This window comes from Spea bombifrons, chromosome 2 (assembly GCF_027358695.1).
Source record: "Spea bombifrons isolate aSpeBom1 chromosome 2, aSpeBom1.2.pri, whole genome shotgun sequence".
NCBI classification, from domain to species: Eukaryota; Metazoa; Chordata; class Amphibia; order Anura; family Pelobatidae; genus Spea; species Spea bombifrons.
Genome location: NC_071088.1, coordinates 133,664,039 through 133,908,629, shown reverse-complemented (window position 1 = coordinate 133,908,629; position 244,591 = coordinate 133,664,039). Strand labels below are relative to the sequence as shown.

Sequence of the window (244,591 nt, the reverse complement as noted above, 5' to 3'; positions counted from 1 at the left end):
TCTTGAAGGGTCAAGCCTTCTCATGGGAACAACCTGTGTAGCGTTACAACACCCGGAGCATATGTATTTCAGAAAGCACAGGTAGGCACTGCCGGATATGACAACTGTTACAATTATGATCACGGTCGCTCCGAAAGCAGGGGAAACCGTGTCATCCAATATGGAATGGAGTCCTCCATGTGTTGTTAATGGCGGCCTCTCTGTGTTGCCATCTAAAACAAAACAAAAGAAAAACAAGTTTATTGTGTTAACCTGTGTTAAGTTTTATGCAGACTTTCATCTGCTGGTTTATGGAACCTCTACGGACAAAAAAAAAAGGGAGCGTGTGATTGGTTGATCTGAGATGTAGACTGATAAAGGCTTCAGGTTACTAATGCCGGTGTCAAATATGCAAAGAAATTAAATAGATTTACTTAGGAGGGGAACAAATCAGGTGAATTAGGATGAAGTTAAACAAAGGAGGGACTGGCCAGAAATGATCGGCATTAGATGAAGCCAAGGACAAAAAGATGGACAAAAAATGTTTTGGACTTCTCCATGAACATTTCTGCGGACGCCATGTATACAGGGGTCTTGTTTCTACAACCTTTTCTTCAGCTACAATAATTACTCCTGAACATAAGGAAAGGCCAAGGACCGAGTATGGTTTGTTATGTAGACTATATAGGTCTGTTGCGTAGAATATTTGTAGCCCAGATGATTGCTCACTTCTATCAAATTCCATGTTTCTGAATGTCGTACTGCGTAAAAGAAAATGTTACGGAGTAATTATCAGGAAAAATTCCATCAACTGGAAAATGTGAGCCGCAGCTATAAACAAATAGAAGAGTATACTGTCTGAGGGCCATTACCATCAGCAAGCGTTAACAAACATTGTAATGAATCACAAACGTCAAGACAAATGAAAAGCTGGCTAATTCACTATTGTTCGGATTCTGAGGGAAAGTGGTGCATTATCGCAGCTCCACAAAGAAGAAGGAATCCTTTCTGTACTGTGACTCTTGACCTGTGACTTAACATTAACCTAGGAAGCTATGCCATTTGCCCAGCTTTTCACCATTATCCAAGGAGCAGGTGGAGTCCGAAAACGGCCCATGGCACACACAGTGCTATTATATCATCTGTCTGATACGTTTCTTTCTTGTTGAGAGAATTTTAATGGATTTTCTTATAATTCAGAGAGTTTTGGCCTCTGGGAATATTTTCGACGTGTGTTGTGTGCATTGGAGGCGGTCTTCAACAACAAGGAACCGAAGAACAACATCTAGCCATTGGGCTTTTTTCTATAATCATACTGGGGAGCTTTTCTGGTTTGACCCGGAGTCTCTGGTGGAAGCCCTGCTTCCCTGGGTCTCCAGGTCCGTTTATATTGTTTTTAGTGGTGGAAAGTGGTGTTTGGCCACACCCACTCCTTATTCACTTCCTGTCAACACCCACCGACTTCCCTCGCACTCTACGTCCACTAAAGGCCCTGCCCCTACGTTCTGTAACATGGCGGTAAGAAACAATTGGTACGACCTAGGGATGAGGACGCGAAAAAGGGCAAAGGGGGCTTGATTTTTTAAGAGACTAAAGTTGATGGAACTTCGGTTTATTTCTTTAAAAATGAGACTCAAACTTTTTAATCTCTTCATATTTTGAGCCCTTTTATCTCATAAGTACTGATAAAAATACAGTTCATTTAAACATACTTCTTTAAGGTTAAGCTTTGAACAATGATACTGATGGTAAATTGAACATTTCATAAGGGCTTTCTACATATCATAATATCATGTTTCTTCTCATTAAAATATTCTAATACTCTATTACCCAAAGCTTCTTTTTTAAATATAATATCTTCGTGTATTCTATAAAAATGACCCAGATCGTTTTTTTTTTCTCTGCAAAGTATAATCCAATTTAGATAATAAATCAGTCGTACCAATTGAATTTTATGGCAGATTTCCAGCCAAGCTCTTCAGAAAGCAGAACAAATACTGCGATAAAGGTTTCATTAAATGTTCCGTCCTCATTGGTTGGCCTGGAATCGTGTTTGATTAGGAATTGCTGTACTTTACAGCCGATGTTGTCTAATAATGTAGAGTGATTGGTATTAATTTAGACTAGTGGTTCTTAAAGGGACAGTCATACCCATTTTCATTCAGGGATTAGTGAAGAAAAGACTACTGTGGTTACCTGGCAGGTATATTCTCTACCCTGTGTCTTGTTGCTGTGCTCCATCTTGCCATGGTGTATGACTTTTGAAATTAAGTTGTCTCGCCAACCTCAACCTTCGTTAGTGAGTTTGGCTTCTCCTCACCCAGTTTTATTCCTCCCACAGTCTAATGATAGAGTGTAACTAGAAGAACTGATTCTGCATTGAAGGCATAGGGAGGCCATCCCAAATATTGATTTGATTTAGATTTTTTCTTCTATTCACTCACTTTGTATTTGCATGTCTCATGTGTGGGTGTATGTTGTATGCATGTGTGTGGGTAATACTGTATGGAATGAGAGTTTGTGCGTTAGTGTAAGAAAAACTCGGTCTTTTTACTAAGACGTGCATTTAAGGGTTAACTGGACTGATCAGACTTGACTCAAGTTCCATGTTAACACTTGAGAAACAACTTGCTGATTTATTAATCTGCAAGTTGTTTGCAAGGGCACGCAAGTGACTGTGACTTTAGATGTTGTGATTTACAGGTGAGGGCATGCAAGTTCTACGTGAACTTGCATACATCCTCCACTGTTACTGGCAAAATAGCCGTCCCTACATGATTAAAAAATGTATATTATGAACGAAACTCGGGTCCTCATTAACTAAGTGGGGCTAACACTCACTTCTCCTCCACGCGCGATGTTGGTGGGAGGTAAAGCTTAAAAGCCCTATGGAGTTGGGAGGTGGCATTTGTGAGTTGAAACTAAAACTCTAACTTGTGTTTAAAGTTGTAGACAGTTGCTTGTTTTTTCCAACTTGCATGGACTACGCTCATTATTTATACAAAATGACCAAACATGTATGACGCTCCACATCTCTCAAGTGGCAAATTGTTGCTGGCATGGTTGTCCATACCATATAGGTAACCTATATTTTCTCAAATATCTTGCAATCCTAAAGATAATTGTAAGCTATTGTAAGGCCATGGGTATCCAAAGGGTCCGCTCGCTTTCCCACACACATCACATACCCCATTACTATCTCTAGGAACTCTCTGGATAACTCAAGATTCTGAAATAATTTATTTAAAAATAAAGTATTTTAAAATAAATGAATAAAAAAAAGACATTTTTAACTCTGGGTCCACAAATCTCCTTTCCGTGTGATCTATTCGGACCTTGTCGAATTAGGTATTTATTTCCTATAAAAAAAACTAAAGAAAATAAAACAAGGTCTCTTTTTTTTATAACTGAACCTTCTTTATTATACACATTTATTTATTTTTAATGTATATTCATTATAATATAACCCCATAAACCTTGAATAAAATGTTAAAACTGACCTGTCAAATAAAAAAAACACGTACAGTTAACTACATTGTTCACTAAACTAAAAAAGTAAGCTTGAGGTGATATTTAAAATTTAAAAAATCATTAAAAGTAATCAAGAGTGCACCCCAAAAACTTAAACCTCCAAGAGACCCAAAGTTCTGTATAAGGTAAGCTAACTCTTCCAGTAATGTCTCACCCCCTCCCTGCCTTCAAACTTACCCTTCTGCCTCCGACCCCACTCCATCCCACCCCTGACCCCACTCCATCCCACCCCTGACCCCACTCCATTCCACCTCCTACCCAACTCCATCCCACCTCCGACCCTTCTTCATGACTTTTCAGATGTTGTTATATTATACCTCCCAACAAGGCTGACCGACTCCGAAGAGTAAGGTTACACCATCACCCTTTTTTTTTTTTTAACTTCCACATGTTCCTGACCAGCATTTGGAAAGCATTTTCTGACAGTATTCATGTTATATTATATTGATTTCTCAGTACCATTTGTCTTCCTCCCTGTAGATTCTTTATTCTTGGTTTTTTAGTCTGGAGGCATACCTGAGATACGCTAAATGTCACGAGCACGAGGACAGAAAGAAGAATCAATACTTAGAGAGAACATGGAGATTTGACAAATACAATCGCCACTTTTTATGATTGCTGAAAAAGCTAAGAAAACTATGTTTGTGGATGCGGGATTTCAGCATCTTTCATGTTCTTCTGACTCCTATCAAAATGACAACTTCTTAATTAATTATGAAATATTAGATGTTGTTTTTAATTAAATGAGAGCAGTGCTTTAAAGTGACACTACTGCCAACTCTCCCGAGACAGGTAGTTCTAACTGCCCTTAAAAATGTGACTGTTCCATTACATTCTCTACTGAAATGAAAAGATTTGGTTCACGGTTTGTATATATGAAATACCAAAACTTTTGGATTTCACGGTGATTACAGCAAAGAGCTGGTGCACAAAGCCTGGATTTGCTATATATTTAATGACAAGTTGGACCAGGCCCAGCCTGGCCATCTGGCACACCGAGCAAATGTCTGGTAGGCCGCTAGCCGACAGCACCGCCGTTCCAACAGCAGATCGGCTGGATGTGCCTGGCCGCACTTATGTCATCAGGCGGCCGCTGGCCTTAAAGTACCAGGGCCCCCTCGGTACCGCCAGTCTGGCCCTGAAGGAAACAGAAGATATCGAGATTTGCCAAAGAAATACATTCATTGACTGCAAATGATGTACAAGGTAAAAATGATGCAGTACTTTTAGAGAAAAAAATCCCTTTGAGCTATTGAGCGGTCCCTTTAATTTGGTTATAAGATAGCTATGAGATATAGTGATACATTGGTTTTTACAAAGGGTTAATCTCTCATTTCTAAATTCCCATAGTCATTATGGCTCTGGTTCTAGGAAGCCGCCATAATCTCATTAGGCCCCAAATCCCGCTTGATTAAATTCTCACTCTAATTCGCTTGCCGCACGGAGACCCTGCTGAGTTCCTTTCCGTGTCTCATCCATTCGCTACCCAGAAATATTAATAATTACAGCCAATCGCTCATACTCTGCCAGCGGGTTTGAATCCGCCATCGGCACCATCCTTCCCTATCATCTCCATATCTTATGTTTCTCCTCACACCATTCCCTCTAGATTGTAAGCTTGCGAGCCAGGCCCTCTCTACCTAATGTAATTGTCTTAGTCTGTCAAGCCTACTTTTGTCGTACCCCTTAAATATATGTATTGTATGAAGCGCTGCGTAAATTGTTGGTGTTATTAAAATAAAAGATAATAATAATAATGTTATTTTCCATTACAATAAGTGTTATGTAAGTGAAATGCATTATTAAAACACTGTGCATATCGGTGAGAAAGTATGTTATTTCATGTTGATGATGTAATCAATCAATGTCTTACTGAGAGGCAAAGAAATATAAATGTTCTTAGTTGAAGTCTTAGAACATTAGTGATAATGCTCTGAATGCCATACGGTACACAAAACATGTGACAGGATATACCGCTCAGAAAGCTCACAATTCTTTACGTACATGACACAGCATGGCCGTTTGCATGGTAACGCCCAGTCTAAGTCTCATCTGTGCAGTTTCTAGCATTTGGATCATTATTCGGTCAGTATTACCCTTACGAAAAATTACTGCAGTTTTTTCTGACATAATACTGCAGTTTTTTGGACATGAAAAAACTGCAATACTGCACTTTTACTGCAGTATTACTGCACATTTACTGCACTTTTTTTACATTGCAAACCTACAGTTGTACTTCAAAGTACTGCAGCTTTATTGCATTTGTACTTCCGTACAAAAATAACAGCAGTACAACTGCAGTACAGTGAAGTACAAATGCAGTAAAAGTGCAGTAAATGTGCAGTAATACTGCAGTAAATGTGCAGTATTGCAGTTTTTTCATGTCCAAAAAACTGCAGTATTACTTCAGAAAAACTGCAGTATTTTTTTTGTAAGGGTAGGGTGGTGGGGCATAGTCTTCTTGGAGTTACTTAACCTAAACTTAAACTAACAAAAAATAATCAGATTAACGGAAAAAAACAACAGAAGAATTAGACAATTTAACATCTGTTTGGGTGTAGAACTCAGGGAATTTATTACGTTGGCAGTTACTGATATCTCAGATATGTCCCAAGAATCATAAGATGGACTCAGGACCATGACACCCATCCATTACCGGTCGTCTTGATTCTGTGGATGTCGGGGAAATGGTGGAAATGAGTAACTGGCTTCTGTTATGACAAAACTTCCACTTGAACAAGCGATGTCTCAGCTGGGTCATGCTCCCGTCTGGCTATTATAAGTGGTCTGGTATTTTAAGTGGACTTACCATAACAAAAGAGACAATCTACGCGTCAACACCTCGCCATTGAGCTGTGATTTAGCTTGTCGGAGGGGGATAAGAAAACACTTTTTTGTGCCTAACAAAAGGGGGATATTGGAGTTGGGCAACTAACTTAGTTTATTCCTGGTAAATAAAAAAAGAATTTAGAATATTTCCAAAATGACACGGTTACTTTTTTGGGCACTTCAAACAAAAAGCACATGGTTTTGTCTTACATATATTTATTTTTTAATTATTTTTTATTTGTATTTATTTTGAAGGTTACCGACCCGGCAGCACAACACATAGCCAAAGGCACGTGTACCTTATTTTCTAAGACATTTTTAGATATATATCCACCTTAAACCTGGCCAAGAGCCATACAAAAGAAAAACAAAATCCACCAAATCATAAATAATGGATAATTGCCAAAAAAAACAAAAAATAATAATAATTTTTATTCTGTCATTTTAATTTTTACATTGATTATCCGCCCAAAAGGTATCATTAGCACCTTGGTTTCAGTTATTTTCCAAAATCGTTGTTCAATTATTAAAAAAAATATAAAAAGGTAAACATGGGCAAAAGAAACTGATGGTATAAAATGGACATGGGATTTATTACATATATAATCATTATAAGCCAAATGAAATATCATAGTAAAACCAACTATGATGCAGAAAACTGGTTGTTTCTTACACATTATTCTATATCTCATGGGTGATTAAATGCCTGCAACTGTATTTTATTTTTATGTATATTTTTTATGTATTTCAACACAGTCATTAGCGTGTTTAGGATATACCTTGGTACTTAAAGTGAAACTTGTTGGGTTTTTTTTTGAGCTGTGTTCCTTTAAAAAAAAAAAAACATCTGTTTGCTTTTTGGTGAGTTTTCTTTAACAGAGGTTTTTTTAAATCTCTTTTTTTGGAATGTTTCATTAAAAAGGATAAGCATGCGTCATTACAGGAATAAGTATTAGAAAAGCAATATTATTAATGGGGCATCTTTTGACAATTAAGGGTGTCAGTTAGGCAACAATATGTCTCATTCTTGTCTGTCGGCTCCTCATTATAGTCTAGTTACTTCAACCTTGATTTAAAATACAATAGAATGCCCTTCGTATTCCGTGTCAGTGACTAAACACAATTACAGATATAGCAAATAGTATAATTGTTTCTGTTGCCAACAAAAGTAAAAAAAAAAAAAAAAAAAAAAAAAAGAAATCACACAAAACTCAAACTAATGTGTCACTAGATACATGGTCTCCTCGTATTCATGTATCTCTGTTGAGGTCCTTGGCCTTCTGGCATACCACACATATAGTGGCTCCTGCTATGTATTAGGAAATGTTCAGTCATAATGTTTTATCACCTCCTAAGAGGGCATGGCATGCCTTGGAGTCGAGGGGCACTTTGCCGCCCCAAGCCCTTTTTTTTTAAAGCGGAAGAGAGAGAGAGGGGCGCCGAGTGGTTTTCGCTTACCAAGTTACCAGTACCCGCTCGGCGCCAATCTCTCCTCTGCGGCGAGTCTCCCTGTTCGGTCTCGGTGCCGGAAGTTGAGCGCCGGAAGATGACGTCATTTCCGGCGCTCAGCATTACAAGCCGGCACCTAGACCGAACAGGGAGACTCGCCGCAGGACTGCTGAAAGGTAAGTACAAGGGGGGGGGTAGAGTAAGGGTAGATAATAGGGAGGGGGGAGGGAGAGTAAGGGTAGATAATAGGGGGAAGTAAGGGTAGATAATAGGGAGGGGGAGTAAGGGTAGATAATGGGGGGTGGCAGGGAAGGAAGGAGAGGAAGGGTAGATAATGGGGGAGGCAGCATTTTAAACTTCGGCCCAGGCGGCATTTTGTCTTGGGCCGGCCCTGCTTGGAGTTGTGGAGTTGAGTTGTGTAACGAGAACTGTATGATCTTATATATCATCTCTTAATAGGGGGAGGCTGATAACTACTTAGGGCACCTGTTTTTTGGTGGCATAGCTATTTTTTGTAGCATAGGCATAGTTATTTTTTGTAGCATACTTTCCGTGTTCAGACGATCTACAGGAGGCTTTCAGGTCACATGGGCAAGGTTCACGAGCACAAGTGGATCATGAGTAGGTATTTACCTACTCATTATCAGGATCATTCACCTATTTTGCACACTAGGTAAGCGGAAATGTAATAATTATGGGGGCAGGTTAGCTAAAGCATTGTACATAGCTTATTTACATGATTAGTGCTTTATTAAAAAAAACATCTTGAACAAGAGGGTAGGAGTTACTCTTGTCTTAATTTGAGGCACAAATCTGTAATTGAAGGTATGGAAACCAAGGAATTAGTATAGTCGGGAATTCTGACCTGCTTTGTTGATACATTAATAGGTTTTTACTGGGACATCAAGAAGGTGAATCAGTGACGTTATCCCCGCATGGACCAATACAGAGAGCCAATGTCCTTCCCTCCCATATTGGAAGTTGGTATTGTTCAGGAGGGATGGAAATAATATACAACATAGATCATGTTTAGATTGAGCTTAGCTACCTTCCATGTTTCTGGTAGCTCTGTTAAGTGGTCTATGTAGTCCTTTCTACGAGATCCACTTGAGGCCGGATCCAATCCACTACTGGGTATCTATTAGCTCATTATCATTCGTTTACTATACAACCGGGAGTGTTTGATGAGGATATAACAGCCTGGGATGAACAATCGTTTGTAAAAGACATATCCTCCGTAAAAAGGTCGAGCGGAGAGAATTCTAATTTTTCATTTCTTAAATAAAATATTGTGGTTGCTTTGTTGACATATCAAACCAAATGCAGGTACTTCTGTGCGGGCCGAGATATAATGCTGTAGACTTTTCCAAACTAATCCCAAAACCTGTAAGGCTCTATCATAAAAAAAGCATGTCAGTGGACCTTTAAGTTCAGATATATAAATTAAAACATTATCTACAAATGTTCAAACTCATTGTTATTTCCCTAAGGCCAAAGCGAATCCCCCTAAAACAGGGGAGGTTATGCCAAGGTCTAAGGAGTGGGACCGGGGCAGATCAAACAGGAGTGGTTGACTGCGGACATCCCTGGCATTGTATTGAAGACGTTGAAGGCTTGCAAAACAGGGAAAACCCCCAAATGAGCAGGGACTGGGGAGAAAAAAGTGCCCCTGGCCCCACATTGAATCACCGGGCTACAGAAATGGTAGTTGTGTAGCTCTCTTGGCCACCAGAGAACTGAGCATTTGCCTGGAGTGCCACATGGTTGTAGGAGGTCTATGCAAGCAAAGGCACAGCATAGATCTCCGCTGTCACATAGACAAGCCAGGATTGTGGAGCCCCCTTCTGAGGGGTTAATGCATTGGAAGAAGTGTGAAAGAGGAGCCTCACAGATCACACAAACAACGTAAAGGGCTTTGTTTCTGACCGGCTTTCATTCTTTGTCTTCTCCAGAAGAAGTAGCAGAGAATCGATATAGTGACAGAATTGAAACATACCCGGGATAGGCATAAGACCTTCCTAAATATAAGACAAGGCCAAGAAACGAAAAAAGGTCCGAAATCTTTACAGAAGAAAAGGCAGGCCAGATGGGCCAAATGGCTCGTCATCAAATGCATCACCCCTACTAAATCACCGAAGTCATAATGCATTAACAATGAGAGAATGATTGAAAGGGGTAAAAACATAATTCCGTATTAACCTGAAAAGAATATTTTTACATTTCCATATTGAAACCTTTATAATTACTGTTATTCTTTTTTTTATAAAGCGCTTTTATATCTTCCTCAACACTGTACAATTGAAATAAAATGCAGTATGCGGGATTTATTCTAAAGCATAAATAATTCTAAAGCATAAGCAAAATAATTATATTATTCAGAAAACTGGAACTCATTAAGGAACAGTCATGTACACGAGTATCATAGCAACAATTAGAAATGTTGTATTCAAATATTTGAATATGAATTCCATTTCTAATAGAAGTTTTCTTTTTATTTTACCGAAACTAGTGGTTTTTAAACATAAACCTATTTTAGAATACGTATATTCATCATATTATAAGATATATAATACGTACTTAAAATACTTCTATTTTAACTTTACTGTGGGAAATACTTTGAGTTGAGGATTATTATTCTTGACGTGTTAATAGTGTAATTCCTGTTCCTGGAGAGGCACAGCATTTGCCTTATAATACCTAAAAGCGCTGCGATTTAGACTAATCTAATAGTCATTATTTTGAGCTTTAATTGACTTATCAGCATGTTCTCACTGGCAGGACTGCTCGCTCCCCCAAATCCTGATGAAGATGAAACCCATACTGTAGATTTTTTTTTTTTAAAGGAAAAAGATGCTGATTTAATTTTTTATTATTATTATTATTGGAAATAAATTAAATGTAAGAAGTACCCTTTTGATCAAAGGGTACATAGAGGATGTCTTGGGCTGCTCCCCCCCCATAAATACACCCCTGATAAGGACTTCTTAGGTTCTGAATACTTCTGGGTCAGTTGGGTTACCGGTAGACTCCTGGTGTCAGTACGAATGAGTGGAGGAAGAAGGGAATAGATGGACGCAATTTCATACCAGGGGAAATGCGATCATAGCAGACCCATGCGATCATGGGACAGATCCATTAAATAAAGTGCATTTATGACGAGTAGAGAGTCACCGTGAAGGACACCTATATCAGCGCTACAATATATACAATCTATATGATGAAAAAGAAGGGAAGACTGAGAAAAAGCAATCATTTCAAATAAAGGAAGCAAATGGCATCTGTACAAAGCAGGGATCATTAATGTCAAGGACATCTTGCCATACGACGCAAACCTTGTCTATTTTAAAGCAAAGAGCAGTCGTACCGGGGGAAGATATAAGGAGAAATCTAAACATAACAAGAAAGGGATATCTGCAGTAAGGAAATATTAGCGTGAAAGCAAAATAAAATCTTAATATGAAGAGGAATTTGTGTGTAGGAAAAATATATATATATACACCGGTATATACAGAGAATGTTACTTTGTATCGGCTCACGATATGCGTCACATCTCTAAGTGTCCCGAAATAGGGAGAAAAAGGTGTTGAGCGTGTGATTTGTACAGTAATGAGCAGAGCATTGTGTTTGGCGTCTCGTAATTCGAAATAATAATGCAAAATGTCATGATACAAAATGCTTTTTTTTTTTTGTGACAGATCTTTTTGAATAATGTCACTTTACGTGCCTGATGTGACACAGTGTGGGGGCTTCAGAGCTTAAAGTGTAGGATGTTTTGTAAAATGAAACGTTCTTGAAATTTGCTGTTAAAATATCATTTATATATATATATATATATACATACATACAGAATATAAGTATATTTATATATATATATATATATATACGGTATATACTTAGATTCCGATACATTTACATTTATATATATATATATATTTATAGTGGAAGTTGTTGCAGTCATTGGCACAATGTATAAAAAAGTCATACTGGGACAGAGATTAAAAACAGATTGAATAGTGGTTTTATAGCCGTAATAACCAATAGAATATTTCAATCAGGTGGAACACTCAATTGGTTGCTATGGTGATAAGACCACTTTAAAATTTCTGCACCATAGTCATTGTCCCCAATAGGTGCTAATGACTTTAACAATAATAAATAATGCACATTCTGTGTATTCGCTGCATTTTCTTAAACTAGCCAGCTGGATTTTTTGCTTGACTGTTAACAATTTTTCTCATACCTCCCAACAGTCCTGTTTCGTGGAATAGTCCCAATTTTGGGCGCTGTTCCACCGTCCTGGGTAACTGACCCAATGTCCCCTTCTACTACTCAGGGAGATCCTCTGATCACCCCCGGCCGGCCCAGGGAGCTGTAAAATCAGTGGACCTCCAATGGCGTCCCCCCTTTTGCTAATGACATGTGATGCAATTTTGGGCACTAGATCTAAACCATAGGTAGCAATAAAGAGGCAAAAATGATTGCCTTTGACAACTCTGTTACTATGGCAATACCAGAAACTTTACTACACACTTTAATTTACATTACAAAGCTACTTGACCTTATAAAAAAACATGTGAAAATCACGTGCCTTCTTTCTTCATGGCACACTTTCTACATGGTGCCATCTGAATGTCGCGGCTGGAATCGATGCTCATCAGACCGGGCAACGTTCTTCCAGTCTTCCATTCTCCAATTTTGGTGATTCTGTGCGAATTAAAGCCTCAGGTTCCTGTTCTTAGCTGACAGGAGCGGCACCCGGTGGGGTCTTCTGCTCACGTAGCCCATCTGCTTCTGCAGCCCATCCGGTTCAACGTTTAGTGCGTTCAGAGATGGCATTCTGCATACCTTGGTTGTAACGAGAGGTTATTTGAGTTACTGTTGCCTTTCTGTCATCTCGAACCAGTCTGCCCATTCTCCTCTGACCTCAACAACAAGGCATTTTCATCACACAGCTGCCACTCACTGGATATTTTCTCTTTTTCGGACCATTCTCTGTAAACCCTAGAGATGGTTTGGGTGAAAATCCCAGCAGATCAGCAGTTTCTCAAATACTCAGACCAGCCCGTCCGGCACCAACAACCAACATGCCACATTCAAAGCCACTTAAATCCCCTTTCTTCCCCATTCTGATGCTCGGTTTGAAGTTTAGCAAGTTGTCTTGACCTCGTCTACATGCCTAAATGCATTGAGTTGCTGCCATGTGATTGGCTGATTAGCTATTTGTGTTAACAAGCAATTCAACAGGTGTCCTATATAGCTATTTGTGTTAGACTGTTCTGTAATTAGCTGCAATCTGACTTGAAACACTAGGTGGCAGTATTGTGACCTTAAAAAGTAGAAAGAATATACGGTATGTAGAAAGAAATAATATGGCAGTCATCATAAAATAAACATTTAACCACATTTCTCATAAACTTATTAGTGTAAGGTTTGGAAACAATAAATGCGAGTTTAAAATGTAATAACTAGGATGATTTATAAAATTGCAAACAGCATTATGAACAATCTAATTCCGCCTCGTGGGCGTTGTGATATGCATTATTTAGATCAGCTAGCACATAAATGAATTGGAACAATAAATGCTACAATTTAAATGGCTTGTGGACATGATAGGTATAGTCAACAATTCTTTCATTGTAAACTGACGAGGTATTAAAGTATGACGATATTTATAATAATTGTATGCCTCTCTGATGCCTCATGATTTAATTTTATGCTTACTGGAAATAAAGAAGTTTTACAAAAAAAAACTATAATTCACCTTTACATGAGCAAAAATATCTATTTTTTATACTATTTTTGATGTGTGTCACTGAAAATATATAAATATTTGGATGCTGGTTTCACCTCGTGTGCTAAGCGGACTATAAAAGAATAGGTACCTCAAAGCGCCACGTAACTGCTTACCGAGCATCCACGGCAGACATTTCAGCTCTGGGTAAAAATATTTAGGACCCTGTCCTGTTCTACCCACTTTCTATTGGTTTTGCCCCTTTTTCCCCCAAATGTGATTAGCCATGCCTCTATTTACACAGCCTCTCCATTGGCTTCCATGTGAAGAGTGAGATGGTGACCTCTAGGAAACATTTAAAGGTCCACCTAGGACAGGGAATGGGATTTAGTTGTGTTCTTTTGGGTCCATCAGACTTTTTGTGAATAACCAAGTTGTTGATTGGCTTTTAGTTGAGAGCTCCTGCATTAGGTCAGTCAAATCAACTCTGTAACTTGACCAATAATTCGAGCTTTATTGATTAGAACTTGAACATGTATCTGTCTACCGGCCGAATATCAAGTGGTGGTCGAGTTTAACATTTTTGGTCTTCCATCGAGTTCTGACATTCAATCACTGTTGAGTTAAACTGGATAGCTTTCAAATTTGAAGTTGAGTTGGAAGTCATATTGCTAGGTCTGTTTGATGCATTGAGAGTTTCAGTTGGGTCAAAGGACTTTATCCCAAGGAGTCAAGTAGGCTATTGAGTTGGAGTGCTTCTTTCACTTGAACTCGTCTTCCTTTCCATAGCTGCGTGAAATTGCATAGAAGTTGGGTCAATTCTAAAATGTGTTGGTGATGATCTGCTGCTGCTATTGTTGGCAGTCATGTGATATTTTCAGGGAACCTTCCAGCTAAAACACCACACTGAGCTGATGCTTTATGGCAATGCTAATGAAGTCCGTTCCGCCATAGACTTTTATTAGTCAGAGTGCCTAGGCTGGGTGATTTAGACAGTATGATAAGGAGTCAGGGTGTTTATTTAGTAGATTGGACTCAAATAACAGAGCGAGAACTCATACAAATGGCAGATATGCAGCCATTACATTATACATAAACTACAATTGTTTTAACTGTTGATTTTTAAAACTTACGGGCTTTGTCATTAAGGGGTTAAAAATATTAGTAAAGAAGCAGATAATAGGTAAAACGCTTATATACAAAAGCTCAATCCCAATAAACAGCCATTTTTACTATTTCTACTTATGCTATATTTTCCCCGAATGCTAATGGCCGTGCTCCGATAAAAAAAAAATCCAAAGCGCGTGGTTTAGCGTTAGGGGTGAAAGTGCCGAATTTGCGGATTATGTCTTTTGTGTAAGAACACTAATCATTACTTCGCAGTGACGGTTTCGTTCAGTTGACACAGAGTTAATGATTTGAAACCACTAAATGTAATCGTTAGGCGTCACCAAAGATCGGGATGTAAGTAAATGGTGAGTAAGTAAATGAATGGCTGGATGTGTCAATTTCACTGATTGCTGCATAAATCAGTGGGAGCCAATTATGTTCTTCATTCCATGAACGGGTTAAGGAGAATGAAAGATCTAATTTGTGATCCATCATGAATAGCATCTTTTTTAAAAAAAATGTGGTCGGTGATTGCATTTCACACAATTAATAATACCCATTATATTATACAAGTTTTTAAACAAAAGATTCAAAGAAGAGAAATCTGACGTGTGATTTTTGTACACGGGATTTTCATCGATCACAAGGCAATTAGTAATTAACATGTTAATTTAGTAAAATTAAGTAAAAAGAGAGAAGTTTATTTCCAAGGAGGAAAAATGTTGGAACAAAAGGCCATAATCTAGGCCAATGGTTTTTACCCGCCATCAAAAACCATGTTCTTATTATGAACGTCTATGAGCAGTGTCTGTTTCGATCAAGTCTTATAAATCTAACAAAGAAATTATAGATTTTTTTTTAACCCTTACATGTTATACGTGCTTTTCTGACAGCCGAAGTCTGAATTATGGAGAGAGCAGAACATTTTGCTGTTGCCTGACAATCCCCAAAGAAAACAACGTTGATGAACCATAGAGTTCCAAGAAGCTATAAAGCAACTCCGAGTGCTCTGTATTTTATGTTAGTAATTATGTCTGACTCCGTGAGAAATGGCAGCACCGGAGAACGGTTAGTTATTTTAACTCTAGCCGCATGGACACTAAGGAAAGTGTGATATACATACGTACAATAACATACATACAATAACATACATACAATAACAAGGCAAGGCCATTTGGATATAGGTCCTGAACTTAGCTGAGAGAAAAAAAAGAGAGTTTGCCCCCGAGTCTCAGGGTTTTTGATCCAATCTCAGGGTGAAGGGGTAGATTCTCAAGGTCACATAGTCTGGAGCTGAATCCTTCCTGTGGTACACTGTTGTGATCATATATAAGACTGCTAAATGGTACTTTTGCTACCAGTATGTTATGTTTGATATCCCTGCTTTGATGCAGGTGACTCAATAAAGTGTATTTTAAATAATGACAAGTCACGGTTTCCATGAGGACCAGTAATAGAGACATTGGGTTAACACATTTGGCGTGTCACTGCATAGAATGCTTAGTATGGGCTATGTGAGTGCCTTTACCCCAAACAGCTTATCAGTGTCATCCTAACCCCCAAACAGTCTTGTTTGTGCCATCTTTGCCTCTTGCCCCTTCCTTCAAGCATACACTCTGGCACAATAAATTACACTTACTCATTTTCACTAACACACACGTACACGTTAATTGTAACAGACAGCCATGCTCACACACTTAGACATACATACATACAGTCTATATAAACAAACATACATACATACATACATACGCCCCGCTTACCTTTTCCTTCTCCTGCAGCTTTCTGTCTGTATGAGCAGCCTCTGTTTCACTTCAGGGTCATGTGATGTAACGTGACCCCGATACGCTCCAGTCTCCCCGTGCCAGTTCAAAATAGTTTAGAAAGGACCCTTAGACCTGGAGTGGTCGGAAAGGCCCTTTCTAAAGGGGAAACTAAGCCTAGACAGAACTAAAACTTAACTCTGCAGCTTGTGTATTCAACTCACATCAACTTCACTCTCCTGCAGTTGAATGTCCGCAGTTTGAATGCAAATTCGACATGTTTCCACCGAGTACGCAGGCTCAACTGTAGTGCAAAACTTTTTGATTTTTAATTCTATAAATTGTGTGTACTTGCGGCTTAGCGAACAGACCTCAATGTGTTAAACTCCTATGTGTATGTCGGAAAGGTCCCCCCAGCCATCTTGTAAATATTGCGGACATAGGGACCAGGCTTATAGTGGTCAGGGCTGGAAATTAGTGGATAAAAAGGCAGGTTTAGAAGAAAAATTAGATAGGAGTGACCAAACTTGGGGTACTTTGATGTATATATATATGGCCATGTGGTGTGACGGACTCCCCAGTATTTATGCTTTATGTTTTTTGAATGGTATTCGCTGTGTACTTATCAGTCATTATTATTCTAGCAGCAACCCAGGAATCTGAATGTGTATGCCTTTTTACGCAGTTTAGTTCATGCTCCCCTTTCCGTATATGTTTGAGCTGTTCCTTAAAAGCGAGGGTACTAGTGTGTTTGATGACAATCTGACTGTGTTGTACATGTTAATGACTTACTGCTGTCTTACTTAGCAATCTGTAGGAGTCTAAATCGTGGTTTGTTAATCATGCAAACCTCAAACCAGCTGATGGCGGGAGTCTGGATGTTTGTATGCATCCTCAAAGCAAAGTCAATGAACAAGAATAACACGAAATCAAAGCTAAACTGAGCTGTCAATCAAGTGGAATCAACTGTAAGGGAGACAGACGATCTAATTCTAGTTCTAAGAACATGTCCTTATTGGAAAATTCAAATTATACATCTATGATTATATACAAGAAAAAAAAAATTATATTCCTAATTAGGTTCTTGTTCAGTGACCCGCGGAATCTTATTTACAAGTTTTGCATTTTCTATTGTTTGTAAAGAAGTAGAAAAATCCGGTCTCAAGGGAAATTCTCAGACTCGAGACACATCCATAATTGGCTGCAGCATTGAAACTATTATTAATTTCATTAATTAATATATGATTTTTTTCTGATTAATATGTTGCAGGTCCGACAACCACGAAAGACGTACTGTAGTACAAGTGATTTCTACCGATATCGTTAGGCAAGGAAGCCGTTTAAAACGTGTTGTGCCACTAAGATGACAGATCTCGTCTACAGCACCACAGAAAATAACTTTTTTAACACTAATACTTAAGTGAAAAGTACAAGAAAGCAGATATAGGTTTAAGAATTATCAGGACTATGAGTTCCCCATGAAGTACTGTGATAAAATATGCTTTAAAGGACAAGATCTGTCGGAGAGCCGTAATTTATTTTCCTTGGGTGAAAAAAAGCACATGGCTGATCCAATTCAAGCTAAAGTCTGTATATTTTATTAAAAAAACAACAGCAATCAACCCCCCCCAAAAAAAAATATAAAAAAATGTTCATCTGAACATTAACAAAAAAACATTAGTTTTGCTCTGGATGGTTGGGGTGGCTTCTCCACTCCCCAACGTCAACACTGTACCCAAAGAACCCAGCAGTTGGCTGTCACCCACCCATAAAACCCAACAGTTGGCTATCACCCACCCAAAGAACCCAGCAGTTGGCTATCACCCACCCAGAGAACCCAGCAGTTGGCTGTCACCCAGCAAAGAACCCTGCAGTTTGCTATCACCCACCTAGAGAACCCAACAGTTGGCTATCACCCACCTAGAGAACCCAACAGTTGGCTATCACCCACCCAGAGAACCCAGCAGTTTGCTATCACCCACCCAGAGAACCCAGCAGTTGGCTATCGCCCACATATCCTTCTCTATTTCGCTTCTACAGTTTAGCATTAGGTGTTTGTCTATCTTGCATGACCGGCTTCCATGCCAGTGCATGATAGTGTATAGTGTAGAGGGTGTTAGATCTCCCCTTTTGGGATTGACTAAAAGATTCAGTGACAAAGGATACAATGAAGCCACAGATTTGGTAAAAGATAGTATTAGTAGGACTGTGCTTCTTGGATGGAAGAGAGACCTCACCATGCCTGAATTTTTATACACTCGGTAATATGAAATAGTTTAAAACTACTCCTATATACATCATTATTAGACTTGTGCACCAACATGAAGGGTGCGTTTTCGTTGTTCAGCCCGAATACCAAAGAAACCAACATGGCGGTGGCAGAACGTACAAGAAGATGAAGACGCACAACACGAAGAATCTTCATCTTCATTAATATCTCCAAACTAATCTCCCTGGCCCCCCCCCATAATAGACATAATATTGTCTACGCAGCATCGCAGGGGTTAATGGGAGCGGGAATCCGTAGGATCGCGCAGCTGCCCTTCATTGGTTGATGCCAGAGGAGCCCCCTGCCGGCGACCAATAGAGTCGCTCGCATGGACCTTTAACTCCTGGTCGCTCGTACTGACCTCTAACTTTGCTCTCCCAAAATGTAATTTCAATACCTTTTTTAATAGTAGCTCTGAAAAATGTCTAACTAATCGTAACAAGCTCTTACTAAAGAAAAGGTTGGAGACCCCTGCTATATAATCTCGCATGCGTGGTAATTTGTACGGGTGCACTTTTTATTTTACCAAACGCAAGCGGGAGTATAATTAAAGAAACAAAAAAACGATAACAATGTGATGGCATCTGGTGAACCTCCACACGGAATAATCTATGCAGCGATGACAAAAAGAAGCTCTTTTTCCACGTCTTTCTGAGGATGTTATTAACCTAATCACTAGATGTTAAACCATCACTCAATCATCACCGTCCTCCCACCAGAACGTGGTCACAATTGTAGGTCAGGAGATGTTGACTACGTGACTCATTCCGGTAACCATTCTGCGAAGCGTTTAACGCACATTGTCTTTCTACGAGGACACTCACAGAGACATCGTGTAGCTTGTATTAATCTCTTAAAATATAATGTTCAAGATACACTTAAAATAAGTGGTCATCCGGAGTGGTCATCTGGCCACACTTACTTCATCAGGCCCTGGCCTGTTCATCGCCAGTCTGAGGAGTATCATGTCTACAGAGAGATACTTAATTTTGAGATATTGACAGACAGGGTTTAATTTTCAAGGGATTTCACAAATTAAATTAGAATTTTGTTCCTCACGGGTATCTTAAACATGAATTGCAAGCTTTCTATCATTTCATTTGGGAGTTTGCCCAACAAAATGAGCTAAGCAAAGCCAGGTTCGTTTTATACGTTTGTGGATTATACACCGACACTCGCCTTAATTACCCATTAACTTAGAGGTTTGAAAGCCAATTTAGATGTAATCTGTTTTGCTTTCCCCCCCCCCCGTTTAAAGGTTCAGGATCCATAGAATAGTTCGGAATTCTGGTGAGCTGTCATAACAAGCCGAGCCGAAGCATAAACGATTTGGTAATTGAATGATTAATTACCGTTTATCGGGGAAAATGATACAGAAGAAGAAAACAAACATATTCTGAAACGCGTCAGACATTTGCCACCTTGTTATTTCGCAATAATCTGAGAATGTACAGACTACAAGCTGTCGTCGTTTAGTTATTTACAGTACTAACTGTACTAAAAGCTGCCCGCTATTTAAAAGCATTTTCAGGGCCCTTGTCGAACGGTTGTGTAAAGTTTGTATGTTTTTTAAATAGCTCCGTCGTCTTCGAAACTACTTAGTGGAGCATAAATATGTCTGGTATTTTTTTTTAAAACACCATATGGACGTTTTTAAGATTTTTACAATAAAAGTGAGACGCGCAAACAACCAAGCATTGCCGATAGCTGGAGTAGAGGAGCATGTTGCAGGTAACGGTAGCTATCTACTTTTAGAACAACGGCGGTAGAACCTCCGGCCCAAGGGAACCAGGTCGGCAGGAATCCAGCAGGATCGGGAGAAAGAGCGGAGACAGGAGTTCAGAAGATCTCAACATGAGCGGCCTAGGGTTGGAGACCCATTGGTGAAGCCAACAGCAGACTGGGAGCATGTCCGGAACAAAAATGTAAAGCCAGCGGTCAATCGAGAACCCAGTCTCGATTGAAGACAAATGTCCCATTGTACAGTGCCACGTAATATGATGGCGCTAAATAAAACAATAAATAATAATGTAAACCAAAAACCTAAATTGAACATTACAAGAAAATTTTAAGTATTGTTGTTGCCAGGATATAATAGCTTTTCATCTTGATTTTTATGCCCCATTCTTCAATCTGCAGCCTTCCTATCATCCATAGATTTAAAGCCACTCCAAAGAATAAGGTAGGCTACAAACCCCCTCACTTCTGACTTTACAAGGAGACCGGTTGTGAAGCAATTGGTAGGTATACAAAGATGTGTATTTTTAAAAAGTTATGGAACTATACTTGTAAAGACTGGTCTATACTGCCAAAGTATTTGGAACGATACTTGGCAAAGTCTTTTGTAATACTAATGACATGTATTGACCTTGTTTGGGTGTGTTGTATAGTGGAGATGCAGGGTAGGGTCCTTGCTTCCCCAAGTTGTTTGCAACTTGGCACTTAGTTACTTAAACCCAAAGATATTGACGTTCAGAAGCTAAATGTGGCCTTTGCCTCAACATTGGAGGGTGAAAAGACGAACACCTTCTGAAGTTAACCCTCAACTTTTGTAGATTCTCAAAACGGAGAAACTTACAGCATAGACACTCAAGAAGACCTGTCTGTCTGTCTGCGGTTTAAATGTTTCTCCGTAGTGTAAGTTTACATTTTGGTGACAGGTCTGCTTTGCATTTATTACTCTATGTTTTACGTGAATCGTGGTTAAATGAATGGCTGCACAATAATATGATATTATCTCGATAAATACAGCCTGAGGCCTGCCTAGCATTATTGCTTTCCAGCCAAACTTGGGTAAACCAGATTGGAAAAGTGTGACGGGCTCAGCTGTTGGGATTGCGAACCTCATAATGACTTGGAAGGAAAAGCAATTAATTTGAGGGATTTGCTCATTAATTTTTGTGCAGAAAACAAAACTTGTAAGCGACTTTCTATAACTCTGCAGTATGATATCTGTGTCTGCATTGGGTAGGCATATGACTCCAGCATCTAAGGACCAAGACCAAGGTAATGGTCATGGTTGCTCTCTTGGCTCTTGGGTAGGCTACCTGGAGCTTGCCCTCTTCTGGAAGTGGTTTTGTGCAGGGGCGAGGCTAGCCCTTTAGTGGGTGGGGAAGGGGTGGGGAGTGGGCAGGAACAAACACCACTCCCCTGTCTGGAGAAACAAGAAACTAACCCCGGGATACATAGCTTCATCAGGAGACTCCAGGTCCAACCCAGACATTTCCCAATTATCCATGTTTACACGTACAGCAGGATCAAATAGAAATGACATCATAGAATGGGAAGAAAGGCAAAATAGTATTAGAAATAGTTCAACATAATACAGGCTCAGTCCAAAGATGCTAATGTTTTATTTTATGGAAATGCCCAGTGTTTCAAAGTCATGGACCGTTGGATTAAAATGAACGGTATATGGTTTGCTTTGTCAGTGTGTTCTCTGCGGAATACATGGAGCGCTTCTGCACAGGCATAATAATTGGTAAACTGTTCTACTTTTAAACATTTTTCCCGTGTTCTAGGACTCCACGGAGCTCTAATCCGCCTCTGAAGATGGCAGACAGGAGTGTTGTCTGGATACACTCCAGGCAATTCATGGGATGCCAAGTCACCGCTGTAAATACTCCGTTGAGAGGCGAATGTTTGACATTGTGCATACACCTGCGCAACACAACAAAGGTCTTTGTTTTATTCGTCTCGGAATATTGTACTTTTTAATGGATTACTTGATCTCCATCCCAAGCTTGACACTGAGTAACGCAGCTGCACTCTGTTATTGATGTTCCGGGCAGCAGGAACCAAGCAATTTATATGTTTCAATGCAACAAATAACCATTTTTTTTTATTTGCACAACAAATGTTCTGGATTCTCTACCTTTTTCTTTTAGAAAACATGATATTTTTTTTTGTAATTTTCAAAACAATCAATTACAGACAGAATTCTTTCAGCTCTAATTCACTATATCAGAATTTCAGTGGGTCGAAGGTTGACATACACTTTGTTAGTATTTGACTTCGAATGCCTTTAGCCTAGGTCTATGTGAACTTTCAGCCTCAGCTTTAATAATACAGCAGGGCCAGACCGTCTATGAAGAGGCGTTCCTACCACCTTGTCCCTGAACATGAATTATTTTATTTTCTATGCTCACACAGTGTGCTGGCGGCCATCCGCTGTGCGCACACTACACTAGATCAGGTGTGCAGCTGGAGTGGCATTTCGGGTGAGTGCGTGGCGCTGTTGGCTAGTGGCCCACTGGTCAAAGGCAGATGGCCAGTCCGCTCCCGTAGTAGAGCGGCGAGTCCACCAGGCCACAAACCGCTTTATTTTAAGCAATTACCGTAATCCGGAATAGACGTTCTTTGCAGCCGCTTCGCTACGCTTCCTCCTAGAGGTCTGCACATCATAGGCTGTTGGCGAGCGACATGATATGTCATATGCCAAACCACAAACGAAGCGTTAGCGTGCCCTATGGTTTCCCATGGGCCCAATTTTGAAAAGGAAGACATTTAGATTTCTGGTTTCCTTTCCACTCTAATTACTATAAAAATCTCCTATAGTCTAATAATCATCTCAAAAGTCCCTCTGCTGTCCCACTAAAAGTATTTATTACAAAGTATTACACTGTGTAAAGCAGCAGCAGAAAATGTGTTTATACATTAACCCGTCTAATAAAAATACATTCTTCTTCTTCTAAATGCTTTACATAGCTACCTAACCCATAGGTCACGGTTACATATAGTCTCCGTATACCGTAGTTCCATATAGTAAAGCCATGCTTCCAACCCACCTGCTAGAAAGTGTGAGAAGTTTGGGAATGTTGAGAACGTATGACTTCAGTTAGATATATTTCAGCAAAATCCTAAATTTTAAATTTTTCACATGCTTCAAGAAACTTGACAAGTTGAGTTTCACAAATATTGTCTTATTATGTAAAAAAAACATGGATTACTATATGTTTTATGCAGCAAGGAGGATATTAATTATTGGCTTGCCTGGAATAGTTGAGAAACGTATCCAGTCGCAACAACTTCGTTTTCTATCCATCTAATGAGATCTTTTCGTTTGTGTTCTAGTCTGGCATCCTTCCTTTCATTTTTTTAAGCAATTTTCCAGCAAAATAAAAAAAAAAAAGATTTGGAAAGTATTGATGAAACTTACAAGCAAGGTAAAGGAGAAAATGTATAAACCGTAATTAGCATTTAATTAAAGCTAGTCTTTGTACAAAAAGATGACTACATGCAGAGGCGTTGGAGATTGAGGTGTCTGCGTTTAATATTTGCTAGTCAGAGAATGTTAATAATTGGTTCAGAAGGCAAATGTTTAACGTTTTCCATACACCTCTGTAACCCCATGAATAAAGTGATATGTTCGAAAGGGATGTGCCTATTGTAATGAACTTAAACTTTAGTTGTTTGTGTTTTACTTTAGAAAGTGTAAAAAGCACTTACCTTGGGGAGAAGCCGCAGATCCAGGACAGCAGCAGAGCGCTTTCTCGGTGGTCTGCCGATTCGCGACGAAGCGGCGGTGGCAGGAAAGCGCTCCCATTGAAATAAGGTTCTGCAGAATCTCCTCCTGCATTTCCAAGGGGGATCACATGAAAACTTAAAGGGTCCTCTCACCTACCGTATGCATTAACGTGCATATGATAGCTGGAGTGTCCCTTGTATGATAGCTGGAGTGTCCCTCGTCTCATGGAACTGGCCCTAATGTATATTGGGGGGCCGGTACAGACCCAACAGGAGACATTAAGGCAACAATTTAAAATGTTGATTTAACATTATTGTTAAAGTTGTCTTTATGTGTGTTTTATACGATTCCATCATTATTTCTGTTTACTGTGACCATCCCAGCCGGGGTATATACCGTAACAACACCAACAATACCAACTCAGGAATGTATCAGGAACATTAATAATAACTAAGTATAGCGTCCTCACTCACTCAACTGCATTAGAACAAGAGACATCTCACAAAGCCAAACTCCTTCCTGTCTGCTTACACTCCAAACAGGAAGTGCCCATGGAACAAACCACCTTCCTGTCTGGTTACACTCCAAACAGGAAGTGCCCATGGAACAAACCACCTTCCTGTCTGCTTACACTCCAAACAGGAAGTGCCCATGGAACAAAGCACCTTCCTGTCTGCTTACACTCCAGACAGGAAGTGCCCATGGAACAAACCGCTTTCCTGTCTGCTTACACTCAGACAGGAAGTGCCCATGGAATCAACTACTTTCCTGTCTGCTTACACTCCAGACAGGAAGTGCCTACGGAACCAACCACTTTCCTGTTTGCTTACACTCCAGACAGGAAGTGCCCATGGAACAAACCACTTTCAATGCCAGAAGCTTTTATCTTTAACTTAAACTATCTCTGGTTATTGAATATGAGCTCTCTAGATTCCAATAGAAAATTCTGAGATGCAAATCAGTGGTAGGCTTGATCTCATATCACTAAATCTAGCCATTTACTGTATCAATGAGCCTTGTTTCTTTCTTCTTGGCATTGTAATAAAAGCAATTTGTTAATACAACACTTTAAACAAAAAACTCATTTATTGATACTATACTAAATTAAGTTGTGATTTGCCTTCTTACATCACCTGCGTAACAGAAATGCAGTTTGCTTTATTGCCCATTATACATACTAACCATCTCTAACATTAAACAGTAAGGTGTGACTCATCTGTAGCAGATAACCGTGCTTTAGGAAATTAATATATTCTATATAATGGATTTATTATTGAGGCTTTGCTGTGTGGCATGGCCTCCTGTGAAATCAGCTCTTGTGAAAACATTTATTAAAAAGAAATGTGTGTAACTTTACCTTTTGCTGGTCATTGTTTCAGAAGTTAACAGTCAAGCATTATACGTAATCATCTCTTGGATGTGATAAAAGCAGACAAGCAGCGGTTTGTTGATATGAAGTAAATCATTTATTGAAGCTCAGGAATCCTTGTCCCTTTTTTTATTATTATAAAAAGACACAAACTTTGGTTTGATGACATTACCTGGTATCGTATCTACTTGTGTAACCATCTACTCTTTCTAGATACAATTATGACTGTAGGGGACAACCATTACTGGCGCTTCTTGGACAATTTCCTACAATTCCCATTGGACAGTGTTTATTTTAGCGGCAATGTAAGAGTAAAGCAAACATCATAACTAATGAAATAGCCTAAACTTCTTGAAAAAAAAAGTTTAGATGTTATAGACCCAAATGTATAATATTTACTCTTTTTCTAGGTAGGTTTTGGCTTTAAAATTAGAATGTTCTTTCATTATCATACCTTAATCCTGCTGCTAGAAACACAATGCAAAATGTATTTTAATTACAGTCATTAGAATTCAGTTTAATGGCTTTTTGTTAACAGTGCTATGATATCATACTTTATAATTTATTTATACTTTGTGGATATTATACATATTAGTGATATAAAGTGTTCGAGGAAAACCGATTATAGAATGAGTTTGAGAATAGTCATTCTCTAGGCTTTAACTCAAGTGCATTCTTTGTGAATAAATATATATATATATATATAAAAATGCATGTATGTTAGTATGGTGAATGTGTGTATGTATATAAGTGTAAATGTATTTTGTTAGAGTACCTGTGTATGTATGTAAGTGTATGGTTTTAGATTGTGTGTGCATGTATGTTTAAGCATATGGTGTTAGAGTGTGCGTGAGCTCTTCAACCCATTCTACTGCCAATGTTTGTCTATAGAGATGGCAGCCTATGGGCTTGATTTTATACACTTGTTAGCAAAGGGTGCAGCAAAAATTATTGAATGTCTAGTATTTAAAAATAAGCCTTAGTCTACAAATAGTACCCATATAAAACTAAATTGCTGAGTGTGGGGGAGGGGAGTACACAATTGGTGTAAGGTTCCAAATGTGACCAGATTCATAGATTTTAACCGGAAAATAATTGTACCTCATCCCAAAGTGTTATCCATACGGCTAAAAATCAGAAATGCTACAGCTGCATATTTTCCGTACTGTGTAATTATATGCACAAAACCCCACAATTATTCCCGGAGACATGATCGTTTTGGATACCAGATGCAAAATTGGAGGGCATTGATTTGCTGATGATTAGAGGAACCGCTGAAGGTTCAGATACTGGCAAAAAAACAATTACACATAACAATTCTGTCAATGAGTGTGAAAAGGTGAATCATGTAATTTAAGCACCGTTATGTCTTGTTGCTGAGGATCAGTGTATAGATTGTTGCGTTCTACCTATCCTGCCTGTCTTACAAAAGTATACACTTACTTTTCTCGATTGTCGCTTGCATTTGAAGTTAGTGACGTTTAATTAAAGTGTTGTATCCGACCCAAATACAGTGTCTTTGACGAGGTTTGTATGGGGTTAAGGAGCATCTGTAACTTTTGCCCAGAATTTTCTAGCTTTGGTCAAGAACTTCAAAGACTAACCTATATAAAGACAGCATCTATCCAAAACTCTCTCAATGCGTCATTTGCCGGTAAAGCTTAAAACTCCAGATTGAGCAGATGGCCAGAAATCTACAGATCTCAGCCGCTATGGTTCATCCTTTCTCTCCATTCTAGGAGACCTACAGGTTGAATAAGTCCACCCAAGGCCCTTGAATGGAAGCATGGATGTTGGGTGCATCCAGAGCTCCCATATCTCATGCTAAGACTGTTGGGATAATCCCTCCATCAATTAGGTGGATCAAAAATGTTTGCCTTATTTTACCTTCAGAATTAAATCGTCAAATGGGAATGGAGTCTTCCTGCAAAATTTTGGTGGGATTTGGTTAGTACTTAGTTGGGAAGGAAGGCATAACACACTGTGTTATATACTGCCAATACGATGCAACATTCAAATGTCTGCTCCTCTGGGAAGATTGGCCCCAAATGATGGTGCAAATTGTTTGCTGTTGCTTTTGGCACGCAGGATCCAGTTGGTTTGTTTGTAATGGCATGTTTGTTCCCAATGGTGTAAAATTCAATATGAACTTTGTTTTGTGTGAAACTGTTTGTTTTCAGCCTATTTCTCGTAGGACACACAGATACTGGGTCCAACCTCTGCATTGTAACTGTGGAAAAAAACGCCATGAAAAACGCCAAGGCAAAACCCACATGGCTTTTTCATGGCGTTTTTTCTCTCCCATAGACTTCTATTGGAGAAAAACGCCAAGATTTCCTTGCAAAAAACGCCAGAGTGTCAACATGCTGCAATTTTGAAAAACTGCCACAGAGCCCAAAAAAGCAGAAAAACGTCAAAGAGGACTGAAAAAACGCCAGACAGAAAAACGCCAAGTGGAAATGGCATTGTGCGATTTCCTATTGAAGAACAGCTAACATCTGGCTGCAGCCGTTTTTCACAAACAAAAACGCTGTGTGGCTGAATTGGCGTTTTTATGGGCGTTTTTAGCAAAAAAAAAACAAGTGGAAACCTAGCCTCATACAGATCTTGCCTTTGTAGTAAGTGGAGCTTACTGAAGAATTATACACAACTCACCTTCTAATAAATAAATCATTTCCACAGGATGTTTTAGTGACAGAAATAATTTTACGGCACACAATAATTATTTGGCATAAATAGTATACCAATTTTTCTTACTTTAAATGAAGGATTTAGATTAAACTCCCTCGCTGGGTTCAGCAATTAGTTTTTTATTCATATTTTAATAATCCAAAATGGAATTTTAATGTAAGCAAGAACAGAAATCAAGAAATGTGTATATTACAAAGCACATGGGTTTTTTTCTGATTAGGTTGAAATAAAAATGTATCATTCTATTTAACTTTACACATAGTGTATGTCATCTGTCTAAAAAATTAAACAGCTTCTTAGTCTTTAAAAATCTGATATTTGGATAAAGTTCTTTTACCATAATAATTAAGCAATGAGGCATTTTATCTGTGTGCTGGAGACTGTAGATATTTTGGATATAGGGACACAGAAGGTATTAATGTTCTACAGCCTGTCTGAAGAACCATAAAATGATATCATTCTATGATCTTTAGCTGAGGGGAAGTGGAGTCGTATCCTATGATGAGTCAAAGGGAAAGTCTTTCGACAATGTATACTATAAAAAGGAATATGACAGATCATCCATTTCCCTTTATTATCTATAAGAAGGGTTTATTATGTATGAGTAGGACCCATGTTAAGTATTATTAGATTCTGGTGTAAAGAAGAAGACTTGCTAAAGAAAAAAAACAACCCAAAAAACATAACATTTAACATTTATAACCCTTAGTATTCTATTCTGAGCTATGCTATGTGTAAATGCGTACTCCTAGGTGGACTTCATCTTTGACGTTCGGCATGTCCGTACCAGGATGATGCTCAGCATTACCCCCCCGTAGGCTGACCTCTAGGAGGATCTCCTCTTTGTCACATTGTGTATTCTCTGTGCTAAGCACCAGGACATGACATCATATCCCGATGCTTTGCCTCAGCATGTATGGAAGATGGTATGGCGGCTGTACCCGCTAAGCCAACTCACCAATTTCCCAATAGGATGGTTTGTCTTTGGTAACGTGGCACATGGGATACATATGTATCTAGACACAGGGCAAAACCTATGATGGACATGCTTTTGATAGGACAAAGTGGTAGTGCTACAATTTACATTTCAAAAGCTACAAAGCTAAATCTTTTTCACTCTTAATTCACTATTCTAAGAAACATAAAATTGCTAATTGCAAAATAACATCAAACTATAATTGCTATTATTACAACAACAAAAAATGTAAGTACCAAAATGTAATTATATTAAAATGTTCTTTTATGATATCTTTTTAAGTTTCGGAGACACTGGAAGATCAACCAAATAAAAATCTAAATAATTCATATTTATTAAATATATAATAGGATCTATATTATATATATATATAAAATGATAAGAACGGTCATAAGAAAGAAACACACAAGATAAAAAGCGCTTGTCTATGCTGATGATAATGATGAGGACCGCAGGCATGGCCTACATGCAATGTAATTAGCTGAAAATAGCTAAAATAACAGCACACTATAAATTACATACTATAAAAAATCATTCCCTCACGCTATTTTTATGGATATAATAAAAATTTCTTACCGAGCACGCAAGCAAAAATTGGAGACAGGATAATTTGTAGTTTTCAACACATTTCAAGACAAAAACTGAGCATAAATGCAACAAAAATAAGCTCATATATACCGTATTTGCTCGATTATAAGACGACCCCCCAAAATCTGAATATTAACTTAGGAAAAAAAGAAAAAGCCTGAATATAAGACGACCCTAAAGGAAAAAAGTTTTACCAGTAAATGTTAATTTATGTAAACTATTTTTTTTAATAAAAGCTATGATTGAGAAAAATATTTTTTTTATTTTTATTTCCTTGTATTTTCCAACCTGTCCCCCAGTAACGCACATCTGCCCCCAGGCTTGCCACACCAATATGGCCATGATATGCCTTTTAACCCTCTATATGCCACTGTGCCCCATGGTATGCCTTTTGACCCCCTATGTGCCACTCTGCCTCCAGAAATGCCTTATACCCCTATATCCCATTCTGGCATTTAGGGGGTTAAAATGCATATTATGGGGCAGAGTGGCATATAGGGAGGTATAAGGCATTCCAGGAGGCAGAGTGGCATTAAGGGAGTTAAAAGGCATTTTTACCCCCCTTAGAAATGCCTTATACTCCTATATGCCACTCTGGCATTTAGGGGGTTAAAAGGCATATTATGGGGCAGAGTGAAATAGGGAGGTGAAATGCGTTATACCTCCCTATATGCCACTCTGCCCCATAATATGCTTTTTAACCCCCTAAGTGCCAGAGTGGCAAATAGGGGTATAAGGCATTCCAGAAATGCCCTATGCCCCCATTTAACACACTAACACACACACACACACACACACACACACTTACCGGTGCTTCCAATTTCATGCTGTTTTGCCGGGGCAGCGGGTTAACATCTCCTTCTGCTGCAGCCGGAAGGAGGTGGAGTTGGCAGCGGGGGGAAGGTATACGCGACGGACGCAGACAAACCCCCGCTGCCAACTCCACCTCCTTCCGGCTGCGCGGATCGCTGCCCCGGCAATACAGCACGAAGCACCGGTAAGTGTGTGTGTATGGGGGGGGGGGAGACAGGAGGATCCAGGTCCCCTGCAGCGGTGCGGGGGATCTGGATCTTAGTCTCCTAATCAGACCTCTATTTGAGGTCTGATTAGAAGACGACCCCGATTAGAAGACGAGGGGTATTTTTCAGAGCATTTGCTCTGAAAAAAACCTCGTCTTATAATCGAGCAAATACGGTAATATACCTTTTTTATTTTTGACATTCACAAATTGGAAAATAGTTAGGCACCCCAAACAGACATTTTGGACAACACTGCATACTAAGCACTGGATACTAAAATGCCCCATCAATAAATTAGAAGAAATCCACCAGAGTATTTACATCCATAAAGCAGAAGCACGGAACCCTCACTATGCGGGTGAGTGAATTGTGACATCATAGAGTCTGTGACATCACAACACTGTAAAGCCAGAGCGCGCTCCTCTGCTTGCTCAGTGTAGTTGGGCGCTCGCACTTGTAAGCAGCTATTCATAGCGGACTTGAAGTGTTGTTACCAACGGCATCAGAGATTGAGGAGATTTAAAGGAGAACCTTTTAAAAAGGAGAGCTATGGGGGACTGCTGTCTACTCCATGGACTGAGGTGGGTTGGAAGGAGTTGCTGCCCCAGAAAAGTCAGGAAGTTTTTCAAAAGAGTGAAAACAGCTTTCACCAAAACCGCTAAAAAGACTGAGGACCTGGCCGGTGGAGACCGGGTCCTGAAAAGGAAGAGAGAGAGCAGCAGTACAGAGGAAGAAAGAGGCAGAGCGAGGAAGAGGATCAAGCGTACTGCTAATGAGAGGGAGGAGAGCAGCCTGTGTCTGAGGGCAAAGCAGGCAACAAGATGCCCAAGAACCAGCACAGGTTTCTCCGAACGGCGTAGATCCAACGACAAAAACATCCAGATTCTGGGGCAGCAGGAGAAAGAAGGAGCGGAGGAACATCTGGAGGAGTGCAGAAGGGGAAAGGTTCCCATTAAAAGACGCAGGAGTGAGATAGAAAGTGGTGTTATTGCGAAAAGATATCGGAGCCTCCTCCCCATGACGCTCTCTGGCTTCCTCTTCCATTCAGTGCTGGGTGAAGGGTCATTCGGAAAAGTCATGTTGGCTTCTGTACCTAGAAGAGACTCTATGGTAGCGGTCAAAATCATCCGCAAGAAAGCCGCTAAGCCCCGGTCCCTACTGAAGGAGAGGAGAATCCTGGAGATGGCTCGGGACAGCCCGTTCCTGTGCCACGGATATGCAGGCTTCAAAACAGAGACCTGTGTGTTATTCACGATGGAGTATATGGCTGGTGGAAGTCTCCTGTCGTATATGAAGAGGGTGGGCTGCCTCCCCGAGACCACAGCTGCATTTTATTCGGCTGAATTAATCTGCGGCATCCAGTTCCTCCATGCTCGGGGAGTTATACATCGGGACCTGAAGCCGGCCAACATCTTGCTTGACGGAGAGGGCCACGCCAAGATCTGCGATTTCGGTCTTGTCGCAGAAGACATTTTTGGAGCAGCAGAGACAACAGGACACCACGGAACATTCATGTACATGGCCCCCGAAATACATCTAAACCAAGCATACGGTGTTGCCGTGGACTGGTGGTCCTTCGGGGTGATTCTATTCCGCATGCTGAACGGAAGGTTACCGTTCTATCACGGTAACTGCAAGAAGGTAGCGATGAGTAACATTGTAAATGGAAGCCCTCGGTACGTCAAAGACATCTCCGAAGACGCTGCGGACATCCTAAAGCATCTTCTGATGAAAGATCCTCAGCATCGCCTCTGGATCACGGGGGGTATCAGGCGGCATCCGTTCTTTCAGGACATTAATTGGGAGGATATAGAGAGCCGCCGTTCAACCCCCCCGTACCGGCCGACATCAGCATCAGATCTCCGCTTGCAGACACTTCAGGAGATTCCATCAGTCTTGTTGAGCACAAAGGACTCGTCCTCTTCATCTTCATCTTCATCGTCCTCTTCCTCGTCATCGAGCAGCCAGACTCTTTCTGGCTTTTCCTTTGTGACTCCAGACTGGATGGTCTGAAGGATGGACTAAGCCCCGGCCAAAAGCTGAAAACATAATATTCAAGAAGGAATTTTTTCCCTAGTTTGTGGCAAAATTGGAAAAAGACACAAACTAGGGTTTTTTTTTCCTTCTTTCCAAATAACATCATAACATCATAATAAATTCGAGAAACACCTACATTTTTTGTGATCGTTTCCTTCGTGTTGTATAACTACAGCTGCCATTGTCCACAGATAATTCTACAGAACTATGACCTCACAAGAGAGATAGTATAGTGTGATTTATGGAGATAAGAATGGCCCAAATAAAAGTGAATTTTAAGTATTTCAGTTAATGTGGCCCCAAATCACCTGATATCACGTAATAGTGACCTATTGATCTTTGTACACAGAAAACATTTTAAAGGAGGATTATGTTTTTCATTTACATTTTATTGTAACCGGATCTGAAAGGGGGGCTGTCCCTTTAATACCGTTCAAAAGTTTGGGGTCACTGAGCTGTTTTCATGGAAAATAAGGACATTTCTGACTGTAACATAATTGAAAAAGGGGTTTCTAACCATCAATTAACCTTTTAAACTTAAACTTGGATCAGCGGGACAGAGTCCAAAAACCGAGACTATGCCGCCCAAATTGTGACAGTTGGGGGGCATGCGTTCAGAGAGCTCCCAGGTATGACTATGAAGTAGCCAATCGGTGGCAGGAAAATTCTCCCATTGAAATCAGCGATTTAATAAAATATATATTTGTGGAATAATGTGAAGAGAAGCAGCCTTAGAGTTCATGTTTATTATATTAGTTAAAGCGCAGAGGTGATTGTAACCTGCGGTATACATGAGTAATAAGCATGGGGGCTTTTTGAGCTGTAAAACCCCGTTATACCCTCATACCCAGCAAACATTCTGAGGTCCTAGAAAAGGGGGACTGGCAAACGCGAACAGGGGCACTTGAGTGATATGATATATAGAAACTACCATCACGGTCACATCTGCATGTTGGAGCGTCTAGAACAATCTCTCTAACGTAAAAAGATGAGGTTAAAGATAGCTTAAGAGTGTTCCAGGGTATTAGTGACCGGTTGGGTTATTTTGCTATGTGGAGATTATTACATACAAACTGTGCAGCAAATTAAATAGTACCTGACGTCACAGCGCTTAACTACACTTGGTTGCTAGGCCGCCACTCGTCTCCTACGCGGACTCTATGGTGGGGATGGGCTGTCCACAGACTCTGCTTCTCTTGACATTTGAGACCCTCACTAAATATTTCATGCAAAATCCATATTGGAGTCCATATTGCCTGGACTCCAATGCATTTGAATGCATGCAAATTGGAGCAAGCATTCATTAGATACTGGTGTTAGAAAAGAGACATCTTCCTCATTAAGCTCCTCCCTCAGCTGTGTCTGCTGAAACCAGGAAGCATTCATCAGTACACCTTTAGCACATGCTCAGTAGCGTTCCCAACCTGTAGCAGAGTTCCATGCAAAATGGACACCAACATGTGTTGAAAATAAAAACAATTTTTTTTAGGGACTAGACTGTTTCTTTAGCTGCTTCCTTAACATCCACCTTAAAATGATTATGCAGTATTCTAAAATGTACTCTGATTCATCAATCCGTCTTGGAATCTTTAGTGGAAAGAATAATTGGGTCCTTAGGATAAGTGTATTTTGACACCGTGTAACTTAATTACGACCTAATAGCATTGAAACTGAAGACGCGTTATGGTTGAACACACACTGATAGCTGTTTGTGGCTTAATCTGCCTTAGAGCTCTTTTATGATAAAAATGATATATCACACTGTTCTGGCATTCACTGACATATTTCATTTTTGCATAAAATGGAAGCTGTTGTTATTAATTAAAAGGAAAATAGATAAAAGAATTTAAGCTTTTGGACAAGACACTAATGACTGTCTTTCATCACTTCATTAGGTGGGAGAGCTGAGCTTGATCTATTCACTGTGTAGCATCTCACTGTCACATTGTGCCATTGGAAGGCTCAGTGGGGCCGACCACAAATTATTACAGAGGACATTTGCACTTTAGGCCGGTCTGATTTCATCTGAATGAAATTCAGAATTCTGAAGAAGGGATTAGGAGGTCTGATATGGTTCTGCCTATTGTTCTTTACATCATACCTCCCTATCATATGCTCTGTAAGAGGGACAGACCCTCTTTGGGACCCAAAGCCTAAGAGAGCTCAGAATGTCACACTAAAAGTCAAGTAATGTGTCTTACTGAAACCCTGGTGTCCACCCGAGAAGACCACCTACTGGACTGAAGGGCTTTGTTTTGTTGGGGCAATAGGGTGTTTTGATCACCATTTACTGTAAAAGCCTTTTCAAGTCATTTTTTTAATGTACAGAACATAGGGTTACTACATTAACTATTTTTAAGGGCACACACATTTCACATGTTGCTGACCAGCACATGTAAAGTACTGCCCCATACGGTATGTTGAAGCCTACCCCTAACATTTTAGATGTCCAAACCGGGACACCTGAAATGTCAGGGAGTTATGGCTGAAGATGGGCAAGGGTGTGAAGTATTGTGAAGAGCATATCTATGGCTTTTTAGATATTTATCTCGTACTAGGGATGGTACTAGAAGGCGGTAAAAACTTGCATACCCTCGCATGTCCTCGCCTGTAACTCACAAGATAGAAAGTCTCATTTGCTTAAGTTGTTTTGTAAGTGTTAGCAAGTGCGGGGATGTGAATTTAGTAGTCTAGGAGAATTTAGAAGTCTGGTCAGTCGAGTTAACTCTTAACTTGACTGTCCATTTAACGTCTTGGTGAATAGACCAAATGATTAATTACCAGCATATTTCTTTTCAGTTTTCTGAAAATAAGACCGTTTCCAAGCCTCTGTCGCACTCGGCATTTATAAAAAGGCTCTGCAGCTGCTTTGAACATCACATTTCAATGTCGGCTAATTCTTGTATGATGATTGCTTGTGCTCTACCTGTTGTGAGCCCTTCTAATCTACCGTAGATTGAGCCCGCTGTAATTGGGCTATTTCTCCATTTTCACTACGCCTCAGTGGGCTTGACCTGCTAAAAGCATTTCTTTTTTTCAACCTTAAACATTTTCAATATTTTACTTCAAGCAGAACACCTCCATCTTTATGACCTTCTTATATAATATTGGGGATTGGACATTTTGCCTGTAAAACAAGTAAGCAAGATCCAAAGTCCTTCCAAATAATTAGAAACGGAACTGATACTTAGTTATCATGTTTGCATCTATTGTTTTTACATAAAGTCTATTCCAGGTAACTACTACCCTTTCTGTAAATTAGACACATTCTTTCCTGGTATGTGATGTCATCGAGACCATGTACCATTTTAATGATCCTTCTTTGAAGTTTCTCTAAATCATTTATGTCCTTCTAAATGAGCTCTCACCATTGATCTATACAATGCGGATAGGCAGTTGCCCCTGAGCTGCCCTTTTAACTGGAAACTGTATTTCCCACTTGTGTGCTCTACTTGTAATTCCATATGGTTCCTGGGGTATCTACAAACAGCGAGAATCATAGACAGCACATATACCCCGCTCCTTCTCTTATGTGCAATACATTTTAGTGGCTGTGTATTGAGCAGGTGTGCGTATGAAGCATCTTGTTGGCCATATGAGCTTTTGGGCCACATGGCCATGGTTTGCCCCTAGGTTACAAGTTGAGACTTGTGTTAGTATGTCATTATCTGGCACTAAAATGACAATAGCCCAGGTTGAAGCAGAAAAAAAGAAGATTCTCTATCCATAGGCCACCAAGGATTGGTTTAAGATGAATGGGGACTCCGTACCACATTACTATATGCTGCTGCTTCAGAAGTAAAGCCTTCTGCTCAAAAGTTAGCTCCAGTAATGGCATCCACCGTACCATCTAGAAAAGAGCTTTATAACCCTGGCCATCATGCCACCTTTTCTCAAAGGTCATGTCCTATCTGGTCAAAGGTTTATCGAAAGTCCCAGAAGCCATGAAATCATTGCCATGAGTCAAATCAGTTACCTTGGTAACTACTACAGAGCGTATGACTTTAGGCATACCATATATGCTAGGTCTTCCTTAGAAAATGAGTTAAATTAGGTAGACATTCCGCAGTTTTTATTTCTTAATTAGCAGACATTTTAACATGGTCTTCTAGAATGCAGAACACATTTTTCTCTAATTCCAATTACAGCCTGACAAGGGACAAAAGAGGATGATTGTGATCGTCTTATTATTTTAATTAAAAGTAATTAACGAAACGTGATAATAAAGCAAGACTGGAAATACTCTTAGCAAGTGAAAGAGTGTGTGATCATTTATGTGAATCATGCATGTTATCGTATGTGAACATATGGCTCAGGAACTCCCATGAGCATAGTCTACTTTCCAACCACCTGCTTTAAGAGACATAGCGTATTTGCTCAATTATAATATGACCCCCCCCCCCAATTTGAATAATAATTTAGGAAAAAAAGAAAAAGCCTGAATATAAGACTACCCTATAAGAAAAAAGTTTTACCAGTAAATATAAATTCACATGTAAACTATGATTGAGAAAAATGTTTTTTTTTGTTTTTATTTCCTTTTATTTGCCAACCTTACCCCCAGTTATACACAACTGCCCCACGGCTTGATACTCTGCCCCCAGATATGCCTTATACCTGCCTATATGCCACTCTGCCAACAGGAATGCCTTATATCCCCCCACATGCCGCCCTGACTTACCAATGCTTCCTCAGACTCGAATCACGCAGACAACCTCCACTACTGCCGGCACTTCAGCCGGGGCTTCTATGATGGAGCACCGGAAGGTCACGTCATGCAGGCGCTCCATCATAGAAGCCCCCAGAGGAAGTGCCGGCAGCAGCGGAGGTTACCAGAGAGGAGGATCCAGGTCATCTGCAGCGCTGCGGGGATCTGGATGTTAGGCTTATAGTCAGACCTCTATTTGAGGTCTGATTATAAGATGGCCTCGAATATAAGACGAGGGGTATTTTTCAGAGCATTTGCTCTGAAAAAACCTTGTCTTATAATGGAGAAAATACGGTATTTTGGCCAGTGTTGACTAGGGTCCTTGTTTTCAGCATTTGCATTTGAGCCTAGTTGGCAAGCTGGAGCCAGACATTTTTTGGTCCTTCTTTAGGGGAATCCCACATAATGTGGTGCTGGGACTACCCAATACCAGCCATACTTCCCTGAATAAGACAAGACAGGGTAAAATATGTGGTCCAATCTCAGCAGCCATCACTTGACCAAATAAACTGAATTATTAAAGTATAGATATACACAAAAGGCTCGGATGTTTTATGAAACAAAAGTATCCATCAGTGCCAGAAAGAAGCAGTGGTAGCACAAATGTATCCTTTCAGAGTTTTTGAAGCTCATGAGAATGACCCTTTCATTACAATGTGAAACGCATAGACAACCAGCAGAAAGTATGAATCTGTGGGAAATCAGCCCCAAATCAGAGGGTGTTTAGTATTAAAAAGGAGCTTGACTGAGTTTAAGCGGTTCTGTAAACACTGGAGTAGCACACCAGGTCCAGGCCAATTATCATATCCCCTTGCATTTTCTTTACCATTTTAATATTCTAATTTTAATATTCCGCATGAAACTGTCAGACAGCTCAGCATGGAAATTATTAACCAGGGAGCTTGAATCCTCCAACAGCAGTAACGCTTGTTAAACTGATTTAAGACACCCTTGGAGGAAAGATTGCTTCTAGAGCTGCCCCATCAGAGGTTCTAGTTGGCCTTTGAGCTTACTTCAAGGTGGAATCTTCACTTTTCCTGCCCTCCACCTTGTTGGTTGCAGACATGGGCTGCAAAGAGCAGTCTGTACTACCAGGGCACGACATGGTCTTGAATCAAGGTTACCCGGAAAGCGGGTTTTGGGTCTGTCCCGGGCAATTAATGGTCATCCTATACCACATATAGTAATGTTAATCATCTTATGAATCAGTATTCCTGCAAATTGGAATATTCCCTTGGTCGCTATGGTGACGAGACTACTTTTAAAACTTTGCACAGGAATTATTACACAGAGAAAAACAGCGTCGGAAGCCCTGCTGTCTAATTGCGCCCTCAAGGATTCTTGTCTATGCCACTTAACCAGTACTTAACACGCAGAGATCACTATTTGCCGCCATTGATTTACATGCCATTGCTCAATGTCTCTGGTTTTTGAAACAGCGTGAATATTGATATCCTACAGGCTAGAGCAAGGAACCACAGATCAATATCCGCAATAGAATCTTTCAAGCGAAAACATCAATAGCGCATTCTGCCTCTAATATATTGAACTGAACTCTAGTATCAGCTACGGAGCTAATTGTTTTTCCTTTATTACAAATGTTTTATCGTAACCAATATTTGTACATACACCCGAATTATTTGCCCAGTTGCAAAGTAAGCAGAAGATTATGACGCTCAGTATCATAATTATAGACTCATCCCTGGTGTTCAACCGTAAACTGGAAACCCGCTGTCTCAAAAGGAGATTAAGGAGAAACAATAGCTTTTGGTGTAGTTATGGACAGGGTATACAAATTGTCCCTGGCAATTAAACGCCAGCAGTTTATGCATCAAATTCATATTAGAACAATATGGACACCACCACTTTGTCATCATAGGGTAAGGATCGGACCAATTTGGGTGCTATATTTAGCTTTAATTAATTGACCATATTCAAGAGTTAAGCATAAAATGCTCATACAATAAACAAAGCAACACTCTTACACATGTGTAACAGCAACTGTTGTTACTGTACAGTGCCATATTTGTCCCCAGACAGCTTAACAGTACCGTCTATGGGCCCAAACAGCTTGTCTCTGACATATTTGTCCCCTAACAGCTTAACAGTACCATATTTTTTCCCCAAACAGCTTGTCGCTGATATATTTGTCCCTAACAGCTTAACAGTACTATCTTTTTTGCCCAAATAGCTTGTCTCTGACAGGTTTGTCCCCAAACAGCTTAACAGTGCCATCTTTGTGCCCAGATAGCATGTCTCTGACCATCTTTGTCCCCAAACATTTTAACAGGGCCCTCTTTGTCCCCAAAAGGCTAAACAATTCCATATGTGTTGCCAAACAGCTTGTCTCTGACATCTTTGTCCCCAAACATCTTAGCAGTGCCATATTTGTGCCCAATCTGCTTTACAGTGTCATTGCTGTGCCCAAACATTTTAACACTTCTATCTTTGTGCCAAAACAGCTTAGCAGTTCTGTCTCTGTGCCCAAACAGGTTGTCTCTGACATCTTTGTCCCCAAACATCTTAACAGTGCCATATTTGTGCCCAAACAGATTAACAGTGCCGTTGTTGTGCCCAAACAGCTTAACAGCTGTTGTGCCCAAAAAAAGCTTAAGAGTGCTATTTTTGTGCCCAAACAGCTTTAACAGTGCCATATTGGTCCCAAATAGTATCATCCTTATCCATGCTTACACACATACATACATGGTCGCATACAAGCATAGAGGCTCTGCCTTTTTGCAAAAGTGCACCAAGTAAAGAAGATCTATTCTGTGAGAAACATAATGAACCCCGGGACCCATGGAAGAGCCGGCTTTGGGTACAGGCAGCATAAAAAGCTGCCCTAGCCCTAGTCGGCATAGGCCAAGCGACAGCCCTGTGCATGCCCACAGTTAACACTGTTGAGTTTACCAAACCTAGAACCAAAACATGAACCAGAGCAGTGCTTCCCATTCTAATGTTGGTTTCCTCTCAAATTAAACAGGAACAGTGATGCACTAATGATTCACTTCACTAATGTCTGAATCAGAAGCAGCTTTATGTTCACTTGCACTCTTCTATTTTGTGCCCTAGAAATCGTCTACGCCATGTAGTGCTCTCACCAGCTCCCAGTGAATGAATTAAGCCGTGTGCAGAATCCTTAGCATTCTACAACTCCTTAATGTTACCTGAGCCCCCCAAGGGACGTGTTTCTTTCTAGAACAGTATAACTGGAACACCTGTTTGAATGCAGGAAAATCAATTTAAAAAAACCTTGAGCAAGTTGAAGTTTCCATGAGGATAGCAGGTGTCTAACCACTCCACAGTATTTCATGTAATGAGATATTTAAACTGATTTTTTTACTGTCCATGAGAGCCTCACTAAGAGGAATATATATTAAAGTACTCTGTGAGTAACCCTCACACTCTGTGAGTGCTTTAGGCTGTAGCTGCCCTCCTTCTTCATGGTCCGACTGTTCTTGAACCGGACAATCGGTGGCAGGAAAGTGCTCCCATTGACATAAATAAGACCGCTTTCTACACATGCACTTGGTGGTTTGAACAGACTTGACAAGCCAGAGCTGGAGCTCAAACACTTCTCCTGCATGGCAAATAGATGCAGGTAGGAAAAGGGGCAAATGCATATAGGGGATTCTTCAGAATGCCCCTCATGCACTGGGAAGGGTGACACCCCAAAAATTTTAAGGGACATCACAGCTATTATATGCATTAAAGTTAATGGCTTATTAATGGTTAATATTATGAAGAGTCTGAGATGTATGCATTTATAAAGACACTGCATCTGCACCAATCAGATATCTGCGTTGGTTTCTGGCACCCAGAGCCAATAGTGTTTGCGAGAGTCTGGTAATTTATATCCTGCGTTAGCAGAATACATCTGGTGAGGTTCCCTGGCAGACGAAAGGCTGATCCCCAGAGGCAGCGGTAAAGATAAATGTAATCTCACGGTTACTGAAGTAAGACAGAGCGATAACTTATCAGCTGCTTGTATTTTGATGTAGCGTTTCCATGGAGACATGTGAAGAGGGGTTTTGTAGTGTTCCCCTTCCATCAACTTCTATATAGCTTGTGTCAGCAAATAAACAATATGCTCATTTCTTATCTCAGTTTTTCTATTTAGCTGAAAGCCCCCAAAAGCTGCCTACTGTTTTATTAATTTATTTAATCTATTTATTGTATCCATGTATTGCACACCGTCACATAGATTTTAAATTCCTGAAAAGCGCTTATCCCGGGAAAAGTTTGTTAAAACAATATACAGTCAGTATATATATTTTAATTGCCCGTGTGGGGAAAAAAGTAGAAAAAACAAACCCTAACATTAAAAAACACAATTGTTATTTAAGAAACCCTACGGGGTCTCCTCTCCAGGAACATCCCACCTTCCCCAAAAGTACCATAACTGATTCAAAAACAACAAATTCAAGAAAATACCAAAAAACATGGTAACAGGCTCTGGATTCGCTGGTCATGGAAGTCGGAACCTATAGAAATTGGGTTTTCTTACTGTGTGTGACCACATGCCCCCAATCCTAGGCTCTGGTTGAGACTTCTGTCACCAGAATAAATTGAAAGCTAAATTATATATTTAATAAGAAACCTGATATTTTGTGTTAATGGTTTAAATGTCATAAAACGTATCAACGTTAATTATTACTGATATTGAACATCAGTCTTAAATAATATAATAGTAATATTTGCAACAGAAATAAAGAATTCGAGGAAAATTACAAATTTTTTCTTGACCAAGCAAGTTATTTAAATATTTATATTTTTGTACTTTTTATATTTAAGTATATATTTTTTTCTAAACATTCCAATATTGATTCAATAGAATGTAAGCTCTTCGGGATATCCTTTCCTATTGTACTCCACTCATAATATCTGACTACTGTACATATTATTACATATCACATATTATAAAATGACATATTATGATGACACTTATTACCTCCCATTTATTATACTGTAAAGTGCTAAGTACATCTGTATATATAGATATATATATATATATATATATATATATATATATATATATATTGTTAAGCCTTTGGCTTTGGAGAAGTCAAAAATAAATATTCTTCTTTGAGTGAAATAGGGTTTATTTTTTACTTCTCTCCCACCTGTTTAATGATTAACCTGTTCATTACCAAGACAGTAGCTAAGGAGGTAGTAGAGTGAGGTTTGCATATTAAGCAGCCAACAATCATCTCGCTACATTGGGGGTCCCCCAGGACCTAAAACTATTTGCATACTATTGTACTCCAAAGACTGGCTAACCAATCACAATACGATTCCATGGCCACGTGACTGAAGTGCCACTTGATGGCTACATTGTGTTGTGAAGGAGTTCTTTAGCAAACAACACAATAACAAAAGCAAACCCGCGAACAATGATATAAAGTGTGTAAAGAGCTAATTATACTGAAGCAGATTCTAGAACACTTTCTTTTCTTATTTACTCCTTTCTCGGATATGTCACAAACAAAACTAATTCGAGATCTAATTACATGTCATTTGTTTCGGAGTTTTTTGGGGGGGTTTCATAATAACTTCCTTCCGATTGGAACCGTGATATTGTCACAAGACACCCCAAGATTACTTTTTCTAGTGCTGTTATATTTTACACATATCAAGATGTTTTAACCAAAAACTAATAAAACTAACAATACTTTTTTTAATAATATTTTTAATATTTTTATTAAACCCATCCAAGAAAAAGAGTAGACTGCAAGTATCGCGATGTGTCCAACCGTACCCCAAATTATGTAAAAATATGATTTTAAATCCCCCCCCCAGTGCTACCCGAGATGAAATTGATATTGTTCTTACCTGTAGAAACAGTAGCTATTTGAAGAATTAATAATGGAAACACATTGGTCAGATGTGCCAGCATCTCTTCTGGAAGTGCCGAAAAACAAAGAAAATGAATACAAATGTGGGGGGGGAACAGGAGACCCCCCAGAAATCACAGAAGATGCAGGAACTATCAGTGGAGAAGTATCCTCAGTGATCGATGTTTAATAACTGGCAAAGATTTCACAGAAGGAGGAAATGTAAGCGATGACTTTCCTTGGGCTTTACAGTATCACTGTGGCATCCAACTTGGAAGGCAAAAACACTCTTAATGCTACATTAGAATCTTTGCAATTCTTCGCGAAGAAGCAGAGAGACTTCACTTGCGGTGATACGCGGTAGCTGCATGCATCCAACGTTCACAGGATGAGCTGCAAACCCTCCTCTATGTGATGTGCGAGTCTGTGTGTCAGACTCATGGAAAACGTGGCATGGACCATTCTTCTGTGTCGGAGACTCCAAATATCATATAAAAGGTGCTCAGCGAACGTGGGGTTAATGGTGCTATTGCGCAGGATTCGCCTTCAGAATTGCACCACATTACATTTATTTATATAGCTAGCGGATTCCGTAGCACTGTTACAGTAGGGGACAGTGAAAAATATTTAACAAACACAATTTAATATGACAATAACATTAAGACATGCTATGAAATAATGGGGTTGTATATATGTATGTGTAATGCGTGTGTGAGCATGGATGTGTAATTGTGTGTGTGTGAGAGCATGCGGGTGTAATTGTGTGTGTGAGCACGGATGTGTAATTGTGTGTGTGAGCACGGATGTGTAATTGTGTGTGTGAGCATGCATGTGTGATTGCGTGTGTGAGCACGGATGTGTAATTTTGTGTGTGAGCATGCGTGTGTAATTGTGTGTGTGAGCACGGATGTGTAATTGTGTGTGAGAACATGCGTATGTAATTGTGTGTGTGAGCATGGATGTGTAATTGTGTGTGTGAGAGCATGCGTGTGTAATTGTGTGTGTGTGTGAGAGAGCATGTGTGTGTAATTGTGTGTGTGAGCACGGATGTGTAATTGTGTGTGTGAGCATGCGTGTGTAATTGTGTGTGTGAGCACAGATGTGTAATTGTGTGTGTGTGAGAGCATGCATGTGTAATTGTGTGTGTGAGCACGGATGTGTAATTGTGCGTGAGAACATGCGTATGTAATTGTGTGTGTGAGCATGGATGTGTAATTGTGTGTGTGAGAGCATGCGTGTGTAATTGTGTGTGTGAGCATGCGTGTGTAATTGTGTGTGTGTGAGAGAGCATGTGTGTGTAATTGTGTGTGTGAGCACGGATGTGTAATTGTGTGTGTGAGCATGGATGTGTAATTGTGTGTGTGAGCATGGATGTGTAATTGTGTGTGTGAGAGCATGCGTGTGTAATTGTGTGTGTGAGCATGCGTGTGTAATTGTGTGTGTGTGTGAGAGAGCATGTGTGTGTAATTGTGTGTGTGAGCACGGATGTGTAATTGTGTGTGAGAGCATGCGTGTGTAATTGTGTGTGTGAGCACGGATGCGTACGTGTGTGTCAGTGAGTATGGGTAAGTGTGTGAAATCTGTGTATGTTGGAAGGGGGGGCTGGGGGCAATGAAGGCACATACCAGCTGTTGAAGTTGGGGGGCCCCGGGGCAATTTACGCACCAGGGCCCTGTGGTTTCTAGTTATGCCCCTGGTTTTACAGGGCGTCCCATCATTGTAAGCCGATTCCAAGTCAGAAAATGAATCTGGATTTTTTGAGAAATACACAAAGCTTTAAAACCTGCTTTCTGCCAAGTCACACTGTTCAGCTGTAAAAAAATAATGTTAATTCCCCCACCTGGATATCAAAAGCTCTGCTTCTTCTTGGACTTTGATTATTATTATAACAGTGAAAACCTCTATCCGTTCCAAGGAAGGGCTGGCAAGAGGGGCAGGGGGGCAATTGGGTGGTCTGATTTTTGACTAATACCTGTAGCTTTTCTATGTGAAGCTATTATATATATATATATATATATATATATATGAAAGAGGATGCCTTTCAAAGGACCCATATAAGCACCGAGATGCACAGGTGTTACAGGGGCCCTGTGATGGGAACCTTCCGAAAAAATACCCCCTGGGAGTTTTTAAACTTTTTAAAAAATGTTATACTTCTCTTTTCTACCTTTTGTCTATTTGTTGCTCCCATGTTGTGTTTAATATCTTTTTTTTAAGGGACAGTCTCCTTAGTGACACCAAAAAATAATAAATAAAAAAAGTTAAAAAATATATCAATTCTTAATCTAAAATAATAAATAACCAAGCAATTTGTATAATGCGACATGGCTTTTTATGCCGCCAATGAAAAGCAGCAACGCTTTTGCGCCAAATTAAGGCGGCTATAACAGGGATAATGTAAAGCCGACATAAACCTCTCCAGTAGCGCCTTCCCCCTCGGGGCCTATACACCACCTCTTGGAGCAGAGGGCCAGGATAAGACACCATAACCTGGCGCCCGACAGCAGGCAGAACTTGGACTCGGAGTGGGGGTGACCCCTGGGGACCTTGACTTATTATGTATAAAGGTGGCCGTGGTGATATCAGGACAGAATATGGAGATGACGATGTGGTCCTCAAATTCTTAAAAATCCAAGCAACTTTACCAAGTACTTTGCGTATGTGTTTGCTCTAGATCGTAACATTAATCACCACGGAGAAAAACTGCATGGTATTTTAACTTCTCTCCACATGTGAAATATAAAACCAAAGCACTTGCCGTCATTCATTAACAGCGCGCGGCCTGACCCCGTGGCGAGGCGGGAGAAGACCTTGCAGTGAATGGTCGGCGAGTGAACGGTAATGTAAAATCTTGATGTCTTTCAGGGTCGATGTATCTACTGCGTTTGGTTTCCACAGCTGGTTGCACACCGCCGTGAAAAAGTCTATCCCCGATTTCTTCTTCTTTTTTTTTTTTTGTGCTTATTTGTCATAATGTTTCAGATCATCCAGCTGGTTTTAATATAAGACAATGAACACAATAAATGCAGCTTTTACATGTTTCATTTTATTTATTGAAGGTAAAGAGTTAATCGAAACCCTATATCACCCGTGTGAAAAAGGAATTGCCCCTCCCCCTAAACCTAATAACTTTCCATCGATGTGATTCAAGTCCGGCTACTCCAAAAACTTCATTTTGTTTCTTTTCGTATTATTACGTCTTGAGGGGTCATCATGATATTTTTTGGCGAATGTGAGGTGAGCCTTTGTGTTCTCTTTGGTCAGCAGTGATTTCCCCCTTGCAGGTCTCCCATGGATGCCATTTTCGCTCTCATGTTGTGGAATCGTGAACACTGACCTCCCTTACTGAGTGATGCTTGGTCGATTTTGTAACTAAGGCGGCCATTATTATTTTTTTATATAGGGTCAGGTAGGGTTGGATAGCATGAAATCGTTGTATAAAATCTGCATTTTGAGTTTACTCAAATTATCTTTGTCTGATATTAAAATTTGTTGAATGATCTGAAACACTTAAGTGTAACAAATTACAAAAAAAAATAGAAGAAATCGAGAAGGAGGCCCTGCATACAATATAAATGGGGTGTAGAAAGGGCAGAATCAGGTAGAGAGTGCGTATTCGCCATACCCATGGTCTAGCATGGTCCAGGAGGCCCATAAAAAAAAATTATGGTGCATTCACCCTCCGGGGTTAAACCTTGGAATTCTCTAGTATGGGAATAAATACCCTCTGTGGTGGTCAATGATAAATCTTCTCCTTGCTGTCATGCATTAGCAATGGGATGGAGCATAGCGTTATCTGACATCAGCGTTATCTGACATGGGAAAATGGGCAGGCCGGATGGGCCGCATGGTTCTTATCGGCCGTCAAATTCTATGTTTCTGTCCCTGGGATAGTTAAAGTTCATAATAAACAAGCAGCTGTATGGTAAGCATGCGCGCAGTTAAAAGCCAACGTTGGATATTTAAGGTATATCTCTCCTTTTGTTCTGAGCAAACAGAAAACAATACAATTATGTAAATATAAATCAAAACATCCTCCACATTCAGGTATTTGAGATATCCGCGTAACGTGGGTTTTTATAGAAACATGACATATAGAACTTTACATGGATAATTTTGGAAGTCTGATGTAAATATGATTACATGATGTATGTGTTATTTATGCTCTGCATACACTAATACTGCTGCACATTTTTTGGGGGGGCAACAGGAATTCTCACAGATTCAGGCAAACTAAGTACAACGGATGACGGATGAAACACAAGATGATTGGTGGAACTGTGTCTTTAATTCTGAGAAGGGACGAAATTTAAAATTTGGTTCTGCATCGCCAGTAGAATGTTGACTGCGATGGTCTTCCAATCATATTTGAGTAAACGTTCTATAAGGGGCAGGTAAACTGGAACCCACTCGGGTTGCGAGATTCACTCAGGGCTGCTCTCAGGGTTCTTTAGGAGGGGCATGCTGGGGTGCTGCTCTCCCTGGTTCTTGTGTTCTCTACGTCCCTGATTAAGCTGAGCCCTTGGATATGATGTTGTATCTTAGAGACTATAACTTAGTGTAGGACTCAGGCCATAAGCCCCTCTTGCCCTGGCCACAAGGGTAAAAATTCCACCATGCACCATGTATACAGCATTTACTATAGAAAAGTATGTTGAAATAATATGATGTTCCTATGTATCTACTTTTGGCCTTTTAGCCAGTGTTCCATGTTAAATTATAACAAAAAGCCATCATGTTCTGGAATAATGATTGTTATTCCCTACCCTTAGGTGACCGATAATTACAAATCATCCTGTAATTGTAGAGACCTTTTTCTTTCTCCTTCGCTTCTGTTCTAAAGGACACGTCCTAACTATGAGTAAGTGGACGGTACAAAGCACACCAACATTTCAAATAGCTACAGAAGGACTAAAAACGGGAAACACGGGAAATACGGAAAACATGAAAATCTCATTACCATATATTAAATTTGTATAGCCATCCGCATTAAGTTAGGAAAAGTTAGAGCAATCTCATGTTATTTATTGTACAATATATAGCATATCTGTCCCTCGTAGGCTGACTCATCCTGAAATGATGTAAGTTACATATCTTGATGAATCAACTATAAATAATGGTATGTAATTAAGACATTATATGTGGTAGGTGTCAGTTTAATTATGCAATAATTTCATGGGTCAGTCTAACCTATAATAATATTGCAGAAAATCTTTTACTTACAAACAAACAAATAACTGGAAACTTTTCTTTTTAACGGAGTATAACGTATAACGATAGACACTTTCAGCAGATAAGAGTCGTCAGGACCACCTACTCTGCCCTTTTCTCTACTTGCTGTAAGACGTCAAACTGTATTCCGTCTAAAGTTCAGGACAGCATTGTGCTTATTATCACAAGAGCTAGATCCTGTTTAACCTTCACGAATCTGCTAATTACTGAGTTCTTACTCACTATTGGGGAGAAACACCGAGGGAGTAAATAAGGACGTAAAATAGAGCATAATACTTTTATGTATAAAACTGAACCCTTAATGGATATCGCTAAAGAAACTTAATTTATAATCTTATAAAATCGCATTGACCATGCCACATATACACTTTATGGACAAAAGTATTGGGACACCTGACCATTACACCAAGAAGGACTTTGATGACATCACATTGTAAATACATATACATTAATTTGAAGTTGACCCCCCCCCCTTTGCAGCTATAACAGCTTCCACTCTTCTGGGAAGACCCCCCGATTACAGCCTAGCAGTATGGAAGGCCCGATGGTGGGCTGGAGGAGTTTGTGTGGGGGCTGAGGGGGCCCTCACTTAAGCCAATGGAGTCAGTGTGTATGTTAGTGTGCGCTTTAGTGGGTGTTACAGTGAGCGTGCCTGCGCTTCCCTGGACATTGCGTTCTGACTTTCTCACCAAGTTCCGAGCAATTTCTAAAAGACTACAAAGAGAGACGCATGCCCTAAAAGCATTGAAATAGAAAGTTTGATTTGTTGTAAGTACATATTGCCCATTAGAGCAGCAAAAGTAAGGAATCAACTTGCGTTATATATATTTTCTAGATAGGTGCGCTGATTGTTTGGTTTGTTGTATGAGAAATGTGTTTACAATATTTTAGACCAGAAGGGGATCGATACACTGAAAAAAAATGAAAATGTTAAAAAAAAAAAAAGTTTCAGAATCTCTTAATACTGCGGTGGAAAATAGCTAATGATCGCCACCATGTGGCTAATATGAGAAGTTCTACTAAACACGGGCGGACACGTAATTGAAAATTTAAATGTGAGGATTCTATGATCACAAACTCAACAGCAGTGATGAAATATTGAGATGTCTCATTGCATTATTTATTCTAATGTTTTATATTTTCTTACTGTATAAATTGTAAAACTTTTTCTAGAAAAAACTAAATTAAGGAGGTCAGGGAGGGGATCCGATGAACTGTGTACTCCACGATGCATGACAAATGTTTGGAAGTTAAAGGCTGGACTAGAGAGTACTGACAGGACTGGTAAGTACAAACCGAATTGGTAGGTACAGGCAAGGCCGATTGTTACAATCAAGATTGTATGGTATCAGCATGACTGATTAGCAAAAACAGCACTTTTTAGCACTGGGAAAGGCCTGTGCACCAAGGCAGGGCTGCAACTATGACACAGAGGAAGCTCACAGACAGCGCATGAGCTGGATAGTCCTCAGGACAAGGCACATGGCGGTATAGCCCCTAGAGAGGTCGCTTGGCAGGATAGCCTTCAGACAGGATGCTTGGCAGGAAAGCCTTCGGATAGGGTGCTTGGCAGGATAGCCTTTAGACAGGGCACTTGTTAGGATAACCCTCGGAGAGGGCACTTTGCAGGAATCCCTCAGATAGGACGTTTGGCAGTAAGCTCTCGGATAGTACACTTGGCAGGAAGCCCTCGGATAGGACCCATGGCAGGAAAGCCTTCGGATAGGGTGCTTGGCAGGATAGCCTTTAGACAGGGCACTTGGTAGGATAACCCTCGGAGAGGGCACTTTGCAGGAATCCCTCAGATAGGGCGTTTGGCAGTAAGCTTTCGGATAGTACACTTGGCAGGAAGCCCTCGGATAGGACCCATGACAGGATAGCCTTTGGAAAAGAAACACTAATTAGGAGCAGCAGCAGGAGAAACAGCCAAACACGAAGCCAGATCAAGCAGGTCACAATCACAAAGCAGAAACCCAAACTCAATGGGCCAGTTTGCAGTGAGCAGCAGGTTGTTTGAAGGACAGGACTTCACAAGATAACGAACCCCAGCTGACACCATCTGAGTGGAGAATTCCAAAACTATGTAGAGTGGCCACTTCAGACAGAAAGTGTAAATAGCACCACAATCGGTATTATCCATGACAAGCAGGATGGGACCGTGGCAAAACTAAAAAAGTACCAATCTATAGAATAAATATAATTGTAGCGTCTCATCTTCTGGAGTGGTGGGTTCCACTTTTAGAATATTCCATTAATTTGTCAGAAAGTCAGTGGTGGAGCTGTCAAGTTCTCTTTACACTTGATGAAATACTAACCCATACGAGAAAGCATAAGAATTATAAAGGAACAGAACATTGAACAATAATTCACTGACGTTCAATAAATCAATAGACTATGGTCCTCAAATCAACCTGGGTCACATAGAAAAAAAAAAAGATTATTCATGCAAAAAAGAAGGCTCGTAGCTGTGTCCATGAAAAAAAATGTGCCTTGCTTTGTTTGGTATAGTTCTAACATAACCCTATACTCCAGGGGCGTCCAACATGCGGCCCGCGGGACCTCGAGGTGCGGCCCGTGTGAGATCGGCAGCCAGGATCACATGTACGTGATATCACATGACTCTGCTCCAGTCTTGCTTCCTCTGTGGGGAGAACGAGGGAGGCCGCGCCCCCTGCTGAAGTCTGTGAGCGGCATGGAGAGCTGTAGTGAAGGGGGTGGGGGAGAGTGTTTGAATGAGTATACGTGATTGAGGGAATTAATCTGTGAATGAATGAATTTGTGTGTGTGTGATAGCATGGATGTGTAAGTGCTGGAACCTAGGCATGATGCGACTGTGATTGCTGTCAGGGCCGGCAGACTAACCATATAGACAGCCGCTGAGCTGCCCCCCAGGCTGCCCGAAATCTAATCAAAGCGGCCGCTGGGTGCTGATGCGGCCGGCCGGCCGGCATCAGCACCCAGCAGCCGTGTGCAATGGCCGTCTAGTGATGGGAGCAGTGTGAGGGGTGAAAGCTCCGCCCCCTCGCACTGACCTTTCACCCCTCACGCTGCTCCCATCACTATGCGGCCATCAGATTGCTGGGAATGTAATCTGAACGGCCGATGCGTGCTGATGCCGCCGGCCGGCTCTGCTTTAATACTTTTTTTTTTACTTTATATGGCGAGCCGATCCAGCTTACCATATAAATAATAAAAAAAAAAGTGTTAAAGTAGCTCCGGCCGGCGGCATCAGCACGCACCGGCCGTTCAGATTACATTCCCAGCAGTCTGATGGCTGCATAGTGATGGGAGCAGGGTGAGGTGGAAGCTCCGCCCCCTCGCACTGCTGCAGCACCGGATGTCAGGTCAGTGGCATCCTGTCAGCATAGAGGAGAACAGTGTGCAGCTACCAGGAAGTCAAGAGAAGTAGAAGGTGAGTAAAATAATGTATTTTTTGTACTGTATAATGTTTTTTGTATTTGTTAAAAACAAAAAAAAAATCGGCATGTGTGTGTATGTAAGTGTGTCCCCCTATATGCCACTCTGCCTCCAGAAATGCCTTATATCCCCCTATATGCCACTCTGTCCCATGATATGCCTTTTAACCACCTATATGCCAGAGTTGCATATAGGGGTAAAAGGCATTTCTGGATGCAGAGTGACATATAGGGGGTCAAAAGGCATATCTGGAGGCAGAGTGGCATAAAGGGGGTTAAAAGGTATATCATGGGGCAGAGGAGCATATAGGAGGGTATAAAGCATATCGGGGAGGCAGAGTGGCATATAGGGGGCATAAGGGTTTTCTGGAGGCAGAGTGCCCCATGATATGCCTTTTAACCCCCTTCATGCCACTCTGCCTCCAGGAATGCCTTATACCCACTATATGCCACTCTGTCCCATGATATGCCTTTTAACCCCCTATATGGCAGAGTGGCATATAGGGGGTTAGAAGGCATATCATGGGACAGAGTGGCATATATTATTTTTTATTTAATATGGCAAGCTGGATCGGCTTGCCATATAAAGTAAACAAAAATGTCCCATGATATGCCTTTTAACCTCCTATATGGCAGAGTGGCATATAGGGGGTTAGAAGGCATATCATGGGACAGAGTGGCATATAGGGGTATAAGGCATTTCTGGATGCAGAGTAACATATAGGGGGTCAAAAGGCATATCTGGAGGTGGAGTGGCAAAAAGGGGGTTAAAAGGCATATCACGGGGCAGAGGGGCATATAGGAGGGTTGAGGCATATCAGGGAGGCAGAGTGGCATATGGGGGGTATAAGGCATTTCTGGAGGCAGAGTGACATATTGGGGATTAAAAGGCATATTATGGGGCAGAGTGGCATATAGGAGGGTATAAAGCATATCAGGGAGGCAGAGTGGCATATAGGGGGGCATAAGGCTTTTCTGGAGGCAGAGTGCCCCATGATATGCCTTTTAACCCCCTTCATGCCACTCTGCCTCCAGGAATGCCTTATACCCACTATATGCCACTCTGTCCCATGATATGCCTTTTAACCCCCTATATGGCAGAGTGGCATATAGGGGGTTAGAAGGCATATCATGGGACAGAGTGGCATATAGGGGGTATAAGGCATTTCTGGAGGCAGAGTGGCATATAGGGGGTTAGAAGGCATATCAGGGGGGCAGAGTGGCAAGCCTGGGGTCAGAGGTGCATAACTCGGGGGTAGGTTGGCAAATAAAAGGAAAAAAAACCACACATGTCTCAATCATAGCTTTTATTAAATATGGAAAAAAAATAGTCTACATGAATTAATAAAGAAATAAAAGTTTCTTACCAGAATATCGTGAAGAATAATGTGATCAGTGTTTTGTTCCACTGAATAAAATGGAACTTTTTCATCTAAAAATGTTCGCAGTAGTAAATGTTTTGATCCCATTATGTGTAATGTATTTCATTTATTAGGGCCTTTTAACACTTTTGCTTTCTGGCATTTTAATACAAATAATGAGATAAAAAGAATGGCGAATAGTGTGACTCGGGTATGTATAAGGGGTGCGTGTGGGTATAAGAGCTTCACCGTGAGATAAACTATATGAGGCTGGTCTCCAAATTTTTCCAGGGCTGCTTTTCAGTCCCAGTCCGGCCCTGATTGCTGTTAGCAATCACACTCCTATCATGCCAAGTCAGCCAGTACATGCTGAAACCTGGCTAGCTGCCCTCCTTGTGTTTTGATGCTTCCAGCAGTACAGGGTCTGCACTTAAAATTGGACAAAAAATACAATGCCCAGCCAACCAGTACATGCTGGAATCTGTGTATGCCTGAGATTGCTGTTAAGTTTTTTTTTATTATTATTATTATTATTTTTAAAGGTGGGGGGGGTCATTTTCAGTTTCAGCAAAGTGAACCCTGAATTTTCCGCTTTGGTCCAGAATTTTCATTTTGGTGCATCCCTAGAATAAATAGAACTATTTCATTTTTAATTATCCAGAATCCTGAATTTGTAGTCACAAAACTTTCTAGGCCCAGAAATCAGTGAGAGGAAAAGTAAAGGTTTTGTGTCATTTACTTTTATTTTAATCTGCATATCTTATAGGCCATATTTTCTCACAGTGAAAAATGAGTGCGGCCCTCGCACGCATACAATTCTGATGAAGTGGCCCACTGCAGAAAAAACTTGGACACCCCTGCTATACGCTATGTATACCCAAGTTCTTAGAGAATAGTATGAGAAGTACGGAAGTCCTGGCTATTAAATGGTATGCAGGGGAATGAGGAGCAGCCAGATCATATTGTATGTTGGGGAGGGTCTGCTATGGAGTGTTGTGTGTGAATGGAGGGACTGCCAGATAGTGTTGTGTAGCAGAGCTTGGGAAAGAAGTACCATACAGTGTTTCCGTAGGGGGACAGTGTTGTGTGTGAGAAGAAAACTAGAGAATTAGAGAACATGCAAAAATAGAGCAATAGAGAAGATAGAAAAGGAGGAGAGTGGGAAGAAAATGGTGCATGTCATATTAATGATGGGGATATACGCATAACTGCTCCGTAACTTAAGTGGAAAATATCTCTAAATAACATACTGGTGGTTTGAGCATGCATTTAAATTAATACTCCTTAATCCATTAATATCGCTAATCTTCTAATACCCCAATCCTACCCAAACAGCCAAATGTATTTTAAGTAGATACATAAAAAGAGGCATTTATACACAGAATGAAATTCAAAAGAAAATGAGTTTTTCCAAAAAGTATTTTTGATAATTATAATTGACTGAAGCACGGCGTTAGGATTTCTACCGATTCTGTTCAAAGTTGTGTTTTATATCATTATTCGTGTGATCTTTTTATCACTATTTTTTTTAAAAATAGGAGTGCTTTTGAAGAAATTGACAATTACAGGAATTTAAAAAGACACGATGGTCAGTGTTATGGTTCAACAAAAAAAAAAACACCCTCAGGCTTGGCGAGCCCTATTCCCTCTTAAAGAAGGAGAGCTGCAGGTTGCATGCGCTTTAAAGTTCCCAGGTATGGTCATAACGTGGACACACATTTACATATGTTAAGACACACTGGTGCAGAAGGAGAGGACAACCCTTTGGCCATGAACATCACATCTAGAGCCTCTACACAATCCATGGAACGCCCATGAACATCATCCAACATTCTTGGGTTGTCCTGCAATTCCTCGTACAACCCAAGTGACCTTGTTTAGGAGGAGCAGTCCTAAACCATTATATCCCTTCTTCATCCTCTCAATATTTTCTTCAAGTCACTCTTTGGCCATTTTTAATAACCGACATTAGTGTTCTTCATTAAACCGTTGGTATTATTTTTTATTGCAACCCATAAACAGTAATAGAAAAAAGACATATTATGACAAAAATCTGGAAACACAACAACAAAAGCCTTTATTTGTGCAGAAGAACAGCTGTCATTATTATTTAGAAGCTCGACACGTGAGTCATACCTGAGCTGGCAATTATTGTAGGTAGCTTTTTTTTTTTTTTGCATTTAAATCCATTTACTGCTCCAAAGAACAAAAAACGAATTGTTCTCTCGCCAAGGTATTAAAACAGAATAATCTACAAGCGGCTAAATTTACTTTCTCTCTGCTTAATACTCTGCATAAAATGGAACTCAATTAGCTAGAACCGGTGTAACCACATGTGTGTTTTAAATTAATCTGTCAATTTACGTTCCAAATAATAAGAAGTGCGAGTGCGCTGAAATCCCACTTCGCCGTAAAGCGACAGTGTTATAACAAATTAAACCTTATTGCATACTTCATTGGGACTATAATGCGTAGCTATTACGATTCTACTCAGTCTATTTACTAAAATACTTTATGTATATTCTATGTGCTGTCATTTAGGGACGGCATCAACTACATTAAAAACTAAGGTCAACACATCACCCATGTTTTCCAGGACACACATGGAAAAGATGGCTGGTGTCCATATCTAGGAACTCTTTTTGTTTGACCTGGAGTCTCCGGCTGAAGCCCCGCTTCTCTGGGTCTCTGGGTCACTTTTATGTTTCTCTGTGAAGGGGAGCAGTGTTTAGCCACGCCCACTCCTCCTCCTACTGGTCACTTACTTAAGACTGTCTAGGACGCGCCCCACCCCTATGCGAGGCTAGCCCTGCCCATACAGTCGCCCAGCCCCACCATTCATAAAGCCCCTCTCCCAGAGGAGGAAGAGCTCCAGGTAGCCTGCCTTGGGAAGTTTCCAGCTATGCTTATGTGCCACCCCCCCCCAGCCTCCAACGTGACGGCACAGCACTTCAATGTGAGTCTGTGTCTCTGGGTCAATGAGACTAAATAATGGCGCTCGACTGAACATTTTCCAGACTAAAGGCACAACAAAGAGAAGAGTAAAAAAAAGGACGACCAATTTGTTATTCTCCGCTGCTATTATATATATTTGTAGGCACTATTATCATAATATAGCGCCATCATATTCTGCAGCGCTGTACAATGAGTAAACAGGACATAACAAGTGGCGTAAATAATATAACAATTTGGGGTTACGGAAAATGTAAGGCGGTCTCTGGTCTATTAGACAAGAGGTAAATGTTTGCGATACCCCAACCACACAAGTGCATCTCACTGGAACCACTCATTGCCGGACGTCAATAAAATACAGACAAAATAGGCTATTTGAAGGATTCACTTTAAATTACGCCATACTGAAGGTATGAAGAACTCGCTTGATTATGCCGGGTAAAATCAAGGCAAATATTATGAAGTTGCAGAAGTTGAAGCTTTATTTACGGAGATAATCATATGCAGACATAGCAGCTGTAATTGAGTTAATTAGCATGATGGCACATTGTACAGCACAGTATTATTTAAATTGTGGCGTTATTCCCTGCCAGATACAAAAACGCTGAATTTTACAGAAAAGAGAGGGGATGGCAGATTGAGAAATTAACCCCTTGTCTACCAGAATACTGTAGCTCGACTTGGGTCCATCTAGCAGCCCGACCGACGAAGAAGAGACCTTTCAAGATGGTAGCTGTTGGCTAATGCGTTTATCTTTATGCCTTAAGTAAGCCTGGATTGAGAAGGAGGGCAAATTAACTATAAAGACGTAAAAGACGATAGAAAAATGATTTATAATTAAAAAGATTTATTAAAAAGAGAAGAAGAAAAGAGGCCGTGTCACTTTAAGGCACATGGCCACACGCCAAGCTTTTTTACTCTCGCAGTGTGCGGCTTTGTGGATCCAGCTTTCAGCTTCACACCGAAGAGTAAAGGAAAACGTGCAGGGCTGTTGGTCGGCAGCCCACCAGGGAAATTACCCAGGACCCAGATGGCTGGCCACAGCCCGCCATCAGCCGAGGAACGAATGCCAACTACGTGATGTCCCCTCCTATAGTAGGCAACAGATTTTTAGACTCCAAACTGTTTAAGAGGATCCCGTTAAGGTCATCGGTCCCAGTCTTGGTGACAATGGAGCCCATTGCAAGCCAAGTGCGGGTCGCGAACAGGGACGACTTTTAATTTCTTGTAGCCAGAAGCAACCAAAAGTTATATTTTTTTAACGTTTTTATTGCTAGAGTAGAGCAATATTGGTAAGTATATAATATTAGTAAGTATATAATATTGGTAAGTATATAGGGTACTTGAAAAAAAAATGATGATTACTGTTTTATATGAAGAAAAGTTTGGATTAGTTGTGAGTAGGATTCATACCACGTCCGGCAGGCAGGCAGGCAGGCAGGCAGGCAGGATAGTGTATCTGCATTTTGAAAATAAAGAAGCAGTGCTCAAGGTTGAAGAGTTCCACGCTTCACAGAGTTTCTATGCAGTCAACCAGTGGGACGTCGATCAAACAAGCTTTTCTAAGTACTGAACCGGCCGCTTTCATCCGAAATCACAAGAGTTTTGAAAGTTTAGAGAGCTCCGTTACAAGTACTGCGCTGAGTGCCTTTTTTTTCTGTAACCATTAGCTGATTTACCATTTAAATCGGCTCATTATGGTTGCTTTAATTAGTCCCTAATGTCTCGGGCAGCACATTATGGCAGATCAACAGAACAGATGCAATAGAAATATTTATGCAAATTAAACATTTGCTAATGCAATGATTTCGTGTGAAAATTATCCCATAATTTATCAGGAATTACTCTTCCAACTTGTGATCTGATTTGCAATTTGCATGAGTACGCTTGTTAAATGATGAATCATATCAAGCTAAAAGTTCACAATTTTTTTTCACTCATTTCTTGTAGATTTTTGAGCATACTAAGTTTGACTGAGCTTCCCGGGGGCTCATAAGCGGCCATAGACTAACATTATCAATGTCAGGGGGTGTTCAACGCGTAACAAGTTACCTCTCTGGAGCACCCCAAAAAAATTAAAGAGAAAATGTCACTGCTTTTGCCGCCATTAGATTAGTTTATGAGTTCTATCTATAGCTTGTGGTTTTTAAGCAGTGCATCTGAAAATATGCAGTTTAAAAGTTCAATAATTTAATTGAATACATTGTATCAACTGGAACAATCAGGTCCTCTCAGAATTTGACCCAAAGTCTCCTGGTGAAGCCCTGCTTCCCTGGGTCTCCGGGTCAGTTTCATTTTTCTCCGGACAAGAAAACATGCTCACTGCCCATGTTGTTTTACAAAAAACTAACCCTATGAGACATCTTTTCAAGTTTTCTGTGTTCGATAGAATAGAGGGAAGGTCTAGTAGTCGACTTCCACCTGCAATTTTTTTCTAACGACCAACTTAAAAGGCGTTTTAAAAATTAAAATACTGAGAAGACTTAACATGAATGGTAAAACAGAACTAGTTTATTGTCTTTTAGTAAGTGTGACATTAGTGACAGCACCAGAGAGGTGTTCAATAGGGACCACCAGATGTGGGGCATAGAACCTTCATGAGAATAGAACCTCCAACAGGCAGGAGAGACGTTTAGATACTTGGGAGAGAAGACATACTGGAGTTAGGTACCATCTGCAGCTAGTTTGTTATACATTTCCAAATGGTTAAGGTTAAATGATACCCCTCTGGTATCTTGATGTCACGATTGTATCGGGAACACCTCATTAAGCATATAAGGTAAGATAAGAAAGCTTCAAGTATTCTGCGATAACAAACTGATATAGTTTGCTTATGGTAGCATTATGGTATTGATTAAGTATATGATAGGCTCACCAAGAGTCGTGTTGAAAGTAACATCCAATTTTCAACAATTGTACAAAATCACAGTTGGGAAGGTAACGTTGTTCATATAACAACTCATCGAAGAAAATCTGCCTTTTCAAATAAGTGGCCAATGTCCCCGAACGTCTCCAGTCAATGATGTTGCATTAGAAGTTCTAATGTGTGAAGTAGAAAGGACCGGGATGACGTAGCCTAAAAGAGTAAGAAGTCTTATCCATAGCGTGTAGAAAGTAAGATAACAATAATCTTCCCATAGTAATCGGGCAATATCGTACGGATGCAGATTTATTCATCAAGCCCTTGCCACGTGTGGCTTTGAATGGCCTACAAAAGGTTTGAGGCTATATCAAAAAACCTCAATGCTGGGGACTTCTAAGCAAACTTATAAATTTAAAGGAGTAAAGATTATCTAAAACCCTCTTAATCTACCCAGTATTTTGATAAATGTTATTCATTAGCTGCCTTGTAGAAACCATTCTCCATACATATAAGCGTTTTAGTAGGGCCGTCGTTTGTATGGCTGCGACTGGGCCTAGCCATAATAAATCAAATTGTTTCCATCCACCGGTTTCCAAACAGAATCAAAATTTTATGCGTTAAGGCAACAGAGTTTTTTTAGTTCTATGCCTAAATAGAATAAAAAGTCTCTACATAGGTCAAATGCATATTGATTATTAATAGCTATTACAGTTTGGCTTGAAAAGCCTCAATTTGAATTTTTTTTATTGGTATTCGTATTACGGTGTGATACTATTTTCACTCTATTCAGTGGGATTTGGGGATTTGTAATAGAGGCCAGGATAAAAACCGCTTAGAGACCTAAATTGATATTTTTTTTTGCCAAATGGGTTTTGAGAAACCCTTTATCCGGGGAGAATTATCTGGAGGGGGGAAAAAAATAACATTTTCACCTTTTCAGCATGAAATTCTAGTAAAATACACGAGATGTTGGACTGAGGAGCTTCTTAAATAACGTCAGCAAATTTGTGAGTATTTTCAGTGATTTGTCTGCCCAACTTGGTCGCAATCTAATAAACGAGGAAGAAGGTAGAACTATTCTAAATCCAACGATTTCAGCCTAAATTGTAAACTCATGAAATAGTTTTAAAATTGGGCAAATATCCAGCGTTTTCCCAGGTTTCTGTACAGTAACTATTTGCTCTTGGCGCAAACCTCTTATACCATGAGTGTCGCTTTAGAGTTTTCGATTGTTACATGAAGTGTAACCTCATGGAGCGTCTCGACACTCTGAGGTGGTTTTGGTAAATGAATCGAATGGCGCTAATAAATCACTTTCTCGTGGGCCGGGATGATGAGCAGTAGGATCTCGGATAGCAGGCTATCTTACTCCGCATTTCACGTAGCAAATGCATCTGGCGCTGCTGTTGGGCTAATAATCGCTTCATTCATTAGGGATGTTATGAACCGCGGATGTGACTGTGCCGTCTTAATTCTCAATTTGTTTGCAAGTAGGGAGTCAGCCTTGCCTGCCTTTCGCCAAATACATTTGTTTCGAGCGTGTTAACATATGTTTGTTTGCTGCAAGTGCTGATCTCGTCTTGCTTTCTGTTTCTAAACCGTAGAGGGTAATTTAAGGTAGTGTTCCTCTCTGAGTTGATTTAAAGAAGCGGAAGAACTGGTTATGCTAAGTAGTCCTTACGTTGGGTGGTATATACAGTATATGTTGTAAGTGATTCGTCGGTGGGCCCTTACCCTGTATAGGAATAATCGCACCACTCAGTCAGTCCTGTCTTATAATCTTTAAAGGGACAGTCTAATATCTCTGACACCCCTACTGCATTTTAATGTTCCATGAGTAACTAACCCTCTCTGAGCATTCTTCTTCTTCTTCTTAAAAAAAAAAACACTTACCTGATACAGAATTTGCAGCCGTTCTGCAAAATCGTCTTTCTTCCTCCATCATCCCAAATTTCTTGCCACTGATTGGCTGCTTAAGTTGTCAATCAGTGGCAATACAGGACTTCCGATGAAGTTATTCAGAAGACTCTTAAAAACATGCAGAATTCTGCAGAGACAGAGCTGGATCTGGCTAGAGATGAGTATATCACATGCACAGAGATGCATTCAGGCGAATGCATCTCCTACCGGGTATTTACTTGGGGGAGGCAGGGGAAGGGGCACATTCATTTAGGGGATTCTGCAGAATCCACATGGAAAATTAAAGCAGACTGCGGCCCCCTGGACCCGCCGCCATAGGCACTGCTGAATTTTTTAAGTTTTGATAGAGCCCCACTGCTAACCACAGCTCTAACGACATCCCCACTTTTGGCCATTTTGAATGTTGAGAGGTACATGCGAAGTAAACCGTGATCCTAAGAAACTGATTTATTTACATTAAAAAAAAGTTCCCCTTAATATTCTATTTTGTTGGTGGGGAGGAAAAAAAAGAAATAATTGAAATATGGCCCATTTTGAGAAGTAATTTTAAATGTGTAGCAAGTTGGAAACTGTCATAACAATGAGTTTGAAACATTAGGCTGTAACATACGGACCGTTCTCATCTCCTTAGTAATTCTAGCCTCTGATTCCTCGCTGTCATTCAGTGTTAATGTAAGAAGTTACTGATATTAAGACAAGACTTGGCTGCTGCCGCAAGCAGCAGATGCTTCAAAATTAATTCATAAAGTTACTTCTTCAACTATTACAATATTTTCCATTGTATTTATTATTTTTATTATTTATGTCATATTTTTTTAAATTTACTATAGTGAAAAATTTTTCAAGACCCCCCGAGTAATATACTTTAAACTAAGATTATTTGGTTCATTTATCCACTATAATAGCCTGGGGAGACCAATGGCTTCGGCGCCAAGAGTTAAAGGTCCGTAAAAGGCAGCTTCCCTTCATTGGTTGATGCCAGAGGAGCCTCCTGCCGGCGACCAATTGAGTGTTAACAGTGTTAACCCCGTATTAATCACTGCTAGAAAACTAAGAGGAAAACATATACAAATATTCGCCCAAAAGGAACACGGAAACGGGTGAATATTTGTAGAATATGAAGATTTTGGAAGACTTGGCCGGCGCCAAAGTCTAGTTAAAAGTAAGCAAAAGTGGGATGCTGGAACGCTGGCAGGAGACATATGGGCAGGGAGGGGCAATATCAAATTAAAGCAGACTGCGGCCCCCTGGACCCGCCGCCATAGGCACTGCTGAACAAATAAATAAATAAATAGGAAAAGAAGAACAAATAAATAAGTATACTGTGAAACAACATGGAAACAATAATTTAATTTTGAACAATATCTTCAGATATTTACCAGAGAGAAGAAGAAGTGACCACAAGACCACAGACGGATCGTGTCATTCCTGGAGGCAAAAGTGAACAACCCAAGATGAGAATGATCCATACCTTCATAGAAAGTAGTGCTCCTTACTTGAAGACCAACCTAACATACAAATGTTTGTTGTAGATGCAGGGCAATATTTTTTTGGGATAGACATGGACATTCCTTGTGTTTCATTGTACTTTCATTGTTACGCTTCTTTAAACATGTTGGTTCTGATATTCGAGAGAGCATTATAACGTGGGCTTTAATGAATATGATGGGATTGTGCATTGGAATAAAAAAGATAAAACTGTGCCGTTATTTGAAATTTAGACAAAAAAAATCAAAGTGGCACTAAAGTGTTAATAGTCCAATATTAGTTATACAATCACTTCCGTATGTGTCAAAAATAGTAAAATGTGCACTATTATGCATAAAGAAATTATAATAAGAAATAAATGAATATAGTTGTAGTTATTCCAACTAAAGTACTATAAGTATAAAAAACCACCCAAAATAATATTCAACAAAACCAAATAATGTGATAAAATGAAATATAAACAATTTTACCATATATGTGTATATCCAACAAAAAGATGCAATTTAAACCTCCAAAAGTAAAAGAGCTATATGCGCTCTATACTGGAGTCACGATTAAATCACCGGGAATCGTTCACACGCTCCTTATCAGGGCCGTCCGCAATCCGGTTAAAAAATTCCCAGGAGAACCGTCAGTCCACGATAAAGAGTCCAAAATAGTTGGATCAAACTTACAAGACCAAGCTTGCGTTTTCAATGTAAAGTGAGGATATCCCACAGTGTAAAGAGCTTCACTCGACGCGTTTCGCCGTCCGAGAGTCCGGCTTTCCCAACACTCTCTCAAATACACTTATTTATATCTTATTATAATCTATTTATGAATAACAGTGCACATTTTACACTTATTTATATCTTATTATAATCTATTTATAAATAACTTTGTTTTCTCTATTTGTAATTTTGGTAAAGAACTAGATTAATAGTATATTGATATTTAGAATGATTTAATCATGTAGACATTCTATGAATGATTGAAAATAGGGCTAATATATAGGACTGGGCTGGCAGTAAAAACGGACCGCGGCGCTTTAAGGCCAGCGGATGATAAATCGCAGGTTTGAGGCAGCTGGCTGGGTACGTGTGTCCACATACTACACTTTTGTATCAGATATGCTAAGGATTCTCATTCCAATACCTGTTCTAATAGCTATTTATACAGCATTTGTTTTAACCTCATTGTGGCTTTTGCTAGAGAATAGAAAGTGTTTAGGAAGTGGGTTTTTATGTCACGGTCTCTGTATGCCAGTCATTGTGTAACTTGATGGGGATCTATTTTAATGACCAAGCGGAGGATATCATATATCTGGCTTATATTTGCATAAAGATGAGTGGCATAAAGAAATGCGAGGAGTTTTACACTCCGATTTACTCTGAAAGCAGCTTTTGAGTCTGGCGGGCACACGTAGATACATAATAATGTGTCTTTCAGTCATTCATAATCCAACAGTATCGGGCAAGTGTCAAGAGTCCTCGGGCGTTTTAGGCTCTACAGAACGGTTTTGTTATTAAATATACATCTGAGACATGCCTGGGAGTTATTTTACTTTTTTGAGAACATGAGAAGAATGCAGGAGGCTGATTGTGAAACGCGTCGGTGAACTATTGTTCTTTGGTGATGGCAAATCCCAAAAGTTTATTATTGAGAAAGTCAAATCTTTTTTTTTTTTACTAGTAATCTCTATAAAAAAGACATTTATTGCTCTTGTGTGTTTCTGGAGATGAACTTTTTATTTTTAGATTACTTTCATAGTTTCAGTACTAGAATAATAATAATCCTTTATTGAAATCAGTAATTTATTGGTTAAGAACACACCGCAGCACCGCCACATCAGGTTAGAGGTGGACAATCCCTACTTTCCCATGATCCATTCATTAGAATGTTGCCTCTTTTGGAACTTCGCTGCTCACACATGTCTTTGCTACAAAGGGGCAAAAAAGGAAAACTTGTCCAAAGAAACAAATCCAATAATAGGATCTCCGAACAACCGGTTCAGGAAACCAGTTTATAGGAAACAGCTTGTAAAGCAGGCGAGAAGGGAGGTTTCTCCTAAGTGAAGTTTAAATATTCAATGCGTACAACTGAATAGTCCCATGGATGCCTCTTGACGCATGAAACGTTGCAGAAAGCACTGAGATAGGACATGGACAAACCAGGTAGATTCTGTTCAAACACCAATGGCTGCTGTTGGCTTGGATCCAACGTGATGCTGGACTTGGCTCACCAAGAGTGGAGGAGCCAGCTCAAACTCCCCATTTTGTTCAGTATTTTGGTGATCCCTCTCCTCTATACAAACGCACGGAAGGACATTCCTTACGTAATGGGCCAAAAAGACGGTAGAGCTTTCGGCGGTAGAGCTTCTGGCTGTACCATCAGCCGGCTGAACCACCTCATCCACCTGTAATTCACCCTCGGAGTAGACTGAAGATTAAAACAATTACATACGGCAGGTTTTGTGGATGAGCAAGACACGAGCAGCTTGGGTTGGCTGAGATACACATTTTTAAAATAATTTTCAAACATAAAAATCTAAACACAAAAAATACAAATTCCATTCATGTTGAACTTGCAGAAAAGCTTGACTTGTCTCCGTGGAGAATCAAAGAAACTTTTACAAGTACATTAAATGAAAGAAAAAAAAATCAATATGATTGTAGGTGATTTTCCTGTCAACAGTGAGGGAAAAAAGGTTCTGTTTGTAGTGATTAGATAATTGCTATTCGTACCGTGAACCTGACATTACGAGTCTGTGATTATTTTTAATGTTTGGGTTTTTTTTCACATCATTTTCTCAAACATTTTTGACGGTCTTAACTTTTGGTTCTATTTTGTGACTGTAAATTGCTTCCACTTACAGTTATTAACGCTCACGGAATCTGTGATTTGTATTAAAGGAAATAAAGTAGATTTCATATTAAAAAAACTACATTCCATCCATACAAGGGATGGACAGAGTTGGCCAAGGGTTGGCGTGTTTTGGGTGGTGGAGGACTCATTGATGAGTCTGATGGCACAGAACTATCTTCTCCTGCCACCTCTATGTTCTGCAGTGAGGACTAAGAATGAAATCGTCCCGGACTCTCATGGCCCTCTGATGATAAACGACCTATACGCAGTCACACTCTACCCTTTTACACCCTGCGTTATCCACCTGTTGCCCCACACTTGAAGATGGGGTCTGCTGCACGTGTGGCAATTAAGTTACGCTTGAGGTCCCTTTGGGCATGGGGCATTATCTGGGCTTGCCTGGTTCATTTTGGGATTACTCGAGGGATATTAAATCTTGTTGGTATCAATGGCAATTCTCACACCTTCATCCCTCACATGACCTCACATGACCTCACATGTGTTCCTTTAAGTCTTTAGGAGTTAGTATACTCCTTTAATGGAACTATTTGCTCATTAAACACTATTTAGACTCAAAACACGTTCCAGAGGTCCCTTTTATTTTTGCATTGAAAGCACCAGGTTTGCAATTTCTGTGATTACTCCATGTTCATCGCGGCCGCAAAATGAATAGCTAAAGCTATTTTACTATTTTAATCATTATCCTTTTTTTAAAAACAAGTCATGGTACGGATATTTTATTTCCAGTGCAAACACTAGGCTATCATTTTCATGAAACTATAGAATGTAGCATTTAATATTCTCTTGATGAACCCTGATTCCATTTTTGTGATTATTCTCAAGCCACGATACTTTTATTAGTGGATCGTGTGATTTTTGTTTTGTTTTTTTTATTCTAGGATCGTACAGTCTGCTCCTTCAAGCTCTAGGTAAAAATACGTTGTCATTGCCTGTGTTCGAAGAAGTTATAAATATCGTCGTAACAGATGTTACCTTCCGATGAATAATCCTTAAACTCAAGAAAGGCCAAAATGATTTTTCAGGTTATTTTATCTAAATGGATATACTGTACGTTATATGTTATTTGGTAATTTTTGTGTTTACGTTTTCTGCAATGTGGATACCGGGAAAGCCGCAACAATGGTCACAAGGTAGAATGACCAATAAAATAATCACAAAATGGTATTCCTATTTCTATGCCGCAGATAGGATATAGGCAGTAGTTAATACATTACATAACTGTATGTATATCACTCCAGATTGGAATTACTGTATTTACTCAAATATAAGACAAGGATTTTTCAGTGCAAACGCTCTGATAAATACCTCTCATTATATATTCCAGGTCGTTTTATAATTCGGCTTCAAATAGAGGTCTGACTATAAGACTAAGATCCAGATCCACCGCAGCGCTGCAGGGAACCTGGCAGCAGGCGTAGACAACCTCCGCTGCTGCCCGGCACTTCCTCTGGAACTTCTATGACGGAGCGCCAGCATGATATGACCTTCCGGCGTTCAGTCATAGAAGCCCCGGCGGAAATGCCGGGCTGCAGCAGAGGTTCTCTACGAGCATTGCGCAGACTTTCACCGGCTGCCCTCACTAGACACCAGGGAGTCTGGAGTACGGTGGGCAAGTCTGGGGATGCCTTGGTAAGTCTGGGGGGCAGAGTGGCATATTAGGGGGGCAGAGCGGCACATAGGGGGTATTAGGCATATCAGGGAGGCAGAGTGGCAAGCTGGGGGGCAGATGTGCATATGTAGGGGCAGGTTGGCAAACAAAAGAAAATAAAAACAAGAAATGCGTTTGTCTTAATCATGGTTTTTAAGTATAAAAAAATTGTTTACATGTGAATAAATATTTACTAGTAAAACTTTTTTCCTATAGGGTCGTCTTATATTCAGGCTTTTTCTTTTTTTCCTAAATTCATATTCAGATTTTGGGGGGTCGTCTTATAATCATAAGAAGAGAGATAAGGGTCACCACTACAGGAGCTCTGAAAGCATAGGGCATACTGTGTCATTTCCAAAATATTATAACTGTGGGTATGTGGACACCTCTGTACTTCTTTTCTTTGGGAAAACTTATAAAAATTGTTAAAACATAACATGCAAAATTAAAAATGTAAGAAGAAAAATTCATCATTTTATAATCTTATCTTTGTCAGCACATATGATATCGTTATTTTTTCTTGTAGAAGGTTTAGTATATTGGAATTTTATACAAGCTAAATTAATATGATTTATCTTTTGCATTTATTTCAAGCACTAGATCGATTACGGATTGTAATGAATTATAAGGATGACTCAAAGTTCCAAGTTATGATATAAGATGTATTATTTATATTTATTTTGATAACTTTTATTTAATTATTTATCTCCACAAACAAAATCCATCCCACAGTTCCATAAAAAAAATGAAAATGCATAAAGTCACGTTTACCCCCTGCATTTTGCTGATTTTTTTTTTCTTAGATCGTTTTATATTTTTAATAAAAAAAAATGTTACTTTAGCAAAACATCGGTCGCACTGTCTAGGATGTTGAGCAAATAAAATATGAAATTCAGAAGTTTTAAACGCTTATGAAACCAATACAGAATCCATAAGTTTCTTGGTTTTGTGTCACATGGCAATTCAATGGTCATGGCAAATTAAAAAATAAAAAATTAAAATAAGGCAACATTTTAGATGATGCTTCTAATGAAGGATTTATGCAACAAAGTGGTCTCAACTCAAGAGCGTCTCTAATTTTATTTATTTATTTATAGAGAGAGAGAGAGAGAGAGAGAGAGAGAGAGAGAGAGAGAGAGAGAGAGAGAGAGACGCCAGTGTATAAAGTACCCGATAATAAACAACATAATTATATATATATACTGCGTTTTTATACCACTGGAGCGGCAGATTGTGCGGTGCTGTTGGCTTTTGTCCGGAGTGCCAGATGGCCAGTTCGAGCCCACTGCTAACACTCACACACAGTTAATTCCATTGCTACTCTGTAAACACAATACAAACATTACACAGATTTATCAAGTGCAGCGGAATGTAAAATGTAGGATTTATAGTAAGGATTTCACATTGTAACAGATGGCTTTTTCATTTTTAACCATTAATAACAGCATCATAAAAAAAAATCTGAAAAGGTGTTAAAAACATGCCATTTATGTTTGTTAGATCTGAGTCCATTTGCCTGAACAGTAATTGCTAGAAAATGGATTTGATTTTTTTAAAAATTTTTTCTTTACTGGTGAAAAATCAGATTTATTCTTTTGATCGACGTTTATGTGATTTTCACTCTTCAGTTCTAGGGTTTAGATAGTCTTCACGTGTATTGTGTGACGGTAACCAAATAGGATTATTCAAATGTAACCTTTTTTGACATATTAAAACCATATTAAACGTTATAACATGGACTTTCTTCCCATTCACAATGTTAGATGAGAAGTTATACGATATTAAATATAAAATAGTGGGATATTATAATAGTAGAGCTGCTCTGGCTATAATTTTACAATAAACATGAGCGAAGCATCACATTTTCTGGTATTATTGGAGGATGACTTTGACTCTGTATCATTAAATTTACCTATGGGAGAATCATAATTAACTTCATCCGAGAAAAACAAATAAATCGCCAAATTACTGAATTAACTGAATGCACTTAATCCAGAGGATATAGATATTCTAAAATGAATTAGATCAATAAATATCATTATGGGTACTCTCCTCTGTCCGTAAGCTAAACAAGAGAAATATATATTCTGTGTCGCTGTCTCATTTCCCGCAGCTCTTATAAGCAGCAGATATAAGGCTAAGCGAGAAAAGCAATCATGGTCATGTGCGTATGTTAAAGTTCCTCCCTGACCCAATGTCGACAAGACAAATAATTGATTTTCTATTATACGTATTTTCTAGAAATTAACTCTGATTTAATATTTCTATACTGTATAAATAGATTTGTGGATTCGGACAAATTCTAATTTTAATGAAATTTGCCAATTGGTTAATTTGTCCGAATGTCCGAAAACGAGGAGGGCCCCCAACAAGACAAATGAAAACAAAGCACAGACCTCCAAATTTTCATTTGTATTTCATTATTTTTTTTTTACTCATGCTCTCTTACACGCTTTCTCACACTCACACTCTCTCCATGTCTTCCTACCTACTCTGCCAACCGCTTCTGTGTCCCAGTCTCCATGCTTCACCTCTTGTCTTCCCTCTTCTTGTTCTTCGGTCTTCTTTCTTCGCCCACTTCTTCCCATTATTGGATGAATGTGGCAGAGGCTTTTCCCGCCGTTTTGAGGAAGTACTCCATGAGTTCTCTTTCTCCTCAGATCCTTGGTCCACTTGAAGAAATGGGGGGAGAAGCTACACCCTGTTGAGGAAGTACTCCACTAGGCCAAAATAATGCCGAAGGATCAGTAGAGGAAGAGAAGCGTTTCTAAACTTCTTTCTCCTCGGATCCGTCTGTAATATGCTGGCTTCTTGAAATACTTACACAAAAGGATGGAGCCATGGTGCGTCCCACTGGGATGGCCTCTCCCCCATTCCTCCAATCAGGGGAAACGGTGTGCATGGAGGTTCTGCCATTTTGCAAAAGCACTTCGGGAGACCTGAATAAAGAAGTGGGGAGATGCGGAACAAGAAGGAAGGACAGCAGAAGTGAAGAACAAGAAGAGGCGTGAGAGAGAGTGTGAGGGAGTGAGAGGGAGTTTAGTTTCCCTGAACCGAATATTGTATCCCAATGGATTTTGGCCCATTTGAACAAGTCTAACAATAAATACCATAGCTTATGTTTATTGTTACATTTTAGAGAGAAGGCAGCTCTATTAATGCTGTTTTACTGTATATCTAACCATTGAAAACCAAGTTGGGAGAAGGAAGCAAATTTGAGGTATTTGAAAGAAGTAGTTCTGGTGCAGTTTTAAAAGTGATCTTATCACCATAGCAACAAGTGGAGCTGGTCTTTATAAATAACATCTTTTAAAGTGGCTATATATATATATATATATATATATATATATATATATAAACACAGAATCAGAACAGGCACCATAATAGGCATAGGTTATTAGTATAAAATAAGCTTCCTGGTGATTGTACCTGTCCTTAAAATGATGTACATTTTTTTCTCTTGTTCTTATTATCACTCTATTTCTTTTCTCTCCCACACTTTTATTATCTTTCACTCTCTATTTTTTTCTCTTTCACTTACCCTCTTTGTTTCTCCTCTCTCCCCCTCTATATTCTATCCCCTCTTCTCTTTCTTTTCCCTCCTCATCTTCCTCCCACTCTTTATTTTCTTCTATCTCCCCCTTCCTTCTCTCTCATCTTCTTTATTTGTGCATTGGGGGGGGCATTTTCAAAAGGGGGGGTGTATCTGACACATTCTGAACTCGCCTACAGCAACAGCAGCACCATCACAAGGTTAGGAAGAGATCCAGACTAGATTTTGCTGCACAGGGCCACCGGCAACATCAGCACTGCACCAATGGATATACATATCCAGCGGCATGCTATAAGACTGATCCCCCCCCCCCCAAAAAAATGGACAGGGACTTAGATCCCACCCGGGCACCAGAACATGCCCCTCTGTGAGTCCTTGGTAGTAACTAAAATTGCACCTTACCTTGGAAGGCGGGTGGACAAGATTTTAGCGTTACTAAGAGCAAGGATCTTCAACTAAAACACAATCAATCAATATCAATGAATATAATAATATTTGTTTGTGTTGCTGGTAACTAATATACAGTACGCTACATCTTCTCCACTCCACCCCAGCACATTTTCTGTTCTGCACTATTGAATTAACTCGCAGTAAGGTGAGCAATGATTGAGAATCCATCTTGGCTTCTGCTAACCAACGGTCACTGACTCACACTCCAACTCTCCTCAGTCTGTAACTACAACTGACAAGCTAGAATGCCGTCAGCACATTTATATATCCAATGATTGGCCCTTCTTCTTGTAAATGCCGGAGTGAAAAAAAAGTGATGAATAACTCCAAGGGTTGTTGGACCCATCAATCACAGCCATAAGCATCAACGAGACCCTTCTAATATTTGGATACGTCTACAATGCCTATTAGTCATTCATATGTACCCCCCTACACACAGTCTCTTCCCACTTTACCTTATCAAAGACCGCCAAAACAGGTTGTCATGGCGGCTAAACGTGGCAAAGAAATGGATGAATCTTACCGCAAGTTCTGCACTTTTGACATTCGGTTTTGGTTGTTCCATTGGGGACCCTCCTCGTTATCAGAGGTTCGTATGAATAGACAACAGGCTGACTTAATAATAATAAATAATAATTTGTAAGAATCTGAACGCACAAGTCCGCCATTTACTCTGAGACCCTAAAATTGGGGTAAACGTTCCATGACTGATGGGCGATTCCAGCCAGGTGTGCCAATCCGTAACGTATGACTGATCACGCACCTTTAAGTGTTTAATATTATCATATAATAATTTCTAAGTTTTATTGCTTGCTCTTCAGATTTTGGAGAGTGGATTTAGCCTTTTGTGTTTTCGGCTCGATAAATGAACCTTGTTTTTCGTTTGTCATTATTGCAAATAATCACCATTTATTTTTGAAACATGTGAATGATAACAACCATAATGGAAGTCCTTTGTGTTCTGTACATAAGCGTCTCTTTTTTTGTGCTGATTTACCTCTTGGCTGAATTTAATTATCCACTTTGACATAATCTAAAACCATGGTCCGCAAATACTGAATTACTGGCTTTTTATTATTCCGCGTGTATTAGGTCAACTTTTGGAATAATTAAAAAAAAAACTGTAATTTAAAATCCATTGTGCCTTTTAACAAGAGGGAAATTAGCTTTTTGACATTTTTTACAGCTGTCTTTAATAATTCATTTTGTATTTATTTAAAAAATATCGGAAAAGAATATAGCATTCTTGGTATTTAAGTAATGTATTAACTATTTACTGGCCAGATATTGCCGTATTTTGCATTGGCACCATTATAGGTTCGAGAGAGTGATAAAAGTTGAGTAGTCGCCCTAGCAACCAGTAGAACTTTGTAACTGATTTATCCACTTCTGGAACTGTGGTGTTTTAAATGTTTATGCAGTGGGCAATGTTTATAATAAGTACTTTTTAATACATGAACATATTTTTGTTAGGGTTAAATTAAAATGTAATTTTGTATGTAGATAATATAAATCCACCAGCATGGCATTTTTGGTATTTTAGAAGGTATGTGATGATTCTTTAGTAAATGTTTCAGGAAAAAAAGTCTAGAGTTGAAAGGCCCAGGTCTTGGCCCTCAGTAGCAGGGTCCGCCCATTGACACGCCCCGCCCATTTCCATGTTAAATGGGGGTGTTTCCTGCGATATCAGTGGGAATGCCCACTGACACCAGCAGGAACGCCCCTGACATAATCAAGAACACCACTGATGGCAGCGGAACCGCCCACCGACGGCAGCAGGACTGCCCCCTGATGTCAGCGGGACCACCCACTGATGCCACAAAACTGCCCTCTGATGTCAAGGGAAGGCTCTGAGTATCCGGAGCTCAGAACTTACCAGGTATGACCATATTACGGTGCTCAAACTTGAGGAAACGTGTCTTGCAGTGCTGGACTAGTGGTTTTTGGTAGCTGGTGATAGGGGCCCACGGGGGTCTCGCTTCCCTGCGGCCAAGAAGAGGGGCCCAGCCTATCTGCTCTCTCAGGTACAGGTACAACAGTACCGGTGGTACCCCACTGTCAAAATGTACTTAGTGCTATGCAAAAGTTTATCCACCATGACCTCGGAACAGTCTACAAATGAAAACAAATGACTGAAGAGATAAATAAAAGATGGAGAACAATCAGGATATCAATGGCCCCTGGTTATATACATCACTAAGGGGCCACCCGCTCTTCCTCAACACTCCCCACCTTTCCTCCCTTTTCTTTTACCTCTTTCCAGAGCGGTACTGCTCTTCCACCCATGCTGCTGAAGGGCACACTGGAAGCTTTGGGGTCCATTTAGATCTTAGATGTCACCACACATTTCATTATTTTGGAAACGCTAATACATTGGCGATACAAAATGCTGAAATAGTTTTGCAGGAAGCCAGACACTTTGCAGCGTTATTTATGTCATCAAGCTTTTTCATATTCATAGTATGTTTAGTTGGCACCAGTAAGAGTCTAGGTAAGAGGGCCATATTTAAGTATGCTAATGATTAGAATCTGTCAGGTCCCTAGCAACTGAAGATTTTTGGAGGAATTAGAACTGATTAAAGCGGAACAGTCAGATTCAGATGGCACTACAGGGAATTTGGCAAAAAGTATTCAAATCTAAATGTTAAATCATTTAGTGACAATTAGGCAACTCTAAAACTATTTGCCATTTGGGAACACATTTAAAAACTGTCTAATTTATACTCTCCAACTGTTCTGTATTTTAAGGATACAGTCTTCATGAATCATTAATGTCTGTATTATTTCTTGACAATTTTATTTGACTTATTTTCATTTAAATCAGTCTACAATTTTACAAGGTATACAGCCAAGACCACAAAGTGCTTCAATATGGATTTGGAATTCGGGTTGGTGCTTTAAGATTATCAACGTTACCAATCTTGCTTGTTAACAGTCATTGAGGTATTCAACTTATACTGTCCCTTATCTCATCGTTATATGAAATTCACTTTTCAGGAGGCTTGATTCTATGCTTAACATAAATAGCCCTCTACAAGCCAGCCCCCCCCCAGACCATTAGGAAAGGGGGGATATGACTGCTGGCTTAGTCCTGGGGTATGGGGCATGCCAGCAGTCCTAGCATTTCTGGCTGACACCTTCTGGACAGGAATCCTGTACTACAGCAATGGCTGATGCTCAGATACAATCCCTTTTTACATTGCTAAAAATGACAGTACCTCCCTGCTGGAGATCCTGGGGAGGGCACAGGCATCCTCCAGAGAAGTCATCCTGGTCCCTGGGACTGCTGAAGTGGGGTGTTTGACAATGACATATATCAGGAGCTGTAAATGTGAGAAGAAAAAAAAAACTAAAATAATTTTGCTAGTGCTAAATTTGATAATGGTAGATCTAGTGCATGGAAAGAGTTAAAACACCACTATTTAAAATATCCTGGGGTGTCTAGCTTCAAAGATGTCCCAAAAAGGACATGGGTGCAGTATGACCAGATTTGAAAAAAATGGTCTTGAAATAGCAGTACGTATTGCCCTATAAATTGGAAAAAAGGAAAAACTACCCAAAAAACATTGGGTATTTCTAAACTCAGGACAAATATCAGAATCTATTTAGTAGGTTTTTTCATTCGCTTTTGTAGATGAGTAAACATTTTTTCACCATGTTTATTTTTTTATCGTACATTGGATGATATGATCAAAATAATGATTTATTTAAAGAAAGCCTTTCTTGTCCTGAAAAAAAATATGATTTGTGTGGGTTCAGAAATTTTGGAAGGAATATAATTACAGCTAAACACAAACACTGCAGAAATTGTCACAAAGGGTACAAAAATAAAAAAAAAACAGCTCTGTCCATAAGAGGTTAATAATCAAAACAAATGTAATACTAATCAAATAAATAATATTTTAACATCTCACTAAAACGTGTATGATATCAACTTTGTGTAAATTGTAAAGTGTACCATACCAATATTTAGGGGCACATATATTATTATTAATTTAAGTTATATTCCGAATGTGAATCAAAGAAAAACCTCCAAAAAAATATATCATATCATAATCCTAAATTTAAACAAGGTTTGTAAATAGCTTTTGGATAACATCAGACTCACTCGGATCCAGTTTAACATGTTCTATCCCGGAAAAACACATTTATTCTAACTAAAAAATGGACACTGACAGCGATGAACAGAAACAGGGTGTTTCTCTGATCTCCTAGGTATATATGGAGGATCTACATATTAATCGTTTTTTTAGGTGTCATTTATATGAAGTATTTGGTTATATTATATCTTCTGTACTGTTTTTGGTTTCTATAATATATTTCCTTTTGTTATATACATATTTTGGTCTATATATGAAACGGCAAATGCATCTGTATCTATAATGCAACTGTTGATGTAGTGGAAAAAAAAGAATGACTAAATTATTATTTAGTAATAATAGATATGGATAGACCTAACACATATGAATACTAACATGAAACGGAAATGTATGGAAAAATAAAGTAGAAATTGGTGGGAAAGCTCCGTCATTGAAAAGTATTATAATTATATATAGATAAGACCCCAATAGATGGGACGCTATATTGGAAAACTGTGTTGGAGAATTCAAATAACTCATTATTAATTTTGAGAAAGAACATTTAACAAATAAGAATAATGAAAATGAAATTTTGGATAAATCTAAACTTTTAAGTGGATCGTGAAAAATCTGAACAAAAGTCTTGTTTTTCATGTTGATTTCATATTTTTCATAAACTCTGTAGCATCAGGCTAATTTTGCGTCATTGCATTAAGGCGTTATCATCAAGAAACATTTTAATTTATAGAATGTAGTCATTTAAATGCAGGAAGCAGCCTAACAGGCGGATTTGCAGATCATGCCGCAGAAAGCTGACGACACGTTGCGAAGGAAGACGTTACAAACCCACCGAGAACCATGTGTGTTATAAAACAAAAGCCGCTCACTTTATCTGCACACAACAGGCACAGCTGCAATAGACAGTTTCAAGGGTTTGGGGACAGAAGAGGATAATAGAGCTGGCGCAGTAATGATGTTCTTCCCGAGAGTCATTTTTCATATAATTTAACACTGTTAATTGCTAACGAGTGTCATTATGCCTAGAGGTAACAAACATACGGTTTTCACACTAACAACCTTTTTATAACAGTTGACTATAAATTAAATCCTATGTTTGTAATAGCAGAAAATTCAACAAAATTCCATTTTCTAAAATGTTCAAAAAAACATCAACTACTCAATCTGGAAAGTTGTCTAACTTCAACGTCCCCTTCAATCATACCAAAATATGATGTGGCCCCAAATAGGATACATACAAGTAGAGGGGTCCTGCATGATGGGTCATTGAGCCGACATGAAGAACTGATTCCAGAACTTCCAACCAACAAAAGTCTATTGCTCGAACAAGAGGACACAACAGGATAATAAATAATAATAATAATAATAATAAATCATTATTATTATTAAATAGACATGAAAGCCTTGTGCCAGGTGGAGTCTTATAAATAAAAACAGTGCTGAGCCACCAGGTGGCGCTCTTTAAAATCTTTTTTTGCATATTGATTTTAATATAACTTTTCAAAGCAGGATATTTTTATATATATATACGTTGAAGCTTCTTTTTAAAGGTTCCCGTAAACATTTGTTCTGCTATTATTTTATAATAATTTTATTTGCATTCCAAAGGGCCTTATCGTGCTAAAAAGAGATGACGTGTAGAAGGGTGCGGACTGCTCAGACTCCACTGTAGGCTGCAACTCTCGAGGATGCTCTCCTTCCCTTTCAGACCTGGAGGACTGAGCTCCTGCTACTGTATCCTCTATCAGAGCCCTCCTGCAAGATTGAATTTCCAGACATTTCTGACGTTCAACATGAGATCAAGGAATTATGGGAAAAACAGAGCACATAGAAAGCATGATGGAGGAATTTATGTGCGCCTACAACTCTCTGTCAATGTACAGAATCCCAAAAGCAGCCTGAACAATTTAAAACCAGAGTTATGGATTTGGAGGACCTCTTGACATTGGAATAATACCCAAGGCGTTCTCAAAGATATTATCCCCTCCCCCCCCAGGGCTAGCAGAATACGTGAAGTCTCCATTTTTAACATCACCAGGGAATTGCTCAGCAGATACCAGAATAAACCAAGAGAGCCAAGAGGCCTAAAGGCAAATATTCCCAGAGATGTACTGGCAAGGATCCATTTTTCTGCTGTTAAAGAAAAAATAATGGCAGCAGCGAGGCAAACAAATTCACCACCCGAACCATATAGCGGAATTACCCTTTATACAGATCTGTCTTCACACACCGTGCAGAAACAAAAAACCATTTGGGGCGATGACACAAGTACTGTGAGCCTGCAAAATACTGTATTGATGAGGATATCTGGTCAAGTCCATCACGTTCAAGCCTTCTATCTATTCTTTCTGCTTTTGATCCAAAATAAGGAAAAAAAATTATAATAATTTCTGAGGTTGCCACTTAGGTGGAAAAGAATTAAGAATTTTTCCATTTACAACCACTTTGAATTCAATAGTTTAGCCAATTTCTAATCCAAGTACATACATTCGCCCCCAAAGCCTATTTCTCACAATTTATACAGTAACTTTTTGTGTGGCACTGAATCAAATGCGTTAGCAAAGTCCAAACAGATCACATCTACTGTCGCTCCTAGATCTATATTTTTACTGACTTCTTCATAGAAGGCTTTTAGGTTAGCTTGACAGGACCTGTCTTTCACAAATCCACGCTGGCTACCAATTATATTCTGATTCAAGATGTATTCTTGACTGTCCGCCTTCAGTAACCCTTCGAATAACCTTGGAAGATTGGCAGAAAAAATATATATTCACCGATACAGTATTGTCACTAACTGGTAGGGAAGAAAACCTTGATGAACATAAAAGCGAATAGAAAATAAAAAAGTTTCCATCACACTGTGTACCAAGGACACATGAAAACTGTAAAATATCTTTCTATAATACCAGGGTACAGAAGAAACGTCTGGGAGGAATGGATGTTCTTGTCATAGAAAGCCGGTCTTGCAGTTTTCACCTTTTTATATGATTATAATGGATAGAACTGTAAAAGGATTTAGTAACTGAGTGTTACAGGAACATTATGGTAAAACAAAGCGATACAAAACATGAAAAAAAGTTAAGCAGCAACTATGTACTTAAAGAAGATTGCACAGACATTTGTGAAAGGGACAGTTTAAGGTCACTGGGAGCCTCACCAAACAATGCATATTAAAGTAATTCATGATTACTTCAGTATACACTCTTTAAAAAGGTGAAAAAAAGAAATTTTTCCAAAAATAAATGACAAATATAGTTTTCCATCGGTTTTGTTTTGCCACTATGCTGGTATATAGGAACGAAGCTAGATCGAAAGATGTTTTACTGTTTTTAAGATTAAGACCTCTATATTATTATTATTGTATACTTGAGGATAACTCCCCTAAAATACCTGTGTGTGTAGAATTTTATATGCCTATTTTTGTATGTATGTATATTTGTGTTATTTGTATGAAATTTAATAAAGCGTAATTGAAGAAAGAAAAAAAAAAGGTAAAAAAATAAAATAAAAGCACTTTGGGAGAAGCTGAAGTTCCAGATCTGAAGCACAACTCTCCCCCAAGTTGCAGAAAAGCATTCCCATGCGACTATGATAATTAAAACTACTAATTGAAAACCACACGCTAAATAAAATGTTCTAAAATAAAAAGGAAATAATAGAAAGATAGAACCAATCATTCCGCTTTGAGTGACTCGTATCTCTGCAGATGGTCGTTCTTTAAAGGTTCCATCCAGCTGTGCAAAACCGACGAGGAAAAGAAAATACAGTTTGAATACAGTCATTTTGTTGATTTTCTGTTTATGAATGAGAAAAATTCAGGAGCTTCCTGATTCCCTTGGGAAATGGTCTGATGATCATAAAGGACTTTCTATAGTCTGAAGCATCATTGCCCTTGGCAAGAACCGAAGCTCTAGAATTCTGCTTAATAACGTATCATTGAAAATACAAGCAAATAAAATGCCTCAATCATTAGCTATTGTTTCAACGAAAGGATGTATCCAGGAGTGGATGAATGAAAAGGAAATATGCTTGTCTGCCTATTTCTCAGAGGGGAAAAGAAAAATGAAACTTAAAAAAGAAAATATTAAAGATTGAAGCAGTTTCGGCATCTCATCCAAACCTGACAAAAGTAGGCAAATGGTTACACTTAAAAAAAAACCCAAAAAAACTTAAATTTACATAAACAGCTGCCCACAGAATCGGCTGGGACAGTCCCAACAACCAGGTTTATGTCCTAGCGGTCACCTGGGGCCAGCCCAATATTTTTGTTGCAAAAGCTGGACAATTGGGCAGCTACCGGGACAGAGCCCAAAAATCGGACTGTCCATCTAAATTCAAGGCTGTTGGAGTGTGTGGGTATATATATATTGGAAAATGTTTCATACACATCATTCTTTCGCTCACACTTTTCTTTGATCATAGTGATTTTTCACCATATCTGAATCCCACTGTTGCCATTCTTTCCAAAGGCTTATAAGTTTACTTTATAACCACAAGACATGATCATAAAGTACGAAACTTACTGAGCACTTGGTTTGCATTTTCTTCTTAATTTGCAACTTAAGCCTTTTGATTAATTTGGGTAATTTTATCCAGTAGCCCTACTGATTTTGTCCACGGTAACAGTAAATGTCTTTGATTGTACTTAAGACCCGAGGGCATAATACATGTGAGATTGCTATAATATGCACAAATAAATGCAGAACGTCGCTTTTATATGTACCAATAATGATTTTAAAAGAACATTTTTATTGCAGATGAATCAATTTAAACACAAAGGTAATGCAATTTCCTCCCAGTATCAAATTTGCTAATGATTGCCCCAATTTTATCAGTTTTAAATAGAGTTATGTGACAATAAAGCGGCTGGCAAAGTGATATTTTTACATGTATAATGCAAGCCCTGAAGGCAAATGATAGTAATTGTTGGTTGAATTAGACCGTCACGCCATTTGCAACATTTTTTTTATTTAAAAGAATATATTTTATAAAGAGAAAATATAATGTGCCGTTTTTTCAAATAGAGTAACCCTGCGCTGATTTTTCAAAGGGAACCTGGTGGGAGAAGTGGATGTAATTATATCGGCGTCCTTGTCCAGCGCAGAGGATTTGAGGAGCAACGTGGAGATTATAGCGTGAAGTCCGGTTCCTTGAATATTTCCAATAGTACCTACACAATGGGCCGTAAAAAAATGTCCAAACTGGCAAACTTGTTTTAGGAGGTGTGGCCAAATGCGGAAGTGGGCAGTGCTGGAGAGAGGAGGGGTGGAGTCAGAAGCAAGGCCAGTGCGCATGTGCATGAACAAAATTAATTAATTAAATACATGATTTGTAAGAGGTTAAAATGGAAGAGAGAAAGGAGAAAGAGAGATAGAGAAAGAAAAAGAAAGCGAGAAAGAAAGAAAGAGAGAAGAGGTAGATACAGAAAAAGAGAGATAGGAGGTAGAGAGAAAGACAGAGAAAGAGAAATGAAAACCTGACTTGTCTTTAAGAACAGTTTGGGTAGCTATTCTAAATGACAAAGAGAAAAATGACTATTGGAGAAAGGAGAAGCGGCTGTGGTCCGCTGTACTGCTGGCATATACATGTCTCCGCTAGATTTCACTTTCCTCTTCATAGAATGAATTTATGGGTTCCACCGTCTAATAACAAAATGTTTTATTGCGCCCGTAAACAATCAAGTCAATTAAGTGTGTCCCAATTTGCAACTTCCAAGCAGGTTAACGAATCTGCAAATTGCTTGCTTTTTTCAATCATAAATCACATCAACTTGGCTCTCGACCACGCTGGGCCGATGGACGACCCCTATACTTCAGCGGTCTGCTCTTCCAGTAGCAGACTGGGTGTTGTAATTTGCGGCTACCGGCAGAATATGCCCAGCCGACACACTGCCTGAGGTTAAAAAACTTAACGTACGACCACATTTAAGTCATTTGGTGGCCCTGGCCTTAAAATGTCTATTTAGGGCTGCTTAGTCATCTCTCGGCCATAAATTAAATGTTTGCAAACAGGGAAAAGAAAAAATGTTGGTGCGCTAAGCTAGTCACAGGCTCAAATAATACAAATGTATAATACGAGGCCTACCAAACAGGTGTAAGCATGCTGCAAATACAGTGTATTGGCTGTACAATGTATACAAGAAACAAAAACTGTCTGCGCTTCTTAACCTAATAAAGTTGGCAACAAATATATAAACATAATATAAATGAGAGGTTTTGGTTATATGAATTGGCCAAAGCATAATTAAGCTCACCCGCCACGTCAAGGCACACTCTCGATAGGGTGAGAACCTACTCTCACCTCCTACATAGTGGGCACACAAAGCAGTTTATACGGCTACCAAAACCTTATTAATGTGTTGGGGGAGGTGCAATTAAACCTCCTCCCTATTAACCCCTGGACAGCAAGCTGCACCGACATTTTTTCTTTTCCCTGTTTGCACATATTTGAGGTTGTTGGCTCCTCATCAGTCTGGTTGCAGCTTGCTGTCCAGGGGTTAATAGGGAGGAGGTTTAATTGCACCTCCCCCAACACATTAATAAGGTTTTGGTAGCCGTATAAACTGCTTTGTGTGCCCACTATGTAGGAGGTGAGAGTAGGTTCTCACCCTATCGAGAGTGTGCCTTGACGTGGCGGGTGAGCTTAATTATGCTTTGGCCAATTCATATAACCAAAACCTCTCATTTATATTATGTTTATATATTTGTTGCCAACTTTATTAGGGTAAGAAGCGCAGACAGTTTTTTGTTTTTTGCATAAATTAAATGTTCCCTACAAAAAACTTAAGTTACAAAAGTGTTACCTTTAAAATACAAATAATGGGTTTTATAAGTGTTTTATTATACAGTATTTGACATCTATTAGTATATCTTTTCCGGAATTTCATTCCCATCTGGCGTCTGGTTATGTTATCTTGTTTATGTTTAAAATGAGCCCTTTTTCTTCACGTTTCCGGCTTTAGCTCTCATTTCTGCGCCTGGGATTAATGCATAAGATTTTGACAGACTTTTAAAGACTGTTATTAAAAATCTCAAAATATTTCATGAAAAACGATTAGATCCGCTGGTGCGTTTTCTGAATGCACAGACGGAAGAATGCAATTTCAGATTCATGACAGTTCTCGGTTTTTGTAAACCGTCGGATAGAAACGACTTGTTATTAAGATCTAAATAGCATCCCTTAGGGGCGTTTAATGGTTTATCTCAGAGGCGATTCATGCGCAGCGCATTACCTCTAATGATGACCTGTATTATAAAATTCACAGAGAGCGGGGCATGAAATCCACGCCGATCTAGTTATAGCAGTGGAACATTTACCCAGGGATCATTTGGTTCGGTAAACACAGAAACCAATGTTTCCAGCACATCTCCTCTTTCTCTTTCCTCCAAAATATGGAGCGCCCATAAATAGCCCACCAACACTATCATGGACCCCCCACTGGACCTGCGCTGGATGTTAGTGAGTGAGTAGAGTATTTCTATTGGATGAGGCCATATCAGCTTGCGATATTATGTTTCTAAACCATTTATATACATTAAGTGCCGCACCTGTTCTATTGTTACATGGAGTAAAGGGTCAAAAAAAAGATCAACAATTCATTTCTGGGCCTCTTTTTTTGGAGTAAAAATGCTTTGACCATAAACACATACATACACACACAAATCAGCTTGCCTTTTCTCAGCTTTAGTGCTCCTGTTGTCCCTTTTTCCACCCCTTCTCTCTCCATCTCATCATATCTCCTTTCCCTCATGCAAAATCACTGCTTGTCATTGCAGGTGAAAACAATCATCGGGACAAACAGTTAGGAAGACACACACATTATATGGTTGTATTTTTAATAAATGCCAAAAAAAGCAGAATTATTGTAATAAGGTCTCATTATCTCACAAACATCAATTACCCACAATTAATATCCAAATTCACAATGCCAGTAGTGGTGCCTAGCGCTAGAAATTTAGAGTGGCACATAGGGGGTCAAAAGGCATATCATGGGGCACAGTGGCATATAGAGGGTTAAAAGGCATATCATGGGGCACAATGGCATTTAGAGGGTTAAAAGGCATATCATGGGGCACAATGGCATTTAGAGGGTTAAAAGGCATATTATAGGGCACAGTGGCATATAGAGGGTTAAAAGGCATATCATGGGGCACAATGGCATTTAGAGGGTTAAAAGTTATATCATGGGGCACAGTGGCATATTGGGGGTATAAGGCATTTCTGGGGCAGAGTGGCAAGCCAGGGGGCAGATGTGCATAACTGGGGGGCAGGTTGGAAAATAAAAGGAAATAAAAACAAAAAAAAATATTTTTCTCAATCATAGCTTTTCTTTAAAAAAAAATAGTTTACATGAATTAACATTTACTGGTAAAACTTTTTTCCTATAGGGTCGTCTTATATTCAGGCTTTTTCTTTTTTTCCCTAAATTAACATAAAGCTTTTGGGGGGTCGTCTTATAATCAGGGTTGTCTTCTAATCGAGCAAATACGGTATTTATTCCTAGCTAGTCAAAAAATACAAGGGAAGTACACCCTAAACAAGCATATAGACTCAGATTTTAGGTTCCTGTCGAAATTACCAATATATATTTTTAGTTTTAGAGTGTTGGGGGTGAGCCAAGGGTTAGTGAGAGAGGGGAAAAGAGGAGGAGAGGATGTGTGTTTGCATGAATGTATGTATAAGTTTATGGTGTTAGAGTGAGTGTGTGTTAGAGCAAGTAAACTGAACCCACTCAGGACTGATCCTCCTGTAAAGGGTAATAGAGACATCAATCTGCCCCCCCCTTCCAGACACCAGGGTATTCCTGCAGGCTGCCCATGATACAAATGGCACCATTCTGATACCAGGAGGGAAGCCACAAGCAAACAAGTGAATTAAGAAGCAGCTGTGTATGGGTACAAAGGGCTTAGGGGATATTTATTCTGCTGTTATTTTACCTAGCAAAACATGAAGACAATATTTATTAAATAACATGTATTATTACATGCCTATATATGAAAAGGAGTCACAGAAAAGATATGTAAAAAATATAACTGCGGCACATAAGCCGTGGCACACGTCACAATTTACTATTGGAACTTAGCCCCAGATCATTTTGGAACCTAACAATGGCCTGGTTCTATGGAAAGCAAGCCAGGTTAGGATTTGATAGGACTCTCCAAGATTGGGGCTTACTCCTTGCCCCAACCTCTTACTAGTTCCCCCAACCCCTTACTCCTTACCCCAACCCCTTACACCTTGCCCCAACCTCTTACTCCTTGCCCCAACCTCTTACTAGTTGCCCCAACCCCTTACTCCTTGCCCCAACCCCTTACACCTTCCCCCAACCTCTTACTCCTTGCCCCAACCTCTTACTCCTTGCCCCAACCTCTTACTAGTTGCCCCAACCCCTTACTCCTTGCCCCAACCCCTTACACCTTCCCCCAACCTCTTACTCCTTGCCCCAACCTCTTACTCCTTGCCCCAACCCCTTACACCTTCCCCCAACCTCTTACTCCTTGCCCCAACCTCTTACTCATTGCCCCAACCCCTTACTTCTTGCCCCAACCTCGTACTCCTTGCCCCAACCTCTTACTCCTTGCCCCAACCCCTTACACCTTGCCCCAACCTCTTACTCCTTGCCCCAACCCCTTACTCCTTGCCCCAACCTCTTACTCCTTGCCCCAACCTCGTACTCCTTGCCCCAACCTCTTACTCCTTGCCCCAACCTCGTACTCCTTGCCCCAACCTCTTACTCCTTGCCCCAACCTCTTACTCCTTGCCCCGACCTCTTACTCCTTGCCCCAACCTCTTACTCCTTGCCCCAAGCCCTCCTTACAGGCAATGGTCAGATCTCAGATATGATGGTAATAAATCTATTTATGGTGACAGGAACGCGTTTAAAGCTTTGCCGCAGAACCACTTTTAATGCATAACCTTCATACGACGTTAGATGTACCCATGGGACCTTCCTCGCTTCACGATATTGAAAGCACACCTCGAAAGTAGAATTTATCTGATAGCTGTAAAGAGCGAGCGTTATCTGAAACATAAATCTATTTAAAATACCATAACAATGTATTTATGTAGAAGAATACATTACACGTCCTTAAAATTCCCAAGGGGACAGGGTATTCATTTTACTTTTTACCGATCTTAAAAAGATGGAAGGAAAGCAAGCGTTGCATATTAAAAAAAATTTAAATAAATGTGTGCTTCCAAATGAAATAAGCAAATGAGCCTAGGAAAGAAATGAAACGCCTTAAGCAGCAATTAAATTAAAAATGAGAAAATACAGAAAAAAATAAATATAAAAATATCTAATGACAAGAAATATTAACAAGGGGCATAATTAAATTAATCTCCTGTCTGCAAATTATTGTAACAAAGCCTGCAGTACATGTTTAACAGCATTCACCGCCTGGCACATATATTAACCCCTTAATGACAAAGCCCGTACAATGGGTTTAGGGACCGCCCATTGTCCTTAAGGGGTAAAAAATATCTGTTTAAAAAGACAATAATATATATATATATATATATATAGTGAAGATGTAACGTAGCCTGGCCTAGGGCAGAAGTCGGGGATCAGGGAATAGATTGCCCTCTTGGGTGATCATGCCCCCAGCGTGCTGTACTCCGATGGGCCGGGAAACAATATGGAGGCTGTGCGGAGCCGTAGAGTAGGGCAGATGTCGGCCATAGAGGCGGCTGCTGGGGGGCTGTCATGGATCAGGTCTAGGGAAGCCCCAAAAGGTAAAAATGTGTAGAGTCACAGTAACCATGCCTCCCAACTGTCTCACATTCCCCTGAGCAGTCTTGATATTTTAGTACTGTACCACCTGGCTGCCCCACTGTCCTGGTTTTGCAAGCAGCGGTGACCACGGGCCGGTTTAGCAGTAATGTGTCTCCCTCACAGACAGGTTCATAATGGTCCTGATGGAGTCCCCAGGGGGACATTCTTCATATATATTGGGGACAGTTTTGGTCCACAAGAAATATGATCAGTTCTCACCTACTCAAGAAGCAGCCCTTCGGCACCCACCAAAGGTCCTCCTCAAAATGTAAGAAAACCTTAAAATTTACACCACTAAAGTACTTATCTCAATACAATAGACATCCCCCAACTCATCTACGATACAGGGATGAGTGAAAAAACCTTGAATTTATAAACTCTACAGAAGACCTAGTGGAGAAAATTCCATTTCAAAGTTACCGAAAATTCTAAACTTCCCATCTTCAAAAACAGCCTTTCAGATAATTATTTTTGCATTTGTTTAGATGAGTATCCTGACTCTTTGGCTTCGTCGGTACTTAATGGTGTTCTATGCAGTTTACCAGCCCTTTTATATGTATTTCATTTACTTTTGTACCCACCATTGATAATAGGACGTCAGGGACAAATTGTGTTTCTCTAAAATAAAACATTGTTGCTTAGTAACCTTTTAGAAAGACGTCTTTTTTTTTTTTTTTTTTAACTTGCTTTGAGCCGGTAAAGTGTCATCTATAGGAAAAAAAAATCACTTTTAGGTTATTTGGACGGCAATTCATGTTTGTTCCAGCCATTATTCCTAATTTTACTTCACAATTTAAAGTGCTTTCCTTCCTTTCACTAAAGTTTCACATTCATTAAACTCTCATATTTGGCTTTTCAAAACTTCACGTATCTGTATATAAACGGCATGACATAGCATGACTCGTCCTGTTTTATAGAAATTAAATGAAAAAGTTAGACGGCAGATACTGTTCCTTGGAACCTTTTAAAAGGGATGACCCTGAGAGTTATAAAATGCTAACTTTTTTGTGACTTGCTCATGGAGGCAATCAGATAAGGGTCTATGTCTTGCCAAAGCCACCGGCCGTCCTCCAGAACATGCCTTCAACAAGTACTCCTCTTACTTGTGCCGCTCGTCTTCCCTGCTCAATGCAGAAAGATGGCCCCCAATCCCCGTTGGAAATACATATATGTGGTGTAATAAAATAGATACTATGGAGGTTGGCTACAAGATAGATCTCTGGTCTACCTAATAAGCCATTGAGTACAATATTAGGAAGTTGAGTTGGTTAGTAGGATGATCTGCCCTAGAAGGTAGAGCACAAGGGGTTCCAGGACCTAGACCAGGGTGGCCCTGGCCAGAATATACCTCTGTTTGCCAAGAGGTAAAAATGTTCTGAATTTTTCACCTGTTTTTGAGCACTAAGAAAAAAATTGATTAAGAAGAAATCCCCAGACTGTGTCACCCTGAAAATCTGCCTACTAATACTATTTTTGATGCTGCCATAAGCCTGTCCCAGGGAGCGCAACCCCCAGCAACCCTCTCCACGCCATTGTCCTCAGTACCCAGCGGTGGGATATGATGTCATATCTCAGTGCTCTGCCTATAAAGTATGTCCAGTATCTGGGAAGAGCCAACTACGGAGGGTTATGTCAGACACTGTCTTCCATTGATAAATGGGCCAGTTGGGGAGATCTCCCTTGTAACAATGCATTGAACAGAAGAGAACAGGGAGCCTGTTTGGCCTGTTTTTGTAGCAGCGGTGCTGCCGCCCCAGGCACACCTAGACCAGAATACATACTAGCTACTAATACACAGACCATTACTGTGTGGTACTAGATCAGTTGGTGAGGGATGGCTGCATCTACTACTTCTTTCAACGACGGCTCTGTGATGAAGTGTAAAAAAACAACTTGGTGGCTCTCGACTTCAATACTGTAGTCATTTTTTTTCAGGCCATATAGAATCTACATTATGTGTATGTGTTCTCTGTTAATGCCCGGTTTAGAAAGGCGTTTCTTAGAGAAGCGTGACATCTAGTGGCCAAACACAGTAGAATTCTTAAAAAAAAAAAAAGACAAGCAGATGTCTATGCGGCCCAACGGCTGCCTACAGCTAGGTTTCCACTTGGGTTTTTGTCCGGCGTTTTTTTCTTGATGAAAAACGCCAGGAAAACTGCCAAGAAAACTGCCACTGCATTTAGCTGCGTTCTGGCGTTTTTTCTGCAGTTTTTTTCTGGCGTTTTAGTCTTTCTGTGGAAATTGCTTTTTTTGACCTTAGGCAGTTTTTCCAGCCTTTACAAGTTAGAAGTTTCACCCAGCTAAAAGGGATTAGGATAAATGGCAAGTATCTGCCCTCTCCTGATGTCATTTACTTGGTAGACCCTTTTGTCTCTTTTCTGTGGTTTGTAAGGCATGCTTTATTTCGAATGTCTGCTCCTCTGGGGAGATTGGCCCCAAATGATGGTGCAAATTGTTTGCTGTTGCTTTTGGCACGCAGGATCCGGTCGCGTATGTTTGTTTGTAATGGCATGTTTGTTCCAAATGGTGTAAAATTCAATATGAACCAGTCCAGGACTTTGTTTTGTGTGAAACTGGTTGTTTTCAGCCTATTTCTCGTAGGACACACAGATACTGGGTCCATCCTCTGCATTGTAACTGCGTGGAAAAAACGCCATAAAAAACGCCAAGGCAATAAACCCACATGGCTTTTTCATGGCGTTTTTTCTCTCCCATAGACTTCTATTGGAGAAAAAAAGCCAAGATTTCTTGCAAAAAACGCCAGAGTGTCAACATGCTGCGATTTTGAAAAACTGCCACAGAGCCCAAAAAATCAGAAAAACGCCAAAGAGGACTGAAAAAACGCCAAACAGAAAAACGCCAAGTGGATATGGCATTGTGCGATTTCCTATTGAATTACAGCTAACATCTGGCTGCAGCCGTTTTTCACAAAAAAACGCCAGGTGGCGCTATTGGCGTTTTTATAGGCGTTTTTGGCATAAAAAACCCAAATGGAAACCTAGCTTAACAGGGGCCACAGCTTACCGCTGTAGAGCTTGCACACTGTGCGAGGAAACTCTTTTCCCACCCAGGTTCCTGCTTCCTCCACAGTGTGTGTGAGCATGAATGTGTGTGTGAGAGGGAGTATAAGTTAACAAGTGCATGTAGGGTGTAAGTATGTGTATAGTATGAGTATGTGTGTGTCCATATGTGTTGGAGAGTCTGTCCAAATGTGAGAGTGTGTGTAAAAATGTGTGCCAGTGCATATGTGACAAGTGGGGTGCCAAAATATAGGATGCATTGAAGACACAGGGTGAAGCTGACAAAGAAAGAAGAAAGCTTGTAAGAAACAAGAGAGGGGAGATGTGAAATAAACATTTATTAAATAAAGTAAGGAGTAGAGAAGGCCATAATCTAAAACAAGAGGGTCAGAGGCTTAGATGTAATGTAAGGAAGCTTTATTTTATATATAAATTGGTAGATTAATGGAATAGCCTTCCAGCAGAAGTGGTAGAGGCTAATAGAGTAAGGACATTTTAGCAAAGAGAGACATAAAGCTATCCTGAATCTAAGACCGAGGACACATTCTAATGCATTCTACAACTGATTATCAGCTATTTGTATGTGTTCTACATCTACTAGACAAACACCATCGCTCCTTATCATACTGACCTGTGCCCAATAAAAGAATGACTGTGTATTAAAATAATGATAAAATAAAAATTACATTTTCTATAGCATTCCCCCTTTAAAAGGTCAATAGCCTGGCAGCTAAATGTAGGACCAAGACCCAAAAGCTTCTGGTAGATGTTATTCTGAGAGCTGACTATGGAGACCTGTGGGTCGTGCGCATCATGGTTACCCCAGGATTACTGTATATTGCATCATCACATGAACAGATCCTGTTACAGAACCAATTAAAAACTAGCAGAGAATCATGAGAGGGCTTTTCTATATGACCGAAATCATGTGGACCCCCTCCTAATTATCGAGTTAAGGTGTTTCAGCTGGAAGTCTGATGGGCGAATTTGGGTTTGCCGGATGCCAGGAGAAATTGTAGCAGCTTGCACCCAACACGATCAACAAGAAGGTCAATTAAAAATGTATTGTAGATAAAGGAATATAAGAACAGTTCGGCGGAATCATTCCTTCAGGAAGTAAAAGCTTAAGATAGGGAAGAATTTTATCACAAAAATGGGTGAAGTAGGGATAAAGTGGGTACACAAGTTAAAAATACGAACTCCACGAGGAATGAATGCCGAATTTGATCTATTTGATTGAATTTAATTTTCTAAAAAAAAAAAAAAAAAAAATTGAAAGAATTAATTGTATCCAACTAATTAATTCGGGAAACTACATCTAATAAAATATATTTAAAGTGACCAATCCCTAATTTATTTTCATTAAAACTTAAGAATGATACAAATAAAAATCAACATTAAAAAGCAATAATTTGAAACAAATAAGGAAATAATGGGTTAAAAGACAGTTAATATGTCCATATTTTGAATAAAAATAAAATAATTAATAATTGATAAAAATAATTAGCTATTATGGTTCTGAGCAAACATTTTATTGAAAATGTATTTGAAATGTATAATTGATTATTTTAGCTAATTATACAATTATATTTAGGAATAATTAATCAAAGATTCACGATTTAAACATGGCAGATTTGCCCTAATTTACATAAATTTACTAATGCTCAAATCCAATCCCGTGCACTGCTATTTGGTAACTAGGTGTATTTATGCGCAGTGTAATATTCTAGGTGACCAGCAGAGGGCAGTGTTTGTTATGTTTAAACAAAAAGCGCACACATTGAAAAAAAAATGCTTAACCCCTTAAGGACCGGGCTCATTTTTCGTTTTGTACCCTGTGGGACCGAGGCTGTTTTGACACTTTTGTGGTGCTTGTGTTCAGCTGTAATTTTCTCCTCACCCATTTACTGTACCCACATAAGTTATATATTGTTTTTTTCAGGACAAGATGGGCTTTCTTCAGATACCATTATTTTGATCGTATCATCTTATTTACTATAAAAAAAATAAAAAAAACATGGTGAAAAATTGAAAAAAAACACATTTTATGACTTTTATTTGAAAAATCTTTTACTCACCTAAAAAAGCAAGTAAAAAAACTAGCTAAATAGATTCTACTACTTGTCCTGAGTTTAGAAATACCCAATGTTTTTATGTTTTTTTGCTGTTTTTTGTACGTTATAGGGCAATAAGTACAAGCAGCGTTTTATGATTTCCAAATCTTTTTAACAAATCTGGTCAGTCTGCCTCCATCTCCTCTTTGGAACATCTTTGAAGCCGGTTAACTCAATTTAACCCCCTCAAACCATATATTTTTGAAAACTAGACACCCCAGGGTATTCAAATGCTGTTATTTTAACCCTTTCCATGCACCAATTATACAACTACACTTTGTCAAACTTTGTAATAGTAATTTTTTTTATTTTTTTTCCCACACAAATTGTATTTTAGTTATAGATATACAGGTTCTGGTATATGTCACTGTCAAACAACACCCCAATATGTGTTCAGCAACATCTCCTGAGTACAGCGATACCCCACATGCATGGGTTTGTCAGATTGGCTGGTAAAAGGCTACTTTTGGGGCATGCGTAATTCAGGTGGTCATTTGGTCATTCTGCCTCCATCTCCTCTTTGGAATATCTTTGAAGCCGGTTAACTCAATTTAACCCATTCAAACCATATATTTTTGAAAACTAGACACCCCAGGGTATTCCAAATGCTGTTATTTTAACCCTTTCCATGCACCAATTATAAAACTAAACTTTGTAATAGTAATTTTTTTTATTTTTTTTTCACACAAATTGTACTTTAGTTATAGATATACAGGTTCTGGTATATGCCACTGTCAAACACCCCCCCAATGTGTGTTCAGGAACATCTCCTGAGTGCAGTGATACCCGACATGCATGGGTTTGTCGGGTTGTTTCAGATTTAAAATGCCACATTTGGGAAGTGCGCTTTTTTTCTCCATTTTGGTCAGTCTGTACCTATGCCCTATCAGCCATTTTTTTTATATATTAGACACCCCTTGGGTATTTGAAGTGCTTTTATTTTAACTCTTTGTTGAGATTTTTGAGAAATTTTAGCACTTGCTCAAAATAATAAACTTTATTTTTTAATTTTATTTTATTTTTTTAATACTTTTTTTATATTTTTTTTTTACACATTTTGCTGGTACTGGATGGTTCATCTAGTGACATCACTGCATAATTATTTTTAAATAATTTATTTTTTTTTCCATTTTTTTTGAATATTTTACTAATCACATAGTGATTAGAAAGCTGGGCTCCATTGACTTGCATGGTTGAATGCAGTACCTGTATTCAACCAGCAAGTGGAGCCAGTTCTCTAGAGGGTCTGGAGACCCTCTAGCGAACTTTTTCGTCTCTCTTGTTTTATTCTCTCCGGAGCGGTCACAGCCCACCTAGAGGTAAGTGTTTGGTGTCGCTGGATGCCTCCTGATCGTTGATCGCCTCCTAAACGCTTTTAAAACGGGCGTCCGCCGCCATACAATGTATGGCGGCTGTTGACGCCCCGGGGAGGGGCCAGACATCGACATCGAGGCATTGCAGCAAGGCCGTTTAAGCGAAGAAAGTGATCCTTGATCACTTTCTAAGCTTATTTAACTTTTTGACGGTTCAGGACCGTCAAAGGTCATTTAGTGAGCTTCTTGTTATGACGGTCCTGAACCGGCAAAGGTCGCGAAGGGGTTAAAACCCCAAATGTCATCTTTTTTTATTTCAAATCAAGTAGACTAGAAGATTTATTATAACACTACTCAGTAGCCATGTCACCTGGTTCAGAGACCTTAGTTACACTGAAAGTGTCTATTCACTAAACGGAGAGTATTTATTCAGCAGATAAGAATCTTTTGGCTCTTTCTAGTCTGCCTGTTTTTTTTTTCTGATTGCATGCATGTTTAAATTCCCTTACTGTATTAATCACTACCACTGCTTAGAGGCTGTTCCGTGTATCTACAACCCTCTCTATAAAGTAAAACTCCCTTACATTACATCTAATCTTCTGATTCTCTAGTTCTAGATATGGCTTCTTGCCTCCTGTACCTTGTTAAATCTCTTGAAGTGCTTAAATGTTTCTATCACATCTCCTCTTTCTCTTCTTTCTTCCGCGATTCACATATTTACAGGACAGTTCTGTTTCCGCTCCATGACTTCACTATACATTAGGAAGGGCCACCCCCAGCAAACCTCTACTGCAAAAAGAGCTTGGCTGGCCCTGTATAACATATAGATTTATTTACATTAAATTATACATTATACAGGGCCAGCTCAGCCCTTCAGACTGGAGAAACTTGCCAGTGTTAATCTTAACCCCTTAATAACAAAGCCTGTACGTGTACAGGCTCACAATGCATTGTTTTTAATGGGTTTAAGGACAACCCATTCCATAAGGGGTTAATAATGATTAGTGAAATGAGGGGGCTGAAATCACAACTCTCCTGCAAACTCTAACTTTAGTGAATAGACCCGTCAGGCTGGTGAGATACGGGAGAATAAAGAAATCACTGCCAACAAAGACACGCATTTCCCACCCAGGGACTCCCCCAAAAATTCAGACGTGACATATTTACCCCCCAATCAGCTTTATAAGCATATAATGTAAAAGATTTATTTTCCACCAGTGATGGTTCCACATGCGATACTTCGACACAGCGGGTGCTGTGGATGTGCCAGGGACGGTGGAAACAGAAGGGTTAACAAATGCGATGCTTCACCGCACGATATTTTCCTTCCCTGGCAATTAATCATTCCAGCCATGCCTTATCCTGCGCTGTATACTAATTACACTTTCCGGGTGTATAATTACACAAAAGGGAAGGGCCTGCTGAGGCGCCTCCGTCGTGAATAATAAATCAGGGCATCGATCTAGATGAGGAAACGGACTGTTTGTGTGTGACTCTGCAAGTCCAAAAGTTGTAGGCAACAACTCCCACAACACTCAGGCAGCCACACGTTAGCGGTGCATGTAGCGTTTAGAATATCTAGATGTTTTCAGGTCTGGATTTCGTTCTGGTTCTAGCTATCAAGTGTGACGTTCTAGACTCGGGTAACTCAACGCGTCCCTGTCCGAAGCACATATACATATATATATATATACCGGTATATATATCCCACTGCCCTACACCCGACTTTTTGTTATCTCCTAGTTTAGCATTCACCGAAGATCTAAAAATACTCGTGAATGCAGCTGGGCATTGCAAGACCTTAAGAAGAAGGGCAGCTCGAGGTGTTCAGTTTCGAAGACGTCTGTCTTGGTTTAATCTGCCGTGAAAGATTTATCGTGAAGACATATTGTAGAGATCAGAAAATAAGGCGTCTTATTTGTTTGTTTTAGTATTATTATTATTTTTGTGATCGCTTTGATAATCTGACAGCACTTCATAAAAAAAATATAAAAGAAAAATAAATTATAATATTTTAAAAAATCACTTTTCTCTATCGACTTCTGTTAAAAATTCTGTTTAAGAAACACCAGTGAGATTATTTAGCAGCGGATAATGTGAGAAATACACCACAAGATAACAGTGCATGCATATTAACATAGGATGAAAATGGGACATCTATGCAGCAGATTAAGACCTCCAAAAGTGGAGTAAGGTAACCCTGGCCAGCAGGGCCGGACTGGGAATGAAAAGCAGCCCTGGAAATATTTGGACACCAGCCCCATATATTTTTTTGCATGGTCGAATACATGCGCTCATACACCACACTAGGGGTGTAATTAGAAACCACCGGGCCCCAGGGCACCACAACTTCATAAGCAACATGTCACACAGTGCCACCTTTGCACCCAAACAGCTTGTCTGTGCCATCTTTTCCCCAAGCAGCTTGTCTGTGCCCTAAACAGCCTGTGTGTCTCATCTCTGTCGCCTAAACAGCCTGCCTGTGCCACCCCTGCCCCTGAAACTGCTTCCTGTGCCACCTCTGCCCCTAAACACAATCATTCACTTATCGAGCAACACTTGGGCCTTGTTGATGTCTATGCAGCCCGACGGCCGCCTAACGCAGGCCCGCAGCTATGGCTCCCGCGCACTGTGTGAGGGAACCTCTCTTTTCACGCCCTGGGGAGCAGGAACCAGTGTGCGAGCTCCACAGCGGCAAGCTGCCAGCCCAGGCGGGCGGCATAAACATAGACCCAGGCCAGTCCGGTCCTGTTGACCAGACTTTCTAAGCAAATGCTGGAACGTGTTTAGTTATATACCAACATGGCTGTCAACATTCTGTACCAAGTGCCGTGCTTATCTTCAGTGCTGCCCTTGACCTTCTCTAACGCTGAGTGGCGAGATATGATGTCACCTTTTAAAGACGTGCGGCGCTAGAAGTAAGCTATGGGGGCTGTGCTGAATTGGCATGCTGAAATAATGGGTCGGTGGGGCAGATCAATGATTTCCCTTTTAACCAGCCCTTTGAATAGTGTCCCTACATGGAGCCTGGTCGACATTCCTGGGACAACCGGATTTGGATGTCGACCAAGAGGGGCTTCCTCGCCGCTGGACCTGTAAGCCTAGGCCAGTATAGACCACCGTATGTACCAGTCCCTTGGGACAGAATATGGATGTTGCATAATTTTGTGTATCAATCTGAGCACATTGTGCGATGGGTCATCCAGCATGAAGACCATGTGGGCTTTATGTATAATGGAGCAAAGTTGTAAAATTGATCTTATCACTATGGCAACCAATAGAATGACCCTGCTGATTGGAACCCTTGAATGACTGCTATGGTGATTAGATCACTCTTCAGGCTTTGCTTCAGAATTGCTCCTGATCACATGCATGCCTCTTTTGCACCATTGTTGGTCCTCCCCGGACGCCATCCACTTCCTGGCCAGCGGACATTTTTCATGTTTGTTTATCCAAACGGCCTGACCAAAAATATCAGCGTCTAAAATGTTCTTGGCAGGGTACAGGAGCGACCAGGGAGCAGCTTCCTGGCTCTGTTAAGCGAGGCGGCCGGTTTAATCCACAGACAATAAAAATGTCCATCTGGGCCGCCAACACAATTAAACTTTTCCCTCTGAATCACATTTGTCTGGTAAATGTACCAAAACCGATATATATAGCAAATTGGCAGATCGAGTGGGTTCTGAGGAAGAAAGCGGAGTTTTTTGGGAAAATGCAGATCCCTGGAATGCCTGCAATCCCCGAGTTGCTATTTCGGGGGAAGAAGCAGGAGATCTGCCCCTTGAAGTTACCCCGGTCGCTTCCGTTGCCGAGGTGCCTTGAGTCTGCTTCAAGCCAGGAGTTGGACCCATTCACGAAGCAGAACTGGCTTAAGTGGCCCCCGCTCCCCACTGGGGGCCGTATGATGTTTGTGAGGTCCTATGGGTTCGGAGGGGACTCTGCAGACCTCGTGCACCGACCGTCAGAAGGGCTGGGGTTTGAGTCGCTATAGCGGCCTTTTTCCCCCCCGAAAACGTCTAATTTTTACATATTCTTGTGCTGCCCCCCCCCCGCAGTATGTGGAATGTATAAACTTGCAGACTAAAAGCAATTAATCAAGTAATGCAAGGAATCACTTCCGCTAACATGTAAAAAGTAGATGTGTCCTGAAAACAAATGGCCGATGTGGCAACCGTAGCTAGGATGTGGCCCAAGCCAGTGCCGCGTTACAACTGGGTCACTCACCTTTACGCCGATGCATGGCGGTATATGCCAGCGCAGCAACAACGCATTGGACACAGAACTGCCAACGGCCCAATCGGATGGGGGCTTCCATTTTATTTTATTTTATTTTTTGGCCCCATAAGTTAATTCAAGTTTATCTGACCATGAGCTGGCTGGGAGTGATAGGAGTCCTATTCCAACAATATAAAGATGAAGTCATGTTTCCCCCAACCTTCATTACCCCCATCGAGCGCTACGCTGGGAACAGGTGAGCCCCTCCAAGACCAGTGAATGACAGGTGTCCTTGCCAAAGGGACACACGCTAAATATATAGCGCATGTACTAAAAACAAACAGTCTCTCCTGCCGTCTAAATGCGGCTAAATGCGTAACTTTGCAAGAGATTCAAGCAACTGTCCGATGAACTCCGGTGCCCTTCCCTCCGGCCCCCACCATATAAAGCAGTTATACCGCGGTTATTAGTACGTTCTATTATTGAATGCCACTGATTAAGAACAGACAACGATAGTTATCAAAAGCCATTTTTTATACGATGACAAAATCAATGATATATCTCATAAATGTGTGTGTTATCTGTGGGGTGGGAGGTAGTTTGTAAAGAGGACTAGGGGTAAGTTAAAAATGGCTTCTAGAAATAAATATATATATATATATAGAGAGAGAGCTAGCAAGTGTTACAATAAGTGCATACATATAATAATAATAATAAATAATAGAACATAAATATTAATATATAATATTATATATTAATATATAAAAGCACAGTCCAGTCAGACTGATGATCGGGGTATAACTGGTATGAATATGTTAGGAAGGGAGGTCTCTGCCCCAAAGAGCTTACAGTCGGAATAAGTTGTTTTCATGTAATATGTATTTTATCATATGGATGGATATGACGATAGACAGTTCCTTGGAAGCTCTATCCATAGCAGACCCTACATGGTTAATAATACCGGGACTATAATCCCAGGACTTGGCTGGGCACGCACCTTGGCATAAATGTTACTTTGCCTCCTCCTGTGTCTGCGTCACTCGGGGTTTGGAATAAGGTATCCCTGTAATAAAGCATTAGAAGCCGTCTATTTATATTGTTCCACTGCGGAGGATGTCTAAACTCTGGTGGGATGGCAATAATGTGATGTTTTCTATCCAACATGGATTTCAAATGTACAAATTAAATTCTACTTAATGATTACTCGGAAAAAGTTAAATTCTTCATCTCCTTTCTTCCGGCCAAGATCAGGTCCAACTTTTGCTTTGAACTATAAACTTGGGAGTTGGATGCTAGTTATTCATTTTATATGTTACTGATGCTAACATGAGAACCCCTAAGAACACATGTTGGGGGTCTATTCACAAAACTGCCCTGATATGACTATGTGCCCTAGGGGACATTTCTTCTGCAGGAAGGGCTAAGTTGGTCATGTAAAATGCATAGATAGTGTGGGGGTTTCATGAAATGGTTAATTCAGTGATGTCGCAATCGTATTCCACGCCAGACTTTTAGGAGCTCTTGTATAATTTACCATTTTTTTCCTTTTATTTGCAGAACTATCCAGATTTACATCGTCCCTCTAGGGCGGGAGCTCAGCATAGAACGGTTTATTTTATTTGCAAACCCTGTATATCCTAGGAGGACAGGTCACAGACATCGAGTAAACAAAAGAGAACTCATTCATTTTCACACACTTTGCTAATGTGCTTTACTTTTATTTTTTGATAAAAAATTAAATATAAAAAATTTGTACAGTGATAAATTAGAAATTTACAAGACATATCAATAAAGACATATACAAAATATAAAATTCATAAAAAGCAGTGTCCATTTCCAAAAAAAGAGACTCACGCAACTCATGTCTAACATGAACACTTGACTTGTACCAGACCTTTTGTCTGTCAGCATATCTGGAAAGTTTCTCCACGATTAAACCCAGAGGCTTTACATATTACAGCTGATCCTCGGGGGCGGTCCTTTGACCGCTCAGCGTTGGGGGAGTGGTTTTCAGGTTCTACCCATTTCCCTTGCCCCTCCCCCCCTCATTTGCAGCTTGCTACTCCACCGGCCCATCTCCCTTTACATACACCAATATGAAGATGTGGGTTGGAAGGCATCTATACAACAGATATAGATGTGGAGGGGGAAAATATATATGTTTTAAGGCAAAAAAAGGCAGGTTTTTGCAACATTCTGGTTTTATAGAAAATATAGCTCACACAGAGTCTTAATAGCAAGACAAGAAAGCTAGGGGCATTATGGAGGCAAAATGTGCTTTTTGCTTACGTTTGTAACTTTTAAAACATTGTTAACCCCTTAATGACAAAGCCCATACATGTACGGGCTCAAAATGCATTGTTTTCAATGATTTTTAGGGACCGCCCCTTGTCCTTAAGGGGTTAACATTTCTATAACTTTCAGTTATATAGGACTTAAAGAAGGCAAATAAAAAAAAATATATATATATATATTTGCAGAATACTCATTCGGTCTTAAATGGCCCGAAATACAGTATTTCTGTTATGTAAAAAGTTGATCGGCAGTAATAATGATTCTTGCAGCACTTTCTTCGACGAGCAGCTGGTTTGTGTAATATTAAAAAAGGAGTTAAAAAATAAAAGCACGTAAATGCTACATTAAATATCGTCAGTCTGCAATTGAGTAAATAGGACATAAAAGGCTTGCGTTTTTGTTATAATGCCCTGCTGAAGCCTCCATGTGGTTGAAACGTCGGTATTATGTATTTAGGATAATACATTTGGTGTTCTTTACAGCTGGACGCTCAATTCCTAGTGGGGATTATTGCTTCATAATTCATTAAGTGTTAAGTCATTCCGCACATACGAGATCAGCGGCGTGTTTAATACAAACACTCCGATAGAAAGCGTTCCTGATGGAAAGCGGTCCCGGGGGCCTCGCCAAGAGCCCTACAATGTGACATTCTAAGAACTAAGTACTCTTCAGAAGAGGACAATAACCGTCACAGGCGAAGGGAAAAGAAACCTCTCTGTATATTATTACTTGGTTATTACAAAGGCACTGCTTGGTTTCACAACATAATATTCACTTGGGGGGGCGGGGGGGGGAATCAGGAACCTGAAAGTAATTTGTCCAAACAATGATTCTGTTATTAAGCTGGAAGCGGGCTCTACGGCTTGGCTGCGGTGGAGTTTAAATTTTGTCTCATTCAGAATTTTTCAGGGTACACTTAACTGTCATATGATACAAAGAGCAGGCACTGATTGGCTGTTGCTATAGAAACCGAGAACGTAATGTGATTATTCACACATTGACTTTGTTTAAGTGGTACAGCATCTTTAAATTAGAGTATAACGAGGTGATTCCCGCTTTCAGGAATCCATTAAACATTTTGTGGCCCTTTAAATACACGTTATACTTCCGCGGGTTTCACGTCTTGACTTGTATAGAGCGATGCACTCGAAAGTTTGCTTATTTGCCGTTTATCTGACGGAGCGAAAACGTATTTTTAACATTTCCGTTCTTCAAGGTTCGCTAAATTCCCTGATTAGACAAAGCAAAATGGGTCAGTCAAAACGATTGATTAATGTTACCGGCACGCACACCTGTGTTAAAGTACAGATGTCTTCCAGCCGTACGCCAGAAAAAGAAAAACCGGGCTGACAAACTCCTGTTAGAGGATGCGGGCATTATTGATATATTGCCCCGTGGCACTTAAAGGGTTAGTTTCCTCGATGCCATAGTAGCCAGCATTATTGTATATCTTAGTTCAACCAATACACCTTGAAAACAGAAGTCTATGGGTTTAACAACCTGAGGCCCTCTCACCGGGTGCTGGACTACAATCCCAATGGTACCCAGCCAACCCGATACTGGCCGAGGATCATGGGAATTGTAGTCCTTCAAGAGCCGGTGAACCGAAAGCCGTGTGCTTAGCAAAATAACACCCTACCTATGATAATACTTATATTTTTTCAAACATTTCCTTTTCACCGCAAAAGCTTACGCTAATGCTATTTACAAAGCAAAAAAACGTCTCGAGAGCGAATAGTGCATTGTGTTTAATCCACAGGAGTCTACCTAATGGCCTTAGAAATCCTTTTTTAGTGCATTTTGTACTAGACATACACAGAAAACCCTCGATTTTTCATTTCTAGAACGTCTAACTCCCCACGTCGCTTAACTACAATTCCCATGATCCTATAGGGAGCTGGATGTAGACTACACGGATTAACGGGGGGAGGGTGCTTCATTAACTAAGAGATGGTCAGGCAGTACGGCATTAAAAAAAACAGTTTGAAAGGCACCGCAGAATCAAGAAAAGCAAATTCTAGAATCCAGTGTTCAGCGATTATACTACAACACTCCATGGGCTTTGTTTACTAAGCGATACGGAGCTGCAAAGAGTTCAACATGACCTCGGTGTAGGCCTTTGCTTTGTAGACTTGTCTCTCCCCCCCCCATACCTTCTGATCATGTAGACATAACATAGTCTTGGGGGGGACTAAGACTTATCACATTGTAACTTGCATAAATTGTTATTTGCCACAAAACCCCAGTGACAGCAGGTCGTGGTGAATGGTAGAGGACAGGGTTATCAACACGGAGAGATCTCTTCCAGAGGTCACTGGTTCCACCACTTGGCCAACCTCTTTAACTTTACACGCGAGATGAAACGAAGCCAGTTGCCGTCTTAAATAGCACATCCAAAGGGCGTCGTAGGCCTGACCAGCTCGCAACATTGGTAGAATTCCACCCCATTGGGAATCTACTGCTCCAAGCAACCCGAAGGGTGTTCTTGAGTTTCATTTATGGCAGCAAACCAAGACTTCTTCTCCTTCAACATTAAAAGAAGGTTCTTGAACAGTTTGACTATACGACTGTTTCATTGCCCTTCCCAGGTTTTACCCAAGCATCGGCCCTTTTCTTTCTTTTAACTTTTCCCGAGTTGACCAGTCTGTTGGAACACCGTTGCCACGTGTGGAGGGTTTTGGCAGACCAGATCCACATGCCGGAGGTGATGCCCACCAACAACGACATAAAGATTTTAAGCATTTCCACCGCCATGTTGGAGTCGTCGGCGGTGTAACGGAAAACAGTCCAGTTGGAAATTTCATAAAAATAACAAGCTATGACGCACGTGGCCGGCACGGTGTATAAAACCGAGAAGACGCCGATCTTCACCATCAGCCTCTCCAGTTTATCCGTTTTGGTGCCGTCCTTCTGGAGGTTGGATCTGATTTTAAAAAGAGCTACAAGACCAGCAGCGATGAACAGGGTCCCTATCACCAAGTAGGTAAAAAGTGGGGCAACCACAAAGCCCGTCAGCGCGTCAATGTTTTGGTTGCCAACATAGCACAAGCCAGTCAGTTCGTCGGCGTCTACTAACCTCATGATCAATATGACTATGGTCTTCACAGCCGGAATAGCCCAGGCCGCGATGTGAAAATAGGAACTGTGCATTTCGATAGCCTCGTGTCCCCACTTGAGTCCGGCTGCCAAAAACCAGGTCAATGTCAGGATAACCCACCAGATGGAGCTAGCCATCCCGAAAAAGTACATCAGCAAGAAAATAATGGCACATCCTGTGTTCTTCAACCCTTCTTGGATGAGAACAGGTTCTGCTGCCTCCTCAAAATCACAGGATATCCTTTCCCGACCCACGGTCAGCCTCACAATAAAAGCTATGCTATAAATATTATAGCACATGCTCAGAAATATAATGGGTCGCTCGGGGTAGGAAAATCGGGATGAGTCAATGAGGAATGTGAGAACGGTGAAGGCCGTCGATATAAAACACAAACTGGCCCATACGGCCATCCAGATGTCCGTGAATTCCTTCGACAATCGGCTATAGAGTCCAGCATTGTAGCCACATTTCAGAACGCAGTTCATGCTCCTCTTAACCCACGTGTACTGGTCAGAAAGAGGACCGAACGAGTTACAGTCTTCGCCCGGTTGGATGGACGACTTGCTGTGCAGGGACACGTCTTCGTCGCCGGGACCTTCCATGCACATGTGGTTGTGGTCGTTCTGCGGTGGGAACTTACTGCAGTTTAAGCTGTCCGGCCAGGCAAATCCAAACTCCTTTAAGACCGGCTCGCATCTTCTCTTGACAGAAAGACACATCCCCCCACACGGGCCGATGGGGATGTTTATCTTCTCGGTGCACATCGGGACGTACACTGAACAAAGAAAAAACTGTGGAAAAGAAGACAAAACGGGGAAAAAATAAAGATTTGTTCTAACGTCTACACATAAACCAATATACAAGACAATCACACACTATCGTTATAATATTCCGACTGCACAGCACTCTGGATAACACACAGGATATTAACTAGAAACATATTTGGGTGGAATGGCCAAATTCAACACTTTCGGTTTTTTTTCCTGGCTACATCATTCATCACCCTCAGCCAACTTTGCCTGAGAATGATGAAAGGTGTGGTCCGATAATAGCTAGTTTCACACGTAGTAGCCCCAGGGGGGTGGTTTTATTCTGCAATGTGAAGTCGGGGAGAATACATGACTTATGGGTTGGGGTGTATGATGCATTTTGTGGGTTACCTGGTGTCTACAAGCAAGGAAACATAAAATTTGATGGCAGATAAGAACCACTCGGCCCATCTAGGTTACCCGCTTTTTCCTGATGGAGCCATCCTATGCATGTTTAAATCCCCTTACTATATTAGCCTGTACCACTTCTGCTGAGTGGCTGTTCCCATTATCTACCACCTCCTCAGTATCCAAGAATCCCTGTACTGTAACTTCTGTTCACACTAATATGGATTTAAGCCCTTGAACCCATCAACAGCCCCATAATAGACCTTGACCTATTACCGTATTTTCATTTTGCACAAAATAGGACAACCCCCCCTGGCACACAGAGGGTTAAATTGTTCCGTTAAATGTATTTAGCTGGGAACACTATTTAATCGATAACATACAATGTATCCAAACACTAAAAAGCAAATAAAAACAAAGCAAACGAGATTTCTTTATTTTTTTAACCCAACTGCTCCACCTTTTAACCAAAAGGCCCTTTTTTTGCCCCAAAAATGTCCCTGATAACAGTGTGCTTGGTGAATTCTCTATATCATAAATTGTTTTGGTTGGTTTGATTAACTGCTGTGAATTATCAGCCCTCTTATCTGAAATCTTCCCACTTAAAAGGTAAACTAATCTTGAGACTTATCCCATCTGGATGCCTTTCAGCTGCCCCTTTGTTAGAATTTCTCCCTCTCCCTGCTCAGCCATAGAATCCCCCTTTCTGTTAAAAGGTTCTTTTTCCTCTCTCTCTCTCTCTCTTGCAAGTAATTATCAGTGATCTGGGGCTAATGGAGAATTCTAAAAAAGAAATTAGCAAGGAACTTAATCAGCCTCCCACAGAAAAGGGAGAAAAGTGTCAAGAAAGTGAGCTCAGCCCTCACATTCCTGCAGTGCAAAATGTCACTCTCACAATGATCCTTATATCAACAATGTATGGAAAATGTCAAAGGAGCTTATCTCTGATTTTGGAAAAGCACTGGGGTGGAGGGGAGGGGGGGTCGGTTATTTTAAACATCTCAACAAAAGTACAATGTGAGCAGGTTTCTGGCATCTTAGATAATGCATCCTTATTCTGGTAACACTAGATTGCAAGCTCTTGTGTGCAAGCATTATCTTTATGGACACTTACATATGTATGCACTGCACATATTATATTTTTACCAGCACAAATACAATGAGGGCTAAAGACCATAGGAGTTGTCACTAACAACCAAAAACATAAACTTTATAAAAAGCTTCAAAAATAGTAAGATCACCACAATTCTACATGGAATTCTATACATTGAACCCTGATTTATTGTCGGGATAAGCGTGGGTAGCAGGCAGGAGTGGCAAGAGGGGAATAGTTTAACATTTAGGTAAAAAAAATAATGCAGATTAATAACTAAATGTAAGCTCTTCGGGCTAGATAGGGATTGGGAATATATCAGAGGTCCACTAGAGGTAGATCTTCCATCCTGTGCCTTGGTTTCTAGAAGATTGTGTGTTTAAAAAGCTTTGTAGCAATTTAAAAAAAAAAACATGGTATTTAGAATAATATTTTAAGTAATTTAATAAGTTTCACATTTTGCTACAAAAAGTTTGGTCTTTGTTATTATGCAGAACTTTAGAGTTTCTACTTTGAAATGCAACCAGTAGATCAGAAAGGCATATTGGGTTAGTTCAATTGATCTCAGATGTAATGATTCTGCTTGGTTTTGGGGTTAGGTGGTGCTTGGCAGGGGGTGGTCATCAGATGGGGACCTACCTGCAACTGGCTAGAACAGCCATACTGGATCAGGGGGGTGAATGTTGTGAGCTGGAGCTCAGCATCGGTTTGTAATTCATGGCCAACCAGGTTTGGCATTTTGGTTACATTGTAACCGAGGTTCTGGCACATGGAAATCCGGATTGGGTCGCATCTTCTTTCTTCTTCATCCCCAAAACATGAGATTCTGCCCAAAAGGAAACAGATGGCAAGCAAGTGAGGAAGGAGGTATCTGGGCTCCATCATTGCACCCGTTTGCTGATGACCTGAAAACTATCCTCTGGATCAGAATATATTTTTTAGTGTTCTGGGCTCTCATGCATGGGGAAGGAGGACAGATCCTGATGAAGCTCTGCGATCAGCGCAACAAATGTCTCTCCAAGTCTCAACAAAAGTCCTCTGCTACATCCAAGCAAAAAAAAGGGGAGGAAAAACTCTTAAATCCACCAGGGTATTTTCTCTGATCTCAGCATCAAAAGGAGTTGCATTGATTCAGGAATCAGATCCCAAAAGAAAGTGGGGTGAAATAAAAGCATCCAGACCCAGCAGCAGGAGGAGAGAGTAGGGCTTTCTTGCTTGCTCCTCTCCCAGGCAATGCAGTGTGAGTGCTCAGTGCTGTACCAGACTCATGCTCTACTAATGAGAGGAGGAGACAAGGGGAGGGAGTGGGTCTTACAGACACAGAGGGCAGTTGGGGAGGAGAGAGGGGTGAGTGATCCCAGACTACGGAATCCAGAAAGGTTCAGCTCAGGCAGGGGCTCACATTTCTTCTGCTCCCTTGAGTTCACACACTAGGACTTGGTTTTTTAACACTTTGTGTACTCCTTTAGACCTGCCCAGCCAGGAGTGGAAGCAGTAGAAGGGACTTAGCCTGGCCTTAAGGGGTTAATCAAGTTCCCTGTGTTGCAAATGGGGCATTTAACTCTTTTTGCTGAGGTTTTTTTTTTCTTTTCTTCTTTTTCCTTCTTTCACCAAACAATGTAGATGAGACAAATAATGTACAGCGGGTCATGTTAAATAGCTGGAGTTAACCCTTTCGGTGGATGCATTGGATTCATTTGCACATGGGATCTTTTTGACAGCCCATGGATGCTGCAGCACCTCTTGGGGAAAAAAGATCACATTTGGTAAAGATGGTATTTTTATTGGCTTAGTGAAGTATAATAGATTGAAAGGCTATCTGTGTCTCATCTTCAGGGATATTATGAGAAAGGAGAGCCCTACATAGTCTCAGAAGCTTGCAATCTGTTACAAAATGTGCTGGCTTCTTGGAAAGTGTCCTTTATTGCCACTTTCCTCTGTAACCCATTCCTAAAATTAATCAAAATAATGCTAAAAGCAGCATCATATAGTAGAACCCATTTCTGATTGATATTTTGCATCTTTTTTCTGTGTTTCATAAGATTGCAACAAATGGAAATAAAATATTTTATTCACACGCAGACCAGTATACTGCGATTCTTGATTTATATAGCGCCATCATATGCCGCAGCGCTGTATCATGCATCTGTTACGATTTTGACCTCCTTTTTTTAAATGTTAATGGTAAAAACATATGTGAAAAATGCAAAATGCTGAATAGATTGAATATTTTCGGATACATTAATGAAATGATTTAGGGTTTGCTCGGTAAATCTCGCCTACAGCCCACGCTGACATCTGTGATTGATCGCTCACCTCCTGGGGGGGATGAAATCATTAAAATCACACAATCCCCAGGGTGCAGTTGACCCCCTGCGCTCAGGGCCGCCTGCCCATGAGTATGTGGCTCTTTGTTCTGCATTTGAATGCCCCCCTCAATGTGATCTGCATGCTGAGGGATTTAGGACTGAAATGAGACAAATTACATTGTAGTTACGGGACAGTTGGCACTAATCACCAACTAAGCAGAGCAACGTATGGCGCACCCCGTCAACATCCTAACTACAAAATGGAAAGTTAAAGTGCTTTCTGACCCCTTCTCGGAAATAAAAATGTATTAAAAGAGCATTTTGAGTATAATGGTTCCTGGATCCCAGTCTCCTGATACTGCTTCACCTCTTAGGTTTTGGGTTATAAAGAGTTAAAACACGTGTTTGTAGCGGTAAATAGATGCACGGCTTTTCTTACAGGCACTGAAATGGTTAATGTAATTTGCATATTAATTATGCAGAAGATGTTGATAATATTTGTTCCTCTGCCCATAAAGTGTATGTTTAGCTGCAGTACCCAGTATTACGGAACGATGCGCCCACCTGGGGGCAAAGTGTCCATGGCATTATTTTTGTTTGTTTGTAGAGAAGAATTAATGTAGTCTTCTCATTTTTCCTGATGTAAAGACTCAAACATTAACCAGCCCTTGATCTCCTCTTAGACTCAAGAGCCATATGTCTATTATTTTACTGTATTAACCTCTACCACCTCTGCTGGGAGGCTGTTCCACTTATCTACCACCCTCTCAGTAAAGTCTAACTTATACATAAAAAAGTAAATCTATATATAACTCCATAGAAGCGTGGAATTTAATGGCAGTTAAAAAACATTTTGGCCGTCTAGTCTGAACAATTTGGTTTCTTGCTGTAAAGACTTTAACCCTTAGTGCAAATATGACTTCTTGGGAAGCCGTGGCGTATCCCCGTACATCGACTTATGACTCTAACTAGTGGATTCTCACACCGGTTGTGATAAACATAACAACCATAGCTACATACACATCTGAGCCAAACTGCCCCAGCCCAGGCCTGGCCGTAGGGACGGATTACGCAGTGGCCCAAAGAGAGGGCTGCCGGACACACTCTCGTGACCCTGGTTGTTCTGCATACCAATTATCCCAACACAGACTATTCTAAAAGACATTGCCCGAGCCTCAGCAAGAGAAACCACAGATCATACCTCCCAACAGTCTCGGTTTTTGCAGGACAGTCCTGATTTGTAGGCGCCGTCCTACCTTTGCGAGCCGTGGGGATCATAGCTAGTTGGGGAGATCCTCTGAACCCCCCCCCGACTGCCCCAGGTAGCTGGAAAAGCAATGGAGGTCTGCAAAGGCCAGTTAAAGGTGCTGTGCCACTTAATCTACTGAATTTAACAAAACACAGCATTTATTTTATGTGAAATGCCCAAACCTTTCCCAGAAACAGATCTTCAAAATAATATTTTTTGCCCCGAAGCAGGCACTGAAAAGCCTTTTTAAAACGTTGGCGTGTTCAAACCTTCAGAGGAAAGAATAAAAGGGACGCATCTGCTAAGGTTTATTTGCTTAAAATCAACTGCTTTCCGATTAGAACCCATGATGGATTCTGCTCTTCACTCATTAAGGTGCGAAAGCCATTATCCAAATGGGTGTGTAGTAAAAACACATCGTCACCCGATGCCCAAAGTGGGCTTCACACGCCCTCCGTCCCTTACTGATCAGCCATTATTTGGACAGCGATAGCGCTCAATAATCCAATGCCTTTATCTTTTAAGTAAGTGTAAAGCAAACAAGAGATCATTAAACCTGTAACATTAAATATTTGCTCAAACAGGATTATCTGGCTATATCCAACCTGCTCAAAGTGATCCAGTCAATGAAAGTCAACTGTCATTTATAGAAGGCAGCTGGTTAGTCCGTCCTGCGTAAGATAAGCCGTTATCTATCGCCAGAAAACATGTCCTCCAGCACTATCTAAAGTCATATAAAGTTTTTTGGAGACTTTGCAGGTGAACTGTGGTTTCAGATTAAAGTACCGTACTATATATTTATATATTTAATACTTTAGGCAAAACTTCCATCAATACTAATTGTATCCTAGCTTAGTGAATAAGCCCCATAGTCCTCCTAGGGAAGCCCTTAGGTAATTTGGGAGTCTGTCTTCTAAATTACTGAGATATAGTTTTGGCTCCCGAAGTGTTATTTGTCCCAGTAATTTGTTAATCATCTGTTTTCTTGGTATTTAAGGTAAAAATGGGAAAACATATAGAGCTGTAGTGGTATAAAAGAAACTAGAGTCTTTATTCAAAGTTTTTACCTTTTATTGGACCATCCAATGGCGGGTCTGTCTTCGGCGTTGCCCTAGACCTGTCTCTGGGCACCGGCCGCCATCTCCGAGCCGCCTTCCTTACTGAGTGAAGGGTTATGACATCATATCTCATTTAAGGATGCGCAGCGCCAGGTGGAAGAGTAAAACGGAAACTTTGCCGACTCGGCGCAGTCCTCCATGGAGTTAGTGGGCTGGCTGGGTAGATCGCTTATCTCCCTTTTTGATTAGAGCCCAAGAGCGAGGTGCCCCTATGAACCTGCCACCCTAGTCTTAGGCCAAACACCCAAAAACAGAACCGCAACTCATAGGGCGGAAAGGACGCAACCAACGCCCAAACCGCAGTCCACCTCAAGCACTCCTGAAACTGTAAGATCTCTTTTAACATCAGCCCCCCTCCCAATGGTCTTTATAAGTGGTAAATAACACAGGGGTATCACGCTGGACCCAGGTAACTTGCAGCGCCAATTAATTCTGCAACTTCTGGTTGGCACATAATGTCCTTCAATAGGGACGTCGTTGGATATAGTCCCATGGCCATGGGAGCCAGTCTCTGCTGGATGGGGATTCCCTTGGCCTTGATATTACCGTATATTGCAATTGCATTGATGAGCATGAACGTGAGCAAAAACTACCGGTATATATATGATTATATATTTATGTCAATGAGTTGGCCTCTTAGGCTATTTTTTTCACGCCTGTACCCTGATGAAGACCAGTTCTATGTCTGCAATGTAGGTATTTTTGTAGGCTTCAAAGTTTATATATATTTATTAATTTTGATCTGGTAGATTTTTTTGTATATTGTTCCACTTACAGAACAGGGTTTCTAAAATATTTCCTAAATTCACCTTTCGATATTTTTTACGACGTGTAAGGGAAGATTCTAAGAATCCGTCCGTAGACTATGATAAATTAATTAATTTCAGGTAACAAAACCTACCCCAAAGAAAACAAACAAACGAATTATCTGATCATTAGAAAAAAGACATTCTTGATGCCCAGCACCGAATCCATTTGCGTTAAAAGTTTCTGTCTATAGACGAGAGCAATGATACAAAGCATGGAGTAGGACATCAAAGGACCATCCACATTTCAAGTGGATTAGAGTTTGTTTATTATTGTTTGGCACTGGATTAGACAAAGTTAATTGAAAACCACTAATGATAAATTGCCCATACATGATATATGCATATGCGGCCCAACGCAAAGTAGCCCCTTTTGTTTACAGTCGAAGCAGATAGAATGCAAGATCTCAAGATCAAATTCACCTTATATCCCAAAATGTCTTAAAAAGGGCTTATTTTATTGACAATTTTTTATATTCTCAATTTTAGTGTTATTGTTAATTTTCTCTTTCCTATTGTAATAGCGCTACAGAGCCTGCTGGTACTCTATTAATATAATGCAATGATGCTTGTGGGTGTGGCTAAACATGAGCCACGCCCATGAGCATAAAATATTCCTCTATTTTTGTCAGTAAGTAGCCCGCTTTTATTTTGTGCCTAGCAGCGCCTCTTCTAATGTTTGTTTTTTTGGGGGGTGTTTTTTTTCGTGTCGCCTTGGGCAAATTTGGAATGAAATCACTCTGTAAATTGAGTGTAGAGATAAGCTTTCGAGTGACATAAGCTTTTGAGACCTCAGAGATCTCTTCTTCCATCTGAATTTACATTAAAAAAAAAAAGTATGAAATCAACCAAACAATCAGACTAACCGGTAGCATATTCTAGAGATACGGAGAAGCATCATGAGTGGCCAGCTGAGCTCCTTTGGAGGGATACATAAATATATAAAAAATGTTGTAGAAAAACGTATATTTTGCATGTTGCATGTATTTCAAATTGGGCACAGAGCCACATCGTATAACAATCTCATTAAGGTAATTATCAGGGTTTGTTAGTTAAGTATTGATCTGTTATCTTGACGACACATTGCACAGAATTATACCCTCTCCGCTCTATACTGTATTGTTAATTGGCTTCTATTGAAAGGGTAACAAAGGTGCCCGAGGCATCTGAGACGCTCTCATCAAATCTTATGTTATGCTGATTCATTTTCTCATCGAAATTTGAATATAAAAGGCACTTGGTTTTGTGAATGGATGAGGGCGTTTAAAGTCCGTAGGTAAATAACAAGTCAACGGGCTGTGGGGAGGGTGGGTCATCCTTAATGTCTAAGAGAAGCGGCAATATATTGCTCCAGAAATGTGCTTTATGTCCATACAATGTGAGGACAATGTGCCACGACTTGAATCCAGGTGGAGAATTCTTCCTCCTTCTCTTTCGGAGGTGGCCCATCTGGATATTTGCCAAGAGCCCAGTGGGACAGTCCACCGCTAATTGTCAGTGAACTTAGTAGGAACTGAGGGAAGTTCTGTATTCTAAGATAGGATCGGTATTAAAGGGATGCTCGAGTCATCATGCGCACTTTTATGCTCATGTCACCATTAATTCAACACTATTGTACACATTTGCTCTTTTCCCCCAGACCCAACCTGTTTGTCTACCACTATGCATGAACAGTGTCCTCACCACCAAGTCAGCTCCAACACCAGCTTGCACAAGCTTCCCAGGGAAAATTACTTTTTATTAAACTATATGTCAGATGCGGCTCTTTGGGTTTATTATAACTACCAACTCCTGGCTCTAAGCACTAAGTATGAAGGCACTGCGTATTATAGTTATTATGAACGTTCTAGGTTAGCTGGAGGTTTGTGGTGACCACAAGGAGGTAGCCTCTGGGGGTAAAAAAATCCAATGTAATTTCAATCAGATACATTTTCCTTTCACATAAAATGGAACCACTGTCTGTTGTGGCCAGGAGAGGATTCCTCAGTCATTTGGGCCAATTACTAATAATTAGTTTAATAGTTAAACAATTAATGTGTTCCCTCCACTTATAAAAAATAAATAAATATATCAAAGTGCGTAAGTAGGCAGTGTCTCCCCCCCCCCCCCGTGTTCATTTGCCAAGGAGGACCTGTGTAGAATTCCTTTATAAAAATAACAACAATGGCCAAAGAAGTGAAAGATCATACCAGTGATCTCAGCTGGAAAGATTGGTAATTACTCTGAGCTGACTCCCATGCATACTAAGGGGTTTAAGAGGGAACAAGAGATGCACATGTATAATAATGCCAGTGAATAGATCAAAGTAGAGAAAATAGAGGAACGGCCCAGGCAAAGTGCTCACTAATTAAAAGAAATTTTATCTACTTAATTGTTAGCCACTGGCATACTCGACATACACTTGAATCCCATCATGGGTATCCATCTGCATATTAAAAGACCTATTTTGGTTCTTAGGGGGAGAATGGGCACATGGAAATAATTGCCCTGCTTGCTAAACTGATTCCACATTCATCTGTTGTATAGAACAAAAGTGTTTAGAATTTGCACAGAATAGTTCTTTTTTTTTTTTTTTTTTGGTGGGTGGCTGTTGCTACATTTTTTTTTCTGAATACCCCCCCCCGAACCGATATAAATGCAGCATTCATTAGCCGAGAATTGGTGTTATGCATTAAAAGCAGATAAGCTATAGGTTTACGAGTTAAGGCAAATGAACCGCTAATCCGCGTACGGAGGAAATAATTCAATTACGCGGGATTAGCGGCCTTGAAAGAAAGGTACCATATATCCTGTTTAATACATTACAAATACACGCTATTTAGTTTAATGCCTTGTCCCAATAAAAATCAGGCCGGTGACACCGTATGGCAGTAAAGAGGATACCTAGCTGATAGCTTCCATATGGCCGCAAATTCTGGAATGTTGAAACACATAAAATGTATCTTTATGAGACAATTGGGTATTTAAGATAAAACGTGGGTTTTAGATGTCTATATGAAAAGAGGTTGTGGCTATAAGGTGTTAGGAACCTGATTATCTACAATTCTTCTCGCTCGTCAATCCAGGATCTTACTCATGTTGGACCTATTCCCTGAAACCCTACTTCATTCTGTCAGACTCCCCCCTACTTATTGTATTAAAGCCCACCTGTTTAGAGAAGCACACGATCTCCCCCCCCCCAATAGCCAACAACTTGCACCCTGAAAGAAACCATAATCCGTTCTCCCCACTAAAATCATCCCCACCTTCTGTTTCACCACCCTTCAATCTCCTATTAGGTGGTCTCCTGTAAGGTCGCAAGAGAAGGGCCTTCTCCATGTGGCTGTAAGTGGAACATCAAATTGATAAAAAGCTGCAGAGTTTTGTTCCTTAAAGTGAAGAACCGTGTCACATTTGGTACGAAGCCAGGATACACTCTACCTATCGGATCCCTTGCTGCCAGGATACTCATGTTTGGGGCCACATGGGCCCCACAATGGTTCTCTGCTCCACCTGCCACCTGTATGTGCGTGTAGTCCTTTAATTTACTGCAAGCACAGTGAGAGTTTTGTCTCTATTGAACTATCTTTACATTTCGGGTATATCACGCACCTGTGTATAATACGCAGGTCTAACTTTACACTCAATGTTGTAGGAAAAAATGAAGTACCTGTGTATAATATGCACCCACCGGATTAGGCCACCGGCTGAAAAACGGCGAGACTGATCAGTGCCTTATAGCGTCGTTAATCAGGAAGCATTTAACTAGGTTAAAGTTGTTAAAAATAAAATAAATATCGTAAAATAAAAATATGTAACCACTATCAGTAATCAATAATGTCACCAATCAGTGATCAGATTTTGTCTCAATACCTGAGCATTGTAAAACTACCAGAACACCAAACCAGCATAACTGGGAACTCTCCGAATTTGGCCCGGAGAACTCCGGGAGAAGCGCCACTTGTCCTGTTCTCTGGGTCAACACCTGAATCCTCCGGGTGGCGGAGTCCTGACACGCCCACTTCCCTCCCATTTATTCTTTAAATGGGGGCGTTCCCTGCAATGTCAGCGGGACCGCCCACCGATGTTAGTGTGACCGCCCACGGTCAGCTGGACCGCTCCACAATTTCCCAGGTATGCAAACCAGGGGTATGCGAGGTTCATCCAAGTAGTAAACCAAAGGTCTTAAATCTTAGAAATAATCCGAGTCGAACCTGATTTTTTTTCTGTTTTTTTGTGTTTTATACAGAAATCTTTCATACACAGAATATATCTGTCTAGCACAACCTGTTTAACCCCCTTGTCTAACTTTCCAGGGTCCCAAAACAGGACATAGGGGTGTATGCCATGGAATGACTTCTCTCCTCTTCACTGTTGTCAAGATTGTCTAGGCGAATCCAGGGCTGTTGGCAGCTATGCGCTATGTTAAAACAAATTTTCCATGAAAAAACAGATAAAAAGTATTACAACACATCGCTTAAAGGTTTATAAAATAGCAATAGACTATGGTTTATAGAAAGTACGGCATCAATTAGCAGTAACTGGCTTCACATCTGTCATTGCTTTCTGAGAGTTCCCATTAACACGAATTTAAAGCGGCGTTTCCTTAATTGAGGATATGTGTGCATTACCCACAAACAAGGATGGAAAGCAGAAATGCTTCCGAACGGATCTTTCTCCGAAACCACATGTAATAAAACTTGGAAACTTCATTCATGTCAAAGAATGTGGCGGTGAACCATACGCCGTTCTAGCTTCCCCAAGCAGCGTGGCTATCGAGTACGGCTACACCACGGAGTTACGGTACCTGCCTACATTAAGCGCGGCCGTAAATATAGGGGACACGTGGATTATAGGTTCTAGGTTAGCAAACGTGGCCCCCCCAAAAAACATTGTTTTCCTAATTCTCATTATATACCCTTAAGTGTACACATTTAGGAGGCACCGGCCCTATTTCGGGTCCAACTGTCTCCATCCCTCTCTCGTCCCTGATCATACCTGGGAACCTCCTAGCTCTGGCTACCGGGAGCCCCCTTTGCGGGTAGAAGGTCCCGCCAACGTCGCGGGGCACACGCTATTTTTAATGGGGAAGTGGGGGACCCGGAGTTTCCTCGTAGAGACCCAGAGACCTGGAGAACCGGTAGAATAGAATAATGTAATATAAAGAGCAGAGATAAATTGTACACATATCTGTAATTTGGACAGAGTTTACTTGTTCTTGGAGTTTATTCACTAAAGGGAGATTTGGTAAGAGAGTTTGTGGCATTTTGACTGCACTATACATTATGAAGGGCCAGACCTAGTGAGCTTCTGCTGTAGAAAGAGGCCAACTCTTATGACTAGGCCATTTTCATCTATGGCTAACCTATGAAGTTTAAACACGGAATTTGGAAAGACTACCTCCCTGACAACTGCAAAAATACAACTGTAAAAGCAAATAAAATGTCACTGCAATTCAAAGGGCAAGACCTATTGAGAAAAAAAAAGTATTTTTTGACCACTAAACATAGTGCAGCAGATGATAATGTAGAATAGCTTAGGCAAAAAAATACATTTTATTTAATTTTGTCCTAATAAACTTCCTGCAGACCTGGAGCCACCGTTGTTGGCAGTCATGTGATATTTTGGTTGACTTTCCAGCTCAAACACCGCACTGAGCTGATGCTTTATTTCAGTGCTAATGAGGTCCATTCCTCTATAGATCTTGATTAGTGGTAGTGTCCGTCTGGGTGATTGTGACTGAGCAACTCTATTGTTTCCCACAGGCAGTATGATAAGGAGTCCGGGTGTTTGTAAGCAGATTGGGCTCAGACTACAGAGATATGACACATATAAATGGCTCATATACAGTTACCACTAGAGCTGTTTTATATATACCGTATTGGCTCGAATATAGGCCGCACTTTTTTCCCCCACTTTAAGTTTTTAAAGTGGGGGTGCGGCCTATATTCGGGCTCTAGCGCCCGACGCCCGGGACATGCAGTCCCGGGCGCCGGGCAGGCAGCGGGGTTAAGATACAGATCCCCCGCAGCGGTGCAGGGGACCTGCATCCTTCTCCCCGATACGCTCAGACAGCCTCCCCTGCCAGCACTTCCCACGGGGGGGGGTGCCGGCACGGGAGGTTATCTAAGCGTTTTACCTCTGCCCCCCCCTCCTCGACTTACCGGAGCAGACTCCCGGGTGTCTTGCGGGGCCGGCGGGAGACATTTACGCAATACGCGCATGCAACTTCCGGTACCGGAAGTTGCATACGCGTATTGCGTACATGTCCCTCGCCGGCCCCGCAAGACACCCGGGAGTCTGCTCCGGTAAGTCGAGGAGGGGGGGGGCAGAGGAGGACAGCGGCAGCGGATCGCGGCGAGGGAGGACAGCGGATCGCGGGGAGGGAGGACAGCGGATCGCGGGGAGGGAGGACAGCGGATCGCGGGGAGGGAGGACAGCGGCAGCGGATCGCGGGGAGGGAGGACAGCGGCAGCGGATCGCGGGGAGGGAGGACAGCGGCAGCGGATCGCGGGGAGGGAGGACAGCGGCAGCGGATCGCGGGGAGGGAGGACAGCGGCAGCGGATCTCGGGGAGGGAGGACAGCGGCAGCGGATCTCGGGGAGGGAGGACAGTGGCAGCGGATCTCGGGGAGGGAGGACAGTGGCAGCATATCTCGGGGAGGGAGGACAGAGTGGCAGCATGTTTTTTTTGGTGCTTTTTTAAAGAAAAAAAACTTTTTCTTTAAAAAAGCACCAAACTTTTAGGGTGCGGCCTATATACGGGGGCGGCCTATATCCGAGCCAATACGGTATATATATATATATATATCTGTAAAAACGTATATTTAATAATAATTATAATAATATATTAATAATTTTGCATAAATAAGGATCAACAAGGATCTTGGTGTTTTCATCCTGGCAGCTAAACATAAACAATTCCATTTAAAAAAGTTAAAATAATGACAGATAATTAGCTTTTTGGTAAATGTATCTAATGCATACAATATGTTAGGTGCGCATTAAATCCAGGTTAACGCCGAGTGGTTTGGTAAAACATAGAGAGGAACACGACCATATATCCGCTTCCTAAACAATAACATTCCATCTCTGTGAATTCACCGGCCGGGGTGGGGGCAAATCAAGGGCATTTCCTGAAATTACTGTACAATTAAGACATCACATAGCAAAGCAACAATTCAAATGACTGTATCTGTTACTGCATTAAATGACACTAACCAGACCCCTATATTTTTTAATTTACTCCAGGAACCCTACATTTGAACTACAATCTTTTTGGCAAATAGTCATTCCTTGCTTGTAACTTGCCATGCACTAGTATTTTTGCAAAGCCAAGTTATCATAAATATGTTAATGTGAATATTGTTTCATGTTTGTATTGTCATTAATATTAATATATATATATATATATATATATATATAGGAAAAATAATACCGGTATATATATATATATATATATATATATATATATATATATATATATATATATGAAAAAAGAGGCTTGTGTTCATACCGGGGAACAATTTGAATTAGACCCAGAGTCTCCGGGTAAAGCCCTGCTTCCCTGGATCTCAGAGTAACTTTTTTTTTCAGGCTGGGGAGTGGCATTTGGCTACTTCCACTCCCCACCCTCTTAATTAACACTATCTGGGGCTAGCCATTTGTGTGACTATCTCCACCCTATGTGTGGCTAGCCCTGGCCCTCTTGAAGCCACTCCGACAGAACAGGGAGAACTCAGCATGTAATAAATATGTTGTTCCAATTTTATGGAAGTTGCAAGATGAGGCTTCTGAAATCCATGGGAGGCAGGATTGCCAAAATCAAAAAGAAAAAACTGAACACTGTGGTGTGACGCACTCACCCTTCAATTTTGCCACATTGCTTGCCATCACAATCACATGTCGTTTGCTCTTTGTTATTGATGCGGTTAAAGCATTGAAGAGGTGAACTACACACACAGACTAAAACAGGCAGAGGGTATCGAGTCGTCGGAGGGGAGGTTGCCTGCTCCCTGCATTGCCTTAAAATGTACCAGAGCTTCGTAACATTGTGTTTGTCAGTGAGGAGCCAGCTATACCGGCTGTCAGATGGGACACCAGTCAACATACTGCGTACACCCAGTGTGTTCAAACCAGCAACTGGTCGAATACTAGCCCACTGGCAACCGTAATGTGACTGTAACTGTATGTACAACAGCAAGCAAGCAGGGGAGGAATTTTTTACTCCCATACAACAGAAAGAACACATCCATTGATTTTTACCGTATCAGTTAAATTGAGTGTTTTCCTTAAGATTACTCTTAGCGCCCAGAAGATGTCTTCGTAGATTAATTTGGATGGTTTACATTAGGCTACCAAAAGAATTAGCCTAACTGTCTTCTACAGGAGAGTAAATGGGGGATGGGGAGGCAAGCAATGGTGCGAGCTCCATATCTTTCATAAAGCCAATTACAAATAGAAAGTCAGAATAAGTCTTAGAATCAGGATATTCAGTGATTAGTACGGTATATAAGCGACGTGCTTATTGTTTAAGCTTAAAATGTAACCAACAGAGAAAGATAAACACAGGGGAGAATTCCAAGAGAATAGAGAATCACAAAAGACTTCCTGGATGCCAATAAATCATCACAAACTTTTTGGAAAGCACCCAAATTCCTGTCAACTTAATAATTTGTAAGTTTTACATAAATTATCTTTAGTAAACACAGTTTGATCCTTAGTTCCACACAAAAGTATGGGCAAACATGAGTCACCGGAGAGTCCTTCTAATCAAACAGTCATGGCACGCGCATGCATAAGCCAGCTTTACACCCCGCAGCATTTATACCTAGGAAGAGTTCCAATCGCCCATACTTACAAATTATAAAGCCACCGAAACCTCCTCAATTTTAAGTTGATGTCCAAGACATTGAAGGTTTAATGTATATGATAGCCGAGAGACCCCCTTTAAATTTACAATTAAGCAGCCAATCCGTGATGAGAATTCTCCCTGCGGTAAGGGAATTCTCCCTGCGGTAAGGGAATTCTCCCTGCGGCATTATTATTTTTTTCTTTTTAACTTTGAATAACGCACGTGAATAATGCATTATTCCCTGAGACACTGAAGCATCCCTGTTATATTTAAGCTTAATATCTCTAAAACAATTACCCTAATTGCCATAGATAACACACAATATTTTTTTTTATATTTTTAGAAATTAATTTAAATATGCTAAAAATTGTACACAAAATTAAATAAATACAATGAAAAAAAACAGCTCAACAAAAAAAATGATGGGGTACCCCTTTAAATAAAAAAAAAAAACCCAATAAAATAACTAATAATAAATTGAAACGAATGGTTATGATTGCTAGGTCTTGTTATGATTTTATCCTAGATGTGATGGTCTGCCTTTAGGGTGGGATGCATGATGGGTATTAGTTAAATATATTAAAGGGACAGTTTAATATCCCAGACTATTATGGAGAGCATAATAAGGTACTTTGTCGTTATGTTAATACGCGCCCTTTTAAAGTTAATTTTTTTTTTTAAATGAATGAATTTAACACTTAGGGAAAAGCGTCAGAGCTGAAGCTCCCCATCTAGTTGTGGTCCAGAAATACTTGCCGCTGATTGAATGCATGGAGCAGCCAATCAGGGGTAGAATAGCGGTACCATTGAAATGAATGGGAGCGCCGTATTAGACCCCCCCCTTGGCAATCATGGAGCCGGAGCTAGAGCTGACTGGCGGTAGGTATATCACGTATAGGGAGATGTTTTCTGAGCATATATTTCCCACATGGAAAATAGCAGGGGGGTGCAGAAAGGGCAAATGCATGTGACGGGATTCTGCCTTGCATTTGCAAAGGGGGAACGCTACATTAATTTAAAGGGACCTCAGCTATCTTATGCATTAAAGTGTATGTGATGGCTGGAGTGTGCCTTTAAGTGTCAGACCAAGGAGCGTGTTATAGCGGCGGAAGGAATGTGTCAATCATCACAATAAATGGATCATCTTGTATTTCCAGTTTCAGGCTTTATTATGAAGATTACCATAAAAAGAGCTGAGAGCACTTCCTAATCAGAATTTCAGTTTACTTTGGCCCTGCGATCCAATATTACGTTCTCAAGCTTCCTTTACATAAAGGGGCCGAGGAATACGCTGAGAGCAAAATACCGTATTTGCTCGATTATAAGACGACCCTGATTATAAGACGACCCCCCAAAATCTGAATATTAACTTAGGAAAAAAAGAAAAAGCCTGAATATAAGACGACCCTAAAGGAAAAAAGTTTTACCAGTAAATGTTAATTCATGTAAACTATTTTTTTTAATAAAAGCTATGATTGAGAAAAATATTTTTTTTTGTTTTTATTTCTTGTATTTTCCAACCTGTCCCCCAGTTACGCACATCTGCCCCCAGGCTTGCCACACCAATATGGCACTGTGGCCCATGATATGCCTTTTAACCCTCTATATGCCACTGTGCCCCATGGTATGCCTTTTGACCCCCTATGTGCCACTCTGCCTCCAGAAATGCCTTATACCCCTATATCCCATTCTGGCATTTAGGGGGTTAAAATGCATATTATGGGGCAGAGTGGCATATAGGGAGGTATAAGGCATTCCAGGAGCAGAGTGGCATTAAGGGAGTTAAAAGGCATTATATAGAGCACTCTGCCTCCAGAAATGCCTTATACCCCTATATGCCACTCTGGCATTTAGGGGGTTAAAAGGCATATTATGGGGCAGAGTGGCATATAGGGAGGTATAAGGCATTTCAGGAGGCAGAGTGCTCTATTAAATGCCCCCTTAACGCCACTCCGCCTCCTGAAATGCCTTATACCTCCCTATATGCCACTCTGCCCCATAATATGCCTTTTAACCCCCTAAGTGCCAGAGTGGCATATAGGGGTATAAGGCATTCCAGAAATGCCCTACACACAAACACACAAACACACACACACACACACACTTACTTACTTACTTACTTACCGGTGCTTCCAATTTCCTGCTGTATTGCCGGGGCAGCGGGTTGACGTCTCATTCCGCGGCAGCAGGAAGGAGGTGGAGTTGGCAGCGGGGGCTTGTATGCGTCCGTCGCAAATACCTTCCCCGGCTGTCAGAGATGAGAGTTCCCCGCACCGGTGCGGGGAACTCTGATCTCTGACAGTCGGGGAAGGTATTTGCGACGGACGCATACAAACCCCCGCTGCCAACTTCACCTCCGGAAGCACCGGTAAGTGTGTGTGTGTGTGGGGGGCGTTAAATTGGGGGGGGGGGGCGACGACACGAGGATCCAGGTCCCCTGCAGCGGTGCGGGGGATCTGGATCTTAGTCTCCTAATCAGACCTCTATTTGAGGTCTGATTAGAAGACGACCCCGATTATAAGACGAGGGGTATTTTTCAGAGCATTTGCTCTGAAAAAAACCTCGTCTTATAATCGAGCAAATACGGTATATACAAATAGAATAATGTTTTGATTGTGTGCTACTATTTGAAATTACGGGGATCTTATTACTAAGATCTAATTAATGAGAAAGATGGACTGCGCCCTAGGAGAGTTTTACTAGATTATGTACTTTCATTCCAAAATATAATTTATATTTTTTATAAATAAGGGGACTTTAGGAAGAAGACCAAGGTGTCCTACTGCCAAACATTTTAATGTCCAAAACAATTCCGTGGCTATGAGTGGTGGAATCTATAGCCTATTGCACCTGGACACAGACCACGGAAGGGCCCCGGCTGAGGGTGCTGATCTTGGTCAAGCCTAGGGTGGCCTCCAAGATAAATACATTACTGACTACTGTTCTTCTACATGAATATCCTAAAAATGGTCCCCTAATGAATACTTATTCAACTTCCACTAATTAATGTTGGTTAAATTGTTTTTCTTCCAGGTCATGGGAAATTTGACCCGACAACAGCTGAACAGCCTACAGTCTAATTAGCAAAATGCCGGGTAGAACAAATAGCCCCTTTAATTAAGGCTATTAAGTTACCTGGGGGATTAACTAAAAGAGAAAGATGAAGCCAAGTCACTGATGCTCCAGAAACTTAACTCCTTAAACCGAGTAACCGAAATACTACGATTTGGAGCTTAATTCCCTCACGTTCACAAATTAAAATAAGGAAAAATACTTATGAAACCTTTCATACATGGTAACAGAGAGCTTCATGGACATCGATCATAGACATCAACTGTAGAACTGTCGCCTCTAAAAACATATGTAGATGGAATAACATATTATAACCGCGCCTAATGTGTATACTTAACTTTCTGCTCTCAGGATCGGCATGATTATTGTTTTATATAGCGCCATCAAATTCCATAGCGCTGTACAATGGGTGGACAGGACATAACAAGCAGTATGTAACATAACAAATTGACTAACAGAGACAGCAGGCGAGGAGGGCCCGGCTCAAATTGCTTACAATCTAGAAGATCTGTCCACAATAATAATAATAATAATAAAATGAATAAAAATGTTTCGTTCTCATGTTGGAACACAGAGACGCAAAGGCCAAAAATAAGACCAAGGGGACCTGGAAATGACCCAATTAATTTCGGCTGCCATTGTGTTCTGTTGATGTTGAGCAGCGATGAACAATACAGCGCTTCCATATCATTTGTCTCCCTTCACGTGATGGGGATCTTTCTTTCTTGTTTCTTCTTCTTCTTCCTGTGGAATAAAGCAGCTGACCTTGAGCGTCTTGATCGATGATCACCCAACGAGTCATGATGAATGGCCGTTTCCATGCGTTGTATGGACGAGCGTGTTCTCTGGGCCTAAAACAGATGATACAGAAGGATTTCCTTCCTGCTGTTTTGTCCTGTTCCATGTTATAAGGAAACAGGTTGCCTCAAAAAATATAGGTTCCTAATGTTCTGTATTACTATAAACAGCATTTTATGAACAATGAAAGGGACATTACAGCGTCCGGTACACGAGGGGCGCATGGGCAATTATTTTAAGTAACTTTAATATGCTTTTTTTAACCTGTAAAAAAAAAAACAAAAAAAAACAAAGCCTTAACTTTAGGAGAAGCTGCAGCTTTTCCCCCTGTCTCATTTCGGCTCCACTGATTGGCTGTTTTAGATTACTGGTGCACTGAAGCTGGCTTCCGCAACTCTGGGAGCTGGAGAGAGAGAGGCGAACGCATATGGAGGGATTCTGGCGAATTATTATATACATTATCGGCCCCTTTAAAGGTTGTAGGACCCTGGGAAACCCTCACACCCAGCAAACATTCTGAGCACGTAGAGAAGAGAGTGAGGAAGGAGGGACACATGGATCTGGGTCCCAAAGAGGGACTGCGCTTCCTAAGCAGGGGCAGCTGGGTGCTATACATGTTGTAACCCTAAAAACACTAAATACTAAATTCAGAGCTTTTCCTAATATGTTTAAGTCTGAAAGGACCAGTAAAGCCCCCAGCATCGTCTTCTCTTAAATGATCAGAGAGCATCCCTGCGGCTCAGGAGGTGTGTAGCTGCCGTGCACGCGCGCGAGTGGCGTGATGCGCGCCCACGGCGTCCTGAGGCCGCCAGGGCTTTGCTCGCAAGTAACCCCAGCCTGGGAAACCTTTACTCGCCGTAAAGCGGGGACCGCCCCCCCTCCAGCGCGCCTCCTCTGTACCTCAACATGGCGGCCCACAGCAAGTCTATCCCGCACAACTGCTACGAGATGGGGCACACCTGGGAGCCGTCATGCTTTAACTCCTACCTGCAGATCACCAGGGGGGCCATGGAGGAGTCCTTGAAAATCTATACCCCCCTCTACCTGGTGAGACGCGTGCGGGGGGAGGGAGTGGGGCTGGGGACGGCTACGGAAGCCGAGAGGGTCCAGGAACCGCCGCTCTTCCTGTTTGTGTGAGTGAGTGAGTGTGAGGAGAATTTGGGAATGTCACCCCTGTCGCTACCTGTATAGGAAGCGTGTAGCTGTAAATGCTTCATATTAATATACTCTGTCATGGGTCCAGTCGGCAGGGGGTGGCATTATAAAGGTTGCCCTCTCATGCAGTATCATTCTTTTGCTTATTCATATACATTTCTTATTCCTATACACTGTGTGCCCTGTGCCCTTCATGGTAATTGTTTATAAAGGACCCTGCGTGTGGCAGGGTGTTCTCATTTATACCCTTATTTTTGCCCCCTCGCGCGGGTGTATTAGACGTTGGACTGAATGCTTTACCCTTGGACATTAAACGCTGTCAGTGTCGTCTGCTCCGTGATAAGGAGCTGCCGTCCGTAGAGTAAAGTGCGTCTGGCGTGTGAATGTGACGCGTCGTATCTACATCTTGTTAACTAATTCTGCTTAAAACTTTCAGAACGTGTGGGTGTGTATTCAGGAGCGTACCTAGAGTTACATTAAAATTAATGTTGGCAAGAATATTTATTTCACAAATTTCAACTGCATTTAAACTGGAAAAAAAACTAGGAATCCGAAAAGAATAACGTTATTAACGTAGAAATTAATTATATACGTTTAAATAAATAACATTTACTGAACAGATATGGTACAGCTTAACTCCTATCATTGCATTCTGAGCCAGACATTGATGGTGGTATAGCGTAACTCCCTTAACTCCACAACATTGACATGGTAGACAGCTGCCCCTGAATCAGGCTGCCTGAGCCACCTCTTCCCTCCTAAACCGCCTGCCTGTCTTATTTCTACCCATAAACACTCACTCCATTCATTCAACCATTCACTCACTCTCCCGCACCGCCTTACCTCTCTTGAAGATTTCACTGGTCTTGGGGCCGGCCGAGCATCTGCACTGTGTGAGGAAACTCATTCACCGCCCAGGGGGAGCAGGAACCTGGGCGGGAAAATTAGTTTTCTGACACACTGTAAGGGTGCCCAGCAAATACTATTTATATTTATAATTAACCCCTTATATTATAAATATTGGGGATTCCTTCACACTATATGGCCATTTATTGTGTAGCCCCCCACTACGTCAAAGTACCCCAATTCCGACGGGTCCTACCTAATTTTTCATGGCTATATTGCTTACCAAGGCGGTTAATCAGTGGGACTGCACTTCATTTCAACCCAAATGAGACTGTCATGCAATCTAATAGGGGAATTCCTCACTGTCCAATATCCAGTTCTCATACTTTAATGCATATGGTAACCTTTAAATTAACATTTTTTTAGTTCTGCACTGAGGGATTCATCAGAATCTACTCCTTCGCTGCCAGGTGATATGTTAATTCCTAATCAGCAATGCGCATGCGCACGATACTCTCCACAGCCAGCTCCAGTTCGGGTTAGTGGAGGATCGCATGAGACTGTGCAGAAAGCACTCTAACTGAAATCAGTGATTTGATACTTGCCTTCAGGAGAAGCTGCAGCGGAGCACCTCCTCTGGTCTGTTTTCTGCCACTGATTGGCAGAAGCTTACCAGCAGCAAGAAAGCACCCCCATTGAACTCAATCGGAGCGGAGCCTGAGCATGCGCTGGCGAGTAGCTGGCGGGTGAGGAAAGGAGCAAATGAATACGGGGAGACGGGAGCCCCTTAAAGCGTTGGCAAGGGGCGCACCGTGTACATTTAAAGGGACCCTTTTAAAGGCATTCCTTGCCGTTGGAAGACTGAGCCAGGTTTTCCTATGGATGTGGTAGGAAGAGGGATTCCCGGGTGCGACTTGAACGTTTTCTTCTGCTTATAGGAAAAAAAATCAAGTAAAATCTAAGTAAATCTCTATTTTGTCTGCATTGTCTGTTTGGTTCTGTTTTCCGGGACAGTGCTTGTGAGATTGTTAGAAACTGCAGGGTTCAGCAATCTTTGTGAGACGCAGCACATTGTTTTTAAAGTGCTTGTCTCCAAACAAATTCTTCTATAATTCATTACTATTTTTCACATCAAAATTCCTTCTGATTTTATGTTTTATTAGTTTTTTTTTTTATTTTTTTAGTCTGTTTCCAATTTTTCTTTCTTTTTTTTTCCAGCCGTATCATTCTCGCGTATGATCCTAACCTCCTTTTTAGGTTCTGTTTTTTCCTTACTGTCTGTCTATTTTTTGGCAGTATGAACGATGCTCATTTTTAGTGATTTGTTTTTCTACTCTTCTACAAATTACAGATAACCCTTTTATGTATCATCAACGTTATTATTGCAAAATACCCAAAAAACGGCAAAATCAGCTAAAACTGGTGTTTTAAATTCTGGTTTCATTTTCAAAGCGTCATTCTGGTGCGGCGTTAAAAGCGGCCTTATCACCATGGCAACCAGTGCAGTCACCTATCCGGCTAGAACGTTCCATCGGTTGCTATGTAGAAGGGGAGTTTTTAATTGTAAATAACAAATATGGGTTTATTCACTGAAATCACAAAAGACTTGTGATTTTTAACTCTCTTGCTTCACTATTTGTCATGAAGGGCCGAGGAGGCCCTGTATAATGTATAATGTGTAAGGAGACGTTGAAGGAATCTCACTGATTTAACTATACATTTTAGTACGTTTATACTATATAGTAAGTATAAGTGTAAGTTTAGTGCTGAATGGCAGGAGGATGATATAAAACTTAATATTTAATATTTGTAAGAACAATTTTGGTCCAACGAGACCTCAACACTGTTCCTTTTAAAGCTGCTCTGTCCGATCTCCTTTCTTATATTGATTGCAGCGATGGCCCCCGTTCGCCCCTCCGTTGCAGTGAGTTGCCTGTCTAGAAGCTCACTGGAAATCTAGCGTTTATACTTTGGATAAACGCTCCCTGCTAGTATCAGGACAGTATATAAAAAGCGCATTAACTTATATCGTGTACACGGGTCTTAAACCTCTCAGTCCGGGATCTCACGGAGAAGGTCACGGTAATGAGTTTGGAATGTCAAAATTGGCGTTAAGAGTAGAATCTGGCACAGAATACTCAACAAAATCAAGAACGCCCCCCCCCCTTTTCATGAAAATAAGCCCTTACATACTTCAGGATCCAATAAAGCTTCTAAAAATGAACGTAGACTTGGATTTGGTGCAGAACTGCCGAGATTTATTAGTATCCCCCCTGAACGTGTAATCCGTCGAGAGGCTGGATTTTCTTCCATGCTGCACTTAGATGGCCAAAGCTGTCACAGCAGACATAACAACTAATGCATTGTGTTTATACGGGGACTTTAAATTCCTCCGGGCTTTATAAATCCAACTTCCAAGGATTTCGTTCCTGACAAAAAAAAAAAGATTTCTGGGGCTCAGGTCGGCTTTGTTCTCGGTATAATTTTTCATCCTGTGAACCAGTTTTCCTTTAGTCTTCTCGTAAACTGAAACCTCGGTCCATCTTTACGCTCGCAGAGCTTTCAATAATGATAGAATTTTCCAAGCGCTATCTTCTTTGGTTTTGTTTCCAAATTTATGTCCGATCAAAGCAGTAAACCCAAAAATGCTAGTTACGCGCTCTTATTTCATGCTGGATTTGGTTTTTTTTCACAATAATAATACACAAAAACCCTGCATTTTCCAGATAAGCCTGTGTAACGGTGTAAAGATGTGACCTCAAAGTTCATGATGAGACTGCAGCATCCCATTAGGTCCTACAAGACCTGATTTTGAGTCGAACCCCTGGCTTTCGCTGCTACTTTACAGATGTTTGATGCTACTATAGCAGTGATGTTGCACTGAAACGGGCTTTTGGAAGTTAGGGGAGGTTGGATATCCGAGGCTGCTTGGTTTTGATGGGTCTGCGATGCTTCTGTCTGTTCCGCCATGGCTGAGTCTACTCAATAAGAAACTACCAGGAAGGCTTCCACCTCTTTCGTTCCTCAACCTTCCTTGGCGATATTTATCTCCAGCCAGCCATGTTTCCGTGCGGTTAGACATAGATGTACTGGGGTTCTACGCAGCCTTCTTCATCGTTGGTCGTCTCTCAACCAACAGCTGTCTTGGTGTTGCTTCTGCTGAAGGCTTTATGGTAGATAGGCTTTATGGTAAAGTCGGTGGCGTCTTCGTTTGCCACCTTGATTATCTTTTGGATGTCTCATGGTCGCAAGAAAGGAGGTCTAGAACATGTAATCTGGTGGAAACAAAAGCACATAGACCCTAAAGACCCCTCGCTCATCGTGAACCCACTAGTCCTACGTTGTGCTTTTGCCATAGGTCCAATAATGTTAAATTAAATTAAAAATAAAGGCAGCATAAGCTGTATATTTATAATTCATGCTTCTTTAATGTGTTTTTTTTTCATGGGAATGTCTGAATCGGTGATCTAATTTAGTATTACAGCAAAAAGAGAATTTTATAGACTGCTGTATGCCAAAAAATTAAAAGCATAACTCCAGCGGTCTTTAAATGATTTCTTTGGCAGAATTTAGCATGTTGGAAACATCCCAGCATCCCAAATATTATGCGATTTTACTACACAACCCATGCAACTTGATAACTGGGAGAACATTGCATAATTGCCCTAAATTTGGGTTTTGTTTTTCAGCCTGGGTTTGGAAGGAGTTGTCGTCCAAATAGTCCATGTCTGAAAGCCTTTGGTGAAATGCAGAAGGAACCTGAAATTGTACAAATTAAGCTACACTTAATAGTGCTTATTATTTTTTATTTTTATCGCAGTATCCCCGTTTGACCTATGCTGGTTACTTAATCCCGGTTACCAGTTTTATGTAGTTAGTGATATGTTTAGCATACTGAATAGACAAGTAGGAGCTAGTTATCAGCTCCTTGACTTCACTATAGATCATTGAGGTCCATCCCCAATAAGCTTCTGCTGCAGGAAGAGCTTGACTTACATTTATTTATATAGCGCCTGCAGATTCCGTAGCGCTGTTACTAGCCGTAAAATAATTTAAAACCACACGCGATGATAAACCGCTACAAAAGGAGAAGAGGGCCCTGTGAGCTTACAATCTAGTCGGTGGTTAAATGGGAGGTGGAACACGAGAGGACTACTTGGGTGGGGATGGGTTGATGGGGTCTGTATGATCTGCTGAAGTTATTGATCGTTCAGATGGCTTGATTGGGACGATGGCTGAGAGTGTTAGGAGGGAAGGTTGCACGCTTCTCTAAAAAGGTGGGTTTTCGGAGATGCTTTTTGAAATTTGCGTTCAAGGGAGAAAGTCTGACGGAACGAGGAAGGGAATTCCAGAGAAGGAGTGCAGCACGGGGCAAATCCTGAATGCGGTAGTGGGAAGAGGTAATGAAGGGTGGGAAGAGAGACTTGGTTCGTGAGAGGAGTGAAGAGGACGATTAGGGGTGTATGGGATTTTAAAATGAGATTTGGGAGGGGTGCAGAGTTAAGGGCTCACAAGGTCAGGGTCACAAGTTTGAATGTGAATTTGGAGGGTATGGGGAGCCAATGGAGTGATTGGCACATGAGGAAAGATTATTCCAGCTGCGGTGTTGAGGACGGATTGGAGGGGTGAGAGGGGGAGACCAGTTAGTTGACTTTATCACTCTAGGAGCTGTTGGTCGCTCTGAGAAAGTGGCGTGCGACTTGAACAGTGCAAGCTGCTTTCTCAAAACCTGGGTGAGCGCTGCTCCTCCGGGAGCAGGGTCTTGACACACCCCGCTTCCCGCCAATTTTTTCCCTTTAAATGGGGGTGTTTCCTGCTGCCGTCAGCGGGACCGCCCGCCGCCGTCAACTGGACCGCTCGCTGACATCAGTGTGCAGTCCTGGCCGCATCCCGCAAGGGAAGCCGGAGCCGAGAAGTTCCCAGGTATGCCTATTAGTGGCAAGCATTGTTCATGGGTGAGGGCAGTTGCAGGGCTGCAGTATGAACCTCGTGTGTGTGTTTTTTCATTTCCTTTCAAGTAACCACACCACACATGCATTGTGCCCGGCCAGCTCGGTCCTTCTCAACGGAGAAGCTCATTGTTATTTGAGGTTTTTTTGGGCTGTACAGCTAAAATTCTCATATCATGGCTCCTAAGTTCCACGTAGACTTTTCCTGCCATGGTTTCTTGTGTCCACATTTTTGTAACCCTGGGTTCTACGATGCTTTTTATCACAGAGAATATATCTTCTCTATCTAATGCCCACACAACTTTGACACCGCGGTGTCCTGAAGAAGTCCTTTATCATTTCTATTACAATGGGGGTCTGTTGTTTGGGGTAGAGCGCTCTGCTTTATTTCTTTGTGACGGATCAAACGTTATCCAGTAGACTGCCGTCTAGTTATCTGATCTCTATCTGAACGGCCTGGCCGGTTCAGTAGAATATGTGTTTCTTTTGTGCTGTTGGTGTTGACTTGGTGGGATTAGTGCCTTCGGCTCTCTGATAACAATGTCTTTCTATTACCAGCGTCCAGGAATGTTTTCATTAGAACTGGTGGGAAATGCCATTGAAGCGGTTACAATTGTATTGCCTTTCACCAGTAACGCCACCAGTCCTTCTACTGGGAGGGTAACCTGCCCAATATCGTCTTCCGTCTGATTCTTCCGCACGTCGGTTGTCTTCAGATGCGTTTTTTACCATCCTGGATAAAATGTGTGTTTTTTTTTGTTATCGAAAGGAGCCTTTTCCAACTTCTTGTTGTCCAAACCGGTCACCACCCGGAATAAATATTTCCAGCGAGTTCTTCTATTATTAGCTTCTATAATTACTTTTACATTTCTTACCGATGGCTGAAATTAAACAGTTAATGGAATTACTCCAAAAGCTCCTTCCTATCTTCATACCCCATAGTTACAAAGGCTGCCTGATCCAATCAGAAAATTATCAATGAGAGAGGTAGTGGGAGGCATAATAATAAGCCCCCCCCCCACGCTGTATATATTACCCCCCGAGTGCTGTATGGCTTTGAAAAAAACCTGACTTTTTTTTACCAATAAACTCCCTTTATCTGCAGACCTAGGGATTCCCACCATTGGTCATGTGACATTTTGGGTTTCTTTCCCGGCTTACACACCACACTGAGCTGATGCTTTATGGCAAAGCTAATGAAGTCCGTTCCTTTATAGACTTCCATTAGTCAGAGCGTCTGACTGGATGATTAGGACTGAGCAAAATATTTTCATCTGATACTGGTAATTAAATAAATACTGGAAATATACCCACAACGCACGGGATGCTACCAAAACCTTATTAATGTGTTGGGGGAGGTGCAATTAAACCTCCTCCCTATTAACCCCTGGACAGCAAGCTGCAACCAGACTGATGAGGAGCCAACAACCTCAAATATGTGCAAACAGGGAAAAGAAAAAATGTCGGTGCGCTAAGCTAGTCACAGGCTCAAATAATATAAATGTATAATACGAGGCCTACCAAACAGGTAACAATATAACTTTCTAAATGAGCTCATCCTGAGGCCCTTTAACTAGTAACCCTTTAATCGCCCATTATCATTATGGAAACCTTAACGGTTATCTTAATGAGCAATTCCCCCAACATCGGACCGGATGCCGAGGACCGGCCCGTTGGCTTCCCAGGATCCAAGATGCTACGTCCCTTGATTTTTTATTTGCGGGGCCACCTAAAAGCCGTTTTGTTTTCTTTTTCCCCTCCTCTGGTTCTAGGCTTATGGGCCACCCGGTAGAGCCAAAAGATGATTTAAAGCAGATTGTGGCTTCTTTCCATGTTTGCTGTCCTGGACCACAAGGTTTTGGGAATGATCAGGGACATGGTAGTCTAGTTAAATAAATCATAAATACTCACATTTCGGGGGGGGGGCCAGACCTGGACACCAAGCTGCTCCATTTGTGGGTAACCTTTGTGCGACCTTCGCTGGCTTTTATCTCCAGCGGTTGAACCTTTCAGGGCTTGTTGTGGATTTTCTGATTATCTTAGTAGATAAGACACTTGGCTTCATTGTGTGTCGGTGGAGAGTTCAGCTTCAGGGAAGGAGATAACTTTAAATCAGAGTTGATAGCATCTTGAAGAGATTGGATAGAACTGGGCATTGTCATGAATAGTGACGGAGAGACTGGGGGTTACCACGGTGACGCTTTAAGTGCCTGATGGCGGGTCTGGATCCCTTTTGTTAATCCAAAAGAAGTCAAACAAACAGCAGCGCCCCACTAGCGTGTCATCCTATCTATCTATCTATCTATCTATCTATCTATCTATCTATCTATCTATCTCTATATAATATAATCTTTTTTAATAGCCCTAGAGATTCCATGCATGGCTGTTTTGATAAAAATTAGAAGGTGACAGGAGGAGGAAGGTTAGAACAAGAGGTCATATACGTACCGGAGAACTTCCAGAGAAGTGCTGGTTCTCCAGGTCAACACCCGAATTCTCCGGGTCACAGGAGCGGGGTCCTGACACGCCCCACTCCCCACCCATTTCCACTTTAAATGGGGGTGTTTCCTGCGATGTCGGGGGACCTCCCCGCAAGGCTAGGCTCCTGCTAGCCGGAGCCCACAAGTTCCCAGATATGGTCGCATATGACACAATCTAACACTAGACGGTCAGAGGCTAATGTTAGGAAGTTTTACTTTTTTTGAGCGGGTGGTAAATAAATGGAACCGCCTCCCAGCAGAAGTGGTAGACGGGCATATGGCTCGGGAATCTAAGACGAGACCAACGACTGATTGAGGTTGGAGTCTTTACATCAATCAAAATCAGGCAGACCATATGGGGCCCAATGTTGTCAAGTTCTATCCATATTAAGTATTAATTATCGATCCTTGGAATATTTATTAAGAGTTGTCTTTTTCGTCATGGTCCTCACGCAGTCCTTGAACCGTTTGTATACTTTCAGCTTCCTACGCGGTGTCAGCACGTGTAATGTAACGTATGGTTCTGTGACATTACGTGGATGTAATATGTATGAAATTCCCCCATATGTCCCCCCTTTTACTAACGCATAGCACCCAACAGTCACGGTGCAACAGTATCCAAAGGTATATAGGCTCACCTGGCAGACATTTACCTGGGTAAGAGTCCTTGTAGATGAGATCAGCTGGAGCTCCAGATCACTATTTCCGTGTTTAGAATGTAATGTGAAAAAGCAACAAATAGCGAAGCTTCCATTAAAATGTCTTTCATGGTTTAATATTCAATATTTATTTATTTTTTAGATCGCGGCAATCCTTCGGAGGAGGAAACTCGATTACTACATCCACAGACTGCTACCTGAGCTCCTGCGGTCCACGTCTTTCCTGACGGCGAACGGCAGCCTGTACATCGCCTTCTTCTGCATCCTGAGGTCAGTGTGGCTGATTGATGTCTCTTTGCATAAAAGCCCAGCGCTCGGCGCAATCGTTTATTGGGATTACGCTTCTGGTTTGGACTCTAATATTTTTTATTTTAGTTTTTATCAATATACTAACTTTATAACATTTTCTGAGTTCTTTTAAGTTGCCGCCCACCTGCCATACCTGAACAGCCACCTGGCATTGGGGCCCAAAAACTGGGAATGTAGCGTAAAAAACAGAAGTGTTGGGAGATATGATGTACTATGTAGGCTGTGCCAGCTGACCTCTACGGTGTAAATGGGGCAAATAATCTCCCCCAGCCAGGGCACTAGGCAGAGCTGCACCAGGACGCAGGATCCTCATAATTAACCCCCTCCCGTCCCGCGGGCCAGTATACGCTGCGACCTGTGACATCACTTCATACAAAAACATCACATTGATTTCCCTGTTAGAATCGATCTCGCTCGGCCTGCAAGAGGCACAAATCAGTGTTATTTGGGAGTCGCTCAAAACCAGAAATCCAAAAATGTAAGTTCTGCTTTGCTGTGAAAAGGCTCGGTTTCTGTCAAACCAAGACACATCTGCGTATCGCATTTTGCCCCGGGCGACGTGCCAAACACATCGAAACAGAGCAAACATAATCTATTCACTTGCCCCAAGCCCGTCGTGTATGATCAATTTTTATTGGAACTAGAACTTTAACGGATTGACCGGCACTTCTGAAATCCTACGAAATTCCTGAAATAATCCGTTTCAGGAGAGAAGGGAGACGGTGAGCCGTGCGAGGGGTGCGAGGGCATGCAAAACACGTCTGAAATTCCCGGAGAAAGTCCGCGGCTCTTCATGTAATAAGAAGCAGCTGTGAGGGATTACGATCTGCGAGCGCGAGAGACCCATAGCGTGCGTGTACGTCTCTAGATACCCCAGAACTGCTGCTCTTGCAGAGACTGATTGGCACCTCAAAGGGGGGGCCGGGGTGGGGAAAAATACTTCTTACTTCTTACTTTGGCTTAAATACAGCACTTTCATAATATACATTTTTTCTGGGGGTAACTTTCTCAGTTCAAACGCATCACTCAAAGCTGATTGTTTATGGTAATACTTCTCAAATGAAGTCCTTTCCTCCATAGACTATCATTAGTCAGATGGTCCTGTTGGGTGATTAAGACTAAGCTATTCTATTGTTTGCAACAAGGCTATGCGATAAGCAGTGTGTGCGCATTTGTGTAGGAGATTGGGCCAATGATACACGAGAAACATCCTTCTGGGGTTTGCTTGTGAGTGCAAGGTCTGTATCATACCCTAATTTCAAGCAGGGTTGGGAGGGAAATTCTTAGCATCAGGTGCAAGCCCAGCCAAATGGACCGGGAATATGGCGGGCCAAAATCTGGAAGAACAAGACTCCCTCCGCTCTCTACCTGGTCCTGTCCGGGACTCGGTCACCGTAAATGAATGAATCCGGTAATGAATGAGCTCCGTACGCGCGAAGAATGTATTTCCGAATCCAGAGGCACCAGTCAGCACCCTCAGCCCGATAATGCTTAAAAATAACCCCGGGGGGCACCACTAGTCACGCAGGCAGAGCCTATAGGAACACAAGCCCCCTTTTTTAAAACGATTACGTTTCCTTTTGTGTTTTGAGGATGTAGAAGCCGAACGGCGATTGTCTCGGGTCCAAAAGGTACAGAAACGTGTTTACAGACGTCTGTTCACACAAAGGAACATTGTTACACAAGAAATGACCCGAATCCGGAACCGCCCCGAACAGACCCGGTGTTACTGCGGCCAGCTGCTTATGGCCCTTTAACCCGTTCTCTTCCGGATATATCTCCAAACAGGATAAAATGTGGGGCTCGCCCCTCCCCCGCTCTTTTGTATTTGCATCCTTTTTTTTCTGCGCGGTCGTTAAAAATGCGGCGGTCTCTTGACTGACGTCTGACCGTCTCTTACACGTAGCAAACGTCCTGGATCCCCGGCGGTCCTTTCACAAACCGGCTTGAGTGGATGTCTTTGCGCATCACGGCCCCTGGGGTTGCGAGGCGGGCGGACGTTGCTCTTTCTGCTCCTGGGGTAGATCGGTTACAATTAGAAATGCAAAACACTAAATCCGGATACATTTTTTTGCATTAAACTGAACAGACCCGTCTTCCAAAAATAAATACTCCGAATTCCAAGATTCAGGAGCCATATGCCGATCCCATGCATGTTCCCATTTTCTCGCTGCTTCTGCTGGGAGGCAGTTCCACTTATCTACCACCCTTTCAGTAAGTACTCAGTTTCTTTTATTAATTTAATGTTAATTGTAACAACTCTTGTCTTTCAGGAAGATACTTGGAAAGTTTTACTTCTGGTCCCCGGGGTTTGGTGCAGCTTTGCCGGCCTCCTATGTCGCCATTTTGATCGAAAGAAAAAGCAGGTAAGATCTTCTACAATTGGTCGATATTTATGAAACAAATCATTGATTCGGTGGTTCAGTGTTTACAAGCAATCAATGTGGTTACTTCTGAAGATGTTTCTAGAAGGAGCGTCTCCACCGACTCTAGCCGACTGCTGGAGCATTTGACAGCACATTGGCCCGATTTGGCCCCTTCTAGTCCATCTGTTTCTGCTGCTGTAAAGACTCCGACCTTAATCAGTCATTGGTCTCTTCTCATGTGTTTATTCCCTCACTATATTAACCTCTACCACTTCTGCTGGGAGGCTGTTCTATCATGTTCAGAATAGTGGAGGGGGTTGGTCATTTTTTCCAGCAGGAATCATCATCGCTTGCTACCCCATCTGACGCAAACTACATTTCCCATGATCCTTAGACACCATAAGGAACCCGTCACTAGCCGGAGACTAAAGTAAATAAGCTGTTTGTTGGTCTGCCGAGGAGTCTGAGAATAGCCAGAAATCCTCTACTGGTTTTCGGTTTCCAGAGAAAGAAAAACATTCCGCGGACTCCTCTGACCTTTAACGAGCGCTGGAAGGAGAGAAACCGTACCCTCCACTGTTAACCAATTCAGTGCAGTCTCTGCCGGCAGCCAGGGGGTTAACCCGTAGACCTGCTGCGTTCTGTGTCATTTTATCTCAATCCGGCTGCATACAGAAAGGGGAGAACACCCTAGGAAGCATATACATCCAGGTTCTGGGGTGCTGCTGAAATCACCAACGTGTAAACAAGGCAAGAGATCAGCGCGCCCCCAGCTAAAGGCCCTAAACCGGGGCACAAGCATTGGGCCGCCACTACGTCAAAGCACCCCCAATTTTGGCGAGTGCGGCTGCATTGCTTCCCACCGCCTTGTGACTTCCCGTCTGGACTATTGCAACTCCCTACTAACTGGTGTCCCCCTCCCCCGCCTTCATCACCTCTTCTCACTCCCGTATTCAGGATTTGCCCCGTGCTGCACCCCCTTCTCTGGAATCCACTTCCCCCTTAGAACAAGAGGTCGTAGATTAAAACTAGAAGGCCAGAACCTTAAATTGGACGTAAAGAGGTTTTTACTGAGAAGGTGGTAGATAAGTGGCCCAACCTCCCAGCGGAAGTGGTGTACACTTCTTGTACAGCGAAGGAATGTAAACATGCATGGGATAGGCATACGGCTTCTGAATCTGAGACGAGACCAGCGACTGTTACAGCAGGTAAAATGAGCTTAGATTCAGGAGCCGTCTGTCTATCCCATGCATGTTTATATTCCCTCGCTGTATGAACCTCTACCACTGTGGGAGGCTGTTCCATGTATCTATCAGACAAGTTATTGCTCTATGGTGGTCCGGCTCCAGCAGTGTGCTCTGGAATGAGAGAATGTAATGAATGAACAGGTGCTCTCTGTGATTCGGGAGCCGCGTCTCGGATAGCCGCACTGTCAGCGATTTCCATCTTCCCAGGCGTGGGGTTTCTCTCTCATTGCGAATCCCGATCGCCGCGGACACTTGAGAGAGCGAGCGAGAGACATCTGTCTCCGGTTACCCCGTCCTCTCCGTGCACCGGCTGGAAGCCATAGGAAGTTATTTATTTCTAATCGCTCCGCAACTCCATTACTTCTCATCAATTTCAGAAAGCGGCTGGCGAGAGCGCAGGTGGCAGACGGATTAACGGATGGCTGAGGATGCCGGGAGTATCATCATCTGCTCCATGCCTCAGCCCTTGTGAGATATAACATATATATAAATATATATCTATACATATACATAGATATAGATATAAAGTCATAGAATTCACCTTTCCAAGATATCCCAAATTTTATTGGATAAAAAAAAATGGAAAAAAAAAGAAAATAATAACATAGCTCAGGAGGAATCGCGTAATATTAATATAAAAAACCCCAAACAATATTGTATATGCTGTGTTTTTTTTTTTGCTTTTAAATAGAAAAAAGAAAAAAAACCCTACTGGTCGCCAGAAAGGTGAATGAAGCAAACGCAGGGGTGGCGTCTGTATGATTGGCGCCGCCAGGCCGGCTTCTCAATGTAGACATAGAAATCTGCTCGTTGTTAAAGGGACGCTCGAGCCGTCGTGTTGGACTTTTAACGAGCACAATTAAGTGGTCTCTTTGCGATTTTGTGGGTTCTGTAGAATCCCCCCATATGCATTTGCCCCTCCCCCACGTCCCCTTCTATATGCCGTGCAGGAGACACGTCTGGTTCCGTGTTTCTGGTTTAGAACGCGGCCAGGAGTTATGAACAGGATGGCCCTGGGAACGTCTCGCTAAAGACTTCATTACGTAGGACGGGCCTTTAAATTATTATTCCAAACGATTTATATTTAAACCGTCTCTCGTTTTAGGAGGTTCTGTTCACTCTGTGCCGAGATGTTTTTTTTTTTTTCTTGTTTTTCTTTCTTTTTTTTTTTTGTGGAATACGTCTTGGAATCCATTAGTTAAAAATAAGGCATTTCTTTCTTTCTTTATTTATATATATTTTAACATTTATTGGGGTTGTGATTGTAAATTCTCACGACCCAGATAAATGTTGCTTTTTGTGCTTTTTTTAATCCAGATGAATTATTTATGTAATAGTTTCAAGTTCTCCCGTTTCTCTCCCTGCTTTATTTATTTATTTTATTATTATTATTGTTATTATTATTTTTATTTGGGACTCCCTTTTGCCGATACCGTTTGCGTGAGTCCCTTTCGGGTCTGTATTGGGCTTTAAGCGTTAAAGCGGGACGCCTGCGACCTTAAGCTTTCTCCGCTGCCAGGTATGACGTGCTTCCAGGAAAATGTGAATCTGATTAGGACAGGGAAGCGAAAGTAAGTTCCCTGGGAACGAGTTAACGACCCGTCTTTGTCGGGACTTCTAAAGTGAAAACGCATGGAAACTCGCAGATCCGTATCGGCGTCTGGAGCGTAACTGCCCTATTAGTGTCTGGACGTTACGTCCCGTTGGACAGCATTAAAATCCGGGCTGCTGCATCTCGATAAGGGCAGTTATTTTGCTTATATGGGAACTCCGACCAGTTTTTTATATTTATTTTTTACTAGTAAGTTTTAAACTTAAAGTTTCTAACTCTATTATCTAAGCCCGATCTACTTAACAAACACCCTGACTTCTTATTGTGGGGAGCAATAGAATGGCTCGCTTTTAATCACCCTGTCAAACGCTCTGACCGGGAGCGTAACAATCTTGTTTGAAGGGGTCGCAAAAGCAGCTTGGCCCACCGCTCTAGGCGACCTGGGCAACTCCTGCGACTACTTGTCCCCCTTTAAAGCCAATAGGTGCATGTGACACCCCCAGCTAATAGTATGGAGAGTAGAGATCATCCAGATGATTTCTTTCACACTCTCGCTGCATGCTGTGAGCACGGGCGAAGAGACTCACGATTTACCAGGCTGTTTGGGGTCAAAAGTGGCAGAAGCAGGTTGTTTGGGAGCAAAGATGGCACAGACAGGCTGTTTGGGGGGCAAAGATGGCACAGACAGGCTGTTTGGGGGGGCAAAGATGGCACAGACAGGCTGTCTGTCTAACTGTATATAGCGCAGTATATTACTGTATGTAGGTTTAATTCTCACAGAGAAGAATATGTATAATAATAAAAAGCCCCGTGTTGGCCTGAGTTCACTCGCAGCAGATGGCTATTAGATGCTTGCCCACGGCTGGTTAAAGTATCAAACGTTACGAACCAGGTGCGATCTCCATTAAGACTTCTGTGAATGAGCTCCGAAGCTGAGACAAGACGGCGGAAGAAAAAAAAAGGAAACTGAAGCTTTGCCAGCGCTGCCCCGCAGACTTTCTTGGCTTTCTTTTTAGTAAATTTGTCCTTCTGGTGATATCGGGTCGTTCTGTTACATTCCCAACAATAAAAGTTAAAGACACGCTCAAGTGTCTCAAGTCTGAGGCAGGAGTCTCTTCAAAAGAGTCTGTAATAAAGTATTTAAATGTTACTATTGTTAAAAAAAATGCAAATGAAATTGTATTCTGTAGGGGGTCACTTGGCTACCACTTGCGCATGCATATGATGGCTGGAGGGTCCCTTTAAGGCCACGGCTCAGTGATTTATTACTGTTCTGGGGCACTTAATCCGAGAGCAAGGTTAAATAATAAGGCGTTATATTTACCTGCGATAAGCTCTATAGAGGCTGAGGGTGAAGGGTACGCTATAATAGTTAAATATTTTATCACCTTTATCATTGACTTTGTAGTCGAAACCTTTGCATTCCAGACAAGCACCGGTTATATTTAGAATTAATCGCCATTATTCTTTTATACAGCGTACCGGGTAAGTCTGTGTGACAAGTCTGTGCGTTTTGGGACAGATGCCGAATCCTGTTTTAATAGAAAGAAATCCTTATTTGTGTCTCAGCACCTGTACTGAATGTATAAATATGAAGGAATGGTAGTCGGATAAAAATAAATAAATATATATATAAAAAGGAGAGAAATGGCGAGGGGTAAAAAATCATAATCATAATAAAAATATATATATATATATATATATATTTTTTTTACCCCCTTCTATTTTTTATATATATATATATATATATATATATATATATATATATATATATATTTATCTGACTACCATTCCTCCATATTTATGTATTCAGTAAGCTGCCGAGATGTAAATAATGACTGCTTTCGATTAGAAATAGCCTCATTAATAATTGGATTCTATTAAATCAGGATTCTGGGTCAGCTAAGCCCTGGATTGCTGGCTGAGAAAAGTATTTTAACAGGTAACACGCAGGTTGTCTTTTTGGAAGTGACTCCATGAATGTTAATGGAGAAACAGCGTGTCGGGAAGCCTCGGTTGGCTCAGTTCACTTACAGATCCGTGAATCGTCCCCCGATTCTGCAAATAAAATGATCGACGGCCCTGCGATAAATCTACTCTCTGCTCGCCATGTTGAAAAGTAATCAGAGCGCCGGAATCCCATTGATGAGCTGTTAAAAGCGGTGGTGGGGGCCCCGTAAGCCTAGGACACTTGTAATTTTCTGTTGTTGTTGATAGAACCGAGGGCTGTAGTTAACCCTTCTGTTACCCTATAAATACGGGAAGTATTAATCCCAAATACTCCTGCTATCTGATCTTCTTTCACCCCCCTCCCCCCCAAGTCTCAAAACCTACTCCAACTTCTCATTCAAAAGATATGTCTTCAATATTCCATGATTATTATCTATTCATTTAGATAGCGCCATCCTATTCCGCAGCGCTGTACGATGGGCAAAATAGTAACACAGCACAATGTGGATGCACAGACACAAAAGGTAAGGATCCAGTCAGAGATCCAGGACGGTTCCTCTTTGCTTGGCAGACCTTGCTGTGCATGAGCCGCAAGACCTTAAGCCTAAGCAACCCTATATAGTAGCCCAAGAAATGACCCAAATGGGGCGACCGGTTGCCTTTTATACCGGAAGATTGGCCATCGCCCAGCCTTGCTTGAAATGAGGTATAATAAGACGAATGGAGCGATTGACTTCTGGTGAAAGGGTCGGTAACGCTCCGAACAAGACCCGACCTCGCCAGGAGATAACGTAGCCACTGACCGTCTCGCCCCACGCTCCATTCCTGCGGACGTCGACTACATACCCAGCCGATTATAAACCAGAATCAAAGTAATGATTTACCCCACGTTCCTATTAAAAATATAAAAGATCGTTTATTAACATATTCACCGAGATCATCAAGTTTGTCGGCAACTATTCTACCAGCTCGGTGTTTTTGTAAGTGGTTGCCATGGTTACCGCTTCTCGTCATGAAGAACGGGGCATACGCGACATTCTCACAGAGTCACTAGGATGGGCGAATATATTTATATATATACGTGAAACCCGGGCCCGTCGCTCCGTAGCTCCCCCGTTCGTTACCGTCCATATCCGGTTTCTGGTGGGACCGGCCGGTCACCATGGGAAGCTTCGCAGCAAACATTAGAGGAGGCAGCAGCGCTAAGTGTGAACAAATGCGCTCGTTAATGCAGATTACGAGTGACAGCCAAGTATCTGGATACGTCTTAGGAATGCTCCGAGCGACCGCAGCTGTCACTGAAGTGATAGCGGGATTAGCCGAGGAACTCGCTCTACCCGTAAGGGATATGTTCTAGAGGTCGCAAACCCAGCCGGGAGTGCTGTTAATAGATATCCTGGGAGCCTGGCGGGGTCCGACTTCCAAGCGGGCGAGAGAGCCCTTGGAATGCACTTTGCCTTATTTAGGGTTTATTTATTTCAGCCGAGGAGATTACTGAGGGTTAATGCAGAATTCTAGAATGGGCGTTTTAGCTCTTTTTTTTTCTTCTTCTATATCACTGTTATTATTAAATTATATCAAGAAATTCTCGTTAAATAAAAATTAGATTCAAAAATCAGAATTATTTTTATTTTTAAAGCAATTGGGAATTTAGCTTTAAAGCACGCATGTCCCTATCCCATACAGGTAGTGGAGCCGTGATCTTGGTCTCGGCATCCGCCTGATTATCTTTCTTCTGTTAAGTTGCTGATTGATGTTTATTGGTTCGGGCCGCCTTTGTAAGGATTGGATGAGGAGAAGGAAGAGAACTTCATGCCGGGGAATTGATTATACGATGCTATATATTTAATATATATAATTACAGTCAGGGTTTGGGCCTCCTACTTATAGTGAAGGAAAACCTTACTGCTTCAGCATACCAAGACATTTTGGACAATGCTCTGCTTCCAACTTTGGGGAACAGTTTGGGGAAGACCCTTTTCTATTCCAGCACGCGAAGCAGGGTCCATAAAGACACGGTTGGATGTGTTTGGGGTGGAAGAACTTGACTGGCCCCAAAGAGCCCCGACCTCAACCCCATCGAACATCTTTGGGATGAACTGGAACAGAGATTGTGAGCTGGGCGTCTCCTCCAACATCAGCGCCAGACCTCACAAATACTCTACTGGATGAATAGGCAAAAATTCCCACAGAAACTCCCCAAAATCTTGTGAAAAAACTTCCAAGAAGAGTGGAATCTGTTATAGCTGCAAAGGGGGGGGGACAACTTCATATTAACGTCTATTTTTAGAATGTGATGTCATTAAAGTCCCTGTTGGTGTAATGGTCAGGTGTCCCAATACTTTTGTCCATATAGTGTACATATTGGCCCCTGAAGAGCCCGCTTAAAGCCTTGACACCATGTACCGGCAGCATGCTGAGGTGTCGAGAGCGGGGAAGGGAGATGATTTTTATCGAGTAAATTAGCGTGAATATACGACTGCGGAACCAGGTCTCGCAGATAATAAACTGGCAGTTCAATAAAAAAAAATATCAATAATATTTAATGAAACCAATCTCAACACTGTCCTAATCTGGAGTTTCTCTTTGATGCCCAGAAGTCTGCACATTTAATACTACCAGGCGGATGGCACTTATTACTTAACCCATTCCTTGCCGTCGCCTATCTTTCACCTACATGGAGTCCCCGTTTAATGGTTTTAGTTTGTACAGCGCTCCTGTAAAATACGATTCGCGCCGTAAAGTCAGCGAAGCACCACGCAGACATATGGAGCTCTCGCCCCGTAATATTTATCATAAGTACGTCATTAATACCTGTCAAAGGGAGCTTACCGCCCAATATTCTCATACCCCCCTCCCCCGGGAGAAGAAGACAGAGTGATTTGTACGGATCATTATTAGATCATAAGCTTAACTGCCTGTAATTGGATAATGGTTATGGAGTTACTTTCATGACATTTCACCGTGGAATTTACTTTGAAAATACCTCTTTAGAGTGTTACGTGTTCACGTCTATCTGTCCCTTTATGTATTAAAAAGAATTTCACGTTTTTAGGGAGAGGAATGAGCAAACATCATCGGAATGTTAGTGCGTTGAATGAATGTATCGTGCGGTCCTATCATCCCTATTCGAAGACGCGGAAATCATGTCTGTGTATGAAAATATACCGCGTGTGGTTTTTGCTGCCGTCTAAATTACCCGGGAGTTTTCTGCAGCCGTGTTCATCACGCTGATGATTTCTGATGAGGGTTGCAGTTGCGGTTCCTCCTGCTGCGCCTCGTAAAATATCACCGCATTGCGTGAAAGGAAATTTACATAAAATCGTAGAAGTCCCTGTTGGTGTAATGGTCAGGTGTCCATATAGCGCGCCCAAGGCTGTGTGACTTTACCCTGTATAAATGATAATACTGCGTGTGATTAGCGTACCCGGCCTATGGGCCACACAAGCTGCGGTTTACATACCGCGAAGAAACCACCAAAGAGAGAGGAAACCGAATTCCCCTTGTGTCAGCTTCAACGGGAAATGGTTATTTCGAGAGGCGAGGAAGCCAGCGAGCTCTGCATGGAACGCCTTTCTCCTCTCCAAAAATGTTTATTTTATCAGCGGAGAAATGAAATTCATGCCTTTTTTTATTTTTTGGATCATCTGGCCCCTGCTGGGGGTAGCAGTGTACTTCTATCGTTACAGCCCCACTGCTGGGTAAAGCATGAGCGTATTATTATTAATATTATTTATTGTTTTACATATAGCGCCATCAAATTCCGTAGCGCTGTACAATGGGTATCTCACCAAGGGTCGCTTTATCGTTGTATTCTTCCTATATTGAAATACAGTTCAGCAGAATGCGCCGAGAGTATCTGCTAAGCAATCGGAGTCTGAGTATTTTTTTTAATGAATAAATGATCCCGGACAATATTTTATTAAATATTTCTTCTAGAAGAAATATTTAACGTCGGGCACTGATTAAACCTTTTAAATATTTAAAGGGGTTTAACAGAACACAGGAGGGTAGTTTGTTTTCATGGATGAGAAATGTTAGAAAAAGAGGCCATCATTTCAAACTAGAGGGTCAGAGGCTTGGATGTAATGTTAAGCAATTTTTACCAAGAGGCGGGGTAGATAGTTGGAACAGCTGCCCAGCAGAGATGGTACAGGCTAACACAATGAGGGAGTTTAAATAGGCATGGGATAGGCATAAAGTTATCCTGGATCTAACAGAAGACCAAGGACTCATTAAGGTCTGAGGTTTTACATCAGGGAAATTGGGCAGACTCGAACAGCCAAGTGGGTCTTATCCGCTATCAAATTCTATGCTTCTGTGTTATAGTATTCTGGGGAGGAAAAGCAGCAGATTACACTGTATTGGTAAGCGAAGGGTGGTTTATGCTGCTCTGTTCTCACAGGACTCTGGCAATCGGCAGCGGTAATTCTTTTATCCGCGGCTAACAAGATTCCCCTTAAACTTCGTATGTTAAGGAATCCAATGAACTGTTTTTTACAGGCGGGATCCACAATGGAGCCGTTCTGATTTTCCATCTCGATTCCTGAGGAAAAAATCCCAGCAAATAACTGCGTTTGTGACGAAGGCAGCATTTTATTTTTTTTTACATTGAACGCCGCTTTTAATGAAATTTACTCCATTAAGATTTGTTGTGGAGTCTGAAAGGAAAGCGGAGATTGAACCGCATCCAGGAAGGAGGCCTAGAAAGTGAAGCCGGAGCCCGGCAAAGCCTGGAACACGGCGCTTGTGGTTTGGTTCCGTGTGTCTGGGGGTCTCGCTTGTCTTCACAAGTTGGAAGAGTTTTATTTGCTTGTAACCTAAAACCTCAAAGGGAAATTAGTTCAGAAGTTTCCAGTTTTATGTTTCCTCCTTAATTAAAACGTGGTTTGGAGAGCATTTACCCTCTCGGAAGTATCTTGTTGGTATTCTAGTAGTAGAGGAGAATCCAAAATGATTCAGGAGGTAGCTTCACGCTGCTCAGGTAGAACTTCCATGATTCTTAATCGGTCTCCGGCTTGCCAGAAGTTTGCAGGAGAGATGAAGGTTTGAGCGCCCTGACTTCGCTATGTCGGCCCTAAAAAAGCTCTATTAAAAACTGTGAAGACTTTCGACGGACCAGTTCTGTTCTTCTTCTGGTGGAACCTCCTTATACATAATGATAAGGTCAAAAAGAGTAGACGTTCTGGGGTTTATTCACTAATGGGAGAGATCGGTTAGAGCGCCTTGACTTTACTGTAGATAATGAAGGTCCAACCACCGTGAGCTTCTGCTGCACGAAGATCTTGGCTAGCCCTGTATAATGCATAGTTGCAGATTGCTTCGGTTCCCCTCACACATTGAATTAGGCATTATACGGGGCCAGCTCAGCCCCTTTTGTTGGGTAAACTTGCTAGAACGGCTCCTTCAGGATCAATAGTGAAGTAAAAAAGTTAAAACTTCAGCTGACGCTCCTTGCTGAATAAACCTCGTTGGCTGTAAATTGCTTTCTATGTAGGTAATTAACGCTGCAAATTCTGGAATTTCACAATAAAGGGAAAGAAATTAAGTGATTTGGCTAATTGTGGACCAGCCACCATCTCTGGAATAAAAATGAGGTTTTTACAGAAAATCTTTTTTTTTATTGCTACATTTTTTTTTTTTTTATAATTTATATAGTAATAGTTGTTGTAGTAACTTGGTAACCAGGCGCTCATCCACGAGCCAAAAGGTAACGTCTTCTGCTTCTGGAGAGATCCACCAATGTCTTCCGGCCTTCAGGCCCTGGATAAACATGTCCCGCTGAGGGTAGTCTCTATATGTTGTGAGAAATAATAAGTCAATGCAAACTATCCCCGCCGTTTATTATCTATGTCTTCGGCCGCTGTTATGAAAGCTAATCTTTTCCCCGTTGCTTTGAGGTGAACTTTTGCACCAGTGTTTCCCAGCTGGAGCCCGGCCGTCAGGAGGAAACCAGTGGGTGGGAAAGATTAACCAAGATTTAAACATCAGCCGCAAGGGCCGTGTTATTTCAAAGGCACAATGGCAGCTTCGCCTTTTGCGTCGGCCCCGATTCTCTTTTTTTTCTTTTCTTTTTTTTGTTTCATCTCCGGCTTCTGGAGGAAAAATCGCCGCTCGCAGTTTATTTACCCAACGGGAGAACCCTGGGTTTGATTGTTGGGCTTTCACAATCGCGGCAAAGTTCTTCCTGTTTTTCTTAATCACTTGTTTAAAATTTCCAACGGTGGGAATAAAAGGGGGGGGGAGTATATAATCTGTGTGATTCCCAGTGCTATTTACTGAATAAGGCACTTTTAAATTTTTTACATTTTTTTAAAATTTTTATTTATTTTTTACATTAGTAATTTGTGAGTTGCAGGTTAGTTTAAAACATAAAAAAAAAATCAGAAGAGATAAAGTTCACGCTGACTTGTGAACGTTGCGACGCTGTGTGGAAGCCTGCAGTGAAGCTCGTCAGTTAGTCTATCGGGCTCATGGAGGCCGATATTATGACTGTTGGGTTATATAGTCGCTTAAGATTGTCCCTGAAGACAAAAAATAAAATAAAAAAATAAGGGGGTAAGTGAAGGATTCGCTTAATCGGTGAATTTAAACATATCCATTCAGACATTGATATCCAGCATAGTCTGTCATGTAGTACAATGGGGGTCTGGCCGATCCCCCTTACCGCTCATAACATTTATAACTGTAAAAGTTAGTTCTTCTGCCTAAATGTGACGGCAACGCCTAAGGAAACGGCTTCAATCGGCTGTTAAAAGGGAAAAGGTCACGTGGCGTGGAGAGCATGTTACCGGCAGATCGCTGGATTTTTTTTTTTGGCTCTTAAAAAGCAAATGAAGAAAGAAAATAATTTATTTAATGAAATAATGTTATTAAAAATGATTTATTTATTTATTGTTGGTGCATAAAGTAAGGTAATATGAGCCATATTTAAGGGCACAATGTATGTCTTTAGAATAGTGATCCTATCATCCGGCCTGTTCGTTTGACATTTGGGTCTTGTTTATGTAAACTTTGTTTAGTATGATGTCATCGCGGATATCGGGTTCCGCTACACTGGTTTTAGTTTAGTTAAAGCTGCAATTTTCTCCTGTTTTCTTTTCAGATTTAACAAAAACTTCACTGTTTGCACTGAAACGCTAAAATCTGTATCGGTTTTCATACCCGTCAAGGATTTCCTCACTCCTGTGACATTTAAAGGGTAAAAGTCCACGGAGTTTATTCTGCCAGGAGCCAGACGACAAAAAAAAAAAATCCTAGACGGTTTTTTTTTTTTTTTTGCGGGCAATTAAAATAATTAACATTTTTATTGAAACGCTACTCTGAAAAATATTTTTTATGAGAGAAGCAATTACGGCGCTTTGGGTTTTATTCACAAAGCGTCACGTTCCAGCTATTTTGTTAGAAGCATGTGGACGGGCTATCTGTATGTTATAGGAAGACATTTTCAGAGTATTTCTGGCCGAAGAAATCGAATTTGAGACGTTGGCCAAGAACGGGCGGCCGCTTCGTAGCCTGTCCTCCGGTGCGTCCCCCGGTTGGGAGCGTCTCAGGTTTTATCTCTCTCTTGTGCCTTTACAGAGAACCAAAATGTGGGGGAAATTCCTCTTCCGCGGGGTTAACACCAACCCTAGACGTAAGTTTCAGCCTTCATGGGGGTCGTCAGTCCAGTTGGCATCCCCCTAGGCACAAAAGAGCAAAGAGGTCCATGTGTGGACTCAGCTGTAAGTTTAAGGTGGACCCCAAGAAATCCCCCAAAGGGTGGAAAACCATAAAAAAACAAGTCTGAGACGATCAACCAAGAACTGCTGTCCAAAGACCATATATTTCATCAGACTCAAACCCTGCGTTTACTGATATGGATACTTAATAAACCTATGTAATATATATATATATATATATATATATACTAGAAACCCATGCTATGTGTATACTGGGGGGGCAGTAATTATTTGCCCTTGTTAACTTACCCTTCCCCCATTGCTGAAAGCTGATCTATCAGCGGAAGTACTGGAAGTGAGTTTTAAATAAAGAAAGAATTATTGATGTTTATAGCAACAAAAAATAAAAAACACCACTAACCATTGTCTTGACCGCAGTGGGGGAACGGTTAATTAAGGATAAGGTATAGAGAGCTGCGGTCAATGGCAAATTTAATAAAATGTAAATAAATAAATAAAACTGTGTAAATAAATGAAGGCATTATGAAATCAGTTGAATAGAGGAACGAGTCGCTTTGATCACGTTGGCCCGAATGGACGAACTTCCCTGGAAAATAGAGCGTAAGGTTATGTTTGGTCGGCTTCCACCAGTGGAATGCTTTAAGGGGAATTGAATTTGCTCTGATAAGGGTTTTCCTGGGGCGCGGGCCGACCTAAAACAGCGGCCTTACTGTGCAAACACGGGGGCAGGGAGCGCTTTATCACACAGAGAATCCCATTAAGGATCCCCTTCGCCACAAAGGAGCCTGAAATGCAATCGTTTGTCTTTGTGAAAAAATAATGAGCTAACTGGAGGGCACATTTAAGTCTCTATCAAAGGGACAGAGATCGAGATTACCACGGTCTGCCCATTCACTGAAAACCCCAAATCTTATCTTATTTCCCTCCGCTGACATTTAAACAAATAGCTAAATCTATCTCAGGTCTCTCTTAAAAGTGAGACGAAAACCATTGTGCTTCTGGAATAGCCCCGCAAGTCCTTATTAACCTAGAATTCTTTTCACCGCTCAATTTTACTGTTTTTTTTTTATTTTTAAGAATTATAATTTTTTTATTTTATTTATTTTTTTTTTTGCAGTCTTGTTAAATGCGTTTAAAGATATTTTCATACAGCCTTCTATGGTTGTTAATTTATTTTTTATTTTTTTAAATTTTTTTACCTGCATACGGCAGAAATTAGGAATAAAGTGAAGATGGTCTATTAAAAACAAAAAAAAAATGCTTATGGTGGACAAAAAAAAAAAAAAAGATTTGTAGAAAACCAGAAGCATTTTTGGACGGTTTTACTAGATAATCTAAAGAAAAATATTTTGTATGTTTTTATTTTATTTATTTTGACAGAGGGCGTTGAGGTTCCTCTATGGAGCCGTCTTTGACCACACTTAATGTTCTCGACCCCTGCTGGTTATAGTTGTTGGTGGAGCTTGCGAAGTGTGTTAGATCCTTGTGCATGCAGAGCTCACAACTTTGTTAAGTTACGGCTACAATAATAAGACACCTGCTAAGCGTCTGACATCTTTATCCTCAAAATACTCTGCAATATTTAGCAGACACTTGCCCCCCCCAATGCGTAACCTTGTTTCATGTGGAATTACCTTATTGCTTGTAAAATGTGTGCTGATGTTTGCCAGTTGAGGGAAGGTTAAAAGACCTAAAGTAGAAGCTGCCGAACTCCTCCACCATGGTCCGATGATTCATGGCACTGATTGGCTGCTTGAAGCAGCCAATCAGTGGCAACAAAGCTCTCCAAATGAAGCTAGTAGGAGCTATTTCCGCGCAGGTATCAGAACAGACCCCTCACCGCAGCATTCAATCAGCCAGTGTTGGAGGTGACATCTCAGCTAGCTGGGGGGGGCAGGGTAAGGGGCACAAAAAACAAAACGCCAAAAAAACACCAAAAATGTTAAGTGTCTCTTCAAACTAACAGGCTGCCTCTGTCTTCTCGTTTCACCATCATTAGCGCACATTCTGTTTAAGCCTCCATATATCATCTCGCCGGCATATCCAGCAGCAGCTAATGGCTTAAGAGTGCTGGGGGGGGGGGCGACCGGGGCGGATGTGCTTTCCCATAATGCATTTAGATTTACTTCTTACCCCAGACAGGGCATGTTTATTTTGTCACGCGGTGTCACTCCAGACAAACAGCGCGCCCAGATTTACACGGCGACAATGTTTTTACAAGAGCTGCAGTTTCAACCGGTTTCAAGAAAAAACAAAAACACCCAAAAAACACTAAACCAAATACTGGCCGAGTATCTGAACACTCGCGTTCTAGAGAATAAAGCCCCGGAATCCTCCAGCTTCTGTGCTGCCTGTTCGTAATTCCGGTTACTTTGGAGAAGGTATTGAAGTAAAATGTAATTTACGCAGACGGACAGCGCAGGCGGCATTAATCCCGTTCTACACAAACACTAATTATAACGCATACACGGGAAGAAGAAACCGGAAGGGCGAACGCCTCGCTCTCGTGGATATTTTTACATTATAAGCGAAGGATATTTTATGCTTAAAACCCAGTAGTTAATGTATTTTCAGCATATTGGTGTTCTGTACCTTTAAGTGATACAGCAGGGTTAGGGTTATTTTATCCATTAGTATACCCCGGAACTCTATAGTTTGACCAAGGTTTGCCCCAAGCTCTGGGTGAAGGGGCAGATATTCAGGGTTACGGGTTCTGGAACTGACTCCTTCCTTCCGCTGTGATCGTATATAAGACTTTCAATTGTTGCTTTTCCTATCAATATGTTATGGATGATTTCCCTGCTTGAATGCAGGTGACTCAATTAAGTGTATGTTTGAATAATAAGTCATGGTTTCCCACAAGCACCCGTATTCACTAAGGTCTATTAATAGGTTAATATTTTAAGTCTCGGGGTCAGCTCATTATATCATTAATATAGTTTGTGTGTGTGTGTGTGTGTGTGTGTGTATAGTATAGATATAAAATGTCTATTTATAAATCTGTCGCATTTTCAAAATCAAAACTAAAACCGAACTCATAATTAAATAAATCCGTGTATTGGTTACAGGATGATAGCCCTCCTCCTTCCAATATTGCTTGTTTCCTTTACCCCAGCTCCGTTGTGCGTGCGCGTACGTCCCAATGTATACATCCCCCAACTAGATGTATGAGTGGACTAGATGCCTAATAATTAAGCCAAACGCTTTGTGTGATTTTGTGTTTTCATTACTGATGAAGGAAAATTCTACTATTGAAAGCTCTGTCCAGACAATGGTTTGGGGTCACTGAGCTGTTTCCATGGAAAATGAGAACATTTCTGGCTGTAACATACGGTAATTACAAAAGGGTTTCTAACCATCAATTATGCCTTGAAACTTAAACTTGGATCAGCGAACACAACGTGCCATTGGAACACAGGAGTGATGGGAGTGATAAAGGGCCATTGGAACACAGGAGTGATGGGAGTGATAAAGGGCCATTGGAACACAGGAGTGATGGGAGTGATAAAGGGCCATTGGGACACAGGAGTGATGGGAGTGATAAAGAGCCATTTGGACACAGGAGTGATGGGAGTGATAAAGAGCCATTGGAACACAGGAGTGATGGGAGTGATAAAGGGCCATTGGGACACAGGAGTGATGGGAGTGATAAAGAGCCATTTGGACACAGGAGTGATGGGAGTGATAAAGGGCCGTTGGAACACAGGAGTGATGGGAGTGATAACGGGCCATTGGAACACAGGTGTGATGGGAGTGATAAAGGGCCATTGGAACACAGGGGTGATGGGAGTGATAAAGGGCCATTGGAACACGAGTGATGGGAGTGATAAAGGGCCATTGGGACACAGGAGTGATGGGAGTGATAAAGAGCCATTTGGACACAGGAGTGATGGGAGTGATAAAGGGCCATTGGGACACAGGAGTGATGGGAGTGATAAAGAGCCATTTGGACACAGGAGTGATGAGAGTGATAAAGGGCCTCTGTACGGCTATAAAGAGATTCCATTAAAAATCAGCCGTTTCCAGCTACAATAGTCATTTACAGCATTAACCCCGTCTGAGCTGGATTTCTGACCCATTTCGTGTATAAACATTGGACAAAATTTGCTTTTCTTTCAAAAACAAGGAAGTTCTAAGTGACCCCAAACCTTTGAACAGTAGCATGTGTTAAGGTTACCCCGTGTCCAGTCTCTCTATGTTACATTTGCCCCCTGTGGCTGGCGATTTGCCCCCTGTGGCTAGCGATTTGCCCCCTGTGGCCAGCGATTTGCCCCCTGTACATGGTGCACACACAGCGTCCTTGCCGCTTCCTCCGCTGCGTAGTTAGGGAAACTGCTTTGCCTTCTATATGTCGTTCACGTTTCCCGTTGTCAAGAGATTTTTAAGGGGGAAAATAGAGCATTATTCTCACATTTACCTTTTCCTTTCTGCCGCCCTCTGACCTGCAGCTGTATCCTCCAGAACAGCCAAGTTTTTCTGCTTCTAGTAAAATATCTGAAGGGAAACGAAGCGTAATTGGAAAAAAAATAACGTGCTTGAATCACCAGTTTTATTAACCCTTTGTATTCATGATGAACAATAATCATTGAAGACTAACCCGTTTCTACTATTCCATTTCCAAGACCCGGGTTTTAAAAGGTTTGCCTGTTGAAAATATTAACGTGTAAAATGTATAGGTATAAAACTTTTCCAGATCCCAAAATGGTGTTGGATTACACTATTATTATTATTATTATTATTCTTATTACAAAGAAATCCACTGAGTTTGTTACAATGAAGCAGCTGTGAGGAACAGAGAAGTGAATCCAGGAAATATTTAGTAATGTAACAGTACTATGATGTCATAGCGTTACTGGATCATCCTGTGAGCTCCTGGATGAAGGGCCAAAGCGCACTTCAAGAAAGGCCCCCTTGTGGGTCAGACCCCCCCCTCTCCTGTTGTCTGTCTTTTCTAGGAGCTCCGAATGTTTTTTGGGTACGAGGGTGTCACGGCTGTAAATTACAGTAATATGCATGAAATAATGTGTACATAAACTCAATTTTGCAATTTTGTCTTATAAATGTCTTGTGCAGATGTCAAAAGCTCACAAAGTCTTACCCCGTAGACACCCCTTTAGCAAACCGGATGACCTGGTGGGCAAGAAGACCGCATACTCACTGATATTGCCGCGCCCTGCAGTGTGCGGCCGCTTCTTCCAACAAGAGTTAATATGTTCACCCAAACACCCTAAATAAAATCGTGTATGAGAACGGGGCTATAAATGATAGAATAGACATTAATATTTTAGAGCTTCTTAATTAATCCAAGGCGACATCTGATTGCCTTTTGGAGTCAAGAAGAAGTAGTAATGTTCCAAAAATACCTTAATTTGGGTTTTTTGCCTTCTTTTGGATTAAAAGCAGGAAGAATAGATAAAAGGATTGAACTTGATGGAATTTGGTCTTTTTTTTTCAACCTAAATTAAATTTGTTTTTTTTCTCCGCAGGAGGGGTCTGCTGACTATTTATATGGCCAACCAGGTAAGAGATGACTTTGTTATAAAAAAAAAAAAAAAAAAAAAAAAAAAAATCTTTACTCACAGTGCGTGAGCTGAAAAAAGTTCACTATGACTTCCCCTCAAACATGAGAAATAATTTAGAAATCTAAATTTTAATTGAATACTGGCATTTGTCGTGTTTTTGTTATTATTGTTGTTATTATATTATATATTATTATATTGTTGTTAATTATTAATGCCATGTACAGCAAAAAAAAAAAAACTTAAAAAGGAAAATTCTAGAGGGAAGATTCCATGAAAGGAACAGAGACCAGTTTTACTAAAAAAAAAAAAAAATAATAAAAAAAAAGATAGCATTATAATAATCAATTATTCAAGACCTATGTTCAAAACGAAGGACACCATGTAGTTTTAATGCCCAACATTTTAGCTCTTGACTCATCTTCTTCCCGCGACGCAACCAAACAAAATAATATATAATATTTCAAGAACATTCCAGAACATGCTACATTTTGAGCATTAACTAGATCAGGCGTGGATGCTATTTAATTCCATATTATCCGGGTCTTATTGTGCTTTTTTGATAAGAGTGGGCTTTTCTACATCGTCGACTCGATCCATCAGTGTTAAAGGACGAGGACATGACAGTTCAGGAGTTTCTTTAAGAAAATTGATCTGCCTACCAGCCACTTAGTCTACACGGGGAATAGGACATCGGCACCAAGAAACATAAAAAAAACAAAGAGCCCCTCCCCTGCCCCCCAAAAAACAAGTTTTTGGTTTGAAAGATCTTCATGAATAAGAGATTTTGATACAAGCAGACAATATGTATTTATTAAAAAGCCACCATGCGTACGGGGAGCGGGTAAGACAATTCCACCTTTTGTCACCAACCAGTCCTTTGTTTTGAAACTTACCGTAATATCTTCAAATCTACAGATTTTAAAATAATAAGCGCAAGCTACAGACGGTGTGAATAAATCACTTTAGTTATGTTAAAAGCCATGAAGGTGACGATTCTTGTTTGAAAACTCCCGGAAATGTTTGAAATTCTGCACATACTCAGATTAATGCTAAAAAACCCCCCCGCATTTCTGCCTGTGTGTGGGCCGCGTATACCGGTATATACAGAGTCTATAGGAATTTCCCATCGGAGAGCCAATACGACCCCGAATCATTCAACCCTTATATCGCCCGATTCCATTCATCGCAGCTAAGCCGCCAGATCTTCGCATCCGATAATAGATAAAAATAGAGTAACCGACTTTGAAAGTATAGAAGAAACATTTTAATCAAGCATGCGTAAGAAATTCAAAAAGAAAATAACAAAAAAGCCTTTAGCGGGGTACGGGAAGTGGAGTGTTGTGTGTTTAATGATAACTATTTCCACACCAGGGTTAGGGGAAGAGCCTTAGTTCGGATTTAATTGTTTCGTGCGTCCTGTTTTAGGGTTCATGCCCAGAGCCCCAAAAGACAAATCTAATCGTAGCCTAAAAGGAGCCTCGAACATAACCTTTTAACCATGGGCGAGAACCTTGCTGAGAAAATGCGGGGGCAAAAAGACTGCCCCTCGTTAGCTAGAGATGGATGAAGCCTTGCACCCCCACATTATAATATTATAGACTATTGTCTGTGATGTCCTTCCAGAACTAGTTGTATGAATGTTTGTTACTTTTCCAACACTTTCAAACCTAGAAACACCAATAAGTTCTGTCCCATCCCAACTGAAGAAAATGTCATCGATATAGCGTCACAATGCAAGGTGTGAGTTTAAACATTAGGGTGATGAGGACCGGTGTGTACCCCCGCACCTCACATGCAGGCTGGTTTCAATCCTGCTTGTTTCAGAGAGGGTTCTTCTCGATGTTTAAACACTTGTGGAAGGCTTTAGTCAGTGATTATTACACTTGTTTGAGGAGATTCACTAACTTTTAATGCTTGTTGTGATCCAATAGAATTTTAGCAGAGGACAATGAAAGTTTAGTTTCGGGTTCTTCTGCTTACCGTGACGTTCCGCACAAGGATTCAGTTCCTGCTTTACTGTTATCTTAAAAAATTCAGGCTTGAGCCTTTGGCCTGGCTCAGCCCAGCTCATCGTAAGGTTGGTAAATTGAGGGGTGGCTTCCGGAAAGATGTTGGTGAGGACTTTGCATATCTAAGGGGTATCTTTGACTCAACCCAAGACCTGGCCGGTTCGCTGGCATGGTCGACTCACCTCGTTCGCTATATATCTATAAGCACATATACATACAGAAGCCTATTCAGATCTTTGCGTGAGATTTGACCTTTCCAACCCACCAGCTTCACTCTGGATTGTGAATGATCAACCCCAACGAGCTTCTGCTGCAAGGAGGGCAAAGCTTACCGCGATTGGTCAATATGGGAGAGACCATCTCACCGATTTATTAATGCATTATACAGGGTAAGCCTAGTGGTACCACTTCATAACATACGGATAAATTGGTTGGTTCTAAAAAAGAACTGATCAGGAGACACACGGCTCATGGTTTCAGTGAATAAACCCCACACGGATTGTATATACATCTGTTTTATAGAATGTCTATTACCTTTATGTTAACTTAATGATCTTGTTGGCAATGCCTTTTTGTATAGAGCTGTAGCTGTCAAACTCTCCTGTTCCGTCTGGATCATTAGTGAATATCCCAAGAACCTGACATATAAATTGAGACACGCGGTTAACGGGGGCCGACAGATGGCATCGTCAACTGGACATCCAAATATCGTTGTATATATTGACACTTAAATTGCTGGCAAGCGCCTTCATTCCAAGGGCACAGTTGGATATTCTGAACAGATGCCGATACTTACCCCAAACTGTAGGGCATTCTGTGACTGTCTCCTTGCGGTTACAATCAAGTATTCTGTAACGGAATCACACCTGTTGGGTGCTTGAAAACTTTTTACCAACACAAGGTGGACTTCCTTAATGTCATCCGAGGAAACAGGAAGAATTGGTCTAGAAAAAATGAATTCTACCATATGTAATAAGGAATAAATAAGATGGAATACATATTCCATGTTATGAAGGGTGGCTGTAGCCCACCAATTTTTCAAATGTAGCAACATAATAAAAATATTCATTATTTTTTTAAGTTTTATTTTAGCTCGCTCTAGAGTGAAAAGTCCGTGTTTAATTCGTGTCGTGGTAGGTTGAGCAGTCCCTGTTTTTAGGGCCAAAGGTCTCTTGTACCAAACTGTAAAATAACAGCTGGTGTAGTAGGGGGGGGAAGACTTTGTTCCAGCTACCCTGCTGAATGTAATACTTTTACAGCCAACGAAACAACATTCTTAATACCCTTGAATGCTCAAACCCTTTCTAGAAATAATTCTTTACTCAAAAAAAAAAAATCCCATTCATGTTTTTTGTACGGACCAATTAATTGTTCTGTGATGCAAAGGCAGGCTCTGATAGGATGTTGCCTTAGGAACTGGAATAAGCTTCTAAAAAGTTTTTTTTTTTTTTAGGGGATTAAACATTCAGAGGAAAGAATAAAATGGCAAATGTGCCAACAGCAGTTTAACCCCTTTGCGATCAATAATGGAGGGGATACGTCACAAAAATCTGACTCTAGAGGACAGATGACGTGTTCCCTATGTCATGACCCCCCTGATTGCTGTGCACGGGGAACTCTTAACAGGTTTCAATTAGCAAATGTAGCACCAGCGTATTCTTCAGCACTGTACAATAATCAAAAACATGAGGTTACTGTCAACTTTGAAACCGATACAATATGGCCTCCTAAAAAGTGTCAAAATGGCCCTAGAAAAAATCCCGGGGTGTCTTCTTCTCATTAACTTTTAGTTTTATATCTGTGACCGCTATTGAATTTACAGGTCCACCACGTTGCGTTTAAAATAAATAGGGCGTCTTAAAAAAATATATAAGTAGATTGCCTGCAGAGGCTTAGGTGGGGAGGCCTGGCTATTATTACTATTATTTTTGTAATTATTTGTATTACTGTTATTATTATTAATATACGTATAATTATAATTGTCACTATACACAATTTACGCTTGCGAGCTTTAGTGATAAAAATACTATTTAAAAAAAAATATATATTTTTTTATTATTAAGCTCTTTTAAACAGGGCCCTGCTCACTCTGTATGTCTTCTTGTTATGATTTATACTAATTATGTTCTTTTTACACTTTGTACACTTTTTGTTGTAAAACGATAGATAATAATAATATATAAGAAATATTTTTTATATGTGGATTACAAATATAATCTGTAAATGTAAAACTTTTAAGCGTGAGGACACTGCTAGTTTTTTGTTTTGTATGTTAGACAAAGACATTCATTATTGGCTCAGCGTTCTTGTTTAGTAAATTAATCTTTCGCCCAGACATTTTTTGTCCTCGGGTTTCAAACATCGCCGCGCTAATTGCATTACTGTCAACAATTACAAATGGAACCGCTAGGGCTTTCTGCTTCCGGAGCGTTCTACGAGATCCTCTACCCATCAATTAAAGTGCCTTGGGAAAGTGATTATATTTTCATGTAATTTCATTAAATCTTTCCACTTTACATGTGAATTATGGTTCATTATTTTCGGTCTGGAAGATTCATTAGAGGACAAGACTTTGAGTCATTGTCACCGATTTGGATAAATCATTTAAACGGCCGACTCTCCAATCGCTAGTCGTGTGAGGCTGAACTCTGCTAATGTCCTTCTTTTGTACGAAACGCAGCCCTAATCGGAGAAGGTTCCCGGCCGCCGCATTCTGTGGCTTGACATGGCTAATTGGTTTTGGCACACGGGGGCCTCGGGGAAGCCTAATCCATCACTTCAGGGCAGGAGTTTTGGCACTAGCTGGGGAGACATTCTCTACTTTGTCTTTTAAACTTTTCTCTAGATTTTAAGCCCTGTGTGGCGGAAATTATTGGCGTTTAATAAATAAAATATTATAATTATTATTATTATTAATACACAACACTACAGTGCCCGTTCGGAACCCTGTAGATTCTCCTTTGCATTCCAGAAAGACCCCTAAATTATTTTACGGCAGTGGGAAAAATCGAGGTGAAATTTGAACATTTATTGTATTTTCTCTATGACTGCGGCCCCCTGCTCCCAGATCCCTCTGAATTAGCGACCCCAACAGGACATATTAACCACCGAGGTATTAAACGTCTCCAGTATTCCAGGCCCCCCCGGTGTCGTCCAATAAAAGCTCAGGTCGTTTCTATTCTTCAGTAGCAAAGTAGCCGAGCTAATAAAAGTACAGCAGATCGTTTTTCATCCGAGTGGATTTACACAAACCTCGGATGTCGTGTTTGATTATGGGGTCTGTCAGTATTAATCTAACCGGGCTTATTTATTTTTTTACTTTAGTCCATTGTACATCGCTGCGGAATGTGATGTTGCTGTATAAACCGATAAATAATAATAAATCTGACATCATACGGTCCTTTGCCTTGATTTCTTATTGGTTACGTTAAAAAAAAAATTATCAACCTTCCCCAAAACCTTCTACTTTTTCTGCCTGATGTCACTCGTATGGGTCACACGTCATGAGACACGTAATCATGCCTAAAGATATGTCACCTTCCAGGAGTCCCTCTTTTCATTGATAAAGAATTAGGAACCCACACTTCATTGGTTACTTCCTGTTTCGTGCGGCAGTAGGATGTCCCTGGCGGAATCGCCAAATTAGAATGCGTATTAAATGACGACTTTAGGAGAACTTTCAAATGCATTCTTTAATTCTGTAAAAGTTGGACTGCGATCCAGTGGTTCTCACCACCGATTGGCTGCGTGTAACAGCCAATCGGTAGCAGGAATTTCATTTGAAGTCAATGGGAGCGAAAGTTGTGGGATTAGGAAAAGGGGCAAATGCGTATAGGGGGTTCTGCTGTACCCCTTGCAAGTGCATCACTTCAATTTAAAGGCAGCTCTCAGCTATGTTATGTATCGGAGTGCGTGTGATGACTGGGGTGTCCCTTTTAAGAGGGAATTGGCAAATCTCTGACAATAACAGACTTTTTTTGTCTCTCACTCCAGAGACTTTCACTGCTTCATTTCACTGGAGTAATACATCATCATCTTTTGGTTAGAAGGATGATTTCCAGATGATTAAGCACTCCAAAGAGCCTGTACCTTTTAGCTTAATGAGAAGCAGGCAATGACACCCATTTGTCAGACGGTGATGATAGATGAGATTTTTTTTTTTTTTTTTTTTTTGTCTGTCTAATTTTATCGCCTTCGTTACAACGTTAATGTTTTTCTAAGACCGGCTTTGGATTACCTTCTGTAGACTCTGCCTCCCAACCCCCGCACCCGCCAACACTGCCAGGAGCGAAAGACCTTTTTGAAATCTAAATAGTGATTATTTTTTTTATTTTTTTTTTAAGGGTTTTTTTTTAAGGGTTGTCTTTTTTTTTTTGGCCTGTGAGACATTTTCACTCCTTGCCTGATTTATAAGTATTTACTCTGGCTCAAGAACAAAATCTGGTCTTAGAGTCTCTCGTTATGGTTTCCCAAGGAGGTTCCTCACTGTAACCAAACTGTAGTGTTTTAATTTATTTACTTTAATCAATTATTTTCCTCTTTAAAAGCTTTCAGTTTTTAATTAGAAAGTCTGCGTGAGGTTTAGAGGGGAAGATTAAAGAGTCACAGCTAGCGTAGAATGACCCTTGTGAGACCCACTTAGATGAATTAGAAATGATTGGCCTTGGCAAATAGTTCTCCTTTTCTTATAAGTAAAAAAATAAGCATTTGATCCTTTTTTTTATTTTTTAACTATATTGTAACACCCCCTAGACCGTAATGTGTGAAGGGTTGTCTTCATGAAACGCAAAGGTTTCATTAGGTGGAAGCTGCAGCGAGCTGCTTCTTCCATGGTCCGATTACTCTCGCTCCTGATTGACTGCCTGCAGTCTGTGGGACTGCTGGATGCGCATGAGGAGGTCTCGTTAGACCACCGACAGCGTTAGCTGAGCTGGAGCTGAATCTCCCATAAAAAGTTAGTGAACTAAGCTTTCATAGGCATTAGAGTCCATATCATGGCTGAGGTGTCCCTTTAAATCACGCCGGATTCAGTATATTTTGGGTGTGTGGGATGCTATGCTATCCCATTCTTCTTCTGTGTCTTCTTTCCGCCAGTGGTCTGCTTCTTTTTGCACTTGTTCTTGGCCATTCCTGCATATGCGGAGCAAGTTCAGAGAAGAGTGTCCCGAAAAGATGTAGACCAAGGCCAGTAGTTAACAGAGCGGCTTGCACGTTCCCCTGCACTGTATGACCAAAAGTACGCGGACACCTGACCATCACACTATGAGCTTGTTGGACATCCCATTCCAGAACCATGGGCATTAATATGAAGTTGGCCCCTTTGCAGCCATAACAGCCTCCACTTTTATGGGAAGAGAGAGTGTCTGTGGGAATCTGTGCTCATTCAGCCAAATGGGCACTTGTGAGGTCGGGTACTGATGATGGATGAGAGAGCCTGGCTCGCCATCAGCCCTTTATGGACCTTGCTTTGTCCACTGGGAAGGAAAATGCTGCAACAGGAAAAGGTCTTCCCCAAACTGTCCCACCAAGTTGGGAATATCTTTGCATGTTAAAGCATTAACGTTACCCTTCACTGGATCTAAAGAGCCCAAACCCTGAAAAGCAACCCCAGACCACCAAACTTTACAGCAGGCACCATGCATTGCGATAGGTAACGTTCTCCTGACATCCGCCAAACCCAGACTCACCCATCAAACTTTACACCACTCCAGCCGACGCTTGGTGCTGCGCATAGTGATCTTCAGCTTGTGTGCAGCTGCTCGGCCATAGAAACTCATTTCAAGAAGCTCCCGACGCACGGTGCCTGTGCCGGTGTGTCTTCCAGAGGCAGTTTAGATCTCTGTAGTGAGTGAGGCTAGCGAGGAGAGGTGATTTTTACTCGCTTCAGCACCTAGCGGGCCCTATGACTTCTAGATGCCTCCACTTCACAGTAAGAGTCCTTACAGTAGATCGGGGAAGGAATTTCATAAACTGACTTGTGGCAAAGGTGGCCTATGACGGCGCCATGTTTAAATTCACTGAGCTCTTCATTCCAACCGTTCCACTGCCGATGTCTGTCTATGGAGATGGGTGCCTATGGGCTTGATTTTATACGCCTGTTAGCAATGAGTGCGGCAGAAACATCAAAGCCTAGACATTAGGATGTGGGTCCACATAGATTTGGCCATATAGTGTATATCGTTCTTGCCTCTGCGGGTACACGCCTGGGACACATGGGATCGGCTTAACATCCAGAGCATTGTATTCCGTATTTCCTACAAGCCCCGTTGCGTATGACCTGTGTGTTCATATGGTGTTCAGTGTCCTCGGTCACAAAGCCAGAAACGCTGCTAACGAGCAATTACTTTCATGCATTAATTAGGCAAACGCACACGGATCACCGGGGGGTCCGTTCTCTGTCCTCTGTATCCATCTCCCGAATTTCTCGCGTCGCCTGTTGATTTTCCCCGTTTTTTTGCCCCCGTCCTGACCCTTCTCCAGAACCCAGTACTGGATTAGATTAGTTTGAAACCTGCAAGTAATTTCACAGCCAAAAACAGTACACAGCTTTCCTATTTAAAGCGGTAATAAATCCGCGTCCACGCTGATTATCAAATTACCCCGATGGAGCCTTATCGGAACAGGTAAATGGCACATTACGGAGATGGGAACAAACTACTGCTTTTAACATCCAAGTTTGTAGAAAAAGTTATCTTTACCTATCCCACGACGTCTTTTGACTCGATTACAAGTCTCAGCGGTCATAATATCATAGCTTTTAGTTTTAGTTTTTATTCATTTTTTTATAATTAAAAATGCGAGCGTATCTTCTAGATTGTAAGCTCTTTTGAGCAGGGCCCTCTAAATCCAAATTGTTATATATATCCACTGTACAACGTTGCAAAATATGACGGCACTATATAAGGCGGAACAGCCTCCCAGCACAGGTGGTACTGAATGTAAGACGAGACCAACGACTGATTAAGATTTGAGTCTTTATATCGGAAGAATGTGCAGACGGTCCGAACGGTTCTCCCGTATTTCAGCCAGCTAGTTAGCGCTGATGTTGTTTACCGGTGAAGCCGGCCAGCATGCGTCCATCCAGGGTCAGCCGCGTGGGAACAGGCCTTTTAATTTGCCGGCGCTTACGAAAACATTATTCGCTTGTGCAATCGGCAAGAACTCTGGGTCATCTTAGAGGTATTTGGTGGGAACCCACGGAATGAAGTCTGCGACCTGATCCATGTGTCTCTAATCAGCTTAGAACGCGAGGGAGGACAACCATCCACAGCTTGTAAATGTCAGCTCGACAGAAGACCTGCTGGGGTGGAAAAATCTACCCGCTCTTTAACATCATCTTTCATAAGGAGAGAAGACATTTTCACATGTTTTACATACTTTTCTCTCTAGAATGGATTCTTGTGGGAGGTCCCCCCCCCTCTTTACTTACTTTTTTTGGTAATAGTGACAGATCCACTAATTACCAGAGATAAAAAAAACCAGTTATTTTGCGTATTACAGCAAGGTGGTCATTACTTGAAGAAATTGTATCCCCTTTGTTTGCCTTCATAGGCTCTGCTCCGGTTATTTGACTACGGATATTGGTTAAGAAATAGAATATTCTCTACAATGCTGCATCCCCTTGGGTCATGTTAAAGCATCGTTTATTTTCATGAATTGGGTCCCTTTTTTATAAAGACAACATACCACCCAGATACCGTTTAATAGCCTGACTCCACATCAAGATGCGTTAACTATTAAGCATTACTCTGACGCAAAGTGTAGGGCGTTTAATAAAGACAGCAAGTGGTCGAATGTTCCTGATGCCTGGACCATGCTTAGATGATAAGGCAGCTTACGTACCTCCCAACAGTCCAATTTTCCGTATTACAGTCCCATACAGCTGTCCCACTTTTGCAGGCAGTGTGGATCATGGGCTGATTGGGGAGATCTTGTCACCCCAGACTTGTTGCTCCCACGTGGCTTCCTTGTGCTCTGAAGCTGAGCACCAGGTGGTGGCTCTTTGGGTAGGGTAGGTGGCCATGGACCCTCTTGACTGAGGCTCTACCCTTCCATCTTGGTTTGGACACCTGAAATATTAGACTTTGCTCCAAAATCACTTTTTATGTACATCCTCCAGCCCAGTGGTGTCTGCTCCCTGGTCGCTCCTATGGTTCTATGGCGGAGACTACACAGACCTCTATACCATGGATTTCTCCTTTAGGGTCTATGAACCGCCCGATGCCAGGCTCCGGGATGCGAAGGGGGCAGGTAATGGGAGGTCTGCACAGTTGGTTGCGCATGCCTCTCTTCCTTCTTGCAAACCTCCACTTCCAGTCACTTGCAGCTGTTTAGGGGGCCCAAGAGACAGCTAGCTTGGGCCCCTAAAGTAATTCTGGACATGAGGCAGCTGCTCCTTCGGTGAAGGTCAACCTGAAACACTGGAACCCCTTTATAAAGAACATGAGAGATTGCCTTCTCTATATGTTCTCTTATATCTTATCCTTTTACTCTATCCTTGACCGTTACAGTACAAGGATCTGTCCGCACACTGTTTGTATGTCTTCTCGATCCTCCGGTATGATGTAATATGTGACTACGTTCTTTCACTCAAACATATTTTTTTTTTCACATGTACATGAAAAAGGCAATCAAAAAAATAACTTGCCTGTTTAGTCGGGGAGCCTACTTTGCGCAGACGTCTCTAATTTCACAATATTTGTTAACAGCCTGTCACTGAAGTGACACCGCTGCCGCTGTACATACTCCAGCTGTTACTCCGAGCAGGTCCCTCGGATCCCAGCAGGAAGACCAGGCTGCCTGCAGATGTAAAATTCACAACCTAATTAATGTTTTTGGGATTAAAATCAAATCCACGTTCACGTATGGCCAGGCAAACGAGCCTCTTATGGACGGAGCTATACGTTTGCAGCGTAGAACACAAAGGTCTCAGTGTGCAAAAAAAACCCAAAACATATGCTATTCTTAAATGAGGACATTGTTGGAGGGGTCCCATAAAGTTCCAAGCCCCCAGGCAAAAGGCAGCAGGGACTGACTCTTTAATGGCAATCACTTCGGGCAAACCTTATATCTGAAACAAGCAGCTCTTTCTCGTGTCCGTAGAGCGCCGACTGCGCGGTGTTGTATGTGTTTGCCGACTTATTGGGGAGTTATTATCCCACAGGAGGAAAGCAGTAGAAATTTAAACACGGAATTGTGGGAGAATTTCCTTAGCCACTCTCTGAAATAGTTGGTAAAACGCGGGGCCCTATAAGCGTCACGACTATTATAGGAAACAAACGCACATGTTTCTGATCCCTTTGGAGAAAATGTCCGGGGAAAGAGGAACAATAGCCAGATCCTTTATGGGACGCATATATAAATTGGATATAGAGGCAAAAGATGATCATTGGTAACCTTGTTTGCACACATATACACAGAAATCCCTTGGGGTTGTGGCAGCACTACAAGATTTCGGAGGGAAAAAACAAGTCTTCTGGCTTGTGGTGTAGACTATTGTTTAATAACGCCTCTGCCACCCCTTAGAGCTACTTTGACATTAAAAAAAACACTCGAACATTTTGAGGTTGCTAATTTCGAGAAGCATTTGCTGATGTGAATCATGCTTCATAAATAAGAAATCTCAGGAGACCTACAATCAAGAATTTTGATTTGCATAAACCTAGAAAGAATTTACATATTCATCGGTCCACAGTTAGAGAAGTTGTTTGTAAATGGAGACGATTTAGTGCTGTGGTTATTCTCCATAGAAGTGGGCGCTCCACCAAGATGACTCCGAGGGCACAATAGCACCACGGAGGAAGCCGCTGCTCTACAATTTAACGTCGCTGTTTACCTGAAGTTTGACAAAGAGAACCTTGACTCTCCCCAACGCTACTGGGAAAATGTTTTGTGGACCAATGAAACTAAGGCTGAATTGTTTTGGAAGAACATGCAGCGCTGCGTATGCCGTAAAAAGGGCATCACATACCCAGGCCCCCTGGTTCTACTCGGACGTGGGCAAATTTGTAAGGGAGCACCAACTGGAGGGAGTTAAACCAGACTTGTGGTTACCCCGTGTGATCCACAAGCTCATCAGAGCCAAGGACACTATCGAGAACATCCCAGGGCTCCCCGACGCCACAGCCAAGACTGTCTGGGCTAACGTGTCGTCGAGCAGGCTAACCAACAGACATAAAGACATGGCATGGATGGCCATTCAGGGAGGCCTCCCCCTAAGGACATTTATGCATGCCAGGGGGCTGTGCAGATATAGACACTGCCCACAGTGCATTGTGGAGGAGGAGACTTCCCTCCACTTGTTCTGGCGGTGCCCGTTTGCACAGGCCTTGTTCAGAGCCCTGGAGCTGGATCTCAAGGACTCTATCGAGAGAAAGTACCTGTCATACCATTCGGTACTTTACGGACTTTTCCCAGGGACACACACGGAGAGCGCCATTGAGGATGCTTGGCGCCTCATGTGCTGCGTAAAGGACGCTTTATGGTTTGCCAGGAACCGCCTGGTGCTGAGGAGGGAGCAGGTCACAGTCCATGACTGCCGCAGGCTTATCCACAGCCTGCTGAGAGACTACTCTCTCAAGGACAGTCTAGAGGCTGAAGACTAGCCCCATTCTCCTCGGCCCCCTTTCCCCCCCATTTCCCCAGGTTATGTTCCACTAAGTGCTAACCATATGTGTCACGTCTGGGAATGTAATTGTACAATGCTTCTACTGAGCTTTCCATAAACTGAAGTTGTACTGTAACGCGTATTGCCCTGCGCTGCGTCGCAGTACTGCTTATCGTCTATCTGTGCTAACATTACTGTTCTATGTATTCCTGCTAAAACAGGTTGATGTCTGTTTTACCATAACCAGTTTTGTATAATAAACTTAAATACAAAAAATCACATACCCAGGTCCTCTCTTCAAGAAGGCCAGCAAGGAGTCTCACTCTTCGGGGTGAGACTCAAGATCCGACCCACCCATGGGGGCGGGTTGGAATTTGTCCGAGTTCTCCGTGAGGGAACTCAGTATCGTAGTCTGGCTTCTGCTGCCTTGTGCACAGAATGCGGCACCAAAGGAGCACGCACCTCGGGCTTCCAAAAAAAAGAAAAAATCACATACCCAGGTCACCGAACCGCTTTGCATTTGCGAGGCCACGTTTATCCTGTTTTTTGATTTGGACACTGTTTACTGGCAGTGAAGCCTAAAAGGGGGGGGAATTTGTCTGGGTTCCCCTTGTGGGGACCCAGTATCGTATTGGGCTTCTGTTGCCTCTTCGGAGCACAGAATGCAGCACCAAAGGAGCACGCACCTCGGGCTCCAAAAAAAAGAAAAAGAAAAAAAAAAATTACATACCCACATGGAAACATCATCCCAACTGTGAAGTCTGGTGGAGGGAGCATTGTGATTTGGGACTGCTTTGCTGCCTCAGTATAATGTCAGGGTGGCTGTCCATCAACCAATTGGGTGATACAGAAGGAGAATGACCCTAAACATCAAGACTCCAATAGAGCCGTTCACACCAGACATCCTAGGAATATGCCCGAGCTTAAGCAGTTCTGTAAAATCCTCCTGAGCGTTGCTGGGTCTGATCCGCCGCTAATGGAAGCGCTTGTTTGAGGTTATTGCTGCCAAAGGAGGTTTAACCAGTTACTAAATCCAAGGGTTCACTTGCTTTTTCCACCGGCTCTGTGAATGTTTAATGGCTGCCTTCAATAAAGGTATGGAGGATTATCATTGTTTGTGTGTTGTTAGCTTAAGCACATTGTGTCTATTTAAACTTGTGAATTAGATGTGTGTGTATGTGTGTGTGTATGTGTGTGCGTGCGTTTATGTATCTTATCATTATCACAGTTTTCCAGGGTCTATAAAGCAGATAGTTTATCCGATTCAATTAGTTTTTTGGTTCTCTGGAATCTATTAGCTGCCGCATGGTCCAGAAGGCCCACCCAGCTATAAACACAGAATCATTTGCGTCTGCTGTCTTGTTTGTGATAATTTTTTTTTTATTGCTACTTCGGTTTCATATGTCGGACTAATCACTTCCACATTCTGATTAAACTATCAATTGAAACCACGTGGAAACATTGCCATTGGAATCTATCAGATGCATACCCCTCCTGAAATATGAATACTATTCTTCACGTCAAATGTCTTTGCTTTTACTTTAGGTTGTGACTTCATTCCTTTAACCTAAATATTCTATGCTTTTAGTTTTTTTTTGTTTGTTTTTTTTAAATGAGGAAACTGTGAAGGCCAATTTGCTGATAAATGCCCCGCTACCCCATATCCTTGGCCCCAGGGCATGCATTAGTATAATGGAATTAGCTTTAATTAAACTAGCCTGGCGAGGAATGTATGAGTCTGAAATAAAGCGTTAATTGCGCATGAACACCCTCGGAATCTTGAAAAGTTCAGGGATCTAGATTTCTAATGACCGCTGTGGTGCTGAGTTTTGAAATCCTCATGGAAGAGGCAATATCTCATTTTAATTGACATGACTGCACGTTAACCTCCACTAAGTGTGTGAATTTATGATTTCCAGATTTTTCTCCAACCATTACCTTTTTTTCATGGTAGAAATTAGTTTGTGTTTCTCTACACGGCCTGTACTGAGGCTCTACTGAACTGTTAATATCTTTTTATTTATAAAGCGCCAACAATTCCTGCGGCGCTTCTTAAAGTCCATATATTCAAAGGGTCTGCGGAAACTAGAATGCATAGACTGAGAGAAACCGATACATTAGGTGAAGAGGGCTCGGCTCACAAGCTTACAGTCTAGAAGATGGAGCTAAGTTTTCAAGTCACAAATATATTCATGACAGTTTATGCTGGGACACTGGCGGGGCACTGTGATGGTTGGGGCACGTTGATGGTTGGGGCACGTTGATGGTTGGGGCACGTTGATGGTTGGGGCACGGTGATGGTTGGGGCACGGTGATGGTTGGGGCACGGTGATGGTTGGGGCACGGTGATGGTTGGGGCACGGTGATGGTTGGGGCGCGGTGATGGTTGGGGCGCGTTGATGGTTGGGGCGCGGTGATGGTTGGGGCGCGGTGATGGTTGGGGCGCGGTGATGGTTGGGGCGCGGTGATGGTTGGGGCACTTTGATGGTTGGGGGCACGGTGATGGTTGGGGCACGTTGATGGTTGGGGCACGTTGATGGTTGGGACACGGCGAAGGTGGGACACGGCGAAGGTGGGACACTGTGATGGTTGGGGCACGGTGATGGTTGGGGTACGTTGATGGTTGGGGTACGTTGATGGTTGGGGTACGTTGATGGTTGGGGTACGTTGATGGTTGGGGTACGTTGATGGTTGGGGCACGGTGATGGTTGGGGCACGGCGAAGGTGGGACACGGCGAAGGTGGGACACTGTGATGGTTGTGGCACGGTGATGGTTGGGGTACGTTGATGGTTGGGGCACGGCGAAGGTGGGACACGGCGAAGGTGGGACACTGTGATGGTTGTGGCACGGTGATGGTTGGGGTACGTTGATGGTTGGGGCACGGTGATGGTTGGGGCACGGCGAAGGTGGGACACTGTGATGGTTGGGACACTGATGGTGTTCTACAGCTTCTTTGGTTCCCAGCATGAGTGCAACATATTGGGGTGCATCCTCTAAGGAGGGAGTTTGCAGGAAGATGAGAATTTCAACTACCTATCACTTGATTATAAAGGGAAAACCCCATTGAGCTTCTCCTGTATAATGTATAATTCATAAGGGACTTCCTTAAAACTCTCATGCCTGATTTAGCTATGCATTTTCTAGGGAAAGGAGCTGACCCAGAAATTCCTTCAGATATATTATTATAACAACTTTTATTATATAGACAACCAAATGGTTCTAATGACATTTCTAATGAAAACAGTGGGTTGTCAGGCGCCAAAAATGTCCTTAATGAGGCACCTATGTTCAAGCAGGGTTTATAGAAGGTGACCGTGAGAATCTCCCCAGTCACCCCCGTGCCCTGAGACTCTCAGAGGCACATCCTGAGCATTCTAAATTATGAACATACAGCTCTCTTACATGTTTGCATTGAATTTTGGCAATCCTGTAAATTAATGTTACGTCAGATTGGCACGAACCTACATCATTTTGCAGATAGCTTTATTTTAAGGCTGATGTAAAGGCTTCGTTGATAAACTCTCCAGATGTTCGTTGGTAATAAATCTCACTTACGTTGTATGAGTACATAAACTTTCTAAACATGAAGGATCGCATTCATAGAAGGAAAAACAAGGAGAAATAGAAAAGCAACCCCCCCCTATTCCAAATAATTGGGAACACATAAAGAAGAAATTCCGGCCATGTGTGTTGAATTTAAAATTCTAATTATTATCTAGAGGCCAAAGTTTGGTCTACATGAGATATATTCTTAGCTGAGTTTAGGTCAGCACTGCGTGTTCCAAACATGTTTGGCTATAAATAATGTAATGTATTGTTTAATAATGATCACTGGGGAGAGCTCTCTGGTATTTTCTCATCAAATCAGAATTTTATTTATTTATTTCACCCCATAAACCATTTAAAAAAAATAAATTCTTAAAGCTTGCATTGTGACACAGAATAACGTCTGCATTAACTGTAAAGAGAAATGATGAGAATGTTTTGTGCACTCTATACATCTCGCATGTTATTAAATTACCCCCCCCCATGTTATAACCTGTTATGTGTCAGGGCCCGAACTTGGAGAAAGGTTTTCATAGCTGGCTATTATTTTATGAGGCATGCATACATTATGGCAGTATGTGGTATAGGATCATAAGGAGGCTCTTATGGTAGAAAGAATTATGTACAATGGAAGGGCAAGAAAAGAAGGCACAGATCAATGACGCTCAACTCATCCATATAACCATTGGCTGCGATAGGTGGCTCTGGTTGAGCTTGAGACCCAAGATGAAAAAGAAAATATTATAGTATTGAATAGAAATATTATATAAATATATTCTATTTAATAATTATTATATTATTAATATATATGTTATAATATATTAATATAGAGAAAATATAAAAATATTCCTAAATTATTCTTTTTATATTATTAATATATATGTAATATATCAATATATAGAAAATATAAAATAATAACAGATTCCTATATTATTATTATTATTATTTTTATATTATTAATATATATATATATATATATATATGATATATTAATATATAGAACGTAACAGATTCCTACATTATTTTTAATATTAATATTTGTATTATAATATATTAATGTATAAAAATTATAAAATTATAAGATTCCTATATTATTATTATTACTAATAATATAGGAATAACTAAGTGTGAAATGTGAAAGACCCAAGTCAGCCAGACTGAAGTTCTTTGTTTCATTTTTTTTTTTTTTTTGCAACAAAGCATAAAAAGTTAATGTTTAGTGTTAATAGTAACATGGACACAGCCTAGTGCTAACTAGTAATCAGGAAAAAAATATATGGGCTTCATTATTAGCCCTATATAAGAAACAAAGGCTTCATTTTGTTACTAAACAGAGTCCGTGTATATACGTTCAGCAGAAATAATGGCATTTTGGTTCATTTGTTTCCTACGCGAGGAAGTGGAATACTATATATATAAATGACTTGGCACCTCCAAAGCCAAAGGGCAAGCTTGTCTCCCCCCCCCAAGGATTTGTGCAGACGCGGTAACATTAGCTGCTGTGTGCATGCTATTTGTCACATTTTGGAGCTGAAGCATTTACATGCTCTATTAACTGTGTAAATCGCAGTATTTATAATAAAAAAAAAAAAGACAAAAACAAAAAAAAAACGTTTTTTACTGACTATTAAAAAAAAAAACTTTTTTTTTTTTTAACAGTAGGCAGTTAAAGAGAATAGTGGCTAGATTTTTAACTGAATATGGTTCACTGAATTTTTTACATTTTGTTGGTAAATACTCATACTGTAGTATGAGTGTGTACGTGTGTATATGTATAGTGCTGGAGTCAGTCTATGAGAGTGTGAGTGTATACTGTAGTATGAGTGTGTACGTGTGTATATGTATAGTGCTGGAGTCAGTCTATGAGAGTGTGAGTGTATACTGTAGTATGAGAGTATACGTGTGTATATGTATAGTGCTGGAGTCAGTCTATGAGAGTGTGAGTGTATACTGTAGTATGAGTGTGTACGTGTGTATATGTATAGTGCTGGAGTCAGTCTATGAGAGTGTGAGTGTATACTGTAGTATGAGTGTGTACGTGTGCATATGTATAGTGCTGGAGTCAGTCTAAGAGAGTGTGTGAGTGTATACTGTGGTCTTAGTGTGTAAGTGTGTGTATATATCTAGTGCTGGAGTCAGCATTTTTATTGTATTGTATTGTATTGTGTGAGATTTAGTATGTAATTTTATATATGTATCGTGTTAGCCATTGTGTATGTGTATGTGTATAAAAGTGTGGTGCTAGCGTGTATGGTGTTTGTTATAGTATGACATTGGGATGAGTGTGTATGTCTGCATATAATGTAGGGCTGCAACTAACGATTATTTTAATAATCGATTAATCGGCCGATTATTTTTTCGATTAATCGATTAATCGGATAAAAAAAAACAATATGCAAATTTTTCGTTTATTTAAAAGAATTTAATGAACTGGATGTTAAAAAACAACTTAAAATTTACATTAACATTCTTATTTTGTTATGATGTAATAAAAAACAATATTTTCAAAGTACAAGAACCCAAACACAATATTTATGAAACAAAATAACCCCAAACATTCTGAAAAGAGGTGGACTATTACTGTTCAAGAAACTTTGCCCCAGCACTTTGCACTTTGCACTTTGCACTTTGCACCCAGCACTTTGCACCCAGCACTTTGCACCCAGCACTTTGCACCCAGCACTTTGCCCCAGCCCTGGCACTTTGCATCCAGCACTTTGCACCCAGCATTCAGCACTTTGCACCAGCACTTTGCACTTTGCACCCAGCCCTGGCACTTTGCACCCAGCACTTTGCACCCAGCCCTGGCACTTTGCACCCAGCACTGGCACTTTGCACCCAGCACTTTGCACTGTGCCCCTGCACCCAGTCTCTAACTCTGCCCTGCACCCAGCCCTGCCCCCACATTCTGCCCTGCACCCACTCTGCCCTGCACCCACACTCACACCCTGCCCTGCATCCCCACCCCCACTCTGCCCTGCACCCAGTCTCCCACTCTGCTCTGCACCCACACTCACACCCTGCATCCCCACCCCCACTCTGCCCTGCACCCAGTCTCCTGCCCTGCACCCCCCACCCCCACTCTGCCCTGCACCCCCACCCCCACTCTGCCCTGCACCCAGTCTCCCACTCTGCTCTGCACCCACACTCACACCCTGCATCCCCACCCCCACTCTGCCCTGCACCCAGTCTCCTGCCCTGCACCCCCCACCCCCACTCTGCCCTGCACCCCCACCCCCACTCTGCCCTGCACCCCCACCCCCACTCTGCCCTGCACCCACACTCACGAACCGCTCTGTGCGAATGGAGCCACTCGCACAGAGCGAACCGCTCTGTGCGAATGGAGCCACTCGCACAGAGCGAACCGCTCTGTGCGAATGGAGCCACTCGCACAGAGCGAACCGCTCTGTGCGAATGGAGCCACTCGCACAGAGCGAACCGCTCTGTGCGAATGGAGCCACTCGCACAGAGCGAACCGCTCTGTGCGAATGGAGCCACTCGCACAGAGCGAACCGCTCTGTGCGAGTGGAGCCACTCGCACAGAGCGAACCGCTCTGTGCGAGTGGCTCCATTCGCACAGAGCGATTCGCTCTGTGCGATCCGTGCACATAGACATGAAGAATACTTACCTCCGGAACGCGTCACATCCGTCACGTAGCTAGAAGGCGGAGACTGCAGAGCGTGTAGCAGAAGCGGGGAACGCTCGCGGAGGTAAGTAAAAGGAGCCGAGTGCTCCAACAACGAATTGATCACTCGATTAATCGATAACGGAAATCGTTATCGATGATTTCCGTTATCGATTATTATCGATTTTATCGATTCGTTGTTTCAGCTCTAATATAATGTTAGCGTGTGTATTAGTGTGTGAGGTTAGCATGTATGTACGTGAGCATAGAATGTTAGCGCGTGTGTATGTTACTGTAAGGTGTTAGTGTTTGTGAGCACAGAATGTTAGCATGTGTCTGTTACTGTGTGGTGTTAGTGTGTGTAAATGTATGTTAGTGTAAGGCTCGACAAACCCCAGGCACCAGGAAAATAACAACATGATTCGGGAAGAAAAAATATCTGACTCCTGACTTTTTGGGCTGGCTCTTAGATCCGAATCAAATTTTTTAACCGCTGCTGTATACAGCCCTGGGGGGGTTATTACTGTGTTCAGCACTGGAGTTTATGCTTGGGACTTTCCTTTTAAGACCTAGGCGTACCTTCAGGTTTAAATTCAAGCACAAAAAAGACCTTATTTCCCTCCCTGTTAATATAATAACATATGTGCTGCACCAAACCATTACTGGGAATATCTGCTGAATAACATACATCAAGCTGTTGTATTGGAACCGGATTTAAAGTCAATCGGGGTGTATAGAACTGCTTTAGTAGTAGTACCTCACATGTCTTTGTGGTGTCAGGACTAATGTTACCAGAACCTAGACTGGCAGAAGTTTCTCAGCTTGCTGGAGATCATTAGATTTTCCCCCAACAAAAAGAAAAATAGACCTTCGCACGTGGTGGTGGATTTTCCCTTCAGGTCACCCGCTTCATGGCAGAGTTCTTTACTTCTAAGTAAGAGAACACTACTTCATGCAGCTCTTAATCCTTGCTCAATAGGGGAAGATCAAAAGTTCCGGTAAGTCACCCAGGGCCGCTATTCCGAGTTTCACAAAACACAGATTATCCGCACTGAGATCTGGAGTAGTCTCTCACTGTGCAGAACAACCATAAATGTACTGAAACACAATCATCTCCAAGTCAGAAGGGAACCATGTATTCAAAAAGTAGAAAGAACATGTGCGTTGGCTGTAATCCTCTTTGGGAGCTGACCCCGTTTGTAACATGTGGGAAAAGCTGGTAAAACTGAAACTAGACTCTGCTTTCCAGCACTCGAGTGGCACTCGGATTACCGCTCTACACGGCCATGGATTTTGCAGCCTACTTATGTTAAAGGCAGTATTGCCAGCGTTGATGGGACATATGAATGACAATCATAAATAATGGTATGGATCAGCATGACAGTACTGATATAAATATATGAAGTGATCCAATTGCCTAAATCCAATAGAACCTAGGAAACAATATGGCGGTAATTTAGAATCATTCACCTCTGCAGTGAAGCTAATGAATGAGATCATGCAACGGGCTCTCCCACTTCCCAGCTGGCTGCCCATTTAACGTTTTAGAAAATTAATTCTGCTTTTGGGTGCCTGTGGTGGTCTCCAAGCCCGAGCCAAACTTGTTAGTGCTACAATAAAAATGTGCTTAAAAAGTGTCAATTTGGCAAAGATTGGAGCATCAGGAACAGCATAACGTAGTGAATGAGCTTAGTTATATGGGTCTCGGAAAGCTTATCTGCTAACATATGTATAAAGTCCCAGAAGGGGGGAATTTTGGGGGAAGACCACAATACTTGAGGCATTGTGGGTAATGGTTGTTTTTGATGTCCCTTTGTGTGTCAGATATGGGTATTAAATATATGATTGTATAAGAAACCATCCTCATGGAAGAAACAGTTAATAAATGGCTTGATAAATGAGTCCATGTCATTTCTAACTTAGTGGCCTTTACGCTGCAGTCCATTTGTTGGCTTGCAGGGCATATTGATGTTTCTTGTGGGTTCTAGGAAAATGATTTTAAAGTGTAGAATGTACTTTTTGTTTTCATTTTGTGATCGCTTTTTGGAGTTTAGTCAGGGAATTAAAACCAAACATTTTCAAACACCATTACCACCAATTAAAGTCAGTGAATCAATGTTTAGTGGATTGCTCCATAAGTTTTTTTTGGTTTCAATTTTCCTAAAAATTGCACATTTTCTTGGGTGACCATACGTTTTTGTGTCTCTTTGTTAGGGAAAGCATACCCGCATGCTGCTTTAAATAATTCATTTTCTCTATGGTGTTCTGAGTTACTCATTGACTCTTAAGATAGAAAATATTCATATCATAAATCAGCAAATGGAATTTCAGTGCTGATTTTATCATTTAATGCGATTGCAGTAGTTAAGGAGCCGTGGCCTCGCTAAGATGCATTGCTTCGTTCCAGAAATAGAGCAAGTACATAGTTTTACAATGTTATGTGCTTACTGATTGTATCTTATGGGAGAGCTGCCCCGTTTCCATGTCACCAGTCTACACCAGTTCACCTGGCTAGCTATTACTGGTCTTAAAGGAGAACAAAACGCGTCCCATAATAACTATAGGATACTATAGTATTTTTTGAGGCAACACACCAGTACTACTTAAATTGACCGCGTCTTAACTGCCCTTTCTGTCGACATTCTATTTGTAGTATTGAACATAAATGATCCTTTTCTTTCCCATTAAAGGATATCATCTTCCTTCTATAGGATTACGTTGATGATGTATACAGAATAATTAAGGTTAAAAAAGAAGAAATAAATCAGGGTTCCCCAATAGTTGCATCAGGACGCACACTTGCAGGTAGAAATGTGAACAGTCTGTATTCGGTTTAAGCCTTGGCTGGACTTGCCTTGTGAAGAGGAGTTGTTTGGACGCAGTTATCTCATTGCACTTATATGTAGGAGAAACATTTGCCGTACTTTGGTGCAGTGGCGGGTGTCTAGAAGGTTGCATGGTAATGCTTGGGCCATACCAATTAGGGAAATGGGAGGGGTGATCCCTTTGCCCAGGGCCTTTGCAGGGAGTTTGGGGCCTCCACTGGCACAGAGAAGTCTTCAGTGGCTCCCTTCGTGTCTTTGGGTCACTATGGACTCTGATGACTGTGTTATGATGTCCATGTGTTCACCAGGCGACACCTGCCCCTTACCTCACTCTACTGACCCCAGATTGACTAAGGTTATGCTTTGGGTGAAACACATTAGAAGTGGGGAGGGGGAGCACTCTCGGGGGTACCCACCGCATCACTAAACCATAAGGCTACCATTCACACACCCCTGTGGTAGTTATTAATGAAGTCTTGCAAGTATCTGTTAGGAGCCATTCCTAAATCTGCTCTAGTGGCGGGATATATATACATATGCTGTGGATGTGATGCCCCCACTTTGAACGCACATGGACTTTACCATATTTTATGGCTTGATTGTTAGTTATTCACTTTCACAGTTTGATTTTTGGCATGAAAAGTTCCAAAAATGTCAAACAAACCTGCCACTACGTCAAATTAACCCCGAGTTTGGCATGACTACCATATTCCAGGCAAAATTTGGCAACAAGCTGTTTGTACATCAACGCAATCTCAATTTTCCCAATTTTATTTTAAATGTGCCTTTGACACCTTTATACAGAACTTCCCCAGACTGCCTGCCTTGGACTTTTTAGAAAGAACCTCTGTTTACATTTTAATAAATTCCAGATAATTAGTTGCATGTGCACAGCTTGTTTTTATTGTGTTTTTTTATTATGACACTCCTTAGAAACCCGCTTTTAATTGCCGCTACTGAGTGGTGTTCTGGGTAGCAGTAGCACATCGTAAATCTGCTCCAGAGAACAATGTGACGAAAAAAAATTCCTGACAAAACATTTCTCCTCGCAAATTCTTTTGCAAGTTTGCTCCCAGGAGCTGATTTGGAAGTGTGATTTGCAACCGGGGCACCAGATAATTTCAACTGTCAGGGAAAACACTGGCAGCCTGTTCTATAGATTCTCTTATTTTGTTATATATATATATATATATATATATATATATATATATATATATATATATATTAATCTTTATCATGTTCATAGGGAATTTTATTAACCTTCTTACAACTTCCTTCATGTTCCTGATTGCCAAGTTTGTTCAGTTAGAATTAGTTTAACATGGTTAAATATGGGGTTACGCATCAAAGGAAACAAAAAAAAGTTGACATTCACAAAGTAAATGCACATTTCGTGAAAATGGCTTAATACAGTAGCCTTTTTTTCTCCTTATAAATGTTAAGAGCTATGGAAAATAAATTGACATTTCTGATTAGACTCCAATAACAGAATAGTAAACATTCCAAATTAATCATAGAGAAAAAAAAATATAATTTTTTTTTTTAAAATAGCAGAACCTGTTGGCAGCCGGCAGAGATTTTTGTAGTGGCCACTTGTTTTCGGAGATTGGTCTAGATAGGCAACAGGGTGACCTCGCTGGCCGGCTAACCTGCTATAAGTAATGATTTACAGCATAAATACACAGCTACTCAAGTTTAGTTTTTTTTTTTTTAGCAGAAAAGCTATCACTTTTGGGGTTTAACTTTGTCAATTAGTGAATATGGGTAGGTGGTCTCCTCCAGTCGTGTTTTCCCTCCTGTCGTGATTGCAAGGCTGAGCTTATAGCCGTAATCCTCTTAGTGATACTCTACACATGTAGAACAAAGTTCCCATCCCCAGATCAATGGGGGCTGATTTGCAAGCGCTCCGAATTAGCTTTTTTCTCTGAATAGACGTGACATCTGGTGGAAATCGTGGTGCTGGATAGTGAACTAAAAGAGACCTCTCACTAGCCAAGGTGAAAAGAAGGGGGCACACCCTGGTGGCTTTGGAAGAAACAAAGCAAGTTTAGCCTCTATTTGACTGAAAGACCCTTAAATCGTTGATGGGAAGAGTTGATGAAAGAACCCAATTCCAACCTACATAAAAGGTTACACGAGGTCCTTGTATCCTATTGTATTTTGAGAAGCCATCCAGAAGAATTGCATCTTAAGATCGTAGCTGACAGAGAGGTGCGAGTCTGCCATTACCAGCTCGTTATTGTTTCCAATTATAAAATGGATGATTTTGACCAAATAATGTGTGGAAACCAATGGTTTTGTATATTTCACATTTTTTTATGGGCTTCTAGAGGATTGTCTTTCACTTTCATGTCAGATACATATTTCATGGCACATATATAAGGAATATTCAGAAACGTGCATAAATCCAACTCAGAACCATGCTCTTTAAATTGAGATGCGATGTCTTCATCTCAGGACGTGGTAGGAATTGTTTCGTTGTATGCCAAACTTTAGTAAAGACAATAAAAAAAAAATCTCTAAATAAAACAGTGCAGAGGGAGTTACCAGCAAGCAGCGGTATTGGTTTGTGTCACAAACCTTAATATTAATTAAAAACTGAGTACATGATGACCCGAGTTGATAAAACTCAGACTCAAACTCAGATAAAAACTCGAGTGCAACTGGTGCTTTCAGATATGAATTGCTGTACCCTAATGGGCCAGTTGGCACCGGCAGCTGCACCCCTGTCTCCTTCCACTCCGTGTGGTGGGGGTTTTATCTAAAGCATGGCGGATGGGTTGGTTATTATGTGCTCTGTGATATCAAATACATCTAAGGGTAGACATGTGATTTTAATTGTTCTACCCATACCCTGCTTAATGATAAGACAGCGGCAATAGGCATATACTGCCAGCTCCCGAAATATCAGTGGTGGGAAAAGACCTAGGTCTCCGAGGAATGACCCAAAAGCCGGTGCTTCTACAGAACGTGTAAGGGTGGCAAATCGATTTGATCAAGCCATTGAATCAGAACTAATGATAACTTCAAGCTTGTGTTACCTCCAACGGCCATACATACTAAGGGATATTGTAGGTGTGCATAGGGCCACCATCAAAAATCTTGGGGACCTAAAGACAGGGCCCCATGTTCCTTCCATGGCCGCATGCTTGCAATAGGGGCACCAGCCCCTAAAGCTCACAATGGGCTGCCAGGCGAGCAACGGCCCAGAGATGGGTCGTGGGTCGTGATGGCCCAGTTCCGAGTAGCATGCCATGAGGGCAAATACGGGGGCCCGTGAGAGATCAGAGAGGCTGGGCCCCATACACAAGAACTGGTTGTACCCCCTGAGTCCTAAGTGTGCGGGAGTATGTATGCTTTCAGGATCTTCCTTCATGAGTCAACCTGCTTAATAAGTATTTTGTTCTGCTAGATCCATTACAGGCGTAATATGTCAGGAATATAAAAACATTACTCTACAAGATCAATTATTCTTGTATTTGTATCTCTCAAGTCTCTTTGTTTTAATGCGAAACACTCCTGCGTTTGGGAAGTTTCTTCTCTGCACACTACTCAATTTCTTTGATAAAGTAGTCCCCAGCAGCTCCCGTATTCATCATACTCTTAGACCTCTCTAAAATATATCATAGATCGCCAACGTCCGGAAGGAAAATGAGATCACATTTTAACCTTTTGCATGTTACACCATTAATGCGTTCCACCTGATAACTTCTCCCCGGAACCTCTGAAAGTACCGGCAGAGCTTTACACAATGACATATTATCTCATGTTTTTCTCTTTCTCCAAACAGGCCACAGAGACGTTGTTTCGAATGGGTGTCACCAGAGGTTACATTAAACCAATAAGGCACGGAGAGGTAAGCATTCTCACACGGTTTATTTTTTCTATGTCTGGAACCGTTGAAATATTGAACCATAACGCATAGATAGTGACGGCGGAAGATAAGAAATCGGTCAACAGTAACATAGTAGTTAAGGTTGCGAGAAGAAACAAGTCCATCAAGTTTAAGCTCGCTGCTGATCAAGAGGAAAGCAAAAAAACTCTAATTAAAGCGATTTCCAATTGTGCCTAAAAGGGGAAAAATACTAAATGGCATCTGATATCTCACTGGATCCTGTATCCCTGTATGTTCATCGAGACCATATTTAAAGGCATCTATCTATATGCCCAGTGCTCCAAATCTTTCGGAGGAGCAAACCCTAGTCCAGGCTGATTGGGTGAGACTTGCACTGACGGCAGCCAATCATCTGTCAGACAGACAGTTACAAAAAAGTGAGATGTATGACATCAGATGAAGATTCCTATACCAAATAAGAACCGGCCTCTATTAGAGACACGTTTAATGCTCCTCTGATGCTACCCATCAGATATTTACCGTTTTGTTTTAGAGAATAACCATTTTTGATCATTTCTGATAAAACCAAACAGTTTCTATTTGTCTGGTGAGACGTCGGAGGTTTTATTTTACCGGCGGCGAGTTTGGCTTCCAGCCTTTGGTAATCGTAAACACAAGTTTTCGTGAGCGTAATGAGTGCCTGTAAACGGATTATCTGAGAGGACATCGAGACGAGATACTATCTTATCTCGGTATTTACACAAAGATTACAATATCGCGGCGGGGCTTTTGGCGCTGACCTTAAAATAAGAAGATGCCAAGAATCAATTATATCAGCCAGGTTGGCGAGAGCCTCAGGTACGGCTTCCCCTTGAACAACAAAGAGAGGATTATGTGGAGCATCACGAAGAATGAATTGTTTGATTGAGAAACTAGGATTTGGATGAAAGAAACAGTGTTTAATGTAACATGTATACGATGCAACTTGAGTCCGAATAGAACTTGCCATGTACATCAATTTTCAGGACAGTATTTGAAGGGCCTTTTTTGTTTTTTAGATTTTACATTTTTTTTTTGTTACGTCATTAAGGCACCTTAAAAATAAAAGTATTTTGTTACATTCATTTTAATATAGAACCCAAATAAGCTCCTGTTTACTAGTAATAGGAGGGTAATCCAAGATTCCTAGAGTCTACATTTTACAGTTCCGTAAACTAAATACACCTATGCAGTGGTGCCTGCAGAATAAAAAAAGGAATATATATACATGCATACATACACACACCACACACGCACTACTGGTCAAAAGTTTGGGGTCACTGAGCTGTTTTCATGGAAAACAAGGACATTTCTGGTTGTAACATAATGACAAAAGGGGTTTTTTAACCATCAATCAGCCTTTTAAACTTAAACTTGGAACGGCGAACACAACGTGCCATTGGAACACAGTAGTGATGGGAGCGATAAAGGGCCATTGGAACACAGGAGTGATGGGAGTGATAAAGGGCCGTTGGAACACAGGAGTGATGGGAGTGATAAAGGGCCGTTGGGACACAGGAGTGATGGGAGTGATAAAGGGCCTCTGTACGCCTTTTCCAGCTACAATAGAAACAAAAGAAATACATTTTTTAAAAAAAATATTTCTGTTTTAAAACCTGCACCAAAACAAATGAGTTTAACCGTTATTGCCACTGTTCGACGTGGCTTTCACATAATAAAATAATGTGGCTATCAAGCCATTCAAAGATAATCCAAACTGCAATAAAAAAATTAGTAGGCACAAAATAACTTTACTGAGAAGGAGAATTTAGAATGTTTTTATTAATCCATATGAATGCATCCGTTCCTGGCTCCTTTATGTTTTTGCAGCCCTGAATTATTATTTTTTTTTATTATTATTGCTATAGCAGAGCTTTTGGTTTTTCAAATTTTGTTACAAAACGGCCAGCAAATGTTTGAAGTAAACTTTTTTGCATACGTGCCTCCCGTGCTACCAATACATTTAAAATCTTCCTTCCCGCTTCCACGTTCTGCATGGCTTTCCCCGGGTAAGATGTCGCTACTATAACGAACCAGGTTGATTTTAGGAAGCTTTGGCATAGAAAAGGTCTTACAGAATCCCTTTGGGTGAATTGTTTGTGAATTAATCATGCATTTCTCGAGTAGCAGTTGCAGTAGAACTCTACTGATTTTGGCTCGACCTACTTTTTAATGTTTAGGTCAGTAGGAAATATATCTATAAGCGCATGAGCGATAGTTGCCGGTAACTAAAGACGCCAGGTCTTAATGTAAAGAGACCTTTGTCTTTGAAGCACTTGTATTTCTTGGTTGCTTGTTTATTGGCCTCCCGAGAAGTCGTGCTTCGCTGCTGCATTTTAATATACGTTTTGTAGGGTCTCTGTAGTAAGATGTCTAGTAACTCACCCCCCCCTATAAGAACCTCTTATACCCTTGTGTTTAATTTGGCTTTCGGTTACCCCGTGGATGTGAGTTTTCTATGAGAATTTCCAGAGGTCTAACATTCTCGGAGACCTCAGACCACAATGTTGTTCTTGGAAAGTATAACTCTCCAGCGAAAGGTTACTTGGCCTTCACAACCTCCTAAGAGAGTGCAAATGTAATCCCTTTAGGATACTGTTTTATTATTAATAATCTGCAGAGTTTTATAGCTCACAGGTATATATTTTTAGTGGGAATATTTAACAGGTTTTTTTTGCTACGTAAACATTGCCGTCGTGTTGCGTTATTACAGCGAGTAATAGCTGAAGTGGAATTAGTGTTTCTTCTGCGTTCCAGCTGTCTGCTGTAAGTTAAATGAGAACATGAAGTCATTTTAGGAGTACAGTATTAAGTCAATCTTTTATAATAGCATTACGTATGCGATTATTAGGTGCTTAGGGAATATTTCCATATGTTAGACCAATGACTGGTCGGTTTGATATTGTTAATCACTGACGTGGCCAAATTAAAGTACGGGTCTGTGGTTCTCATCTTCTCCAGCCATGTCCCAAATGGAGAAGTCCCAAATGCAGAGGCCAACACGCGGTGGAGACTTGCCCCAATGCTTAGTCTTAGAATGGTCTTCACGGCTTTTGTGCCCCTTGGGGGACCTGGTTTGGAAGCATTTCTGTCATTCTATTGAGTGACCTTCAATTCCAACACTGCTGTGTTATAGCACCCACTGGGTTTATATTACGTCTCCGTCTTAACCTCATCTGATCGGTGTTGGAACAGTAGAGTCTGCCCTGGAAGACCTGTTGATTGCAATCTGTACAATTAATTGTAGAAGATGTTAGTTACCTGGTACGATTGGTAAACACACATGGATATGTATTTAATAAATATTCAATCGGTTGGGTTGTCTCTAAAAACTGGTCCAACTCAACAAGTCAGTAGTCCTTGCTTGGCCTAGGGGACCTAACTACAGCTCAATTTCTTTGAGCTCCCCCAAGGTCAGACTCTGAGAAATTACTCGGTGTAGAATCCCAGTGGTGTTGATTTGTGGCTGAACGCCACTGCATTTTTAGCAACTTAACTCTATCCTAATCTCTGACTACCTGATAATTCTGTTTCATATAAATACAGAGTAGAATTTTTGAGGAGTCCATACCTTTTTTTAGTTTGTATTTCTCCTAATTAAACAATCACTACCAACACTTACCCCTTCCGAATCTCCAATTTAAAACATGGCTGTGATAAGAATAGTTTTCTTCTTCTTCAAAGTAGGTTAGGTTGAAAACAGGCACAGGTCTGAGTTCATCCATGCATCTGCTGTACAAACCCCACATTGAAGAGATTTTCCTCAAAAAGAAGAACAATTCCTTAATGAATCCAAAGTAGCATCTGATTTTTCGCTGGGTCAACACAAAACCGCTACTAATCCTGACCCTATAACCAGCCCATACTTAAAGGCATTTATTGAATATGATGGTACCTCCGTGGATAGTGAATTCCACATCTTTACGGCTTCTACTGTAAAGAACCCTTTTTTTTAGCTGAAAAGGATATCTTCTTGTGCTTTATACAGTCCTATTAATGAACAGGTCGTCAGAGAGCAGTGCATATCATCCCCATATGTATTTGTATAATGATATATCCCGGCCAAGGTGTCGTTCTTCTCTGCTTTTTTTTAATGGCTGACCTTTTTTTTTTAACTTGCTGCAGCCATTGGATTTAGCAAAATATTCAGCGTTGTTGATATTCCCGTTGGAGCAGGATATTGAATCATTAACGTGTTTGGATGTTTGTTTCGAGTGCTAGGCGACGCTGGCAAACCTTGTGTGGATACTGAAACTTTACATCTCCAACGGCCAACATCACTCCTCACGCCGACGGAGTATTTCTGTACAGACAATCAAGCCAATAATGTAACAACCGGACAGCGTTTTTCCGTTCATGCTTTGTGGAATATTTGATTGCACCCCTGTGTTCTGTCTGCACCTCTATGTGCTAATTTAGAGCCATTTGTTCGGGTAGCAGCTTGACCCAGCTCCACCTTTTATGTTGGTCAATGTATTTTTCTACCATTACAAGCCCTGAACTTTAATTTTCATATTCTATTAGTAATTGTCCTATCGTTTGTGCCCCACATTTATTTCTATGGCCTAAGTTTTTGGTCCTTGGTCCCATGCCCAAAAGGTCTGTTGCACCCCCGTGCCAGCTTGTTCCCGAAGGGGGTTCGTTGGTCAGCTTACCCCGACTCTTGTTAAAATCAGCCCAGAATTAAAATGAACGGAGGATAAACATGTATTTGTTGAAGTGAATGATATTCGCAGGCAACGTGAATGGTTTCAGCATTGGGCAGAGATGGCCTTTAGTCCCACTGGTTTTGCTGAGGAATGAACTTGTGGCTGTAACATTTTGGGCAATCTTTGTCTCTGTTGGCTTTTGGTTGGTTGAAAATATCCTTGTTATTGTTATTCATCATTTTCTAAGTTAAAAGCTAGTAATGTGTTCTCAAAAAACATTGTTTCTGGCTTCTGGCTTTGCAAAACCCAACAATAATATCATCCAAAGACGCTCCCGAAGATGGTTTCAAACAAACTCCTGCGTTCCCGGCCGTTCCTATTTAAAGAAGAGCGAGTGTGTGAAAGAATGAATGCGTATCAGCTAATACATAATGACAAGGGTCCCTCGTATCCTAAAGGTTTAGGCTTCCCCATATACCTTATTGCATGCATGGTCTACTCCTTGCAATTCATAGTCTTGCAATTTTCCCCCCTTACCATCTATATATCGCATTTTATACATCATCCAAAGACATTTGTGATGGGTTTTAATGGAATGAGATGCACACTCACATCTGTATACATGTGAAAAACATACAGACTGAGCAACTCTAGTTTCCCACAGGCAGTATCATAAAGAGTCAGGTTGTTTGTCTAGTAGATTGGGGATAACATAGTGAGAACTCATACAAAAAACTGTTTTTGAGAATGTATCGGATTCTATTAAAAAAAAATGGTTTCCCTTTAACAACTATTAATGTGCCAGACACATCATGAAAAAGCAGTCGGTTAATGACAATTGACATGCCTGGCACGTCATGGGGTTAAATGAGCTTAGAAAGCGATATTGAGGCATTCAGCAATTACAAAAGAAATATGTAGGGGCGCGCATGACTGCTCTCCGTAGCGATTACATTCACCCTATTGAAAGACTCTATGTAATAATGTTAAATAAGTATGTCTGAAGAAAGCCCTTGCTGTCCTGAAAATAGAACCAGTATATAATTTGTGTGCGTTCAATAAACGAGAAAATGACACAAAGCCCGCAGAAATGTTGAAACGGCCATTGTCACAAAAAATGGAAAACCAGTCCGGTCAGAAAAGGGTTAAAGTAGCAATAATGTACATCTCTGCTTTCTGACTTAGAACATGATACATAAATGTGTGTGAAAACTACGTATAGACACACACTACACACATCTATCCAGGGTAAAAATGGTTCCCAGCCCGTATATATGACGACCGCCTGGTGCTCGGGGGCTCCGGGCAGAGCCGGCCGCGATTCACTTCACTTTCCAAAGCTTATACGTGAGGGAATTGTAAAAGTATTCCAGAAATGCTTATTAGCTCACGTAATGAGTATAAAGTCATTCCAACTCGCAGACCTTGAAACGGAGAGCGTAAAACATGAGAAAAAGCAAGTCCTAAACACGACTCCCAAGGTTTCGTGCCAAAGTGAGCTTTTTTCCCCCCGAGCCGCTTCCATTAATATTCATTTTCACACCCGTGAAGTCACGACCTCCGCCCGGTTCGCAGCATTCCTTCACCAAGAGTTAATTGAGGGAGATTAGGTTTTGTCAGCTGGCAATATGAGGAAATGTGATTTTCGGTGTAATTGTGACACCAATTTCATGGCTTTCCATCTGGGCTGTAATGAACTTCTCCAGTGGAAGTAGAATGCGTTTTAATAAAATAACATCGTTTCTAAGAGCCCTCGGCTTCTAGGAGTCGTAGGTTTTTTATATTCTTTATACTTAAAAGAGGTAGAAACAACCTAAACTTCTATTTAACGTGGTTCGGCATTTGCAGCTGTAGGTTCTAATACAGTCACTGCATTCTAGAACTCTTCATGTAAAGAGGGGGACAGTCTCAGCTTTTAGAAATATAAAAAGCAATACTCCATGAGAGCTGAGATTGGCGGCAGCCTGTGGCAGAAGCAGCATCATCGTGTTCGTTTCTTGTCCTGAAGTTTGTTTTCTTCTAATTACAAAGGCTCCGCTGACAAAATTAACAATAGGGGAAGATTAACTTAACGAGGAGGAACAATCATGCAGATCCTTATAACAAGATGCTAGGTTACCTTTCCCCATGGAATAAACGTTAGGTAGGTGTAAGGTTTATAGCAGACTGCGGCAGAACTGGCACACTGGGACAATAGCTTTGTGAATTGGGTGTTTGGGGCAGGAACTTGGCTGAAACCGGCAGACAAGTGTCAAGTCAGGAGCGTAATCAAAGTCAAGTCAGCTGAGGTCATACACAGTAGGAGCCAGAGCAGAAGGGAATGACTAGAGCATAAACAATGTCCAGGTCATGGATAATGGTTAATCAAACAGTTGAGCGAGGGATCCAAGGGGCCAAAGCTGGAAGCAGCAAATCCAAAAGACAGAATCAAGGAGAGACACAAAACTCTAGATCAAAGCCAAAAGCTAGACATCAATACAAAGCAGGCACCAGGATCTGGGCCAAAAAAAACAATGTTCCATGAAAGGAAGCTGGCGGCAACCCAGGGATCCAGCCGGCCACAGAGCTTTCTGGTGGCCACATGGACAGGTGAACCACCTCCCATGCCCAGCGTGATCCCAAGGTTCCGAACATTATCCGATGCGATTGTCATATCTACAATACAGGGACTTTTAGGCATCGCAACGCCCAGCTCCTTTAAAGAAACTCCCTGGACTCCATGTGAAGTGTTCTCTTTGGTTCCTGGACGTGGATTGTTGCAAAGCTTTGGCGAGGGTTTCCATTCTGGCCAGTGCTGTTTATAGGCACGACAAATCAAGCCTCTTGTGATGGCTGAAGACACTATAGGCATTCTTAAAAGGGGCATGAGGGGGCGGCGAGTAGGCAGGGAGAGGGTGGCGATAAGGTTGAGGTGGGGTTGACCATGTTTGTAGCACCCCAATAAACATGGAGGCATTGGGGGTTTTCACACTTTAACGCTTCGCTTGAAATGTTTTTTTTTGTGGCTTTCAGGTCAGCGCTAGGTTTTACCCGTCAGCTTGTGTCTGTTCTCATTTTATATTGTTGTTTTTGGGAGTATTCAACAGCCACAGACAAGATGAAACCTTAACTGCTCTGTATATTATGGTGCGATTAAGTGACATTCAATATGTGTGAGAAGTAAATCACCTTAAAACACAAGTAATGTTACAGGCCCTACAATCAGAAAAAATATCCTGCACGTATTGGATACATACATTACAAATTAAATACCTATTGGCTCGATTATAGGCCGCACCTGATTATAGGCCGCATCCTTAAAGTTTGGTAAAGTTTGGCACTTCAGCCGGGGCTTCTATGGTGGAGCACCCGAAGGTTATGTCGCGCCGGTGCTCCATTATAGAACGGAAGTGCAGGCAGCGGAGGTTGTCTTTGCGCATCGTTCAGATGTCCGCCGGCTGCCGTAGAGGAGGATCCAGGTCCCCTGCAGCGCTGCTGGGGATCTGGATCCTAACCCTGCTGCTTACCTGCAGAAGGGCTAAATGAAAAAGAAAAAAAAAACCCACCTGGCGCCCAGAACTGCATGTCCTGGCTGTTGGGCGATATGAATTCCACATCCCTGCTCTAAACCCCGATTATAGGCTGTACCCCCACTTTCAGTGACAAATATGGTAAACATTAAATGTGCATCAAAAACCCACTTTATGTGTATACAATGGGGCAGCCATATTAACTTCTTGTCTGAATGATTATTCCTCCCCATTAAAGGGGAACTCCAACCATACAGCAGTCTTATTTGGGGAGAGAGTAGAAATAACACGTGCTTGATGTATGATGTTTATGCCAACGACTTTGATATTGCGTTTCCTCCTTTTGAACCTCTCTTCCTCACATTGCTTTCATTTGCTCAAAGTTACAAACAAAATGTTACAATAATTAAGATGTAAAAATATCCACATAAACATTCAGCGCTGGGGACCCGGCTCTGGTCCCCTGCGCAGGACATCTAATGTTATGTGCTCAGTGCTAATGCTCTGGCAGCTTAACCATTCGTTTTTAGGGACCCATAGTGCCTAGTGTACCTAATAGATAATCTGCCACTGCTTATCCAGTAGTGCTCAGGGGCCCATAGGCAGCCCCGACCTTTTGGGATTCCATGTCCGACGTGTAGTTTCAAATTTGAACTAGTGACCTTTTGTAAACACGTGTTCTCGGGGAGAATATTAAGGTTGTATGGGGTATGTTTCTTATTGCATTCGTCAGCACAGAGTTAATTCCCCGTAGTCTGGCATGTTTATGATATATATTTCCAGCGGCATTATGTGGTCTGTGAAGATGTGATGCCGGGATCTGATTCCGCGCTCTGTTCCCCGATGCTTTCTGATCACAAAGATGTCATTATTATTGAGGGCTCAGAAGTTCTGCTCTCACGGGCTGCCGTCTCTTCTCTCGTTTCCAATGCCTTTTGTCTCCGCATTTCTGTCGCGATAACATCAGCCTCCATTCTTGCCAACATCATCACGTTTTTTGTGTAAGCGTCTCCACTTTATCATCACATTAACAGCATTGAAACTGCTAATATATACAATTGGCGATAACATTAGCAAGTATTGGTACAGAAGAAGAAGAGGGCCTGTTCCTGTGAGCTTACAATCTATTAGGAGGTGGAAGGGGGAACGGATGAGAAAATGAGGGGCTGCTTGGGTGAGGATGACTTGATTGTAGTGAGGATCGTGCAGCGGCTTCAAGATTTCGAGGGTGAATATAACATCATAGAACCGTAAGGTTACGCATCAAGTGTTCTAAGTATGTAACCCTTTGTGTGCCAGAGAAATGGGATAGCGTCAGCTTTGTACCAGTAGAAGATACGCTAGAACATTGACTATGGGTCTCCACTTGATTAGCAGAGACACAAAGATGTGGCCTACATGAGGCTGAGGAAAGAATATTACTGAATGCTTTTTTTTTTACATAGTTTGCAGAGGACTCTCAATACCCCTTCCTGGATTACATTCGGCTCAGAAGTAGGAACTTCTGATAAGTTCTGATAACTTAGTTCACGAAAGTGGGGCTGGAGTGTTCTTTTTACATTCATTGGTTGTATAACGGACGGGGCCTCCTGACTTTTGCGTAGGGCCCCTATAGCTACCTGCGTTTGATCAATGAAAGCCTTATTCACATAGAAAGATAGAACTTTTGACAGCAGAGAAGACCCACTGGGCCCATCTAAATGTCTATCCCATTTGTGTTTAAATTCCCTCACTGTATTAACCTCTACCACTTCTGCTAGTAGGCTCTTCTACTTATCTACAGCCCTCTCGGTAAAGTAAAACTTTGCATCATATCTAAATCTCTGACCCTCTAGTTTTAGATGATGTCCTCTTATCCTCCTTTGAAATAAACCTACCTCCCTTTATGTATTTAGATGTCTCTATCGTATCTCCTCTCTCTTCTTCTCCAAGACATACATGCGAAGAGGCCACACACACCGGCCGCGCACCCAACCTTTTCCCCTCTATTTACTGACATATATCACTGGATTTTTTTGTAAACAATTATAACTATGTATAACAAATAAGCAGTCGGCCCCAAAATCTACCCGGCCTCGTCCTTCTGTTTCCAATTAACTCGCTGAAAGAACACGCTGCCTTTTAGAAGGATCTATTTGTTTTACGTAAAAAAACAGCAAATGTTTTTCCCTGCCTAGGTTTATCTGTTCCTGTGTTAAAATATTTTCTAAACATTGTCTTGGAAGTGCGCTCCGTCGCTCCCCTCCCTAATTCCCTGGCGCCACTCCCAGGACATACACTAAACCCAAATGTACGTTTCTGCATTCCTCGTAAAATAACAAGGGAAAAAAAAACCTAATTTTGGCTCGTGTTCGCTACGTGTTCCCGAGTACTTAAGGTAATTACAATAAACTAATATAGTGCAGTTCATTTTGTGATTAGTTCGATCTTTGATGGCTGCGGATGAAATCCGAGAGGCTCCGAGGCTTAGATGTAATGCAAGGAAGTTTTACGTTACTGACAGGGCGGTAGAAAGTTGGAACAGCTTCCCATCATGAGTGGTAGAGGCTAATCCATTTGCCCATGAAGGTTTGAGTCCTTACATCAGGAAAATAGACAGGACGTGGGCCAAATGGATCTTATTTGCTCTGCTCTTGTCCTCTGCGTAAGGTTGATACCAGTTGTTGACGTCACAGTTTGGAATGTTGTGTAGACCTGGGTGATGGATGTATCGAATTTTGATGGGTAAGATGCCAATGATGGGAATGCACCAAAAGTCTGGTAGAATAGACAACCCATACATCAGATGCACAGGGTATTTTGACTGGTAAACCTTACATGAAGATGATGTAGACATCCAGAGAAATGGAATGTTTACCAACCTATGAAAAATATAAAACTAGGACATGTTCCATCTATCTTATGTGCAATGTTTGTTTTTATGCTAAATGAAAGATGTCCACAGAGTTGTGTTGTCCGTACCTCATGTCATAACCTTCCAGGAGTTGAGACCTCAGGCTCTGGCTGCCGTTACCTCTTGTGGAGATCACCTGTAGGTTCGCAAGACCCGGATTAAACATAAGGCCAGAACCTAGATCGAGACGGACATCAAGGAATCAGTCAGTTGGCAAGCCAAGGATACCACTGGCAGCAAAGATGAAGAGGAGGCTGAGCTTGCAGCAGAAGGTTGAGTTGGAAAATATCCGAGGTCATGGAGCCCAAGTTCTTGCTCTGGCACGAAACCATTGGGCTGAGGATGGTTTATATTGGAAATAATGTTTTCTGCATGAGGATGGTTGAGTCAGTAGCTAACATACAGTGATAGGGGGGATATAAACAGACTCGATGAATTGCCTTGTAGCTTAACTTCTTCTTTTAAAAGTCACGCGGCTTATCTAAGGTGATTAGCTTTAGTATGTCCGCATCAACAAGTGGAAACTTGGACATCTCTGTGGACGGTCTTCCAATGGACTGGTCTGTTCTAGCCAAACATGAAACAATCCTCATCAATGAAAGGTGGCAGCTTGTGACGGCTCTATGGTACCTGACAGAACTGGACGTTAAGATGACTGCTGCTATGATATACGGGGGTTTCTAATACATATAATCCTTATTTCAATCTGTTAGTGCCATATATAGGTTTATTTAATGTATAGAAAGGATTCTGATCTGTGGAATTAATTATAATCCCCCCCTCCTATATGTATGCGTGTTTGTGTGATATACCTGTCACTTCCGTTGAGAATGACCTCTGACCTTCCTCTTACTGTAAATTTTCCTGGCTGTCACAGAGGGCTTCTTGCCTTTGGCATTACATGTTTTAGGTTTTTTCCCACAGGACTGTTTTCTCTGTTCTTCACACATGCAATTCAGATGATACGAGAATCCAGTTGCATTTCATTTTAAACCCCTAGAAGGTGCCCTGTACTATGGATTATTAATAGGTATAAGGAGAAACCATGACACCCCTCTGTATTTCTTGGAAAGGAACCCATACCTCCTGAAGCTGAGTGTCATGGGGTGGCTGTTTGGGTAGGGCGGGCGAGGGGTCCGTCTTCTTGCCCCAACCATTCCTGGTACCAGCCCTACCCACTCCTGCATTTTGGGATATGCAATCATAACAGCCCCATATCCTGGGAGAAAAATGGGGAATCACCATGGAATCCCAAATGACTTTGAACCTAAACTAGTTTATTTTTTATATATAAAGGAGCCAGTTTGGTAAAAAAAAAAAAAAAAATGAATTTTTTTACAACATATTCATAATGTAGAAATACTAAAAATAAAACTTAAATGCATAGTAGCTTTTTAAAATCTCATTTAATTGTTTGTTTTTGGTTTTGTTTTGGTAATTATGCCCAACCTTAGGAATAAAAAGTCTCCACTTTCTATCATTATAATTACTTTACTGAGCAAAAATATCTTTCTTTCCAAAATTGCTTTATAAAAAAAACCCCAAAAACCTTTCTAACCCCTAATTTACGGCGGCGGTAGCTTTAAATCTTACGACCTTTACAGCTGTTCCTTTTTTCTCTTTGTTTTTTCCCCCTCCATTCTTTTTATGAAGAGCTGTAACCGCCAGGCAGGTGACGTCCGTCAGGAAATAGTCTTAATTATTGTGAAACCCGATGTCTGCGGGTATCGGGTTTCTTTATCATCTTCTGGTAATTCTCTAGCGAGCCGGGATGGCATGAAAACCTGTGCTTTGACACCGCGGACGGATCCTTTTCAGATCCCCAGTTCCTGTCGATTGTTTTGCGCTCGCTCCGAGCCATTTCGCTCTGGGAACTGTTTGACGGGGAAAGTCGAAAGCTTGGCTTTCATGTGGCTCGAGTTTAACCTCGCAGGAGATAGAAAGGGATGTCTGTAGGCAGAAAGAATACTGTTACATCCTTAATGCGAGCTGTACAGGTTAATACCTCCGCTCTGTCCAGAATAATACGGTGCCAGTCCCTTCACAATTTTTTATTTTTTTTAATTTAGTAATTTTCAGGATTATTTTAATGGCTTGTTTTCGACCATATTGTAACAAGAAGTAAATAATTTGAGAAATATTCCCAGTAAGGCTGACCCCTTTTCTGGTCGGACAGGATATTCATTCCGTGCTCGCTGAAAGGGTTAAGGTAGTAACGAAATCTTTCATTTAATTCATTTGGATTCAAACCTAGCTGCTTAAGCTGTAATTCCATGTTTTACAGGTCTAATTTTTTTCCAATTATGGATTTTGTATATAAAAAAAAGGTGATTTTTGATAACAAAAAAAACGAACAAAACTATCACCATACCTCCCAAGTGTCCCGGTTTTCTTGGGGTACTCACAATTTTTGTGAACAGTTCTATATAGCTGCCTTTAATGTCTTCCCACATGGAGCTGCAAGATCAATGGAGGTCTTTGTTGAGCCCGCCTACTTCTACACCTGACCCCACCCATTCTTCCTCTGACCACACCCCCAACACAGGGGGGGGGTCAGAGACAGGGTACCTGAAATTTTGGGGTGTATGGATTTCTATTGATTTGTGCTATTTTATTAGTTGCTATGGCAATAAGGCCACATTCTAAAAAAAAATTTCCCAAACATTTTTCTATCATTCAAAAAAGAATGTTGCACAAATATGAACGGATTTCAGCCCATATTACTCATTTCCTCTTCTGTTCCATTTTTTTTCAACCTTCTGTCTTTTTCTTTTAATGAGGGGGTGAGATTTTGGCTTTCGCTGGAAACGAACCTCTAGAATTTTCCAGAAACGTTTTTGAGGGGATTCACAGGAACCGGATCAGAAATCCGATTCCAGCCAACTTATTGAGCCTCCTCCTGCTTTATGATGAAAGATTTAATGATCTGGATGAAATATTCCATAGACGGCTTTCGTGTACCGTGCGTAGCAGACACGTATGGAAAGTCGGGTTATTTTGTTCTGCCATGAAAAAGAAACATAAACATTAATCATGTTGAAGACGCGTATTCTTAGATTTTCCTTTTTTGGGGCTTAAGAAAAACAAAGAAACCCTTATGCTGAAGATGAAATGTTTACGGCTCAGCATCATCTGTACGCACCTGGCTATAAAGCACATGAATGATGGAGGAGTGCTTTAGTAAATACAGAATCTGTTCTACGGGGGTAGTCATGTGTCCTGTAAAGGGGGAACCGGCAGCTTTTTATTTATTTATTTATTTTACAGCTTTTAGAGCTTTTTTATTCCAATCTAAGATTTTAGGAACCATTATTCTTCAATGAAGCTGAGGTCTGAAACATAAATAGTATGATATAATACATTTCCTGACCTGAAGTTCTCCCCATTCTCCTCTCCTCTCTTCACCTTTTCAAAGGCTGCCTGAACCAGTCAACAGAAATCAGATACGTTAAGGTTTGGGAAAATGTATAAAAATACCTCAAATATCCCTACAAGACCAATTTACCATCTGAACCCCCCCCCCCCGACAGGAGGCTTCTTCTTGCAGCGGAATCATCACTGGTGGCTTCAGCTGCCCATATTAATAAATACATCTCAACTATCCTTTTTTTCTGCGAGACAATCCTGATTTTGGGGCCTACTGTCCCACCGGGCTGCTCCTCTGTCTTTTTTACAGGCGGTGGGGATCATAGGCAGGTTGGCGAGATCCTATATCTACTCCTAGGCTGCGTAATAGCCCGTGGCTTGTCTCTGTGTCGGTGGATACGCAGGACCATTCCAAAGCCAAGAGTACGATGGATATTCCACGTCACGGGATCTCGCAATTCTCCACAATGGAAAAATATGACCGTGTCCTCCTTTACTGCACTGTGTTCCGTAATGACTCAAATCGAGCGGGAAATGCTCTTAAATGGAATGACAGGAGGATCTCGAACAGCTTGATGTTGTGTGGAGTCTGAATGTCTCTCCAAAATCCTATTCATTAACAAAGAATACAACTTCCCAGTTCACCAATACGTCCTGGGGTTTGACCTTGTGTATCGGGTGGTGTGATTCGGTACAAGCTTAGAAATGCTTTGCTATATTAACCCATATGTTACGTGTTAAGGGACACAGAACGGAGCACATATGCAGTTGGGAGAAATTTAGAACGAACTGGTGTTTCCAGTCGCGCTTTGTGTTCCGTGAATGGTTTGTCTTCTGTAAGCAGAGCGAGGTCACTCTATCTACTGGGCAAAGAAGTATTGAAATATATACACAAAGTTTCATCAAAGTTGTCTTTAATTAACCCAAATCCTTTCATAGATTCATTCGAGAAGGTCCTGTCCGTTTCGTACCGTCTGACATTGGAGGCTTTTGCTTTTAGGGGTGTGGATCGAGGCGTTGCTGGGGCAGGAGACATTTCATGTGACTTTCACACCTGTGATAGCTATTGATGTCATTGCGTAAGGAAGAATGATGCATTTTATTTAATTTAATTTACAATCTCTTTTTTGGTGTCTTGTGAAGGAAAAACTCCTTAAAAACGAGGGACATCGGAAAAAGAGAGACATTCTGTCTCCTTTAACATTTCCTAGGTTGTAAATTTCTTTCCTAAGTAAACAATTACTAGAGCAGAATTCTAATTGTTTGTTCCAATCAAAAAAATAACAATGGTCCTCATCCTTTTCTCCAAATGTTTTTTTTTTTTCCTTCTTCACGTCGGCCATTCTGCATTGTTTTCCTCCCCAACGTTCTATCTTCCTTTCCTTCCATTGTGATCGACTTGTTTGCATTCGCAAAACACAATCGTATCGCTTCGTGTTTTAGGAGTCATGGAATATTTCCGTATCTGGAACATGAACGCTGCTATGATAAACTGCACTCACAATCCACGTGATTGCTGAGGGGGCCTGGAACTCATCACATATTCCCCAAAAAGGGGGGAAGGAATAATAAATATATTTATAATTCAGTATTTAGGTTCAAATGCATTTGTTGTAGCAACTGAACTCAAAAATGCGCCTGTGTATTTTTTTTCCCCCTGGAATGGGCTAGAAGTCGCTTATATATAATATAAATAATATATATATATAATAAATATATTTAATATATAATAAATATAATAAATAAATATATAATATATCCACAAACATATTGTTAGATGTTTACCAAGACCATCGGACCATCTCTGACTGTAGGAGCTTTCCCATAACCGGCTCCCTATCTGGAAGAAGGAAGGAGGCGTTTTCTATATGCTGATTGGATTAATGGGATCCTTTCGCCAAAAGTAGTTTCCGTAGCACAAATCTATATAATATACGTTGGAAATACGTCCGCCTCTACTTCTTCCCCCCCATGGCGTCATGACTTCCTGTATAGTAGGACGTTAATGCGCCATGGAATTATGACCTCATGACGAATCATCCCAATGCTCAAAGGAAAGCCGTCACAATTATAGCTATAAATGTAAATACATGTTTTTATTAATTCACTAAAACTTGCTATAGTTTGCACTTGCAGTTGCTTTGGAGATCATTGGTTTCAAAGGTCACCTCTTTGAAGCTTCAATCTCTGGCTGGATGCGGCGATCTCCGGAAGTTCTCTCCATTCTTCTCACCAACCCTCAGAAGAACCAATTAGCAACTTTATAATTGGGGAGGAATAATGATGAAGATACTGAGAATTGAATGTTAAGATACATCGCCCTACGGAATACATACGCCGTGGTGTTACAGCATGAGACTCAGGCATACGCCACACCATCTCAGACAATGCGGAAAGAGAATGTTTTTAGTGACTAGTACGTCATGTAATAACCGGTCACGAGTATCCCGGTAAACATTCGGTTACACCTGGGAACCTTACTTTCAAAGTCTCCGCTCCAGTTATGTGACCGCTTCAAGGTGACGCCCGTCAATGGAAGATGCTTCACTGGGCTAATGAAGAAGGACGGGGCAAATTGTGTCGGGTAACCATCAAGCAGGTGGATTAATTACACCAGAAATGTGAAGAAGGCTGACCTTTGTGTAAAGTCCTGAATGCTTGGAAGGTCGTTTATCATTTAAAGGAGCACAAGATAGGACTGGAGACCCGATCTGGAGAAGGATAGTTTGGAGAAAGTCCGGAGAAGGGGCTACTAAACTGGCTCATGGATTACAGGATAAACCTTACCAGGACAGGTTAAAGGATCTTACTATATATATCTATATATACTGTACTATACATATATATATATATATATATATATATATCCTGGAAGAAAGATGTGACAGACGGGGGATATGATATATGACATTTAAATACTTAAAGGGAATCAACACGATAAAGGAAAAGAGTTTATTTAAAAGGAGAAATACTTCCACAACAAGAGGACATAGTCATAAGCTAGAGGAGCAAAGGTTTAAAGGTAACATCGGGAAATATTACTTTACGGAACGGGTAGTGGATACACGGAGTAGCCTTCCAGCAGAAGTGGTAGATATGAATACAGTGAAGGTGTTTTAAGCAAGCGTGGGATAGGCATAAGGCTGAACTAGATATAGGATAGGGCCAGGGACTAAGGAAAGGACTCAGAGGTTGCGCAGACTGGACGGGCCGAATGGGTCTTATGTGCTGTCACTTTCTATGTTTCTAAGGTCACGGCGTGCAGCCAACACAGGTGCTTCATGTGACAAACCTCTTGATACATGACAAATTCTAGAAGTGTCATTCCATATGGATCCTACCAATCGCTACCATTCTATGTGCATTAAACACATGTACGGATTGCTCTCATTCCGACGTATGGACGAGGCCGAGTATTTTAGCAGCAATTTGTATTTTTAGTGCTTTTTGTGAAATAGACTTTAATAATAAATAAATGAACGTAATAATTTGCGGGCCGGCGTTTGTACGGCAGTAGAGCGCTGGGAACCGGTGCCTCGCTGGGAAGTATACGCCGCGCGATGACAGCCGGCGTCCGCTGTACATTACTGAGCTCCTGTCCTCTGTAACACGAGAACCGCTTTAGATTTCTTTTACCTGATTCTTCGCACATCTCTCAGATACGCTTTAAAAGAACAGATCTTTTTGTTTTATCGATGAACAAAATGAATATTTTTCTTCTAAATATTTTGTCTTCCTGTGTGTTCCCATCCAGTCGGTTCGGTAGATATCTTACCGCAATGTATCAATTCACTTAGTAAATGTAATTTATTATTTTATGACATTTTTATGGTTTTTTAAGCTGAAATATATAGAAAGGAAGCAGAGCATAAAATAGCTGCACTTTCAAACGGCTTTTTACAGTTAAAATGATGTTAAATTCCTCTGGCATGGAAATAGTTAACTTGGATGGAAGTCCATATGTTTTTAAAGCCCTATTCAATTATAAATCCTCGTAATATTTACAAGCGTTTGTTAAAACAGTAATTGTTTTTTTAAAAGAGATTTACTGTAATCACTAATGACATTTAAAAATCCTTTTTTAAAAATGAACTTTTTTTTTCTATTTTTTTTTTAAATTAATGACCTGTTTTTTATATGATGATTTCAAACATCTGCATATTAACCATTTGTTTGCGTTCTCTGTTATCTGAGCCCGATCCAGTAGACACACACCCTAATTATACCCAAACATCCTAATTATACTGCCTGTGGAGAACGGCTCAGTCTTAATTACCCAGACGGATGCTCTGACTGATGAAAGGCTTTGACGGAACAGACTTCATTAGCCTTGCCGTAAAGCATCAGCTCAGTGTGGTGTGGGAACAGCTGGGACAAATGTAAAAAAACAAAACAAAACAAACACTTTTTTCTCAAAACTAACGGATATCTCACTGTTTTTTAAAGGACTTCCCCGTTAAATTGGTTATTCTTTCTCAACCAAAGACAAGTCACCGTAACTCCAAATGACCAACGTTTTGAAGTCTGCGCCGATTAAATGTACCATATTTTTACGTCGGCCCGCCGATAGCAGGGCTTCTGTGTTGGTTTGCCTGTAGAAAGTCCAGGTTTAAAATGTATTTTTAATAAAAAGAAAAAAAAATGTGCATTTTCCCTCCTGGGTCTATCTTGGCAATGGACATATTTAACCCTCGGCTGTCTTAGAGCATTAAACAACAACAGTTTTTCATAAGAGGACCCCCTGGCATGCCGGGGGTTAAGGAGTCCTTTTGTGAATCCGTCCTGCTCACATGAACAAAGGCAAGACATTACGATAAATTAGCCAAACGTCGGCGTTCACCACGCTTGCTATCAGTCTTGTGACTTGCGACTGAAAGGATCTCTTAACATTTCCATTTGGTCTTTTGCCAAGAATACATCTTGAAACAATTGATAATGAAACCTTTTAGCTATTTAAGGGCTGCCAACAAAACTTTTATGTATCGTCTGCATTTTGAATGCCGTCGCAAAAAAAAAAGGTAAATTTACTTAGTACATTGTACAGAAGCCGGGCTAACAAAAGCCAAAATGGCATAAACCAGAGCTTTATTGGTAGTCTCCATTGCCAAACCAATATATTATTATTATTTATTATTATTATTTTATATAGCGCCATCATATTTATATTTATATTTATATATTTTTTATATATATATATATATATATATATATATATATGGATCTTATTTTAATTATCTATCATTTTAGTTAAAACTTGTAACACAAAACCTATTACTAATTAATGAATTACTTGATGGTAGAATCTCTAGGTGATCAACAAAATATCATAGATTTTAAATAGAAAATGTCAAATTTATTAAGAACTTAGCGGTATGGAAACTTTTGTTATCTGCACGCGGCAGGGAAAAAATTCTCCCTTTTTTTTTTTTTATTTTTTTTTTTAGTCCTGTCTGATTCTAAAACATTGAATGAAAAATATTTCTGTAAACTGCTGCCTACATATCTCCATATTTTGTAATTAATATTTTGAGACATGATATACGAAAGCATGCTGTTCTTTCAAAAGGAACAGTTTAGCGGAATTAAGTTTGCATACGGCAGAGGAAGGTGGATAAGAACCATTCGGCCATCTAGTCCTTCTAGTCTCTGTGATGTAGAGAAGTCATAAAGGATTAGTGCAAAAATTACTTTTTAAACTCTCTTTTTGAAGACTTTATGGACCGGCACAGCTGTTGGCACCATAATGGATTCATTCACCATATCCTTGTCCTGACGCGGCCATTGGGGATCTCTTGTGGACCGTTGGCATGCTTGGGAACAGAGTAGGCCAACTTTCTGAGGAAACTGACATGGAGACTCTGGGTTCCACCAGGAGAGTTAGGCCGGCGAGGATGTCCCCATAGCCACCCAAACCTTCAACCCTCAAGGAGGCAAGAGGGGTTGAGAACTCCTGTGGGGGCTCCATGGGGAGTATAAGCTTTGGTCATAAGTTATATATCAGGGATGCCCAACTTAAGTCCTCGTGGAACACAAACAAATGGAACGCGATGTATCTCAGCTTGAATCGACGTCCTGATGAAAAATTAATTTAAACTCCCTTTTCAGGCTGCAATATACTCCATATTTATTAAATAATGTATAATTTATACATTTCTTCTATAAGGCGTATGTGGTGTCTTTTGTGGACTGTAGTTGTCTTGGACGCGATTGACTTTCTTCTGAGATCACTTTTTTTGGGGGGGGGGGTTATGCCTTATGATGTCATTTCCATGGTGGTCCGAATCATCTGACAAAGGACAGCCCGGGAGGCAGAAAGCCTTCTACTAGGACTCTCCGGGAGAGAAGGCGGCATATCCCTTTAACAGTCTTAAATTACAGCAGTGTATTACTCATACTTTGCGACTGAAATCTGAATCCATAAGGGGATTTGTAATGAATGTAGCCGGTGTACAGAGAATTTAGCCCCGTGTTTGTATAGCAGGAATTGGGATGTTCCAAACCGTGTTATGCTTGGCTGAATCTATCAAAAACCTCTGATCCATGCGAAGGTAACTGTAGTTATGTGCTAATTACCAAATACAAGGTAAATTGTAAAAAAGATTTAGATTGCGAGACTTTGAAATGTTCCAGGTAACCCCACTCCTTCCCATTTAGCGGTCCTGTTAACCATGGTGCATGGTGGTCTAGTTGAAGGGGGGGGGGTTGGTCATGTTTAATGAAGAATTCTCAGAATACTAATTAGGTTTGGGGTGGATGAAAGAAGTGGCTGTATGGTTTGTTTTTGTGGAAACGACCCCTAGTTCCCTGCTTCTTTGAGGACTCCTGGTCTTCAGAGATTCACTGATCATAGATACGGAGATATCCCAACTGGCCCTGCAGTCACCGTCTACTCTGCCCTTATTCTATTCGTTTTTGAGTCTAGGGCACCCTCTGAGTAAAGCAGAGGCTTCTCATGAGTGTATACTGGGGGGCCGGCACGTGGTGGCCATACAGTACCTCTGAACACACACGCACTTATTTATCCACTAAACCATGAATCTGGACGTAAATGGAAACATTTTAATCCACTAACTTCAATATACCTTGTGAAGGGAATAAATCAAGATGGTTGCCGACAGCCTTCACGGGTGTACGTGGGCCACTCACTGTCTCCTCAAACTCACCTGCAGTCTCATAATATATCATATGTATATTTTATTATTTTCGCTGGCTCGGTTAACAGATTTCCGGTGGGGGGAAAGGATATCGTACAATGGGCTATTCCCAGATAATGGCACAATTGAAGAGTGAGGGTCCAGATGTCCGATGTGTGTGGGATGGCTGGAAATTGACTCCGAGGGCAACTGGAATGCCTGTCACCTGAATGGCTTCTGGCAGTCTTTCACTGAGCCAGTTTGTTCCTCCAAGAGTAACAAGTGACCCATCTCTTAACCCTGTGGCTTCTGGCTACTCGCTCTGCACAGAAAAAGAAATACTGTATTTAAAGTTTAAAACATCTGGACCTCCTGATTTTGTCCTTTAAAAGCTACCATTCAAAATAAAGTGCAGCAAAATATTAATTTTGTGTCTAGTTAAGAATTATAACCGGTCTTTAATTTTACATATAAACCTTTGCCTCAACAATTTTTTGCTTAGTGTTTCTGTATTGGAATTAAATAATAATAAAAAAATAGAAAAAAAAATAATAATGCACTTTTGTGTAAAATAAAACCTAAACACGTTCCGTATAATGATCTGCACATAACAGATAATAGACCATGGTGTGAAGTCCTCATATAACGCTACTGAATTTTTATATAGTAACAAAACTTAATTTAATTCTTCCCTTTGTCCTTTTTTTTGGTCTTTATTTACCTTCATTTTGCATCAACTCATAAAATAGCAAGTTATTTTTAGGATATTGTTTTCGTATTCGATTTATGTTTCTAACAGATTGTAAGCTTGTGAGAGCAGGACCCGCTTCTCCTTCTATACCAGTATGTCTTAACCCCTTAAGGACCAGGACTTTTTTACACTATAGGAACAGAGAAATTTTCTTCAACCATGATTTACCTCTTTCTTATTTAGTTTACCCACACAAATTATATATATATATATATATATATATATATATATATATTTGCGACAAGAAAGTTCATTTTTTTATGAAAGAAATTAAAAAAGAAGGGATTAAAAACACATTAATTCAACATTTTACAGGTATACAAATTATCCACAGCTAATATAAATGTTAAATATTTAATGCCTACCTAAACCTAACTCTAACCCTATTATAACATAAAATTATGGATTAAAAACTAACCCCTTAGGGTCAGGTAAAAAATTAATTGACTGTATCTATGCATGTGATTGGCTGTAGCATGATCACATGCACAGAAGTGCAGGGGATCTGCTATGCGATGACATGGAACAGTTTCTGTCTTATTTTGAAATGTCCACTATCTCCCTATTGAGGTAGCGCTACCGAACCTGCCGGTTATAAATGTAATGTAACGCATTTTGCATATTCCTTGTTAGAATGTTTCCTTGTTACAAAGGGATATCGTTTTCTCCTGGGAATACTGCTTGGAGTAACACGCGGAGGGGTATAAAAAGTGAAAAACAACCAGTAAAGATATTGGTTGCTATGGCAGTAAGACCCCTTTTGAAACTTTCTAAATCACTTTTTTTATACATAGCCCCCCTTCCTTTAATCAAGTTCCTCAGAGGGAAAACAGATACCTAACTCAATATATTCCTACTGGCAGGTCTGGTCCAATTAGCCCGAATTATGAGAAGGGGATAACTAATTAAACTCCTAGCAGAGACAGAGGGCAGGGGTGTCAGCTTCTAAGTATCTGAGAACTGCGAGCAATTATATGATACATTGTGACTCCGCGACTCTCGCTATCACCCGCCCAGCATGGCGTGACTCTGCTGGCCTGTCCCCGCTGTGAGGCTTCTGCTTCATCTTGTTCCACACAAAACACCACGCCGGGATCTGACACGGCCGCACTGACCTTTACTTTGATTTACAAGTGTTTTGGAAATATCCCAGGAAGCTTTCCTTTTTTTTTGTTGGTGTTCGTTAAACCTTCGGCAATAAGTGAAGTTTAAAATAGATGAATAATAAGGCATGTCAAGTATAATTCCAGGAAAGGTCACGCGTAGAATGCACTTCACGTTTATCCTTTACACAATGTGATGTTGGGTTAGTAGGTTCTTGAAGGTATAAACTGAACGTTCTGCTGAGCGGGGCCTCTCGCTGTTAGATGGAAAGCTGCCTTTATTATTATTTCTTCATTTAAGCAAATCTTTGAACAAGGCTAGGTTAATTCCATAGAAATCTGGTCAAGTTTGGACCTCGCAACGCTGTGATTTAGCTTAGCCCGTTCCACAACATGTCTTGAAACAAAAAATTTTACCCTCATAAAAGCCCCATGTCCTATTGTTTGCGTGTAAGAAGACCCATAGTTGGCTTCCAACATCTTGGAAGCCAACATGTGCCAACTGGAGACCTACAAGCACCTTCTCAATGTCTCAATGACTTCACCTGCAGCTCCATCGTTATGGACCAGCCACACAGGTGTATAATGAAATATTATTGACTTGCATTGGCTTGCTTAGCTCCTTTTATAATGTTCTTGGGTGGATATTTTGTGGGAGAAAAGGACGATATTATGAACGGGACCATTTCTATAAGTACACGAGGGACGCTGTTTCTATAAAACTGTCACAAGGGTTAAAAACGGACAATTAATTCACACCTGGAAGACATCAAGCGCTTTATGATATATATTTCTAAAAGTTGGCTGTACCTTTTGAGAGGCATAAATGTGTAGTACGTCTTCTAATGATCCTTTAATCATATCTTAAATGCGTGTTTTGGTAACAGCGCTGAACCGGAAAATGCGCAGCTCGGATTCGCTTTGTCTCCTTTGTTGACAGGTGCGACTCGTTTCATCGCGTATAACGCATGCCATTTGCAGTCATTTCTTTAGGATGAAACAGCGCTACCTTAACATGAAGCCCGCTAATCCATCGTTCAATATCACACCCTAATCTTTCTTTTCTTCGTGTCCGCCTACGACTTACTTGGGGTATTTGGCAAGGCTGCGTACGAGAAGCCTCCAGCTGCCCCGGTGAAGGCGTGATGCTGTTGGCACTGTTCCTACCTAATGTCTGACAAATTGTTTTATTCCTTCTCCTAAAATATAGTTCCAAGCAGCCTTATGATGTCCCAATGTGGGCCAGGATTCCTCTCTGTGCCTAGTTATTTATCGATTTATATGGCACCATCATATTCCACAACAGGTTGCCTGGACTCAGAACGCCATTGATGTCTCTGAACTTCTGAGTGACATATTCACTAAACCCCGAGTCTCTCTTACTGTAATATACATTATAAAGAAATGACTCCAGTCAACCGGCCCTTCTCAATGGATCGCTAAACCTGTGACTTGACTTTCAAGGAAGGCTCCCACGTAAGCTATTCATGTTACGGGGCAAAATTAACCATTCTTACAAAGGTTTCATCTCGCCTGCAGGCCGGCAAAATTCACACCAGAAGCTCCGTTGCCCATTGTTTTGGGTTGAACGAGTTTCAGCACGAAATTGCCAATATATAAAGTGGTCCCATTGATGAAGTCATCTGCTAATGATTATAATCCATAGAGGAAAGGGGAAAATGTATTCTTTTGATGTTACGAGGTCAAGAAGCCGATTTCTGGAGGCACCAGAGTGGGGCAGAACTGAGGTTTCCTAAGAGAGTACAAATATTAATAGCCTCTTGTAAATCCTCTCCCTCTTGTATCTCTTACTACTTCAAGGGTATCCAGTGGATCAGAGCGTAGTGCGAATGTCTAAAATGTGGATATCGATGTTCCAAACCCCACAGAACGAACTCAAGTAACTAATTACTACGCCAAATGCCTTGTATTTATACTGATTTATATAACCCATCCAGTAGAGCAGCCAGTCTCTGGTACGTTACACAGTCCGTTCCCTGGCCAGCTCCGCATACTGAAAGACGCTATGCTGCGAGATTCCATGGCGTTCCAAGCTCCGGCCTGCATTCCAAGGAAGTGTTCCAGGAGTTTATCTCAGACGCTATGGGAACCCGATCAGATTCTATTCCCACTAGCCCGATCGCAGTGTGTTCTGCAGAAGCCAACCCTGCCTTTTGATTTTTGGAAGTCCTTGGGTTATATTACTTGAATCGCATTTGTGAAGACGTTATCGATGCATTCCTCTAATGGTTAAGATGTTCGTTATTTTTCAGCGTCAGGGAAAATAGTTCCGAGCTTTTTTTTTTATAATCTGCAAAAGTACAGTAAGAAATTGGTACATTTTGTGCTGTGATATGTATTATTATCGTACTTTTGAGCTCTATCAACTTTTCTTGGAGGCTCTGGAAATCAGAGTCAGGGCCAGGGTCAGGGTCGGTGCGTTTGTTCTCTGGCCAGCCATGGGAAGTTCTCAGGTATGATTATCTGGGCTGGAGCTGGAGCACGTTCCACCAAAGGTCCAATGACAGACATCAGAATGCATGTGATATCTTGATATCTTGAAATTAATTAACCTAGAAGGCTTGCATGCCACCCAACAATTCAAGTGTCCAAACTGGAGCACCTTTGGGAGTATATGAGCCAGGAAGGGCCACCTCAACCTTGGCCACTTGGAAGCCACGATCGATCCACCAAATTTACAGTTCCCCGGGCCCGTCGGAGGCAGCTCAGTGGAACAATGCCCAGAAAATATGAACTGTCCCACAAAAAACAGGATGGTGGGGAGGTATGATGGTGTCTATGTTTTACCAGTGTCCAGAGGCTTAGCTATTTGACTTCTGCTACAGTGGTATCAGTAAAAGTCCATATTGAAGATGTTTCTGTAACATAACTTAGCTGTGGAAATCAATTACTTTAAAAAAGTAGGAGGCCAGGGGCAGGCTGGACTACACCATCTCTGCCGAAGAGGCATCAGGGCGGACTAAACGGGCTGAACGGTTCTTATCTGCCTTCAGATTCTATGTAAGGAACGTCTCGTTAGCTCGTCTCATTATTCTGAGTCTGTTCTGATGAGAGAGCCGCTTTAAAATGCACTTTAATGAGTATGGCAGCTGAGAGGTCCCTCTAACCTGATGCATTTGCCCCTTAAGCCCCCCAGCGGTTATCTGTGCTGAAAACATCTGCTACCGTGTGATATACTTACCCCTAGTCAGCTCCAGGGGTTGGTTTGATGAATGCTCCAGGTGGAGGTCCAACAAGACCCCTGTTGACTTCAGGGGAGCTGCAGCTTCTCCCTAATATGAGTAATTTTGTTTTTATGTTCATATGCATTGATTGTTAAGGGGGCTTCCTGGGACACCGGAGTGTCCAGTTACTCATTATACACGCGGCCAATGGATTATTTACTCCAGTTGTCATTTACCCACCAATGTGACCACAGTGGAATTTATATTGGCTCAAAATCACCACGGGAACAAAAAGTCCAAACACATAGGGAAATTCTGTTGGTTTCCATGGTGACGAGGCCATTTTTAAATTGTAAGAATCACCTTTTTATACATCACCTCCACAACTGATTCAGAGAAACACAAGAAGAAAGCTGTCCCCGTCTCCGTTTTCTACCGTAATCATTTCCCGTAAGCCATCCATCACTGCGGCGAAGCTGTCGCTGCTCTTGACATCGCTCGCTGTCATATCTTAAATTTCACATGCCTGGCAGATAAAAGGAGCTCTCGGGGCCGCCTAACCTTCGTGCTCTCAGCGTATCCCTTTCAGGACATGCTTCTGATCTTATCCCCGCTATGTACGGGGCACTTAACGGGCTCTTCAGGCTGGATTTCCTTTTATAAACCCACACAGAACACTTTTCTGGGGTCCTTTCACTTCGCTTCTGGCTTTCATCTCGTAGGAGATGCGGTCACTGTTACTGTAGGAGGATGCGGTTACCGGGGTTAAATGTCCATATGGCAGGTATATATAATATATATATATATATATATATATATATATATATATATTACTAAGATCTATGGAATAAGGCATCATATTGTATTTTGTAGCCTTAACCCGTTCGGAGCAAGAATGGTGCGCTCTGACTGGCACGCAAAAGGTTAAATTATTTAGGATATGCAATATTTTTCTTCTTGCAGAATGGATTAACGAGCAAGAAAAATTATCAATTTACCAATCCGTATAATTATTCACAATAAACCAAAAATATTTGTAAATGTTACTTTGGGGGTAGATAAGTGGAACGTTCTCCCATCAGAGGTGGTTGAGGCTGACACAATGAGGGAATTTAGAAATGCATGGGCCAGGCAATATGGCTCCTGAATCCAAGACCTTTTAAATGTGTAAATGTGTTTCTTTGCTAATGGAACAAGATACTCGGTACCGCTGTACAGCTCATTCAGATACCTACACCTTACCGAGAGAATTAAAGGGCCTCGCCCCTGGGTGTCACTGACCCACTTAGTTGTATGTCGCGCCTCAAACTTATACAGATTCTGTACAGCACAGATTGTAACGGCGATTTAGGACATTTCACACCCGTATTCTTTGCTTTGAACATTATATTTGAAATTTATCAAACTGTCTTAATAATAATAATAATAATAATGTGCATTAACAATGACACCATTGGATATGTAGGTAATGTTCTTCAGACATCTTTGTTTTATTAAGTGTATTATATATATATATATATATATATATATATATAATTGATATACTGTACCAATCAGAAATTTGGGGTCACTGAGCTGTTTTCCTGGAAAACAAGCAAATTTCTGTCCGTAACATAATTGCAAAAGGGTTTTCTGACGATCAATCAGCCTTTTAACCTTAAACTTGGATCAGCGAACACAACGTGCCATTGGAACACAGGAGTGATGGGAGTGATAAAGGGCCATTGGAACACAGGAGTGATGGGAGTGATAAAGGGCCATTGGAACACAGGAGTGATGGGAGTGATAAAGGGCCATTGGAACACAGGAGTGATGGGAGTGATAAAGGGCCATTGGAACACAGGAGTGATGGGAGTGATAAAGGGCCATTGGAACACAGGAGTGATGGGAGTGATAAAGGGCCATTGGAACACAGGAGTGATGGGAGTGATAAAGGGCCGTTGGAACACAGGAGTGATGGGAGTGATAAAGGGCCGTTGGAACACAGGAGTGATGGGAGTGATAAAGGGCCATTGGAACACAGGAGTGATGGGAGTGATAAAGGGCCATTGGAACACAGGAGTGATGGGAGTGATAAAGGGCCATTGGAACACAGGAGTGATGGGAGTGATAAAGGGCCATTGGAACACAGGAGTGATGGGAGTGATAAAAGGCCATTGGAACACAGGAGTGATGGGAGTGATAAAGGGCCATTGGAACACAGGAGTGATGGGAGTGATAAAGGGCCGTTGGAACACAGGAGTGATGGGAGTGATAAAGGGCCGTTGGAACACAGGAGTGATGGGAGTGATAAAGGGCCATTGGAACACAGGAGTGATGGGAGTGATAAAGGGCCATTGGAACACAGGAGTGATGGGAGTGATAAAGGGCCATTGGAACACAGGAGTGATGGGAGTGATAAAGGGCCATTGGAACACAGGAGTGATGGGAGTGATAAAGGGCCATTGGAACACAGGAGTGATGGGAGTGATAAAGGGCCTCAGCCATTTCCAGCTACAATAGTCATTTCCAACATTTACCCCGTCTGCGCTGGATTTCTCATCCATTTCATGTTTATATAATGGACAAAATCTGCTTTTCTTTCAAAAACAAGGAAACGAGTGACCCCAAACTTTAGAATGGTAGTTTGTGTGTGTGTGTGTGTATATATATATAATATAATATACACCTAATTAAAAAGTTGTTGATCTCAACTTCCATGATATGAACTCTTAAATGAAATCTGTCCAAAACAATCACACTGGTGTGTGTGTGTGTGTATGTGTATATGTATATATATAAATAAATAAATAAACGTTCTAGGTAATTACAATAAACACATGACATGATATCAGGTTCCTGTTTAGGCCGAGTGCTCGTCGCCTCTGCTGTAATAAACAGCATGGCGTGCTACGTTATTACATTCTAAGGTTGTTTGGCGATTACAAAGGCTCGTTTAGCGCCGGTAATTATGTTTACACTCGTGTATGTGTTTACGATTGTTTATGAGTAACAGATCAGGGTCACGCTAACGATTACCCGTGGCTATTCTTCTAATCATTTGTCTTCTTTCTTTTCTCTAGGTCCTCTTGTTTTGCATCACCGCAGCCCTCTACATGTTTTTCTACAGGTGGGTGCCATTCATCAGATACCCGTTTCTATCTATATTCATCCCGTCCCCTATTTTATACGGCCCTGAATGTATTAAAACAGGCAATGTGTATTTATATTAAAACCTGACTTTATTTATATATCCTGGGGGCTGCGAGCTTAACTCCCTGTTCTCAGGATCTGCCCGATTATCCCGCCCCGTTTAGTTATCTGTCCCCTATTGTTATGTTGCTGGCTGTTGCTGATTGGTTCGGGGAGCCTTTGTAAAGTTAGGGGAAGGAGAAGGGAGAGAACTTCCTGGCAAGAATTTGAATACCAGGTATTTTATTTAAAAACATTATACTAGTAGAAAAAGAGTAAATGCTTCAATAAATTAGTAAATGTAGTCATTATTATTATTATTATCTTTTATTTATATAGCGCCAACAGTTTACGCAGCGCTTAATACAATCCATATATTCAAGGGGTCTGACAAGACGAGAATTGACAGACTAAGACAAACCGATACGTTAGGTGGAGAGAGCCCGGCTCGCAAGCTTAGTCATTGTGAAAGAATATGTATGAAAGACCTGAAAGGGTACAGCGTGGAAGCAGCCATCTTACATTTAGGCACGACCTAGTAAGAGACACGATTAAGCAAATATGCCCCCAAAATATGGGCTATACCGTTGTCTGGTCCCTCCAAGTTTTCTCCGCATTGTGGCGTCCCAGTTCCCTCTTTGTTGCTAAAAAAACAATTTCAACCCAGTTGTCATGGCAACAGCCCTGTAGGTGCGTAGTCGATGTATTTCCTTGAGTGATTTGCACTGTTCCAGAATAAGGAGATGTCTGCGGATTCCTTCTCCACGTGTTGTTTGTTCAGATCCTTTCCACTTGGTCGTTGCACGTAGCGAAAGGCATTATCCGTAAACCGGCTCTTGTCTCGGGATCTTGTTTCCCGCTCGCTGGTGGAACGAGGGCCTCCGGTTATCTCGTTTCCTGACAGTCAAGGTCAATGTCACACATCACTGCAGCTCAAGTATTTCCATGTTACCTGCAGTTAAAATAACTAACCCAATGCAGAGATACATTAGAGAGTGCTCGGCCCGGGGGCCGCCGATCTCAGGAGTCTCACGCTTCTGCCGAAGAATTCCTCATCAAAAGCAGTCCTGAGTATAAGGCTAACCGAGTTATCCCCAAACACTTACACTCACTCATACCAACATGCCTAGACACTAACACACATACAGACACACTAACACACTCACACACAGATACCAACATGCCTAGACACTAACACACATACAGACACACTAACACAATCAGACACCCTAACTAACACACATGCACACAGACACTCACACAAACATACCCATACAAACACAATAACACACACACACATACTAACATGCCGAAACTGCAACTCCCCAAACACACGCAACTCACTTACACTCCGAAGCTTCAGCTTGTGGGAGCTGACGCGCTGCCACCGTGGTGTCACACAACGGCACATTACGTGACCCCTCTCAACCCTGCCTCCTTCTTGAAATTCGGGAGATAACGAGATAAGTCCGGGATGCTCCACATGCCTTTGTCTTTCTTGGATTGAAGCAATTGCCCCGTTCCCCACCGATCCATAAACATGGCCCTTAACATGCTCTGCTAGGGCACTGCGCTCCCTGGCATCTACAAGTAACTGTGTGTTGGGTAAATTCAGGGTGAGAACTGGAATCTTCTCAGTGCTGGTACCCAGAGCTCACCCTCTACTACTCCTTAAGGGAGGTGAGTGGTTCTCTATCAGAGAGAAGGGGCTAGATGTACACGTGGGGGGTTAGCCACACACAGGAACGGGTCTATTCCCAAGAAGCAGGGTGTGGGTGAGACCTAGGAGACCTGATAATAAGTTCTGATTCCCATGTATGGCGCCCGGACCTCCGTGTTTTCACCTAGTTAACCCTAGAGGTTTACTATATAAGGTTAAACTGGGGTTTATTCATCGTTATATAATGTTACATTATGTTGTTGTGGTTTCAACTCTGTGATTTCACTTTATGTTATGAAGGTTCATCCCCAAAAAAGCTTCTGCTGTCAAAGATTTTTTTTAAATTATTCCCTTTTACAATGATTTATTTCCGATTTTTATTATTATTTTTATTAATATCCATTTGAAATACCATAATAAAGGCCAATAACCAAAGAACACTTTCTATTAATGCATTAATTTCAAGCTACATAGGGTTAAATCCCCGGGGTGATACGCGCTCATGCATAATAAGAATGCTACGTTTCGGAATTTTAAGTGGATCTGTCACTTTTGCCTAAATATTACATTCCGCAGTTTAGTAAACCAAATCAACCCATATAATGATGTTTACAGATTAAAGTAAGCAAAATCCATCACTGGGGTATATTTGGGATCACTGCACCCGATGCAGAGGGTGGGGGAGGAGAAGACAAATAACTCAAGGAAATCAGAATTTCCCCCCCCGCGCTGTATACAGTAATATACCCCCCCAGCGCTGTAAATAGTAATATAACCCCCAGCTCTGTATACAGTAATATAACCCCCCAGCGCTGTATACAGTAATAAAACCCCCCAGCGCTGTATACAGTAATATAACCCCCCGCGCTGTATACAGTACTATAACCCCCAGCACTGTATACAGTAATATAACCCCACCTGGCTCAAACATCACACTGAGCTGATGCTTTATGGCGATGCTAATGAAGTCCGTTCCTCTATAGACTTTCATTTGTCACACAGGCCGACTGTTTTCACAACAGGCAGTATGATAAGGAGTCGAGGTGTTTGTCTAGTAGTTTGGGGGTCAGATAACATTATATTATACAAAAACCAGAACTGTTAAAAATAAATAACAGCACAATATTTTGAAAACATATCTGATACTAGAAATAATAAATTATGAGGGTTCTCCTTTGCGTTAAAACATTATATAAAGCTAATGCCAATGTGTCTATGTTTAAAATATGTAAATTCCGACATATAAATTAAGTGGATAATCCAATAAATTAATATTGGATAAATATCTCAGTCTTGCATAAAAAAAATCTAAATGTTTCTGTATCGGATTCCTATTTGGACGTGGGGTTAATATATTAAATTGCAAGAACATGTGAAGATAAATTGCTTTGGAGGAGAGCTGAATGGAGGGAGTATTTCCCATGCAGATGTGAATGAGCGAGCGCCGAGCCCATTGTCTGCGCGGAATGAAACATTAGCGCAAGGTTGGATTGTGCGGGGCGGCGGTAATAATGAGGTAAGAGCTTCGGGGGAACAATTAGTTCTATTCTTCGGTTTCCTTTTGTCGAAAGGTCAGTCTTATCTTAAGCTTCGGTGTAATTCCTTGGAAACGCATTCAGGGAGGATTATTCCCATGGGCGCGAGTGAATGAATACCTCCTTCACAAGCGGGACGCTTCCATTATATTAATATACCTTGACGCCGCAGGAAGCTTTAGGATGTAAAAACACAGAATGCGACGGCAAATAAGAGCCGTTGGTCACGTTTTGGATTCAGGAGCCATGTGCCTGTTTAAATTCCCTCACTGTATTACCCTCTACCGCTTCTGCTGGGAGGCTGTCCAACGTATCTACCACATTCTCAGTAAGAAACTTGCACTCCATCTAAACCGCTGAATCCCTAGTTTTAGATCGGTGGTTCACACGTTTTCTATGGACACCGTCACGTGTTGGTGACCTTCCGTGGTCACAGTCTTACATGCATACGTGACCAGGCTAGGATAGGGCTTGCTTTGCATTCTGGCATCGTATATTATGATATGATATACACAGGGCCGGCCTTAGGGGTGTGCGACCCGTGCAACCACACAGGGCGCCATGGTAGCAGGGGCGCCTGCCCAGGACTTAACTTAAAACAACTTTATTTAAGATCATTCACCGATGCTTTAATCTAAGTCCCGGGCAGGGGCGCTCCGTGACTCTCCGTGACTCTGTCGCGGTTCCGGCAGAGCGAGAAGACTGATGCCTCCCGCTCTCACCGCAGGACTCCGGCAACAAGGTAAGTGTGTGTGTGGGGGGGGGGGGTAGTTTGAAGGGGCTGAGGGAGAGTAGTTTGAAGGGGCTGAGGGAGGGTAGTTTGAAGGGGCAGAGGGGAGGGGTAGTTTGAGGGGGGATAGTTTGAAGGGGCAGAGAGGGGGGCGCCAGAGGAGTAGTCCGCACAGGGCGCCACAACGCCTAAGGCCGGCTCTGGATATACATTATGGGACGGTGGAGTCTGGTGGCCATAGCCGTATAGAGAACCCCTTACAACCCCCCATACAACCAAATACTTAATTGACTCTTCTTTTTAAGCATCGTTGAGCCCACCGCAGCTCTAAAGGTTGAACCGGCTTTGGTGTGCATCGTGTTTGACTCCTGTCCTGGAGTCCGTGTAAACATACGCAGCGCGGCGGGGGAATGTAGTACCTGGCAGCAGAGATATGTTAGGAGAAAGTTATTCTGGTAAACCCAAACATGACCTCTGTGCTCGGTTCACGTGTGAATTCTCGGAGCACGCTGGCTGCGTGTGACGGCTACAGCGAGACGCGATGCACAAACCGCATTTCTTTCCGCCATCGCGGGCTTCTAGCGCAGATTTCGTTTCAGATCCGTCGACTTGAAAGCCAGTGAAGCAGGAAGGTGTTTACCTGCCAGGTGAGCCCGCAGTCATGGGAGATGCTTTTAAGGTCTGAAATTTCAGGCGCCTCTTCTCACTGCCTTCCCCAGGGGAGGAAAAAGCGACCCCCCCCCCCCTCCTTCTAGTTTCCTCATGTCAATCACAACGCACTGATGAGACCCGATTGTCATTCTAGAACGTAAAGGAAGGCAAACAGGCCTCTTGTTCTCCGGCGGGAGAGAATACGTTGCCTGTGGCATGTGAGGGATGACCCCGTCTCCCAGCTCCACTGCAGCCCCGCCAGTAACACGGTACTCCGTTACTATACACAGGCTGACGTTACAGATGGGGAGGGGGGCAGATGAAACAACAGAGCTTCCACGCTCCTTGGATCTGGGGTGATGACTTCCAATAGCAGTCGTTAGAAGAATAGAATAAACCTTTGGATTGAGATATATACGATATATATATATATGTGTGTTTTCTTGGCATGACTGAATGGTAATTGGTGATGGGCAGCATCTGTAGCTCTAGGTTCTGTATAGACTACATCTCTGACTATCCATGACTGAGCAGGCAAAGTGTTGTAGGTTGTCTGTGCTTATTTGCTCTGGTCGTAGATCATAGTCTCCTCCGCTGAGAGCAAGTCCTATATAACATAGCAACATAGAATATGTCAGCAGATAAGACCCATTCGGCCCCATCTAGTCTGCCCGTTTTTCCTACTTTAAACACCCTTAATCAGTCGTTGGTCTCGTCTTAGATTCAGGAGCCATATGCCTGTCCCATGCATGTTTAAATCCCCTCATTGTATTAACCTCTACCACTTCTGCTGGAAGGCTGTTCCACTTATTGACCATCCTGTCTGTAAGGTAAGGCCTTCCATACATTCCATCATCAATCTAAAAATCAGGGAAAGGTATGTGTAGGTTGTAAAACTGCCTTGAATAGCTTTATTTGCCCTTCATTCAACTCTCTTTCACCCAAAAGGTTAGTTGAAATGTGTGAGGAGGTCAAAGGGCGAGAGCCATGCCATGTAATGAATGCGGGGCTATTCACATGCCAGGTGCGGGAAAAGCAGGGGGGGTTTCAGGGGTGGTGAAAATGGCCCTTCCTTTCCCGATGAAATCTTAAAATCATGCATTTATGAGAATATACAGTATATCTATATATCTTATTTATTTTTTGTTTGTGACTTTGACTTGCATCACAGTACATTTTTTTTAGTTTTAGGTTTAATAATGTGATTTATATACCGTCGTCTTTAAATTTTATAACACAGGAGTATGCTTTAGACTTTCTATCCTTGTATTGTACTTTTAGAATAGTTTAATGTTTAATATTTACATTTTTATTATTCTTTACACATGACAATTATAGAAACAAAAATTCTAACATTTTTTTTATTTATAACAAACACCTTTAGAACTTAAAGATATATCTGTATCCTGTCTCTACTGATACAATGAAACCATTGTATCATACTTACACAAGCTTGCTCTGTAACGTAATTATTATTTTATTTATATATATATATATATATATATATATATATATATATATATATAGTTTTGTTAATGTTTAAAAATGTATCGAAGAGCCACCCCCAGATCTCAAAAGGATTTGTGAAATATCAGACTATAAGAAAGAATATTGGGAAGTGGAATCAGCAGAAGGCAAGTGAACATTAACCACACTGACTTATTAGAGGTAAAATAGGTATATATAATTGCGGGAGGCAATGGCTATAAAGGCTACCATTATTGAAGACAATTAATGGAGGATTTAGGAGACCTGTTTGAGGGGCCACCTTGACTTTTGAGGAACCTGACAAATCAAATGGGGTCAATGGAAAAGGAACCAGTAGAGTTTGAGGAACGGTAGAACTGGCCGTATTGGGACATAGGCATATTGATATATTTTGTGTTGGCTTTAACTTGGACTGACCACCCCACCCCACACCCAGACTCGGTCTACCTGTCAATGCTCTACCAGCACAGTTTGCACCTAGGGGCTCCTGATATATCCAAAGATTAGTATCATGTCTTCATTAATACGGCTTATCACACGGACAGTAGGTATGTGGAGCGCACCCTTCCTTCCTCCTACGTCAACAATATTTAGAATATTTCCTGCTTCCTCGCTTTCTGCCCCGTCTGCTTATCTTCAGATAGTTGCGTTGCCTTGAAGGATATGGACCTGTGCGGTAAAGCAGGGATTTGTCATTTGTAATTTGACATGATGGAGTACTTGAGAGTCGGCTTCGGCACTCATCTGAGTCTGTCTGCCCCGAGTCATGACATGGATCGTATGTCTTGAGCCTGCAGAGGTTTGGGGCAGATGTTACTCGGAGCAGGATGGATGGAGCTGTCATCTCGACAGGAACTCGATGTCGGGATACAACACCCCTTCGCCTTCAAAATGGGAAATTGGATTACAAAGAAAGTGCCAAGAACAGCAAAAATCTGGTCGACCTGGGAAATTAAGACGCGTCTGGAAGGTGATACTGAATTTGATCCCCACCCAGTGTCGGTCGCCGACAAACTGTATAATAATAAAGGTTGAACTTGATACTTTTTTCTGGGCCAGCATAGCTTCGGGACCTCAGATAATTTAGCTCGGTGCTCCATCTGAAGAAGAGACTTCTGAGGTCCTGAACGTACATAACAGTACATCTTTTTCTGTGTGGGCCCAATAAATGCAAACATGAACAGTCTGCAGGCGATGGGCAGCCCCATTACACTACAGAAACAGAAATGCCCCTTTCATTTGCCGAAGAGTTAACAGTAGGTCGAATACCTGTAGTCCGGGGACGGCCAGCGGGGGGGCAAATGTTTTCTTGAAGCCGTAGCTCGCTGAGGTTTGCCCTTCATAATGTAAATTTAATTCAGTGACATGAAACTGCCACTCTCCTGCCAACTCCTCCTTTTGTAAAAACAATAAATAAATCAAATCCAAGGGAATTCATTAAGGAAACTGGCCTGCACAGGGAGGACGTATCCCACTGCTACCACCAAATCAACATATATATATGTTTATATATATATATATATATATATATATATATATATATATATATATATATATACACATATATATATATATATATATATATATATATATATATATATATATATATATACACGTAGCTCCGGGGGGGGGGGGTGCCAGGGTTAAAGGGCATACTGAGAGATATCACATATCTCATATGTCAGGTTTTAACCAAAAGTTATTTTCCTCCTGCAGTTACCGGTTAAGTTAAAGCAAAGTTTAAACGTCTGAGCACAGAAGATATGGAAACTGTGTCAAGCACCTGTCTGGAACTCGCTTGTGCTGAGATCGGGGCTTAGGTATAATTATAGATAGGAAGAGCTCTTATCTACGCACATCACAACTTAAGTACCACTTTATTATATTCAACAGAACTACAGGCAACTTGGAATGTTATTGTAGCCATGTTCATAATATGGAAAACAAGGCGATGGTTATCAGGAGGAAGAGACGCGGGGCCATTACATTCTAGAGATAAAAGCATCTTTCAGAGGTCGAGTGGAGATCTCGATGAAGGACAGGGGGTTTCTTGCCGTGATGTAAGTTGTGGGGTGTTAGGAGGATGGATTGTAAGCTTCTCTGGGTTTTTAGTGAGTATTTGCAGTTAGAATAAGTAGGGGAGCGGCTGGCGGAACAACACTGGAGACACAAGTGGGAAGAAAGGATAATGAGAGAAAAGAGATGCAAGTGGCCGGCAGAGCCAAGAGGGTGATGGGGAGACTATTCAGAGATCTAGGGGGCACAGTGGAAGGTTTGCATTTAATACTGGAAGCTATGGGCAACCAGTAGAGGGATTGGTACGGTGGGGCGGCAGATGAAAAGCAATGGGATAAGAAGATGAATCTGGCGGAGGTTCTAGAATGGACTGGAGCGATGAAAGAAGAGAAGAAGGATACTTAGTAATGAGCTGCAATAATACAGACGCGATATGAAAGGAATGAATTAGGGTTACAGTAGTAACTTGTGTGTTATGCTAGCCCTGCATAATGTATAGTCCAATCAATTAAGTGACTTTCAAGAATTCTCACCCATTAAAATATACATTATAAAGGCGCCAACCAAGCATTTTCTTTTTACAGTAGCACACTGGGGCTGGCCCACCATAATGAATAGTTAAATGTGGACCTAGAAATGTGTAGCTGTCCTAAAAACTCCCTCTTTAGCGAATAAACCCCACTATTGGGCTGAAAGTGGTTAGTCTTGCCTCTGTTACCACTCTCTGTATCTCTATTCTTTACGATGATTCTAATTGCGGGTCCCGCTCTGAACTCTGTTGTGCGGCCTCATCGTCTAAACAAATGAATGATACATGCACGTGTTTTAACTAAAGCAGTGTGTCTGCGCAGAATCAAGGCTTTAATGTCTATGCCGTTTTTTGTTATTACTGACAGGCTACATGTAACAGATGTGTATAGTAACGGATCATATGCACATTGCGTGCACCCAGTCCTAATCCCTTTAAACCCGACAGCATAACAAGTTGCGCTGAGGTATAGAGGAAGCGGACGCGGACGATCAGTGTCTTCCTAAGCATTTGGTGCCGTTCCTCGCTGCAAGTGTCTTTTAACCTAGAGAAAAAATAGCATTTTGGAGAACTCCACTTTGGGCCCAGACTGGGAATAATAAGTGGGTCCCGGCTCTTGAAGGCTGCCAGCGTGTGGCCAGACATATACAGTGGGTGGCTAGACGCCATAGCACCGGTGATCCAGATGGCCAGTCCGACCCTGGCCCCATATAATATTTTTATGATTTTCTGCCGCTTGAAATATCTCTTGAACCCTATAGGTAAATAATTTTTCCTAAAACTATGAATAATTCATTTTTACACTTCACTTTCATTATCATTGATGTCAAACAAAACAAACGTATTTCTGCCCGTTTACATGCTTTAAATATTGATACGTTATTTAATTACGTCCAACAGGGTTAAACTTTCGCTATACTTTGTCGGAATCTGTATTTACTATTATTATTTATTGATTCATATTGCAGTGTTATATATTTTTCTAGTATATATATATATATATATATATATATAATATATAATTGGAACATATTAAATTCTATATATTTTTTTATTTTTATATATATATATATATATATATATATATTTATAAATATAAAATTGGAATATATTAAATTCCATATTTTTTTATATATATATTTATATATATTATTCATTTTATATATATATATTATATATAAAATTGGAACATATTGAATTCCTTATATTTTTCTATTAAATATTTCGAATAGTTTAGATCATCCTCCTACTTCTTTCGTATTAAATCGACTGCAAAAGTTAATTAACTTTAAGCTCTGAAAACATAGCATATCGTAGAAATTTTCTCTTGGCGCAAAGTTTAGAACTTTTCAAAAGATTAAAATATCCGGTGTTATGAAATGCAGCAGCAGGAAAGATTTTTTTTTTTTCGTTTGTTTTAAAAAAAAAAGTTTATAGAATTCCAGGGTTTTTTCCACGGACGATTGAGAAGAGATCAGCGTAGCTGTGATTCCATTTCAGTTTTTAATTTTCTAATGTTTAAAGTTCCCAAAAAAAAGGAAAAGAAAAAAAAATAAAGGCTTTCTTTACAGACAGAATTATTGACTGTAATAATATTATAGCCTGCGGGAAAAGATTAAACAGACGAGCTCCCAGCTAGACGTGTAAACATTGGCGGGGATTGTAGTGGAAATCCAGTGAATGAAGTGCTGCTGATGTCGTATTCAAAGCACGTGGCCACGTTTCTCCTTAAATACCCATGAAAATAGTATGTGGCTACAACTAAATCACCATTATGGCGGATCTTTCAATTTTCCCAAATCTCACAGTTCTGTAGAAACGTAGAAGATTGAAGCCTTTGGTCCCATCAAGTCTGCTGTAAGGACTCAGACCTTGACCGGTCCTTGGACTCGTCTTAGACCATTACTTACCCCATGCCTGTTTAAATTCTTGACTAACCTCTGCCAATGATGGCGTATCTATAGATTAAAATAAGCAATGTATTAAAATGCAGCGAATGTCCGTTGGATGGGAGCAGCGCTGGTTCGTGTTGATTGGTTCAGGCAGACTTTGTAAGGGTGAGAAGGAGAACACTAGGAAATTAAATAGATACATGGTGGATGTGCCTCCAGCTGCTGGGTATCTCAACTCTTGTGATGAGGAATCCAACTGCGTTGACTATAAAAGCACAAACACTTTCGCTCTGCTGTGGTGGCCGCTCTTCTTTCTTCTTCGATGGTAGCATCATCTGAAGACGTAGACTTCAAGATAAGTCAGTATGTGGCTGTTCAGCTGAAGGATCGAGGGACTCCTCTATGCAACAACCTACTTGGAAGACCCGTCCCTCGATCTCGGACAGAGAACACACCTGTCTTCACGGTTTAACCCTCTGTCTTTTGTAACAGCATCTCAAAAAGAAAGATAAATAGAACACGCATGCACAGAGGTCTCTCTCTTACAGAGTTATTTTACCTTGACGCTCCGGGGGGCCACTGCTTAACAGTAGCTGTTAGTAAATTCATTGATAAAAGCTTTACTTTTTAATGACACCGGGTTTTGGAGATGATGCGTAAGGGACTATTTTATAATATTGTTTGCTTAAGGGCTGCTCTGATTGTTAGGTGATAGGAACACGGGGACGCGTTTTGCCTGCGTTGTAGCCTAGAGCGTCAGCTGCTCCGGTTCAGCCTGCCGTATATGCGTTGTCTGCATTCATTGAACGTTCAGCTCATTCAGTCTAAAGGCTCTCAAAGTGTCAATCTGCCACTTGGACGTATCTTTGAGATGGCAGCGAGTCTAGCTGGAGCTGTTTTTTGTCCGCTCCTATCTGTGCGCCCTTCCTGCTTTGCATTATCTCACTTGACAGGCAGCATTCCACGAGACTAAACATCGCATCGCACCCTATTGTCTTGCGAAATTACCATCGGCACGTCGTGTTTTGCTAGTCCTGGGAGAACACCTTTCTCTTTCCGCACCTTGGCCGGCTCGACTGAATAATTGTCACTCTCGGCAGGAAATCAGCAGGTCTGCTTTTTGTGCTCACCGTCCCTTGACGTGTTTTGCTTTCTATGCCATTTTTTGCCGGAACGAGCTTAATCCATTTAGTAATACTTCTTGCTCTAACACGTATCACTGAGAAATGAAATGCTTCATTGTTTCTCTTTCTTGGTGGTTCTGTCAATTTCCTCCAAAGTATTACTCTTATTTTTCTATGATCGGCCAGTAATTTTTCAGGGCATTTTTTTTTTCGCTACGGAAATTAAAATTCAACACGTAACATGACACGTCCTAAAAACGCTGTTACGATGTTAAGCTGTTTTAATTATGACGTAATTAATTATGATGTAATACATTCATTATGATGTTAGCCACTAAGCTAAACAGAAGGAAATGAACAGTGGGTTCTAAGAGGTATAATGACTCAAAATCTGGAGAATGGGTTAAGACAAGTAAATATGATTTTGGTTCTTTTAATTCATAGTATTGTAGGGGTTTTTCTGCTTGCATTTGATTAAAAAAAAGCTAAAAAGTAGAAAAAATCGTGGAAACCAAAAAACGATGTATTAAAACATACATCATAAAAGCCACGTAAAAAATAATTATGTAATAGTGGGAGACCCGTTTTCAGTTTCTATAAAGTCATTCGGCATACATGCTGATAACTATTCTCCCATAGGTGCCAAGTGCTACGTCATGTGATTCAAGGGGCAATTTAATGTCCCAAGCAGTGTCACCGAAGAAGAATGCATATTAAATTAATTTAAAAAATGACGTTATAGGGAGAAGCTACAGCTCTGTGATCAGACAATTCTTAGCACTGATTGGCTGCTTAAACCAGGAAAGCCCTCCCATTAATACCGACAGAGAGGTCTTAGGAGACCTGCGTTCAGCAGGCTGGTTGGTGGTGGTTATGTCACGTGGCAGGAGATGCGTCTGGCTGCACAGAAAATACCCTGGGGGTGAGGAACGGGGCAAATCCATATTGGGGGATTCTTGCCCATGACATATAGTATGTTAGTGCATATAATTCCTGAAGTACCCCTTAAAATATTAGGCTTAAAAGGTTTTGGGAACTTTAACATAAGCTGTAGATCCCTTGAAACCTTCTGGCAATGTATGCACATGCATCTCTTCCCGGTATCTTAAATGCATGGATGTGTTTGTCAATGATTGGCCCCAAATTAATCTCTCTCCTTTCCTGGCATGGGTTCCCGTCACAAAAGCACTTTTTGGAATTCGAGTATGATAAATACGCCTGCCCCCTTAGCACCCGAAACGCTGCAGTTTCTAAATAGATTCATGGCTTGTCAATTAGTATCGTTAATTCAATTGTCCCCGTTGGTAACTATGACATCTGTCACCAGAAGAATGTCCTGTTTCCTGACTCCCATTTGTTTCTCGGTTTGACTCGAAGCCCCGAGTGGCCCTGGGTAAAAAGACCTCCATTCATCTCCAGATATGTGATTTATTACAGTACAACATTATCTTATGAATCACTTCCTTGTTCCTTCCAATCCCAGGGATAAGCGACAGATGTTACCAACCTAGCCTCGGTCGAGAAGTCTCCGCAGCGACGACGAGATATGTCGGAACTGTTCTCAAAAGATAATTGACCTTCCACAAAAAAAAGCATAATGATTTACATAATGGCAAAAATGGAAAGAACAAATTATCCATGGAACGGTTTAATCCGTAAAATGTACAGAAAGCAAAACAAAATGAAAGGAATTAATAGCGGGTCTCTCCTCCATGGTGGGCCATGGTGGTGTTTGAAATGAACAAGCAAATGTTATGGGACAATAGCGTGAATTTATTGAGTTTCATCGTAAGTTAAAAAGCTAGAAAAGAAACAAAATGAGAAGAAAAAAAAACATTTTCACAATTTTCAGTTTGCAGGAGAGTTGCAGTTTCATCTCACTGGATTCACTATGCGTTATAACGTAGGGTTCAGTCGATGAGGTGATCTTTAAGAAATCTCACTTAAACATGCTTTATACGGGGCCATCCGAGCTGGACTTGGAGCAGAAGCTTGCGCGGGTTGACCTTATTGTAATGCAAAGTGAAGTCAGGGAGATGAAACTGCAGCCTTCCTGCCAACTCCCTCCTTAGTGACTGAACACTATTGTGAAGAGTTACCGTCTGAGTTTGTTGCCTTTATCTTCTATTCCAGTAATGTCCGTATAGAATAACCCCCCCACACACACTCCCCATGCCTACTCGGGTACTTGAGCCGGACGCTTATGGCAGAAGAGCCTCAAGTGCCCCATCTTCCTCTGAGAAATCCGTGTCAATGTGCCGCGAAGTGCCGCTGTCAGCCGGGGCGAAGCGAGCGGCTAACCAGATGATTTAGAGGGCGTGCGAGAGACGCTAAGCATCAGCCGTACGGTTATCACTAGTGTCAAAACACTTCACTACTGACAGTCGCCACACCACTGCTAACCTTCACACGCGGGTGATGAGCGGCCGCAAGGCAGAGGCGGTTATATTTAGACCTGTCTGCTGACGAGTTACGAATACAAGCCTCCCTAATCGCAGCCAACAGACCGTTAGTCTTGCCGGTGACCTTCTCTTCAATTAACACATCCGCCGTATTTATACGGAACATCTTAACGTACGCAGAACACAGAAAGGCCGGTCCTAACCATTATATATGGCGTGAAATGACACGGCAGGACAGCCCACCCCGGATGTCGCTTTAGTTATAAAGGCGAATGTAGACAGAAGAAGAAAACGCATTTTCCCAAACTTATTCGAGTAAAATTCCTATATGTACGTTACGTTATTCTATAGGGTTATAGAAGACGGGCCGACAGCAGATAAGAGCCGCTCGGTTCATTTATTCCTCCCACGTTCTACCAGCTCTAAGGTAGGAAATCTATTGAGGACCGAGCTTTTAGTTCTCCCCGAAAACAGCCCTGAACCCATTATTGAGATGAGCTCTGTCCAAGTTCCACAGGTGGCTGGGGCAGTCATTTAGGGAATCAAGGGCCCACATCACACATTTTATTTAATTATAGGAAATTGTATTTCTTTATACAATAACTTTGGATGATATGTATGTATATATATATATATATATGTGTATGTATATATATATATATGTGTGTGTATATATATATATATGTGTGTGTATATATATATATATGTGTGTGTATATATATATATATGTGTATGTATATATATATATATGTGTGTGTATATATATATATATGTGTGTGTATATATATATATATATATGTGTGTGTATATATATATATATATATATATATATATATATATATATATATAAAACCCACTGTGTATTGTTGTCTGTCTGTACACGGTTTATCCCGTCCCAGACACTGCTGACGGCCGCCGTCCCCCTTGCCGTGTTTTTCTGTCTGCTATGTTGTGTGTTGTACGCTTGTGTTTTCATCTGGCAGCAGCATGCGGTGTAATTGTCTGTACTAATTAAGTCCTTTACAGTGTCAAATTTCCAGGCTCCGAACGTATGATTTATGGGGCTTCTGTGTAGTCGCAGACCCAGGCTTCAGTCGTAACGTCTTAATATGTCATCACGCGGACGGGGAAACATCTCAGCCCTGATCGTTCTCCTGCTTCCAATTCAAGACCACACAACCTCCGACTGTCAAGTATTATTATTATTATCTTTATATTTATATAGCGCCAGCAGTTTACGCAGCGCTTAATACAATACATATATTCAAGGGGTCTGACAAGACGAGAATTGACAGACTAAGACAAACCCATACATTAGGTGGAGAGAGCCCGGCTCGCAAGCTTAAGTATGACTCCTATTAGACCGAGTCACATACTTCCATACTTATTTATACATAAGAAAAGGAAAAAATATTTAAAATCTTAATAACTATGACGTAATGATCTTATAAATGTAGTCACTGTGTAACGCAGCAGCGTCCTCCTTTGGCCATTTGATGGTGGCAGACATGGAGTCGTGGCGCTCATGACCATCAGACTGTGTGCTCCAACCTGTGACACTTAACCCCTTAAGCACTCTGGGCGGTCCCTAAACCCATTGAAAACAATGCATTTTGAGCCTGTACATGTACGGGCTTTGTCATTAAGGGGTTAAGTAACGGATATTCACTGGAAGAAAAACTGATTATTTAAAAAAAATATATGTATTTTGTGAAAACATCTATTGGACTATTTTTCTTTTATTTCGGAAAATAATTACACATCTTTACTTACTTACTTGTCAGAAATAACAGGATTTTGGGGTAAAACTTCAAAATATCGGGCCGTTATTTATAAAGAGCGATTCTGGGGGGGAAAAGTTGTAGATATGGAGCAGTCACCATGGAAACCAAGGCAATTCTCGTAGCAATTGCGTTACATTTAAATCCTTGTACCAAGAACCGCTCTGTATGAATAAGCTCCACGGTCATTCATGGCGATGAAAGTGAATGAAGGGCTGTGGCACCTGAATTTGGTTTTCGGAACAAAAATACCCCCCCCCCTCGTACGTTTAAAATTAGTTAAACCTAAGCAATAAAACAAAAGCGGCCATTGTATAATCAGCATACATATACATACTTTCAGCAGCTTGAAGTCATTATATGCTAAACACGCGGATGAGGAATTTATTGAACTTATGGTATTGGTTAATGCTGCGAAAAGAGTCCGCGATCCTAACGTGTTTGAGGAGGAATAATCCCGCTCCGGGGTATGCGATTGGTATAAGGGGAGCGACTACATGTACCTCTCCAGAATGTAAGTGTCGGGTTTCCTTCCCTCCTGGGTTTCGCTTCTGAACTACCTCAACCCTTCTCTTCAGAGCATTCAGCAGTAATTGGAGCTCAGAAGGACAGCCATGTTTCCCCTCACTCCTGCCTGTGATTAAGTGAAACGAGTGGGCTTCGCTGCTGCTGCCCACCTCCTAGTTGGCACGGCCATACCACTCAGTCTGCTGAACGCACCCTCGCGTTCATTCACTCTCACTTACTTCTCGAATGGAACCCTACTGGAATGGCACTAGGGTGACCACTTTGGCCGTTTTTTGGATGTTGCCTCCCGAAAGATGTAAAGAGTTCCTGTAAATGATTACTTACTGTGAGTTTATACTTCACTTTACAAGCACAAGTCTGCGACGTGTAAAATGTATATGAGTAAGACTCCTCCGTAGGCCAAATATGCCATCAACCTGAACGAGGGGAGCCAAGTCGCCTTGCAGAGTGCTTCACATAGAAATACTCTGCATAGTGTAGGGAGACTGGCACAGTAAACATGATCATTGTTCCTTTAACCCCTTCAGAACCGGCGTTTCTGTACTGCGTCTTCAGTTGAAGACCGCAGTTTTAAAAAAAATTTTAATTCCGTGCTCGTGATTCGCTTCAAATTGATCACGTGAACGGAATTGAGGGGGAGTGGCTGCCACGGATCGCTGGGGACTGTACCTGGTTCATCCCGGTCTGGCGCTGACCTTTGACCAGGAAGTACCAGGTACGTCCCGGTCTTGAAGGGGTTAAATTGAGCTATGTTGTTGATACAAAGTAACATAGTAATTTAGGTGGAAGAAAGACGTGTCCCCCAAGTCCTACCTCGCAGCTGATCCAGAAGAAGGCAAGCGATTTCCAATTGTGCTTCAAAAAAGTGGAAGAATTCCTTCGTGGCCCCAAAATACCATCTAATATCTCGCTGGATCGACAACCTATAGCGGATCCTGTCCTTTTAACCCATTCTATCCCCGTATATTCTTCCTTGCTATAAAAAGTCTCGAGCCCATGTTTAAAGGCGTTTATCGAATTCGTAGCACGTTGTCTGTGGGGAGTGAACTCCACATCTTTACTGCTCTTACTGTAAGGAACCCTTTTCCTTGATGTTGGGATGGAAATAGTATGGTATGAAGAACAGTAAATTCTAGTTTTGCATTATATGCCAGCTGTTTGATGGTCTCCCAGAGAGTGGAGCGCTGAAATTGGAGTGTAAGCCCTATGGGCACCCAGGTCCCTTGTGAGATGATCTGTATCACTTAGAATACTGTCATGATTTACTGTTCTGAAGTAACAGGGAGTTATTTATTAAAAGCAACTTTGATGCTGGTAAACATGTTAATAATGGATGTTTAGTGGCAGTTATATACATTGGGTCTGTGACGCCCGAGTTCATACACCATATAAACCCACAAACTTTCATACTACTGTTCTAAACATAGAAATATGAATGCAGATAATCCTTTGAATATACATTAATGGAATTATATCATTTAATGCAACTACCTATCAGAATTTAGAGTCAGATATATATTTTTTAGAGGTAGGAATAGATATACTTCTAGAGATTAAATTATGGTTGCAGTTGTTTCAAAGATCTTGTTTTTAAGTGACTATTTAAAGGGTAGTTTTAGGTTAAGGGTAAGAGGGTAAGATCAGGAGGGATTCATTATATATATATATATATATATATATATAGATATATAGATATATACACGCAGTAAATATATGTTAAAATATACATAAATAGATGTTTGTGTGTGTGTGTGGGGACATCTACTGGTGAATTTAGGTAAGTACATATAACTATAGCAGCCATCCAACATATACCGTGTTTCCCCGAAAGTAAGACAGTGTCTTACTTTCTTTTTATCCCTAAAAGCCCCACTATGTCTTACTTTCGGGGTATGTCTTATATTGGGAAAAAATTGAGAGTGATGGGAGTTATGATGTACTTTTAGAGCATAATTAGATCATGAAAAAGACATTGGAAATGGTACAGCATAACACCCATCACTCTCACACACTTACCAATCAACACACCTACCAATCCACACGTATACCAATCCACACACATATACACAAATCCACACACGTATACACAAATCCACACACATATACACTAATCCACACACATATACCAATCCACACACATATACACCAATCCACACACATATACACCAATCCACACACACATATACACCAATCCACTCTCACTTAATGCTTTCCTACCTTTCCTTTCTTCTTTCAGCTTCTTTTCCTCCTCTTCGCTCCTCTTCTTCAGTTCTGTCTTCTTCCTGGTTCAGAGGGCACGGACAGCGGTGGGCGCGGCTTCAGTGTTGTGCGCCGGGATCTGACAAGAAACCCCGGCGCACAACAGCTGTTGCCGCGCAGATCACAAGGGAGCGGTATCGGAGGTCATTAACAGACCTCCGGCTCCCTTGAGTGATTTTAAGCCGGGTTGAACCCGGCTTAAAATCACTCAAGGGAGCCGGAGGTCTGTTAAAGACCTCCGATACCGCTCCCTTGCGAGCCTGCTCCTCCAGCGGCGGACATTACTGTCCGTCTCTGGAGGGGTGCCGGGTGCCGCAGGTTGGCACCCCCTGGAGTGTGGCGCCCTGTGCGGTCGCACACCCCAAAGGTCGGCCCTGCTCTAAGGGGCCGGCCTTAGGGGTCTGCGGCCGCACAGGGTTTAAATAAAAACATCGGGGGTTTTTTTCAACTTTATTTAACATCCTCCATGTTAAATAAAGTTAAAAAAACTTTATTTAACATGGAGGATGTTAAATAAAGTTAAAAAAAAACCCCGATGTTTTAATTTAAATCCTGTGCGGCCGCAGACACGTAAGGCCGGCCTTGGTGGGGACTTCCCGGCCCCTTAGAGTGGCGGACCCGGCAAATCCCCCGTGTTTCCCCGAAAGTAAGACATATGTCTTACTTTCGGGGTACGGCTTATATTAGCCGACCCCTCTGAAACCCCCGATACGTCTTACTATCGGGGGTGTCTTACTATCGGGGAAACACGGTAGTACATTACATTTATTTATATAGCGCCAGGCGGATCCCGTAGCGATGTATCCACGTTCCTCATATATTTTCCTCCCCCTGAAGCTGCAGGGCCCACAGATCCTTGCTGATTGTATTTGTACGTGTGCGAAGCATACAGTGTGTTGTAGGGAGGCTGCAGCCCCCTCTACTGCAACCGCTGTATGAGATGGTTAAAAGTTTGATCACTGATCTCCCCAACCGACACCATGGAGGACTGTGACATGTCGGCACAGCCTCTATTCAGTATTGGCATGGTGGGCTCATCTGCCCTTTTCCATCCCGTTTCCGTGTAATATTGAAACTTCTTTACTGATAGCAGGAAGGGCTCGCTGTATAAAATGCAGCCATTGTCCTAAAGAAAGAACACTTTGGTGATTGTAGATGTTTTCTATAATAATACGATGGATGCTTTGGTTTGAAGGACGCAGTAAGATGAACCTCGTGCACTTTACGAGCTTAGAAGGAGGACAGATTTTGTTACCCGGGGAAGCGAATCTCTTGTAACCGGAAACCATCTCTTTCTACCTTTTTATTGTCTGCCTCGTCCAAACCTGCGTCCTCCACACCTGCTCTGCTCGTCTAATCCCTCCGCTGTGAGAATCACCGGAAAGCTGCAGAAATCCAAAACGACGCCTTCTATCCCTATCCTCGAGGGGCGGGGGGGTCGACGTGACAATATCAGGGGGGGGGGTGTATCGTTTCAGATGGTAACCAATAACTCTCTTCACCTGCTTATTCAACTACAACTCCCATGAGCCTCAGACAGAGCACTATGCCAAAAACGCAATGAGTTGCCTGACGCCACCCGATTTTGAAGACCTTGTATTTTTTGAGTGTTTTGGCCGAACACGTAAAGTTGCTGGGGGGGGGCAGGGAAAGGGTTAAATGCATATATGGGGGTTTATGCAGAATCCCCCCTGTGCATTTGCAATAGGGACCCCATGAAAATGTAAAGGGAACGCTCGGCTATATTACGCATATATATTCTCTTACATTCTATTCACCTCGTAAACCACCTTTAACACTATTTCCCTTTAACTTCCAATGAAATAAAGATTAGAACTACGCCACAGGATTAACTATTTGTTGTCTTATCTATTAAACAGACTAGGAACCCCCCAGAGCTGTATGCAGTAATATAGCCCCCCCAGAACTGTATACAGTAATAACCCCCCAGCGCTGTATACAGTAATATAACCCCCCAGCGCTGTATACAGTAATAACCCCCCAGCGCTGTATACAGTAATATACCCCCCAGCGCTGTATACAGTAATATAACCCCCAGTGCTGTATACAGTAATATAACCCCAAGCGCTGTACACAGTAATGTCAGCTGGTTTTATCTCTTATTGTTTCAATAAACTCCTTTATCTGTAGACCTGGAGCCGCCATTGTTGGCAGTCATGTGATATTTCCTCTTCTAACACCACACTGAGCTGATGCTTTATGGCAGTGCTAATGAAGTCCGTTCCTCCATTGACTTCAATTAGGTAGAGGGTCCAGCTGGATGATTAAAACTGAGCCTTTCCATTGTTTATCACAGGCAGTATGATAAGGAGTCATGTATAACAATGCATTACCCGGGGCCAGTTCAGCTCTTCGTCTCTCTGGCATTTACCCAGCATGTTAAATACCCTCCAGTCTTGGTGATCACAGAGTGTTATTATCCCTACCTGATTTATTATAGCCACATTCACTTAGTATTGGGATTGTGCGCCTGTGGAAAATACCATCCCCTAATTATTATTATTTATTGATTTATATAGCACCATCAAATTCCGTAGCGCCGTACAATGTGTAGACAGGACATAACAAGTAGTATGTAACATATTGGCTTACAGAGACAACAGGTGAGGAGGGTCCGGCTCAAAGAGCTTACAGTCTAGAGGGATTTAGGGTTTATTACACAATAGGTAAAAGTGCCGGTGTAAGAGATGGAGGAGCCGCACTAGTGTAAGCATCGCAGGAGAGGGACTAGGGAAGGGGAGCTAAAGGAATATGGGAGGAAAGGGGTTAATGTGCTATGTTGTAAGCGTCCTTAAAGAAGCGTAACTCCTTAACTGCCGGATGTCGGTATGTTCTATCGCTATTTAACAATTGCCTGTTTCTTCCTACAGGTGCAAAGATGGCCTCCAAGGATTTGCCTTTTCAGCAATTAAGTAAGTTAAAAATGTCCATCTATTTTTGTAAAACTTCCTTAAAGCGACACAAGCCTGCTGCAGGTTTACCTTAAACAGGGATTTTTACACTAAGACAGACAAGAACCATCCGGCCCCAGCTATTTATCCTGATCTAAACACTCCGACCTTAATCAGTCCTCGGGGTTTTTTCTTGGATTCAGGAGCCGTTTGCCTATCCTATGCATGTTTAAATTTCCTCACTGTATTCGCCTCTACCGCTGCTGGAAGGCTGTTCCACCAATCTACCACCCTCTCTGTAACGTAAATCTTACTTACGTGACACTCTAGTTTTAAACTATTGTCTATGTCTTTAAGTCTTCATTTTACTTTCAGATGCCCGGTAAGCACCCGAGGCATCTGTGTATATGTATACCGTGGAAGCAGCCATCTCAATTATTCCTCCCCGCTCTCCTTACAGCTGGCAGCTGATTTGTCCTGGCCGCCTTTGTAGGGAGGTGGTAGGAACACAAGCAGTTAGTTAATTAATGCCACCTTTTGCCACGGATCTCAACTTCCATAAGTAATGCCCATATTAAACTAAATATGCCGTAAGGGCTACTACAGCAAGGGGGGTTTAAACATGCGCGGGACGGGCATACGGCTCCTGAATCTAAGACGAGGCCAACGACTGATTAAGGTCAGAGTCTAAGGGTGACGGCTCCCCTTTGAACGCCGAGTCTCGCCCCCGGCTGCCGGGGGGGTTGATATCGGTAACAGAAGAAGCAGAGTAGTACAAGTTGATCTCCAAAGCAAAGGATTTGATTTCTTCCCGGGGATAATCCGCACACCCCAGGCGCTCTCCGCGTCTCTCCTGCCCCGATGTGGGGGAGCGATTTAATCTTACTTAGTGTCAGGAATGGCAGGATCCTGGCAGCGCTCATTCATTTCAGGATTGGAAGCGAGCCGCGGCGTATGTTTACACAATGCGCTAACGCACAACTTCTCAGCTCCGCTCTGTCAGCGTGATTTACGCCGCCGCGGTTATAATAATGAATCGAGATTCTGGCTCGTTGGCGGCGGGTCTCCGTGTGGGCAGACGCATGGAGTGTCACCTTCTTGGGGCTGTTCCAAGACAAGCATTACGGTATTAGAAGGATGTTCGGAAACCAGCAATTTATTATCCTTGCAATTAAAAGAAAATAATGGCTTTGGAAGAAAAGCGGCAAACAAGTTGTCATCACCACAAAATGGGAAATTATTCAAAAACCTACAGCAGAGGCTAAGCATTTTTTTGGTTAATAATGTACATTATTTACCCCATTTATATATATATTTTATTATTATTATTATTATTTTATGTTTTTATTTTTTTTAAAGGGAGACTCCGGTGTCCCATGCAGCATCACCCAAAAAATAATACACGTTAAAGCACTTTTTTTTTTAGCTTGTAAAAGAATAAATAAATAGAATCACTTCCTTTTTAGGGGAAGTTGCAGCTCCAGAGCTGCAGCAGAATGCACCCTCTGTGACCCCGTTTAAGTGCAAATCCATTGACCTCAAAAGGAGCGCTTTCTGTACATGGGCATGAGGAGGTCTCATTAGCCCACCGAGCTATCCTATGGATTAAAGTGACCGGAGTGTCCCCTTTAAAGGAGACCGGCCAATATGGCAGATGTTGGGGTGCATCTTGGGTAGACTTTCCCCCCCCGAGCCTCAACAATTATTACCATTTCAGTGGAACTTGGTAAACTTAGCCGTATAAATGAAGTTCATTATATGGATTCTAATTACATCTCTTTCATGCCCGTTTTGGGGTACCAAACACATAGGGAAGTGATTCTGTTCTAGAACCCTAAAATAAGCCGTACATCCGGAACTTGTGAAAAAAAAACGGTGGCTTGCCTTGTCCGTGACGCCACGCGCTCCCCGCCGCGCTCTCTCTCGCCGGGTAGACGTGTCCCAGATGTTAAATTAGCGGGAGAACGGTAACCTAACAAGAATACATGACTTCGGGGCATGAACATGATTAATAACTGCATGCCGACGAAAGCACCGCGTGTGCAGGCCGGAGAACATGTGTTCGCCATATACTTTTACGTGACTCCTTTAAATATTCATAATCCAGATGGACGGGGTTTATGATGTCGGCACAGCTTGAAGCCGTTACGCTGCAGCTGGACACCTCGGGAAACGCAGAGCGATATTGACAAAGTGTTTCACATATTGGACAATTTGTACATCGATACGGATTAAGTCAAAATGTGAATCTACTCCAATGGAGCGGCCAGAGCTTAGCATGGAAAGAGGCTTATTCACTAAATGGACAGTTGTGAGGAGAGTTGTCTCTCATAATGAAGGGCCAACCCTGAGCTGGCCCTGTGTAATGTATAATTCAATGTGTGAGGAGACTTTGATGGACTCTCGCTGATTTATCTATGCATTATAAAGGACAGGCCAAGTTCTTCCTTCAGAAGAAGCTCGCTGGGCTTGGACCTTCATCGTGTATAGTGAGGTCAAGGAGTTAAAACCGTAACTCTCCCTTTAGTGAATAGGCCAGTGGAGGATAGGATAGGTCTCTGTTTCTGGTGGTTGGATGCAGACGCATCGGCGTATATTAGCGACTGGTGGAGGGGAGAAGAATGTTTGAAGAGCAGCATGGCGGCGTAGAATAGGATTGAGTCATTATGGAAGAACATCATTTTATGTGGTTTAGATTATGAAAAGCTGCTCTGAAGAACTCTGTTCCTACAATGGATGATTTGAGAAGAGAGCTTTACAACAAAGATCGTTCTGCATGGTTGGTCGAGTCCAAGTACGGTCTTCTTTTGGTTGGAATGGGGTGAGATAAAGAGAGGAGAGGTTAGGAGGTATTTTCACTAATACGGGGCGTTTAGTGTGTGTGATAAGAATCTATGACCTATAGAAAAAGTCCAAACAATGATTAAGATGAAAAAAAAAGAAAGAAGAGAGAAACGGCATTTTCCTCCTTAAAATCCGAATGCGTTTTTACGTTACCTGTAGAGTCCTCGAAGCTCATTTTTACGTTTCATGGATTTATTATAACGCTTGGTAGGGTTTGACTTGCATCGGATATATGGGGTCATACTCAATGACCGTCATCACCTGTAGGAGAAACACGCATGATCCGGACGCTCATAGGACCTTCCGATATGTACAGGAAGAAAGAGAGAAAACACAGCAATATCTGCAGTCTGCGTGGGAACGAGAACCCTGACGGATAAACCTTTTGGGATCCGGAATGAAATTGTATCAACCGTGAATACCGAGCGTCTTTCCAACCATATGTGTATCGTTATAGCCTAGAACTACGCTGCCGATACTCCCAACGGCCCAAGAAATGGCAGCCAATCTAACGGAATCATATAAATGCTACAAAATGTTATTATTCCGGCCCAGGGTATTTTAAATAACATCCAAGAGTTTATTATCTAATACAATATAAGGATTTTGTTACATATAAGCTTGAAATAATACAGCGTGTGAAAGTCACTCCACCTGCCCTGAGTGTTCCTCGGGTATTTATTTATTTTTGACGGATGTGTGTAAATAGCATGTTTCCCGGGGAAATGCCCAATGTCTGTTTTATTCTTTCAATCAGACTCATCGTGGGCAAGGAAGAGATCCCGGCGCATTCTCTCGCGCCCGAGACCGTCTACACCAATGCCGTCAAGAAACACAAGGATGGCTCGAGCCGAAGGAATATCATCTCACTGACAAAGAAGCTCATGGATGCCCTGTAAGTTTAAGCGTGGGGTCGTTTCCTAATTTCTTTTCTTTTTGGGGGAGAAAGTAGAGAGAAGAGAAAAAAAGAGCGGAGAGAGAGAAAAAAAGAGCGGAGAGAGAGAAAAAAGAGAGCGTAGAGAGAGTGTGAACTTTTTTATTATATACTATATGTTTTCTATTGCAAAATGCGTATTATCGCCAAAGCAACCAATATCATGGTCCATTCAGCAAGATTATTTTTTTTTTGGTTGCTATAGTGATAAGAGCACTTTTGCACTAGAAAATATATAGTTTTTATTAGTTTTCCAGGAAAAAAAAAAACTATGAAGGGTTTATCTTACTGCATTGGGGTAAACTATATAATGCTCGTCCCCAAGGCTTGTCATTAAGTAAGGTTTATGGGAACGTTCTAGATAAGCGTTCCCATAAAGCAGTCAGCGTTGTGTGGTCTGGAACCCAGATATGAAAACGCAACCAAAAAACGGGGAATTCCGGGCTGTTTGCTTATTATTATTATTATTATAATGCCGGCATAGTTTGAAAAGCAATCCTCTGCACCGCGGGCTGGGGAACCTGGCCAAACTACACAAGTATTAATTTGCTGACAGATGAACAATCTGTAAATCAATCCGATTGAGAGAAGCTGGCTGTGAGATAACGAGCGAGAAGTAAAACAAGTTCTTGTGTGCGGCTCCGGGTGTAATGAAAAAAAAAGGCTTTGACTTCACCTTTTAGATAGAAATCCAAAATCCATCAATCATGCCGTTAGAAAGCCTATAGAAAACATCTGAATGCCACCCCTCTAATCCGAAGTGTTACGAAGTGTTACGCAACCCGCACTTAAACCCCTAAATATTTACAAAAAATCCGCTCTGAACCAATAGAAGAAGAATTGATACTTTAAGCTGCAGGAACCTGTTCCGAAAGTAAGATTTTGGGATGCGGTGTATCTTTTCCGGAGTCGGTGGTGTGCGCAGAATCCCGTAACAGAACCAAAATCACCCCTATCTCCTCTCAAGCAGGACTCTGCCCTAAGCCTTTCCTACCTGGGCAGAAGCCTTTTGCCCTCTGATACAGCCTAAAGAGTCCAGCTATGGGATGCAAAGACATGGTCCCCCTGTCGCCCGAATCGCAGTCGCTCTCTTGCTCCCCCTAGTGGCCGCCCTGTGCATAGCACTGGGATATGAAACCTGCTCCCCGGGAGCACCTTTGAGGGATCTTCCGGCCAACACTAATTCATCCCTGAATCCTCACCGATGCCGGGGTCAACTCTCCCCTACGCTCTGCTTGTACCCTGCCAATGATCTACCCAGAATCCCACACAAACCCTGCCTATCACAGACGTTTTATGATCTGACCGCAAACAAGAACCATGCGGACCACCTAGTCTGCCCGTACTCTTCATATACAAACTGTAATTGGTCGTTGGACTCATCTTAGATTCAGGAGCCATACGCCAATCCTATGCATGTTAAAATTCCCTCACTGTATTACCCTCTACCACTTCTGCTGGGAGGCTATTCCACATACCTACCACCCTCTCAGTAAAGTTTTTGAGACTGGATCTGGGTGACTTTGTGCCTGGGGTAATGCTGTAACACTGACGTATCTCTATCTGGATTATACCCCCGCTTTGTTGGCAGTTTCATTCGCTTTTACATTTTTACATGTCTCCAGCTGCCGTTCGCTCTGATTTCTGTCTCCGGCATTTAACTTTAAACGCTTGAATGCCCTGAAGAAATTTGGCATCGCGGTAATGTAGGATTTTATCATATTTAACTGCAAATATTTGGCTGTTCGTTTATGGTGCTTTTCGAGCCAAGAATATTAGTCTTTATCTCTGCTCAGAATGCGATAATTTGTTTTTTAGAACGATTATAACTCGCGAGAAACGTGCGTCTAATTCCTGTTTGACAGCAGAACGCCGTCTGCAAATATTTGTTCTAATTAATCGAGTAGCGCTGACGAGGATGGGATCTGTAATAACAGGAGCTGCTGTGAATAGGAAATTACCGTAATACAATATATATATTTCTAGTACAATAAGAAAGCGAATGGAATTCTAGCGATACAGAATAGCTTAAAGTGACACTCCAGCTAATATGCCCTGTAATGTATGTGATAGCGGACTGGTATTCTGTGTACTCAGTGGCGTTAAACCGTATCGGAGGCATTGGACCATAGATGAGGCGATGAGCTGCAGCTTCTCCCAAAGGCAAATAATGCAAGCCTGATCCTAAAAATGACTTTCTACAAGCCGGCAACTCTTGGCGCAAGTTCCAGTCCCGTGGAACCTTGCCATGCTTCCTTTTAGCCCTGAGTTTCCATCTTTTTTGCATTAACTGCCATTCACCTTCTGGTACCGGGCTCATTAGAGCCTGCGTTAGCCCTGCTCATTTTATTAATGCATGCCTCTACCCACATTTTATATTATCATTTAATTAACTTTACTACTAATTACCTGAAGCATTCACAGCGACTGGCTCCAGCCATCACTCTACTCACCACTGGTAACTTTATTTTTAACTAAATAAAAAAAAATGTATTTACCAAACACAATGACATGAGGGAAAACAGACAATAGGTTTCTCTGTCATTGGTCCAAGCGCTCTGATCTATAGGCTTTCATGATATTTGCTTGTTGGGTGGCTACTGGGTTTAGTTCTTGGACCAAAGCTCCGATTAGGAGCACCATCTGAGGAACTGGAGCCAGATCTGTGTAGACACATCTTACAAGTGCTTTCCCTTGGCTATCAGTTTATTCCCATTCCTGAGGTTCATAAATAGCCATATTTTACATGACAGTAACTTCCCCGGTGTGCCGGATGGGCATTTAGCTGCCATAACCCACGTTGGGTCCCCCCCCATGCCCTACACTTCCCGGCACATGGGGCAGAGACTGTATACAGGACTCGTGTACCCATCTATCTCTACTCCGTCCAAGCGCTGGGCTGCCTCTCCTCTGTTCTGAAACCACCTGAAGCATCAGCACGTTATCCACAACCAGATTTCCTATTCTATTCCCAACAGGGACGTTCCTGCTGTTTTACATTTACGGCGCCCGTCAGCATTTACTTTGCATTTAGCGATTATGAACCATCCGGCCCCCGTCTGGTCTGTCAGTGTTCCCTGCTGTAAAGACTCAGACCCTGACCAGTCCTCGGTCTCCTCCTATCCTCGCATTTACTTTGATTACCCACCAAGAAGTCATTCGGTATTCGCACCCATGTGAAATTGTGCGTAGTAGTGTTAGATGTTCTAATATCCGGAATTTTACGTGCTTTAAACGGGTAGGATCTCCAAAATGTGTCCAGGTCTTATACTTTTTGCCATAACATGGAGCGTTTCTTTCTCCAGATGCAAGCACGGACCCCGGCACAGATGCTGCAAGCATTACGAAGACAACTGCATTTCCTACTGCATCAAGGTACGTCGACGATGTCCAGGCATGCAAGGGTTAAAGGACAGAATCAAATCATAACCAGATGAGCCGAGAAACACGCCAAGGGTGGCTGGGACGTAGCTTTGAAGACCCATGCCATAAAATATTTAGGAAAAAAAAATGGAATAAAATAAGCTATGAGTGATGTATCTTCGCTTTTATGTTGTCTCCCGGTTCCTAAGCCAACAACCTGTTCCAAGAACGTGAATAATTTGGGTAATAATTGGGATTGGACGTTGAATCAATCAGATTGGCTGTTTTAATCATGTTACTTGCGCTGTTGAAAGTACTCGTTACGGTCTATATTTCATAAATAAATGTATTCTGGCTCATCCCTGCCGAGACCTCGCCGACAGAGGGGGAAAGTTCATTGTCTGTACACCGAGCCTTGTACGGAACGTACCGGGGTGGAAAAAGGAACCTTGTAGACGAGGGAGTTACGAACGGATCCTATAAAAAAAATAAATCATTTGCGGAATTAAAATATAAAAAATCAGATAGCAAAAATCAGGAGCAAAACATAGAACGCAACGGATCTAGAACATAATTCTAGACCCAAAATCACGAGTTTAGCCCATCCAGTTCCCCTCTCTTTCCCAATTACCCGAGACATTGTTGCAGCAGGCTGTATTTTATGTTAGCGATGATCGTTTAGAGGGAAATTACGTGCCAGAACTCCAGTTCTTGGAGTTTCTTCTTTGACCTCTACACCAACATACAGAAGGACGACCTTCTATCCTAAATCATCTTTTCCTCTGGTTTTGGGAAGCCTCTTGCTTTCTTAGGCTTGATAGCCGTCTTGGTTATGGAACAGTCCAACAATCTCCCAGTTTAGTTAATAAACCCCTGAACGCTAGAGCATAATGGCGCAACTAAAACGTTTCCAACAAAAATTCCTTTTAAATACGTTATTGCAGAGCGTTTGAATGGAATAATTCTAATTCCAGGACTGATATTAATGTCTGTTATATTGAAAGCGTCTGATTGGAATTTCTGGTTCGTGTATTCATGATAAATCCACAGCATCTGTTTTTTTAATGCATAAATCCATGGTACTGATCATCTTTGGTATAATTTAAGGTATTAATGTTGCCGTTTTTGCTCGTGGCTTTTTTCCTCATACTCAGACCGGTATGTTGGTCTATGTGTGCTGCTTAAATGCCACGGAGAGCTTCTTCTCACACCACATGCAGTCTATAATGCTTGTATTATCCGGCCCCTGTCTAGTCTGCCCGTTATTCCTGATGTTAAGGCTCAAACCTTAATCTTCGATTCCGGACGGTATAGCGGGGAGCTACGTTTTTAGTGTGATTGTGTGAGCGGAGATGGTTCTTCTAAACAATAACGATTTGAAGATCTTCCAAACTCGCGGAGCCAAAGCCGATTATATCCAGCGGTTACAGAACCGCTCTTATAATATTCTAGGCTGAAATTGCCCAGAAACGGTAGATTTGAATTAGTGACGCGGTCCTCTATGACCTCATTTGTTCTTCTTCTTCTCAGGGTTTCATCAGAATGTTCAGCGTCGGGTACCTGATCCAGTGCTGCCTTCGCGTTCCGTCTACCTTCAGACACCTGTTTACAAAACCCTCCCGTCTGCTGTCTCTGTTCTACAACAAAGAAAACTTTCAGCTGGGCGCTTTCCTGGGATCGTTTGTCAGTATTTATAAGGTAAGTAAGTATGTGGATGTGTGTGTGTGGATGTGTGCGTGTGTATGTGTGTGTGTGTGTGTATATATAATGCAATAATTGTCGACCTGAAAGATAAAATGTATCATATCCGGCATGATAAATCTTTTACCTTCTGTTGCCTCCAGTGTGTTCTTCTGCGTTAAAATCCAGGAACATCTGTTGTAATCCCGGATCACAGTAAATAACTTTATCTCGGAAAGCATGAGACAGCTTTGTAATTCAAAAAACGAGCCGCCTGTTTCAGATTTAATAGCTATGGAGCAGGAGATATTCGGTACACTAAGGTCCCGTGCCCGGGAGGACTTCTAACACAAACCTGACAATAAAATAATCCAGAACTCTGTAGATGTAGAGTTGTGTTATTGCCGTGTAACAGTAATTTACTTAAAGGGACCATAAATGATATAATTCCAGTGGTTTTATAATGCATTTTCAGGAGATAAAATCAGGAGATAAAAGGATAACATGTAAAGTCTGCGGATGGCTTATGACATCATGTTCATCATTAAAAAAAAAAAAATGACATCATTGGAAATAACTCATGACGTAGCCAGTGGGAATAAACACCTAAATGATGAATTTATATGTCATATATTTAAAAATAGGAGGGGCAGATAGATTTGAAAATATATTAATGTTAAAGTCCACGGTACTTTGCTGGTAATGCACGGTCAGTAAACACGTAACCAACAGGTCATCTCCGCAATATGTTTAAATAGCCTACCTCCCTAAATGCATCAAATCACATGCTGTTGTTACATAATATACCCGTTTAACCTGTTACTATCTTAGTACCAAACGGAACAACGAATACACATTAAAACAAGTGCGGAACATCTTTGTATCTTTCTGTATGAGTTCTAATTCTAAGGCAAGAGCCTAGATTAAGGTTTGGGCTCTACGATTTATCCCTCAATCACCTTTAAATAACGTAAAATTCAATATTTTTTATGGTTAAATGTCCCGACACCATGGATGAGGCCGTTAAGACACATTTATATATATTATATATTCGTCTCTTGCAGGGCACTAGCTGCTTCTTGCGCTGGATACGCAATCTGGATGATGAGCTCCATGCACTAATAGCTGGTACGTTATTAAATGGGATTTATTAATATTTATTCACGTATATTGATGACCTCGTTAAAGCATTAATTCGTAATTGGAGGAAAGGTAAAAATATTCCCATTTCCTCCATCCTCGTCATGTTACCGGCCCAACGCATGGATCATTCAGGCCTAGGGGTTTGAAGGACTGCTGTGGATTTATCTCCTTGACTTCACTGTGCATTATAAAGGGCCTTCCCTGATGATAACCCTGGATAGTGTATAATTAAAGTAGCGTTGCGTTTTGGTATGAATCGGCCTAGGCCAGCTCTGCTGTTTTGCAGCAGGAGTTTTCTGGAGTTGGTCTTTTGTAATGTAAAGTGAAGACATCGAGTTGAAAATGCTGCGAAACCCCAACTTTGGTGAATAAACCTACTGTTTAGTTTCAAACACATACTTCCAGGTCAGGTGAAAGTGAATAAGAATTCACAAATAGCTAACTCACTATGTTGTTGTACGGCTGCAAATTGAAATGCTGACTTTTCTTTGATTTCTGTCGTATGCCTTCCTTCTCAGGGTTCCTGGCAGGAATGTCCATGATGTTTTATAAAAGCACTGCAGTCTCTATGTACCTGGCTTCCAAGATGGTGGAGGTAGGATTGGTCATCCTGCTGCTGGTGCGGGTGGTGGGGTCATCTTGGTCTGGGATGCGCTCGTTATGCACCAAGGACCAACCATGGCAAGCTTCTCGCGAGCCGGCCCTTCGATGTGCTCGTCAATGAATGGCCATTCAAGCGTTTCTTGCAGAAGAAACTCGCTGGGGTTGGACCTTCATAATAGAAAATACCATCACAGAACTACCCCGCAAACTTGAGTAAAAAGGCAGAGTTGGCAAAGCCTCCGTGGTTTACCTCCACCTGGTGCTGCACCTTCTCATGAAGTCATGTCCCGACGCTCAGAACGAGGATGGTGGCGCCAGGCGGGGCGGAAGTGCCCTGATTTAGGCTTAGAGCAGCACCAGAGATAATGATTGTCGGTTCTGGTATTGTGGGGCAGCTTGGTCTGCAGGAACGCTTCTTGTGTCAGGACTGTTAGGGCTTCTCTGTAGTTAACGTGCAATAAAACATTTAAAATGAAGAGTCTGGAGGGTGCGTCCCTCAAAACTGCACTCCTGTTCTGGAACCATACCTAAAATAGGTGGGATTAACCCCTCTAAAGGGGTAATAAATCACCCAACTGCCCCTGAAAAGACAAAATTAAAATTAGATTTGTAGAGAGATTTGACGTTTGTGGTTGTTTATTGCAGACCATGTACTTCAAGGGCATCGAAGCAGGAAAACTACCGTATTTTTCACACGCAGATAGCATCATTTATGCCTTGTCTACAGCCATCTGTTTCCATGCAGTAAGTACAGTCCTATTATATGCTAATTCCCCCATTTATTTTCTATAAATATGTTATTATTTTATATTTTCAAATAAAATAGTGCCATTTCTTGTCAGTTTTACATTGTCACAAGAAGGGGGCAGATTGGCAATCGGGGGGCACCCATCTTTAACAGTCTATGGCGAGCGTTATTAAAACAGAACATTTTCAGGATAAAATCTCTTTCCTAAAATATAGGCTGTTTTGGAAGTCCAGAATTTGCGGCCGTCATACTGGAAATTTCTCCTGAGGCTCACCCAGGGCAGGTAAGAGACTCCCCAGCCGATAACTGATATTTCTCAAGTAACCATAGTAAAATTATACAGCGAAAACCCCAAACAGCCACAATTCTATTATACGGACCGTATTCTCATGATCTGCCCCGAGAGAGAGTTTAGTTATCTTATAGAGATGTCTCTGAATGTGGCACAGCTTGCATCATCTAATTCATTTACTCTCCTGAAGTTCTCTCCCTTCTCTTCCCTCCACCCTGTAATACGCGTGTTTAGTACATGTATGTATATATATATATATATATATATATACATTTTTATTAATATATTCCGAGAACCCCATAAGCTGCCAACAGATAGACCAGCAAGGTATAGATCTATCCGGGGTAGGGGGCTGTTTCTTCCCTCGGTGTAGGGATCTCTACAGATAGACCACCAAGGTATAGATCTATCCGGGGTAGGGGGCTGTTACTCCCCTCGGTGTAGGGGTCTCTACAGATAGACCAGCAAGGTATAGATCTATACCCGGGGTGGGGGGCTGTTTCCCCCCTCTGTGTAGGGGTCTCAAAAGATAGACCAGCAAGGTATAGATCTATCCGGGGTCGGGGGCTGTTTCCCCCCCCTCTGTGTAGGGGTCTCAACAGATAGACCAACAAGGTATAGATCTATACCCGGGTGGGGGGCTGATTGTCCCACTACGAGGGTCCTTTCATTTTATTTTTTCTTCATTATCGAAGAAATGAGTGAACGTACGGATAATTTTGTTCTCGTGTGTTCTTCTTCCCTTAGGTTTGCGTTCATGAACAGGAAGGTCTTGGATGTTTTCGGTTCTGAAGCTTCTAAGAATTTCAAGAACTTCACTCCCAAACTTGATCCGAGATTCACCACTGTAAATCCAGAGCTGCCTCTCGAGTTCTCCTGAAATTCTGCGCTTTTCTGTTCTTACAATGTGAAATCAGAAGTGTCCTGATACGATAATTCACCGGAAGCGCCTCTGCTTCTGTTCAGTATTAATTTTTATTTTTGACCAATACGAATTTGAATTTATTCTCGTTTAGAATCAAGAATTTGGTAGAATAATGGATAACCCCCCCCCATAGAATCATCCAACCGTGATCATGCCGTAGAAGGGCGCAGGTGAACGTTTCAGTCTTAACTTTCCAGATTTATGAAATTTTATCTTAATTATTTTGAAGAAATAACGACATAGAATTCTGAAATATAACAAGTTAAAAAAAAAAAAATACTCACACCGCCAGATCCATCTATAAAAAATGCAGATTTGGAAATTCTATAGCTTTTCTCACCAGACTCGGACATCTCGATGTCTTCCATGCTGGAATTTTAACCATTAAGTGCGTCATTTTTACTATAAGTGGAGTAACTCCAAGCTCTAGACGGTACTGATGAGGTCATAGACAACTGGCCTCGGGGTCTTCATTCTCGGTCACATATACCTAACAGCAAAGATCAGGAGCCTTTACCACAGGTTAAGACGGTCTTACTCGTGGCTATTATGGAAAGGACCATCTAAAGTTCTTCCTGTAGGCTTAAACGGCGTAAGCAGGGCTAACGGCACCATCAGCATGTGTTCTAGAATGACCTTAATAAAAATACAACCAATGGAATATTTAGAATAAATTGAATTTCATTTAATCCAACAAAGGCGAGAGTTACAGGAATGATGTTATAGAAGACACAAGAAGCCCCCCCCCCCGCGCCCCGGGTCTTTGGTGACAAAAACCAAATCTCGTGCGTTATAAGTACTGTATAATCTCACACACTCATTTTGGGGGTTAAGCTCCTAAACGCGTGTCAAGAGGGCTGAAAATAGACTGACGTTGGTGTCGGACGAGATGGTGTAGCGTGATTGGCACCGTGATGTGTGTAGGAAACATGTTGTAGAACATGACTTTCTGGTAGCTTCTCATTCCTCCCCATGTTTTTTTAGCAGAAAGCGTGACTGCGTCTGGGAACATATTATTCCTTCCATCCGGTTCCTGTATTTTCTTTTCATCGAATGTAATAGGCGGGTTAATATCTGACGCCATGGTCCCACTTCGTGACGCGCGTTCTTCCGCTTCAGGGAAAATGTCAA

At 41.3% G+C, this 244,591-nt stretch overlaps 2 protein-coding genes and 1 long non-coding RNA gene across 3 annotated transcripts; 1 reads left to right on the top strand and 2 right to left on the bottom strand.

The window, feature by feature from the left end:
- Window positions 1-100,594: 100,594 nt before the first annotated feature.
- Window positions 100,595-105,483, bottom strand: FZD4 (frizzled class receptor 4). Its single transcript, XM_053456564.1, has 2 exons — window positions 104,913-105,483; window positions 100,595-102,814 (listed from the first exon to the last, which is right to left on the bottom strand). Exons 1-2 carry the CDS (start codon window positions 105,156-105,158, stop codon window positions 101,486-101,488), a joined length of 1,575 nt encoding a protein of 524 aa, XP_053312539.1. The 5' UTR covers window positions 105,159-105,483; the 3' UTR covers window positions 100,595-101,485.
- Window positions 105,484-123,257: 17,774 nt separating this feature from the next.
- TMEM135 (transmembrane protein 135) lies at window positions 123,258-243,731 on the top strand. Its single transcript, XM_053456562.1, has 15 exons — window positions 123,258-123,504; window positions 132,689-132,816; window positions 135,129-135,221; window positions 153,139-153,172; window positions 179,578-179,643; window positions 209,313-209,359; window positions 230,908-230,949; window positions 234,530-234,667; window positions 238,012-238,081; window positions 239,600-239,767; window positions 240,814-240,877; window positions 241,411-241,487; window positions 242,141-242,239; window positions 242,459-242,526; window positions 243,283-243,731. Exons 1-15 carry the CDS (start codon window positions 123,364-123,366, stop codon window positions 243,413-243,415), a joined length of 1,368 nt encoding a protein of 455 aa, XP_053312537.1. The 5' UTR covers window positions 123,258-123,363; the 3' UTR covers window positions 243,416-243,731.
- On the bottom strand, window positions 192,369-193,153 carry LOC128474273 (uncharacterized). The gene is made up of 2 exons (XR_008346337.1): window positions 193,084-193,153; window positions 192,369-192,662 (listed from the first exon to the last, which is right to left on the bottom strand). It is a non-coding gene; the product is annotated as an uncharacterized LOC128474273 (long non-coding RNA).
- Window positions 243,732-244,591: the final 860 nt, after the last annotated feature.

Coding starts and splice junctions, on each gene's coding strand:
- FZD4 (XM_053456564.1), bottom strand. CDS start 105,158: ATGATGGAGCCCAGATACCTCCTTCCTCACTTGCTTGCCATCTGTTTC. Junction 102,815..104,912: donor GCTGTTCTAGCCAGTTGCAG/GTAGGTCCCCAT, acceptor TCTTTTCCACAG/TTTTTTCTTTGTTCAGTGTA.
- TMEM135 (XM_053456562.1), top strand. CDS start 123,364: ATGGCGGCCCACAGCAAGTCTATCCCGCACAACTGCTACGAGATGGGG. Junction 132,817..135,128: donor GCCTTCTTCTGCATCCTGAG/GTCAGTGTGGCT, acceptor CTTGTCTTTCAG/GAAGATACTTGGAAAGTTTT. Junction 179,644..209,312: donor AACCAATAAGGCACGGAGAG/GTAAGCATTCTC, acceptor TCTTTTCTCTAG/GTCCTCTTGTTTTGCATCAC.